Source organism: Macrosteles quadrilineatus, unplaced genomic scaffold, assembly GCF_028750875.1.
Source record: "Macrosteles quadrilineatus isolate MER2022 unplaced genomic scaffold, UCM_ALF_1.0 Scaffold_1__1_contigs__length_201487025, whole genome shotgun sequence".
Lineage (NCBI taxonomy): Eukaryota > Metazoa > Arthropoda > Insecta > Hemiptera > Cicadellidae > Macrosteles > Macrosteles quadrilineatus.
Window position 1 is genome coordinate 32,165,481 of NW_026542594.1, and position 216,713 is coordinate 32,382,193.

At 36.0% G+C, this 216,713-nt stretch overlaps 2 protein-coding genes across 4 annotated transcripts; one reads left to right on the forward strand and one right to left on the reverse strand.

Annotated features, from left to right (window-relative positions):
* Positions 1-19,374: 19,374 nt before the first annotated feature.
* On the reverse strand, positions 19,375-37,128 carry LOC128983332 (HIG1 domain family member 2A, mitochondrial). Its single transcript, XM_054402582.1, has 2 exons — positions 36,903-37,128; positions 19,375-19,646 (listed from the first exon to the last, which is right to left on the reverse strand). The coding sequence occupies exons 1-2, from the start codon at positions 37,057-37,059 to the stop codon at positions 19,486-19,488; spliced, it is 318 nt and encodes a 105-aa protein (XP_054258557.1). The 5' UTR covers positions 37,060-37,128; the 3' UTR covers positions 19,375-19,485.
* Positions 37,129-42,508: 5,380 nt separating this feature from the next.
* On the forward strand, positions 42,509-192,286 carry LOC128982079 (DNA helicase MCM8-like). 3 transcript variants are annotated; one of them, XM_054401122.1, is made up of 14 exons: positions 42,509-42,998; positions 67,906-68,043; positions 68,627-68,859; positions 81,926-82,058; positions 91,874-92,130; positions 109,048-109,152; positions 127,665-127,817; positions 130,316-130,532; positions 155,398-155,558; positions 156,432-156,644; positions 170,641-170,765; positions 180,915-181,137; positions 183,159-183,320; positions 192,066-192,286. In XM_054401122.1, exons 1-14 carry the CDS (start codon positions 42,896-42,898, stop codon positions 192,267-192,269), a joined length of 2,427 nt encoding a protein of 808 aa, XP_054257097.1. In that variant the 5' UTR covers positions 42,509-42,895; the 3' UTR covers positions 192,270-192,286. The 3 variants fall into 3 exon arrangements, with proteins under 3 accessions (XP_054257097.1, XP_054257104.1, XP_054257110.1); XM_054401129.1 differs by lacking the exon at positions 42,509-42,998 and adding an exon at positions 59,076-59,171; XM_054401135.1 differs by lacking the exons at positions 42,509-42,998; positions 67,906-68,043; positions 81,926-82,058 and having other exon boundaries at positions 68,770-68,859.
* Positions 192,287-216,713: the final 24,427 nt, after the last annotated feature.

Below are 216,713 nucleotides of genomic sequence, written 5' to 3' on the forward strand. Positions count from 1 at the left end.
CAACATCTAGCCGAGGGCCTCCAATGGAGCCAGACCGGGCCTGAGCATAACAGTCCAAGGATAAAAGCCTGCTTCACTGACACTACAAGTATATTTCACTACACCTAACATTCTGAAGATAGATTATATTGACAACTTTATGTAATTGATAAGGCCGAGACAACTGACATCCGCATGCCAAGGAATTCCTTGGAATTTTGGCCTCTAGCGACCTTAAAATGAAAAATTAAATCGGTCCCAGGTCCAGGTCTTAACATGAGTACTATGGTAATAGCTTATTCCCTATATGGGAAATTCGCCAAAAGTACTATGGTTTATTTTTTATTAATATTAAATATATATATATATATATACATATAAATAATATGTATGAATTTGAACGGATGGTGTATTTGGCCTCTAGGCACCTCAAAACGAAAAAGTAAATCGGTCCTGGGTCCAGGTCCTACCATGAGTACTAGGGTAATAGCACAGCCACCTCTAATACAAGGCCGCGGCGAGCGAAAAGTGGCAACGTCGCATCCGTGTCTTGGTGCGCGGTCGACTTACCATTACAGTGAATGGAGGAGTCGCGTACCGACGTACATAATCGCATTTCTAATAGCCTACCCTTAATAATTAGTAATGCCATTGAACTTACTACAGCATGCCAGATAAATGTGATATGGCTGGATGCAAGTAGAATAATTACGAAAGTTCAATTAAAAATGAATAATACATACAGAGTTCTAAGATTCTATGTGATCCGCCGCGTAAGCAACAATAGCTTCCTGCTATTCATCGGTCAAATTAGACATCTTAAAACAATTCTTGTTTTTGTGTGAAACATTTTCACGAATATGAACTTATTTCCGTACTATTTCCTTTTTAGCGAATTTCCCTGCAGGGAAGTAGCTATTACCGTAGGTGGCACGGTAAGACCTAGACCCGGGACCGATTTACTTTTTCATGTCCCCAGAGGCCAAAAACACCATTCGTTCAAATTTTTATTCTATAAGTATAAAAGAGGATGTTTTTGTATATATATATATATATTTGGCAGTGATAAACTCAGACACCGCTGAACCGATTGCCACGAAACTTGGTACATACGTGTAGAATTTCATGGAATAGGTTTATACACCATCAATTTTGTGATCCGTCCAATCGGCTCTGCCCCAGTGGCTCTGGAGTTTCCCATGTTACCCTTATGAGAAATGGAATTAATGAATCTTAACAGCTGCTTCAATTAAACAAGTTGGTTCTTTTCTATGATGTTCAATAGCATTAAAGTTACAAGGATTACCAACAGGGTGCAGCACTATTATTTCTTTTACATTTATGACAACAGCTAATTTGCAACCAAAAGGTGAGTGAGCACAGCGAACGAACTTCAACCTGGAGGCGAGTTAGCGTAGTGAACGAGCTAACCTGAAGGCAAGTGAGCGTAGCAAAGGAGCTAACCTGAAGGCAAGTGAGCGCAGCGAACGAGCTCCAACCTAAAGGTGAGTGAGCGTAGCGAACGAGCTCCAACCTAAAGGTGAGTGAGCGTAGCGAACGAACTTCAACCAGGACGTGATTGAGCCATGCGAACGAGATCATCTTGAAAATTAAGAAGTTAAACGGGGCAAAGCCCGCGGGTTACAGCTAGTATATGTATATATATGTAGATTTATATATATATATGTCCGTGAACTCAAACGGACAAACTTGAGTAATTTTTGTCCGATTTTGATGAAATTTGGTTAAAAGGTGTGAAGCGGGGAAACCTGAATGAGTTCGCGAACCAGCATGATCGGACCATGGGAACGGTGCTTTACGGGGGGTTTTATGGGGTAAAAATTGGTTTTTCTTACTTTTGACCCTTAAAAAACACAAAATTTCCCAATTTCTCTTTAGGCCTTTTTAAAGAGCTTAAAAAACAAATAATTTTGTATATAATAGTATTTTTGTTCGGTTATTAGTAACGGAGAAAATTTAAAAAATTGTAAATTTAAAATCCCCATGTTATTCTTATGGAGAATATTGTCAAATGTTGTAGTTTGCTTGTTTATGGATATATTTTGATCAAACTTGGCAAATTTATTTATTTTATACTAAGCTATCAATATTTTACTAAAAAACACTATTTATTAGTTTCCTTGAAGCAGCAAACCTAGGTACTCATTAAACCTAATGTTAATAAAATATATTTAATTGAAAATCAATTCAGACAAATGGAAATTCGCTTAGTCGGCAGGTTTGCTGCGGCGGGGGTATTTTATTTGTCTATCTTATTGATAAAAGCTGTTGTTAAGTGATTAAAATAACTTAAATAACTAGCATTTCAAAGAAAAATTCCGGTGTTTCTATTAAGTTTAATCAGGCCTACTAGTAAAAAATATGTACTACACCATCTAACAATAAAAGCATCATAGTCTCCGACTCTAGTCTGAATGTTGATGTGATAAAAAAAATCTATTAATATTGTGGAGGCATAGCTTCTGAAATCGTTTACAAAATGGCAAACGTTTTGCTTATTAATTATTCAAAGAAAATAAATTATTTAGTCAGTATGGCTTAAAAAATGAAAAATTAAAATTTTGTTGTCGCTTACTTATGATAACTTTTTTAGTCTACCTGAGGAAACCCTCAATACATAATATTTCTATTTAAAATTATTTTATTTGAACAAATTGTTAGATATTATAGTCTCTAATTAATAAATATTAATGAAATCTGTAAATCTAAATGTCATATTAATGTAGAAAATACCACTGTAAATAGTACTATGTTAGGTGAACAAATCGATGAAGTTTTTTTAGAAATAACAAAATAAATAACATATTACCGGTAGCTGCAATTATGGATGATTTTGATTTTACTGTAAATAATACTGCTAAAACAAATAACAATGAAAATCAAGAATACTTAAAAATTTTACAGGTTAATATCCAGTCTATTAGGAACAAAATGTTAGAATTAGAACACTTTTGTGCCATAGAGCAAGTGCATGTAATTTGTATGTCTGAACATTGGTTAGAGGAGCGGGAAGTTGAATTCTTTGTTCCTAAAGATTTTATTGCTGCAGATATCATGTGTAGGAAAAGTATAAAAAATGGTGGGGTAGGAATATTTTTAAGAGAAGGGTTAACCTTCACCAAAATAGATGTTAGCTTATTTTGCATTGAGCTTCATTGTGAATTTAGCTGTATTAAAATAATTGATTATGATCTTATAGTTTTAAGTGTTTACAGATCCCCTAGTGGTAATATTGGTTTGTTTCTGGAAAATTTTGAGCTTGCTGTGAAAAAGCTGTTAAAGTCATTTAAATTTGTGCCATTGCAGGTGATTTTAACATAGAAATGATAAAAATGGAAAAGAAGACATCTATTGAATTTGCCAATCTGTTACGAAGTCTAAATTTAGTTTGTACAAATAAAAAACCTACAAGAGGAAAATCATGCATAGATAATATAATTGTAAACTTTTCATCAGATTTATGTAACATAAATACAGTAGGAGGTTGTTTTGCAGACCATGAACCTTTAATATTAGATTTTTTACAGAAAACTATAAAACAATGTAACAACTCAAAAGAAGGAACAAAACAAATAATACGAAGGCAAAATGAAAGTAATATTAAACACTTTGTTGATCAATTGGTACAAGAGAAATGGGAAATGATAATGGACTATAAAATGGGTAAAATAAATGAGCAATTACTATTTGATGAATTTTTTAAGAGATTAGTATCTTTGTGGCATTTTAGTTCCCCATTAGTTAAGTGCAAACAAAACAATAGACATAAGAAAGGAAAACTTAATTGGTATAATGAAAAGTTAAGGAAACTTAGGGAAAAAATGCTTCTTTGTTTTTCTGTTTATAAGAGCTTACTCAAACATAAATCAAATAATTTGGAAAATGCCTATAGAACCTATATTGATTGTAAAAAGGCCTACAATCGTGAAATAAAATTAGCCAAAAAGCAAGCTTTTGAAGGATATATTGATAAGGCCCCCAACAGGTGCAAGGCTGCTTGGGAAGTTATATCGCATGAATATTCTCCTACATCAACTAAGTCGGAGGTTTTGGATGCTGACAATCTCAATAACTATTTTATTGAATGTGTTAATGAGCTAGAAAATGAAATCCCTCTCACCAACACACCTGCGCATGAGTTGCTGGGGACTCCCCCTATAGGACAATTACATTTCCAATGGAGGGAGGTATCATGGCAAGAGGTTAACAATGTTGTAGCTAATTTCTCAAATTCAAAAGCTATGGATCATTACTGGTTTTCAAATTATAGCATCAAACAAATAATTCATTTTATAAGTGAGCCTCTGGCTTTTTGTATTAGTAAATGTTTGAAAATTGGTTATTTCTCTGACCTTCTCAAAATTTCTAAAATTATTCCAGTATATAAAAAAGGTGATAAAAATCTTCCTAGTAATTATCGCCCTATTTCAATAGTGCCAATCTTTTCCAAAATTTTTGAATGTCTCATGCATAAACAAATGAATGAATATTTTGAAAATAACAATTTATTGACAAATTCACAGTTTGGATTTCGAGAGGGTAAATCAACAACTGCAGCTGTCTTAGAAGTAATTAATAAATCTTTAAATGCATTTGAAAATAAAGAAACTGTTTCATTAACTTTATTTGATCTTACAAAAGCTTTTGACTCTGTACCTTTTGATATTTTATTCAAAAAAACTTGAATTTTATGGTATTACAGGTGAAACTTTAAAAATTTTAAAATCCTATTTAACTAATAGAAAGCAGTATGTATCTGTTGGAGGCAGTCAGTCTAACTTAAGATTGGTTGAAATAGGTGTTCCACAGGGCTCGGTTTTGGGACCCTTCTTGTTTTTAATCTCGATAAATGACCTGCCGAGGAATGTTGATGTAGACACTGTTATATATGCTGATGACACAACTTTGATTGCAACAAATAGAGATATCCATGAGCTTGATTTAATTACTAATGAATCAATAACATCAGCACTAAATTGGTTTTCTTCAAATAAATTGACATGTAATCAAGAAAAAACACAGAAAATTCTTTTGAGTCTATCCCCACTTGACAATGAATTAAAATCTGTAAAATTATTAGGCTTCCAAATTGATTCAAAATTAAATTGGCAAGAGCACATAGAAATCACTTGTAAAAAAATTTCCAGAGTAAATTATCTAATTTGGAAACTCAGAGATTTTGTTAGTAATGAATACCTTCGGATTACTTATTTTGGTTTTTTTCAATCTCATATTTCTTACGGGATTATACTATAGGGACACTCCCCCCACACCCATGAAATTCTTTTATTACAAAAAAAAGTCATACGAACAATTTGTGGGGCAATTTGTGGCACAAACGTCATGTATTATACTGTGGATAGCTGTCGACTTTTTTTTATAGACCTTAAAATTATGACCGTTGTAAATTTGTATATTTTTCACATACTCCTCTACACTAAAGCCAATCTTCATCAATTCACTTGTAGAGAGAGTATACACTCTTACAATACAAGAGGCAAATCCAATCTAGATATCCCTGCTCATAGATTGGCCAAAACAGATAACTGCCATAAAATAAATTGCATACGGTTTTTTAATAAATTAGGTCTGGCAGCAAAACAGGTTCCTTTTAATAGGTTTAAGTCTAAAATGTTTGAGTGGCTCATCCAAAATCCATTTTACTGTATAACAGAGTACTTGGTTTCTGATGTTAATATTAATTTTTAATTTAGAACCCACTGTATTTTATAGCTTTAGTTTTTATTTCTATTGTTGACTATGTCTATTCCTTGTAAAAGGTCAATGACAATAAAGATCTTGATTCTTGATTCTACAAATCCCAAAGTCTCTACAAATATTGAAGTGGTAATAAGTTAGTCCTACTGTATTACCCTTCTTGGTAAAGTAGCTATAATTTTTAAAATTTAAGCACAGTCTGTCTAGTAGTTTTTACCATGTTGAATAACGCACGTATATACAGACACCATGAGATTGTTATATAATAGTATAGATTATCAAATTAACAAAGGAAATATGTAAAGTCCATACATTTCCACATTCATCGTACTTACAATACGATAAATGCAACCAAAAACATTATGTTTATATATTTTTAGTTGAAGACATATTGTGGTACCTATGTTGCAATTCATTTTTCACTAAATAAACAACCTAGATTCTAATTTGTCTTTTTTACCACATTCAAACTAAAATATGTAATTTAAATACTTTCATTCATTGATACGGAGCAGCAATACTCTCATTGATGTTAAAGCCTAGCACGAGTGCCGGACCCAGGCGGCGGTTGAGTGCGGCGTTGCCAGTTCGAACGTCGCGGCCCTGTATTAGAGGTGGCTGTGGTAATAGCTTATTCTATTCCCTATATGGGAAATTCGCTAAAAAAGAAATTCTACAAACATATTTTCTTTTTTAAAAAACTACTAAATTTTTGTTGTCATTTAGGAAATAATTGAATGCGACAGAAAATAAATATGATACTGCATAATGGAAGATAAAAGATCTTTATGAAAATATATAGTTATATGTTTTTATAATCAATTTGAAGGTCATTAATTGTTATATATATTCTGTTTTGACTACTGTAAAATCCCTAGTTTTAGCGATCTAGATAAGAAAACTTACGTTGACACAATTTCATGTACCAATCTGTGCATTTTATGAAATAAAGAAGAAGTTGATTGATTGATATGTAGTTGAATTCTAACATTTCTGAGTAATTTACGTCGGAATTTTGAAGTTCTTTTAGGAAAACATAATTTTTATGACATTTTCAAAACCAAATACAATTTTTACAATCAACCTACGACGGCCCTGAAGGGACATTCTGTTTCTTTTTGTCTTTCATTCTACTTCGACTTTTATCTCGAAGTACTTCGACTTTTTTCTCGAAGTACTTCGACTTTATTCTCGAAGTACTTCGACATTATTCTTGAAGTACTTCGACTTTATTCTCGAAGTACTTCGACTTTATTCTCGAATGTGCTTATTATAGTTTGTTATAACGAAGTGACTATTCGCTTATTATAGTTTGTTATAACGAAGTGACTATTCGCTCGTCAAAATGCTCCACAGCCCGTTCCCGTGTCAGTTTTCTGTTACAGTTCCAGTATTACAAAATAATGCAACGGGAACTTCCAGAACGTTCAGTTTCAGTTACTGTACTTCTAAGTTATAAGAAGCCTTGAAACATTATTCAAGGCCAGATCGAATGGAAGAAACGTTAATCGATGGAGCCAGAAAGAAAGGTGCCAAAAGAAAAAAAACACATAAATTATAATTTGAAATATTATCAATTGACTTACAGATGCATACACAGTGGTACAAGGAAAAGTACAAGCTCGGGAAAGTGTATTAGTAATTAGCTGTATTAGTAATTTATTTATTTAATGTATTATTTCTCTTCCTGCTTCCGCTGTCGCTATAAGATGGTAAAAATGGCTGGACAACAGTGACAGAGGTCAGAGTCAGAGAAAGAAGTTTGACAGAAACAGAACATTATAGAACAGAACAGAATGAACTAGCTCAGTGGAATGAACCAATGAACGTATTCGTATTGAAGTTGAGTTGAAGTTAGACTAGACTAGAAATGTCGAAGTACTTCGAGAAAAAAGTCAAAGTACTTCGAGATAAAAGTCGAAGTAGAATAAAAGACAAAAAGAAACAGAATGTCCCTTCAGGGCCGTCGTATCAACCTCATAGATTCAGAGGGAATTGTTGGGAATTTATTGTAGATTCAGATTTCAGAATCCTTATATATAATTCTGTAAGACAAAATTTTTACCAGAAAGTTTTGGATGTCTGGTAAGTCCCAGAAAGGTGGGAGGGGTCTTAAATTAAAGGTCTTGACCCCAGGGACTCGGGAAAAATAGCAGAATTCCCATAAAGTTACCAGAAAACGAGATATAACGTAAAATATCCATCATAAGAAAAGCACGACTGAAAAATGTCTGCATTCTAATCAGCTGTTGCTTATTTATTTATTTGTAATGTTTACATTTATTCTGAAAGTCAATGTTGTTAAATAATGTTTCAAAACGGAAACGTATTAGTTTAATTTTTTTGTTTTCCGTTTTCATAATGAGTGAAGTAACTAGACAGGGTGGGGAAGACCTGCAAGACGTGAAAGAGTATCCAGGAGTCTTTTTTGTTTTCCGTTTTTATAATGAGTGAAGTAACTAGACGGTAGGGGAAGACCTGCAAGACGTGGAAGAGTATCCAGGAATTCAACTAACACAAGAAATGCTGAAAGAGAACGTCATGTAAGGCCTAAATATGAAATAAATCCTCAAGCTCTTAACAGTACTTGAATGCATTGCGGCGTATTTAACTTCACAGAGGAGGTCACAACCACAATTAAATGACAAACTAAAAGTAATTTTTTTATATGATTCTAACTTCATAAAAAAACATAAGGCAATACAACAGTGCAATTTCTTTTGCGTCGCTTTCCGCTACACAAAAAGAGATTCCGGGAAATGGGCCTTAACCGCTTTACTGTTTTAAAATTCAGGGACAAATTCATAGATATATTTCTGACTTACTACCGCAAAATGGGGGGCTGCCTTCATATTGATAATTGTGTCTAAATTAGGGGCTATGGCCCCTACAGGCCACTAGTATGTAGTAATATTGTATACAATTTAATTGTCGATCGCCAAAAACAGCTGTTTTTGTAGTCAGGTGACCAAAACTTTCCAGTGGCAAAATATATAATTTTGAACTCTCGTTTTTCAAACTATGTTTCTCGCTACATAATACGATAATACTCGCCCAATAATGTTTTATACATAAAAATGAATCCTCCGAACCTCATCTTTCTATTGGTATAAGATTAATTGTGATTTAAACGGTTTTCATAATTTAATAATAGAAATGGTCATGTCATCTTGGTTGATAATCGACCAGCGCCACTAAGAACTCGCGTTTTAGTGGTCGATAATCAAGCGATAAGTACCAGATCTAGGGTAATGAAATATGTTTAGAAATATGAGAGCTGTCGTATTTTATTTTTAACCCCATAATGTTAACATAGAAATGTGAGTTTGCATGTTTTACACCATAAGAAATGAAAAGGATAGAGAATTTTAGGCCTTTATATGAACCTTCTCAACTAGGAAAACAAATATACACATTTTTTGTTAGATTCATAAATAAGCTAAATTTTCGTTGATTCCTTCATATTAAATTAATATGTGTTACCTTACAATATTTTGATTTTTATAAAGATAATCCCCATAAAAGTATACATAAGTTGATATTTTATTATTTTCCATTAAATTATACAACTTTTAGTAAACTCCCACGGTTTACCCATAATGGTTGTCGACAAGCTAACGGGAGAAAATATGTGTCTGGTTGCTGATACAGTTTATTTCCCCCATGATATGGGAAAAGAAAATTTAGTTTACGGTATGTTAAAATTTATCAATTTTTGTCACAAAAGGTTGCTTTGACAAATGACAAATGACAATTCTTTATTGCACATAACATCTGTTAAAGTTATTACAAATGTAATACACAGACAGGTACATTGTCAAGGTTTCTAATAAATAAGGAAATCTAAATAGGTATAAAAAACCTAGGATTTAGCCAGTAAGTTACCCCTACAAAGCTACAGCATGGTGGAACTGTTTATGTTAGGAGAGGTTGATGAGAGATTGGGTGTCTGTTACCAGGAGTCGTTGAAAAATTCCTCAAGAGTAATATGCTTTTTCTACTAAAACTGTTTTGATTTTGTCTGTAAATTTTGCTAAGTTTAATTGCTTTAAGGAGTTTGGAATTTTATTGTAAATTTTTAACCCCATATGGAGAGGACTTGTTTCATATTTTTTTTAATTATGAGTTGGGTATTCAAAAATGTCTTGTCTTCGGGTATTATATGAGTGATTACTAAGATAATTTTGAAACATACCAGGATTTCCATGAACCATTTTTAAAATTTCAAAAACGTATATTGAAGTTAGAGTTAAAATTTTAAAATTTCGAAACAATTGTCTACATGATGTTTTTTTGGGGCAATTTGCAAGAGTTCTGATTATTGACTTTTGTTTTTTAAAAACTTTGTGGACATCTGTGGCTGTCCCCCATAATGTAATACCATAGCTTAAAATAGAGTACACATAAGCATAATAAACATTTTTACATACTTCCAAGGAGGTAACCTGAGTTAAAACACTTAAAGCATATCTTGTTGGACTAAGTTTTTTGTTTAGAAAATTAATATGTTCTGTCCATTGTAGTTTACTATCCAAATATATCCCTAAAAACTTTACTACATTTGTGGGCGAGGCAGTAGTTTCTGTTCCAGTGGTTGAATTTCTCAATTTGAAAATTAAAACACTAGTTTTATCTTCATTCAAAAGTAAGCCATTTTTTAAAAACCAATTTGCTATTTCTCCAATTGTTTCTTTGACATCATCATGTAACATTTTAACAGTACTTCGTCTGATGAGAGCTGTTGTATCATCTGCATAAAGGGTAAAGTTACAGATTTGACTTGAAAAATGAAAAGGTAAATCATTAATATATGTGAGGAATAAGAGAGGACCTAGGATTGAACCTTGCGGAACTCCATAGTTATTATTTGCCCAAGAAGAGTATTTGTTCCCAGAGGCGGTTTTAATTACTGTTCTTTGTTTTCTATCGCTTAAGTAAGACTTCAAAAGTTCAATTATTTGTCCATAAAAACCAATTGCTGTAAGTTTTTTGATAAGAATTTTGTGATTAACACAATCAAAAGCCTTGGATAAGTCGCAGAACACACCAGCTGTGCACTGCGACTCATCCAAGGCCTTCAAAGCGCAATTTACAAAGTTGTTTAAAGCTGATTGGGTAGGTATTTAGATTTTTACGGAAACCAAATTGTTCCTTGCAAAACTTGTAGTTATTTTCCAAAAAGCTAGATAATCTATTGTGAAGAATTTTTTCATAAACCTTTGAAACATTACTTAATAAAGAGATCGGTATGTAGTTCTGTACTTCATTTAAACAACCTTTTTTGTGAATGGGTACTATTTCTGAGAGTTTTAGTAGTTGGGGAAAAACACCTTCTGCAAAAGATTGATTAATTAGTGTAGCCAAGATGTTTGATATTTCATTTGCTGACCATTTCAATAATTTAATGGGTATACCGTCCCAGCCACAGGCATTACTGTTCTTTAAACTTAGAATAGTTTTTTTTTACTTCAATTTCATTTGTTTGACGAAGATTACCTAATTTTGTCACCTGAACTGTAGGATTGTTAGCATACGGATTGATATTAGCACTGTGTGGCATGTTTGGCAGCTTAAGTATATTGACAATGTTGGAGTACTGATAATTAAACAGTTCCGCCACGACTACAGCATCATCAATAATTTCATTGTTGACCTTAAGTTTAATGTGAGGCTTAACAATTTCACTTTTAACGCCTACACCTAATTCTTCCTTTACAACATTCCACATGGCTTTGGACTTATTTTTTGCTTGCATTATATACCTATCATTTGCAGATTTCTTAGCTTTTTTAACAATCTTTTGAAATATCTTTTTGTAATTTTTTACATAGCTTAGAAAATTAGGATCATTACTAAATTTTGCTTCATAATGTAATTTTCTTTTGTTTATTGATGACACTGTTATCCCTAAAGTAACCCAAGTTTTTGATTTACTTTTATTTTTTGCTTTAAAAGGTTTAACTGGAAAGATTTCATCCATACTTAATTTAATCTTAGCCAAAAAATTTTTGTAATTGTTATCCACTGAACCATCTAAAGATAAAGACATCAAATTACATCTCAAGCTATTAATAAATGGGGCGATGGATCCTTCAGGAAAACGTCTTCGATAGGATCTTACAGAGTTTGTTGATTTTAATTTAAATTTACTACTAATAGGTAACTGAAGGAATAGAGCATTGTGGTCAGATATAGATAAATCAAGATTCTCAAAAGGAGCTTTACCATAATTTATAGAAGTTAGAAAGTTATCAATGCAGGTTTTTGTTGTTTTTGTTATTCTTGTTGGCTCTTTGATGTTTATCAAGAAACCATGACTACTAATTATATTTTTAAATTCTTCTACTAAATTACTATTCTTTTCTAGGACTTGCTTTCCTTGCTTCTCTGTTCAATGCCTGTCTCACAAAATCATACTTCCCGCGAATGTGGAAACATTCTCTCATAATTGTCATCCACAAACCTGGAAAACCTGCATCGCAAGTAAATAGTTATCGCCCGATTAGCCTCCTCCCCACATTGTCTAAATTGCTTGAAAAAATCATTAAGCAACGCCTAGACTCCTACGTAGATAGTGCTTCCCTAATACCTCCTCATCAGTTTGGTTTTCGCTCCCACCATTCCACGACACATCAACTTTTAAGAGTTTCTGAAGACATCATTAAAGGATTTGAAAGAAAATGTCATACTGCTGCAGTTTTTCTTGATGTAAGTCAGGCCTTTGACCGTGTTTGGCACGATGGTTTGTTGTATAAACTAAGAAAATTCGGAGTCCCCTCCTACCTACAGAGAATTATTGAAAGCTTCCTTGAAGATAGAACGTTTTCAGTTAATATTGATGGCTCCCTATCAACTGCCAGACCAATTCAAGCCGGAGTCCCACAGGGAGCAATTCTTTCACCTCTATTATATAACATTTACACTTCTGATTTGCCATTGTCAAACCATGTCCAAACAGCCGTGTTTGCTGATGACACCCTACTCTACTCTACACACCATGATATCGAAGTTGTGGCCAATAACATTCAAATTTCCTTAAACGATTTGGTGGAATGGTTCACAAAATGGAGAATAGCCATAAATCCGACGAAGAGTGAAGCGAAGATTTTTACCCTCCGAAAACCGTTAGATCCTCCAAATTTAGAAATTCTAATATATATGAGGTTACATTACCTTAATCGCCAAGTGATCCATGTAGTCCAAATCTAGGATTACGTACGTTTCGACGTCAATGCGTCATTGTCAAATCTACAAAAACTTTTTTAAACCATAAGGGTCACGTCATAGTCTTTCCGACACACACAAACGAAACAATAACGGACAAAAATACATTTAAGTAGGCCTACTAACTAATTTATGGTAAACGGTCGTCACAACATAGTACAGATCTGATCGCATGCCGAGACTCGACTCACTATAGACTTCTGAGTCAAGTCTCGGCATGCGATCAGATCTGTACTATGTTGTGACGACCGTTTACCATAAATTAGTTAGTAGGCCTACTTAAATGTATTTTTGTCCGTTATTGTTTCGTTTGTGTGTGTCGGAAAGACTATGACGTGACCCTTATGGTTTAAAAAAGTTTTTGTAGATTTGACAATGACGCATTGACGTCGAAACGTACGTAATCCTAGATTTGGACTACATGGATCACTTGGCGATTAAGGTAATGTAACCTCATATATATTATATCTCAGTGATTCAGATAAACAACATACAACATGTAGAAATTCTAGGTGAACAGATTGCATGGAACCCTCCTGACCAAGCAATAAAATATTTAGGTGTATACTTCGACCGAAAGTTAAATTGGAAATTTCATATTAATAAAAAATTAAATTTGGCTTACGGCAGATTATCAAAATTGTTTCCTTTAATCAACAAAAAATCATGTATGTCTATAAAGAATGGAACCCTTTTATACAAAACACTTCTACGTCCACTATTGTTATACGCCTGCCCAGTATGGGGAACTGCTTCATCAAGCTCAATTCGCAAACTGCAAACATTTCAAAATAAAGTTTTAAGAATAATTCTAAAATGTCCCTGGTATTTTCGAACCCGTCAAATACATTTAGAACTGGGGATAAAACCTATAGAAGACTTTATCAAGAAAGTTACATCAAAATTGTTTACAAAACTTCCATTAACCAGCAGCATTGGATTTTATAACACAGGCCAACCTTCTGAAATCCAGAGACTCCGACTAAAACCCAGATTGCCTCAAGATGTTTTATTATAACCATTTTTTTTTTGTTTTCATTGATTTGTGTTTCATTGGTGGACAGTGCCTTTACAGTCCGACCCGCTAAAACAGTGACAATAAGTGCCTGAGGGGCTAAGCTGACCTCTATCCATGTTAATGTAATTAATAATGTTATGTTTGTCTTTCTTATATTATACCTAACCTGTATAGCAATGAAATGCTGATCGGTTAATAAAATCTAAAAAAAAAAAAAAACTATTCTTTTCTAAAAGGTTAATATTAAAATCAGCTGCTATAACAATTTGTTTCTTTTTTGCCTCAATTTTCAAAACAGTTAGGAAGCTTTGAAATTTTTTAAGAAACAAATTACTAATGCAATTTCCTGGTATTCTATAGACTGATACAATTAACAAATTAAGATCTTCAATCTCTACAAATGACCCTTCAAAGATAAACTCCTCATTGAAAGTTTTACTTAGATCTTGTCGTGAAATGGTAGAAAGGGAATCATGGACTAGTATACAAGATCCACCTCTAGAGTAATTCCTGAAAAATCCATCCCTCAAACTGAAATTGTGTATTCTATTTAACAACAGTTTATTTGATTCTTTTATATTATGTTCATTAAAGCAAATTACTTTAACATTTTTTGTGCTTTCTAATAAAATATTTATCTCTTCAAATTTTTGCTTAATTCCTTGAATGTTGTAGTGCATTATACAATTACTTAGATTTTTTGACAACACAATTTCATTACCGATACCTTTGTCGCCTTTATCAGATTCTGGATAAGAATACTGCCCATTATCAAACACATCAGTCATGTTAGGTATTACTTTGTAACTAATGGGGGGAACGTGGTCAAATTTCCTAAAAAAGGTATGGCATTTGGTCTGTTAATCTTATAAATTTCTATTTTAGTAGTTATATAATTAAGTTGATCAGAATTAGGGGTTGCAAACCCTCTGAATGGAGATTTTAAATCTGGAGAGTGGGGAGGACTGACAGAGTGTGGAGGGCTAGGGGTGGTTGACATTTCAAAGGTAGTGACAGGGCTGAGGGTGATATTACCATCACCTCCACTTTCACTCTCACTTGGCTGGCTCACATCACTCACTACACATTGGCACCGGCTGGAACCATGGGGAGATGCGGGCAGGTGGTTGCCAGGACAGGGTGTGGTGGAGGTGTTGGCGCCAGTCAGCTCCAGCGGTGTAAGGGTGGCTGCAGCTGGTGGGATCAGCTCTCAGGGGATCAGTTATTTATTTTGGAGTAAACTCATATCTATTGTATGGGTTGGTTTCTGCCTTTTTTACTACTTCTTGGAGATTGTACGTAGGTGATATTCGTGGGCATATTGCATCTGTAGACGAAACTTGGGTTGGTGTAATTATTAGAATTAGAATGGAAAAGAGTGAGAAATCCTAGACAATTTGATATAGGCTAAAAATAAAACTGAATTAACACTGTTTTACATTTCTAGAGCAATCATTGAAATAACCGATTTGCAAACAATGGAAACATAGAAAAAGTCATAGAACACAACCAAGTAAAAGAAATAGAAATAATGTTTTTTTTATATTTATAATCGTTATGTAGACAACCTAATGCGGCTATGAGAGGGAAAATTTTGTAGAAAACACTAAAAAAACAAGATAATCTTTTTGAAAAAAGATAAGATATTTACAAAAGATTTTGATTATTTCCAACTGTTGTGTAGATCGTTAGTATTTCCATAATCTTTGTGAGTAGTTATGATAGGAGAGGTTTTTATGGAGAACTAGCTGACCCGGCGAACTTCGTATCGCCTAAGTTATAGGTTTCCCCTAAGACAGACCGATGGAAAGAAAGTACCGTTACGTTTAATTTTCAAGATGATCTCGTTCGCATCGCTCAATCACGTCCTGGTTGAAGTTCGTTCGCTACGCTCACTCACCTTTGGGTTGGAGCTCGTTCGCTACGCTCACTCACCTTTAGGTTGGAGCTCGTTCGCTGCGCTCACTTGCCTTCAGGTTAGCTCGTTCGCTACGCTAACTCGCCTCCAGGTTGAAGTTCGTTCGCTACGCTCACTCACCTTTTGGTTGGAAATTAGCTGTTGTCATAAATTAAAAAAAAAATAGTGCTGCACCCTGTTGGTAATCCTTGTAACTTTAATGCTATTGAACATCATAGAACAGAACCAACTTGTTTAATTGAAACAGCTGTTAAGATTCAATAATTCCATTTCTCATAAGGTTAACATGGGAAACTCCAGAGCCACTGGGGCGGAGCCCTTTTAAGAATTTCGAAACGGGAAATAGTTTACGTCCGATTCGCATACCTACAGAATTTACACACCAAATTTCATAACGATCGGTGAAGTCGTTCCGGAGGAGTTTGCAGACAAACACTGTGACACGAGAATTTTATATATTAGATTGAAATGAAATTGAAAGTTTTCATTTAGATGTGAGTGTGATGGTATTTGTGATTGGAGGGGTACATGTAAATGTAAGTTGAGGGCATGGTGCTTCAATGAGCATCTTCAATTGCATCATGGCTGCAATGCTTCACAATTGCTCGAATTCGAGCAACAGGTACACTAGTCTATATATAAAGCCAAAAGTACCCATGAACTTTTGAGAAAACTACAAGTCACACCCCCATAAACCATATACTTAAAATGTTCGTCATGATGAGAAACCTTGCGCAAAATTATCCATTATTTCATTAATTGCCCTATAAGGTCGTAATTGCTTTCCAAAGGGAACTTTCCATTTACCTAATGTTAAAAATACCTCAGCTGTTATTATTTGTTTGCATTGCCATTACTGTATTCTGTTTTGTTTATTTCATCTTAACTTAACCAATCAATAGTTTTATTAATACTAATGTAGTAAAACGGGGTGGAGCTCGTGGGTAACAGCTAGTTTTATTAAAGCAGAGCATAATTTTGTAAGCAAGTCACAGTAGAGGGTATGGAGAGAACTGGGCCGGAAGTAGATGTCGTCAGATGGGGTAGAGTTAATTAGTTTAAAGGGTATAAGGCGGAAATGACGTAAAAAGCCGGAAATCCGGTGTTACGTCACTTGTGACGTATGTGGGTAGTGACGTAGGTTGTTGAGGTAATTTGTGTGTGTTTAAAAGAATAGGAGGCTACCTTACAGTTATAGTGTAGGGTAGCTTCTTTCTTTTGTTTATTCTTTATTTATAGAAAACAGAAGTAATTAGAGTAAGTTGTACAGTGTGGAGCTCAACAAGATTTTGTTTTTAGCTCATGACGACAAAAGATTCGTTTGTAATGATGGCATTAGGACTTTGCCGTGGAGACATTACAAAACACCTGAGAATTAAAAGATGGAGAACGAGGTTAAGTTTGACTAAACTCGAGTGTAAATGGAAAGACAATGGAATAAGTCAGAAATAGAGACTCGATATAAAACTCAAGTGTAAGATTGGAAATAGCTGAAAAATTGATTGCCAAACCAAACTTTATAGATCGAACAGTGTACAATGAGATCTTGGGAAGGTCATTTTTTTTACAGAACAATTTTCATTATTAGTACCGTACATATGAGTAAGACCAAACTTCTATTCAACAAAGCAATCTACATCGAGTTTATTTGATTCACCCACCGTTGGTGTTTATTGTTGTTTATATCTAAAATTTGGTACTTTTAAACAATTTCCAAATTTAAAATACCCCTATCTTCCCTTGTCTACGTGCCGTACAGAAAAGTACTTGACCACCTGTCTGTTGATGTACAAAAGGTCGTATTCAGTCTGTGCAACAAGTCGGTAGTGCAGTACTTGGAAACCATCCAAGCCGGAAATGAAGTACACACCTGCGGGCGGAGTCGAGAAATATTTGCAATCCATAACAAGTCGGTAAAGCAGTACTTGGAAACCATCCAAGTCGGCAATGAAGTACACACCTGCGGGCGGAGTCGAGAAATATTTGCAATCCATAACAAGTCGGTAAAGCAGTACTTGGAAACCATCCAAGTTGGCAACGAAGTACACTACTGTTGAATGCGAAACTGTAGCCCGCATTAATCGTTCTGTTGGTGGACACACCTGCGGGCGGTGTCGAGAAATATTTGCAATCTATAACAAGTCGGTAATGTAGTATATGCTAATAGTATTGTGCTGTGCCGGCATCTGTATGGAGAAATATTTCCAACTCTAAACATCCTTGATCACAGTTTAGTATTACAGTAGACTCTCGCTCATCCGGATCGGCCTTGTCCAGACTCCCGGTAGTCCGGATCGGCAATCATAATTTTTTTAGCGGTACAGTACAGTATAAGTCCGATTATCCGAGCGAAACGGGACCGAGACTACCTCGAATAATTAAAAAATCGGGTAACACGGAGGTAAAAATTATTACTGGTGGAAGTGTGGGCTATCAGTACTGTGGACCTGGAACAAAATTCGGCTGAAAATATTATTGTGGACCTGGACACAATAATAGTATATAATGAATACAATGTGTGGTTCTTTTTGAGACAAAAAGTACCAAATTTTAGATATAAACAACAATAAACACCAACGGTGGGTGAATCAAATCAACTCGATGTAGATTGCTTTGTTGAATAGAAGTTTGGTCTTACTCATATGTACGGTACTAATGATGAAAGTTGTTCTGTAAAAAAAAAAATAAAAATGACCTTCCCAAGATCTCATTCATTGTACACTGTTCGATCTATAAAGTTTGGTTTGGCAATCAATTTTTCAGCTATTTCCAATCTTACTCTCGAGTTTTATATCGAGTCTCTATTTCTGACTTATTCCATTGTCTTTCCATTTACACTCGAGTTTAGTCAAACTTAACCTCGTTCTCCATCTTTTAATTCTCAGGTGTTTTGTAATGTCCCCACGGCAAAGTCCTAATGCCATCATTACAAACGAATCTTTTGTCGTCATGAGCTAAAAACGAAATCTTGTTGAGTTCCAAACTGTACAACTTACTCTCATTCCTTCTGTTTTCTATAAATAAAGAATAAACAAAAGAAAGAAGCTACCCTACACTATAACTGTAAGGTAGCCTCCTATTCTTTTAAACACACACAAATTACCTCAACAACCTACGTCACTACCCACATACGTCACAAGTGACTTAACACCGGATTTCCGGCTTTTTACGTCATTTCCGCCTTATACCCTTTAAACTAATTAACTCTACCCCATCTGACGACATCTACTTCCGGCCCAGTTCTCTCCCTACCCTCTACTAGTCACAGAATGCATGAGTGTCTATACTTCTATTTTCTACCTAAAGATCTTTTGCTGCTAGCATAGTTGTAACAGTTAAGCCATATCAAAATAATCTGTTGCAAAAAGTTAGTGTATTTGACAGAAATTAGTGATTAAGATCAGCACAACCTGTTGGTGGCTCACATCAACTAAAATGATAAGTATTAATATAGGACCATTGGGTTCAGGTGTCTCTCATTCAAGGAAACCAACAATGATTATTGAAAACAAATTTTTAATTAGGATTTAAAAATTGAAGAGCATATATGGTACTATTTACAATATTTAACTATGCAAGCTAGAAGTTACAAGTATTTAACATGTGTTTAGTCTGCAGAAGCCTTTATACATAGTCCTGTGACCAGAGCTACAAGTGTGAAACCCTGAGCGAGTATTCTTCCCCTCATCATCAGTTGTGACATTTTCTTGTCACCTTTCTTCATGCTCATCAGCCCAAGAGTCAAACAAGTTGTGGTCAAGAGACAACCTGAATAATGAAAACACAGCAATTCAATATAATATGATCTAGGGCAGCAGTTTCCAAACCTTTTGGTCTGGCGACCCACCACCGCCTTGGAATTTTTTTGCGACCCTCGTATTAAATCATTATAGTAGCCTATAATTATTTTTTTTTTAAAAAAGGTTGGCGGCCTCTTTTATCCTTGCATTTGCCCGTCCTCATAGACTAACTGCCCGTGCGTGGAACGTTTACAGCAAAGCAAGGAGTGAGCCGGTACAGTACAAAGGTGAACTGTACTGATAAATTTTAGTGGCAGTGACCAGGATCCGAACCCACGAAATCGCTGTCTTGGGCCCGAAGTCCACGACGCTACCGACTGAGCCACCGACTCACTAAAGAGATATTTATATTTATTATTTATTTTGTTATTTATTTATTTAGGGGATTTTAAATTATTTATTATGATTTTATCAATATTTATCATGTAGGGCCTATACTGAGAAACGTATTATAACTCAACTAGGTGAACCCGTGCGAATTCGCACGAATAATAAATTAGGATATTATAGCAACGTCGTTAGAAGTTGTGTCGTTGTATCGACGTTGGTCTTGGGCTCGATCGTTGGCTATATGCATTCTAAGTTCTTTTTGCTGTAGGAGTATTTTGCAGGACGGAGCTCATCATGCTAAAAACTTGCGCGTATGGATTAATATCAACCAAATGTTGAGTCAAAATGTGCACGAGTTCAGTGCTGTAAGAGCCATTAGCTTTGTTTAGCATTCTTTCTTCAACAGCGGTTTGACGTCGTAGATATAAATTTGGGCATATATGTGGAATGCTCCCCTTCTGACGGTTGAAAGGTGCCAATTGAGTGATAAATTGTGTCGTGCACCTTATACAGAAAGGCCCTCCACCGTTATGTTCTTCAATTTTAGCTCGAGTGCTGACCATTGCGAGGGCAGAGTTGTACAATCTGTTCTCTTTGTAGTTTCTTCTCAAATGATTTGCTCCATTAAGTAGGCTCTGGATATAATAGCTTTCTCTGTATGGTGGTAGATTAACTTTTCCTTTATGGCAGCAGGATGGAAATCCTTCGCCTCGTGCTCATTGTTCTTCTTTAAAATGTAGCGCACCACATTTCTAACATTTTAATGCCATCTCGCCAAGTGAATGCTGCTGAGTTCTTGTATTTGCCAGTGTAATTTTGTAAGTACACGTTGCCACTAACTGTTCCAGCTCCTCGTCTGGGCTCCTTACGTTTTGCATTGCTTGCCGTATGTTGACTCGCCGTGTCTAACCGGCAATATTTCTTTGTCATCGGGTCCTTAGCATGTTTCAACGAAAATAAAATGTAAAACTTCTCCCGTCGTGTCCTATAGGTAACATTTCTTTGCCGGGTTTCTAATTATTTTTTAAAACATGCAATCTGTTTACATTTTAAAACCAAACAAAACAGCTGGGATTTATTTATTTTTTAACTAATCTACTGTCATCTGTTTCAGAATATAATAACATTCAAATCAATCACAATGTTATCTTTATGGAAGTAACTTTGAGGGCAGCCCACGCCCTTAAAAAGATATATTTAAAAATCTAAAGCCAGTTTGTACATCTACACACCCAGACGAACATTTTGGTATATAATATGTGGGGCTTATTGTTAAAAGCCTTATTGTTCACAAAGTTTCATGTCGCGTATTAAATATATAGATGACAATTGTGAGTATGATGCTAATGAAAATACAATGCTAGTCCAAAACACTATTGTTTGAGAAACTTTAAGGGCGGGTTTCTGATTCAGGTATTAGCGCTAGTCTGAGACTAAAGCTCATTTTAGTACTGGACTAAGAAAAATATCTTTCTGATTCGAGTACTTATAAGTCAGCAACTAATCTTAGTCAAGAACTAGTTTTTAATTCTGAACTAAAGAAATTATGCTTTAGTCCACGGACTAAAACATGCTAGATTATAATCCTGCATAGGGGAAGGATTAATTTTAGTCGTCCACTTTTAACCTAAGCCATTTTTGTGTGTTAAAGTTGAAGGTGATTTGTTTACAACCAAAGTTTAGGCCTAGGCCTAATATTTACAAGTGACTTAGCATATGTGGATTGAATGCTGACTACTACTACTGTATGTGTTTTGGGCATTTTCAACACATATTCTATTTCTGTTTTTAATTTAAGGAGGTTAACCTCACACAAAAATACTTTTTTACAACCCAATTGAGTTAAAGTAAGCCTTCCTGGGAATTTTACTATAAAAACTCAAGTTTAAAAAAGGGGTATAAAAGTATGTTTGATATGTTTACAAAGTTGGTTTATAGTAAATTGTGCATTTCTCAAAAACCCATTCTAACTAAACTACTCTTATATTTTGTAATCATGGCACTAACCTGATCATCTCCAATGATCACGGTCACTTCCCAATAAACTCCCTCGTTCGCGGTAACATGACCATCTCCAAGTCACGTCATTAAGGTTGGTCCAAAAACTAATAGGCTTGGTTGGCCCTTTGCCTATCACGGCAACATTTTAGCGAGTTTCCCTTTAGGGAAGTAGCTATTACCGTAGGTGGCATGGTAAGACCTAGACTCGGGACCGATGTACTTTTTCATTTTGATGTCCCCCAGAGGCCAAAAACACCATTTGTTTAAATTTTTTGTATACGTCCGTACACGCGATAACTTGAGTAATTTTTGTCTGATTTTTGATGAAATTTGGTTTAAAGATGTAAGGCGGGATAAACTTGAATGAGTTCGTGAACCAGCATGATTGGACCATAGGAACAGGGTTTTACGGGGTATGAGCTTAAAAACAAATAATTTAGTACCTATGTCAAAGTGTTTTTGTACAATTATAGGTAAAGGAGAAAATACAAAAATTGTAAATTTAAAATTCCCATGCTACAGTATTCTTATGGAGAATATTGTAAAATGTTGTAGTTTGCTTGTTTATGGATATATTTTGATCAAACTTGGCAAATTTATTTATTTTATACTACGCTGTTAATATTTTACCAAAAAATACACTTTATTAGTTTCCTTGTAGCAGCAAACCTAGGTACTCTTTAAACCTATTGTTATTTAAATAGGTTTAGTTGAAAATCCAAGTCAGACAAATGGAAATTCGCTTAGTCGGCAGGTTTGTTGCAGCGGGTGTATTTAGTTATAGGTCACAAAAACTTTGAAGAAATTTTCTTGGTTGCTATGAGAGCTTTATTAAGTCAACAAAATCCTAATGAAGTAATCAAATCCACACATTAAAATTTCCCAAACAATTAGAGTTCAAAATTCCTAGTTTTAAGTTAAAGACAGTTAAACACCAATCTTGTAAAACAGTAAATATCATAATTGTACAGGAGTACAGCCGTGCCCCTTGCTACCCGATTGGCAGTGGCGGTTCTAGGACCTTGTCAAGGGGGACTTGTGGGCTGTGGAGCACCCCCCAATAAAGCAGGGGGGTCCGGGAGTCGGAAAAATTTGGAATTTTCAAAGTAGTTTGGTGACTTTCTAAAGCCATTGTTAACACCTAAAACTGTGCCCAACTGTCCATAAACTCCCATTTCACCTGTTGTTTGTCATGAGCAAATAGACATTTTAAAAATTAAACTATGACAATTTCATTCATGAATTTTAAAATATAGGCCTACTGTAGACTATGGCCATATCCTCCTAAAAGCCGTTGGGTGACTTTCAACAGCTAGTTTTAACGTCTAGAACTGTGTGCAAAACCTTCCATTTCCCCATTTATTTATCATGAATAAGTTGACATTTTTAAAACTAACTATGAGGAGTGCATCCATAAATCTCAAAACTTATAGTAGGCTACGGCCATATCCTTCTAAAAGCTGTTTACTGACTTTCTAAAGCCATTATATTAATGTTTATATCTGTGTCCAACTGTCCGAAAACCTCCCATTTCACCTGTTATTTGTCTTCATCATGAGTGAAGAAGTAGGTTCTTCTTTAACTATTTTTGTTACTTTTATGATAAAATTATTCAAGAAACTGATAGAAAATAGAATTTAATGAGCATGACAAAAACATAAGTGTATGAATTATAAAAACCAGGAATGAACTGTTAGGTAACCATAGCAACTCATTTAAACAAAACCAAAGTTATACTTTCAGCTGGTTTTCAACAGTATTGAAGCACTCACCACAATGAGCAAGTAGACATTTTAAAAATAAAAATATGACGAACTTGCATTCATGAATTTCAAAACATAGGCCTACTGTAGACTACGAAGCCATATCTCCTAAAAGCCATTTGGTGACTCTATAAAGCAATTTCTAACGACTAGAACTGTGCCCAATTGTCATAAAACCTTCCATTTCACCTGTTATATGCCATGCAAGCAAGTAGACACGTTTTTTAATCTTACGTTTTTCTCTATTTCATAGATCTGTCACAATATGTATAGTATCGAATTCAGTAATAGCATTGACTATATAAACTTTAACACTAGTGTTTATATAGTCAATGGTAATAAGCTACTGGTGCTACCACTGATTGCTGATTAATGCCTGTGTAAAGTTAGTGGCTAGCAGACAATTTGACAACTAACTATGGAACATCAGGAAATCAGCTGTTTCCCCGTCCTCGCTCGGCGCTCACCTTTGCCCTAGCATGTCAAAAGCTGACTGCTGGAAAAATTGGATGATGCCTACAACTTTCCATGGTGTAATATTGTTTTATTAGTTGTGCTATTGTCCACAAAGTTAATCTATGTGGAACTAACTACTCCTGCCATCACTTATTAAGTTTAATAAGAACTAGATTGATGTTTGTTTTAAGACATTGTGTGTTTTAAGGACGAAATGTACGTTTAAATTTATTTTTCCAGGGTCCAAAGCCCCCCCCCCCATTGGAACCGCCACTGCCGATTGGTACTATTCTGGTGCTCACTACACCGTTCCGGTTTCGGTGATGAGTCCCAGTAAAAACAAACACATTTTCAAAGTTTGGTCTCCTCCCGCGACCCATAGTTTGGGAACCGCTGATCTAGGTCATTCTGGCCATTTGATTAAATTAACCATACTATAATATTACATAGCTTTGTTAGGGTACGTACATAACAAGAGTGTCGAGGTAGCACACTAAAATTGTTTTCCCATAATCCAGTGGTTTTATAGTCTTACTTTGCTTTCACTAATAATTAAATGCTTACAAATAAATTTCTCCATTCTTTTCAGCCTTGGGATATGTGACCTCCACAAATAATAATTAGCAAGAATGTAAAGATCAATTTATATGATCACTGTGTTATAAAGAGTCAGACATGCTTAAAGCTCGAACAACAGTTACATCTGATACAACAATCACCAGTGGCGGTTCTAGGACCTTGTCAAGGAGGGGGCTTGGGGGGTGTGTGGACCACCTCCCATTAAAGGAGGGTTGACATGCTTGGGCAAAGGCGAGCGTGACAGTGAGGACAGGGAAACAGCTGATTTCATGTTCCCAGTTGTCAAATTGTCTGCCAGCTACTACCTTACACAGACATCAGCAATCAGCGGTAGCACCAGTAGCCTATTACCATTCACTATATAAACACTAGTGTTTCAGTTTATATAGTCAATTCTATTACTGAATTTGAGACTATACATATTGTGACAGATCTATGAAATGTAGAAAAACGTGAGGTTAAAAAACGTGTCTTCTTGCTTGCATGACATATAAGAGGGGAAATGGGAGGTTTTAGGACAATTGGGCACAGTTCTAGACGTTAAAAATTACTTTATAAAGTCACCAAACGGCTTATAGGAGATATGGCTTCGTAGTCTACAGTTTGTCATAGTTTAATTTTTTAATGTCTACTTTCTCATGACAAATACAAATAACAGATGAAATGGGAGGTTTTTGGACAGTTGGACACGGATATAGACATTAATAATAGCTTTAGAAAGACAGTAAACAGCTTTTAGGATAATATGGCTGTAGCCTACAATATGTTTTGAGATTATGTCATACAGTAGACTCCCTCTTATCCGGACACCTTTTAACTGGACATCGGTTTAACCGGAGTTTTATCAGCACATCCTTTTAACTGGACTAAATCGGCAGGAAGTGGGCGGTACTGAAATGACTGTTAGTGTGGGCAAGAATTGAGACCAGTGATCACGTGTCTAAATACAATACTCTCCTAAATTTAAGTCAAATACTGTATATAGTATGCATTTAAACAGTCGGTTTTAACGAGTTTTTGGGGATGTCGGTTTAACGTAAAAAACTGTTATCCGGACTGGCCTCGGTCCTGAGAAGTCCAGAAAAGAGGGAGTCTACTGTAGTTAGTTTTAAAAATGTCTACTTATTCATGATAAATAAATAGGGAAATGGGAGGTTTTACACACAGTTCTAGACGTTAAAATGCCTTAAGAAAATCACCAACGGCTTTTAGGCGGATATGGCCATAGTCTACAGTGTGTTTTGGAATTCCTGAATGCAATCGTCATGGTTTAGTTTTTAAAATGTCTACTTGCTCATGACAAACAACGGGTGAAATTGGAGTTTATGGACAATTGGGCAGCACAGTTTTAGTTTTAGGTGTTAAAAATGGCTATAGAAATTCACCGAACGGCTTTGAAAATATCAAAGGGGAAGGGAGTACCCCCTTCCTTTAAGCCCCTTCCTTGACAAGGTCTTAGAACCGCCATTGGCTGACTTCTGTAAAAATTTGATGATGCGTACAACTTTCCATAGCGTAATACTGTTTTTTTTGTCGTGCTATTGCCCCACAAAGTTTATCTATGTGGAACTTAATACTCCTGCCATCACTTATTTAGTTAAAAACTATATCGATGTCTGTTTTATGACTTTACGTGTTTTAAGGACAAAATGTATGTTTATATATATTTTTGCAGGGCCCAAGGGGGGCTTTAGCCCCTGTAGCCCCCCCCCCTTGAAACCACCACTGACAAAACTCTCAATGGTTTAAGCCGAAGTGGCTTAAAACAAAATGAGGAAAAAAACACAAAATGTTCACTTTAAAACGGATAAAATATAACAAAAAATTTTATATCAAAATAGATGACAGGGGAATTAAAATATAGTAGAATCAATTGTGTTTTTAGGTTTGAAAGTTAAAAAAAAATAAATGCTTAGAAGATTTACAGATATTAGCAAAGAAGTAAAATGCTGTTTTTTAATGAAATCATTTAGAATCCATCATATTCCCTAATATGAGCAATATGTCTGTTTGTCTGTCTGTCTGTAATATATATCTCGAAATCCAACGGAAGGATTTTGACAAAATTATGGAATTAGGGGCTTATAGCCCTAAAACCATGATTGGCCACAGCCAATACCTCAGGAAAATTTGTATTTCGCTTCACAACTCCTTTGAAAATGTAAAAATTTAACATTGGTAACCAGTAACTATGTAATAGCGTCTCGGAGTCCTGCTGAGAACTGACCATTATCTGCTGCCCTTGCTGTAAGAGATTTTTTCTAGTATATCTGGAGCTAAAATATTTTGTAAAATAGACTTGACAGCAACCAACTATGCGTAAATGAAACAGCACAGGAACTGTTAACTATCAACACTACAAGGGGGCTTTTTCGCTACCGAAAACTGCCGTTCAGTATCACAAGCACAGGTGCGATTTTTCAGTCTATCATGGATAAAATTTTGTATGGTCTTAAAAATATTTACTGTTATTTAGATGACATTTTGCTGATTGGTCAATTGTACTGTGGTTTTTACAATTGTGTAGAGGTAGTGTTGTCTAGATTTCAGCAGTATGGGGTGAGGATTAATGCTGAAAAAAGTGAGTTTTTCACAGAAAGCATAACTTTTCTAGGCCATAAGTTGAGCCCAGAACAAATAGAACCTAGTGATGAACTGACTGAAGCTATCAAAAAGGCGCCTCGACCGACCTATCGACACAGCTGCGCTCGTATTTAGGCCTAATCAATTATTATGGCGGGTTATTACATACTCTCAACCCTGCTACACCCTATGTACAATCTACTCAACAAAGATGTAAAGTAGGACTGGACCAACCGATGTAAAAATTTGTTTGTACAAAGTAAGGAGATGTTACTTACTAATCGAGTGTTGATGCCCTTCAACCCCGATCTTGAAACCATAGTTACAGCAGATGCTAGCCCCTATGGAATTGGTGGATTGTTGTCTCATCGATTGGCCGATGGATCAAAGCGCCCTGTTGCATTCACATCGAGAACTTTAAAGGTACATGAAGTCAAGTATTCCCAAATTGAAAAAGAAGCGTTTTGGCTTTAGTCTTTGTGGTAAAAAAATTCCACACATTTCTTTATAGTAAACACTTTCTGTTAGCAACCGATCAATGTACCCTGATAAAAACCAGGGACCTGGGTCAATGGACCTGATAAATGTATCCCAACTTTGGCAGCAGCTAGAATACAGCAATGGGCGCTGATTTTGTCAGCATAGAGCCTTATTATGCGCGGCCACAGGTGTGGCTTGGGGTAGCAACAGGTGTGGCGAGGCCACTCGTCTGACAGAATTTTTTACAGACATACATTTAGTTTCTCAGAGTGAATAAGTAAAGAAGCTGAACTATTTGTTTTACTTTTACTTAAGCGTCGTAAACGTAGACGAAACAAAAGTATTGAGAGGCAATCCATTACTAAAAGATGTAATCTTTGCTAAACGTAAGACCTTCAGAGGTATTTTTCAGTTTTTATATGATGATTTCAGAGATGACGACAAGATGTATTTTGGTTGTTTCCGGGAGACGAGACGTTCTTTTTATAACCTTTTACGAAGAATATAAGGCGACTTATCCGTATCGCAAAACAAAATGAATAATTTTATTTCAGCTAAGGAGAGCCAGGCACTTACCTCAAATTAAATATTATAATGGTTTTGACTTGATTTAAATAAATAAATAATAATTAAATAAATTATATTAATACAATATCAGCAGCAAAACTTGGCGTTGCCCGGGTCAACATAGTATTCACAATAATGGTATTAATTGAGTAATACAGACATTATCTTGAACTTAACTGATTCGAATGGTCAACATCTCAAATGAAAGCCTTTGTTTTGAGGGGTATTCATATTTTAAGACTAAGACATGTAGAATAACTACAAAAGGAGTTACGGATCATTGAATGCAGATAAAGTGCTTAAATAATCTATATATATAAAGGGTGATTTTTTTAATGGCGCGGTTTTTAAAACTAAATAAAAAATTAAAAACAACCTGCATTGACATAAAAATGCATTTATTTGAACTACAGTGTCATGACATTAACGTTTAAAAATGATTTCTGGCATATGGGCTCCATTCCATTCGCGTAGAAAGCCCAATCGAGAAGTCCAATTTTCAAATACTCTTTCCAGCAGCTGTTGTTGAATTCCGCCAATAACTCGACGAATGTTAGCTTCCAAGTCATTTAAAGTTTCAACACTATCGGGCAATGTTACGGGACTTTTTCGTTCCTCAGCTAAACGAACTTGAAGTGGATTTAGAAAATGTCTGGTTCCAACAAGACGGCGTGACGTGCCACACGACAAATGACACAATTGGCCTCTTGGCAGAAACATTTGGTGAACGTATCATCTCATTTAGAGGTAGTGTCAACTGGCCCCAACGGTCGTGTGATATCAGGCCAACAGACTTCTTTCTGTGGGGATATGTTAAGTCTCAAGTATACACTGACAAGCCACAAACTTTAAATGACTTGGAAGCTAACATTCGTCTAGTTATTGGCCGAATTCAACCACAGCTGCTGGAAAGAGTATTCGAAAATTGGACTTCTCGATTGGGTTCACTCCGCGAACGGAATGGAGCCCTTATGCCAGAAATCATTTTTAAACGTTAATGTCATAACACTGTAGTTCAAATAAATGCATTTTTATGTCAATGCAGGTTGTTTTTCATTTTATTATTTAGTTTTAAAAACCGCACCAATAAAAAAATCACCCTTTATCTATTACTTATTTAATACGCAAGCAGGATTTTTGTGACAATTACTCCTCCGAAACTACTGAACCGATTGTCATGTTTTTGGTGTCATTGGAAAGAGCGTAGCGTGAAGTTGTGCAGGAAACTTTCTTTTTAAGGAAATAATGAGAGAGTGAGGCCCTGGAGCCCTTTAAAGTTTCGTATTTCTCCATAAGCTTAACATTGGAAACAAAAATTGTTATGATACTCCAGCTGTTGTCAGAAATCAAAAGTGAGAAGAAGAGCATAGGTTAATCCTAAACAGTCAATAAGTTTGCTAATATAGTATTATAACAGTTTGCTACAAATATTTACTTAGCAATTGCTCGAATTCGAGCAACAGGGACACTAGTACTTATTTAATACGCAAGCAGGTTTTTTGTGACAATTACTCCTCCGAAGCTACTGAACCGATTGACATGTTTTTGGTGTCATTGGAAAGAGCGTAACGTGAAGTTGTGCAGGAAACCTTCTTTTTAGGGAAATAATTGGAGAGTGAGGCCCTGGGGCCATTTAAAGTTTCGTATTTCTCCATAAGGATAACATGGGAGATAATTTTTATTTACAGAAACCAGAAACATATGTTTGTTACTTGAAAATAGTCAAAGTATACTACATAATAATTGCTGTGTATTATGACTGTTAATGTACACTACATTCAACCAAGGATTGTGTACCTTAAAGTTTACTCATAATGGATCTCACTACTTTATTTTAATGCTTTGAATAGTAAATTTAGTTGAGACTAAGTTACCATGATTTAGAAAACTTTACTATAATAATTAATGTATTTAAAATCACAAATCTTTGACATTATTAATTCTATCATTTCAGCCTCTGGATTGCTTATATAATCAAATAAATAGTAAAGTCTTACCTTAGCAATCCTTATTATGGTTGTCCGAAATTAATTTCAAACCCGTAGATTCATCTTCAGTCGGAAGTTTAGGTAGACCAAATGTTTGTTATAAAATCCACCCGATGGGTTTTGTAGAAATGTTGACATTTAACACGAAGACGCACATTACAATTGACATAAATAATATTCGTAGTTTAGGGATTAGCTTTTCTGCAAGTTTCAAAGCTATGGTTTTCAGTCGGTTTTTTGTTCTTTTTTGTGGTTTCATATTATGTTTAGTAATTTTTTTGTGTGCTAGTATTCTGGTTTCGTTTTGGTCACGTATGGGGAGTGACTGGAAAAATCTTTAAAAAAATAACTACCCTGTAACATACTTGAACTTGAACACTTATTAAATAAATAAATATAATATGCATACAGCTAGAAAATGGCTGGATTGCTTCCCTTCTAAGGCTTTATTATTACTGTATTTAATTTTCAACGTCGAGTCAATATATAACACGATGAATTTGTTTTCTAAATTCATATGTTTTTGCGGGGCATTGAGCCGCACAGGTTCACTAGTAATTATTATTGTTGATTCCTGATTCAGTAGTGTGCTTCATGTACGTCCGATCTTAATAATTAATAGCTCAAAATTAAAGCTGGCATTTTACTGAATGTTCTTTGACCAAAACATATAGGCTAATGTAATCAGAACTGGCGAAATACGGCTTTAATTTAAGTAAGGATTTTAAAAATATATCGGATTTATTTTTTTGGTCGAGTAATACAGTAGATACATGAATGATGATGCTTGGTGGCAAATCTGTTCGTGAATACCTTTCATTTAAGACCAAAATTATGAAAATCGGTCAGTTAGAAGAGCCGAACCAACATGGAAAAGAAAACCAATATTTATTAATATATAGATAATATAATTAATATAATAAAATGTTGAAACAAAAATCAGGACTGAGGCGAGGGCCTCATTACCTTTGGTAATTTTATAGCAGGGGTCCGCTGTGGCCCGCGACTGTGGCCGCGCGTAATAAACACAATATGATAACATGGCCCGCTGGTGGCGCGACAGTCGCGTGGGCTCGCGACTAGTAGCGAGGTTGCGCGACTGGAGTGGCCAGTTGCGGCGACTGTCGTGTGCCTCGCCACCGCAGTCGCGTCGCTTAATAAGCTCCATATGATAACATGGCCTGCTAAAAGTGGCCTTTGAGCAGTCGCGGTCGCACGACACTCGAGTGGCCGTGCATAATAAGGCTCTTATAGTTACGAGTTAACTTATCGCAAAGGTTCAGACATGTGTCATGCCGATGCACTCAGTCGACTTCCATGTGAACATGTTAAGCCTGGCCCTGAACACTGTGTAGCGTTCTTTTCAAGTGATGATGAGTTGCTTGAAAGAGTTGCTCATAACCAACATTCCCATATAGTTTTTACCAACATAGTTTTTATATATTTATATAATCTATCATTGTTAATCTTTTTTGAATATTTATACATTGTTGTTATAGTTATTGATAATTTTGTTTTTTATGTTAGTATTAAATGCATGGCATGAAAGTGAAAGTGTAAGTAAAAGTGAAGTGAAAAGACAAGAAGAAACCTACTGAAGCCATAATATTATAAGTGCATGAACTGCTTCAATGTAAATGGTGTTTAAACTGTATTGAAGCATGTAAATAAAATAAAAATAAAGAGATTAGCCTAGCTACAGTTAATGACCCCATTTGATCAAAAATCCTTGATTTTGCACTCCGTGGTTATTCTAGTCATATGGATGATACTCTAAAACCCTATCTCCTTAGAAGGGCAGAAATTTCAGTTGAACGAAATTGTTTATTGTGGGGGAGGAGAGTAATAATTCCAAGTCCATAATGTAAAGAGACCTTGAACTTGTTACATTGAAGAGCTTAGCTTGTAATTATGATTGGTGGCCCAAGTTAGACCAAAACATAGAAGAAACTATCAAAGAATGTAAGATCTGTCAATCTACCCGTAACACAATTCCACTGGTCCCTTTACAGCATTGGGCGTGGTCTAAGCATTGTTGGCAACGTATTCATATAGACTTCGCCTCGTTCAAAGGGCAAGAGTTTCTCATAGTAGTAGACAGCTACTCAAAATGGTTAAGATGTTTTTTATATGCAGACTTCAGCTAAAACCATAGAAAAACTCTGATCATGTTTTGCCGCGCCTACCTAACACCTTGGTAAGCGATGGAGGTCCACAGCTTACTTCCAGGGAATTCAATGATTTTCTTAAAAGTAATGGGATCCTACATGTAGTCACACCCCCGACCACCCTGCATCAAATGGCTTGGCGGAGAGGGCAGTGCAAACCACAAAAAGTGCCTTTTTGAGACGGCTGCTACAAGATGAAAATCAACAATCAAAACGACCTTTACAACATTGTATTGATAGCTTTCTATTTGCTTACCGCAATACCCCTCACACGGCAACTGGATTAACCCCAGAAGATCTTATCTTTATTTTCAAGCCCAGAACTCGGCTTTGTCTTTTGAAGCCACACTTGGCGACGGAATGTGAGGCGAAACAAATGAAGATTGAATCTGCTGCCAATAAACATAGAGGATCTGAGAGATCATTTCAAGTAGGTCAAAAGGTATTTGTTAAAAGTGTAGGTACGGCAAGAAGAACTAAAATGGCTACCTGGAGTAGTGACCAAAATTATCAGTAATGTGACTTATCTGGTAAAAACGGAAGGTAATGATTGTAGGTTTGTACATGCGGTAAACCTGCCGGCAAATTACTGTAACTCAGAAGAGGAGATCGTCTTACCTGCTAATGAGTATGAAAAAACAACACTGAGAAACACCCCAGAAAAATGTATCAGTTCCCCTCAAGAGGAGTTAAGAAGAAGTAAGAGTAATTCTCCCATCAAGGACACCACTCCAATGGTAACACAAAAAACATTTCAAAGTTCACCTAGCAAGATTTAGGAGTTAGGCCTACCGAATAGTCCAAAAGTTTTACCGGTTTGTCGTTCACAAAGAGAGCGGCGAGAACCAAAAAGATTAGATTTATAATTTGAAGAAATTGATACCCTACCAGGAAGATTTTTATTTTTGTTTGTTAAGTTGGGAGGGAATGTTATAATGTAAAAGAAGTGGTATTATTTTATGTGTAAAAAGTCAAAGTTTTATTTTAATCAATTATATAGTATTACAGTAGGCCTAGTGATTGCAAGAACCATAAGCCACAGCAAGACGTTGAGATTCAAAGAGTTCAACAAGGTCAAAGGAGAGACCATCGGAAGAAAGGAGATAATCTCAGTCTTGGAATGAATACCGGTGAGTTGAGTTAGATGTAATGCTACTCTGGTTTTCTGTCCCCTGTTCCATTCTGTGTTCATTCGGATCCAAGTCTCGGCTACTTTAGAACGGATGGTGTTTTTGGCCTCTGGAGACATCAAAACGAAAAAAAGTCGGTCCCAGGTCCAGGTCTTATCATGAGACCTACGGTAATTAATAGCTTATTCCCTATATGGGAAACTCGCTAAAAATCAATATATCAAAAGAAAATATCATCAATAATAATGAATCTTCCTTTTAACAGGAAAGTAGCCTACTGTTTCCCTCACCTAGAAAACAATAAGTTAGGCCAGTCTATTAAATAACGCAATAACTTACTTACTATCTACACAATAATTGACTGTCCAATTCTAAACTATTAACTTAGTGATGAAAAAATCTTGATAACTTAGGGTGTGTTGCTAGCCTTGTAGTTAGCGTCTTAGATTTTATTGCAGGAGGGACAAGTTCAATTCCCGGCACATCCACAACACATATGGGTTTGGACCCATTTTCTTAAAAAGCCTTTAAGTGCTTTCTCCTATGTAACCCTAAAATAAATGCCGCTGGCTTCAACATCAAGGAAAAAAGTTAGTGAGTGTCAATTTATATACCGATACATGTTACCAACCTGATAACTCAACTTTTATTAAGTGATTGAAGTCCCTGCAGACACCCTAACTTATAGAATTTTTTATTTAATTACATTCGTTCATAGTTTTTCCATGACAAATGAGTTAGGTATGGAATTCAAATAAGCTATAAATGATTGGTAATTATCGCCAGCTGTATAACACGCATTGTATTTTCTTACTGTGGATTAGCCATTCCATTGGCTAAAAAATTAATAACTTTGCAAAAATTTAATATCTAACTCCATCATTAAGTTATCGATTGTTACAAACAATTGAAAGTTCGGTTTTTGGTTAAAAAATGTTTGGTTATCGATTGCCATCCATGTAAATTACCCCCTTAATAATTCAAAAAGGGGGTGGTAGCGGGATGGTGATGGTTTCATTGAATTTCTTACCCTAAAAATATCTAACCTAGGTGGGGGGTGTGTACACATAATTTTAGTCCCCTAACATATTTGCAACATACCAACTCCCAGAGCCATATATAGGCCTGGCATATACATTACCATAAGTCATAAGAGGGGGTTTTGGAGGATGGCGATTGTTCCATTGAACTTCTCGCCCCAAAAATAGGAGGGGACACATATTACATACATACATACATGATACATGATCTCTCCGTCCGTAGTCCTTTGCCTTAAGGTATTGGACAGGTCAGGGCTAATACAACGAATAACCAATCTTAATACTAGTTTTTGTCACCGTTAAGGTAACTGTCTATGTCATGAAAACTTAACTCCACTAGATATTTTTTCAATTCTAATTTGAATTTTGTTTTGCTTATTTTCAGTCCCCAAACATCTTTGCAACATACCAACTCCCCAGATCCATATAAGTTCCTTGTAGGAAAAGGGCAGTTTTGTCCCCTAACGGGAGAAGTGGGCAAGATAAGTTACAATGGTACAAAAATGGTGTATTTGTGTTGAGGAAAATATAACTAGGCTAAGTTAATCCAACAAAATAAAATGTTTATTAGGGTGGGCAGTCCCCCTTGTAAAATAAGTAAAAGAGGGGGTTTCGAGGCAGCGATGGTTCCATTGAATTGCCTTACGCACCCCAAAAATAGGGTGTAAGTCTTACCCCAAAAACAGGGGAAATACAAGGATTAGGGAGAAACTCCCTGCCACACTTACACTACTTACACCTACCATTAACCCTCGAGCAGGCGCTTGCAGAGTTTTCCTCAGCAATTGTAGTTTTTGTTAATATGAATAACTTATGCATAATGGGTGTTGGCAGCAGTTGTGTCCGGCTCTAACTTACACTTCACACACCTTATCCTGGGAATGCCCCTAAGCTATTTTTACCCCCGAATTCCTCCTCATTTTGTTGTCAGTTGCAATTCAGTGACGCGATGTTAGTTTGCGGAGATTTACTCTGCGTGCGCGATATCGCATACCTAAGTCCTTAGCGCAGGGTTTTTTCCTCATGCACTATTGTCAAACTGTGTGTACCTATATTTTATACAAAAAAAATTATAAACATGTTTAAACGTATTAAGTTATTTCATTTATAATTATTATCAAATACGGTATAAGTTATTTTGCATGTATATGTATAATTGTATTATTGCGGAACAAAACTCCGCACGCGTAACGTGACATAGGTACCTTTATACTAGAAATTTGCTCAATATGATTATTTGAAATATTACTCATATAATGTTAAACCAAAAATAATGTTATAACTTATTAACAAAGAAATTAGGTTTCTGATTAGGTTAGGCCTATTCAACATTTATATATAATATTTTGTTACCTATAACAACAAGAAAATGGGTAAAATTTATGCTATTTAGTGTTGCGGAATAAAACTCTGCATGCCCACCCCTGTTTTAGGCTACTGGTGAAGCACCTCCTCGAGAGTTAAATGGATAGGCCTAGGCCTACTTTATGTTAACTTAAATATTTAAATTACAATGGCGTTGGCAATCGAAGTTTTTTATTTGGGGCAAATGATTCATTGCTTAATGGAGTAGGCCTACTGTAGTCACTCTGAAAGTCAAGAAAATAAGCTAGGCCTAAGTTTAAGTTAGCCTACATTATTAACACAAGAAATAGGCTAACTTAGGCATTTTTTTAATTTAAGTTAATTAAAACTTACACAATAATTAATAAATGATAAAAGAACTTTGATATCCAACTCCACCATGATTAGGCTACCTAACTTATATAGGTTTATTTGAAAATATAAGTTAGGCTATACTGTTACAATCGATCATTATGAAATTGGTTTTTGGCTAGGCTATGTTTGGTTATCGATATTAGGGTTTGTTTAATAATAACTTAATCTATAATTATCTAGGTTATTTTCGATAATAAGCAGTCAAAAAGTTAGTTAATAGGCTAAGTTAGTTAGTCTTAGTAAATTTGGCTTGGCTAATGCATTTGTAATGTTGATCTAGCTAAATAAATGAGTTATTGAGCTATAAATAGGCCTATCAAGTTTTGCGATTGTTATTTTTATCTACGTTAGTAGAATAAATAATTAAGTTTTTAGCCTAGGTATTTTTTTGTTAGTACAATGGAAAAGTCTAGATTTTACCTATGGGCACCAAAGGGTTTTCTTTGAATTTCCTCATAAACTTTTCTGATCCAGTTTCATCATTGAAGGCAGAAAGATCGGGTAAACCAACTTCTTTTCTTGTTTGAAGCCAATTAAACTCGAAATTTTCATCATCAGTAGGGTTATTTGACGTCATCCTTAACCTTATTAAAGACTCTACAGTATTTTTATTTTTAAGTTTTAACAAACTGAACCTATCTTAAGGTCAAGTGTTGTTGTATAATCAATGATACGAGAGGTCGTCCAGTGGTCGAAACTCGACCAAAAATATGTAATGTACTCACTTAACTATTTTCACCCCACACTGTAAATAAAACATGTGATTGGAGTTTCCTCCATTTGTTTTGATTTTCTGTTTATATTTCGTTGTTATTTCGTAACCAGCATAGCAACGCATAAGATCCATGTTAATTTTTTACAACTTTTAAACTTATTTTTTGTGCTTATCTTTGAGCCTATTTAAATTTATAAAGGGATTCTGCACACCTACAGGAAAATAGCTTTCCAACGGTATGCGTAGATTTTCCCTACGATGCACACGAGCTGAGAAAAAAGGTTTTAAAGAAACATGCTTGCCTATTAATATATAGATTAATAGATAACTGAAACTGACAGCAAAAAGCAGTGACAGCTACTCTACTGAAAGCTTCCTTGAATTTTGTTGTGTTGTAGGTTGTAACTGTAACTTGTAACTTGTAAGTGTTGACCGGTGGGGCACACGGGAGGGACGATGGCTAGTGTCAGCGTTCGCCGCTAAGTTGAAAATTTTAAATTAGGCTAATTTTATAATTTTTAGTTATAAAATTAACTTTTTAATTATAAAATCAAACCATCATAACCTAACCTAACCAACCAAACTTGCTGATAATATAAAAAATACATAAGATAAAAATGAAATTTTTAATTATTTAAATGATGATTAGTAGTTAAACTTATTTAATTATTTAAATTAACTATTAATTAATATTAATAATTTAATTATTAATATTAAATAATAATAATTAAATTATTAATAAACAATTAATCACATCGTCTTGTTACGGTAATCGTGTTGCGGTTGCCTCAATAGAAGACATAGCCATTAGAGGTATGACGTCACCACACCTTTAGCCATCGTCCCTCCCGTATGCCCATCCGGAGTGCGGTCTATTGTGTTGTACTGAACTGAGTCAAAGCGTCAAAGACTAGCGGCTAGTCCCTGCCCACCAAATCAAATCTGTTCGGGAGCGAAACTTCTACCATTGACTAAGGAATTGTCTTGTCTGTGCTTCTACCCTCCCTCCAGCTGAATTTTTATTCCAGAATTAGTTTTCCCAACAGTGTCATTTGAAGGCTTCTGATTGACTATAAGGTTTACTAATTGAAAATTTAGTCTTGTTCATAAAATAAAATTATAAATGACTCAAATTCAATTTTATAATTTTTTATTATGAAATTAAACTGTCAGAACCTAACCAAACCAACCAAACTTGCTGATAATGAAAAAAATCCGAGACGAAAAAATAGGGCCACGGGTGAGCTTCGAACCCGGCTCTTTAGGTTCATCAGCCCGGCACTCTATCCACTATACGAGGCCGTTGGCATCAAGCCGGATCGTTGCCGTAATGGTGTTCCCTCAGCCAATCAGAAGCCTCCAAATAACAGCTGGGCTGGTGGGAGGGTAGAAGTTTCGCTCCCGAACAGATTTGGTGGGCAGGGACTAGCCGCTAGTGACTCACTGAACTGACTCAACTGAAACTGAAGTCTACTGACTCTGAGCTGACTGAGCTGAGCTAGGCCAGGCCAGGCATACTGTTGAGGTTAACTGAACTGGACTGAGTCCAAGTTGGACTTGAACTCAACTCGATAGACGATGTTTTTTAGGGTTGTTAGGTGTCAGACGTCCCATAAGATAACATGACAGACAGGTGATACCAGCTCATTAATTCTCACTTTATTGATTTTAATTTTAATTTATCAACATAAATTTATTAAAATATTGAAAATAAAACATACATAATTGAAAACCAAAACAATATGTGAATTGAATATATATATCTATCTATACATTAAAGCGGAGTCAATATTTTCATAGACCAGTAACCAAGCTTTCGTAAATACACAAACACCATTTATAGCTGCTTCCAAACAAAACAGTTGTTACAACCCTACTTACGAAGTTGCCACTTCGAAGGCCGCGGCCTGGAGTTAAAGGCGGCCGTGCTAGCTTGAGCCCTTGCTTTTGCTTGACCGTCAAAGAACACTAAGGGATAGGTTTTTGTTTTATCTATGATACTCTAGCATCGACAACCATTATTAGCGTTGATAGCCCATAACATTGAGGAGACTCAAATCTTCCTAAGGGTTGGCGTTCCACAACGACAATTTTTCGGCCAGTGTCCAATGACGTCACCAAAAATTCAATGTAGTGGGACAACTGCAGTCTCAGGTCTGCCAATTGAGCGGAGTAAGCAAGCATCGATATAACTAAATAACCTTCTTTACTAATACAATTTGTTGTTTCCACATATTATGGATTACAACCTAAAAACAAAAGTAGACGTTGCAACGTAGAGGCTGTATCGATTAATTATCATATCAAAATTATCTTCTGGTAAACCCCTGTAACGTCCACATGATATTTACCTCGTTCTGCCATGACTTACATCATTTGATTGAAGAGAAATTTCCCCCAATGAAAATCGGCCCAAGAAGATTCCCACGCTGGTTTACTACCGATCTAATCCAGTTAGTAATTCCATAGATTAAACATACTCCTCAAGGAGTATGTTGTACCTTGAGGAGTATGTTTAATCTATGGTAATTCGTAAAAAGTCAGTGCATAAACGCTAAAGATGTCAATGGACCCTAATCTACTGGGGTTTTCTTCACATCGACCTTCACCATTCACATATCTCGCATCTGCTCCAAGGCCTTACCACTAACCACTAACTCAGGACATTCTCCTCTTACAGAAGAAGGCTGTAAGAATTATAACATCCTCAGACTTTGATGAACACTGCAGGCCTCTTTTCATGGAGCTAGGGATACTAACAGTGCACAGCCAATATGTCCTAAGCAGTTTGCTACTCCTAAAAGACAACCTCCACCTTTTTGATATGAGGGAAAGCCAGCATAGCCATAACACTCGAAAGGCCCAGGACCTTGATCTGCCGCGGTGTAGGCTTAGCCACTCCATCAAAAGCTACCCTCGCTCAGCAATCAAGATCTTTAACACGCTGCCAAAAAGAGTGAGAGAGTTAGACAGGACTAAATTCAGGGCAGTACTGCAGGCCCATCTGGTAAAAAGACCCCTCTACTCTTTAGAGGAATTAAGGGAAGTGCCACTAAAAGTCAGCTGAAAACAGCACTACAGTAGGAAATCAGTTAGGAAATCAAATCGCCACAGCCCAGTTAATAAATAGTTTGTTTAGTAAGAAGTTTGTAAATATTAGTTTTAAATAATATGTAAATAAATAGTATGTTAATGTGCCTATGACGCAATCTATCGACATTGTCGGTCAAGGATTAAGGACACAAGTATCAAGTATCAAGCCTACTCCGTGCTTGGTTTCATCTTCAGGAGTCAGAGGACCCTTTATTATTACCACCATTAAATCTCTCTAAATGACTCTCGTTCGCTCAATTCTGGGATACAACTCACCCAAGTAGCACACATCGTTGGCCCAACGTTGGGAAATGGTCGGCATGGTTGGGAAATGGTTGGCAGAAATTTTAACGATTTGCCAACGTTGGCCCAACGGAAACTGGTATTCGTTGGCCCTACAAAGGAAGGAATCTTTGGGCCTTCGTTGGGTTTAAGTATAAAACATTCTTAAACGAATTTTAACAAATTGATTTATTTAAAAGTACATAAATGTTATGGCAGCAGAATATAAGACAAATATTGTAAAAATTTGGATCAATACCGGTAATGAATGTAGTCAGATGATGTTGTGATACTAGATACAGTGGGGAACACCTGCTTAACATATAATAATTATTATAATTATTTTTTTTATTCTTTAACTTATTTAAGCAAGTTTTTAATAGTTATAGAGAAAATATTAATTAATTATATAACAATCAATTATAACAGTAGCCTAATCTAACGGTAATTAAATAATCTATATTCAAATACTAGTATCCTCTCCAAATACCAGAAAAACAATTCAACTACTTGAGGCCTAAACAGATTAACAGAATCATATACTGTAGCATCAAAAATATTAAAGTATTAATTGTGACCATTGCACCTGTCGGCTACTCTTTCACAACTTGAAAACACTCTTAACCAACAAGCACAGTTAGCTCAGAGGTAAGGCGTGAGGCTCACATGTCGAAGGTACCGGGTTCAAGACCCGTCCCGGCCCAAAAAAATTTATTTCGTTTAATTTTCAAAATAAGTTTTTAAGAACTATTTAATCAATTTACTAAACTCATAATTATGCTTTGCATACAAAATCTTTATTATTTTGTGTTTTTTATGTTTATGTCCAATGGGATGGTTGGCCCTTCCGCAAAAATTGGTTGGTTGGCCAACCGTAAGACTGAGCGCCAAAACATACCGTTGGCCAACGATCGACAGAAACGTTGGGCCAACGATTTGCCAACGATTTTTGCTACTTGGGCAACTGTGTGGCCCCCTTATCAACTGGAATTGCTGATTAATGATATGAAAAAGTCCAAAACCGTTTTCTCAGATTGATTGGAGTCAAGACACGGAAGTTTAAATTAACGAGATTGGTCAGCTTCTTGGCCTCCCGCCGTTGCTTCTTCGAAGAGAGTTGATTGACGCAGTATTCCTCTTCAAGATAGTATGGCTCATTGGACTGTCCTGAGCTGTTGGGAAAGATCGACTTCCACATCGCTCGTTATTCCAGACATTAACAATTGTTTAAAAGAGATCAATACTCCACCACTTACATTCAGCACAGTCCAGTTCCTCGCCTGATGCGCACATAGGGAACAGCATATGCGGTGACGTCAACTTCTTTGGCCGCAGTGTCTCCTTCTTTTAGGTCAGAAACGGAGTGGGGGAGGTACGATTGAGGCATTAGTTCAAAATTCCTCCGTGAACAGCGCTGTAGTAGAGAGCATTTTGGCAATTGAAGGTTTACTAATTGCAAAAATAGTTCTGTTCATAAAATAAAATTATAAATGCCTCAAATTCAATTTTAAAATTTTGTTATTATAAAATTACTATCATAACCTAACCGAACTAACCAAACTTGCTGATAATAAAATAATATAAAAAAGATTATTAATAGAAAAAAATAATTCTGTTCATTAAATAAAACTAGAAATTGCTCAATTAAAATGTTATAATGACTTAATAATAAAATTAAACTGTCATAACCGAACCAAACCAACCAAACTTGCTGATAATGAAAAAAAAAAGCTTAGTCAAAAAGTTAGTGCCACCAGCGAGATTCGAACATGAATCTGTCAGCTTCACCGAGGCCGATAGCTGAAAACCGTATTGTTACGCTAAATGGTGTCCCCTCTGCTAATGAGAAGCCCACAGCTGTCATCGTAACCTCATTTATACCTCCCCTGAGTAAATACCAAAGTTGCAGTGTTGCAGTGTTGCAGTGCTCCCGCTCTTTCCCTCCCCTCTTCTTACTTCTTCATTGTCAAAGTTGAAAATTAGGATTAGAAATTAGAGAAGAACTTATTAATAACTTATTATCAGAACAATTAATAACTTATTAGGATAAACCCTATGTCCCTATATTGAAAAACAATAATTCCAAGATTCAGATTGAATATTGATTTAGATCATCCTGACAATCCTTTACTAATTCGACAAACTCTAACCAAAATAACGCAGAAGAGAAGAACTTGTGATGCTGGATACAAACCATTTTGATTGGTAAAATAGTAAAAATAGTCTTATACCAACTGATCGATTCTAGGATATTTAGGCCTACTTCTTCAAAAACTATATTAATAATAAGGCATTGCATTTTGATTTTTTTTAGAATGTCAATATGAGCAATATTAACGGTAGATCAAGATTTTTTAGAGGACGGGGAGGATGGAAGTATCGGGGAAGAGGAGTGAGAGGAAGCGGAAGACCGTTTCCTAACAGAGGTAAACATTTTTATTTAACTTATTTTCTCAATTAAGTTTAGGCTAGGCCTTGTAAACTTGAATGTAAACATTGGTTCAGTTTCCAGAACTCACCTAAAACGTGCTTAAAAACGTGTTTAAACTGTTCTTGAACAACAATACTAGGCCTACAACTCGCTTAAATGTCGAGGCTTCCTTTAATAACTACAATCCTTTACCTTTACCGGTTCTTCATCGTTGCCCAGCCATAGCTGGATAGATTGCGTTATGAAAAATTAAAACTAAAACTTTGACTAGGACACTATAGGCCTACAAGGCGGTGGATCATGATGTCCAAACTGAGTCAGGGGTTTCAAAAATTTTCCTGATGGAGTCAAGGGGCCTAGTCTTCAACTCCCTAGACATGTGCACTACGAACGCATTAACTGGTAGGCCTCTGATCTCAACACTGAGACTATTATACACCTTTATGGCCAGAGTGGGGAAACTATTTGCAGTCTTACTGAGCCGATGGGATGGAAGGTCAAGTTGGCTCCGGTTACGAGTATTGCAGCTATGAAGGTCACCCCTGAAGCTAAAATCATCTAAGTTTTTCTTTATGTGTACAACACTGTTTAAGACGTACTGGCTGAACAATGTCATAACTCTGAGACGCATGAAAAGAGGTCTACAGTGGGCGTCAGCTTTACTAGATGTTACAATTCTGAGTGCCTTCTTCTGGAGTCTGCAGGATCTCCTAGAACCAGGCGCAAGACCCCACAACTGCAAACCGTAGTTCAGATGACTATGGAATAGGCCATAATACTGACGTGTTCTTGGAGGTATACTATAATATAATAAAACTCACATTTGAAACTGAACAGACAAACTTTATTAGGTAACGCCAGAGACAAACATTGTTGATATTTAGACGGCCCAGACAGGAATGGCCAACTATCTGAGTACGGCTATCGGTTACCTGGTGGGGGTATACCTATGATACATCACTACCTTCCCATGTATAAGTTGACAATATGTACAATAATTAAAACATCAAAAATTCAAGTGACAAAATAAATGAAATAAAAACTTTGTTTACAATTCTTGAAAATACACACAACAAAACAGTAAACAACATCAAAGACAAAAAAGACAGTTCAATATCATCAATCAAATTCAGAAAATGTAAATCTTTTAGTCGGCTTGATTACTCTTCCTCTACTACTAGTCTGCTGAAGGGGACTTGTAGGTGAAGGTTGGGGGACGGGTGGAGATGGACGTGGATTGGTACTATTGTTAACAGGAGATGGTCTGGGTGGACTAGGACTAGGCACATGTCTAGGTGACGGTGTTTTGGTGTGGAGTTTATCAGGATTAGGTTTTGGAACATAATATTCTCTAAGCTGATTTACATGGACTTTGTGAATACTTTTGTCAGATAACACTCTTACCAAATAAACAGTCTGACTAATTTTCTTGGTCACTTGACCTACCACAAACTTTACACCAACATTTGTTCTTTTATTCAAATTTACCCATACAAATTGATCAGGATGGTAGTTTGGAATTCTTATCTTTTGCTTGTCTTTACTTTCAGGCAGATTCTTTCTTTTTGACTGATCTGATACAAAGTTGAAACTTACATTTCTTTTTAAAGACGACAAAGGCGTTTCAGGTACAAAAGTAAGTAGCATTGCCATAGGAGATTTACCCGTTACAGAGGATGGAGTGGAACGATAAGCATATAGACAATCTAGTAACATTTGTTCTGGTGGCAGATTATGACTTCTTTGACTAAGATAAAATTTAGACAATATAATTTTAAATGTTTGAACGGAACGTTCAGCTAGTCCATTAGATTGAGGTGAATATGGAGGTGAAAACATGAGTTTGATTGACTTCCTTTTACAAAAATCTTTCAATTCCTGACTACAAAATGGCGGACCATTATCACACACAATTGTGCGCGGAAATGAAAATCTAGAAAACACTTCTGCTAGTTTATTTATAACAGCTTTGAAATCACTTCTGTTTCTTAGTACAAAGCACTCTACCCACTTAGAATAAGAATCACACAAGATCAAATACTTATTGTTACGAAAATCAAACAAATCTAGATGCACTCTTTCCCAAGGGCATTTTGACTTAGGCCAAGGTAGACGATATTGGTTACTAGGCTACGTTTGTTTTGATGAGACTGACATATTTGACAATTTGAAATGAATCTATATAGATCGCTATCAAGTGTAGGCCACCACACGTATGACCTTGCAAATAGTTTTGATCTAGTTATGCCAGCATGGCTGAAATCAATCACATCTAGGACTTTACTTCTTAGGTTTTCAGGTATTACAATTTTACTTCCAAAAAACAAACAACCATTGTGAACACTCAAACAGTGGCTGTTGTTAGAATACACTTTGAACTCACTGGACACTTTTTTTGGAAAACCATGTTGAACAAACTCTATCACTTTAGACAAAACGTTATCTTTCATGGTTTCTTTACTCACTTCATCATTAGAAACTAGAGGAGTGGACAAATAAGTAAAAAAAGAATCGTCATCTTGGACTAAATCAGAGCTTGGTAATCGCGACAAAGCATCGGCATGTGGTATCAATAAACCTTTCTTGTGGACAATCTTATACTGATAAGCAGACAACATGGTAGCCCACCGTATTAGCTCTGAAGAAGCTAAGTTAGGTATTCTCTTATTTTCACTGAAAATACTCTTCAAGGGCAAGTGATCACTACAAATTGTAAAACTTCTTCCCCACAAATATTTGTGAAACTTTCTTAGACCAAAAACACAAGCCAGAGCTTCCTTCTCTAATTGTGAATAATTTCTTTGTGCTGGGTTTAGTGTTGCACTTTCAAAAGCTATTGGGTACTCTTTGTTACCTTCAACTTGACTCAAAATTGCACCAACACCAAAAGAACTTGAATTAACAGACAAAATTAATTCTTTTGATGGGTCAAACAATACTAACATAGTTGCTTCTGATAGAGACGTTTTACACTTAGCAAAAGCTAATGCACATTCTGATGACCAGACAAATGGTTCATCTTTTCTCATTAGTTTATGAAAAGGTTCTAAAAGGTCTGGACACATGTGTACAAAGTTTCTGTAGTACTGTAATTAAACATTGACACAAATGACTTAAGTTCTGTTAAATTAGTAGGAGCTGGAATAGACAAAATCTGCTGCACTTTGGTAGCAGACGGTGCTTTACCCTTACCAGACAGCTCAAACCCTAGAAATATCAACGACTGTACAAAAAATTCTGACTTATCTACATTTAACTTTACATTGTACTCTTCAAGACGTGACAATACACTGTGCAGATTCTGTTCACATTCGGTTAAATCTTTACCTCCAATTAATATATCATTTAGATAAGGCGCAACCTGATTTAACTCTGACAAGATTGATTCAATAACTGATTGAAATATTGCACAAGCAGATGCTAAGCCAAAAGGAAGGCGGTTGTACATATAGAGACCTTTGATTGTGTTAACAACTAACAATTGTTTACTTGTTTCATGAACTTCTAACTGCAAATACGCTTGAGACAGATCCAAGCGACAAAAAACATTGCATCCCACAAATTTGTTAAAACTATCATCAGGAGTGGGGATAGGATGTTGATCTACTTTTAAATGCTTGTTCAAAGTGGTTTTAAAATCAACGCACATACGCAACTTGCCGTTAGATTTTGGTACACAAACCATGGGACTACTCCAATCTGCATGTTTGACTTTACTTATGATACCTTCAGACTCTAATCTAGACAACTCTTGATTTACTTCATCTCTCAAGGCATAAGGGACTGTGTACGCTTTGTGAAATACAGGTTGAACATCATCTTTCAGATTTATACTGACTTTAAAATCTTTGATTGGTAGTTCATTGTTTTTCTTTGAAAAAACACAAGGGAAACGTGTTGACAAAACTTCAACTACATTTGCTTTAGGCCTACATTGAACCACGGACTGACATTCATCGTTTGGACTCGACACATAATTTACTGGACAATCATTAGTGTTAGACAAACATCCCGACAGTAAGTTAGTTGACCAGTTTGGTGACAAAACTGACAACCAATCTCTCCCTAAAAGAGCGGGACATGACAGCTGTTCAGCTACAATAACATTCAAAAAATGTTGCTTCAATTGGTTTTGGGGTTTAACCTCAACCTCACAAGTACCCAAAATATTTAATTCTTGACCATTGACACTTCTGATTTGACCTAGAAAAGGTGACAATTTAGTTAGCTTTAAGCTCCTAGCCAGATCTGCTCTCAAAATACTAACTGCACTACCAGTATCTACTAGCCAATTAGTAGGTGTACCATTTACTTGTATACATACAGACAAAGGACCGGACTCATTAATTAATGTATTAGACATGTTAACAAAATTAGCGCTATGACAAAAACCAGCAACGTGTCCTTGTTTACCACAGTTGTGACAGATCCAGTCTTTTGCGGGACATTTTGATGGACTGTGTCTCTTAAAACAATAACGACAGGTTTTCCGGTTGTTGTTGGATAGTTCATGGTCCGAGCGGCGGTGCGGGGACGGTGACCTATATCGGGACGGCGAATGTTTATCGGAACGTGGATGACGTGGATAACCAGCTGATGTTGACCGTTGTCTATTGTACGTAGCGGGGAGAGGTGGGGTACGTGATCGCTGTTTGGATCTCCAGGACTGTGACGTAGGAGTTGACGTAGACTGCCGCGCTCCCTGCGTGGTCACGTGACTGACGTGAGCCGTGACGTCATTTCCAGACATAATGTTCGTTGACCTCTCTACCGCTTCCATGTCGAAAATAATTTTGCATGTTTCCTCAAAAGTAATGGCGTCTGATTCAGCTAGTAGACGACTGACCATATTGGTATTTAATAACCCCGACACAAGACGATCTCTTAATGCGTTGTCAAAAAATGATCCGAAATTACATGTACTGGCTAAGGTTTTAATCACAGTAATATAGTCTGTAATGGACTCTCCAACTCGTTGTTTCCGCAAATTAAAAGAATACCTCTCGGAAATAACTTTTTTGACTTTAGTGTATTTTTTTGCTAATGCTTCAGTACACTGACTATATGTTGCTTTCTTGAACTCGATAGGACTTAATAAAGACTTGAGTTCTGCAAAAATACTAGGCTGCAAATTAACCCACAGATAACTTTTTTTAAGATCATCATCAATCTTTTCTATTTTGAAATACAGTTCTAGTCTTTCGATATACAACGAAAAATCTTCCTCTTCCGGGACAAAAACTGGTGCTTTAGACATTTTGAATTAATTATTGTCTAAATTATAAAACACACAGACAGACGTTGACAAAATGGACGACATTGACTCACCGACCGTCGACCGGCAGCTTTCACTTTTATACAAACTTGCAGTTATTGACACAATCACTTAATTAAACTGTTTTAAAACACATTTTCTCGTCGCCACTGACGTGTTCTTGGAGGTAGACTATAATATAATAAAACTCACATTTGAAACTGAACAGACAAACTTTATTAGGTAACGCCAGAGACAAACATTGTTGATATTTAGACGGCCCAGACAGGAATGGCCAACTATCTGAGTACGGCTATCGGTTACCTGGTGGGGGTATACCTATGATACATCAAATACATTGTCAGTAAATACTGTTTGGATATCTCCAACTTGATTATTGTGAAGCAGAAACATTGTTTTGGATAGCTTGTCGTTAAGGTGGGATATACCTATGGTCTTCCCATGAGAGCTGGCTGTCCATCCAGAAAACTAACAATTTGACACGTACTGTGAGTCTTCGATGGGAACTATGTTTCTTTTTAGAGTACAGATTAGGTTTTGGGTCTTGGAACCATTGAGCTTAAGCTTATTCCGCACAAACCAATCCTTGGCAGTTGCCATGAGAGTCTCAGAGTCACTTTGGAGCAGGTCCAGCGAGAATTTCTGGATATCAGGGTCGTGTCATCTGCGTAGAGGAGGGACTTCCCATCGCATCTCAGGTTATTGATGTAGATGACAAAAAGCAGAGGGCCTAGGACAGAGCCTTGTGGGGCGCCATGCTCAATATGCAGTTCTCTTGAGAAGGCACCTTTAACACAGACTGTTTGACGTTGATTCCTGAGATAGCTTTCAAGCGATTGATAGGCCATACCTCCCACACCGGTTTGATATCAGCAATATTTATCCCTATTCACTAGGGGCCAGACTGGGAATTCACCTTCTACAAATTTGATTATGTAGCCCTCATCTCATTAGGAAGTTGCAAACTAGCCCGACCACTCTGTGCATGACATGACTAGGAGTTTTTTCAAAGTCCAGTTGTAGAAGGATTTGCTGCTGACATGTCAGCGTTGCCCGGGTTGCGCCCGATTGTGATGTCGTTCATAGCGTGTAATGGTCACAATCTTTGGGGCGAGACTCCTTCTGTGCACCCCAAGCAGAAAGGACTAAGCAAGAGACAGACCCTCGTCACCCATTACACGGCCACCAACCTGCAGAGCAACGGCTTCGGTCCAGAAAGAGCTTTTTATCATGGACAAGAGTCCTGGATGGATCACTCTCAAGCAATCGGGTGGCAAGGTGGGAGGCCACGTTGACTAACCCTCCCATACCAGCCAGGGAGGAACTGGCTCCTGGTGGAGGCCTTCATTACACGGTGTGGAAGACCCTAAATTGAATTAGGGTCGAGGTACCAAAATGCAAGACAAACATGCAGAAATGGGGTCTCTTACCAGATGAAGAAAACATCTTGTGCGCGTGTGGTGCTGTTCAGGATCCTGGCCATCTGCTGATCTGCCCACGCCTAGACCAGTCTTGCACATTAGATGATCTTTTACATGCGAATGACAAAGCCATATCGGTACCGGTAGCTAATTTTTGGAAAAGCGAAGTCTGATTTCCGGACCCGGAAAGTAAGTAAGTACTAGGAGTTTGACAACTAGGCTACTAATTATATGCCCAAAGCTTTAGTGGAAGTGTTTATCAAGATGGACAATGAAGACATAGCTAATGTAGTGCATTTGTGTTGCAGGCACTTAACTTAAAGAGAAAGCGATAAGGGTAGTTCTGAGCAATTACTTGGTCAACCCCAATCTTTTTCATATTTTACTACGGTCATAAGGATGTTCTCAGAAAACAAGAAACGTATAATTCAAGCCCTGCAAGGCCATCGTGCAGGTTGCCGAGCGATAAGAAGGTTCAAAGTACAGGTGATAACAGTGGCTTGCGGGAGACGCGCGGAAGGCCAGTTGTGACAGTATCGATATGTTAGGTTAGGTTAGGTTAGGTTACAACGGGGAACCATCCATACAGAACACTGATCCAGTTGCCGCTGACTCGGATGAGGACGTTGAACCCGGCAATTGCTGAGGTAATTTCTATTTGTATATAGCATATATTAACTTTCAGGGGCCTAAATTATGTTTTTTTAGTTTCACATACATCTCTACATTATCGTAGTAAAATATGAAAAAGTTTAGGGTTGACCAAGTAATTGCTCAGAATTACCGCGATAAGTTACCAGGTGCATTCGATGTTTGTTAAAAAAGGGCAGTTTGTATATTTGTTTGGAAAGTGACGTTCAGTATTAAGATAAATTGACAGGCTTCTCTTTTGTAGTCATAAAACACGTGTGTCAAAATCTAGCTGTTGTTACACTAAAATAGTAAATATGTTTCTAAGTTAGCCTACACTAAATTAACTACACCTGAGCACTGGTCGCTTGACCAGTCGGTAAAGATTTACTGGTCAGGTTGGAGTGAAGTCAGTGACAGTGTGTGTCAATATAATTTAACGTATTGTAGCCTATTATTTTCAGTTGCAATATCCAATGGGTCGCCCACATCAAACTCCAAAGACTCTGATCGTCCAACCGGTCAATAATTCACATTTCATTTTTGCCCGCTGTTCATTGGCTGTTTCTGGCAAGTCGTTGTTGTAGTGTTGGACGAGTGGTCATGTAGGCTAGTTCAATACTTAACTTCCAGGTTGTAGTGTAGTAGCTGTGTAACCTATGTTAGTTAGGGCCTTAGTTTCCAGCAGTTTTTGTCGTTCAAGTTGTATTTTAAAGGTACAGTAGCCTATGTTTAAGTTTTCTCTTATTGAAGAGGTAAGTTACTGTTTCATTTTTAATTTCTCCCTGGATAAGTTAGTAGGCCTACCTACCTACCTTTAAATGGGCAAGGTACTTATTATTTTCATCAACATTTTTAAGTTTGGTTGAAAATATTTTAGTTTTGTGTCCCCCCGAACCGTTTTTAAAAGTAGTTTTAGTGTGCGTGGATGTTCAGAGCTACAGACTACAGTATACCCCCTCTTAACCGACCTCGCATTAACCAATAATCGGATTATCTGCCCTCCCTTGCAAAATATAACTGTTTGTTTTAACTTACCTTGTTTTGATAGGAGTTTGGTTTAACCGCCGCTTTCTGGGAATCTCAGAATATCAGCTCCCACACTCGGCGATAGCAACAATACGCTGACCTCTACAGGATGTTACAGGCTATAATAAATATCCTGTCTCGTAACAAAATGCTTCTTTTATCTTAAATTTTGACACTAAGTTCTGTAGGCTACTGTATTACAACTAGTGTACATGTTGCTCGAAATCGAGCAATTGCAAAGAAGTACAGGAGTTATTTATAAACAAATAACTTGTTTAAAACTAACAACAGTCATAATTTACGATGATTAAAAAAAAAGTCGACTGAAAGATTATTAAGTAATGGAAATACTCACAATTTACATAACATTCCTATTCCAGTTTAAAAGGTTAATTTTTAACTATCAAACTGCCCATGGACGGGAAAAGGTAAGTTTACAATTTAAGTCAACGTAAAAAGGCTGCCAGCTTTTTTAATGTACCGTACCTAAGTTATTTAGCCAATTTAGTAGACAATAAGGTGTAGGCTAATTTAAACTCTACAGTGGTTAGGCAAAAACTGGCAGAACTCTGAAAGGGTGTTATTTATGGCTTACTCATATGCCAAATCCTTAAAATAAAAATTCTATAATTAATAACTATTATCATTAAACACAAACCAACATCCATAACTATACACATTTTTAATACAACATAGATTATTTACACATTGCATGTTTGCAATTAGCATATATGTTCTTCTTCTCACTTTCAATTTTTGCTTCGCAGCGGTAAAAATCTGTTTCATAATCATTGAAATAGATTTATAATAAAATAATCTACGATTAAGTTTAAGATGAATAGTTAATTCATTTTTTTTGGATCAGCTGTCTGAAATTGTGAAATAGGCATTTGACAGTTCTGGTTGTTTACATTTAAATGTCAAAGCTAATGTAAACATTGTGAATTTTCTCATGCTTCCATGGAGACCAATTATCACTTTAATTTCTGACAACAGCTGGAGTTTCAAAACAATATTTGTTTCCCATGTTATTCTTATGGAGAAATACAAAACTTTAAAGGGCCCCAGGGCCTCACTCTCTAATTATTTACCTAAAAAGAAAGTTTCCTGCACAACTTCACGTTACGCTCTTTCCAATGACACCAAAAACATGTCAATTGGTTCAGTAGTTTTGGAGGAGTAATTGTCACAAAAATCCTGCTTGCGTATTACATAAGTATATAATAGATAGATAGATGTAGTCAAAGCAGACACCAACCCGTACAATAGATATAAGATAGTTCAATAACAAATAATTTAAGAATTGCTTTGATAAAAGGATTCTCCACTGATTTCGTAATATGGAACGTTATATTGCAAAACATGACATGATAAAGAAGAAAATCGATTTTGAAATCATAAAATAACATTGCAAATAATTATTTGGTAGAATTCAGTAACTCCCAAAGCGGAGCGAACGAAGCTCTTATACGTCGACTCTTATGCATTTCGTAATACGCAAACTCCTTCTAGACGGCTGAATCAATAGTTTTCAAATTTTGCATGGTGATAAAGACCATATCGGTGAGTGCCAACATCTATATGGCGTTAAAGTCTCTCAGGAATCCGCCCCACTGGATCTCAAAGTTTCAATGTAATTCTTATGGAAGCAGTATTTGGCACATATAAACAAAGACATATGATCAGCTGTTGACTTTTGAATGTAGTAGATAAAGAAATAGCTGATAGCATTATTCCACAGATATAAGAAAAGAAACTGTATGGATCATAAATATAATCAAATGACGACACTAGCTTGAGGTTCGTGACGTAGGAAGTGGTGAAGGAAGTATTAAAGGTGAGCAGTCTGAAGTGTGGAAACTGTTTATGACGATTAGATTAAGGTATGTATCTGCATTTCTAAAATTCTATGGGAATGGAGGAAAACAGGTTTGCGACGTAGGAAGTGGTTAAAGAAGTAGTCAAGGCGAGGTTTCCGGAGTGTGGGAACTGTTTATGACGATTAGATTAAGGTATCTGCAATCCTAAAATGCTATGGCAAGGAAAGGAAAACAGGTCCGCGACGTAGGAAGCTGTGAAGGAAGTAGTCAAGGCGAGCTGTTCAGGGTGTGGGATCTGTTTATGACAATTAGATTAAGGTATCTGCATTCCTAAAATTCCAAGGGAAGAAAGGAAAACAGGTCCGCGACGTAGGAAGCTGTGTAGGAAGTAGTAAAAGCGAGCAGTCCGGACTGTGGGAACTGTTTGTGACGATTAGATTAAGGTATCTGCAATCCTAAAATGCTATGGGAACTGGGAAGGGAAGTAAACAGGTCCGCGACGTAGGAAGTGGTGAAGGAAGTAGTAAAAGCAAGCAGTACGGACTGTGGGAACTGTTTGTGACGATTAGATTAAGGTATCTGCAATCCTAAAATGCTATGTGAAGGGAGAAAAACAGGTCGGCGACGTAGGAAGTAGTGAAGGAACTAGTAAAGGCGAGCTGTCCGGAGTGTGGAAACTGATTATGACGATTAGATTAAAGGTATCTTAAAATGGTATGGAAAGGGAGGGAAACAGGTCCGTGACGTAGGAAGTGGTGAAGGAAGTAGTCAAGGCGAGCTGTCCGGAGTGTGGGAACTGTTTATGAAGATTAGATTAAGGTATCTGCAATCCTAAAATGCTATAGGAAGGGAGGGAAACAGGTCCGTGACATAGGAAGTGGTGAAGGAAGTAGTAAAGGCGAGCAGTCCGGAGTGTGGGAACTGTTTATGACGATTAGATTAAGGTATCTACAATCTTAAAATGCTATGGGAAAAGAGGGAAACAGGTCTGCGACGTAGGAAAAGGTGAAGGAAGTAGTAAGATGAGCAGTATGGAGTGTGGGAACTGGAAACCGTTTGTAGCAGTTTGATTAATGTATCTGCAATGTTGAAATGCTATGATAAGGTATGGAAGCTTCTGGGGCAGAGTCCTAAGGGATTTTGCTTAGTTTTTCTTTTGATAACTCATCTACAGACCAAGACCTTTCTTTGGACACCTCTACCAAGTCTCTACGCCCAGCCGTTCTCTCAAATTAGAAGGGACAAAGTTTCAAATTAAAAATTAAGATTCCCCCATGTTAATCTTATGGGAGAAACTCCAACTTTGATGGCCTGTGGGGCAAAGCCCGAGGACTTTTATTACATGAATTGGCAAAAGGGGGTGTCTACACAAAAAATACTTTATTTTGACACGTAGTTTGTAAAAATTCGTTCATTATTAACGGAGGATTAGTGTTTCGTAGAAATCGCCTTCACATATCTATCTATACTATTATAAAATAACAGCAGTCAACAAGAAGACAACGGTGAAAATCAAGAAAATTCTAGTGAATTAATGAAAATATGGCATAAAAAGTTAGGACACCTAAATAATGAGAGCATCAAGAAACTAACTAAAATGTCAAGTGGAATGCCATCTGATATAACAATACCCCCGCCGCAGCGAACCTGCAGACTAAGCGAATTTCCATTTGACTGATTGGATTTACACTGAAATGTCTACTTAAAAATATAACATTTATTCTTGATTTAAATAGAATTAGTTTAACAAGTACTTAGGTTTGCTGCATCAGGGAGGGTAAAACTTTTTTTTTTTTTGTAAAATGTGAATAGGTAGTGAGAAATAAAAACATTTTCCAAATTTGATCAAAATATGTTCACAAACAAGCAAACTACAACAGTTTACTTATTCTCCATAAGAATAACATGGGAATTTTAAATTTACAATTTTTGGAATTTTCTCCGTAACTATTAGGCGCATAATAACGCTTCAATATACTAAATTATTTGTTTTTTTAAGCTCTACAAAATGGTTTGGAAAGAAATTGCTAAATTTTATATTTTTTGGGTCAAAAATAGGAAAAACCTATTTTTACCCCATAAAACCCCCCGTAAACCCCCGTTCCCATGGTCCGATCATGCTGGATCGCGAACTCGTTCGAATAAACGTACGTTTACACGTTTGTACCAAATTTCATCCAAATCGGATCATTTTTGCTCGAGTTATCGTGCTGACGGACACATATATATATATATATATATATTGCGTTGTTATCTTTGAGTTTTTTTGATATTGATGTTACAGTATTTAAGTCTTTTCTAGACTTCTTTATTATACCTTTGTTTTTAGTTTCTATTCTATTTTTGTCTAATTCGTGTACAAAATTATGTCTAATTGATTCTTGGATGTCTGTCTTTGGTTTTCTTATTGCAACTTCTAGATCTATCATTTCATCTTTTATAACCTTCTGTTGGAAGTCCATGTTAATGTTGTATTTTAGTGCTTTTGATAACATTTCTGTTTCATCTTTTTCAAATACAATATTTGTTAGATTTTGAACTTTGGGATAAAATGAAGGGGTTTCATTCGAATTTTCATTTTTTATCTTAGCTTTTTGACCTATCAGACTTTGTAGCTTCTTGTGATGAGTTTCTTTCTTTCTTTTTATAATTGGTTCAATCCAATTTTGTATGTATTCATTGAATTCTTCAATTGATTCTGAGTGGTAATTTTATTGATATCTGTCTTTATGATGTTCATTTTTTCATTCAGAGTATTCAGTTTAGAATATAGACTGTTAATTTCTTCTTTTATCCATATCTTCTTTGCAATTGTTAATGTTTTCTGAGCTGCAATTGCAGATCAGACAATATGACAACACAAAAATCCTCATACGCCGAACATATACTTCAGACCGACCATACATACTCAGAAATGAATAAAAATATGCACATTCTGGATATTGAAAATAAAGGTGAAAAAATGAATACAAAGGAAGACTTTTATATTTATACTCATCATATTAATGACAAAGACAATTTACTAAACTTGACACAAATTCAAAATCAAAACGTAATATTCAATGAAATTATACATCTTAAAGAAAACACCTCCTTCCCTTAATATAAAAATTATCACCTGTTCTTTAATAAGAAATATCTAATAATGTTTGTAAATAAAAGAAACTAATAGGTTATATACTATACTGTGATCATGGCATTAATGCGAACGAACTTCAACCTGGAGGCGAGTTAGCGTAGCGAACGAGCTAACCTGAAGGCAAGTGAGCGCAGCGAACGAGCTCCAACCTAAAGGTGAGTGAGCGTAGCGAACAAGCTCCAACCTAAAGGTGAGTGAGCGTAGCGAACGAGCTCCAACCTAAAGGTGAGTGAGCGTAGCGAACGAGCTCCAACCTAAAGGTGAGTGAGCGTAGCGAACAAACTTCAACCAGGACGTGATTGAGCCATGCGAACGAGATAATCTTGAAAATTAAGAAGTTAAACGGGGCAAAGCCCGCGGGTTACAGCTAGTTCTATATATAATTCAGTTTTTAAAATCTTTTTACAACTAAATCTAGAGTTCTACTGGACCGATTTTATTAATTAATGGGTCGTTGGAAAGCTTAAGTTGTGTAGATTTGCAAATAATTATGAAAGTTTGTTTTTGTTATGATTTATGGTGATAAATTAAAGAAAACGTGTTTTCCATAAGAAATACATTGAAAACTGTGTTTTTCACACTTTTTATTTGGGCGCGACTTTTAGCTGCCATTTATGAATATTTCCAAGAAGTGCATGGTATCAATTTGTAGGAAATTTTATTCTTTTTCAGAATATCACCTTCCACTTTGGTCGATTTCCTCACCATTTAAAAGTTATTTGCAAAAATGCTAAGCAACCTCCGAATTTATAGTAATGAGAAAATATTGAGTTTGGGATATTTTTGATAAACTTTGTACAACTACATCTAGACTTCTACTGGACCGATTTTGTTAATTAATGGGTCATTAGAAAGCCTAACCCAAGTAGATTTGCAAATAATTATAAAATTGTGATTTTATTAAATATTTGCGGTGAAAAATAAAAAATAAAAAAAATTCATTAAAAACTGGGGTTTTCAAGTTTCTGTTTTCAAGATTCTATTTGTAGCCAGCTTTTGGCTGCATTTATTAAGTATTTTCAAGAATTGCATAGTAGTTATTCGTAGTAAATTTTATTCTCTTTCAGAATATCACATTCGCTTTGGTCGATTTCCCCTCCATTTAAAAGATATTGACAATAATCTAAGTGATCTCCAAATTTATAGTGGTGAAAAAATACTGAATTAGATATATTTTTGTTAAACTTTGTACAACTAAATCTAGACTTCTACCGGACCGATTTTGTTACTTAATGGGTCATTGGAAAGCATAATTTGTGTAGATTTGTAAATAATTATGAAAGTACTGTTGAGGTTGCAAGCAAGATCGTTTGGCTATAAATCGATGATAAATAACTCAATTTTTTGAACAATTTGTGTTGGTCGTGATTTAGCAGCGTGCTTTAATGATCTTATTTATGACAATATAAATTTAAGCTGGTATTTCAATGAAGGTTCTTAGGTCAAAACAAATAGAATAACGAAATTAGAATTAAATAAATGCATCTAAAAATAAATAATTGGCACCACGACAGATTGGCACCACGTCAGATTGGCACCTCTCCTGGAGGTGCCAATCAGTCGTAACAGTACACGACAGATTGGAACCTCGAGAAAGGGGTGGTGCCAATCTGTCGTGGTGCCAAGCTGACGGCGGCCGCAGAGGTGCCAATCAGTCGTAACAGTACACGACAGATTGGAACCTCGAGAAAGGGGTGGTGCCAATCTGTCGTGGTGCCAAGCTGACGGCGGCCGCAGAGGTGCCAATCAGTCGTAACAGTATTAGACAGATTGGCACCCCTGCCCTCAATAGGCCCTCCTTTTCGTTTTACTTACTAGTCTGATGTTTAAAAACAGAAACGTGTCAATAATTGATGCATCGATGCATGTCAATTAATGCATACACATTGATAATAACATTAACTTTAACAGCACAAACCGCTTCGTAAATGGTCCATCTAATCAAAGTTACAGTTCCTCAAGGATTTTAATATTATGCCATTTAAATCAAGTTTAAAATTTGAAAAAGGTCTGATATCTACTAAGTATTTGGCACAATTGAATGAAACCTTGCAGTCATGTTTTGGGAGGGGGGACGGTAACCTGGTTAAAAAAGGTTTGTTCATTCAGAAGTTACAGCTTGTTAAAGATATGACGATTTACCATTCAGTTTACTAAATATTATTTCAATAAAATTTTATTTTTCATGCATTATGGAGTAGGTAATAAATTATTATACAGGGTGTCTGGAACTCTCTACCAATATTTTAGGGAATTGTTCCTGCGTAAGAAACATATCTAAATACCATATTTAAATTGTCCGGAAGTCTTTAGTTACTCACATAGCCGCCATTTTGTTTTTTTTTTCACTTATTAATTTATTTCTGAAAAGTGGTTAAACATACGAAATTGAAACTTTGCAAAAACATTTATGACAACTAGACAAAGCTACACACAAATTATGACAATTTTTAAGATTCATAAAACAAAATGGCGGCCATTTATAATTTTGTTTCTTAAATAACTCAAAAACCCTTGATTTTACAAAAATTTTACAAGCATAACTTTTTTAAGACATTTTAATTACAAATCGTGTGACACCTTAATCATTAAGATTGGACGAATATTAACTGAGATATCGAGATATGGCGGCTTTAGTGATATGTAGCCGCTGGAGGTTAGTTGCAGTGCGTTAAGAAGAGCATGGTCACTTTTATTGGTATTATTGGTAGAGAGTTCCGGCACACCCTGTATATTTGAGATGCTGTAATTTATGACTTAATTAACCTTTTTGTAACCAGGATTGCGGTTGCGCGCAAGTAGGCTTGCGTTATAAATTAATTACTTTCTTTGTGGACCAAAACTATAAAATCAGGTAATGTATAAGTATAACTAGAGGTATGGTTACTCTTAAGAATTTCAAGACTTCCACCGTGGAACGTGCTTGGTGATGTAAATGAATTGAACTACGCCAAATCATCCCTAATTTTCGTAGATACACAACTGTGAAGTTTCTTTTTTAACTGTATATAAAATATTTTGTATTACATACTTTTGTCTAACCCTGCATTTCTTGATGTCAAAGCCTTTTAAAACAGCTTTTGCAAAAACATTAACGTATCCGTTTTATAAGTAATACTTTAGCTGTTACCTACGGCTTCGCACGATTTGAGAATAAAATAGTAAATCCCATTACAAGTACCAAAATTTGCATTTTTCAGCGCGCACTAAAATTTTACGTAGCCGGAAAATCAGTTTTGGTACAAGGCACAAGGTATTACTTACTGCAATACTTTTCATCACTACGCCACAAATAATCACACAACAGAACACAGTAAATGTACATAAGTCTGCAAATTATGCTTTTATGCTTTGTAAATGGTTTATTAAGCTATACAATTCTCTGAATATGCAAATCTTCTAAAATGGGGTTATTTAGGCGTAAAATTTACGTGGATAAAATATATAAAGCTATGGAAATTGAAAGTGGTCGCAATTATTGATTTTATCCTGCCTCATATCAGGACTTTGAGAGAAAATACTTTTAAATACTTTCTTAGTACACATCTAGATATAGGCTACAAGCCATGATAAACATATATATGTGTATATATAAAAGTCGTTTTAGTTAAACAGTTCTTAATTCGAGACCAGCTGGATCGATTTTAATGATTTCTGATTTGTTGTATTTGTCTTTAACCAGATTAACACATGCATCTTCAGTTCAGTATATAAATTTAGGGCTAAGCCCCACATATTGTATGTTATGCATATGAAGAAAAATATGATGCATTTTACCATATCCATACATTAATTTAAATATCTTTTAAACAAATGATTATACAGTTGACCGATAATGTAATTGAAAGTCATTTTCAGCTGTTTCATGTTGCTGGTGATTGTTTTGAAAAAGCTTATAAAGGTTGTCGGTTGATTTTTTTTTACTGTTATGGGGTACAAAGTTTGCCGGATCATCTAGTTTGTAATGTACAGTTCGCTCAACGTTTCTGTGAACATAAGAAACAATCAAGAATACTTATTGTTTTTCGTGTTAACATTTAGCGAACTGATTTCAAATTTAACAATCAAAAGCTCGGCCGATAAGATTTAACTTTGGAATATAAATTACAAGTAAACCAGCTGAGAAGGGGGCCGTAGAACGATTGGCACACATTTTTAGCCGATTTGGAATAGCACGACTGGCACAATCATTAGAGGGGATTAAGAAGGGCCAACTTGTAAGGTTCGGAAAGGCACGATTGGCACAACAGACCGGTAAGGAAGTAGCAGCCAGGTAGCCAGAATGCGGGGAAATGGATATTGTTTTGTCCCCACAAATTTACTGCTGTGGTGCTTATTAAAGTAAGGAAGGTGTAAGTTTGCACGACAAATCTGCAGCTACGGTCACTGCGCTAGCTGGATCCAAATAAAACGACACTCGTAACCTAACCTAACCTAACTTAACCTAACCTAACCTAACTTAACCTAACCTAACCTAACTTAACCTAACCTAACCTAACTTAACCTAACCTAACTTAACCTAACCCAACCTAACCTAACCTAACTTAACCTTTGAAAATACGCGATATTACCGACAAATGACTGTAGTAGCAGAGTTGATGGGGAATTTTAAACTTCCTGTTTTCCCTCGTTCGATGGCGTCTACCTGGTCGAGCGGTTGTGCCAATCGTGCCTTTTCCAAGCATGCGAGTTGATCCTACTTATTCCGCTCAAATGATTGTGCCAATACTGCCATGGGCAGAAGATCCAAAAATGTGTGCCAATCGTCCCATTCCCGAGAAGGCCTAATCAAAGTTCTGTGACAAATGACACATGAAATATGGTATATTGCACGAGTATAATTATCGGGATTATGAATTTTTTACTGATGCGGAGATTGCCCTGCAATGCAATTTGTAACATGTCGCTGATTTTCATGCGAATTTGCATGTATTTAAGGAATCCTGATCAACAGGAATAACAAAAACTAATCGAAATTAAAATACTACTATAAGCTAGGCTTTGTCCTAACAGTACTTTACAAATATTATGAATGAGAAACAGATGGTGTGGTGTAGTTAACTGAACTGTCATTAATAACAAACGACTCCCAAATGCCTCAAGGGTTACAGCACTGACGCTAGTTTTGTTTTATGGCCTTGTCCTATTTCCAAAAAGGATTATCTTATTAAAGGTGCTTGAAAAAATATTCGAAACCCTCCCAGCGTGGAATTTTCCGGCTTTCTCAAATTCTCTGTAGGTCCGCTCGTTTATCAATGTCAATGTTGGTGTTGAAGACAAAATTGGCAGTTGGAAATGACGCATAACTTACTCAAATATAGAAATCACTGTAATTTGAATAGCGGGTGGATGCCAGCAGCTTCGTATTCCTTTGTCATGAGGTCTGGTGTGCCTAGTTCCATGTCCATGCCTGGGAATCCCCTTAGGATGGACAGGTGACCCGACTGCCTCTGTAGATTCAGCTCGCCTCTGCTTCCCATTTTTAGGGCAGATATAGCTGCACATTTCTTGACTTCCAGCCCTAGTGGGAGCATGTGGAGTATTGCTTCCATTGCAGCTTAGGCCACCATACTAAGGCTGTATATGTAACCATTGGTTTGACTATGGCTTCATAAGTCCAATGTGTAAGTTTGGGACTAAGTCCCCATTTCTTGCCAAAGGTTCTTCTGCAGGCACCAAAAGCTCCTGTTCCTTTTGCAAGTACATAGTTAAAGTGCCTGCTCCAGGTCAGTTTCTGGTCCAGGTAAACTCCAAGGCATTTTGTTTCCTTCACAAGTTTTACACTTTTCCCCTGAATTTTCGGGGCTGTTAGGTTTGTTCTCCTTCTCGTAAAGGAGATTATCTCTGTTTTGTCAGGGTTAATTGTGAGCCCCGCTTTGGAGCACCACCCCTCAATGAAGCTAACGGCTGTCTGGGTGAGGTTGTTCACTGTGGCTGCGTGTTTTCCTCTGACAGTCAGCACTAGGTCGTCTGCAAAGGCTTGGAGGTCCATGTCTCTCCTATCAGCCTCTCTCAGTAGATCGTCCACCACAAGAGCCCACAGCAAGGGTGAGATAACTCCTCCTTGAGGGCATCCCTGTCGAGCTATGATAGCTGCCGAGTAGCCTCCCATTTCTGCCGTCACCACCCTGCTCTTCAGCAGGGCGTTAATCCAAGCTGCTACGTCGGGGGAGATGCCCCTGCTTCTGACTGCAGCCTCTATAGAGTTGTAACTCACGTTGTCAAAAGCACCCTGTATGTCCATGAAGACCCCTGCCAGAAGTTCCTGGTGTTCTAGGGTTTTCTCGATCTTGCCGTCGTTGTTGATTTGCCCTTCATAAACGCATGTTGGCTCGCACTAAGGGGGTTGATATCTAAATATGCGTCCCTAATGTGGCGGTTAATCACTTTTTCCATGGTCTTTAACATAAAAGACGACAGGCTGATTGGCCTGTAGGATTTAGGCTGGGCCTGGTCTCTACCTTTTTTCAGTAGAAACACCACCCTTGATTTCCTCCAACATATTGGGATGTAACCTAGGGCAAAGCTGCCCCTGAACAAAGCAATCATGTGATTTAAAAGGACCTCTAGTCCTTCTTGGATGAGAGCTGGGAATATTCCGTCCCCGCCTGGGGACTTGAAAGGGCTGAATGATTCGACAGCCCACTTCACGACCTCCGGCTTGAACAGCTTGCTCGAAAATCTTCTAGCCAAAGCAATATCCCTAGGTGATTTCCTATTCCAGGGTATCGTGTGTTTTCCTGTTGAGTTGCCTAGTGGGGTGTTCCCTGGGAAGTGGGTGTTCATAAGGACTTCAAGAGTCTCCTCCATTCCTATTGTGTGACTCCCATCCTCCCGTTTTAATGTGCCAAGCGGGTTAGGCACATCTCTCTGAAGGGCTTTTTGCAGTCTAGCTGATTCTGGTAGGTTTTGAATCCCCTCACAGAACTGCCTCCAGGTCTTCCTTTTACTTTTCCTTATCTCTGAGTTGTACTCCGTTAGGGCTCTTGAGTAGTTAGCCCAATCTCTAGTTCTTTTGGCGGTGTTAAAGAGTTTACGGAGTTTACATCTCATCTTGCTTAGCTTCTCATTCCACCAGGGCTCGTTTCTTGTTGTCCTTTTGGTTTTGAGAGGACAGTTTTCCTCGTAGGCGTTTAGCATTGACCTGTATATCAGTTCTACCTTCATGTCAAGGCCGTCAATGGTCATGAGTTGGGTCACCTTGTCATTATGTGGAGCACCAATACATGGCAACACCAGGGTTTTTAAATTTTTTGGGGAATTTTGATTTTTAATGGTGACTTTCCCATGAAAACCCATAAAATAACAGAACAAACAGCAAAAACTGTATGGATTTTTCACAAAAACAGCTCAAACGATTTTGATTTAAAAGTTATTGCAACTTAAATTGATTTTCCCAACGTCGGACGCCGAGGGACAGTCACAGGGTGGTAGTATGTTTTGCTTATAGTGACAACTGCTTCCTGCCGCTGTAAACTGCATTATACAAGCGTCACTTAAATATTGTAAATTAGTGTTATAAACGACCTCCTCACAGAGTGAAAATTACATTATGTTGATTGTATTGTAAATGAAAAAATACAAATTATATTTTATACTCCATTTGAATATCTCTTTAGCCTACCACATTACTGTAATAATTGGCCTTTTACATGTTTACATAAGGCACACTTACATGTAAACCAATTTGAACAATAAAAATTGATACAGAAAAATATTTTCTACTCACCTAAAACGGAAATATAATTACAGTCTACTATCTAAATAATCTGTAAATACACATTTAAAAAAGTTGTGTTATAATAACTTAACCCTTCCAGGGCTATGGACGGATATATCCGTCAATCTTTGTTTACTTTCTGGGCTGAAAACGGATATATCCGTCCCGAGAAATTTCTTTTCTGGGATAAAGACGGATATATCCGTCCAAAAACGAATTGATATACTATGTTTATAATACGGTAATAAACATTGCACTGTATTATAAATGGGTTATTTTGTTTTTGTGGTTGGCAATAATAATTGCCACAGCTGTTTCGGCTATTATTTTTGCACCATAGAGTGTGCGTAAGTAAATATTTCTGCCACTTCACACATGGTTGTTAGTGAGTGATGTTTACATTTTGTGTTTTGTACTTTATTTTTATGTTATTGAGCTAAAGTTACTAATTCAAACGATCTGAAATTTGAAGATGTTATTGAGGTGCTTAATAAAAGTATGTCTGAGAGGGGTTTTATACTTGGCAGTGAAAATAATAGTAGGGTATGTGATGGATATGATGAAGCTGAAGAACAGTCTTTACGGGGTAGAAGTCTTGGCAAGGAATGGGATTGAGGACATGGGAGCGAAACTGAGTGGTTTAGATTTACTTCAGAATGATAAATACATTTTTATGGATAAAAAATAAAAACAAGGGAAGGAATAGCCTAAGGTTGACGGATATATCCGTCTGCCACCCACAAGAATACTCAAGATTATTGGCAGTGTTAATATTTTGTGATTATCACTGAGGGCGGCTGACGGATATATCCGTCCACCTTATGTTTTTTGTGGGCCAAAGACGGATATATCCGTCAAATCAAATTTTATTTTCTTCATAACTTTTGTACAAAAATTAGTTCAGCCCTAAGGAAAATCTTTTTATGATCCATGAATTATTTCAAATGAAATAAATACAAAACACAACCACTTTTAATATTAAACTAACCTGGTGTTCCGACATCACCAGCTATTGTCAGTCAGATGGTTGTCCTTTAAATTCTTTGGTCTTTGTAGGAAATATTCTTTAAATAATAAAGGTCAGGGTGTTTTGCCGTTTCTTTAATCGGTCATCTCCATCTGCACTAAAACTTGTAAAGAAAAAAAGAAATTTTTTACTTATGTATTTTGGTAAGGAAATACAACTACTTTATTTCCTTACTTAATTGATCATTCCATCAAATAAAACCACCTCACACCGTTATGTAATACAATTTAGGTATTCCATACAGGTGTGAGTATTATAAAAAGTTGCCCCCTGGTGGGGGTTTGAAAATGAAATTTAATTAATTTAATCAGACAACTGAGGACTAAATCAACCACAGAGCAGTGCGCAGTGGAATTAAAGATGTTAAGTGGGCCCTGTAATTAAATATCCCAGAAGTCCGATTTATGGACCGTGAGAGGTCTGTTGTCCTCCTTCACACCTTCTTCAGCTTAATTCTAACACTTCTTAAAAACTAATAGATGTGTTTATTTGAACACTCCATGAATTGAAATGTGCTACTCTGATGAAAGATTGTGACGTGAATTGACACTCTGTAAAACTGTAAAATTGCAAATAATAATATTGAAATATTGAATGAAAATATTTATGAAACTGTTTGTTCAGGAAATATTCATCAAAAGTATGACTTCAAGATGTTCATATATATGGATTCGGTTAAGCCGATTACTCATGAATTCACAACTTGATATTGAATATTATGAACTAAACTTATAAAAATTGCACTGTCAAAATATATTCATAAAATGTGATCATCAACACTCATTGTGTATACTTTGTATACTTCTTTCAGTTAAGCCATTTACCTCTTTAATTTATACCAGATTGATACTAATAATACTAGCTGAAACACAGGTGAATGAAAAGATGGATTTTTGTAAAAATTCTGTATAATGAATTTGAAATTGAGCTGTGACATGAATTGAACATAACTACTACTATTGCCTATTGTACACAACGTTTAATATTTTGAGAAAGAGAGAGTGAGAGAGTTGATTGTTTGTTCTATTGGCAGTTTCTCATCTTTAAAATACAAAGTCTCGGGAAACCTAGCCTTGACAACCTTATATATTTATTTTAGATCACCAGACTCCCCAAAGATGTTCGTGTTTATCAAACTGGCCAGTTTACAATTTAATCAAACAGTGACTATTATGTAGTTTGTGATCTACATCACTCCTTGCTGATCAATGCAACGGGGCCAATCGACTACTGAGTCGATTAATTGATAACTTTTACTTAGTATTTAATGTTTATGAATTTAATGGGAGTCTATCCTCATGACCCTTCATCAACCCTAGCCTTCGACCGAGCACTCTGTACCCCCATTTACGTTGACAATCAAACTCTCACTATTAAAAAATGTAACACTCTGTTCAAAATTATTACCTTACATGAAATACAAAACGTTATAAATAATAATACTGATGATGATAGAATTTGACCTTTGCATAGAACACAAAATAATAATATCACAGATAATCATTGTTCTTAAAATTAATAGACCATTTCAATTTAATTTAATAAATAATTTTCAATTGACTATAATTACTAATGTAACTTAAATTCTTTGCATGACATGATAAAATTCAATTTAATATTTTTCATCCTGAATTGTGACCATGTGCTCAAGGTGTACCAAATGAAACATGAAATATTCAAACCAACCAGGACATGATTATAACTTGTAAAACTAGTGGAACATGTGAAAAAATGGCAGATTGGCAGGACTACGTTAATACTAAAACACAAATAACACAATACATTTACTTACGTACACATGTCGACACATTCACATTCATTCCGACAAAGATTCACGCGTACCGAACATTTAAAAACTGACTCGTGGTAATTTTGACTTTTTGTCTGACCGAGCGGAATATCACGACACGGTTTTTTCTGGTGTAGGACTTATTAATTCTTGTTTTTTCGAGCTGGCGTTTAATGATTCAATTGAAAATACCGTCACGACGACCCGCGATTCGCTAGAAACTGACATTTGCTATCGATATGATGCATGTACGAATTTTCATCACGAACGCGAACAATCAATCCGGCATCTCAACTGTTAACGCCAACTCAACTGAACTAATAACTTCAAACTCAGACGTTGTGCGGATAGCCGATAACGCCATAGTCGCCATACCAAGAATGCCACCAGAAAAGTAATTGTTAAGGCCCAATTGATATAATCCCAATGGATATAATCAACCCTATGCACTTTCATATTATACTGTAAAAAGAAGAAATAGAAACATATGTTAAAAGAACAACAAAAACAAATAGTACAAGAATTAGACTATATTGTAAAAATAAAGAATTAAAATATGAAGTGAGTGTTACATTTATGTCTAACAAAAGTGTATTTAAAAACAACTTATCAAAAACAGTAATTGTCGCTGAGCTACTGACGCTCTTGACTGGTCGTGGAGCAGTACCTCGCGACTGCAGCTCGCGGCTCTAGCGACAGTAGCTCCAAGCAAAACGGAACTATGCAAAACCCGCAAGAGCAAGAGCAGTGTCCCGCGACTGCCGCTCCATGCAAAACGTACCTTTAGTAGACCTACATTAATAAGATTCCAGATTAAGGAGTAACACTCAAGCTCAGTTAAGTTTAAAAAAATAATATATGTATAGGACTACTGCTCTTTGAGACTAAACTGTTGTAATACAAGACAAATAATGTGAAAAAAAGGTCCATATCAATGAGGCTATTTTAAATAAAACTGCAATATTTATTAGACAACGTAGGCCCTATTACAAAATTGTCCTGTAAAACTTGTGTTTTTTGGTATTTAAATGATTTATTTTTGTTTGTTTTAGAGAGAGGAAGTACATTTAGTGGAGTGCCCTCTACAAGTAATTCTACAGTTAGTTCGCAACAAGTTATAACAGCTGAGTTTCCAACTACACAAGGATCAAGTCAATTTAAAGGATGGAAGCTGTATCATCCAAAAGAAAGTACTTACTACAGTTAATAACATTTTTCTGCAGCTTTTTCTAAGGCTCCTTCCTTTCTGAACAAACTCCTTTAAATACAGTAATAACATTTTAGTGATTGTAAAGCTCAAGGCCTTTGTAGGTTACTAATTGATTTTTGTCGGTGACTGTCAAAACACACTGAAAAAGTACTAGTTTAAATGCTTAGGCTATTTGATATGTAAATAAGTAATGTAATGTGATAATTTTGTGACACATGCTGGGACTTGCGTGATAAACTTAGACATTCCAAGGAGTTATCTTAATATTGGATCTTTGGGTTTTACTCCGTATCCCACAGTTTAAACAAATGTTGTTATTAGTTTGTAGGAACTGAAAGAAGCCCTACATTATTAATTCTTGATGGAAGTTTTATAATGCTGATTCAGTCTCTTTGTTTTTCTCGCATAGGAAACTTTGCTATCAGAATTAATTTGAAGTAAGAATACTACTTTACACCACTTACTTATTACACTTACTTTACACTTTATAGAGTACTTTATTGGGGCCGCAAACCTCTAAAAAAATAGTCTATATATTTTATAACATATTTTTCATTGTGAAGGTTACATGGAGGGATCTCCAACAGTAAACAAAACCAAAGCTGCGGAAGAATACTTGAAAAGGCACTCCCAGCTGTTCAACCCTGTTGACATTGAAGAACGACGATGTTGTTCTCTCGACTTTAAACATATCCTCAGTGATAAACAATTTATGGAAGATTGGCCAGATTTTGAGCAGCATTTACTTGATGAGCCTGAACACACAATCAATTGCTTGGGCTTAGCTATTCACCAGGTGAGTGTAATAGTTAAATAGAAGTTATTCAAATAAAGATTACAATTGGTTTGAGATTATACACTCAGTGCGGTTCGTTCAAGCATGGTGAAGCCAGGCTCGGAAACTAACTCATAAAATATTTCATCACTAAGGCCTAAAGTGACTCTTTTTGAAGTTCTCTCAAGTTAACGATCAAAGAGAAGCCGAGGTCGAAAAATGAGCAAAGGTTAAAAAGATACTTTTTCCTTTGTAGTGAACTATATTTTTTATCATATTGCATCATTATTATAACAAACGAAGCTAGAAAACGAAATAATTTTTATGTTAAGATAACCTCTTCCAAGAAAACGACTTCCAGCTTATTTTCATTTCTGCTTAACTTATGCAAATAAGCAGCTGTTTAGTAAGGGATTCAATCATTTTGTCTATTACGGTTGTGTTATAGTACATTATATCATCTTTATGTCGAGCGATCGACAACAATAGGCACCTTACATAATAAATAATTTTGAACGATACGATTGCCACAATCGAAATTACAACTGTTTACAACAGCAGATTTTTACTCCCTAAGGACTAAAAATGATTGTTATTCCCTAGAGAGTAAAAATGCTACTTTAGACCCGCAACGCATGCATTAAGGCTAAACATCCCTGAAAAAGTTGTGTTTCTGGCCTGATAGATAGCAGCACCTCTGCGGCAAATTTGTACTACGAATAATTTCCGTAATTATTAAGTCCAATTTTTGTTTTGTAAGTTATTTTGTAAATGATATGAATAAAAAACTCACGCCAGTGTGATGATAAAAAAAAATTATTAACAAAAAAGTTTGATAGAGATTTATTTTGTTTCTGTAATATTTTTTTTTAATCGCAGGTTGCTATGTACTATGAAAATCAAGTTGATTTATGTTTTAAAACATATTTTTATTCTGTACCAAATTATTGTAAGTTAGCTTTTTAAGTGAAACAAAACAAAACAAAACAAATTAATGTAAACAAAGTCACGTGATAAATAAAAGAAATTAGGAAACAGTTGGTTAAACACAGAGCACGTCTCCCCTAAGTTTTAGAATCACATATTCATTCTTTTAACCGGTTGTTTTTTCCTTGAGCTTCTTCTTAAGGCAGGGTTTGATAGGCTTCACCGTTAGGTAGAGGAACTAGAGGTTGGTTAAAGCGACCTTCATCTTCAGTATGGTTGTTGATCACATGATCATTTGCTCCCTGAAGTTCTTCATCTTGAATTGTAGGCCCTAGAGGAAGTTTGATATTAATAAAGTAGTCCCTGTCGTCCTTCTCACCGCTTAAATTTGAACCGACCGATCTTATTTGATCAATGTGTCTCCTGTAGGTGGAATTTCCAGATTCAATATTATAGTAGCACGTACCCAGTTTTTGTAGAATCCTTCCAAATCTCCACTTTTGAGGCGTTCCGTAGATTCTAAAAGAAACAGATTCTCCTTCTATAAAGTTCCTCCCACAAGATTGTTGGATAGGCTGGTCATTTGTGCAAGTATTTGAAGAGTTAAGAAGTGTCAAATCAAGTCTTGACCTCAACGGTCTGCCGATGAAAAGATGAGCAGGTGTTAACCCTGTAGTTGCATGAGGTGTTCTCCTATATGCCATGAGAAATCTGGCAACCTTTTGGTTCAGGGAACCAGGTTCATCTTTCATAGACCTAAGGGATTGTTTTAAGGTCTGAACATATCTTTCGACCTGCCCATTGGTAGCCGGATGATATGGAGCAGAACGTTTGTGGCATATGCTATTCAGTTCTAAGAAGCTTTTAAATTCTTGAGGAGTATATTGTGGACCGTTGTCTGAAACCAAGATATGTGGAATGCCAAAATTGCTGAAGAAAGTTTACAGGCAATCTATGGTTTTGTTTTTAGTTGTAGAATTCATTGGAATAACTTCTGGCCATTTACTGTACGGTCTGTACCTGTAGAGGTACAGTAGCTGTTCATAAATGGTCCAGCAAAGTCAACGCGAATTCTCTCCATAGGTTTTTCAGGAGCAGACCATGGATGTACAGGTACTTTGGTTGGATCATTACGATGCTCTTGACAATTTTTGCAATTTCGAACCAATGTTAATATCATGGTCAATATTTTTCCACCAGACATAGGAGCGAGCTAAGCTTTCATCCGAACCATACCTATATGTGCTTCATGAAGTTCTTGAAGAATTTCGTTTCTTAATGATTTTGGTATTACAACTCTATGTCCTTTAAATAAGCACCCCATTTGGCAGCTCCATTCTGATTCAGTGTCTCTGAACTCACTTGAATGGTTTATGAGCTTTCCTTCATTAAGAGCTTCATAGATGTCTGACAGTTCCTGATCTTTTTGAGTTTCTTCTGCTATTAGTTTGCTTGAAACGGGAAAGGTTTGGAGTTGTTATATTTCAAAAACATCAACGTTGTTTATTTGGTTAACATCTTGGCAAATATTTGAAGGTAAACGGGATAAGGCATCTGCGTAGGCATTTTCATCAGTAGATTTGTATTTGATGTCGAAATTAAAGGCTTGGAGGAAAACAGCATAATTTTGTAATCTAGTGGCTGCTAGAATTGGTATACCTTTTTTGTCACCAAATATATACAGGGAGCAGCAGAAATATCTGACGGTTTTCAAGGGAGTACAGTCCGGCAGCCGAGTGGAGGGGGGTGGTGGGGAGCGGCTCATTCTCAAGGGACCCCATTTCAGTCGCCATGGAGAAGTGGACCGGTATACATCGCGTTGAGGCGTATTTCAAAAGTGGCGATTCTGTTGTTGATACGCAACGTAAGTTCCGTAGGCATTTTAATGTGGCTCGTGGGGAACCTATCCCATCCCGAAACACCATCAAATTGTGGGTGGATACCTTTAGATCCACAGGATCAACTGCAAAACGTAGGCCTACAGGCTGTCCAAGGTCAGTGAGGACTCCGGAGAACGTGGAGCGAGTGCGACAAGCTGTGCTAACGAGCCCGCATCGCCCGGCGCGTAGACAAGCTGCTGCTCTTGGCATGTCTGATCGCTCTATTTGACGAATTTTGCACTCAGACCTTCACTTTCACCCATATAAAATAGCAATCGTCCAAAAACTTCAGCCTCACGACCACGCTAATCGTCAAACATTTTCAGAGCAAATTGTTTGTAAAAAAATTCTTGTAATGTGTGATGAGGCCCATTTTCCCCTAGATGGCTATGTAAACAAACAGAATTTTAGGTATTGGTCTAATAGTTGATCCTGTGGATCTAAAGGTATCCACCCAAAATTTGATGATGTTTCGGGATGGGATAGGTTCCCCATGAGCCAAATACGAAAATTACGTTGCGTATCTACAACAGAATCGCCACTTTTAAAATACGCCTCAACGACAAACGCGCGATGTATACCGGTCCACTGCTCCATGGCGACTGAAAAGGGGTCACTTGGCCTTGAGAATGAGCCGCTCCCCACCACCCCCCTCCACTCGGCTGCCGGACTGTACTTCCTTGAAAACCGTCAGATATTTTTGCCGCTCCCTGTATGTGAATGGTTTTTGGTCGGTGAAAAGAGTAAAGTGATGGCCATACAGGAAGTAATAAAAACTTTTTACAGCAAAGTAGATGGCTAATGCTTCTTTCATTATGACACTGTACTTCATTTCCGAGGAGTTTAATGTTCGTGATGCCATTGCAATAGGTCTTTCAGACCCATTCGGATAAACATGTGAAAGAACGGCTGAGATGCCATGCTGGCTTGCATCTGTAGCTAAGATGAGTGGTAAGTTAGGATCAAAATGAGTAAGAAATATGTCTGATTTCATTTCCTCTTTAATGTTTTGGAATGTTCTTTCACAGTCCTCAGACCAAAAGAATTTGTGTAGATGACTTGGTGAGATTTATAAGAGGATATAAATTCTCACTTATGTTTGGAATGAACCTTCTGTAGTAATTAATCAGACCAAGGACGTGTCTGACTTCATGTATGTTTGAAGGGCGAGGCAAATGGTCAATAGCTTCAATTCAATTCAAAGATACTTTATTCACAGTGCTTCAGTTAGTTTTTGAGTTTTGTATATCCCTTTGCTGCTAATTTTATACCCCAAATACTCAATCTCATTTACCATAAAACTTGATTTTTGTCTATTTATTTTAAGATTGTACTGTTTGAACCTCTCAAAAACCTGTTTTAAACGGCTTAGATGTTGTTTGTTAGTGGTGCCTGAAACAACTATATTATCATAAAAGACTTGCACCCCTTGTATCCCTTCAACAACTTTCTCCATTGCTTTTTGCCTAATAGCAGGAGCTGCAGATATTCCGAATGGTAATCTATTATATTGGTACAAACCTCTATGTGTATTTATTGTTAACAAATAACGATCTGACTCTCTTATGGGCATATGAAGAAAAGCCTCCGATACGTCAATTTTACTGTAGGTGATACTGTTACCAATTTTAGATAAGATTTGTTCAATTGCTGGAGCTTGGTACTCAGGGACAAGAAGAGATGGGTTGAGTGTGACTTTGAAATCACCGCACAGACGTATGTTACCATTGGCTTTTACTATTGGAACTACTGGTGTTGCCCAGTATCAAATTCCTCATTCACTCTAGGATTAAAAAAGAAATTTGCAAAAGGAACTGATCGAGCTTTCTTAAAAACTGGTTCAGCATCGGGTTTTAAATAAAGTTGTGCTTCCAATCCCTGAAGTTTGCCTATGTTTTTAACAAATAGGTCATTTTCATATTGTTTTAAAAGATTTTCCAAGCCCAAGTTATTTTTGGAACTCGGTTGATTTCTTGCCAGTCAATTTTTATTTGTTTCAACCAATCCCTACCAAATAGAGTATCACGGTCTCCTTCCACAATGTATAGAGGTAAAACTTTGGTCTGTCCATGATAGTTAACTTTTACCATAGTTTTACCTATTGGAGAAAAACAGTGTTTATTGTAATCTCTGAAAATAACATTGCTTGGTTGCAACGGTCTGTGGCTTGAAAACATTCTTTTAAAGTTATAGTGCGACATGATTGACGCTCCAGACCCAGTGTCTAATTCCATTGTAGTTGGTCGGTCATTAAGATTAACTTTCAGCAAGATCTTATCATTTGAACCTTTAGAATTATACAAAATATCAACAACATTGTGTGTGGGATCATGTACACATACTGTGTCGGATATTAGATTTAACTCTTTACTCTTTGTGGACAGCTTTAACATTTTTAGCTGTAGAAATAGTTCCAAACTTTTTAGTTGGTAATTTTATCACTGCATTTTGATTTGACAAACAGACTTTAGCAATATGACCAATTTTTTTGCAATAATTACAAAAGGTGTTAATATGTGGACAAGGTGTTGTATGTGATTTTCCACATATGTAGCAAACTTTATTAATAATAATAATATAATAATAATAATAATAATAATAATAATCTCTTTATTGCTTTTTGACAATTGTACATTGTATAGCAAACGTCAGTCAATACAAAAAATGCAACAAATAAGATAAAATATAACATGTAGCTGTGTAAACTAAGGTCGGATATTGGGTAGGTGTTTATTTATAAAATCTGTATATATATATACTTTGTAAAAACAGTAAATGAATAGACTATTAATTAATAACAATAAATAAACTCCTATTAAAAGAAATAACAGTAATTATTTTAATAAACATTGACTAAAATCTAACTAAACCCCTGGGGAAGAAAATTTTGTGATCAATTCAACTCCAACGGTATTTAGTGAACTCATCCACCCCGTAGAACACAAGATTCGTCAACTCTCCCTTCAGTCTTGTTTTGAACAAATGAGAACTCTCCAGGCTTTTTAGTCTCTCAGGAAGAGCGTTAAGGAACCCGACACCTACTTGGGAAGGGAGTTTCGCAAACGCAGCTGTGCGGTGTTGGACAGTGCGAAAATCGTCCCTTGCTCTAGTTCCATAGCTGTGGATAGCATTGCCTTGAATTGGTAAGTGTTGGAAACGGCAATAAACCACAGTCTCCAAAATGTAAAGGGAAGGTAAGGTCAAGATTCCAAGCTCCCTGAAAGCAAGCCTACACGTCTCTCTTTCATGTTGACTTAAATTTGCAATTAGTCTGATGGCTCTTTTCTGGAGTATAAACACCCTTTCAAAATCTCGATTGGAACAACCACCCCATAACCTAATTCCATAGGTAAGGTGGGGGTGAACAAGGCCATAATAGGCCATGATTAGAACTTGTTTTGTGCAGGTCTGTTTGAGATTCCTTAAGGCAAAAATACCTTTTGTGATTTTGGAGCAGAGGCTATCAATGTGATCTTGCCAGTTCAGCGCCTTATCCAGGTGCATCCCTAAGAACTTGATAGAATCAACCTCCTCTAGAGAGGTGTCATCTACCATTACTGTGGGTGTAGACTCATCGTCACGGTGACGAAGTGCAAAATGAATGTAACATGTTTTTGATTTGTTCGTGCTTAAATTTTCGGATTGGAACTTTTGAATGCAGGCGTTCAAGTTGATGAAGCTTTCAATTTCAAGGGTTTCTTGGGAATTTGATTCAAAATAGAGAGTCGTGTCATCTGCATACTGTATGATCTTCCCACTGTTCATTGAGGAGTGGATGTCATTGACATAAATCAGGAACAAAACTGGACCAAGGATTGATCCCTGCGGGACACCTTGGTAGACCCTTGAAGTCTTTGATTTACCATCCGACACCTGTACATACTGAGTCCTACCAATGAGGAATGATTTCAGCCAGAGAAGGGGCACCCCGCGGATGCCACTTAGCTCCAGCTTTTGTAACAGGATGTCATGATCCACACAATCGAACGCCTTAGAAAGGTCGATAAAAACACTTAGTTTTTTTTTGCGACTCTCTAGTCCCTCGAGGACATCTTCAATTAACTTATTTACCGCATCAATGGTGGATTTTCCCGGTCTAAATCCATACTGATTCTCTGAGAGAATATTATATTTATCCAAAAAATTTTGTAGCCTCAAAAGAAAAACTCTTTCAAAAATCTTACTCAGAACTGGTGAGATTGCAATTGGGCGGTAGTTGTTTGAAATTTGTGGATCATCTTTTTTGAAAATTGGAATGACTTTTGATGATTTTAATGCAGATGGGAAAGTTCCAGACTGAAGAGAAGAGTTAATTAATTTTGTTAATGGGGTTAGAATAGGTAAATATACTTGCTTTAGTACCCACACTGATATGCCATTAATGTCGTCAGATCTTTTAGCTGAGAGGTCATGAATGATACGTGCCACCTCGATTTCGCTGGTTGGGGATAAAACTAGGGAAGAGACGGGGCTGTGCCAGTGATTTTTATTTGATGGCATTCCTGTTTTTAAGTTTGTATTTCCTTTCCCAACAGACAGGAAAAATGAGTTAAATTCATTTGCTACAGCCTCTGGGCTACTTGTCAGGTTCCCATTGACATTGAGTGTGATTGGCTTACATTTTCTTTTATTGTTTTTCATGTTGTTTATAATACTCCATGTGGTTTTGGAGATATTCTCTGAATTTATAATTCTTTTGTTTATGTCGTAGGCTTTCGCTGCTTTTATAACATTTCTGTAAATTTTCTTGTATTGCTTGAAAAACGTTTTAAATTGTTCATCGTTTGTTGTTCTATTTATCTTTGAAAGAAATTTTATTTTTTCTCGTGATACAAGAATACCACGAGTAATCCAGTGTTGTTTGTATTTTTTTGCTTTTGTTTGTTTTCTTTTAAATGGACAAGTGACATCAAGATGGTAAATCAGTGTTTTGTGAAAACAATTAAAAGCCTCATTGGACGATGAAACGCCGTCTACAAAATCCCAATTCTCAATGGAAAGATTCACCATCTAAGAAATGTTGATTGAAATACTACTGTATTCATAGTTGGGAAAGTTAGTAAAAAATTCTAAATAGTATAAAAACTAACGAATAAAAAAGAAGTTAGCCAAAAAAACTAACAAATATTGCTATTTGTTAGAATTTCTATTCGTTATTCCCTTAAGTATGACTGTATTGATTGATTGAAAGAACCGAGTTGTAAACTATGGAACAGGAAAGTCATAGAACCCCACCAAGTAGAAGAAATTGAGATACCTAATGTTTTTTTTAAAGAATTTTTATAAGCCTATATAATTAAGGCCACCTACAAGATGAAGATTCTACAAACGATGAACGAGGTTGTTAGCCAAATTGTTACAATTTTTAGTAGAAAACATAAACTTAGGTTTGTTATATTGCAGAGAAAAACCCCTCTAAGGCTAAATTTAACTGGTATGTCAAGGACATTAAATTTGATATATTTCCATAAAAGTCAAGTGATTTTTGAAGAATATGACTAGATCCTTTACTAAAACTGTCATTGAATAATTCAAATACTATTCACAGTTAAGGGAAACAAAAAATCATCTGAACAACATCAGGCCTTTTAACAATGTATTTTCTCAGGTAGGCCTAAATATAATCGAGGTTATTACAGCAACCAACCAAAAGAATGACAATTGAAGGAAATATATAGACAAAAAACATATGATGGGTAATCAGTTGGTTCTCAAGTTGTGTGAAGAAATTGTTTTGCTATTTAAAAAAATGACTGAAAATTGTTACATATTGGCGACAATTGTGATACGGTACCATGCAGGCTATCAATATATATGGTTATGAGTAGGCTTGTATGGAAACATTTATAGAAAACACTAAAAAACAAGATAAAATTTTGAATAATAGGAAAATTTTATAAGAAATGTTGATTATGTCGAACCGGTATGGACATCGTTGGTATTTCCATTAGTTACATAATCTTTAAGTTGTCTCTTTTAAACTCATCGGAAATTATGACTGTTTTTTGTTTTCAAATATCTCACCTTTAATACTTTGCCCACTAGTCCAATATGAATACTGCACAATTGTGATATTGTATTGTAAGTAATTAATCTTGGTTCAGTTATAAAAACTGAAGTTTTAATTCATATAGCTTAATCAAACCTAAAACTAAAAAAGTAAGCCATTCCAGTAGTGTACAAAAAGGTAGTACCTAAACAAGCATCTTGACGCAAACAATTTTATATGGCAAGGCAATGTCCATTATATCTTGATGCAAACAATTTATATGGCAAGGTTGTTTGAACCCAGTGACAGGACCTGTATAATACAATAACTAGATGAAACCCGTCGAAATCGACGGTTGCTTTAAAGGCTTAACGCTAATAATAATTTATTTACCTATTTTGCCTGAAGGTCTTGTAGTTTGAGCTAGTACTCGATGCGGTGAATGAATGAATCACCCAGACGCAGTACAAGTGGATCACACCAAACGTGCGGAACGAGATGTACCCCGCCGCTTGCGTCGCCGTCAAATACAACACTTGCGACCGCGATTGTGACCGTATAGTGAATGGAAGATATAGTGTAAATATGTACAGTAGTGTATGAAGATGCTGCACTGAGCAGCAAAATGCACATCGAGTACTAGCTCAACCTACAAACTACAAGACCTTCAGGCAAAATAGGTAAATAAATTGTTGTATTATTATGGCTAGGCAATGTCTCAGAGAATACCTTACTAGGTGGCGTTCGCAGAGGCATCCACAAAATTGAGCGGAGCCATCAAGGGTTTATATTATATCGTTTTGGTCATACTGCAGTAATACCAGTCGTTTTTAATACATGCGTTGCGGGTCTAAAGTAGCATTTTCATCTTTAGGAAGTAAAAATAGTTTTTATCCTCTATGGAGAAAAAATCAGCTGTTGTCAACTCAGTTGTAAATTTCGATTGTAAACGATTACATGTATCGAAATGTGTATCGATTCGTGCTTCGTAATTATTTTAACCTACAGTCTACAGTCTCTTCCCACAGCGTTTTAGCATAGCAGATACATTTATCCATTCCCACACTCAACACGCTCACCTTTACTACATCCTTCACCACCTCCTACGTCGTGGACCTATTTCCCTCTCTTCCCATAGCATTTTAGGATTGCAAATACATTAATGTAATTGCCAAAGACAGTTCCCACACTCTACACTGCAAGCCTTACTACTTCCTTCACCATTTCCTACGTCATAGACTCTTGTTTCCTTCCCTTCTCATAGCATTTTTGGATTAAAGATACATCAATCTAACTGCCACAGACGGTTTTCATACTATGCTCATACTTTACTACTTTCTAAGGAATTTCCTACATCATGGACCTGTTTTCATAACTTTCCATAGCAATTTAGTATTTTAGATACGTTAATCTAATCGCCACAAACATTCCCCACACTCCGCACTGCTAGCCTTTACTACTTCTTTCACCATTTTCTATGTCGTGGGGATGCTTCCATCCTTTCTCCTAGCATTTCAGCATTGCAGATACATTAATCTAACTGCTACAAATGGTTTCCAGTTCGCACACTCCACACTGCTCACCTTACTACTTCCTTCACCTCTTCTTACGTCGCGGACCTGTTTCCCTCTCTTCCCATTAAATTTTAAGATTGTAGATACCTTAATCTAATCGTCATAAACAGATCCCACACTCCGGAGAGCTCACCTTGACTACTGCCTTCACCTCTTCATCCGTCTCGGACCTTTTCTCTCCCTTCTCATAGCATTTTAGGATTGCAGATCCTTTAATCTAATCGTCATAAACAGTCCCCACACTCCAGACTGCTCGAATTTACTACTTAATTCACCACTTCCTACGTCATGGACCAGTTTACCTCCCTTCCCATAGCATTTTATGATTGCAGATACCTTGATCTAATCGTCATAAACAGTTCCCACACTCCGGACAGCTTGCCTTGACTACTTCCTTCACCACTTCCTACATCGTGGACCTGTTTTCCTCCCTTCCCACAGCATTTTATGATTGCAGATACCTTAACCTAATCGTCATAAACAGTTCCCACACTCCGGACTGCTCGCCTTTACTACTTCCTTCATCACTTCCTACGTCGCGGACCTGTTTCCCTCCCTTCCCACAGCATTTTATGATTGCAGATACCTTAATCTAATTGTCATAAACAGTTCCCACACTCCGGACAGCTCGCCTTGACTACTTCCTTCACCACTTCCTATGTCGCGGACCTGTTTCCCTCCCTTCCCATAGCATCATAGGATTGCAAATACCTTAATCTAATGATCATAAACACTTCCCACACTCCGGACTGCTCGCATTTACTACTTCCTTCATCACTTCCTCCTTTGCGGACTCGTTTTCCTCCCTTCCTATAGCATTTTATGATTGCAGATACCTTAACCTAATCGTCATAAACAGTTCCCACACTCCGGACTGCTCGCCTTTACTACTTCCTTCATCACTTCCTACGTCGCGGACCTGTTTCCCTCCCTTCCCACAGCATTTTATGATTGCAGATACCTTAACCTAATCGTCATAAACAGTTCCAACACTCCGGACTGCTCACTTTTACTACTTCCTTCACCACTTCCTACGCCACGGACCTGTTTCCCTCCCTTTCCATAGCATTTTGTGATTGCAGATACCTTAATCTAATCGTCATAAACAGTTCCCTTACTCCGGACAGCTCGCCTTGACTTCTTCCTTCATCACTTCCTACGTCGCGGACCTGTTTTCCTCCCTTCCCACAGCATTTTATGATTGCAGATACCCTAATCTAATCGTCATAAACAGTTCCCACACTCCGGAAAGCTCGCCTTGACTACTTCCTTCATCACTTCCTCCTTTGCGGACTCGTTTTCCTCCCTTCCTATAGCATTTTATGATTGCAGATACCTTAATCTAATCGTCATAAACAGATCCCACACTCCGGACTGCTCGTCTTTACTACTTCCTTCACCACTTCCTACGTCGCAGACTTGTTCCCTCCCTTCCCATAGCATTTTATGATTGCAGATACTTTAATCTAAACGTCATATACAGTTCCCACACACCGGAAAGCTCGCCTTGACTACTTCCTTCATCACTTCCTCCTTTGCGGACTCGTTTCCCTCTCTTCCCATAGCATCATAGGATTGCAGATACCCTAATCTAATCGTCATAAACAGTTCCCATACTCCGGACCACTAGCCTTTACTACTTCCTTCGCCACTTCCAACGCCACGGACCTGTTTCCTTCCCTTCCCATAGCATCATAGGATTGCAAATACCTTAATCTAATGATCATAAACACTTCCCACACTCCGGACTGCTCGCATTTACTACTTCCTTCATCACTTCCTACGTCGAGGACCTGTCTACATCCATAGATATTATCCATATGTAGATGTTATCCATAGCATTTTATGATTGCAAATTTCTTAATCTAATAGTCATAAAAAGTTCCCACACTCCGGACAGAACTCGCCTTGACTACTTCCTTCACCACTTCCTACGTCGCGGACCCGTTTTCCTCCCTTCCCATAGAGTTTTAGGAATGCAGATACCTAAATCTAATCGTCATAAACAGTTTTCACACTCCAGACTGCTCACCTTTAGTACTTCCTTTAGCATTTCCTACGTCACGGACCTCAAGCTAGTGTCGTCATTTGATTATATTTATGATTCATACCGTTTCTGTTCTAATATCTGTGGAATAATGCTATCAGCTATTTCTTTATCTACTGCATTCAAAAGTCAACAGCTGATCATATGTTTTTGTTTATGTGTCAAATACTGCTTCCATAAGGATTACATTGAATCTTTGAGACCCAGTGGGGCGGATTCCTGAGAGTTATTTTTAACGCCATATAGATGTTGGCACTCACCGATATGGTCTTTATCACCATCCAAAATTTGAAAACGATTGATTCAGCCGTCTAGGAGGAGTTTGCGTATTACGAAATGCATAAAAGTCGATGTATAAGAGCTTCGCTCGCTCCGCTCAATAATCATGATATAAGTCTAAAATGTCAAAACACATAGTCTATCCGAAAAAGTCGGATATTTAACGGATAGTGTTGGACATCAATTTTGGGCTCCAACCCGATTTTTTGGATATCCGCACACCTCTAATTTTGATTGAATTTAGCAAATTTGTATATTTCATACTAAGCTGTCAACATTTAAATAAAAAAAACAAACCTTCCATGTAGCAGCAAATCTAAGTACTCATTCAGATTTATGTTATTTATATAGGAAATGTAAGTCTTATAAATCTCACTTTATGTTTTTATAGTTTACATTGAATGAGCTGGAAAAGGAGATGAATGAAGAAGATAGACACACCATTGATCTCCCAGCCTTAAGAGTCAGACTTTTGAATTATGAACCTTTGACACAACTGAAAAATTTAAAAGCAAACTTATACGGTATGTTCCATTATGATTGTTTTTATAATTATTTTGTACTAGCTGTGTCACGTTCTATGTATGGGGATCTTGTAGAAAGTTGAAACCTTCTTAAATTCAAAATACCCCCGCCGCAGCAAACCTGCAGACTAAGCGAATTTCCATTTGACTGATTGGATTTACACTGAAATGTCTACTTAAAAATATAACATTTATTCCCGATCTAAATAAAATTAGTTTAACAAGTACTAGGTTTGCTGCATCAGGGAGGGTAAAACTGTTTTTTTTTTATGTGAATAGTTAGTAAGAAATAAAAACATTTTTAAAATTTGATCAAAATATGTTCACAAACAAGCAAACTACAACTGTTTACTTATTCTCCATAAGAATAACATGGGAATTTTAAATTTACAATTTTTTGGAATTTTCTCCGTAACCATTAGGCGCATAATAACTCTTCAATTACTAAATTATTTGTTTTTTTAAGCTCTACAAAATGGTTTGGAAAGAAATTGCTAAATTTTATGTTTTTTGGGTCAAAAATGGGAAAAACCTATTTTTACCCCATAAAACCCCCCGTAAACCCCCGTTCCCATGGTCCGATCATGCTGGATCGCGAACTCGTTCGAATAAACGTACGTTTACACGTTTGTACCAAATTTCATCAAAATCGGATCATTTTTGCTCGAGTTATCGTGCTGACGGACACATATATATATATATATATATATATATATAAATATATATATATATATGAATTTGAACGGATGGTGTTTTTGGCCTCTAGGGACCTCAAAACGAAAAAAAAAATCGGTCCCGCGTCCAGGTCTTACCATGAGTACTATGGTAATAGCTTATTCCCTATATGGGAAATTCGCTAACAGGAGTTGGTTTGCATATTTAGCATGCATTTTTCAAGATATGCTGGCAAAACTATTACTGTATAGGAATACATATAAACCTTCGCAAATACAGTCCAACCTCAGTATAACGAATCTGAAGGGACCGAACTGAATATTCGTTATACCAAAAATTTCGTTAAAAGGAGCTTCGCTATATTGAGGTTAAGTTTGCAGGAATTCCGCTAAGTCGAGGTTCAGAACCAGCATCAGTCAATATAGGTCGGGATTTGACCTCATTAAAACACAATTAAAGTAGCCTAGGCTACAATACTTTAAAGTACAGTGTTTACATTGTAAAGTAGAACCTCGATTATCCTAAGTACTAAAGGGGAGGGATCTTTAATATTGTGCAATCATGACATTTATAGTCATTGACCTTGGTACAGGTTATAAACTGTAAGTTGAAAATCACAGCTTACTCTAACCCATCTAAAATCTAGCCAAACACTGTATTGTATAGCAATAAACCACGTAAAGAACAAAACAAAACAGTAGAGAGTTTTGTAAGCTACTGCTCGTGATAGGCCGGTAGGCTACAGTACTGTTTTAAATCACAACAGAGGAATGTCAGTACTGTAATAATCATCAACTATAGCATTGGTGTTGCCTTAGTTTATACAAATCGTATTGAAAATAATAAAAATATTAGATTAGAGTCGTTATAAAAGTGTATAATCATAACCAACTTAAAGATAATAAAAACACTTGTAAAAGGAATGTGAAGATAACGATGATGCTATTCTTTCTCTTTGCTTTGTTCTTCTATTCTTTTTATTTCTTAGGTTTCTCTTCATCCAAAAATTGTACAATACACCATAGTTACTTATCAAACAATCACAGCTCACAAAACATTACGTCTTCATCAGTCCTCAGTGAATGAAATCAGTTCTCAGTTGTAACATAGCGCGCAGCGACGACAGCAGACAGGGATGTATAAAACGGAGCAGATGAATGTTAGCGCAAGCGTTGACATCACCTTTCCATTTTATTTGCTGACGAAACAATATTTGGGGTTCGTTGTATCGAGGGAGGGACGCAGACTATTCGTTAAGTAGAGGTTAAATTCGCTATGTAGAGGTTCTGACAATGATAAATTCGTTATATTGAGGTGTCTTATTTTAGCCGGGATCATGAACATTTTTTTAAATAAGGTCGTTGATATGGTTTGTTATGTAGAGGTAAAATATAAATTTTGTCTTATAGAGAGTTCTAGGGGATTTAAAAAAAATGTTATATCAAGGAATTTGTTATATCAAGATTCGCTATCAAGGTTAGTAAAATGACTCTAATTAATTATGAAATAATTAATAGAAACAGGCATATCCACTCAACACAAAATCTATTTCATGAATGCTTACAAAACAAAAACAATAGAAAAACATATGATAGTAAAAATTGACATTAATGAAATATTGTACAGTCTTAAAGAAGCTACAACAATCTCCCCCACTATTTTGAACTGGCAATGGAATTATGAAAGAATAAAGTCCTTGTATCGGCACGGCATTTGTCTTTGTCGCCTTGATCTATCTTGACTAACAGAAACTTTGGCATTGTTTGTTTCTGTTCCCTGAACTACTGGAACCTCTGCATTGTTTGCTTTGGGAGTTGGTGGTCTTTCCGAAATTGACAGTCCTTCGGAAGTTGATAGTCTTACGGGAGTTGATGGTTTTTCAGGAGTTGATGGTCTTAAGGGAGTTGATGGTCTTTCAGGAATTGGCAGTCTTTCAGGATTAGAACGAGTAACAGGATTTTCTTTTGTGCTGTGTTTGAAGCCCGTGGAACATCAAATATGTGGATTGTTCCCGCACTAACAATTTTTGGTTTTGGTATCAAAGTAGACCGCAATTGAACAATGTGTCGTTTTGCAAGTCGGCCTGACTTGTCAAGGGAAACTAGATAGTTTCGAGTTCCCCACTTTTTATTTACCTCTCCAAACTCCCAAACTTTCTTGTTGTTTATGAAGAGACGAACCTGAACTCTCTCCCCCTCATGGAATGAACGTGCAGAAGGAGCATTTCTAGTTGAAGCTTTTTGTACGTTAGGAAAAATGGCATCCATTCGTATTCTTAACTTCCTGTGGAGGTAAAGTTCAGCCGGTGATTTGCCACATGCTAGAGGAGTTGCCCGGTACCGCATTAAGATTTTCTGGACCTTTATTGCCATTGGTATGTTTTCAGAAGCTGTGGACTTCAGGCGGTTCTTCAATGTTTGAACAGAGCGTTCTGCTAAGCCGTTTGTTGCTGGATGTCCTGGAGATATGAATTTCTGGAAAATGCCATGAAATTTGCAATAAGCTTGGAATGTATCACTTTGAAAAATTGAGGCGTTGTCAGATACCATAACATTCGGGTAGCCGTGTGTAGCAAAAATCTGTTCAAGCAGATGTATGGTATTGGAGCTGGATGGTGCGTCTTTGATTACTTTTATCTCTGCCCATTTTGATCTAGCATCAATACACACGAGGAAGTTGAAGCCTTGAAACGGTCCTGCGTAGTCAATGTGTATTCTTTCCCAGTTCTCTTATGGGATTTCCCACGGGTGATTTGGAGCTTTGGGCGGATTTGACCGTGTTAGTGCACAATTTTCACATCCTTTCACAAGATGCTCAATGTCCTTGTCAATATTTGGCTAGTAAACATAGCGCCGTGCTAGCTGTTTCATTTTTGTGATTCCAAGATGACTTTCGTGAAGTTCATTTAGAATCTTGTTTCTAAGTAGTGATGGAATGTACACTCTTTCTCCCTGGAAAATAATGTTCTCGACCAAAGTAAAGTCAGAATCAAGTGAATTGGTGAGTAGGTCTTTCAAAATCTTAGAGAGCACTGGATCTTTGGCTGTCTCATTCGTGATACTTTCAGCTGTGATTTCATGGCTTGAAATTTGAAAAATGGCTTGGCTGCAGATTTGATGTACCTCTTTTCCAATTTTCTTGTCTTTAGTAAAGTGAGTTTGTGTAAGAGGAGCTCTTGAAAGACAATCCACGTTTTTATTTTCCATGCCCTTTTTGAACACCAACTTGTAATTGAAACCTGACAGATATGATGCATATCTGAGTAAACGAGCTGAAGTCATTTGTGGTAGAGCCTTGTTATGCCTGAAGATCCTAGATATGGGCTGATTATCTGTTACAAGTTGAAATTGAGTCCCAAATAAGTAATAATAGAAGTGGGAGACACCAAAAACTATGGCCAATGCTTCCCGGTCTAGTTGACTATAGTTACATTCGGCATCAGTGGGTGAACGTGAGGCGTAAGCAATTGGTCTCTCAGTACCATCTATTAAGTGGCTAAGAACTGCAGCTAGTCCAGTAGGTGAAGCGTCTATGGTGAGGACTAACGGTAGTTTTGGATCGAAAGGTACGAGTATCCTGTTACTGCAGAGCTCAGTTTTGATTTGTTGAAATGCCTTTTCACATTCTAGTGTCCATTCCCATTTCTTATTTTTGCGTAACAAACGTCGCAAAGGAAAAGTGGCAGTTGAAGCATCTGGAAAGAAACGAGAGTAGTAAGAAACCATTCCTAAGAATCGTCGTAATTCTTCAACTTTTGATGGATGTGACATTTCTTTACAGCTTGAATTTTGGTAGGAGATTTCTTTATTTTGTTAAAACTCCACCACTCGTCCTAGATATTCTATTTGTTCTTTAAAAAGTTTATGTGTAAGTCAAAATCTGAGAGTCGTTGAAGACAGGCTTGTAGATTTCTTTTGAACTCATCCATTGTTGAACCATGGCAAATTATGTCATCAAAGTAGGCCTCGGTTTTAGGCAATCCCTTCAAAATTTGTGTAAGAATTCGGTTGAATTCAGAAGGTGCTGTCTTTATTCCGAAACTTAGACGATTGACACGATATGTTCCACGGTGTGTTGACATTGTCTGGATATTACTGGACTCTTCGTCGATCTTGAGGTGCAGATAAGCTTTGTACAGATCAAGTTTACAAAAGTAACGAGATCATCTCAAACTATCGAGTACATCGTCAATTTTTCGAATAGGATGGTTTGCCTGGACTATTTGTTCATTCACACCACATTTGTAGTCGACACAGAGATGAACACTTCCATCTGCCTTGGGTATCACGACTAGTGGTGACCCCCAATCACTTGACGTAACAGGCGAAATGGTTCCTTCATTTTCAAGTAAATCTAGTTCCTTGTTGACCTGATCAATAAGAGCATGAGGTACGTTCCATTCACGATTGAAAATAGGCTTTGCTCCTGATCGAAGATGTAATGATACTGTAAAGTTTGGAACGCATCCAATTTTTGGCTCGAAAATTGGCGCAAATTTTTCAAACAGTTCCTCAACTGAATTTACTGGTTGTAATTGAAGGGTAGTAGCTGGTCGCTTCATTTCAGCGTCAATTTCACACAGTTCAATACCCAGTCCTCGGATCCATTGGCGCCCTAGAAGTGCATCATGACCTGAAGGGACGATGTGAAGGTCACCTTTGAACTGTTTACCCTTGTATGATACAGAAACTGATACCTTTCCCTCTGGTTTGATTATGTCTCCAGAGTATGAACGGAAAGCTAGCCTTGATGGTTCTACAGGTACGTTCAGATGTAGACGTTCAAAGTCATTCTTCGCAAGGAGAGAAAATTTAGCCCCACTGTCAACTTCAAAACATTGTAATCTTCCATTTATAGTGACAGAAACAATGTACTTGTCTGAATCATATCCAACTTCAAATAAATCTACGACATCAAAGTTCTGGTAGATCGAATCAATTTTGTGCACTCCGTAATCAGAAGAGTCGTCACTAGAATAATCGTCATCATTTGATCCTGAATGTAGGTTGTTGGTTGAATTTAACTTTGATGTTGATTTCTTAGTCCTTGACATCAGTGTAGTTATGCAGACCGCAGAGACATGCCCTTGTTTTAAGCACTCCCCACATTGGAGTTTATACTTGTGTCTGTTACAATTTGCAGCAATGTGTTTGTTACTTCCACATCTAAGACAGACCTTCTATTCCGAGGGCATTGAAGTCAGGTCTTTTGTTATTTGAACGTTGTTTCCAGTTGAGAGATGACTTGTTGTATGAGCGATTGTTAGAGAACTGGTGGGATCGTCTGGAAGACCTTGAAATTTTGTGCTCTCCAGCGGAATCCATATTAAAGTTGTTAGAACATGCATGTTGGTGAAATTCTTTGCTTTCAACCTTAGATGCTTCAAGAGCAATAGCTTTCTCTAGAATGTCATCAAACTTTGTGTAAACGGATTGTAAAAGGTGTTCCCTAAGCCAATTGTCCTTCAATCCTTGTATGAACTGTGCCCGCAAGAAAACATCAGCAATTGACACAGATGTTCCACATTCATCGTTGGAGCATTCAACTGCAAATTCACATTCTTGAAGATCACATCTGAGGTCGGCCACAAACTCTGAAATTGACTGGTTTTCTTTTTGAAAGATATTTAAGAAATAATGTTGAGCAACAACAACACTTTTCTTTGGAGTCAATAGTTTCTTGAAGTCATTCAACAGAGTTTCATAATCTAATGATTTGAGTGGCTTGTCTGGGCCCAAAAATGCAGATAGGTTGTTATAATGTTCACTACCTATAGAATTACACAAGAGCTGAGCAATTTTCTTCTTATCAATCAAACCTTTCTGGGGGGTAAACTTCGATATGGTGGACTGTATAAAAAATGAGGGATGTGAGATATATTATGTTAAGATCAGCTTTAGAGACACACTGTGAGCACAAAATAATAAACTTTTAAATAGGAAGAAATGTGATTTGGTACCTTCCTTTTTACTGAAGTGATGTCTAGTAGACCGTTGACGCACTTGATGTTTGCTGGCCAGCTTTCGCGTACGCGACCGGTAGTTGCACCAAGAACAGTTTGAATACAGTTCACTTTTTTGTTAGGTGTGTCACAAATAAATACATAAGATAAACATACGATAATATAAGTTCAATTTATATGCCACAAATAGAGTAGGGGAATATTATAATAAAAAACTAGGGAAAATGGCGAGAACATGATGCCGGGTTGAAGAGTACATGGGGAATGGGGGAAATTGCCAGACATCACGTGACAGGGCAAGGGTCAGAACAAAATATGAATGAAGTCTGGATTCACCTAGGTTGCTTAGATGCTTGAATACGGAACACTTTCATTGTATAATAGTTAAACTTTTCTTGTTTGGCATTGAAGTTTTCGAATGTAGCAACATTTGACATTGTAGATTGACAGCTTTCTTCCCTGGGTTTTCCAATTGATGTAACAATTGTTTGAATTTGAGCTTGAAACATGTTTGACATCTCACGTACAAGTGCTTTTTGTTGTTCATTGAATGTGTTTAGAAGTAAGGTAAACTGTTGTTCATCCATTATAGTTTGAACTGTATAAAATATTAATGTATCTTGAAACTAGAAATTGAATGTAATTTTGAAAAGTAAATGTGTTGAATTTCACAGTGGCTAGTTGATTTTCACACTCGTCGCCAATTAAAATGACTCTAATTAATTATAAAATAATTAATAGAAACTCGCATATCCACTCAACACAAAATCTATTTCATGAATGTTTACAAAACAAAAACAATAGAAAAACATATGATAGTAAAAATTGATATTAATGAAATATTGTACAGTCTTAAAGAAGTTACAACAGTTAGACTGTACATTATCTGACAGTTTCAAGCCAAAGTGAATTATGCTTCGCAATTAAATGTCTCCCGATCGTGTTTGCCGTTAAATTTTGTGGTATATTTGAATTAGCTCTAAGGGACAAATCAGACAATCCTGGAAATTTTTAATGTTTGATTAATCCAATGACATAGATGTTACACTAAAACAGCACATTAAAAAGGCAAAAAATCGAGTATTTGTTGGCCTTTCTAAAACAATTAAAAACTATTTGCTTGACTCGATTTATTCAGTTTGCCATCAACTGATTTCCAAGGAAATTCACCAAAGCAGTTATGTAGCAATTCAAGCAGATGAAACCACAGACGTAGCTACACTATCTCAATTGGTTTTTATTGTTAGGTATGAATTGAATGGTCAAATTAAAGAAAGATTTATCTTTTATGTCAACCCCAAGAGTTTGAATGCTGAGGGAATTAGTGAAGCTATTTTTTGTGAATTGCAGAAGCTAGGGCTGGATAAAAGATAAAACCCCCAACAAAGTAATAGCCCAGAGCTATGAGTAGGCTACGATGAGTGCGCAACATACTGGGGTACAGGATAGGGTGAAAAATGCTTATAAACACGCCCACTACGTTCATTGTTATGCACATCAATTAAATTTAATTGTAGACAGGTGTTCCATAAAAAAAACAGGTTAAAATATTTTTCAGCAATATTGAAGGATTTTCAGCTTTTTTTTCTCAGTCGACAAAACGGACCAAAGTTTTTAAAGACATCGTTAAAAAACGCATGCCAAAAAATCCAGCTAGGCCTACTAGATGGAATTACAAATCAAGAATCGTTGCTACAGTACAAAATTACCACCATGAAATTGTTGAATGTCTAGGGAAAATTGTTGATGACAACAGCAATGATTACAAAACTATAAATCAAGCTATTGGCCTACAACATATCTTACAAAGTGACGACTTCAATTATTGGCTTGGATTTTTCAACAAAATTATGCCTCATGTAGACATTCTCTACAACAAAATTCAACATCGAAGTATTGATTGTATAAAAGCATGCAAATACGTAGACGATGAGAGATAGAGCTGTTTCAGAGATAAGGAATTCTCCCAATCTTGATCCACATACTGCGAGTGCAGCTGGATGTATTCAAGGCAATGAATCACTACATGAGTCATCACAAGCCGAACATTCTGAACTCGAACCCAAAACAAAGCGTGCTCGCTTTATTGATAGAAAAGACATTGTTGCTAAGGAAGTATGCAATGTCATAATTACCAGAATTAACGATCGTTTTAACTTCTTAGACCATCTGTCAGTTGGTGTGCTTTTTGAGCCTACATTATTTTCAAAATATAAAGAGACATTTACCCAAAAATGAGCTGATGGAAGCAGCTGTAAAAATATTTGGACTAAATAAATTGGAGCTACCACAAGAGTTATCTGTAATTTATAGCAGGGATGACTTTAAAACTGCCAAAGGATTGTTGATGTTATTGAACTTTATTTATGAAAATAATTTAACTGACGTCCTTACTGAGTCAGTTAAGCTGCTAAAAATTATTTGCACTATTCCCATGTCGAATGCTGAAAGGGAGAGGTGTTTTTCAACGCTTAAACACATAAAAACCTTTACAAGAAACACCATGAGAGAAGACCGGCTGAATGCACTAGCAATGTGCTCAATTGAGAAGGATCTTTTGAAAACTCACAATTTCAACGAGCTTGTCATCCAACATTTCTCGGAGCAGAAGGACCGACGGATGAACTTCTGTTTCAAACAATTAAATTAAGGTATGTATTTAGTATGTTAGTGTTATTTTTAACTTAAATAACGTGAGTCACCAATTAAGATTGTTCATAACCTGCGGGGTAGTTGCGTTTTGGGGGTATGGCCTTGGGGGAGAAGGTTGTATGGACGGGCGGGTAGCACGGGGTAAAATGTGCGCCATTCTGAGAACAACGTAAACACACTACTACTAATGACGCAACTCCAGATTTACGCACGCGCAGCGGCAAAAAGCCTTCAAAACAAGAGAGAGCCAATTTCTCTTGTTTATACGTGTCAGTTGACTTAACTCCCCACCATAGAATTTGTATACAGACAGTTATAAATAAAACAGTTTGTATTCTAAAAAGTTTCCTAAACCAACATTTAAATAACTCGTTTTTTAACTTCTAACTAAACTCCCCGGTATCAGTAACCACCCAAAAAAAAACCTGCATGCGCCATCCCACTAATTTAACCCACCAGCCGTCACTGACATTGAAGATCAAAAGGATTAAGTTTCAGCTAAAAACCTGTAAAAAAAATGTTATAGGCAAGCTGGTGTGTGTTCGAGGAACTATAATCCGTGTGAGCAACATGAAGCTGCTATGCACATGGCTCGGATTCCAGTGTAATACATGTGGTAGCGTTCAAACTGTAAAACAACAGGAAGGACTTTACACCCAACCCACCGTGTGTGGTAGCCCTACATGTAGAGTTCGCAGCTTCACACCACTCTGCAGCTCATCACTCACACAAACACTCAACTGGCAGACAGTCAGACTACAGGAGCTGGTAGATGATGACCAGGTAAGTTTTTGGATCTCACTAACCACTAATTAATACATAATTAATCCTATGTCCAATCGTTCGGTATGCAGTAAAGTTCCGCTATTCCTAATTAACTGAGACCTAACCCTGTTCCAATTATCAGAAATTTGGAATAGGCGGATTTCTTTAACACGTTCGCTACCGCAATAGTACTAAATTTGTTGTCATTCATATGGACCAGCGACGCACATATGCGATGGCTGGTTTCTACCCATAGACTGACGTTGCATATAAGTGACGGCTGGTCACATTAAAATAGACTGACGTCGCATATTTGTGTCAGTGTCCAATGTTATTAAAAAGCTTATATCTTTGTAACGGTCTATTTGAATGGCCTGAATTCAATTCTCTGCATTGGTTTACAGGGATGTCTGTCGCAAATGTGAGTCACTTGGTATGATTGATTGATTGATTGATTGATTGATTCTGTAGGGGCGGACCTTGTCCTGTTGCACGTCAGCCACTGATGGGCTTTTTGCGCTCCCCATATGGTACTTCAGAGTCCGTCAAACCTGAGTTGCTTAATGAACTCCAGCATCCTGTCAATGAGCTCCTCCTGAGGAAAGTGTCTGCCCCTTGTCATTGCACCAAGAGTACTATCCCTTACCTCATTCAGAGCTGTGCAGTCGTAGAGTAGGTGATCAGCAGTCTTCTCTGATTGCCCACATTTCCTACACGCAGTGTCACCATTGTGGATCCTCAAGCGATGCAGGTGTAATTTCAGAAAGCCATGTCCAGTGACCATTCCTGTGATCTGTCTGAGTCGCCTCCTGTCCAAGCGTAGGGCATTGGAGGCGACCGTCTGGGAAGGGGAGAAGAGGGTGAGCTTACTTACCCTATGGTGCTGAAGCCTAACCCATCTTTTCCTGTGTTTCTCCTGGGCCCATGCCATGACTGAGTGACATGCATGCCCACGAGAGATTCCACAGAAAGGCTGTGGTCCCACGAAGTCTGAGGCTGACGCGACATTTGCTAGCCTGTTAGCCACCTCATTCCCTTCTATCCCTGAGTGCCCAGGAACCCAACAGAGCGTTACCTTGTTGCGCCTGCCCAGGTCACATACCGCAGAAAGGCAGTCCCAGACCACCTTAGAATTGAATTCATAGGAGTCAAGCGCTTTGAGCGCAGCCTGGCTGTCTGTGAAAATGGAAATGTTGATGTCCCTGAAGCCTAGCCTCAGGTTTTCCCTAGCACATACCATAATCGCAGTCATTTCGGCCTGGAACACAGTTGGGTGAGTGCCCATAGGAAGACAAATGTCCACCCCGTTCTGCACTCCATGAATTCCAGCCCCAGTCCCACTTCTTACCTTAGAACCATCAGTATACCATTCAAGGTCGCCTTGTGGAAGAGGATTCCCACCGGACATCCACTCATCCCTGGACGGAAGGAGGACAGTGAATGGTCTGGCGAAGAAGAATCGAGTCGGCATGTGATCCGAGGGCATGTCCATTACCTCCCCTCTTACCTGCTGAGTGATCCGAGAGTGACCTCGGGATCCTCCAACATCCAACCAAAGGTTTTCACACTGGAGTCTGTAGGCAGTCCTCCTCGCAGTGACCTTGACATGCAGGTCAATCGGAGTGAGGTTGAGAAGGCAGTCCAGTGAGGCTCCCGGACAGCTGCTCATTGCGCCCGTGATGATGAGACAGGCGAGTCTTTGGACGGCAGCCAGATCTCTCACCGCCGACACTGAGTCCATCTTGGGCCACCACACGAGTGAGCCGTATGTCATGGCGGGCCTTACCACGGAGACAAATAGCCAGTGCATGAGCGCCGGCTTGAGCCCCCAGGTTCCTCCTACCATACGTCTGCAGGCCATGAGTGACCACTTACCTCGATCAATGACCTTTTGGAGTTGTGGCCCCCATTGCAGCTTTCGGTCCAATACCACCCCCAGGTACTTTACCTGATTCTGCATTTCAAGCACTGTGTCTTGTAGTCTCAGAGGTCCTATGCCATTTAGATCGCGCCTCCTCGTGAAGGGGATAACCGCCACTTTGGAGGGGTTGATAGAAAGGCCTACCTCAGTGCACCATTGTCCAACTAACCTCAAGGCTGTGTTCATGAGGTCGGAGACCGTGTTGTTGAATTTACCCATAACTAGTATCACAATGTCGTCCGCGTATCCTTGAACGAATACACCACTATCACTGAGAGATCTAATTAAGTCGTCCACAACAAGGTTCCAGAGAAGAGGAGAGAGTACACCCCCCTGTGGACACCCTCGTGTGGTCCTGGCCTCCAGAACCTCATTGTGAAGAGAGAGTCTTACCTTCCTCCTCTTAAGTAGAGACTCTACCCACCTGCACACCACCTCATGGAATCCACGAGCTCTGGCAGCATTGATTACAGCCTGGGTTTCAGTGTTGTCAAAGGCGCCCTGGATGTCAAGGAACGCCCCAAGGGCAATCTCCTTGAACTCAAACGCCTTGTCGATTCTGCTTACCAGGTGATGTAGGGCAGAGTCACAGGATCTTCCTGGGGTATAGGCGTGCTGGTTTCTATGTAGGGGATTGACTCTGAGGACTGTGTCCCCCACATACCTCAGCACCAGTTTCTCTAAGGTCTTCAACAGGAATGAGGACAGAGAGATGGGACAGAAGGACTTGGGATCCGTGTAACTTGCCTTACCAGGTTTTGGGATGAAAACCACCCTTGAGATGCTCCAGGCCGGGGGAATGTGTCCCAGGGCCAAGCTGGCCCTGAACAACTTACTCATTGCCGGAAGTAATATATCGATACCTTGCTGGAGACAGACAGGTCTTACCTCGTCAGGTCCAGGTGATTTGTATGGGATGAGTGACCCTATGGCCCATCTCACACGACTGTGTGTCACAATGTGGCACGCAACCCTCCACCGAGTGTTGTTTGCCCTTGCGACAGCTTGTTCCTCATCCTCCGGCACCAATGGCTCGCTTGGGATGATGCAGCCAGGGAAGTGGGTGGCCGCCATGAGCTTTAGCACTTCCTTAGGTTCATACAGCATATCTCCCCCAGGCTCCTTGAGGGGGCCTAGCTTGGAGGAGTTGTCCTTTGTTAGGACAGTGTATATCCTAGATGTATCTCTAACACTTTCTAGCTTGCTACAGAAATGTTTCCAGGAGAGCCTTTTGGCCCTCCTTACAGCCATGTTATATTGGGTTAGCAATCTATGGTAGCCATCCCAATTATTTGTCCTCTTCGCCCACCTGAACTGAGACCTGACTCTCTTTTTCAGGCTGGTGAGCTCTGTGGTCCACCAACTCACTTTACCCTGCTTCCTCACCGTTAGCGAGCAGCTCTCGTCAAAGGACGTGACAATGGCCTCGCCTAAGCTCCCAGAGGCAAGGTCTAGCGTGTTGGTGTCTCTGACCCAAGGGAACTGTGTGTCAAAGCATTCAATGCGCTCTTTAAGAGTTGATCTGTACATATCCCAATCTGCCTTTCTGGGATTCCTGAACTCAATCTTTTCCAAGGAAAAGTTACCAATGTTGAACATGATATGTCTGTGGTCAGAGAGGGAAGGTTCCTGGGATACCCTCCAATCCAGAATTCTGTGACTGATCCCCACGTTGGTTATAGTAAGATCTATTACAGATTCCCCAACCCTGCTATGAAAAGTTGGTTCTGAACCGACATTAGCAATCATTAGACCATTAGAGGCTAAGTATTCAAGAAGTGCCTTACCTCTTGCGTTATTATCCCTACATCCCCAAGCAGTGTTGTGGGAGTTGGAGTCACAGCCCAGCACGAGGTCGTCGCCGGTCCTGGCCGAGTGCTCGACCAGCTTCCTAACTTCCTCTTGCGGAGGCTGCGTGGGCTCATCTTGCGGCATATATACTGAAGCAAGTAGAAGACGCCGTCCGGATTCCCTGCATTTGGTCTCTACCGTCGTGATGTCTCTGGAACAAAATTCCAGAACCGGCACACAAATGGTGTCATTACTAGTCCAAATGCAGGTTCTAGGATTCCGGACCTGAGCCGAGAATACCTGGCCCCTAGAGACCCCCATTCCCGTTATATTGCCGTCTCTAACCCAGGGTTCCTGGATAAGGGCAAAATCAAAAGCCCCACCCGCAGTACTCGCACAGAGTACCGCAGTGGCAGCTTTACTGTGCTGTAGGTTCGCCTGCAGTATTCGGATCGTCATCAGGAGCACCTGAAAGAACCTTGAGTTGAACCCTTGTTATAACCAAGAAAATCCTCCAGCCCCTGTCCCTCAGGAACTTGGCACTCCCGCAGTCAATTGCCAGAACCAGAGTTTGGTGTTCCGCCTCTCGCTTGCAACTGACCACTCTCCAGTCTCTGGTTGACAGTCCAGGATTCAGCTTCTGGACAAACTCAAAGATTTCTTTAGGATCTTTCCTGGCCAGGATCCAGTCGGTATGGAGAAGGACCTTGGTGGTACGCAGGAGATCTTTATGATCCCCCACAATCACACTCGGCCCCCCCCACGCCCACCGGACCCAGACCAACAGCCACCTCCTTGAGCCAATCTCTGGTCTCCTCGTTTCCGCACAAGACTGCGAGGGCACCTTTGTCCTTGTAGGTTTTCAGGATCTGCTGAGGAGTGGCGGCCATAATAACCATCTCAAACAGTTTCTCCTGTAACAAGCAAAATTGTTCATCAGTGAACCTATCGTCAGGATAGTTCTCCGGAACAATCGCCATCTTCCAGCCCGAGAGTTGGTCCTTGAAGGTCAAGTCCTTGCTGGCATCGCCCTCTGCAGCGCTCCTTGGCGGCGGGGGTGGGACATCCCACCTTCTCGGCCGCTTTGGAGTCTGCTGAGTCTGATGCTGCTGCGGTGGACCTGAAACTCTGCGCATAGGAGAAATACCAGAGCCCTCTCCTCCAGCAGGACTGGGAGTTTCAGCCTGCCTTTTCCTCTTGGGCTTGTTGACAAACCCTTTGGATTTTTTGTACTCAGCTTTTGAAAGCCAAGTACCCTCAGCCCCCTTCCTTGCCCTGACCTTTGTCCTCCACACACTAGGGGGTAAAGATGGCTGTTGTCTTCTCTCCTGTTCTGGAACAGTTGCACATGCCTGGGTCTCTACGCACAGATCCGGTGTTGCCACCTCAGAGGTAGAGCCCAGGGTTAGATTTGAATGGGCGCTTGAGTCAGCCACACTACCCGCCAAAGCCCTGTGTGCTTCCTCAAGCATTTGAACGTCGTCGATACCAAGATTTTGTGGAGATCTAGCAATGAGGGAGCTCCTGGCAAAAGCCTCTTTGCCCCCCTCCACCTTCGTCTCTGAAACATTGTCTGATAATTTGCCCTCCCCAGAATCCATGGGCAAGCCCTCCAAGATGGAGGGGTGGGATTCACGCCTAGGCGCTGACCCACCTGGGGTATTTTCCGTAGTTTGATTAGCAGACATCATAGCTTCTGAAACAATACCAGGTTAGCAGTTTGAAGACTGTACCGTGTTCCATACACTCCGCTCATCAATACCTACTCCAGCACCGCTGCACACATACCAGAACTGGAGGGCAGTGCAGCAGCCTTACCGTGATCCATTCACTCCGCCTGCTGCTCAATTGACACTGAGCCCGGACCGGTGTCCATCACCTCGGCCTCAGGTCATACTAGTGTCGCTGCTCCCCGACCCTAGGGCAGACATTCATTCTGCCACCATAGATCCGCTGCCTTTAGTGATAACAGTGGCACCCCATGTAGGCTGTGACTAAAGGACACAGTACAGATTAACTGACTCACAGCGGTCTTGAGGGAAGGGTGCCACAAGGGCCCACCTCCCCCCTGAGGGGCTTACGCTTACCTCTCGCCACCGTCACTTGGTATGTGGATAAGATGATTAGTGACTAGGGGTGGGCGAGTAGTGATTTTTCTATTCGAGTCGAGTCGAGTATTTGAGTAAAAACTCGAGTATCGAGTCGAGTCGAGTAGTTGCGCGTTAAGTAGGCCTAGGCCCAGGGTTTAAGCTGCGGTAGTATTTTATTTTTAGCATCTTGCTATTCACAACTTAAAAATGCTACATTGTTTTGCAGGCTAGGCCTATGGCAAATTTTCTACAAATAAAATTGAAAGATGTAATGTTCAGACAAATGTAGCCTAATATTAGCCTACTGGAATTTTTTGTTTTAAATGCAAGTTATTGAATAATATTTTATCTACAGTTAACTTGAGTTTGCAGCATTTTGCTGAAACAAATTTCATTCTAGCCTAAACCACAGAAAACATACTACTATAACCCAGAATGCCAACCGCATGGTAAAAAGCATTAAGTGTTTTGAGAGAGCTTTGCCTGTCAATCGCAGGCAGCGCCACCAGCATTGCTATGCTGAGTGCATGGCAACGCTGGTAGCGCTGCCTACGATTGACAGGCAAAGCTCTCTCAAAACACTTAATGCTTTTTACCATGCGGTTGGCATTCTGGGTTATAGTAATATGTTTTCTGTGCCTAAACCCTGCCTAGGACTAAATAGGTTGGTAGTTTAAGTATACCATATTTTCTAAGTTATAAGGTTACTAATTATTAGTACCTCTTACCTTAGGCCTAATAAAAAATTTGGCCTAGACATAACTTGTTATTGCGGGTTTTGTTTTTTCTTGCCTTTAATTCCTCCTCACTAACATGATAATCAACCTGGGTAACTAACTTAATAAGGTAACTTAAAGAATAATTTAAATTCAAATAAGAAACAGAATTTATAAAACAGAAAACTAATATCAAACTACATATTGTATAATAATTTAAAAACATCAATATGCAATTAGGTATTTTAAAATAATCACTTGGATAAGCACTTCATCTACCTTAAGTTTTGGGTACTAGGGCTATCCTCTTCACTCAGTATATTTATATCAAACAAAAACGTAGTAGGCCTATTATCTCGAAATAAAATCCCACATTAAACACTTAATTTAAAATAAAAACACATTTCACTGTTAGTAGCCCGGTATAGCCTATTTGGCCTTTCTTTAATAAACTCACATCTTTCTAGGTTAAGTTACAATTCAAACTGTAGTTGTCCTCATGTTTCTGCCACCAGATGGAAAATTGCACAATCAAAATCACAAACAGAATATGTTTTTTTACTTTCTATAAACTTCCACTAACAAAATCAATCTATAATATTAAAACAAAACAGGGTTTTTTTATTTCACGATTCTGAATCAACCACTTGACCGATTTTCATGATTTTTGTGTTGAAAGAAAGATAATTTTGAGAACTAGGGAATGTCGAAGCCATAATTTTAATTTAGGGTTTCAGTTTTTTAGAAATTAAGTTTCAATTTTTAAAAAGTCTAGCAGCCGACACTAGCAATTCAAAGTATTTTCAGTGCTGGTTAAACTAACAGCTGGTTATAAACTGTCATTGAAATGTTTATGTTACAAGTTGTTTGTATACAAAAATATTGTTCTTTGGTGTTGGCCTGCATACTATTTCACTTAAAAAATTTTTTTTCTACCGTGAAGGATCTGCTTTATCGGGAAATGTGTTATTTTGATCTATACATCTCAAACAGTTTAATCAAGTTTTGTTGTAAATGCAAACTGTGTAAGTAAGTTATTTAGTTTATGCCATGGAAATAAAGTAAAAGACCAGAAGTAAAAGGCTTGGACGGGCAGGCTATGCGTGGTGGATAGGAGATAAATCAACTTTTAAAAGTATATTCCATAGTACCACAAGATAAAATACCACTTGGAAGACCAAGAATTAAGTGGAAAGACCAAGTTATGACATACATCCTCAGACGGGGATCTAAATTAGAGAGACAGGGGATGGAAGAGAATGGGTGGCCAATCCTCGTAAGGTGTCAGTCTGTGGTCACGGAGGTAAAGGTGCGGTAAGTACATATATAAGTGGTATATGCAATTGTAGCAACTCTACTCAATACCAGTGTGTGTCGGTCTCCAATCTCACTTCATGTGTTTTCAAATCGACGCAACTGCTATTTTATGGTAAAATTATCAAATTCAAAATGCATATCGCTATATTTTAGGTCTATAATCGGATGGAAGAAATGAGTAGTCACGTGACATTTGTTAATAAGTTCAACAACTAAAAAATAACAATTAATTGTTAATTAGGTTGTTTTGGGGCAGTTGGCCCCCATTAAAACTGCCAGAATTTGTCACTGTGCGTGTAAACTAGATGTTCTTCTGAACTATTCCGTTTTACTTGAATACTCGATTCCCGTACGTAGGACGGGCCAACAGCTCGTTTTATTTTAAGTTACAAATTCACTTCAAAGTTAAAACATTCAAAACTGACGTTGACATAACTTCAATCCATTGTTTTGTTGTTACGCCAGCTGTCACCATATCTGCTCTCTCTCTCTCTCTCTCTCTCTCTCTCTAGTCAGTCTGCTCATTCTGCTTCTGCTTTGTTTTCCCATCAAACAGCTGTTTTGCAGGGCTGACGTTGCCATATTTATCATTGCACCATTATGGTGAACTAGCTGAATACCCGGTCCTTCGTACGGGGTTGGCTTATAAGTATAAAATGCTTATTGTAGTTATACTAATGCTTTTTGTTTGCAATGGAAGAGGACGCGGTTTGAGAAAATTTGGTTCTTTTAATTTACTGAAGCTATAGTATAGCACATATACGATAGTCATAATGTTCTACCACTACACCTAAACAATAAAAAAGTAAATTATTGAATATTCGCACAACATCAAAACATCATTTTATAAATTAAAAACATAATCTTAACTGTAAACAATCCTACTTTAACAGTTCTCATTGTGCATCACAGCTTCAAATTAGCTATGTTGTCATAAATGAAAAAATGTACAAGTGCTACACAATGTTGGTACCTTATAACTTTTGAATAATATTGAATATCATAGAACAACTTGAGTAATTGAAACAGCTGACAAAAATCCCTATATATATGATACTCATATGAATATGAATACTCATAAGGTTATCATGGGAAACTCCAGAGCCACTGGGGCGGAGCCCGAAAGGATTTTTGAGATACGAATACGTCTATATGTTAATCGGGAATGTGAGCTATCATCATACCAAATTTCAGCCCAATCCGACCAGTAGTTAAAGCGTGATTGAACTTCAAACAAACAAACAAATAAACAAAAAAACAAACAAATACACAAACTTTCACATTTATAATATTAGTATGATGTCGGCAAAATTATTATAAAATTGCTATAGCTTTTACTGTATTTCGTAAAAAAGTTAATAGTTTGACTAATTTATCGTGTTTATGTAAACTCATTAGAAAATTATACTTATAGTTTGTTTACGCCAATACCACAGTTACAAAAATTATCGTCCATCTGGCAACACTGAGTTTAAAGTGGAACTGATCAACTGATCTTTTCTTTCTGCCAAGACCCAATGAGATTGCGTCATTCAGATGCATCGATGTTCCTGCAGTAACTTATCGGTTTGTAAAACTTAACACTAATACCGATTAATGTGAAAAAATACTACGCTATAATAGGTTATTTTTATTTGTTGTATTTCTATATTTTGGTATAAAATATTTTTTTATTTCTTTATTTTGGTATAAAATATTTTTATGGCAGTTCAAACTAAATCTGATACTGTACTTTATAATATCTTTAAGAATCGTCTGCCATTGTTATACTAGTCACGAGACTCCCTTGTTGACTATCGACTATTGCAATTCGATAGATTCATTCAATGCTTTATTTCAACTTACTGTATCGTTATCGAGACGTATTGTTGACTGTTGTAGGAAAGTGAAAGTCTTAAGTAGTCCTCTTGCTAGCTCTGCCGAATGACGATGGTTGTTTGTTGAACATTTGGTTTACGCTAGTCTAACCTATATGAGTTTAGATCTGTTGTTTTTTGTAGGAATGGGGATTAAATAATGAATCAACACAAAACAAAATATATTTATTAAATACGGGTATAGAAAATCGTGAAGTGGCACTATTTATAACTACTCGACTCAAATTTTCGAGTAGTAATTACTACTCGACTCAAGGTCGAGTATTTGAAAAAACTCGAATAATTACTCAAAGGTCGAGTACTCGCCCACCCCTATTAGTGACGTCATGATAGTTGGCAAAACTGATTTTTACTTTTCTGCATCACTGGCCTGCGGTGTGCGTGTACTGTTAACCAAGTGATACCCGGTCTATGTGTAATATTAAAATGTATACCTCGGGCCGTGGCAATGACCGCAGCATCGCAAATTTCTATATATATATGATGGGTAGTGAAAGTGAATTACAAAAACAGACTGGAGTCCAATAATGAGTAATCACGAGGTTAATCAGTGCACAGCATGTTTTTGTTTGACATTGAGTAACTGTATTGAAGCATCAACAAAAACAATTAAAAATCACTCAACAAGATTTAAAAAGATAAAGCCTTGGATTACCGTAGATCTCATTAAATTAATTCGAAAACGAGACAAGTTAAGTAAAAAGATCGAAACCCAACCTTTTAATATATTACTTCTAGATAGTTTCAGGGCCCTGCGCCTATCTTTAAATCAAAACATCAAACTGGCAAAGAAAAATTATTATAGGGGTAAAATTTCAGAATCTAACAGGGATCCAAAATTATTTTGGGGCATAGTTAGTGAAATATCAGGCAGGAATTGCTCTAAGGACCATTTTCCATTTGAAAAAGTTGTACCTGGTTCTTCGAATAATGTGAACATGAAGACTAAAATAGCAAACGATTTCAATAAGTTCTTTACATCAGTAGGTTCTAAATTGGCCAACTCAATCAATGCAGCTGGGGCTCCAGTCGTAAACGACGCTGACTTCTCACTCGACACGAATTTCACATTCAACACGGTCACACACGCTGACATAGAACGTTACGTCCAGGGTCTGCGCGGAGGGTCTGCACCTGGCCATGATGGTATCTCGGCCTTTGTTCTTAAAGAAAACATCCACTCTCTATGTGCTCCTCTTTTGCACATTATCAATCTTAGCCTGACATCTGGCATATTCCCAAACGAGCTGAAATTGGCCAAGATCATTCCATTGCACAAATCCAATGATTTCACAGACATGAATAACTATCGTCCGATTTCTTTGTTAAGTGTAATCGCTAAGCTATTAGAGAAAATTTCTAAAGACCAACTTGTTTTTTACCTCCACCAGTGCAATATTTTAAGTGAAAATCAGTATGGTTTCAGGAGTGACAAAAACATATCTGATGCTTTATTTGATATTAATAAATGCATTAACGAGGCAATTTATGGCAACAAACGAAGTATGTTAATATTTTTAGACTTGAAAAAAGCTTTTGACTCAGTGGACAGAAGCCGATTGTTGCGTAAACTTGAGCTTGTCGGGGTGCGCGGCACCTCGCTCGCTTGGTTCAGCTGCTACCTCTCTGATAGGCTACAAACTGTCGCACTTGGTGAAGTGTCAAGCCATGTTTTGCCAGTGGAGTATGGTGTGGTCCAGGGTTCGACACTTGGTCCTGTTTTATTCCTCATTTATATTAATAATATTTCTAAAATTCAAACAGAAGGAAAATTAACATTATTTGCTGACGATACTCTAATATTTGTAACCGGATCATCCTGGGAGGAGGTTAAAAACAAGGCTGAATCAGACCTCTGTTTGCAAAAAAAATGGCTTGACCAAAATGTATTGTCTCTTAATATAACGAAAACCAAATTCATGCCAATTTCATTACGCAAGATAACCGAATACAAACTTGATAACCTATCTATTCATGTCTGTGGAAGTCATTCCAATAACTCTTGTTTTTGTAGCAAAATTGAAAAAGTTGATTCATACAAATATCTTGGTATTGTTTTTGATTCAAAGATGAAATGGTCGGAACATGTTGAATATCTAAAAAATAAATTACGTAAATATATTTATGCATTTAGGCAACTTAGTGATATACTCGAGGAGCAAGAAATTAAAATAGCATACTATGCATATGTTCAATCATTGTTATCTTTTGGAATTATAGCTTTTGGTGGTGCTTACAAAACTATCTTGCAACCTGTTTTTGTTCGTTACTACTGTCAATTACACTCTTATACTGAGACTGGTCTGTTTTCCTAGGCATTTTCTCGTCGCCAAGATAGAATAATTGATTATTAAAACTCATTTTAAGTAAACTCAATCAAAACTATTTATTTACAAAAACAAAACAATAATATAAAAACAAACCAAATAGCAGATGATTCATAACTTCATAACTCAGCTGATAACAATAATCCTACACTAGGCCTAGGCCTATTCAAATATGGTGAATTTTAAGAAAAAATCTAATACCGAGTATTCCTATACACATCAAACACTTAAATTTTTACACTTTTGGTATTCTTTTAAAAATGGTTCATAAAAAGGCCTCATTATTATTTCCTAAAGATTACGGAGGTTGTCCTCAGATGTAGGCAGGTCGACAGATCAAAAAGTTTGGGAACCGCACAGGTGTAGGCTATAAGTATTTTAGAATGTAAAAAAAATATAAAACATGTGTATATGTATGATTTAAACTGATTTTTATTTACAAACAGAGATATTATAAAATACTATCCAGAACACGTCACAAATTACAAATTATATAAAACTAGGTGAAACCCGTCGAAATCGACGGTTACTTTCAAGGCTTACACTAATTCATCTAACTGCCATAAATTGAGTGAAATTATACATATTTGAGCATTTAGCGTTGTTTAAAGAGTAATAAGTGTAAAAACAATAATGATATTAATTGTGTTAGTTACCAAATATGGTTGATCATTCAATGAATAAAATATTTCTCATACTGTACGTCATCGGTGTTATTATTAGTATGTTAACTGGTATCTCTTCTTTTTTCTTTTGGAATAAACTTTAAATAGTATTAAAATCGTATCGGTGGATATTTTGTAGTTAAAAACTTCCGCGATTTCATCAGTGTAATAAAGATGAATCTATGATTTTATTTGAGAAAAAAATATCTTTTTGTTGAGAAGACACGTTCTAAATTGGAAGAGTTACTGTGATAAAAGGATTTTCCTCTGATTTCGTAATGGAACATTATATTCCAAAATATGACATGATACAGAAGAAAATCAATTTTTAAATCAGAAAATAACATTGCAAATACTTCTTTTGGACAATTCAGTAACTCCCAATAAATGTGTGTTGTTTAAAATACAATTCAAAAACTAACAGCTGTTTCATTAAATAGTTATTTGTGCAACTAGTGAGAAAAGTGAGCAATTGACTCACTCGAGAGAAATCCTTACTCACGAGCCGTAGGCGAGTGAGGAATGGTTTCTCGAGTGAGGCAATTGTACTTTGAACTCGAGTTGCACATTATACTTTTCCTACAGTTACCATAAAACAAAAACATTTGTGAAGAAACATGAACAAACATAACCTATTTTTACACAGAAGTGAACTTTTAATATAACATTTAATGTGAAGTGACAAATACAACAGTACAACAGCTGACCAGCTGATTTACAGCCAGTGCTGCCAACGTATTTCGCGCGCATACGATGTTGCCTGCATGATACGCGCTCACTATTTCGTGCCTTCACGTTGCAAATCTGGAGTGAGACAAAGTAATTAGAGTGAGACAATGTTAACATTGTCTCACTGGTGAGCGAATTGGCCACTTTGCTTTCTCAAATCAGTGAGAGAACATGTACATTGTTAGGTGACTGTAGGAAAAAGTATTATCCACATGGCCAAAATGTAAACAAATCTGTGGAGGGATATTTAAAGGCTTCTGGGGCAGAGCCCTAAGGGAATTTACTTCATTTTTCTGTTGATAACTCATCTACAGACCAAGACATTTCTTTGGGCACCTACCGAGTTTCTATGCCCACCCGTTCTCTAAAATTAGTGGAGACAAAGTTTCCACACTTTAATAATTAAAATCGGTCCAAAAATGAGGGAGGAGTTCTGTTTACAAAAATCAGCTTAGCAGCTTAGATAGTTTTTCGTTTACAGTGCAAACCATGAAGTACATTATTTTATTATACCTTAAAATCTATCTTTGGTTTTGTATCGTAGGTAGTATAAATAAGTAATCACAGTAAGAGTTAACAAAAACGTACTATTATCAAGTTAAGTAGTACAGTTAAATTTTGTTTCTAAATTTGGCATTTGGAAAACTATTTGGCATGTTTCTAAGAACCCACATTGTCTCTTTTGCATACTGACCCCGTTGCAAGGCACGGGTATAGCTGCTAGCAAATACAAATAGTAGCGCTGATTTGCAGTAGCTGTTCAAATGGCGCTACTAATTGCACCAACGGGATTGATTTGTTTAGTATCTAATATGAATTAGAGTTAATCATGTACTACCACAAAGTATTCTTTCTACATAAATTACAATTCCATAATACCCCCACCGCAGCAAACCTGCAGCCAAAGCAAATTTCCATTTGTGTGACTTTATTTTTAATTAAATCTAATTCAATAACATTAGGTTTAACGAGTACCTAGGTTTTTGCTGCCTAGAGGGAGGATAACGAAGTGTGATTTTAAGGAACATATCATTAGCTTACTATGAAATAAATAAATTTGCCAAGTTTGATAAAAATCGATCCATAAACAAGCAATATTACAACAGTTTACTTATCCTACTAATATTATAAGTAAGAAAGTTTGGATGTATGGATGTATGGATGGATGGATGGATGTTTGTGACAAGTAAACGCGAAAAATACTAAACCGACAAGGTTGAAATTTAGTATGATGATAGCTGACATTCCTGATTAACATATAAACATATTCTTACCTCAAAAATCCTTTCAGGCTCCGCCCCAGTGGCTCTGGCTCTGGAGTTTCTCATGTAATCCTTATGAGTATTCGTATTTAAAGAAATTAAAGAATTTTGTCAGCCCTTTCAACTTCACAAGTTGGTTCTATGATAAATAGCATTAAAAAGGTATAAGGCTTACCAACAGGGTGCAGCACTATTATGTTTTTTGCATTTATGACCACAGCTAATTTTAACCAACTAGCAACAAAAAGTTGTGGTACACAATGAGAACTTAACTTTTTTTCATGGTTTAGGTGCAGTGGTAGAAAATTAGGGCTATGGTAGATACTGTAGGACACTGTAAGATACCGTATAAATTAAAAGACCAAATTTTCTTAAACCGTGTCCTCTCCCATAACTACAATAAGCATTTATACTTATATGCCAACCCCGTACGAAGGACGGGTACTCTGCTAGTTATCTATAAAGCTGCTGTTTTAGTTTAATTATTGGATATCAAATAGGCCTATAGACTACTAACAAATAGATGTCCACAAAACATTTGCAAGGCATTTGGTTTTAAGATATTTAGTTTATGTCAGTTAATGTGTGTAAAAGTTTTGCAAACTTGACATGCAATCAAACTGCTGTTCTGAGTATATTTGATTACTTGGTTAAGTTTTTGTTGTAATTTTGTTTACGCCATAAATAAATTGAATAATTTGAAAAAGCTTATTTTAAATATATGAAAAATCATTAATTTACATTTCTAATAAACAATTTTAAATAGTATACCCTAAGAATAATAAACTAATTTAAAAAATACAGTATTAGCCAAAATAAACAGTACTGAAACTGAATCAGCTGTAGTTACCTTCTCGATCAGCTGATTCAATAGGTGATTGTTGCCACGGCTTTGCGTTCATTACTTCTTTCTTATTTGAGGTTAGTTTTTGTTAACATGGTGCTAACAACTTTAGAAAAAACTTTTATCGTAGAGCCTCATTTTCGCTCATACGGAATTGGACGTGCGGGTGGTCCAAGCTTGTCACACACTGCTTTACGTTTTCAGGAACATTTCCACAAAAACCCGCCTAGTAATGCTGTGATTCTTAGTGTTGTCGAAAAATTTCGAAGAACTGGTAGTGTTTTGACACAGCGAAAGGGCTTTTCAGATCGCCCAGTTACTGTCTGTACAAATGAAAACCACGGAAGAGTGTTGCAGCAAGTGTTACAGTCACCGAAAAGAAGTCTAATGCGAGCTTCTCTTAAACTGAATATTAGCAATACGTCAATGAGAAGAATGTTCAAAAATATTGGTGGTTTTCCCTACAGGATACAAACTGGACAACCATTGGATCGTATAAACAAACTACTTCAGTACTTCAATGTTAGTAATATGCTATGAAGAACCTGATTTTCTGAGTGATGTATGGTTTACAGATGAATGTCATGTGCACCTTAATGGTTACATAAACAAGCAGACAACACGTTTCCTTGGATTTGAACGTCCTGACATTGTTGTAGAGCATAGTAAACGTGTAACCATTTGGTGCGCTGTGTCAGGGAGGGGTATAGTGGGACCATACTTTTTTGAAGGCAATAATGGGGAGACTGTTTCTGTGAATAGGGATCGATATAGGGCCATTCTTGATCGTTTTGTGAGTGACCTCAGGAGATTTTGTCGTGCACGAAACCTGCCGTTAGGTTCACAGTGGTTCCAGCAGGATGGCGCAACCAGTCACACTGCCGTTAACAACATTGCTTTCCTCCGACAAACCTTTGGCAACCGTCTCATCTCCCTTAGAACAAACTTTCCTTACCCAGCCCACTCCCCCGATCTTACAACACCGGATGCTTACGTGTGGGGAATGTTGAAAGAAAACATCTTCCGTGAGGACCCACCATCTACCATCGTTCAACTCAAAGAAAAAATAACCATGTGTATTAGGAGAATGGAACAACCCCTATTCATAAAAATGGTGCAAAACCTACAAGAATGGTACGAGTGTTGCCTCAAACTGAACGGGGCTCATATTGAACATGTTATTACCCGTGTTTAGCCGATTTTGCTTCCATTGACTTATATGTATTGTTAAAATTTATACATAAAATAAAAGTACTACCATTAAAAGTATTAAAAGTATTTCAGTACTGTTTATTTTGGCTAATACTGTATATATAGGGCCTATATACATAGTTTTTTCTTAAACCTAATTGCTACTTTAGATTTGTTATACAGTTTTAACTATTTGTATTTGTAGAGAGAAGGAGGCCGAGTTCCCCGTACAGTAGAGGTTGAACTGACAGAAGATCTGGTTGACTCTTGTGTGCCTGGGGATGAAGTCACCATTACTGGTGTTGTTAAGGTATTCCAGCCATAGCTATGAATATATTTAATACTTTTGTTGTAGGAAATCTGCAGAGTAAGGGATTATCTAGTCTCACCTATTTATTTTGTATTTAAACCAGTTAATTAAAATATTAAATTAATACTAAGACTAGCATCACACATGTTTATCTTGGACCAAAACTAGAGCTTAAAAGCATAATATTGTAAACATAATATATGAGCTGCTACGGTCTACTGTCCTTCTCAACGGGAAGGGGACGCAAAAGATGACGTTATTTAGATCTGTGCTGTGTGAAATATTTACACTATTAGAAGCAAACTTAATTTTGGCACTTAGTGTGGTAATTTTTTTTTTATAATTAAGATGGGGGTTTGAAATCAATATAGATCCATAAGAATCTAACAAAGTGTTATAATATTTACCTTAGTGTTGCAATAAAAGTAGGTACTTGATATGATTTTAATTTAAAAAATTACCCCCGCCACAGCAAACTTGCAGACGAAGCAAATTTCCATTTTTGGATTTACACTAAAATATCTCCTTAAAAATATTACATTTATTCCCTATTTAAAAAGCATTAGTTTAACAAGTACTTAGGCTTGCATCAACAGGGAGGGTAAAAAGTTTTTTTTTTTGTGAAATGTTAATAGTTTTATAAAATAAACTAGAGGACTCATGCTAATACAGTAAGTTATCTTGAACTTCCCCTAGTAGCAGAAAATCAAGAAAAAATTGTTTTAATACCAGTTTTAAACTTATTTTAAAACTGTTATTAATATGAGTAAAATTGACAACGGTTTAGTTTTAAAATAGATCAAACATTTTTTCCAACTATATTGCAACAACCTTAAAACTGTTTTACAACAACCTAAAAATTGACTTCACAAACATTCAACCCTTCCCGGACGGGTGGCGGATATATCCGCTTATGGTTTTTGATGTTCCGGGTGGGAAGCGGATGTATCCGCCTTCTCTTCAGACAGGCTGGCAGGTGCTTGAGCAGTAACCAGATGTTTCGAGGTACCAAGGCTCCACTTTCCTGCTCTCTCCATGGCTGCGCTCACTCCCGCACTCCCCCCTCTCTCCCACGCCTACCCCTCTCCCACGTCACCCCCTATCCTGCGCATCACCCACCTCTCCTACGCTCCCCCCTTGACGCTTCGTGCTCAACACTACGTTGTCTTTATTTATTGTTTTCAGGGTGTCTACCAACCGGGAAATCCGGGAAAACCGGGAATTGTACTTAATTTTTTATTGGCCATGAAATGTACGGGAATTGTCCTTAAATGCCAGACTATGTCCTTAAATTTTTAATGGGCCATAATTTTATTGATCGCTAGTTGGTTAGGAGCACATAAAAGGTTTATCAGATGTTTGTTTACATTTTCATAATTTATTACTAGAGTTATTATGCAATAAAAATCCCATTAGCAATTTCAAACCCATTAATATTTTATCACGACAATCAAGTGTCAAGTCAAGTACTTCCAAGAACTGTTGACTCAGTTATAGCTCATAAAAGTTGTATCACTTTTATTCCTTTACAACTTCTTTTTTTATTACTAGGGTAATTATTATGAGATCCCAAACCTATTTTATCGTGAAAATAATAGCTTTATAATGGCTGTTAAATTTCACTTCTTACTTGTACTTTGGCTTGAAGATTCAATTTGCCGAGGCCATTGCCTAGTGCCATAAAACTGTTTATGGTTTCATATTAAACATGTAAATAATCTACAGTTTTATTTTGTAAGTTAACCCCTTTTTTATGGATATTTGATCTTTTAATTGACAAAACCACAAGCAATGTTGTTTGCATTAATGTTTTATCACTATGTAGGCTTGCTTGGTTTCAAATTATGTCATTGCATTTTCTGTATCTTTGTCTTATATTGTTGGCTATTCAGGTTTCAATGTTTTTTGTTTCCCATATATTTATTTATTGAGTTGTATGCTTTAAGCAATCTAAATCTTATGAACTAGAATTATGATAGTGACTTTGCTGCTATTATAACCTCATTGTTTGTTACCCAGTTTATATAGGCCCTCCTAAATAATTAGGTCTAGGCCTGGGTATTTTGATTCTTGAAAGAGCTGTAAAATATATTAAGAAAATGTAATTGAGCCTAGATAAACAACTAATGATTGCTATGTGTCTAAATTAACTTTGCAAATGAAAATACAATAGTCTTACTCTGTGCTTATTGCTTATTGGTAGCCGCTTACCATACCTTGATTTTGTACTAAGAACTGAGTAACAATATGCATTAAAGATTTTTTTTTTTCAAAAGTAGTCGAGAGCCTAACGTTGTGCCAGGGTGAATCATGCCAAATTAATCCGCCTGGATCGGATAAGCTATGTTATGAAGTTTACGTGACCGATGGAGATATTTGTCGCTATCGCAGGAGACAATGATTGCGTTTCTCTGTTACACTATAAAAGCTTTACCTAGAGTATAGGTAGGCCTATACTTGTTTACTTTCAAAAAATTTCTATTTTTAAATGTTTAACTCTTATCTATTGTTATTTACTGATCTCTGGTACAACTTCAGTTAATAACAAGATTAATACAGTTTGACAAATCAGGAAAATTATTCGGTAGGCCTAATGACACCGACAAAGGTTACGGCAAAGTGTCCTTAAATGTACGGGAACTGTCCATGAATTTTTTATCCAGAATGTAGTAGACACCCTGTTGTTTACATATCATTCTTTATTTATTGCCTAACGTTGTCATGTTTATATCTTCAAAGACGGGTTGCGGTTATATCCGCTGCTTTTTTACTCATCCGCAGAGGGGTAGCGGATATATCCGCATAGTTAAAAACGAGTAAAAAATTATTTTGACAGTATGAAGTGTTCCATTGTGTTTATTTTATCTATACTTGTAAAACAAAACACAAATAAGAAGAATTAATTTTTATTTTTTCCTATGATTTTTTCCCGTTCTATATAACCATTTCGCCCGTCTGGGAAGGGTTAAACATTGTTTTCAAATGGGACCAACCATCCCATGGGGATATCCTACATAAAAACACAAAATAAAACACAAACTATAACAAACACAAAATATAAAATTTTCCCGCTGCAGGAAACCTGCAGACTAAGCAAATTTCAACTTGTCTGATTACATTTTTACTAAAATATTTCCATAAATAATACATTTTTATTCCAATTTAAATAACATTAGATTTAATGAGTGCTTAGGTTTGCTGCTACGGGGAAGGTAAAAAGTGTTTTTTGACCATACGTCAATAGTATTAGATGAAATAAATAAATCTGCCAAATTTTATCAATATCTATCCATAAACAAGTAAACTACAACGATTTTCATTTCCTCCATAAGAATAACATAGGAATTTTAAATTACACTATTTTTTAATTCTCTTCGAGACCGTCAGGCATACAACGGCGCTTTAATATACTAAATTATTTCTTTTTTTAAGCTCTACAAAATGGTTAAAAAATAAATTGCAAAATTTTTGTTTTTAGGGTCAAAAATGGGAAAACCCCATTATTACCCCATAAACCCCCCATAAACCCCCGTTCCCATGGTCCGATTATGCTGGATCGCGAACTTGTTCGAATAAACGTAGGTTTACAGGTTTGTGCCAAATTTCATCAAAATGGGATCATTTTTGCTCGAGTTATGGCGCTAACGGACACATATATATATAGCCTATACTAGCCACCATACCTGTGCTTCGAAACGGGAAGAGAACGCTTAAGAGAATAATTACTATTCCATAGATCTGCTGTATGTTGATAAACTTTTAGTAATCCACTAAAAGTATTAACTTTAAATACTGTCTACTTTCGTTTCCCAGACATTATTTTTAGAGAAATAAACCATACAAATACAATAAGTTTTTTATAATCATTTTGGATAAAAGAAAGTCAAGTTAATCAATTACGCACTTAAAATAAAATAGTAGTTTACGCAACGATTGCGTTAAGTGAGTCTTTACGACACGAGTAGAAAATTTAAGGCACGAGCCTTGGCGAGTGCCTTAAAAACTTCTACGAGTGTCGTAAAGACTATTAACGCGAGTTGCGTACACTACTTTACCTACGACCGTTTTTTAATTACTATCAATCTGGATTTAATTACTAACAATCACTACTGATAACTTTTTAGAGAGGTTATGTTTTCGTGTATTGTCATTGCCATTGAAAGTGATGCAACGACTTGTATAATCAGCTGATTTCCTGTAATTACGTGTTTGTTAAACTTCGTCAAATATTACATTGCTAGCAGCATTCTTACCATAAATAATATTGTATCAGGTACAATTCGGCAAATATTTCATTTATTTTTGGACTTCCACCAACTTAATTAAGAATACGCGAGTATCAACATAAACAAGTCGGATCAACAATTAAATTGGTCAACTGATCAGCTGATCAGCTGATTAGTTGACGTTCGAAGCATTACAATTTTAATTCTTTTCTCTCAATACTTGAACCTCATTGGTCCGTTACCTGTGTGGATATGAGAAAACTATGCGGATATGAAATGAAACTATGCGGATATGAAAGTAAACAGCTGTAAAGTGAAACTTTTCAATTCTAAGAACTGGACTGAAATGGCTACTTTAAAAAACGGTCGTAGGTAAACTCTTTATTCACACACTGTCAAAAATTATTTATTAAATGAAAAATAAAAACATAAACATAACTCTAAACAATCCTACTTTGACAGTTATAATTTTGTATCACAGCTACTTGGTTGAAATTAGCAACTGTTGTCATAAATTTAGACAATTAATAGTGCGGTGGGACACACGGGAGAGACGATGGCTAACATAGTTTCAGCGTTCACCTCTAGAACCGCTAGTTGAAAAATTTAAATTAAGTTAATTTTTAGGACCATTTTCAACATGATTACGGCAACATGTTTCCCCCAGAAGTTTCCTTAGTTCGTCTCAGTAAATTCTTAGTTATTTCTGTTTTAAGTGGTTCAATCACCAACCAATCATTTCATTCATAGTCATTTTCTAGGTCACAAGTTTTGGAAGGATAGTTTTGAATAAATTAGTTGTATTAGCATAAATCAAAGCTTGCTATGCAAGCTTCCGGTCTGGGTAAGAGATCTCCGTCCTCTGGTCCCCAACACGTCTTTCATGTAATAATTTGGTAGCAGAATCAGCACGCTTAAATTAGTCTCACAGTACCATATCGCATCATCCACCGTCATTACATAACATTCATCACCAACATTACCCCACCGTCAGTTACACCCCCCAAACACGCTACAAATCTTTTAAAGTCTTCAGAAATTATGACTGTTATTCGTTTTAAAATAACGCCTGTAATACTTAGCAATTGCTCGAATTCCAGCAACATTACATCTTAAATTGAAGTAAGAATTCAAAAATCAATCAAATTTTTTTTTTGTCGAGTAATACAGTAGATAAATATATGCCGATGCTTGATGTGAAATCTGTGCGTGCATACCTTCAATTTGAGACCTCAGTCATAAAAATCGGTCGGGTATAAGAGCCAAACAAACTCGGAAAAGAAAACTTTAATTGAACTCCCATAAGAAATACATGAGGAGCAAATTACGTTTATGTATAAGCCGAGTGGGACTGTAGATAAATATATGCCGATGCTTGATGTGAAATCTGTGCGTTTATACCTTTAATTTGAGACCTCAATCATGAAAATCAGTCAGGTATAAGAGCCAAACAAACTAAACAAAACCAAAATTTTTAAATCCTATACTCAAATACGAACAATGTTTGCTTGCATGTATGGATGTATGCTTGCTTGCACCAAGATCTCGAAAACGGCTCCGACGATTTTCTTCAAATTTTGTAAATTGTTTATTTTTGGCCTAAAAACGAGTTTACTACAGTTACAACTGCCAACAAAAATCTAATTACGTAGAAAAATGAAACTGAAAGTCACATTTTTAACATTAGTCTTATGGGTTGCTAAGTAACCATGTTGGTTGAATTAAATAACAAGGAAAAAGTAAACAAAAGACTTGTAGGTTGAAACATGTGTTCATAATGGCATCTACCCACAGTATACTAGAAAATACAAAATACAGTACAAAAACAAAAACATCAGTTGTTACTATTAAGCAAAGATTATACTGAAGATTACTTGATACATTGTTTGTAGTACTGTAAAGGCTAGCAGTGCGGAGTGTAGGAAGCGTCTGCGGCAGTTGTATTAATGTATCTAAAATATTAAAATGCTACGGGTAGATTTCCCATCCTTATGGAACAGCTGAAGCCAATTTTATTGTTAGTTCTGTCCGGTTTTCTGTAGATGTCGTTTTTTGTTTACAATTTGTTTCTATTATTTTAGGGTTAGTTTCTCATTATTTGTGTCTCACTGTTTGGTTATATAGCTAGTGGACGAGTTATTGTTTATGATTAGATAGATTTATTTGGTTAAACGAGGGTTTAAATTACTGAAATAACAAGAAACAAATTGTAAACAAAACACGACATCTACAGAAAACCGGACTGAACTAACAATAAAATTTGTTTCAGCTGTTCCATAAGGATGGGAAATCTACTAAGGGACTATGTTTTATCATGTTCTATCTATGCTTAAATGCTAAGAGAAGGGTAAGATATTTATGTAGTATGAAATTATAGAAACGTGGTATGTGTTGTTTACACTACACACCTACCTTCTTCAATTGATGAAAACTATAAAGATAAAATTAGAAAAAACTAGTCTTTTTAAAAAACACACTTCTATTTTCAACAACTCATATAAAACTATTATGACAACAACAAAACAAAACCATATGACAATTTAAATTAGTCAAAAGTAAATATGCATCATATCAACAGGCTAGGAAATATAACATCCTCCCACCGAGTAGTATTACTACTCAAACATGAACCTTTTTGGAACTTAGATTTTTCGTCCAGCTTGTGAGACGTGCTCCCACCGTGGCGGTTAATAATTCCAACCTTGGAATCGTGGTTTTCTTCAGAGGAGCAACTCTTGATTTTGCAGACAATAATTGGACTATTACTTCATCTTCAATTTCAACTCTAAAGTAAATAACTGTAGCATAGGCATCTTTACTTGCGTCGCAAAATATATGAATACTACAACCATTTGAATCCATAGTCATTTTACCTATCCTTCAGGGTATTTTCACTTTTTCCAGAGCGCTTAACTCATTATACCACAGTATGAATCGTTTACTGATGTCTGAACTTACTTCAGTGTCCCAGTCAATTTTCAAGTCCCACATACTTTGCAGAAGAAGTTTAGGAAACAAAGTAACAGGGCAAAGGATACCAATTAGATCAAAGATCTTGTGAGATATGGATAAAATGTCTCTCTTTGTGATTCGAGACACGTCCAAATCTTTAATACAGTTCGTCAGGTTAAAAAACAGAACGTCCTCAATATAGTCCCATTGAACTCCCAAAACATTAGTGACGAACTTGGTATCTCCTTCTTCAATGACGCTCATGGCATGCCATCCCCTTAAATCAAACTTAGCGGCAGCCATAACTTGTTTCGATTCTTCAACAAAGTGTTTTAGTTCCTCATAAGTATCTACACTGGTCGAAACATTGTCCACGTAAAAACTTTTACTCAGCTTCTTTACCACATTATCATCATACTCCTGAGAAGTCATAGATTTTTGAAGATGCAGATCAATTACTGCCCCTAGAAGAAATGGACTACATTTCACTCCAAAAACAACTCTTTTATGGCGGTAAACAATACTTCGGCTTCTTTCATTGATGTCAAACCATAAAAACCGAAGAAAATCTCTATCTTGTACATTTAACGATATCTGTAAGAAGGCTTTTGCTATATCAGCAATAACTCCAAACTTCCCTTCCCTAAAACGCATCATAACAGAAGGAATCAGTTCAATTAAATTTGGTCCATTTTCAATACAGTCGTTCAATGAGGGTGAAAACTTGGTCTTTGCTGATGCATCAAACACTGGACAAATTCGTGTGGTAATACTACTCTCCTTCACTACAGGTCTATGTGGCAGGTAGTGAGACTTGTTTTTGAAATCGTCAGAAGATACAGCTTCAATGATGCCATCACTTAACCACTGTTTAAAAACTGAGTCATAGTCTTCGGTTAAATTGTTACCATCCAATTTCTTTACAACTGTTGATAACCTCTTGTCGGCTAACTCTCTGTTACTAGGCAAAGGAGGATGACAATCAACCCAGGGCAAACTTACTTCATATCGACCTTCTTCATTTATAGTGGTAGTCTTTATAAAATGCTCTTTAACTGCCAAAGCCTTTTGCTCTTTGGAAACTGATTCACTTGTATCAGTAATGCCTATAGTGTCTAATCTCCACAGTTCCGATATGTCAGCATCATTAATAAACATTGATGTTACAACAGTGGAGAGTGTAGTTGAACCTGTACTACCACTAATTATAGCCTTACCCATCAGTGTCCATCCCAGAAGAGTTTCCATAGCCACTAGTCCAGATTTCAGTTTAATCATATTTCCCGTGAATAGTTTACCCGCTATATCCGCTCCAATCAAAATACCAATTGGTAGCTTGGTCTCATGTATGTCAGTCAGAGAAACATTTTTCTCTATAAGTTCCTGTATCCAGGGACCTTCGGTAACAGGTGGAATTTCCCCACATATGGTAGTTTGACTCAATACCTCAAAGTTGCAGTTGTAACTGTAATCTTGACTGGTTAGAAACACACAATGTCTGTTATGTATTACTTCACCAGATTTGACATTACCAAAAAGAGAGTGTATGATTGTTTCTTCTCCTAAGCTTTCGTAATTCATTTTTTCAGCCAAGTCCTTTAAAATGTAAGAACGCTGTGAACCAGAATCAAAAAGAATGCGAACAGTCTCAAATTGATTACTACCTGGGGTTCTTAATCTTGCCTTTACTGTTTGCAGAAACACTTTCACTCTGCTACTTGATTTATTGGCCGAAGCGGTATCTTCCACTACTGTCATTTCTTTAGATACCTCATCAACACATTTGCTTACACACTCATTCACTACTTCTTTGGAATGAATACTAGGACACATTATAGGATAATGTTTCCTTTTACAATTAGAACATGACAAATGAGCTCTACAATCCTTAATACGGTGACCAGGCTGCAAGCAAAGGAAACAGCATTTCTTTTCCTTTAAAGTGGACACCTTATCAGACAATGGCAATTTCTGAGCAGCAAAACAGTTACTACTCTTATGATTCTTATCACAAAAGACACACTTTGTATAAGAGTTTTGAGTTTTACCAGAGAACATGAGGCATGAAGCTGTTGGTATGTCTATCTTACCTGGTTGAGTTTGAGATGACCTTTTAAAAGATTTCTCCTTCCCCGAGCTACTTATCCCAAAACCTGCCATGGCTAGACTGATTCTCTGTTCCCCTTCAACTTCAGACAACATAAACTTCATTAAATTGTTGAGTCTTTCCTGAGGGTCTGTACCTACTTTCAAAGGGCTTCTATGCCACGCCCTTAAGAGATCTTCAGGCATACAACTTTCAACTAACGGGTATAACATGGAGGAACATTTATCTGTTGTAACTCCCAAGGTATCTAATGCACGCATATGAGACTCAAGTTTGTCATATAAACTTTGTAAGTTCATTGTGTTCTTGCCTCCTAGAGCATTTTGTAAAACAATTTTCAAGAGTTCCCTGACATAAACCTCTACCAATAGGTCATCTTTACCAAATCTGGCTTTCAAACATTCAATTGCTTTTGGATAGTTTGCACCAGTCGGAGGAAAACTCTGAACTACATCAAAAGCTCTTGATCCGGTAACTATGGATTGCAATAAATATTGAAACTTATCCTCTGAATCAATGTCTGAGTCACTATGAATTTTGCTAAACTGACTCCAAAAAGGTAGCCAATTGATCAAATCTCCATCAAACTTTTTGATCTCTATTTTAGGGAGCTTAAATTTCTTCTTACTAGCATTGTTACAGCAAGATCCAGAATGAGCACTAACTACATCGTTACTTTGTTGTAGTAAATTCTGGACTCTTAATTTTACAGCTTCAAACAAAGCTAAATATTCTCCAGCTAAGATTGTTTCAGCTAACAGCTCATCTTCAGAAACATTATCATTATTCAATAACAAATCAAAGATCTGAGAATTCAAAACCTGGAGTTCATCAACCTTTATCTCCAAAAGCTTTAGAGTGGTTTGAATTTCAATTTTGTCTGTGGTTTCATTTTCAACTAAACTGTTTAGTTTGTTCAATGTTTTAGAAAAATAAGCCCTATATACTGTTCTATTTTTCTTTAGATTTTCCATCATAGAGATAGGTGAAAAACAAGTCCTGTCACGGTCGCCAAATGTTGTTTACACTACACACCTACCTTCTTCAATTGATGAAAACTATAAAGATAAAATTAGAAAAAACTAGACTTTTTAAAAAACACACTTCTATTTTCAACAACTCATATAAAACTATTATGACAACAACAAAACAAAACCATATGACAATTTAAATTAGTCAAAAGTACCCACTCATCATATCAACAGGCTAGGAAATATAACAGTATGTCAATCGTATGAGCTTTATGCAAGCGCATACTTTGGTAACTATATCTCAACTATAGAACGGTAAAAAGTGTATTACTATATCACTAGCTCGAAAGAAGACGAATATATTTCATTCTTATTGTGGCCAACTTGGTTTAAAATCTTAATCTAGAGTCGACTCAATCTGATTGAATTGTATTATGGCAAAACTAATACTGAAATAAAAATTTTGCATTATGCTGAGTGCATAGCAACGCTGGTGGCGCTGCCTACAAGTTGACAGGCAAAGCTCTCTCAAAGTACTTAACGCTTTTTACCATGCGGTTGGCGTTATGGGTTATAGTAGTATGTTTTCTGTGCCGAGACGTAGGAGAAGTGGTGAAGGAAGTAGTCAAGGCGAGCTGTCAGGAGTGTGGGAACTGTTTATGAGGATTAGATTAAGGTATCTGCAATCTTAAAATGCAATGGGAAGGGAGGGAAACAGGTCCGCAACGTAGGAAGAGGTGAAGGAAGTAGTAAATGCGAGCAGTGTGGAGGGTGGAAACTGGAAACCAATTGTAACAGTTAGATTTATGTATCTGCAATTGAAATACTGAAATGCTATGAGAAGGAATGGAAACATGTCAATGACGTAGGAAATTGTGAAGGAAGTAGTAAAGGCTGGCATCGCAGAGTGGGGGAATGATTTTCCCCGAGCAAAGCTCGGTCCCCAGGTACTATTATTAAAATAATCAATTAAATTAAAAATTGAATTGAAAATTGTTGAAACTTATATTTTTAAGAACTACACAAAGGATTTAAATAGTTTTGTAAACATTTTAAATATTGTTAAGGAAACTGTTTTAAAATTGTTTAAACTGTGATAAATTAAACTGTTCATAAACGAGCAAACTACAGCAGTTTTCTTATTCTCCATGAGAACATAGGAATTTTGAAATTTAATTTTTTAACTTTTATCTTTAACCCATTAGGCACATAACAATTTTTACAACAATTTTTACAACAACAATTTTTAACAATTTTTTAGGCACTAAATTTTTGGTTTTTTATGCTCTATAAATGTTTTGCAAAGAAATTGCAAAATTTTATTTTTTGGGGTAAAAAATGGGAAAAACTATTTTTTACCCTATAAAATCCCCGTCATCTCCCGTTCCCATAGTTGGTTCATGCTGGTTTGCGAACTTGTTAGAATAAATGTAGATTTATACGTTTATACCAAATTTCATCAAAATTGGATCATTTTTGCTTGAGTTATCGTCCTGACGGACATTTGGTGAAAGTCATTTTAGAAAACATCTTTTCCATAAGAAATACATTGAATATGGGAGTTTAAAAATTTGTATTTTTATTTGAATGCAACTTTTAGCTGCATTTTATTGAGTACTTTTAAGAAATGCATAGTAGTAATTCGTAGGAAATATGATTCACTTTCAGAATATTACCTTCCACTTTAGTTTATCCCTCACTATTTGAATGTTACTTGCAAAACAAAACAACCTCCAAATTTATAGTGGTGAGAAAATACTGAGTTTGGAGATTTTTTATTAAACTTTATACAACTAGATCTCCAGTTCTACTGGATTGATTTTGTTAATTAATGTGTCGTTGAAAAGCTTATTTTGCATAGATTTGCAACTAATTATGAATGTTTGATTTTATTAAAGATTAGTGATGAAAAAGTAAAAACACAAGCATACATAAATACCCCCACCGCAGCAATCCTGTGGACTCCATTTACCTGGCTAATTCTTTACTAAAATATTCCCTTTAAATTGCCAGATTTATTTGCTTCTTAAATAACATTAATTTCAATTAGTACTTGGTTTAGCTTCTACAGGGAAGGTATGAGGTATGTTTTTTTATTGGAATGTTGATAGCTTAGTATAAATAAAAAAAAAAAATCCAAATTTGATTAAAATATATCCAGAAACAAGAAAACACAACAGTTTATTTATTCTCTATAAGAATAACATGGGAATTTGAAATTTAATTTTTTTTTACTATCTCCGTAACTGTTAGGCATACAACAATGGTTCAATGGACAAAATTATTTCTTGTTTTAAGCTCTACAAAATGGCTTAAAAACATTGTGAAGTTTTATGTTTTTAGAGCCAAAAATTGGAAAAACAAAATTTACCTCATAAAACCCTGTTCCTATAGTCCGATCATGCTGGTTCCCGAACTCGTTGGAATAAACATAGGTTTAAACGTTTGTACCAAATTTCATCAAAAACAGATAATTATTGCTTGAATTATCGCACTAACGGACACAAACAAACATATAATATACAGGGTGGCTGGTCATCAGTACAATTTTTTTTTGTGTAAGTAAAAAAAAAGTAAATTAAGTGTGATGATGTATATATGAGGTTCCAAGTCAAAAAATTGGATGCACAAAGAATTTTTTAAACTTTTTTCTAAAACAACCATGTTTTAAACACAATACAGCAATTTCTCAATTACCTGCAGTCGGATTTGAGTAGATGGTGTCATTTTTTTTCTTCATTAAATTTGGAATATGAATCATTGAAAATGTTGGGGGATCAATAATAAAAACTCCATTGTAAATAGTTCCAAATATTAAAATTAAAGTCTTTGATAAAAATAAAATTTTTAAAAATTGGGCTATTGAATTTTTCTACACCTTGTATATAAGAAGGTAGCAAAATGTGTCAAAAACTGCACCATTTTATAGCCTTCACGGGCTCATTTTATAGAGCCACAACTGGCTCTGTTGCAAGTATAATGAAAAATTAATAATGATAATAAACTTATATCATGTCTGGATAACATATCCACTAATTGTCATAAATCTTAATTTAAGCAAGGAATTTGGCCCTACACTATTTCCGATCACTCAATTAGGCCTATTTGGTTTGAATTAATATTACAAAATCCCCTAAAATGCAAGTTAGATGAAATTTCCTATAGAAATCTAAAACATATCAATTTGTTTGCAAGCTCTTTGGCCAATACTGAATGGGATGAATTGTTTTGTACTCCTGATGTCAACCTAGCGTTTAAATTATTTCTGGATAAACTCCTTTTATTGTATAATTTTTATTGCCCTAGAATAACAAAAAAATGTGTACCGGTAAGTCAAAGAGTCTCAAAGCCGTGGTTTGATAGCAGTCTGAAAGAACAGAGAAACATTGTAATTTTATTAAATGACTTGTTAAAAATACCCAAGTATAGAAACAATAAGTTGAAAGCATTGTATCTTAATTTTAAGAAACAATACAGGTCAGCTATCATTAAGGCTAAAATCAAATACAACAACAGTTTTGTCAGTAATGCGCCAAATAAATGTGCTGCCGCTTGGCGGCTCATAAAATTGGAATCCAACATTAACAAAACACAGAAGCTCGAGTCCCCAATTTCAGCTCAAGAGTTTAATGATCACTTTATTAAGATCGGTAGAAGGGTGGCCGAAAAAGTTAATTCATCCAATTGCAATAGTGACTTTGTCAACTTTCTTCAAAAAGTAAAGCCGGTGACCAAAGAGTTCCACCTTCAGCCAATAGATAACCGGCCATTGCTATCAATAGTAAGATTATTAAAAACCTCCCAATCCGAAGATATATTTGGTTTGTCAAATAATGTCGTAAAGGAAATCATCCCTTTCATTTTAGAACCATTAGTCTATCTCATAAACTTGTCTATTTTTTCAGGTACCCATAGCCTAAAATTTTCCAAAACACACCCAATTCATAAAAAGGGAGACAGAACAGTTATTGATAATTTTTGACCAATTTCTATAATTCCAATCTTTTCAAAGGTAATTGAACATCATGTGAAATCTCAACTCTACAGTCATCTTGATAAGCACGAAATTCTGAGCCCAGCTCAATTCGGTTTCAGACCTGGTTTTTCAACAATAAAGGCAGTTGACAAATTGATTTCTGAGGTATTGAAATCTTTTGAAGACAACAAATATCATAACGTAGCTTTAATGGATCTCAGTAAAGCTTTCGATAGTACGTCACACCAAATTATTTTGCATAAATTAAAATTTTATGAAGTCCAAAAAATGAGCTAAATTTCTTCAATACTTATCTATGTGGCAGATTCCAACCAGTGGTTGTTGGGCAGGACTCATCTGAGTTTGAGGAAATTCTAGCGGGAGTCCCTCAAGGGTCAGTGTTAGGGCCTATTCTGTTTCTGTTAATGATTAACGTCTTACCTAGTAACCTATCTTGCCGATCACTCTTATATGCCGATGATACCACTTTCTTTTCCTCAAGTTGTAGTTTTACTGAGTCTGAAGCCACAGTCAACAACGCAATTACTTTATCTTCTAATTGGTTTAATGCAAACTCTCTTACCTTAAATCATGATAAAACTGAGCGGATTTGCTTTTCGCTAAAACACTTAGAAGGTTCAAATATTCCGTCAACAGTGAAACTTTTAGGCATACATTTGGATGCAAAGCTTACCTGGCAACGCCACACTACGCATGTTGTGTCTAAGATCTCCCGAGTCTGCTTTTTGTTGAGAAGACTTAAGAGTTGCGTCTCGGATAGTATGCTCATTACTGCTTATTATAGTTTCTTCCACTCTCATCTTCTGTATGGAAACATTCTGTGGGGTAATAGCGCTGGAGCCAGAAAGGTTTTCTCATGGCAGAAAAAAGCACTGAGAATAATTTTTGAAATACCACACAGAACGACCAGCAAACCTTTTTTTAGCAAACACAGAATAATGACTGTACCGTGTATACAGGGTGTTTTTTTAAGTGTGCCACCATTGGGATCTCAGTAACTAATGATTTTACAGCAAACTTTAAAAGGGGAACATTTCCTTGTTTTTAAAGAGGTTCAAAAATAATTAAATGAAATTTTTGTAAATGGCCGCCATTTTCCAATATGGCGGTCAACTTTGATATTTCTTATGGAATATCCCATATATTTTTGATAGAACATGCAATTTAAAAACATTTTATTATTGACATTTTTTCGATAAACCCACTTGTTTAGGAGTTACAGTCTATGAAAAAATTACTTCCCTTGTACGTTTTACATCACGTACACGGCCACCTCTAACTACAGGCCGCGGCCTAGTAGAATTGGCAACGTCGCAAGTGGTGTTGTTTAGTGACAAACGGCCCATAAGATAACATGGCAGAGAGGTGACATCAGCTCATTAATTCGCACTTTATTGATTTAAATTTAAATTTATGAACATAAATTTATTAAAATATTGAAAATAAAACATACAGAATTGAAAACCGAAACAATACGAATTAAAATTCTATATCTGTACATTTTAAGCGGAGTCAATATTGTCATAGTCCAGTAACCAATCTTTCGTAAATACACAAATACCATTAGCTGCTTCCAAACAAAACAGATGTTACAACACCACTTGCGACGTTGCCACTTCGAAGGCCGCGGCCTAGAGTTAAAGGCGGTCGTGTCACGTAGCTCCTAAACAAGTAGGTTAATAGCGAAAATGCGAAGAGTAAATAAGTCTTACAATTGCATCCACATTCCAAAAAGATCATAAAATTCGTTAAAAATATTAATTCTATTATTTCAAAAATGGCGGCCATTTTCCAAAATGGTAGCAAACTTGAAAGGTGGAAAACTGTGTATTTTATGGTCTTTATGGAATGTGGATGCAATATTAAGACTATTTGACTTATTTACTCTTCGCATTTTCGCTATAAACCTACTTGTTTAGGAGCTACATGATGTAAAATGTACAACAGAAGTCATTTTTCCATAGGCTGTAACTCCTAAACGAGTGGGTTTATCGGAAAAATTTCAAGAATAAAAAAGTTTTTAAATTGCATGTTCTATCCGAAAACATGATAAAATATAGGGTGTTCCACAAGAAATTTCAAAGTTGACTGCCATATTGGAAAATGGCGGCCATTTACAAAAATTTCATTTAATTATTTTTGAACCTCTTTAAAAACAAGGGAATGTTCCCCATTTAAAGTTTGCTGTAAAATCATTAGTTACTGAGATCCCAATGGTGGCACACTTAAAAAAACACCCTGTATTTATTTTTCAAAATTTGTTATTTGTTAAAGAAAAATCTTTCATCATTCCCAAAACGTAATGAATTTCACAGTTATAATACTAGAACAAGTAACCACCTAGATATTCCGATAGTAAGATTATCAAAATCAACTAATAGCCACAAATTCCTCCAAGTACAGCTCTTTAATAAGCTACCTGTATCGTTTCAAGAGCTTAGCTTTAATAAATTTAAAAATAAATTGGCTGTTTGGCTTCTTGACAGAAGTTTTATTTCAGTAAAAGAATTTTTAGAATACCAAATACCTAATATATAGTTCATTGTTTTTTTCCCTTTTCAATTCCTGCTGTAACTTATTTTCTTTCAACACACCTAATCCATAGAAAGTTTGTATTTATTTTGACGTTGTCTATTGTACTTTTGTTTGTATTTAATGACAATAAAGATATTCTTATTCTTATTCTTATCATGACAGTTGTAATAAACGACAGGCCCATTTCTCTTCTTCCAACTGTTTCCAAAATTTATGAAAAAAATTTTTACAATCAGTTGAGTGATTATCTTGAAAAGTTTAACTTACTTGATGATTACCAGCATGGTTTTAGGGCTGGAAGGTCGGTTGTCACTGCTACAGTATCATTTTTAGAGTCAGTTATTGAATCGGTTGATAGAGGTGAAACAACAATTGGCATATTCGTGGATTTCTCTAAAGCTTTTGATAGTGTAAAACATCCAATATTGTAGAATAAATTGAAATTTCTTGGAATAACTAAAAATGCATTGCAAAGGTTTAATTTCCATCCGAGTAGTAGAACACAATATGTTGAAATTACTCAATTAAAAAATAGTAAAACTATTCAAACTGCCTCAGAAATCAAAACAATAAAATATGGAGTACCTTGAGGGTCTATTCTAGGGCAATTGCTATTTTTATGCTATTTAAAGGACATAAGAACTAAGCAGTGCCCTAGTATGTAAACCTAGAAGTGAATTGTGCCTGTATGCTGATGAAGCTAATTTATTGATTTCCTCTCTTACACTGGAACAAACAGACATCTCTGCTTTCCTAGAACTTCGAAATTTGGGCAGTTATCTGGTGTACCAGAACCTAAAATTAAATAACAAAAAAACAAATTTTATCACATTCAAAACACCACAAATTAAAAATGCTAATCACCCAATAATAATGTATGACTCATAACGTATCGAGCAAAAGACCAGCACAAACTTTTTGGATCTAACAATATATCAGAATTTGAACTGAAATGAGCGTATAAAAAAAATAGTTTTCAAAATCAACTCTGGAATTGTTGCCCTTTCAAAAATGTCTCTGTACTGTGATGTCAAAACTTTGAAAAACATTTATTTTGCATATATTCATTCACATATTTCCTTTGGTATCTGTATATTTGGAGCAACAACTCAAATCAATCTAGATAAAATATTAAAACATCAAAAAAGATCATTGAGAGTAATGCTCAGACTAAATTCTGATGTCTCGGCAAAAGAGCACAGCTAAACATACTAACTGTTTGTAGGCAATATATTTTTGATTCAATTTTAATTTTTTTTAATAAAACCTCATCCGATGTATCTGGTCAACCGGTTCACCAATATGAAACGAGGGAAAAAATAGGCACAGACTAAAGTTTTATGAAAAAAACCATCATTTGCTGGTAAAAGTTAAAAAAAAAAAACATATCCTTGGAGGAATTAGAAATGAAAAAGATCCAAAAAGGTTTAAAAAAAAACTAAAAAATGTCTTAATAAACATGGTCATTTATTCTTAAGAAGAAATTTTCCACCTCCCTCAAGAATATTAAGAATACATTAAGAAGGCAATTTTTATCAATGTATGGGAGATTTATTTTTTTATTTATAATTTATTTTTTAATCTGTATTTTATATTTTAATAATTGCAATCTTTGACACTATTCAAATGCTGTATTATGTATACTTCTCAATGAATAAATAAATTGAAAATAATTAATTTGAACGGTTGGTGTTTTTGGCAGTTATCATTTTTATCTGTTACAGGTGAGATCTACCGAGGAAGGCAAGAAAAGCAAGTCAGCAAGCATGTTTGTGTTGTATATCCTGGGAGTGTCTATAGTCAGCAGTAAGGCCAGCACTGGCAGTGGCCGAATGTCTGGTATTGAGTTTAACATCAAGGATTATTATGCCATACAGGTATGCATTTGCAACTACTTGACTTAACTAAACTGTAGTAATGTAGTTTAGCAGTTTGGGATGAAATTTCCCCTCAGCAACAGAAGGCTTTTAGATTTATTGTAATACTATCACTACCCGCGAACTACCTACTAACACTACCTGGGTTCTGGCAAAACCAAAATCCCTGATCATTTTTGCTTTTATGTAAATTGAGTGTGGCACCATTGATTCAAAGTATTTGTAGTTTTTTTTATAGAGATACATTTGTCGTACCTTACATATAAAATCATAGTTTTAGTCACCCATAAGTATTCTATTATTATAAATTAAGCCAACTATAGACTATTTGAGTCATACAATATAAGGTTTATCTTTTTTCCTGCATACTTTTCAAACGTTGGTATACTTGGGTTTACAGGTAGTTTTATTTATTTATTTTTTTTTAGCGAGAGGTGGAAAATGCATTTACACACACAGGTGGCCGACCTGTAGTGTGAGACTCCTGAGAATATCAGACTACTCACTAAAAAAACCCTCTACTCTGTTGGACACAGACCTGGGATTGTTTGTCACATTTCATGAAAGTCAGGCCAACACCTAAGCCCTAGTGCTCCCACTGTTTCTGGCATTCTGTTATTTTATACCCTAGACTGCATCTTGATCAAGGTCAATCTTCTTGGCGCGGAGAATACCCTGGACAAAATGTGACACGCAGATACAGGTCCAATTGTCCTCACCCTCCGAAAGCTGAAAAAAGTGTGTTCCACGTTGTCGGGAGTGTCTGGGCAGTAGATATAATCGGGTAACACAGCTTTGCCCATCCTGAACAGGTACGACCGGAAAAATCCATGACTTGTCAGAAATTGGGTGAGGTAAAAATCCACCACGCCTTGCAGCCGATTTACCCAAGGTTGGACATGCGGAATCAGTATCCTGGTCCACCGTCCTCGTTTCTCCTGTTCCCAGCTCTCCTGCTAGAGCCGGTAGGTGCGGGCACGCTCCTTGCTTCTTGCCTCGTCCTCTCCACACCGCTGATATATTGCCTTCCTCTCTGGTGCCAAAAGTTTGATGGGGATGGCCCTAGCCAATTAGGTACTGGATTGATTATCAGGGTTCGAAGGACCAAATGTTGGATAGAATAATGGGAACCGCCCAAAAAGTGAAAGTAAAAGTATAATAAATACCTTTTTGGTTGATTTAATTTGTATACTGAACTTGTAGTGTAGTGGGGTACCCCATGTGTCTTCTTCAGTGGCTAACACGGAACTAACTTCAGAGATAACGTTGGGGTTGACCTTTGATACTGAGGCTGTTTATACAGGTTGGGTGACTAGGAATTGGGAAATTGTTAAACTTGATTGTCTAGTATATATATATATACATATATAAATTTTGGAGTGAGGGGGGGAAAAGCTTAAATAACTTTTTTATTTATTAATATATATGAAAAAAGTAAACATTTTCACGTTCCTTACAACCTAGTGCTTTAATGGTATAATAACAAGGCCCCACTAGAAAAAACAGGCCATGCTGCAGCAGGGGCAGCGCAACGGTGGATAGTTGTACTAAAATCTTACCATTAAAATCTTACAAACGGCCAGCTTGTTTATTTACCTAAAACATATGGGAGTGGTGATGGCAATGAATTTATCAATGAAATCCATCCACTAGTGTGCCGTCATGAATCCTGCAGCATGGCCTTGTTTTTCTAGTGGGGCCTTGATAATAACCATGGTAACACAATAGTTACAAAAATTACAGCAATTTTACACAGTAACACTTGTTCAAAAACACGACTTGAATAAACATGAATAAAAATCATTCCATAATTTATTAGAGAATATATAGATGTTTTTCTAAATAATACTAAAAATCTTGAAAATTATCATTTTGTTTGTGGTCATTGTATTAATAGTAATTATGGTCGGATTATAGTAACTATGAGCACTGAGCATTTTAGCATATATCAGGTCAGGGCAGTCCTGGGGTTAAATAGGCTAGCTCAAATACTTTTTAATTTATTTAACAAAATGTTATAAAAAACACGACTTTTGGTAAATCGTGTCCAAAGTCCGTGAACAGCTGGTTACATATTATTTTCATATAGCTTAGGTGCATTATAGCATACACTAAAATGTTAAGTGTTTTTTATGTATGTGATAAAATCACTTTTATAAAATACAATATAATTTTATACTTTATTAGAGAATACATTGATGATAAAAAATTTTAAAAAATCGGGAAATTTATCATTTTTGTTTTGTGGTCAAGGCATTAATAGTAAATATGGTCAGATATGCATATGAATATTAACAGGAATATTGTCAAAAGTATAAATAATAAAAAAAAAAATAATTTTTGAAAAATTGTAAAAAATAAAAAACCCATTTTAGTGGTGGCGGATCCCCAAGGTTAAATAGAGTTGGAGAGGTTTGACAAAAAGTAGTTGACATGGCACATCTCAAAATATTAGTATGATCGTGACAAAATATTTTAAAAAGTTACTTTTTAAACAGGAAATACACGGTGAGCCATCATTGTTCAGACTGCTAGTGAACTCTCTATGTCCATCCATTTATGGCCATGAAATGGTCAAGGCAGGGCTTCTACTTGGACTGCTGGGAGGATCACAAACCAACCACGGTCGCTCAGACTCTCATATCCTCGTAGTGGGCGACCCAGGCCTTGGCAAGTCCCAGATGCTACAAGCTTGTGCTTCTGTAGCTCCAAGAGGTAAGATTACAACCCAACCATCATCATTCAGCCTCTCGCATCCTTGTAGTGCGTGACCAAGGCCTTGACAAGTTGCAGATTCTGTGACGGGTAATTTCATAATATTTAATATAAAAATAAATAGATTCAAATACTTGGCCTACGTGACAAACTGCAGGTAAGAGAACACTCATGACTTTTCATGACTTTTTTTATCATGACTTTTTCTTGCAATGCTAGCATCTTTCTTTTCTTTTTTTTTTGTTCAAAATCTGATTTTTACTCACTATTGTATGACACTGTTTATTAATATTATTACATGTCTTGCTATTATGATTTGTATGCATATTGCTTCTCTTTCAGTATTATTAATACGCCTTTTGCTTGTTACCTGTATATCCTCTTGCATATCTTCTTGTAATGCTAGCTTCTTTTGTTCAGAGTCCACCTGTTACTTATTTTTGTACGTTCTATTTAGTAGTATTACTATTCTTGTGCATCTTGTGTTCACCTATTGTACAGGGAGCGGCAGAAATATCTGACGGTTTTCAAGCGAGTACAGTCCGGCAGCCGAGTGGAGGAGGGTGGTGGGAAGCGGCTCATTCTCAAGGCCAAGTGACCCCATTTTAGTCGCCATGGAGCAGTGGACCGGTATACATCGCACGTTTGTCGTTGAGGCGTATTTTAAAAATGGTGATTCTGTTGTTGATATGCAACGTAAGTTTCGTAGGCATTTTAATGTGGCTCGTGGGGAACCTATCCCATCCCGAAACACCATTAAATTGTGGGTGGATACCTTTAGAACCACAGGATCAACTGCGAAACGTAGGCCTACAGGCCGTCCAAGGTCAGTGAGGACGCCGGAGAACGTGGAGCGAGTACGACAAGCTATGCTAACGAGCCCGCATCACCCGGCGCGTAGACAAGCTGCTGCTCTTGGCATGTCTGAGCGCTCTATTCGACGAATTTTGCTGCAGTTTTTGGACGATTGCTATTTTATATGGGTGAAAGTGAAGGTCTGAGTGCAAAATTCGTCGAATAGAGCGCTCAGACATGCCAAGAGCAGCAGCTTGTCTACGCGCCGGGCGATGCGGGCTCGTTAGCACAGCTTGTCGCACTCGCTCCACGTTCTCCGGCGTCCTCACTGACCTTGAACGGCCTGTAGGCCTACGTTTCGCAGTTGATCCTGTGGTTCTAAAGGTATCCACCCACAATTTGATGGTGTTTTGGGATGGGATAGGTTCCCCACGAGCCACATTAAAATGCCTTCGAAACTTACGTTGCATATCAACAACAGAATCACCATTTTTAAAATACGCCTCAACGACAAACGCGCGATGTATACCGGTCCACTGCTCCATGGCGACTAAAATGAGGTCACTTGGCCTTGAGAATGAGCCGCTTCCCACCACCCTCCTCCACTCGGCTGCCGGACTGTACTCGCTTGAAAACCGTCAGATATTTCTGCCGCTCCCTGTATTATTTAGTATTTATTATTGCTTGTTATCTCCGGTATGTAATGGTATTATTGCACAATGGCTTCTGCCGTGAATAAACTAACTGAATTGAATTGAAGAGTACATACAGTACAAATTTTCCTGTTGGGACCTGCTTACGGGCCTGGCGCTAATGCGGTGATGTAAATAAGTCGTGGGGAGTCTTTGGGAGATGAGGATGCATTTGGCAGCCAATGGGAGAGCTCATACGGAGGAACCACGTGTAAGTTCAGGGTGTGTTATATAGTAGTCGGAGGACAGCTTGCTTGGTGAAGACACGTACATTTTTCGACTCCGTGTGTTGTAACACCCTCCCATGTACCACTTACCGAGCTATGACGAGTAACTTCGGCTGGTGTCGTATGTTCTACGAGACTGAGTAACTGTTTCTACTGACGTGTCGTTAAAATGATTGTAGGTGTGCCAAGGCGCGTGTGCAACGACCCGTGCCCAATCTCAATACGTTACGGGGCCTGCGTCTCAAATTCAAAACAAAATATAATTTATTAAATATGGATGTAGAAAATCGTGCATTGGCACTATTTATAACTACTCGACTCGAAATTTTCGAGTAGTAATTACTACTCGACTCGAGGTCGAGTATTTAAAAAAACTTGAGTAATTACTCGAAGGTTGAGTACTCACCCACCCCTAAAGAACAGTGAAATTGTTAAGCTTTTTAGTATTTAATAAATTTGGGTGGTTGGCCTAAAACTTGTGTTTTTCCTTTCCTGTATATTAAACTCCATTTACTCCCTATAGTTCGACATTTCAATAGTTTGACACCCCTTAACTCCACAAAGTGTCAAACAATTGAGTTTCTACTTTACTGTATATAGTACCAAGAAATTAATTTAGACTATGTGCCGATCGAACTACGACAATATCTATTGACCAGTAATCGAGGACAAACATCACTCGTTAACCCGAACCGGTGTCGCTTTGAATTCCGTCTACAGAGTGGAGACCGTAGTCTGGATGGACTGCAGAATCAACAAGACAACGAGGGACCTAAGATCACCGGGTAAATCCATTTCAAGTGGTCCAGAGGTGGCTTCAAGATTTTTAATTTATTTTTTTATTTTTATCCTTCAAAGTATATACTATTAGAAGTACAAAAATACAATTATTTTATTTTTATTTTATTTTTCTACTGTATGGCGGCCATTTTTTGTTACTTGAACGGCCGTTTTCAGCGATTTCAAAGCTCTACGTAAAATTAAATATCTGTGGTTCTACTAATCCTAGAACATTAAAATAAAAACCAATCTCTTCAGAAAGATCTGAACTTTAATAAGGTAATATATTGATGCACTTGAAACTAAATATCTATCTATATATTAATAGGCAAGCATGTTTCTTTAAAACCTTTTTTCTCAGCTCGTGTGCATCGTAGGGAAAATCTACGCATACCGTTAGAAAGCTATTTTCCTGTAGGTGTGCAGAATCCCTTTATAAATTTAAATAGGCTCAAAGATAAGCGCAAAAAATGAGTTTAAAAATTTGAAAAAAATTACATGGATCTTATGCGTTGCCATGCTGGTGACGAAATAACAACAAAATATAAACAGAAAATCAAAACAAATGGAAGAAACTCCAATCACATGTTTTATTTACAGTGTGGGGTGAAACATTAAGGGTGCGCTCTACCCGTCTGGCGCGCGCAAATGTAAGGGTTTTAGTTCTTCCTGATTGTAGCCCCAATTGTGAACCGATTTAAAAGATCTTGGTGTCATATTTTCCGTCAAATGTTATTGTAGGTTTCCCGTTTTTTAAAATTTTGATAATTTAAAAAATTTTGGGCTCAAAGGTTGGTGAAAAATGTAAAAAGAGGCGTTCTTTATCATGAGTTTTGATACATAAAAAAAATTTTTAGAGAAAAAATAAAAAACGGGAGACGTGCAATAGATTCTTAAAAACAAGAATCTGGAATTAGTTTACTAAAAAGTTGAATGCTAACTATGTAATCACGCAGACTCGAAAGGCTTGCAAGCGCTCTTCAAGGCGCCGTGCAGTGGCGCGGCCATGCGGCCAACGGCTCAACCTGTCGTCGGCTCTCCCACCACAGCCATCGATCGATATTTCCCCTCCTCTCGGTTGATTCTATTCTATCTTTGCGTCGTCGCCGTTTTTACGCATACTAGTGTCCCTGCTGCTCGGATTAATTGTCACAAAAAACCTGCTTGCGTAATTAATAAGTAAATAGATGAGTATACTGTCCTCTTTGTAAACAGTTATACTCAGCCAACGCAACTTGCTTGCACAGATTCAGCTTTAATACTTTACCAAAATATAAGTTTGTTTATTAACGTCGGGTATGAGATTGCTCTAATAACAACCATAATAAAGAGTTTTTTTTAGAAAACCAGTACTCAATAGTACTGTTTTATTAAAACAGCATTTTTAAATTTTTGTAATTAACCCCTCCAAGTTGGGGACTTGAATTGAATGATACCTCAAATGTTCTAGCTAGACTATTGACCACTCAGCCATTCAACTTCAAGTTAAAAACCACTACAAGTCATAACTCGGGTCTACAAATAAAATACCCTGTCGCAGCAAAACTATTCACAAAGCAAATTTCAACTTGTATGATTAAAGTATTTTTACTAAAATACTTCCAGAAATAAGACAAACTTATTCCTATTTAAATAACATTAGATTTAACGAGTGCTTAGGTGTGCTGCTACGGGGAAGGTAAAAAGTGTTTCTTGACCATACGTCAGTATACTGAAATTAATGAATTTGCCAAATTTTATCAACATACAGTGTATCCATAAACAAGTAAATTAAAACGGTTATAATTTTCTCCATAAGAATAACATGGTAATTTTTAACAACACTTTTTTCAATTTTCTTCCTGACCGTAGGCATACAACAGCGCTTCAATATACTAAATTACTCTGCACCGAGGGGTTTTAAGTGGCTAAGGCCTTATACTGCTCTACTAGGCTACAACCTCAAAATCCCCTCCCCATCCCCAAAACCATGGCGCAGAGCCGTCTGCGCATGCGCGCGCGCGGGAAGATGACAACTGAGGCGACTACCTAGGCGACTACCACGACCACGTGTTTCTCACTCGCTTGCACACTTGCAGTGATTTTCACCGTGTTTTGAGTGTTTTGGTCTTTATTGTCATTTCTCGTGTGCTTCAAGATGCCCAATCCTAGGACAAGAAAAAATAAAAAACTTAATTTAAGTGCCAGAAGGTTGAAGAACAAGGGGAGTGAAAGTTTACATCGTTGGCGGGAATTACAGAAAAATAAGGACGAGAATAGGTAACGTATGATGAGAATTATTTAAGTTAGAAGTACATAATATTATTGTAGAATTAAATACCCAAATATTACTTATTACTTATTTGTTGGTACTGGGGTAGGCTACTACAATCAAGTAAGGATAGGTCTACAGGTTTTTTTTTATTCCTACTACTGCTGTATGAGGAAAGTGTGAGTAAAGATCACAGTAAGCATAAATTCATTGATATTATAGCCACTTTACAGCTAACTGGCTGAGTAGCCTAAAACATTGCTAAAATATAGAGATCTACATAAACTGCTAGGTAAGTACAGACAGGTAATTATTAGTTGTCTATTAGTAAACTATTTTGTATAGACTCCGCCTCATTTTCACCTGAGGTTCTTTAGTGCTTTTTTCTAAGTAGCAATGTAGGTTTTCCTACAGTTTGTCGTTAGGAAAAATAGTTATACTTGTATAAAAAAATAGTTATAAAAATAGTTATAAATAAAAATATAAATGCCTCAAATTCAATTTCATTGTTTTTGTATTATAAAAACTAACATAACCTAACCGAAACAAACTTGCTGATAATTAAATAATATAACAAAAGTTTAGTAACAGAAAAAATAATTCTGTTTATTAAATAAAAATAAAAATAAAAAAATAAATAATTAGGTTGGCTTACTACTAATTTTGTGTAAATGGTAGGTATTTTTCAAAGTTATCTTAATTTCAAGTTTTATTTTTTTTAATAGATTTTCACACAAACTAAAAAATCTTATTTCATATTTCAGCATGATCACTCCTAGTAATAATTCACCCGAAACTGAACAAAATGAGATCCATTGCAGTACTCCGAAGAATAAAGAAGCAAATGAAGCATTGGATGACAATGTCACTCCTATGGACATTGCAAGTGACAGTGATGATGATTGGCTGGCTGGAATTGAACTAATCCCTGCTGGAATAGAAGAGTCCAGGTACATTGTTCTAAAATGATGTTTTCCTCTCAAATAATTTTTTGCCCTTCATCAATTAGTTTAAGAAATATATATATATCAATAAAATACGACTCTCTTCCACAAACAGAGGTATTCCTTCTTTGTGGATGATATTTTGCTAATTTAAATCATGTTCATATTTTTATGCTTATATTAAGTTAATATACCTATTACTACAAAACTAAACAATATTGTCAAGATTTTTGTATGGGACTAATATGATGTAATTTGTAAATATTTTGGCGGAATAAACGCTATTTTGATTTGATTAGACATTCAGACATAACCAGTGATTTATAATATAATTGACATTTAATTTAATCTAAATTCATTAAACTGTGATTATTAACGTTTCTTACAATAATTAATGGGTTGTAATCATTGACAATAGATTAACGTTTGGTTGCAGAAATGAAGATAACGACGATGTAAGTTCCAAAGAAATACCTTTATGTGGAAGAAGAATAGTTAACGTTCCCCACTTCATAAAATCATTGCAATCACTTGAAAATCATGAACCATTCGATTGCAAGTTTTCGGACATGTGTTTGATTAAAGATAGACAAATTGGCCTAATTGATGAGTTGACATTTGAATGCAAGCTTTGTCGAAAAATTGAAAAAATTTCGACAGACTTGTTACCTAATGCACAAAACGTTGTGAATCTCAATACTTTGATGGTAAGTACTGGTTATCAACACTTTTGTAGTAATGCAAATATAGCTTACATTAGCGCCGTGTTCGGTACGTCGTCGTGCATACCACGGCCTCCGCCGTTGACTACAGTTCTCGCAGCTAGTCTGGGCGCGCGGCCGCGCTAGGGCAGGGGGTGTAGAGAGGAGTGTTTATTGCACATTTCCAAAAACATTCGGCCCACACGGCACACTGGGGTTGTTCAGCGCCTCACTGCTGTCTTCATGGCTTTGGCGTGGGGGACGGTTAGTACACAAGGGTCCACGCGCCCAGACTAGCTGCGAGAACTGTACATGATCTCTGCCGAGCTCAAGACAGAAATTATCGATTTAAAAAAAGTGGTTTTTTTTTGGTTAAATTGAAATATGTAGCATCGGATATTCATATTTGTTCGCAATAATCCCCAGTTTTGCAATAGGTTGACAAGTACATTGTCTGGACTATTGTAGCGCTCTTGAGTTTTATTTTCCAACACAGGTTTTTTTCTATCAGAAAAATACAAATTTTATATCCAAATGCCTTTTTATGTGCATGGCCAACTTTTTTAAGTCACCAAACACAAAGATGACTCATTAGGCCTTTTTTTTAAATATTTTTCAGGTTGAAGGAATGACAAATATTGGTCAAGGGTACAATCAGCTGGAGGAGCTATGTTGCAATCTGGACATGCCATGTATGTCCATCCAGACTTACCACAAACACCAGCAGTTACTCTATCAAACAGTGCATGAATGCTCTTGGGAGAGTATGTCAGAAGCAGCTAAAGAGGAAGCTGAACTAGCAATAAAAGAAGGAAGAGTAGACGAGACCGGAATCCCAGAAATCACAGTAGTTGTTGACGGGGCATGGAGTAAGCGATCGTACAAAACCAACTACAATGCTCTCTCTGGACTAGTAAGGCTGATTTTACTTTTTTTTAAATAATCAATGAGCATAACTTTAATTTAAATAATTAAAGTTATGTTACAACTATGGTTTTTACATAACTCTATTGATTTTATTGTTATATAAAATTTATAATTTTACTAATTACGGAACTAATTTTAATTCGTTTAACCCGTCGATCTTCAATATATTTGCTATTACTTTAGAACTTGACTGATACTGTAATTTGAGATACATATATCATTTTTTTGGTAACATTTGAATAAATTTTCATCCTTGTCTTTTTTATTTTTTAGGCTTGCATAATGGGGCTTAAAACAAAGAAAGTACTCTTTGTTGGCGTACGAAACTCGTACTGCTGCATTTGTTCTCGGGCCGAGTCCAAAAAAATTCAACCGGCAGATCATGTTTGCTACAAGAACTGGACAAAGTCGTCGACATCAATGGAGGCTGATATTATTGTAGAGGGCTTTAGAAAAAGTGTTGAGATGTATAATTTGAAATACGTCAATGTAATAGGTAAATAGATATGTAATAGCATAGACAAAAGAATTAAATAGACCGTCAGCTGTGCTGCGGTAGAGTTTGAGTTTTCTAACGGGCAATTTGTTTATAGTGGAGGTTTCATTCTTCTACATATTATTATTATCCTCCATAACATAAAACAACACTAACTCACTAACATTATTATCAATAATCATAAACCCAAACGTAATTTCACACCATTATGGTTTTGCTTATTCTATCAGTAATGGTTTCCTAAATTAAATATTGATATTGTTGACATGTTTGTGTAAATCAGTGTTGTGTTGTTTTAGGTGATGGTGACAGTAGTGTAATGTCCAAGCTGACTCAGTGTCAACCATATGGCCCAAGTACAACAATACGGAAAGTGGAGTGCACTAATCATCTCCTCCGAAATTATATTAGGAAAATACGGGAAGCCGGGGAACAGAAAAGAAACCAGTTCGGTCCGATCCCAGGAGAGCTGAGGGATAAAGTACTGGGAAGCTTGATGCGATTGCGCCATGCTGTAACTGGTGCTGTTAAACACCATAAAGGCAATGTATCACAGCTAGGGATCCACGAGAGTGTCAAAACGTTAAAATTTGATCTTCAAAATGGACCAAACCATGTCTTCGGCGACCACTCTAAATGCCAACCCTACTTCTGTAAACGCGCGAGTGTAGGTGAACCAAATTTGGTGGAACGTCTAAAATTCCATGGTGTCTGGCCTAACATCATGGCTGCTAACGCTTTTCTGTGTAATTTTGCATACAGCCTGCTCCAGTGTGTTACCTCCAACATTGTAGAAAGCTACAATGCCAAAGTTTGTAAGATGGTGGGAGGGAAGAGGGTGAACTTTGTGCAGAGGAACAGCTATTCTGCGAGGAGTGAGCTATCGGCGTTGTCGATGAATGAGGCCGAAGAGGTTCATCGCCGCATTCACAAAAGGTTGGCTCTTGGACATAGCCCTGGTGTTCACGCAAAGTTGCTCGCCTCAAGAAGGTGCAGGAAGAGGACAAGACCAAGAAAATCACTTTTTAAGGAAAAGAAAAATAAGAGGAATCTTGATTATCGTGCCGATAGAGATTACGGCGATGTTCCCGACTTGGACCTTGATGAACAGGAGCTGTGTCAAAGGAAAACTAGTTTCATGAAATCACTGGCTCTTGACTCAGAAAGCAGGGCCAAATTAGAATACGAGTCTCGTGGCCAGAGTTCAAGTGAGTTGTGGAAGCAGGAGAGGAAAAAAAGGCTTACGGCTTCAAACTTTGGAAGAATCTGTAAGATGAAACAAACGACTTCTTGCCAAAAGACTGTAGAGCAGCTCCTCTACAAAGAGTTCTCGGGAACAAATGCAACAAGGTATGGGTTGGAGAACGAGAGGACAGCCATTTCCGAGTTGGAGGATCTCCTGTGCATCAAGGTACAAGAGTGTGGGCTTTACGTGGATGAAAAGCTCCCATTTTTAGCAGCATCTCCTGATGGACTTGTTGATGATGAATACATAGTGGAGGTAGATTCATTTTAATTTATTTATTGGAAATTTATTTTGGATAATTTATATTGCATTTTTGTGGTGTGAGTTTGAAGGAAACTAAACTAAACCACAATATTCCAGCATACTTCTAACAAATGAGTAAAACAATCTAATATCGGGGTCAATTGATCTTAAATTCATGGTATTTCTAATTATTAAACCTAACATTCTGTACGGTTTTATCTCCTAGTATCAGTCCTACCAATATATCCAAAAAGAATAAATAATCGACCTTTTCAAAAATAGCACGTTTTATGTGACTGGAATTTTATGTAACTTTGTAAATTAATGAATTTAAAATATGTTCTAACCTTACATATTATATATTATGAATAACATTTTAGTAATTTTTCATTTTACACATGCTTTTAACCTTTTAAATTATATTACAGGTAAAATGTCCACCATCAGCCAAAGAGTTTTCACCAGTGGAGGCAGTAGAACGGAAAATTATAAAGTTCTGCACTAAAAATGAAGAAGGTGATTTGATCCTGAAAAGGCGGCACAGTTATTATTATCAAATCCAGGGACAACTACATATAACTGATAAAAAGTTCTGCTTCTTTGTAGTATGGACTCCCCATGGTTTGTCTGTGGAAAAGGTTGTGAAGGATGACGAGTTTTGGATGAAACATATGGAGTCTCAGCTGAGGACATTTTACAACAAATGTATTTTACCGGAACTGGTAGATCCAAGGTATCCTAGGGGACTTCCTATTAGGGACAGATTTTAAGCCGTCACCAGCCGTTAGGCCTACTGTGTTGGATTTTATTTTGTAATATTTATGTAACGTGAATGTACTCAGTGTACTAGCTCTTTTTGTAATATTTATTTTTCATTATTAGCTTTGCAATATGCAATATTGTGTACAAATATATTTCTCGTCATTCTACTCTCGTTTTATAGTACCTTTGACTACGAATACAAGTATCCAATAGTCAATTATATTACCGAATTGTTGCCAAAGTCCTCTGGTAATACCAGATGTTTATTTCCAGATTTACTTTGTATACAAACAAGAGTAAAATTCAACATTTACTGTTCAATATTTATTAGTTACTATAATTACTTATGAATATTTAATTCATAACTAACTATTATACAGTATATATCCATATATAAAGTTTCTGGCATTTAATTATCACAATACACATTAAATAGTCATTACATTACGAAGGATGGGTAACTAAATTTACAAGCGTATGTTGTAGCGTATGTATGTAACAGGTTGCTATGACGTTTTTTGCGAGATAACATTAAAAAGGTAAACAAGACTCGCCACGTATGTTAGTCAACGAATCGCCTAAAAAGTACATTACCGTATAGGACACAGAAAAAGGGAAGAACAATCATATTTATATTATTGAGCATGGATTTTTTCTTTATGTGATAAAAGATGCTATAAAAATGAAGTTTTCATATCACCATTGCCTTTTTTGTAAACATTAATTACATAATTATAATCCCCGTGTGAGATACCGACTGATTCTGTGCCCATTACGGTGTAGCTACAGTTGGAATAGAGGTTAAATAATAATGAAAATCTTAAACATCAACAAAAGAAAATAAATAATTATAACAGTTGATTAAACAAAAAATTTAAGATTACTATAATTTAATGTAGTGATACTTTACAAAGTATAACTAAAGTATTTTATTTTTATTCAATAATGACAAACAAGACTCAATATTTAGGAATGTTTTACTTTTTACTGTATAAGCTTATGGGAGCGATAGCGAACGTCACGTTGCTGCCAGTGAGTGTCGGTGGCAGGGCATGATGGAGGTTTGAGCAGAAGCAAAAGATATGCGGACGCGCGAATAACAACCTGGTTGCGCTTGCGCGTGTGTGCGTCGGGAGCTCCGCAGGGCACTACACTGCCTAGCGGGGAGCGGCAGTCAACTCGCGAACCTCCTAGCTCCTCCCACCCCTTCCCCTCCAACTGGGTTGAACCGACACGGCGCAGTCTGGCGGACACTTCGAACATCGTTCTGAGATTTCCGAGCTGAGGTAGAGCCCACCCTTAACATAAGTGAGTACATTACATATTTTTGGTCGAGTTTCGACCACTGGACATTACTCGTATAGGTCTAATTACCTGTTTAAAGTTTAACTCAACAATGTTACGAATGCTGATTTTAAACAATTTATTTTTATATAAAGGCAATTGACTATGTGTTTGTTATTTTTTTATCTGATAGTTATAGGTTTGTACTCCAAATTCTCAAAGTTTCAAGTTGTGGACATGCATAGGGTTTTAAATAAAAATTGTCAAAATCTTATAAAGTTTTCAAAATTTCTAAAGTTTGATGCTTAATATCTTTGTTGGGCATGAAAATAAAAATTTCAAATGTGGCTCAGATATAGTACTAAGTAAGAGTATTATGCTGTAATAATTTTATTTTGTGGACTCAACTGGTTTCAAAGTTATGAAACATTGAAAAGTACTAAATAAGCATTATAGCCGTAATAGCGTAGGAAGCATTATGTTATAACTCACTATCAATGTATTTTTTAACAATGTTATATTTTAATAATATATTTTAAGCATTTTGATGTTTTAAAACACTCTTTGTTGTCTGTCACAGGTATAAATCTGTGAGAGGATTGTGTTCAGGGAATTGGTAGACGTCCTTTGAGTCGAAATTGAAGTTCTAATTTAATTTTTTTGCTAATTCTTTGCTGTCTACATAAAAGTATTGAATTCCTTTAAGGGTTTGTTTTAACAAAAGTTAAACATATCCTTAGCACTCAAAATTTGGTTGTCTATGGTAAATTTTAGACTCTATTAGTGACATCGCTCTTTGTAGTGCCTCCTACACCATCGGAAAATATTGACTCCACTTTAAATGTATAGAAATTGATTTTATATTAATATTGTTTTGGTTTTCAATTCTATGTGTTTTATTTTCAATCCTTTTTGTTTATGTTCATAGATCTAAATTTGAATTAATAATACATGTTATCTTATACATGTCTGACATGTTATCTTATGGGACGTCTGGCACTAAACAACCCTACTTGCGACATTGCAAACTCTACGCGGCCTGGACTTAAAGGTGGCTGTGGTTATACAGTATCATAAAATGATTTTGTACTGAAATATTCAGTCACAGGTACTACAATACCAGCTGCGAGGCATTTTTTGCTACTGCGCAAGGAAAAAATTCCTGCAATGGTGTAGGAGGCACTACCAAGAGCAAAGTCACTAATAGAGTCTACAATGTACCATAGACAACCATATTTTGAATGCTAAGGATATGTTTGACTTTTGTTAAAACAAACCCTTAAAGATATATCTGAGCCAAATTTGAATTTTTTTCATGCCCAACAAAGATATTAAGCATCAAACTTTTGAAATTTTGAAAATTTTTATTTAAAGCCCTATGCAAGTCCACAACTTGAAACTTTGAGAATTTGGAGTACACACCTATAACTATCAGATAAAAAAAAAATAACAAACACATAGTCAATTGCCTTTATATAAAAATAAATTGTTTCAAAATCAGTATTCGTAACATTGTTGCGTTAAACTTTAAATAGGTAATTAGACCTATATAATATTTAGTTTAAGTGCATCAATATATTACCATATTAAAGTTCAGATCTTTCTGAAGAGATTGGCTTTTATTTTAATGTTCTAGGATTAGTGGAACCAGAGATATTTAATTTTACGCAGAGCTCTGATATCGCTGAAAACGGCCGTTCGAGTAACAAAAAAATGGCCGCCATACAGTAAAAAAATAAAATAAAAATAAAATAATTGTATTTTTGTACTTCTAATAATATATACTTTCAAGGATAAAAATATGAAAAAAATTTAAAATCTTGAAGCAACCAATTAATTTATTTCTGGACCACTTGATATGGATTGACCCCACCACGTACTCAGGCCAGATTAAATTTTATTTTATTTACTTGTTAATAAGCATTTGTCATCAACATATGATTTCTTAACACACATGGTTTATGTTATTGTTTTTTAATGTTAATGTTTGTGTTTGTATATTTTTCATTAAGTTAAAATGGTTGAATAAAATAGGTTGTACTTTCTTTTGTATCATGTTTATTATATAATATAAGGACTTGATAACTGGCGACGAGGAAAACCAATACCCCGCCGCAGCAAACCTGCAGACTTAGCGAATTTCCATTTGCCTGATTGGATCTAAACTAAAATGTCTCCTTAAAAATATCACACTTATTCCCTATTTAAACAGAATTAGTTTAGTGAGTACTTAGGTTTGCTGCAACAGGGAGGGTAAAAATTTTTTTTAATGTAAAATGTTAAAAAGTACTGTGGTTTAGTACAAAATGTATTTTCCAAATTTGATCAAAATATGTTCATAAACAAGCAAACTACAACAGTTGACTTATTCTCCATAAAAATAACATAGGAATTTAAAATTACAATTTTTTTGAATTTTCTCCGTAACAGTTAGGCGCATTATAACGCTTCAATATACTAAATTATTTGTTTTTTTAAGCTCTACAAAATGGTTTAAAAAGAAATTGTGAACTTTTGTGTTTTTATGGTAAAAAATGGGAAAAACCTATTTTTACCCCATAAAACCCCCCATAAACACCCGTTCCCATAGTCCGATCATGCTGGTTCGCGAATTCATTCAAGTTTATCCCGCCTTACACCTTTAAACCAAATTTTATGAAAATCGGACAAAAATTACTCAAGTTATCGTGCGGATGGACATATATATATATATATATATCTATATATAGATATATAAAAATTTGAACGAATGGTGTTTTTGGCCTCTGGGGACATCAAAATGAAAAAGTAAATCGGTCCCGGGCCTAAGCCCGGGTCCACTGCTCTATGGGGACTGAAATGGGGTCACTTGGCCTTGAGAATGAGCCGCTCCCCACCACCGTCCTCCACTTGGCTGCCGAACTGTACTCGCTTGAAAACCGTCAGATATTTCTGCCGCTCCCTGTAGCTTTCAAGACATCAGATTGCAAAATTGTACGGAAACAAAATTCAGGAAAATCATTGTTTAAATTGCATTGCAGTTTTAAATCATTTAAATGGTTCTGAATAACTGTGCTATTTAAATTTGTAGAGGCTGATAAAAAATAATCATTCAATACATTTAACGGGACAGATACAGTGTTCGACTGTTCTTGTTTTCCAGGACCAAACTTCTTTAAATTACGCCATAGCACAGAAGAAGCCTGTTTTCTATCTGAAAACAGCCTATGGAAGTAATGAAGGCGAGAGTTACGTAATTGTTGCTTAACTTGGTTTCTGAGCTGACGGTATTGGGCCATTAGCCCCACGTCTCTAGTTCTCCTGGCTCTGCGAAAGACTGAGTCCCGCTGAGCCATTAACCTGAGGATCTCATTTGTGATCCAAGGCACGGGATGCTTCTTATTAACCCTTCGGGTAATGATTGGAGCGTGCTTATCATATAACTGCAAAATCATTTCATTTAGGGAATTTACCATGTCATCAACAGACTCTAGAGTATGTATGGATTGCCAAGGTATCAAATAAACATCAGCTAAAAAATTAGCTTCGTTGAAATTTCGAAAGTTTCTATACGTAATGATTTTTTGTTCGGGTTTTGGTGCTCTTATTGAGAGGGCGCAATAGATTAAATCATGGCGAGATATGGCCGGGGCTGGAAGCTGGCCGTGGTGGACTGAAGTTTCTGGATCATTTACAATAATGAGGTCTAATAGAGTTTCAGCTTCGGCAGTGTGATGCGTTGGGTCCAGTGGAAGTATAGTAAAATTGCAAGAGTCAAACATGTTTTTTAATTGTCTGCAGTCGAAGCGCTCGGGTTTCAATAAGTCACAGTTGAAGTCGCCCATGATTAAAATACGACCGTAGCCAGGCATGAGGCGCAAGAGAATGTCTTCAAAATCTGCCAGATGCCCCACGCCTGGAGGGCGGTAACATGCCCCCATGAGAAGAGCATCTGAGCCAGACAAACAAATTTCTAAAAACATGAACTCGGGTTTAGCCGAGTACTCACCCGGAGATGCATACAATTAAACCGTCCTTAACATAGACAGCTACTCCACCACCAGTCTTGTTAAGCCGATCATTCCTAAAGATAGAATAACCAGACATTGCAACAATCCCGGATGAAATACTCGGTTTTAACCAGGTTTCTGAAACAGCTACAATTTCAAAATTTTGCGATTGAAAATTTGCTCTGACTTCATCAATATGTTTACAAAGTGACTGTGCATTAATATGAGCGGCTTTGAATTGTTTGTGGAATGGAGTCAGGTTATTGGCAAGGATCTGAGCGTTATCAGTAGGGAGAGGAGTGGGCGGGGGAGGGGTGACTGAGGCGACGCTGTGCAGGTCCGCTATCCTGGACCTACAGCTCGGACCCGCGGCGAGGCGACGACGACGCTCGCTAGCATAGATATGGCAGACTCGAACACACACGCACACACACACACAGGATGAAAAAGCTATCTACACATTGATTTTGAATACTTATTCTAACTAAATTGTAAAACATTGGAGATTCAAGCACTTTGGGTTTCGGCTCTAAATATTTTATAACAAAACATTATTTACTGAAAATAGTTATAACTGTTAATATTACTGAATATTTACTGAATGAACTTCTTTAGATCAATCCTGATTAAACTGTGTGGTCATTCATATAATGCATAAAATTAAAGCAAATACAATAATGGTAAATAATTCATAACACTGATAACAATTTATTTTTGATCATATAAACTTAAAATTTAGCGATTTCTTTCCATACCATTTTGTAGAGCTTAAAAAGCAAATAGTTTAAGCGTTTAAGTTAAAGCGTTGTTATGCGCCTAATGGTTACGGAGAAAATTCAAAAAATCTGTAAATTTTAAATACCCATGTTATTCGTATGGAGACTAAGTAAACTGTTGTAGTTTGCTTGTTTATGAACATATTTTGATCAAATTTGGAAAATGCATTCATTTCATACTAAATTATTTCATTTTACAAAAAACACCTTTTTAACCTCCCTGTTGCAGCAAACCTAAGTACTCGTTAAACTTTTATTTAAATAGGGAATAAATGTAATATTTCTAAGGAGACTTTTAGTGTAAATCTAATCAGGGAAATGGAAATTCGCTTAATCTGCAGGTTTGCTGCAGCGGGGGTATTTTTAAGTGTGTTTCAGTTTGTTATCATGAATAAATAGTTAAAATTATCGTAACATGGGTTGTTTGTGGTTGTTTCCATGGAAACGTAATGTAAATCGGCAGCATTTAGCAATGTTTTAATTTTTTTTTACTTCTGGCCTTTTTTAGTGTGCTCTAGTGACGAAACGGTTCGTCGTAGAAACAAACATTATATAGGAAACTTGTAGTAAATTTTGTCATCTTTAATTTTACAAAACAGGATTTTCTCAAAAACCCATACTTACCGAGATTTGTCCGAAAACCCAAAAAAGTGCCCAAATTTTAAGGTTTTTCACAAAATAACCAATGTTCCGGGCAAAATATCTGTCAGCAAACCTCATATTCGTGTTCAGCGACCCAAAAAACATAAAGAAAAGTGATGATTAGGACTGTACCTAAACTTTCTGCTAACTTTCCTAATATGCCTAGACTATGAAATAATAATATATACTAATATATACTAATTTATTAATTACCCTTTTCCGTTCAGATTTCAAGCTACCTTCAGTAAAAAAATTAAAATGAAAATATAGTTTTAAGTTTTGACATTTGAAGTTCTGGGATAGCTGTTGATTTTTGAATATTTCAATTTCTACCTTCTGATAACTAGTCAACAAATTGACTGATTTCCATATAAACTTGGTGGCTAGCTTAGATTCCTGGTAGACCTAATGGAAACTGGATTACCTAAATCTTCCCTATTTTCTAAAGTACTACAAAATTTACTTTATTGATCTTATAACTGTAGTGGTGATTAGAATACTTCACAATACATGAGTTAACAACAAGTCTAAAGTGTAAAAAAAACAATGATTTTTTGTCATAATATTGAATTTGCCACTTAAATGTCAGCTCCTTTAGGGTTGCAATTTGTATTTCTGACAATTAGGGTTGCTTTCAAATTCCTTGAAACTCCTTCAAACTAGGCAGTCCACATTAAGATTAAGGCAGACTAAGTGGACATTAAGATTATTCAGCCACTACATGTATGATTAGTACTGCTTATTTTCTCCAATTGAGAAAAAATGGCAAGTGAGAGACATGTACTATATTCATATTTAAGCAATTAGCCAGCTAACCTGGAGACCGGGAATTGTACGTAAATTTTGCTGAGTGGTAAAATTACAGTGAATTGCACTTGATTCTGGTATTGGGGAGTTCCATCAATATCCTATGGCCAAGGTCCCATTCGTAAACGGTGATCCATTGGTTCTTTTTTAACGTCGCAAGGAAATTACAATCACCGTCGACGAGTGTTGCTGCGATTGCAGGAGACAATCATGGTATCGTGGAGACCAAATGATATGTTTACAAATGTTACAAATCGTGGAAGACGATCATGATATCACCGAAACACCAGAACACAGTTGTTTATGCGATCATGGAAGAAGATCATCTGTGTTTGCTATCAAAACGAATTTGACACTAACCTAGATCCTACCCCTTGATCTAGACTATTGACTATTGTAATGATAAAATATGTTGCCGTAACCATGATTATGCATATAAGATTGTCCATAAGGCACTGGATATAACTCACAACCATCTATTGAAACAAAGTTACACGAGTACTCTTAAACTGGCTGGATAGCTGAGTGGTTAAAGTGCTTGCCTGACAATCAAAAGGTCGCCGGTTCGATCCTGAGAAAGGTTAGTAGCATTTTGAGTTTGAAACTGGACCCAGATGTTCCTGATCATTGGGCTTTAAATAAATGACCCTGACTGATAAAACAGCTGATCTTAATCAGTAACAAAGCTACACAGATCATCTCACAACATTCTACAATCATCCTTCACTCATATTTGGGTTAAAATACGCACCCAGGTGGCGTCCCCATCTCAACTAATTGATAATTGAGATAGTAAATTGAATCAACATAAAACATTACATCAGTAAGTACTATAATGGTACTATAGAGTAAAACCCCTTGCTATCTTAGTTTGGACAGAGCTACCATCCTCGTATTTGTTTTCATCTTGTTTTTCTCCATTGATCCATTGACAAATGCCGTTTTCTGCCCTTCCCAAATGACACCCTACCAGGAACAAGGATAAAAGTCCTTCCCAATCTAAGAGAGCCAGGGATTACCTCAATGGTACTGAAGTTGTGAACTCACAAATGCTAGACAAGAGTAAAAATACGTGTATTTAGTAAAAAGTTTAAGTGAACAATAATAATTGAATGAATTAGTAAACAAATAAATATCATCTGTTAAAATAAAGATTTATATACAGGTCACAAATGCTAGACAAGAGTAAAAATACGTGTATTTAGTAAAAAGTTTAAGTGAACAATAATAATTGAATGAATTAGTAAACAAATAAATATCATCTGTTAAAATAAAGATTTATATACAGGTAAGTAGTCGTCAGGCACTACAGTACCCCCTTGCCAGTGGTTGAGCTGTGTAGTTGAGCAAACACGAAAAAAATCAACTCTGGAACCGTACTGGAAAATGAACTTGCCTCCCAGAGCGCGTAGTTAATGGTGTAGATCTCAGAATAGGTTTAGATGTCAATGTACCTCGTTGTTGAATGTCAGAATGAGAAAAGGGAGCAGTAGTAGTTATGGTGCCTCTGGAAACGCTGGTGTCATCATGGTCGAGTTGTAAGGAATAGACTGGCTTAAGTCGATCCATTGAAATGGTTACATCATTGCCTCGAATCCGAATTACTGCAGTCTTGTCAGATCTTCTAATGACGAGGTAAGGACCTGAGTAGGGGGGATCGAGTGCACCCTTAGAAATGTCGGTACGTACGAAGACATGAGTGCATGTGTTGAGATCCTTGAACACGAATGGCATCCTACCTCCATGTCTTGTTCCATCAACTGGTCTTAAGTTGTTGAAATGCTGACGCAGATTTTTGGCAAAACTTTGTGGGTCAAGTTCATGGTTGGAATCGCTAAGTGTAAGGAACTCTCCAGGTAGGCGAAGTGGTTGACCATACAGGAGTTCAGCTGAAGAAGCTTGTAGATCATCACGCCATGCTGTCCGTATTCCCAAAAGTATGACAGGCAATACCTCAGTCCATCGTGCTGTTGCGTGGCATCTGATGGCTGCCTTCAGTTGACGGTGAAAACGTTCAACTAGTCCATTTGACGATGGGTGATAGGAAGTTGTTCTGAGACGAGTCGAACCTAACAAATCTCCTAGGTGTTTAAACAGGCTTGACTCAAATTGCCGACCTTGATCTGTTGTAATTCGTAGTGGTGTTCCGTATCTAGAAATCCAAGTGGTAAAAAGTGCTCGTGCTACAGTTTCTGCTTCTATGTTTTCGATTGGTACTGCTTCTGGCCACCTTGAGAAACGATCAACACAGGTCAAACAGTACCTGTAACCTTCGGAGACAGGTAGCGGACCAACAAGGTCAATGTGTATGTGCTCAAACCTGGAAGATGGAGGAGCAAACATACCTACAGGAGTCCAGTTGTGACGTGATATCTTGGACTTTTGGCATGCCATACAAGAACGGGCCCATCGACGGCAGTCAGAGTTCATTGAAGGCCAGACAAAACGTTGACTGACAAGTTTCAATGAAGCTTTAATACCTGGGTGGGAGAGATTATGTAAACTGTTAAAAACGGTTTGTCGAAATGGCCTTGTGATGAAGGGACGAGGGATGGGAGTAGATATGTCACAGTAAAGCAAAACCTGTGTTCCTGGTATTGGGATCTGTCGAAGTTTCAGGCTGGAATCAGACTGCATGTGACGTATTAACTCTTCATCTTTGCTCTGTGAGTCTGCTAATGCCTGATAGTCCAATGGAACGGCAATCGTCTCAATTCTGGAGAGGGTGTCAGCTACCACATTACCTTGTCCAGAGATGTGGCGGATGTCCGTTGAATACTGCCCAATGTATTCCAAGTGACGAAATTGGCGGGGAGAGCATTTGTCAGCTTTTTGCTTTAATGCAAAAGTGAGTGGTTTGTGATCTGTGAAAATGGTAAACTGCCTACCTTCTAACATATGTTTGAAGTACTTTACTGATAAATATATTGCTGTCAACTCTCTGTCGTAGGCACTGTAATTTTGTTCAGCAGAGGTTAATTTTTTTGAGAAAAAGGCCAACGGCTGCCAGCTATCAATTATCTTTTGCTGCAACGCACACCCCACAGTATGGGCGGAAGAATCGCAGAAAATGGCCAATTGAGCATCTGGTACAGGGTGAGACAGCATCACAGCTTTACTAAGGCTTTGCTTGCAAGCCTCAAATGCTTCATTACTTGCCGTGGTCCAGTTGACAGGTGAATTTCCCTTCACATTAGCCTTTAGGAGTTCGTTTAGTAAGCTTTGATGCTCCGCCGTGTTAGGCAAAAACCTTCGGTAAAAATTTATCATGCCAATAAACCTCCTTAGTTCCTTAACTGTTTTAGGTTTAGGATATGAGTTGATGACTCTAACCTTTTCTGGCAAAGGTTTGATACCTTCTCCAGATACTTCATACCCTAGAAAGTTAACGACTGATGTTCCTAGAACACACTTACTTGGGTTAATGAGGATCCCATAAGTAGAAAAACGGTCAAAGAGCTGTTTTAAGTGTAATACGTGTTGTTCTTCTGACTCTGAAGCTACTAGGATATCGTCGATGTAAGCGTAGCAGAAGTCTAAGCCCCTAAGTACGCCATCTATAAAGCGTTGAAACGTTTGAGCAGCATTGCATAGTCCAAATGACATGTAAGGGAATTCGAACAGGCCAAAAGGTGTGGTAATTGCTGTCTTGTGGACATCCTCAGCAGCAACCGGAATCTGGTGATAAGCCTTAACAAGATCTAAGGTGGTGAATATTGTCTTACCATGAAGTTGGTGAGAGAAATCTTGAATATGGGGAACAGGGTACCGATCAGGGATAGTTCTAGCATTCAAAGCCCTGTAATCTCCACATGGCCTCCACTCATCGCCTTTTTTGGGAACCATGTGAAGGGGAGAAGACCAGCAACTAGAAGAGGGTCTAGCTATACCTAGTTGAACCATGGATTCAAATTCTTTTTTGGCGAGTTTAAATTTATCCGGTGCCAGGCGGCGGGGTTTACTGAACACCGGAGGTCCTGGTGTTGTCTCAATATGATGTTCTGTGTCATGTTTGGAAGTACAATCAGGTTTACCTGAAGGTCTGGTGAGGTTCGGGTATTCATGAAGTAATTGAGAGAAAACTGTCTGTTGACAAGACTTAATAGTTTTAACACTACTCACTAAATGAACTGAAGGAGGTTGACCTTTGGAAAAAAACGAAGTTGACTGGTCAACTAAACATTGACGTCGTACATCAACAAGCAGATCATAATAGTGTAGAAAGTCTACCCCTATTATTGGTTTGGATACATCGGCTACGATGAAACGCCAAACAAATGAGCGGCGTAGACCAAAGTCCAAAGGCAAAGATACAAGACCATACGTCGTAATCTCAGTATTATTAGCTGCATATAGAGTATAGTCAGTCTTAGGTCTTTTTTATCTAACATATTACAAGGGTAGACGCATACATCAGCTCCCGTGTCAACTAGAAATTGTTGTTTGGTTACCTTATCGGTGACAAATAGGCGACGGGAACATGTGAGGTCGGAGTCGCTTGTCGCCATTAGAGACTCCCTGGGTCGTTTCCCGATCCGCTTCCTTTGAATCTGCAAGGGTCGGTGCACTTCGTTGCTGCGTCGCCGAACCGCCAGTGATACCAACAGACGTCATGACGATCAAATCGATTCTTGGAGCATTGCCATGATCGTCTACGAGGATATGTGTCTGATGTCTTGTGGAATTTTGGACGTCTCATGTCTTCTTTGATTCCTGCTATTTCTTGTTGAAATTTTTCTGTTACTTCTCTAATATTTGATGTCAACGTGGTTGTAAAGCGTTCCATCATTTCTTCCATCGGGGTTGATAAGGACGCCTCCGATACTTGATGGTGAGGACTGACTTCATGGACAGCATCCGCAAGCTCCGCCAGTGTATCGAGGTCCGCAGCCTTTTGTGTTACCAAGATGGCTTGTGTTGCTGAAGGAAGACGGCTAAGCCATTGAAACTTCAGTAGTGGATCAGGTATCATGGTTCCGGCTAGTGTACGCATGTGCCTCAGGAACTGTGATGGTTTCCGATCACCTAACTCTTCTCGTTCCAAAAGTTGTTTCGTCTTCTGTTCCTGGGTCAAGGTAAACCGTTTTATAAGTTCTTTTTTTAATTTGTTGTACTTTTCTTCTGCTGGAGGGTTGGTGAGGATATCCCTCACTTCCGCTGCGTATTTCGCATCTAGGTTACCGCACACGTAATAGAACTTAGTTTCGTCGATCGTGATCCCCGCTAGAGAAAACTGGGTTTCGATTTGTGCAAACCACAATTCTGGATCTGAGTGCCAGAAAGGAGGGATCTTGACTTGAATTCTGTGTACTGATTGTTCTCCGTTTGACATTTCGGATCGCGTCGGGGTCACCAATTGAAGTTGTGAACTCACAAATGCTAGACAAGAGTAAAAATACGTGTATTTAGTAAAAAGTTTAAGTGAACAATAATAATTGAATGAATTAGTAAACAAATAAATATCATCTGTTAAAATAAAGATTTATATACAGGTAAGTAGTCGTCAGGCACTACAGGTACTTACTAAAGTAATGTTTTATGTTAACTAATTTAACCATGTTATTTATATATTTATGTTACCTAATACCTATTCATATATAGTATACTACATTGACAGTTTAGTTTAGATCATCAAATGTGAAGAATCTTGTTAGCGGGGCTACAATGGAAAAGTGTAAACTAGTAAAGTAGTATATATATTATTAAAGGGAATTTTATTTTCTAAAACCCTATGCCCGGCATTTATTTTTTTGGTAAGTATATAATTTTTCTAAATTTACAACCTTTTTGATGGTGAGTAACTCAAAAACTTAAAGATATAAAAAAATGTTAGAGTACAAAACTTGTTGTAAATCTAACAAGCTTTAATTTTTTACCAAACAATAATTACGCTAGGACACATGGTTTCCTAGATTTAAGAATAAAAAACCCGTAAAATGATACCTTCATGCCCCCTGTTCTCCAGAGCTCAAAGGCTACAGGCAGGGACTGTTGATATGTTCATCTCCTAACTATACCAAAAACAAAGTTACTAAGTCGGAAATTGTGTTCCAAACAACACATACCTCTTTCAGCATTTTTTGCCTGGACAGTTTCGGTATGTGGGAGAGATTAAAATATTAATAGAGAAAATTAGGTATATATTTATACTAGCAGAGATCCTTCGTACGGGGTTGGGATATAAGTATAAAATGCTTCTTGCTGTTATACGCAAGCTTTGCGATTGCATATGGGAGAGGACACAGTTTCAACAATCCTACTGTGACAGTTCTCATTGTGAATCACAATTTTTTTGGCTGCTTGGTTCAATTAAGCTGTTGCCATAATGCAAGAACAAAATAATAATAGTGCTGCACCCTGTTGGGAAACATTATAACTTTTTAATGCTATTGCATATTTATGGAACAAACTTGTAAAGTTGACCAGCTGACTAAATTCTTTAACTCCTTTTAAATATGAATACTCATAAGGTTAACATGGGGAACTGCAGAGCCACTGGGGCGGAGCCCAAAAGGAATTTTGAGATATGAATAGACCTATATGTTAATGGGGAATGTTAGCTATTATCATGCCAAATTTCAGACCAATTCGGCCAGTAGTTATTGTGTGAGTCGCGTGACTGAACTTAAAACAAAAAAACAAACACACAAACTTTCAAATTTATAATATTAGTAAGACTAGTGTCCCTGTTGCTCGAATTCGAGCAATTGCTAAGTATTACAGGTGTTATTTTAAAACGAATAAAAGACATAATTTTTGATGAAATAAAAAGATTTGACTCAAAGATTATTGAAATACTCAAGATGTACATAACAGGTTATATAATTTTATCTAGGCTCTCTCACTTTTTCCCATTGTAATATTTACGCCAACCCAAATTCAAATAGTAAATATTTCATTTCAACCAAGTCAGTAAATGTTTGTAGAAAACTTATTGACTGTTTACAATTAACACATGTTCTTCTACTCACTTTTAATTTCTGTCAACAGCTGGAGTTTCATAACAATTTTTGATTCCCATGTTAATCTTATGGAGAAATACGAAACTTTAAAGGGCCACAGGGTCTCACCCTCAAATTATTTCCATAAAAAGAAAGTTTCCTGCACAACTTCACGTTACGCTCTTTCCAATGACACCAAAAACATGTCAATCGGTTCAGTAGTTTCGGAGGAGTAATTGTCACAAAAAACCTGCTTGCGTATTAAATAAGTAAATAGATTATATCACATGGGTTTAGTCTATCCACTAAGTTAACAAAATCACTTGTAAGTTTTAAAATAATTGGTTATTAAATGTGTGCAGGAGTTTATGTCTGTGGCAACACCAGCACAGCATCAGGTCTGACTGTTACATTGACCAGAGAGGGAGGGGGAGACTTTGCCCTGGAGGCTGGTGCTCTGGTATTGGCTGACCAAGGCTGCTGCTGCATCGATGAGTTTGACAAGATGTCCGTTCAGCATCAAGTAAATATTATCTTAGGTTGAACTTCTTATTTATGTGGGTTTTTGATAAATTAAAGCCTTTGTAATAGACTGCCAAGTGGAGGAGAAGGATAAAAATTGCAATCTCAGTATGTTGTCTCAGTTAGCCCCTGTTAGTTGATAGTACAGTATGCATTGACAGAATGGTAAAAAAAAGCCAAAATATAAATGAGGATAATGCCTGAGATGACATTGCTGCAGCTCCAAACTGCTCACTACACGCATACAGTTTGAGTAAAAAACATAAAACAGGGTGACATTTAATGTAAACTGTGTTTTTAGTTTGTTTGTTTACAAAAAAAAACATAATTAGAGTTATCAGAGAGATGTCATTAAAATTGAAACAGGTAATAACAGGTGCATAAGATTTATTTTTAACATTCTATTACAGTAGACTCCCTCTTATCTGGACTCCTCGGAATCGAGGCCAGTCCGGATAAAGGGTTTTCCGGTTAAACCGACATCCCCCAAAACTCATTAAAACGGACCGTTTAAATGCATACTGTATACAGTATTTGACTTAAAATTTAGGAGAGCATTGTATCTAGACATGTGATCACTGGTCTCAAATCTTTCCCACGAGAACAGTCGTTTCAGTACCGCCCACTTCCTGCAGATCTAGTCCGGTTAAACTGATGTGCTGATAAATATTTTCTGGTTAAAGAGATGTCATTTCCGCCGAGTGTAGTCCGGTTAAACCGATGTCTGGTTAAAAGGTGTCCGGATAAGAGGGAGTCTACTGTATCCATTATATTTTTTCAGAATAATTACTATTACTATGCTATATAAGTTAGTAAAGAGAAAGTCTTGTACTATATTACTGCAAGTAATACTGTATATGTTGTGTGTGTGTAGGCATTACTGGAAGCCATGGAGCAGCAAGTGATCAGCATCGCCAAGGCAGGGGTGGTTTGCTCACTGCCAGCTCGCACTGCCATCCTAGCCGCAGCCAACCCTGCCAGTGGCCATTACAACAGAGCCAAGACTGTGTCAGAGAACCTACGTATGGGTCAGCCTCTATTGTCACGCTTCGACCTTGTCTTCATCCTGTTGGACAGGCCTAATGAGGTCAGTCACAAACCTATCACCTTTCAGCTTTCATTTATCCAAAAAAATATGATTATTTTATTAAACTCAAGAATGTTTCTTGATTCTAAATTAGACCCCAACATAATTTGACTGGCTGTGATATGACTTTCTGAGGGGTTATCTGAAATATTTGGTAGCATTTTTGTAGTTAATATTCTATTTCTAAGCCACAAATTTTGAGTTGTTAATTAATTTACAAAATCGTTTTCGAAACCTAGTCTGTACCCTCAATGTACGCTGGGTTCTGAAAAAATTTATTTTGTGATGGAATGGCCTCTGGATTGTCTGAATTAACTATATAGTGGTTTAAGTTACCTTGTTACTGTCAAAACGATCCTTTGTAGTTAGTAAGACTACAGCTGTTTCATGCTTCGAATGGAGCCCATCATCAGGTCAGAAGAATGTCAAGTAGTCTTCATATTTCTCGCAGTGGAGTTCGTCAAGAGTTTAATAATAAATAGACAACAAAACACATGACACACAGAAATACAAAACATTTAATATTGGTCGACCAGACAACGGTAACAACACACGTGATACGGCGCCGGTTGAGGGTGAGTCACAACTGTAAAAGGCCGACCAATACCGTGAATACCGACCAAGACAAAAGTCAAACGAGGCAAGGAAAAAACCTGCTATTGTAATCGCCCTGCCCCTACCCAGCCATTTGGGAAGTAGTGAAAGTCTAGTCTAAATATAGCTCCAAGGTCTCACCCTCCCCTTCTTTCCCCCCAAACTACCCTACTCAACTGGTGCCATGCTGTTGCCGTTGCCATGCCCAGTGCCCGCTCCTTTTGCACAACCCCTCCCTCCCTTCTAATGATTTGCCTTTCTAGTTTTTCTATTCAGACATAGATTTTTTCAACATAGATTTATTGCTTACGTAACAGTTCAGTAGTGGAATGGAATTTTCTATTGTGAAACAGTGCTTTAAAACAAAATCACTACCGATCATGTCATTCTGTGTCAAGTCCAGATTATGCCATTGCCAGTCAGTCGCCGGCGACTGCTTTGAGTTGACCTATTATGTTGTGACAGCTATAAAAATAGGTTAGGACAGCTACCTCTTGCTTATTTCTACACTGTAGAAATATTTGTATTACTGTAGAATCTACAGTAATACAAATTATAAAGCATATTATGTAAACACAAGTTACATTTTAACAAATATTGATTTTTTACAATTTTAAACCAAACTCGACTCGAAACTGCCGAGTTCAAAGATAAGCTCGAGTTTCAAGGCCGTACTTGACTCGAACTCGAAATCTCGAGTACTCGCACATCTCTAATGTTTCCTTGATTGTATAGTGGGTCTTAGACAGGCCGGAAGTTTGTATGTGACACACTATGGGCCCCGAGAGAAAATTTCATCCTCCTCCCGCTTCTGTGTGAGGAAATATTTCTCTTCCTTGCTTATGATCTCGATTTGTTGTAGATCTTGACAGCAAAAATACTTTGCTCACTCGACCAAGCCACGTCTACTACTGACTAGGGGTGTGCAAAAATATAATTTGAATTGACCACAATTATTTAGCATTGATAATACAATCTGCAAGGGACCAGGAGAAATATTATTCCAATTAGAGTTAATACCGTGATTTACATTCTTGCATCAAAATACAACATTGCCCAATCATGATCATGGGTCATTGACCTTAATAACGCATCTGTTAAAGTTGAATAATTATAAATTGATGTTCCCGTGGTTGAAAATAATTATTCTGTAAACTTGTAAAACATTAGATAACTCACAAATTAAAAATCATTCATAAAGACAATAGGAGCACTGCTAAACACGGGCGTCGCCTCCATAGGGGACATGGGGGACGCGTCGCCCCCAATATTTGAAAAGTCAGTTTTGTCCCCCATCCCAAATTTTAAAAATCATACAGAATGCGTGTTCACCCGATCGATCGCTGCCAACAAGCAAGGTGCTCGCTTCGCTGTGTGATTCGGAAGCGTACGGCATGGTGCGGTGGTGGAGGGGTAATCCGATCCACGATCCTCGAGTTGCACTGGATGCCTAGACGCTTGTCTTGAATGTCTTCTCGCGTTTCAGTCAGACTCAGACTTTCATTTCAGTCCGTTCCGTCATCGTCAGTCGGCAGTGGTTGATACTACATTTAGATGTAGTATCAACCATATATGATTTAGAACACATATGAACCACATGTGATTTAGATGTAGACCTACGTTAACCTTTTTATCCTCGTGTGCTGTACCTGTCGGTAGTATCAGTATCGGTTATAGTTCTTTTAGGTTAGTTGATACTTTTTGGAAGAGTTGATACTTGAACTTGATACTTGTTAAAATAGAACTGTTTATTGTCAAATTATCTACTTGCTTGCATGGCATATAACAGGTGAAATGGAAGGTTTTGGGACAATTGGGCACAGTTCTAGCCGTTACAAATGGCTTTATAAAGTCACCATACGGCTTTTGGGAGATATGGCTTTGTAGTCTACAGTAGGCCTATGTTTTGAAATTCATGAATGCAAGTTCGTCATAGTTTGATATTTAAAATGTCTACTTGCTCATGACAAAGACAAATAACAGGTGAACCGGGAGGTTCTTGGAAAGTTGGCACAGCAGATATACAGGGTGGCTGAAAAGTAACTTGCACTCCCCCTTAACTTTTCAACCATTTGACCCAGATAGCAGAGAAAGCTTTAAGTTAGTTCATAATAAACTTTCAGAGGCAACCCAAGATGGTTGCAGCAACTATGCATTGCAAACATTTTAATTTGTAACACGTTTGCTGCAAGTATAAAAGTAACCCCATCTCAGACTTTCTGGAAAGTTTCACCGTGTGTTTGAAGCAAGGTTGCAAGGAATAGTTGCGAACCACTTGCAGGGAATGATTGCAGATGACTTGCAAAGATACCGTGCTGCAAACATACAATGGATGTTTTTATCAGGCTACCAAAGAATGCTTGTTAAACACTTGCATTGAATGAATGCAGATGACTTGCAAAGATATCTTGCTGCAAACATGCACTGAATGTTTTACTCAAGCTAGCAATGAATGCTTGTAAAACACGTGCAGGGAATGAATGCAGATCACTTTCAAAGAAATCTTGCTGCAATGACACACTGCATGTTTTTCTCGAGTTAGCAAAGAATGCTTGTAAAACACTTGCAAGTAATCTTTGTACATGACTTGCAAAGAGTACTTGCTGCAATTATGCTCTGGGTTTATTTCTCAGATTAGAAAATAATGTTAGTCAAACATTTACAGGGAATCCTTCTGCTTCGCATTTGCTTTCAATGACGTGTACGAAGATGAATTGCAAAGATAATTTACTGTAAATGTGCACTGAATGTTGAATATAAATATGAAAAGAATGTTTGTTAGATAATTACAGGAAATCTTTGTAGCTGATTTGCTAACTGATACCAATGTGCACTAAATCTCATTGTTGAATTTAGCAAAAAATTCTTCTTGTGAGTGTATCAAATATCTTCAACCTTAGCTAAATTTAAACATCATAATTTTTTTCTATAAATGTAATAGCAAAAATTTAGTTTTCAAAAGTTATTGACTAGTATCTTATTAATTATTTTATTATTATATTAAAAGAAAAAATACATTTTACATAAGCCAAAATTTGTTTAAGACAGCAGAAAATATTAAAATAAGCATTCCTTTATCATAAAAAGTTTATTTAAGAATTCAAAAGCTATAATTTCTTCTCAAAATAGTCTTAACAAGATAACATGTAGAATACAATTATAAAACAGAGAAAATTAATACGGAGGTTGAGCTAAGAGTGTATACTTGGAGCTGTTTACTCTTAAAATACAATACAAGTTTGTATAAATATGGGTACTAAAATCGTTGGTTATTAGTTGTAAAAACCATTTTAGTAGAGTGTTTTTACTTGGTATGCCACTATTTATAAGGGCAGTCAAAGAACTAAAAACTTCACATTACATTAAAAAGATTGTGTATAGAAAAACATAAAATGTATTATTGTAAACAAAAATGTACGGGGTTTATTTAGGTTTTTTCACAACACAGAGAAAATTTAACTGTTCTGAAGTTACAATTTAAAATTTGGTGTGATTTTCATAATACTGCAAATATGCATGAGTAAAATTCATCTTAAAAAGTATGTAAAAATATGTCAAAGATCGTGCATACTGACTGATGGATATATGACCATTATTACAATCAAAAATGTTTGTGAAAAAACTCTGAATATGTTGGACAGGCAATAAATTCACAGATTTTTTTTAAATAAATATATTTTGGGGAACTTCAATAAAGAATAAATTATAAAAATCAACCATAGTAAAATATTAATTGCTAAGGTGTTTGTACAGCCAAGGGTGCTCACAAGGGCAATGTTTATCCTCCAGTGCTAGCTTTGATTCCCTGAAACAGCAATACAACAATTACAATAAAATACTGTAATGTTCAAAAGTTTTAACTTTTCTGGCTCAAAAATATGTTGTATTTTATCAAAACTGCCAACAAAAATCTTATTACGTGAGAAAATTAAAAAGAAAGTCATGAGAATTTAACTGACCTTATGAGGTGCCACGTTGGAAACATATTAACAAAAAAAAACCTTAACATAGGCATAAGTTATATAATGTAATGTATGTCTATCTGCAGTCACGTTTTTGGGTACTTTCCTTTTAAAGAGAACATTCATGGTTATCGATGATTACTTTACGATTTATCGATATTTTGGGCTTCCTTTACTATCCATATTCCTTCGCTTCTGTTTGATTTATTCAAACGCATTTAAACTACGAATTGAGAACTGCTTACTGTATTTGAATTAAAAAATGAAACTATATTTCAAACTAACCCAACATACTATTGCTGTAGGCTAAGTTTAAGTTACCATTTAAAAATTCCATTTAATAAGATAAAGGCATGTGAGAAATGGAATAGGTTACCTATCAAACGGAATTTTGAAATTTTACAGCAAGTTTTGATAAGTTAGGATAGTTTAGAACAGTTTTATTCCAACATTTTTTAATGTTTGTTGATACTAAACAATATTTTTTATCGTAGTTGTCCGCTAATATTTTTCAATTTGTCAATATCTATATATATCATGGAATAAAAAAAAATCAATAGCCTGTATCGAAAATAAATCATCGATTATAATGTACGTTTCCCTTGAACAGAAGAGGACCAATTATTCTTTGTTTATAAACTACAGATATTTCACTAAATAATTTATAAATAGAAAACTATTTTAAATACCACTTTTTTAAGCGAATGAAGAAGTTAAAAATAATTTATAAGTATGTGGAGATAATAAATACTTGTAAGATTTAAAACTAAAAATGCTGGACGCATGCAATAATATCTAATTTACAATTATCTTAAACTACAAATAAATAGCTATTGAACTTTTATTATCTACTGCATGCACCCGCGTTTTTCGTTTTAAACGTTACAAGTACTTCTCTCCACATATTTATAAATTATTTGCTACACTTTTTAGTTCGTTTGAAAACGTGGCATTTTAAAAAGTTTTTTTTTTTTATTCTGGCCTAAAATTATTTTCTACTTTCTAGTTTTTAATGTAAATATATTGAATCTATTTTATAAGGCCAATACATAACCAACCCCTTCAACTCTAATTCGATGTTTTTGCTATTCTCATAGTCATAGACTTTAGAATCTTCCGGCAGCAGAAACTTTACCTCTCAACCTCTACTCTTTAAACAAACTGTCAAATGAATCTATTTACAGCTTACTTAAATTGATATATTTACATTCTTCCAAAATTTAAACATTCAAAATTCGGTGGCCCATGTGGCGTAGTCCAAGGGAAATATGAAAATAAAATCATTGAATATGATGCCAAAGATTACACATGCTACGCAAAACCATCGATCTCTAATAATAGAGATCGATGCGCAAAACACACCCTTATCATTGCATTGTTATCCATTTGTGAGCTATGTTTCAAGTTTCAACTCTCTAGCTCATCAGGAACAGGAAGATTGTTTAAAATTGATTGCAAAATTTGTACCGTACAAGAAAACGAGCTAGTAAACATTTTAAAATTGCTGAATAGAGAAAGATAATGGGTCAAGTTTAAAACAAAAGCAATTAGTTGAATACAAATCTCTATACTGTATAAAATGATTCCACATTTTATGCATCATATTCACGCCAAATTTTGAGGGCTGGGTTCTATCTCAAGGATCAGTTTATTTATGTTTTATTGGTCCATTCAAGGCATAAAAACGAGTAGGGCCTAGCTTAATTTATATTGCAATCTTTAAATGAATGTCTCTTTAGTAGACAGTTATAATAATCTAATTAGGCCAATAAAAATAAAGGGGAATCCGTACAATTATTTTTCGTCATACTGCAGCAAAACACCTGTTTTTAACGCATGCGTTGCTGGTATAAAGTAGCATTTTTACTCCCTATCGGTTTTAGCCCCCAATGGAGTAAATATCAGCGGTTGTTGTCAACTCAGATGTGCATTTCTATTGTAAACTATTGCATCTGCATGTATCGAAAGTGTGTATCGATTTTTTAACCGATTGCAGTTACAGTAATTGTTGCCTTTTTGTAAATAGTTCAACATATCGATAATATAATGTACAACACAATCGTAATAGCAATAGGCAAGATGATTGAAACAGCTGTTGGTTTCAATTAGCAAATTAAACTGAAAACAAGCTAGAATTAGTTTTGAGAGGTTATCTTAAAATGAAAACTACAGTATTTCAGTTTTGTAACAGTTTGCTCAAACATTGGTGCAATATGACGAAAAATATATAGTTTATCACGCGGGGAAAATGTGTCTTTTTAACCCTCGCTACTCGATCGTTAAATTTGAGCTCGGGTCGAAAGCTAGAGGAGGTCACTTACCCCCATAAATTGTTGTGGCTCTGATCCTGTAGGCTGCGCTCGGGAAGCCAGGGGTTGTGGTCAGTGGTCACTCCTGACACGTCGCCTCCGATCGACAAAGTTTGGCCTCCTTCAGAGTTGACGCAGTGGATGGACAAAGGCAGTGGACTTGAAGAGGGTTGGTTGACTGAAAGGCAATAAAACAGGCATCCCTATAGCAGCTTTCTCCGTGTCGACGAGTCCGATTTCAGATCAAAAACTGGTCACTGTATTCACACTTAACACTTATCCGCTGTATGCGCGATCCAATGACGAAAGAACCAAATTTAACTGAATGCACTGTATGCACTGTAGACGCACCATGAAAATATATTTATGTAATTGAGCTTGAGTTATATTGATGAAGCTTTAATGTCAGTAATAATGCACACTAAGAAAATACTCCTTATTGAAAGGGTCTAACTTAGGGGAGGTACGAATGAGGCATTTAGTTCAAAATTCCTCCGTGAACAGCGCTGTAGAAGAGAGCACTTTGGCAATGAAGGTTTACTAATCGCAAAAATAGTTCTGTTCATAAAATAAAATTATAAATGTCTCAAATTCAATTTTATTATTTTTTAAATATAAAATTAAACTATCATAACCTAACCGAACTAACCAAACTTGCTGATAAAGAAATATTATAACAAAAGTTTAGTAATCGGAAAAATAATTCTGTTTATTAAATAAAACTAGAATTTGCTCAATTAAAATTTTATAATGACTTAATAATAAAATTAAACTGTAAAAACCGAACCAAACCAACCAAACTTGCTGATAATAAAAAATCTTGGACAAAAAGTTAATGCTACCAGCAGGATTCGAACCCGGGACCTACAGAATATCAGCCCGGCACGCTAACCATTAGACCACCGAGGCCGTTGGCTACCGACCGTTTTGTTACGGTAATGTCGTTCCCTCAGCTAATAAGAAGCCCACAGCTGTCATCGTAGCCTCTTCTATACCTCCCCTGAGTAATTACCTTATTGAAAAGACTATGCTGTTAATAACGCTGATGTTTCGGTAAAAATGAAATTAATGTTTCAAAGAATAATATAAACAACTTGAATAACAATTTTTTTTAACATGAAGAACGCCCGAGTGATGCACAACAGAGACGTTTGGACGCTGGTGCAAGACTGACCTCTCTAGTCCTCTACACACACACACACACACACACACTAGACTAGACACTATTCACCCCCGCCCGTGCCAGTCTCATGGGTGGAGTGGAGATCACTTTTTATCAAAGTTGATCAGTCTTTAAGCTATAATGACTTAAAACACTGTCATTGTACTACAGAGTGATATTCGATCAAGCTCTGACCAAATTCTTCAATTTTGATCAATCCTGAACAACTAGTTAGTTCGTCAACTAAGTCAACATTTGATCAAGAAATTATTCTTGTTCTAATATGCTGACCAAACTTGATCAAATTTGGTCTACTTTGAACCAAAATGATCAAGTTTAGACGAATCTTGATCAAACATGTTCAAATGTCGTTAATGAGTGGAAGCATCGATTGTAGGTTTTTGGCACCGATGATTAAAAAAATGTAAGTTTCCCAGTCCTGTACAACACTGATCCCGGTTATCAAAACTCATGTACAACTTGATACACACAGAATCTCCGGTTCCCGACCTGGATGATGGCTAGATATTTAATTTAATTTGCAGCTACTTATTATGATATTGCGATCAATCAAATCCGTTATATAAGCCACGCGGTTATCAATCCCACTTGGTTTTGGATATGAATACAAACGTGATCGGAAATGGTTACACAGTACTGTAATGTAATAGTAAACAACATTTTAAATGTTTAAACATATCAGTGACAGCTAGAAACAAGAATCTTGATCCAAACAGCTGTTCGAAATTTTATAGATGACGTATTCTTTTAACAGATGATTATCGCAAATGGGATTTTCCCTTTTTTGACCCTAAAAACATAAAATTTAGCAATTTCTTTCCGAACCATTTTGTAGAACTTAAAAAAAAAAGAAATAGTATATTGAAGTATAATTGTTGTATGCCTAATGGTTACGGAAAAAATTCAAAAAAGTGTAAATTTAAAATTCCCAAGTTATTCTTATGGAGAAAAGTAAAACTGTTGTAGTTTTCCTTGTGTTGTTAAAACTAGGCAAATTTTTTATTTAATCTTATACTATTGACTTTTGGTAAAAACCCATTTTTGACTTCCCTGTAGCAGCAAACCAAACCTAAGCACTCGTTAAATCTAATGTTATTTAAATTGGGAATAAATATGTCTTATTTATGGAAACGTTTTAGTAAAAATGTAATGAAACAAATTGAAATTCGCTTAGTCTTTGGCTTAGCTTAGGTTTGCTGAAGCGGGGGTATCTTTACTCAATACATAACATACAAAAATAGAGTCAAAATCTCTATAAACCATAGACAATAATACATAAATCCACGCAAACGTCTATTATGAAAAGTAAATGAAAATTTAAATCAAATATTTCTTTTTATTTACAAATTTGTGTAATGAATAAAAATTATTTTTATTAAGAAATATTTTAAACGTTTTTTGATTCTTTTGAAATTTTGTTCCTGCCGGATGCTTATTGGTGAATATTGTAATAATTTCACTTCTGCGTAAGTAGTTTTCTTTGAATAGTATTCTAAGATATGCTGGGGCAATTGGAGGGGTGATGTATTGCTTTTTAGTAAACATAGGTAGAAAACGGGACGAAAATCACACAAAATTGGAATTTTGATTGTCCGTTATTCTATTTACAAAATCAGAGAGGCAGGCTGAAACTAGTTGATGGCTAAAGACTCCCATTCCTGTGAATACAATTAAACAATTAGAATCATTATTGGTAGCGGTACACTCTAGTTTTCTTGGAGTTGCAGAATATTTTGTTTTACTTTAATGCTAGTGGGTAAAAAAAATTTTTTTTAATTCGATTTCTAACACAGAATATAAGTTTTAGGCGTCCCAACACGTGAGCACGCAACATACAGCTTGCCAAGTGAAAATCATTCATTTTCGAAATTAAAACCGGAGGTAATACCATTAGTGCCTTATTAATTGTGATTGCGCAAGCAAAACACCGAGAAAAAATTTTAGTCGCTTAAATTCAACGGGTAATTCGGATTAAATTATCGGCATTCTTGGAATTAAGAAAATTTCACCTTTGAACTGATGATTGTTGCTTCGATCAAGTTTGGTGTAATTTTATCCATCAGTCTGGTTCAATTTCAGTTTTGCCATTCCCAATGACCAAAGGCTGTTTAGTTTAGAGAATGTTTCTGCAACCGTTTCTTTCGGGCAAAATCTACGCATGCTCGTTAAAAGAGTAACTTTTAACCGTAGTACCATAAGATGCTTTTAGGCATGCGTGAACCTCGTTGGCAGGGATTCGCAGTAAAAATAGGCCACTAAAGGTAGACCAACACCTTAAGTTTAGTCAACGATTGTTCAAATATGAAATAACGGCAATCGATATTTATATTCGATCTTTGATCATCTAAACAACACTAAATTGTTGATTTAAAATTGAGTAAAAAACCAAATTGAGTGAAAAAAACTAAATTGGTTACTTAAATTGTCAGCACTTGACTTATGAAGTTTAAGTTCGGAAAATTACAAGGGCATAAATAGATTTGACCATATCATTTTAACATATTATATAGTGGCGCAAAAGCGAAAATCGCTGTCACGAGCCGTTTCGAAACTAATGTGGTTTCGTTTGTACAGTATGTTACAAAATTATCTGCTGTCGATGTTTACAAATAATTCTGAGATTAAAGTTATGAGCAAAATCATATAAAAGTGTATCTTATTTTTCTTTAATTGCATACTTTACATTACAGAGTTCTTATTATTTCAGGGATCAAATTTCTATGGTTTGTAGTAAAAATGTTTTTTCATAAATTATAAAATACAACTAACATTCAAGTTTTTACTTGACATTCACGAGAATGTCTTTTATAATGTCGATTAGACGCAATTAACCACAACCGAGCAGAGCTATCGGTACCGTATTGTAATCAACGAGCACAATATAACATTTGAATTTTTTTCGCTGATTGTAATGGTTTCAATTATCGAACACGTCTGTTTTCGCAGGAGTAGGGCCTATACAGAATAGAAAGAAAAGGTTGTTTTCAAGTTGCTAAAAGTTAAAACCAGTTACATTTTACCTCAATGCATTATGCAATCATTCCTATAAAAATTAACTCACGGATATGAGCCTACATAATTATTAAAAACCACTACAGTATTATTCTACCATTAGCTTCTAAAAATTAGCAGGTATACTGATGAAAATTTAATGGAAAACAGTTTCTAAATTTTGAACCATATCTTAATTATTTAAATAAGTAAAAAAAAAACGTTGCAAGGGCAACGGGTCACATCGAAATGATAACACAAATTAAATATATTTTGTTATAACCTTAGTTACGTTACGAATAAGGAAAGTGGGCCCTATTATTGGCGACTTTGGGGTGGGTTGCCTAATTCTCGTTTCTACAAGGACGGGCGCGCATTGTTCCCTCTGTGACCTCAATACACAGTCCATTCTTAGAATGACGTTAGGAGCCTTGGCAGGAAAGGGGTTTCTCCCAGATTCTGTGAATCCGAGAAATTAATCGTTCGTGCTCTGCTAACCACGAAACCCTTCCAAGTTTGAAAAAGTCTTTGTAACAATAATAGTGGATATTCAATTTACTTGTACTGTATATAAGGAATAATTAAGAGAGTTATTGAAAAAAGCAGCGCTAATTTCTCCTTCACTTTTCAGTGGCGAAACTAAAAAAATACGTCCCATTACTTATTATATAAATTAACTTCAGTTAATTTAATTGGAGTGTACCGGTATATATAATACTATTGTCTTACTATTTGTTCAATACATTTGAAAGTAAAATAGTAAAGATCCAAATACAAAACATGATTCAGAATTTGTTTATTTTATTTTTTTTACAATGTTTTCACTTCTAAACTAAAACAACCATTTAACGATGAGTATATCCAAAGTTGTTCCTATCCTGCGCCTAATAAAGTCGAATGTCAGTAATGATGGTTAGTCTCTCCACAAAAGGCAGCCGTTAAATAAAAGAAAAATCCCCGTCGGCATCCATGCGTTTGGTGGGTTTTTCGATCGTTATTGAAAATATGCATTGGAAGTTTGGCGTAAAGACGTTTTTTGTTTCCCGTGAAAGTCTTCTGGAGTTTATTTGCCACAGGTTTGCGGAAACGATGCCTGTTGCCACATAGCGCTACACGAACAGGTGCGGAGCCATCGTGAACTACTTGAAGCGTTTCACTTTTATCCCGCAACTGGTCGTAGCGCTAGGCGGCAACAGGCAACGTTACCGCAAACTACAGCAAATAAGCTTCAGAAGACTTTCACGGGAAGCAAAAACAAGTTTTCGCCAAACATCCAATGCATACTTTCAATAACGAACGAAAAACACACCAAACGCATGTTTACAGAAAGCGTGCATGCTATCTGGGGAGATATTTGAAATCTGTTTGTGGCAACCTTCTTAGCTATAAGGGGCTACAATAATTATGGTCAATTTTGAAAATTTTGCCCTTAGGGGTAGTGGGGGTAGGGGGTAGCTCAACATTTTCAAATGACAAGTATAGTCGAGATTTGTATCATTTTACAGGTCTTGACGAAACATACAAATTGGCATAAAGAAAACCATAATTGGCCCACTAATCACAAAATGGCGCCCTAAAACGTTTCAAATCCAAATAACCATGAGGGTGGCTGAATATTAACTTGCACCCCCTTTAACTTTTTAACTATTAGAGATATTTGAAATCGGTTTGCAGCAACTTGTTTGGATATGAAGAACTGCAATAATTATGGTCAGTTTCGAAAATTTTGCCCCTAGGGGTAGTGGGGGTAGGGGGTATCTCAAAATTTTTAAATAGCAAGTATAGTCGAGTTTGGTATCATTTTACAGGTATTGACGAAACATAACTATTAATATAAAGAAAATAGAAATCGGACCATTAATAACAAAATGGCAGCTAAAAATGATTAAGCCCGGATAAGTACCATGCCCGGACCCCCCCGCCTTATTGGGAGGTGCTCCACACCCCCAAGCCCCCTGGTGGACCCCCCCTTCCTACATTTGTCCCCCTCAATCTTTTGATGCTGACAATGCCAATGCTGCTAAAAATGATGTACATGAAATACAATTGATTATAGTGAGTTAGGCCTGAGTCTAGGTTTCATTTGATTTCTATAACTACTATTGTATGAGCCTATTACATTATTCAGTACAATGTTCAATCTACAATTGTTTTGTTTAACAGTAAGGTAGGCTACTTGTAGGCCTATTTAAGTACGTTTTTTTTAACATACATTTTGAGTATATTGACAGAATGTTTGTTTAAAATTAACATACAAGATTAAAAAATTTTCTTTTCTTTAATTTAAAAATGTATTCTTCCTTTACACTGTCAAACCATTGGAAATGTTGTAGGCATACTGTTACAAAAACCACACCAACTAAGAATAATGGTAATAAACTTACAAAACTAAAGGTGAAAAGGTAGGGAATAAAATTTCAAGTTTTAGAATAAATCTCTATACCTATTAAACTTTATATTGTAATTGCAACCTTAATAACTAATAGATGCAAGTATTAAGTAATTTTAGCCAAGTATTATGCAATATTACTTATCAATAGGGATTAATGTAGTTAATTTTTAGATAAATAAATATATGCTCACCTAGCTATTTTTCACAGAAGTAGAAGTTCATTTATGAGCTCTATTGTTGTTGTTTTAATATTATTTTCTATGCATTATATTGATATGTTACTGCACAAATACTAATAATTAATTAATTTAAAATCGTACTTCAGCTTGTAACAAGGTTGTTTTACGAGTTACATGCTCTAGGCCTAAGGAGCTACTTAAACTTACCTTGATCTTTTTGGTTTAAACTCGACTCAAACTCGAGAATTGAATCTTTTGCCAACTACTCGACTCGAACTCGACTCAACCTGAAAAAACTGTGCTCGCACATCTCTAGGAAACATAAATTTTTATTATTTGGGAGATAAGATAAGTTGAACCAGTTAACAGGATTTTATGTGTTTCAGCAACTTGACAGCTTGTTGTCTGAACATGTGATGGCTTTACACTCAGGAGTGAAGCAAGTCCATGACAGGTCATCAGTGACTGGCTCTACTCAGTCCAATCTGCCAGAATGTGATCTGCCTCTCAGGTAAAACATCAACACTCCCACTGTAACAGCCTCAGTAAGTCACCTAGGTGGCTTAACTCAATTACATTATTTTGCCGCGTATTTTTTATTTTTTATTTACTTATTCATTAACTTTGTGCACGATATACATACAATCTTCCAATACTTTATAATAAAGGCTTTTCCACAGTATTTCTCATAACACTAATACTGATGTAAAAGAGAGCTAAGCACTTTTGCCAAAACTGTTCTAGATGTTAATTTTCAAAAGTATTACAAAAATATTGAAAAATAAGCTGATTATGATAAGGCTAGAAAAATGTTTAATTGTAAAGTTATTTCATTTCATCTTCAGATAATAAGAATATAAGTGTAAATATATTATTACTAGTGTTAGTAGACTACATCTTTTTCGCGAATTTCCCATATAAGCTAATAAGGGAATAAGCTATTACCGTAGTACTCATAGTAAGACCTGGACGCGGGACCGATTTTTTTTTTCTTTTTGAGGTCCCTAGAGGCCAAAAACACCATCCGTTCAAATTCATATATATATATATATATATATATATATATTTATGTGTGTGTCCGTTAGCACGATAACTTGAGCAAAAATGATCCGATTTGAATGAAATTTGGTATAAACGTGTAAACATACATTTATTCAAACGAGTTCGCGAACCAGCATGATCGGACTATGGGAACAGGGGTTTACAGGGTGTTTTATGGGGTAAAAATTGGGTTTTCCTATTTTTGATCCAAAAAACATAAAATTTAGCAATTTCTTTCCAAACCATTTTGTAGAGCTTAAAAAAACAAATAATTTGGTATATTGAAGCGGTATTATGCGCCTAATGGCTACGGAGAAAATTCCCAAAAAATGTAAATTTAAAATTCCCATGTTATTCTTATGGAGAACTAACAAGTAAACTGTTTGTAGTAGTTTGCTTGTTTATAAAAACATATTTTGATCAAATTTGGAAAATGTTTTTATTTCTTACTAACTATTAACATTTTACAAAAAAAAAAAACTGTTTTACCCTCACTGATGCAGCAAACCTAAGTACTTGTTTAACTAATCTATAATATTAAAACGAAACAGTGTTTTTTTATTTCACGATTCTGAATCAACCACTCGACGGATTTTCATGATTTTTGTGTTGAAAGAAAGATAATTTTAAGAACTAGGGAATGTCGAAGCCATAATTTTAGTTTAGGGTCCCAGTTTTTTAGAAATTAAGTTTTAATTTTTAATAAGTCTAGCAGCCGACGCTAAGATTCTAAACTAGCTTTTGGCATAAAATAATTTGCTTAACATAACAGCTGTAAACATTCAGCTTTTGTGTCACAAATTCAGCATTTGGATAAAAATGTAAAGACATACTTAGGGTTGACTTATTTATACTATGTGTAATGCCAATCATTGATACTACAATTCTTCTGTACGAGGATGACAGATTAATTAAATAAACATAGTAAAATACTAGGATGTTCAAATTATTTTTTAAAGCAATCTTTGTAATCTTCGATTTGTTTTAGAGCAATATAATTTGTTTTAACTAACAGCTGGTTAAATATGAAAATGCTCTACAGAACTATGAGGTTATTTTATTTACTCTGATTTTTTTATTGATTATAGGAAATAAGTAAGATTAATAGACCACAGAGATAAGTAACACCATCGATGTATACAAGTCCTAGTCGGGGCTCTGTACACGAGTCTTAAAAAAAGGATATGCAAATTATTTTACTGCTCAATTGTTTTAGGAAAGGGTAGGAAAATCACAATTTATACATGTTTTAATTCATCTTGGTGGCGTTTTGTTTACAATCAATGTTTTTGAATGCTTAAACTTTGTTTGGATTAGGCCCGGAAATATTGACGTCATAAAGAAGGTTATCAAGAATCCTCAGGAATACGATTTTAAATTACCACCACAACCTCAGACGGGTTTTATCCAAAGCTATACAGATGAATGACATAGATTGAACACAACGTCATCATTGACCTAGGATACTGCAATTACACTAACCATCTTTTTATGAAATCTAAAAAGTTGTTTGGCATGTGTTTAGTTGTGGTCATGTTTGGAGGCACTGACTATTTTATAGTTTAAATAAATTAATATGGGGAATTACGATGTACATTGATTCAATGAGGGTGGTTTAATTATCAAGGATATTAGAGCGGACAACGGAATGGATAATAAACATAGAGAATTAATTACGTCACTAGCGTGTTTACATTTTAAATTCCTTCACCATGTGATCAGTTTTTTTTTCAAATTAATACTATTTTATTTTTGACTCAGCTATTTACAAAACAAACTATATGTTGTTGTTTTTACTTTTCTTTGTTTACACTTATTTATTTAGCAATTGATGCAGTGAAATTGATATTTAAAGGATGTGTGTGGACGATTCGTTTAATGATGTCAGGATACCAACGTTATAATTATGTGTACTGTGAATTTTATTGGATGTTTTCGTTTTATTTAAGGGAGTTTCTATTCAGACCTACTGGAAATTGTGTATAGTGTGAGCACGAATACTTCGTGAGTGTGGGTAATTGTTTTGTGGTGATATTGATTATGGAAGAGGCAGGTATACGATGGAATTGGAAGGTGATATCGTTGACTAGGCCTATGCACTTCTCAATTGATAACTTTTTCTACTGTTGGCTGCAATAAAATTTGTCTTCATACGTGTAAGCTAGCTATTCTGAATTATACAAAGTTTTAACTGACTATTCCCGTACGTAGGACGGGCTAACACCTCGTTATTTTAAAAAGGAAATAAATGTTATATTTTTAAGTAGACATTTTAGTGTAAATCCAATCAGGCAAATGAAAATTCGCTTGGTCTACAGGTTTGCTGCGGCGGGGGTATTGTTTTTTCAGGCAATTTCATAACATGTACGATGCTGATCAAGAAGTTATTCAGTATAGTATACTATGCAATGTTCTTTTCTGTCTTGCGATACGGGATTGAATTATTGGGGGCAACTTCTTATTCTAAAGCAGTTTTCAAAACTCAGAAGAAATTTATAAGGATTTTATAATTTATGCCTAAAAAAACCTCATACAAAGCAGGGTCGATTTACCGAATAAGCACGGTAGGCACTTGCCTAGGGCGCAAGGCAATTGGCGATTTTGGGGGGCGCCAAAAAATTTGAAAATGAAAAATATTTGGTGGTTGTATTTGCATGCGATTGCAGTGAACTTCTGTTAATCCCTTGCGGCCATGTAGACATCACTATCGTCTCCCACTGCTGTGTGAACATTGTAATCGTTTCCCGCTATTGGGGCAAAATGTTAATTATTTACCACAGTCGTTTTTGTCGCGAATTTCGCAGAACTTTGCCACAATCCCGCAAAATATTAGACTATTTCCCATGGTCTTGTAGACATAATTAGTTATCGTCTTCCATAAACGCGTCAATATTCTTGTGTGTATTCTAATTTCTATCCTACTTACTTATCTAATTACCTTATTAATATTTCAAATGAGTACACAATTGGGACTGACCTTTTTCTTTTATTTTCCTTTCACAAATACAAATTGAATTACAATTATTGTTTTTGTTTGCGCCTGACAAATGGTTTATTTATACCTGACTGCTGTATTTATACCCGATTTGGTTGCTATGAAGACCATGGAATGTTCTAGAACTTTAAACCCAGATGTTTCCACCAAAAGTTAACTTCCTTTTCCGGCAGCCTGACGTCATCGCTGCCCGCTTGATCGTCGTTGATCCATCAGCTGCTGTCGGCTGGAGCTTGAGCTGTCAGGGAGAAGCTATTGTAGACTAATAACAAACATTCAAACAAATGTAATACCTAAATTAATATGTTTTTATTATTTAGTTAGTTGTTATATTTACAGGTTTATCCCTTTGTTTGTGAAATAAAATGGTATTGTTAATTTATAACTGGTAATGTGTTGCTGAAATATTTACAATGGATAACCTAACCTAAATACAGTAAGTAAGTGGGTAAGCTAACCTAGGTACGGTAAGTGGGTAGAAATATTCTTAGTTAGCTTTATTTACAAAATAAACTATTAGAAACATTATTACATTGGTAGTTTATAGAACATTAAGCAATATTTAAAACATGAAAATTTTAAATAGGCCTACTTTTATTACAATTTATCTAACAAAAACCTAACCTAGCCTAGGCATAACATAGCCTAGATAACCTAAATTGAAACATTACAACAGTACCCAGACAGCACACTTTATCCCAGGGACATCCCATAGTAGTCCCATATGTCCTGAGAATGTCTCGGGATATGTGCGCTATCCTCAGGATATCCCGCAAAATCCCGGGACGAGTACGAAATCCACAGGATATCCTACAATATACCGTAATGTCCCGGGATTTGTAAGTTAACCTCAGGATATCCTGTAAAGTCCCGGGATATGTACGAATGCCATAGGATATCCCAGAATGTCCCATGACATCCCGGGACATGTACAAAATCCACTGGATATCCTGTAATGTCCCGTAATGTCCCGGTAATAAACTGAAGAAAAAAAATACTATTACTGATGAAATGTACAGTATATCTAAATTTAAATGTTCAACAAGAACAAGGCCAATATATAATAATTTGTTTTTTTCACTAGTGCTTTCAGAAACTTGGTTTCCATCTTCAGGCTGTGTTTACACTAGTACAAAAAGTAAATATTTACTTAATAAATTAATTTTAAACAAAGTTAAAACAAATGATTTAAAGGATATTGGAAAAATAAAAAATAATATTAGAAAAATTAATCTTTTGAATTTTGGATATGTTACAGTGTTGTTCTTGATGTAATTATTTTCAGTAATTCCGAATTAATAATTGGGCCGTCTTCATTATTTAACAAATAATTTTGGTCTGTTTTTTTTTCTAAAAATAAGATTCCCACGCATTAAGATGTTGAGGTTTTATAATTTATTTTTAAAAGTTTAAGGTTTCCCAGATTGAAAATATGTCTTGTTAATACTATGGCTAGCAAGGGTTGACTTTACTTTACTGACATATTACTACCACTGAGTTCAGGAAAACTAGAGTTCTATCATAGTTGTGTGAAATGTGAATTTAATTCTAACTTTAAATTAATAAAACAACAAAAAACTAATTTTAATCATATAACAATCAATTATTACAGTGCTAATCTAATGGTGATTAAATAATCTATATTCAAATACCAGTATCCTCTCCAACTACCAGAAAAACAATTCAACTACTTGAGGTCTAAACAGATTAACAGAATCATATATAGCCTATACTGTAGTATCAAAAATATTTTAAGTATTGCGACCATTGCAACTGTCGGCTACTCTTTAACCACTTGAAAACACCCATAATCAACAAGCGCAGATAGCTCAGGAGGTAAGGTAAGAGGCTCACAAGGCGAAGGTACCAGGTTCGAAAACCGTCTGGGCCAAAAACTTTTTTCTCGTTTTTTTCTTCAAAATTTGTGTTTATTAACTATTTAATCAATTTACTAAACTTATAATTAAGCTTTTCATACTAAATCTATATTATTTTGTGTTTTTTATGTTCAGGCCAAGACCACACTTTATCCCAGGGACATCCCATAGTAGTCCCATATGTCCTGAGAATGTCCTGAGGACTACCCTGGGATGACCTCGGATGTCTCACGGATATGCGTGTGAGCTTATCCGTAGGACATTCCCGGGCGGGGACATTAGGCATTCCTGTGGATATCCTGTGATATCCCAAGTTGACCATAGGACCACTATGGGATATCTTGCATATCCTGTCGCAATATCCGTGGGATGTCCTGAGGAGAAAGTGTGCTGTCTGGGTATGAGTAGATTTTCCCTGTGATGCACACGAGCTGAGAAAAAAGGTTTTAAAGAAACATGCTAGCCTATTAATATATAGACTAGTGGCCTGTAAGGGACATAAGGGTGCTTTCCTGTTAAAGGGAACATTTATTATTATCGATGATTTTGTTTCGATATATTGATATTAACAAATTGAAACATATCAGCTGACAACTACGATAAATATTGTTCAGTATATGAAACTGTTCTAAATAAATAACCAAACATAACTAACCAAACTTGCTGTAACATTTAAAAATTCCGTGTTTAAATTGCCTTTTCTATTATCAAACCCAAACGGAAGTTTTAAATGGTACAGCAAGTTTGGTTGGTTATGTTAGGTTAGCTTAGAACAGTTTCATTTCTTAATCCATATAGACTATTTTAGCCTAAACAAGATCAGTTAATTGTTGTTGTCAATTTGTAATAGATCTGATCGGAAACAAAAATATCGATATATCGAAAAAATCTTCGATAATAATGAATGTTCCCTTTAACAGGAAAGTACCGACATAAGTCCCTAAAAAGCTTAAATGTAAAACAAATTGTTGTAATCATACTAATATTATAAATGTGAAAGTTTGTGTGTTTGTTTGAAGTTCAATCACGCATTAACTACTGGTCGGATTGTGTTGAAATTTGGTATGATAATAGCTCACATTCCCGATTAACATATAGACATATTCTTACCTCAAAAATCCTTTCGGGCTCTGCCCCAGCGGCTCTGGAGTTTTCCATGTTAACCTTATGAGTATTCATATTTAAAAGGAATTAAATAATTTTGCCAGCTGTTTCAACTACACAATTTGTTTCTATGATATTCAATAGCATTAAAAGGTTATACGGTTTACCAACAGGGTGCAGCACCATTAGTTCTTTTTACATTTATGACAACAGCTAATTTGAACCAAGCAGCAACAAAAACCTGAGTGTGAGAACTTTACTTATTTCTATTGTTTAGGTGAAGTGGTAGAACATTATGGGCTATGGCTATGGTAGATGTTCTATTTACTATAGTATACCGTAGGTTATAGTAGGAAGCCGAATTTTCTCAAAACGTGTCCTCTCTCATTGCAAATGAAAAGCACGAGTATTTAACTACAATAAGCATTGTAGTTAATAAGCATACCAGCCCCGTACGAAGGACGGGTACTCAGCTAGTATATAAATAAACTCAGAATCAAATTATCTATGTTTCTGGATAGATACCAGTACAACATATCTTTTGTGTAAAAAAAAAAAAAAAAAAAAACAGTTTGTTGTTTGTCTTTGTTTGCTCTTTTGTTGACATTATTTTCAACCACTAAATTAACACCCCGACCCAGTTATTATTTCTAAGTTTATGCTCCTTTTGTAAAGGTTTAACAAAATTAGTATAAAGAAGGCATCCCATTGACCAAACTTAACCCTAAATTTGTTTCTGATCAACATTTAAAAAACTACTAAATAAATAAGCCTAGTGTAAGTTTATGTTGTGGTATTCCTCCAATGAGGTTGACTTTACACATTCTTTCAAAAAAGTGCCTAATCAATGCCTGATTACTAACTATTTTGCGACCAGTTAGGGCTCCATTACCCAGCTATCGAAGCCAATCACGAAATTAATTTTCATCAGCATCTTTGACATGCATATTTTTGGTAAGTTTTAAGAAACGGAAACTACCTCTAGGTTTTACTGTAGATACGGATGCTCCCTTTACTACCGCTAGGCTTAGGCTATATTATTTGAACATTTTTTGCTTGAAGCAAAAGAAAAGCTTAAAATCTTCTCCAAACAAAATTATTTTTCCGCTCACTGGAACTCGTCATAGTATTTACTTAATGAACAAATACCTGTACGAACCTATTTCATCTTTATTCAAAAATTGTCCTCTTATAGATTAAAACCCTACAATAAATCTCAAATATAAATGTTAGTAAATTTACAAAAAAGGTGTAGAATAAATCTTTAACATGTGTTTTGAAATCAAAAGAAAGTAGAAGTTTTCTTTTTAATCTTGAATAATTTATTATTTAGTCAATGTGGTTATTTCATGTTAAACATTCCTTCAACACAACAATAACCTTAAAATTAGAAGAAAACTTCATTATTATTCGGCCATTCTAAGTTCAATTACTTTGATTTGAGCCATCTCCTATTATTCTACTACTTATCATACGCTTAACTAATTTACTTAAAAATACACAAGTCTGCAAATTGCACAGTAAAACGATTGATTTCAACTTTCTAAGACGTAACTAAAAAATTCTTAATTATTATAGGTAACATTAACCCTGGTTTTATATAGTATACAGCACACTTCAGAATTGACTGGCAAATAAGTAATCCAAATGTAATACTGCTTACTGGTTTGATGATAAATCACGATCAGCTGTATTGAAGTAAACAAAAAATCAGCAGTAAATGGCTTCTAATGCTATTCTTATGGAGGACTTTTTACGTTATATCTAGCTTTGTGTTAAAATTGAGGGAATTTCACTATTTTTCCCGCCATCACGGGATTGAGACCTTTAATTTGAGCCCTCTCCCGTCTTTCTACGACTTCCCAGTCACCCACAATTTTGACGCAAAGAATCGGCTTACGTAATTAATATATAGACTAGTGGCTTGAAGGGATATAAGTCCCTGAAAAGCTCAAATGTAAAACAAACTATTGTAATACAGTATAAACAAACTTAAATTAATCTAATACATATATCAGATATATATCCCAGTACAACATATCTTTTGTGTAAAAAATAGTTTGTTGTTTGTCTTTGTTTGCTTTTGTTGATGTTATTTTTAATAAATAATTTAAATTACTCCAAAGGTTTAACTCTGCTAAAGGCAGCAAACATGTTTGTGAATAAATATTAGTTTACTAAGGTAGCTTTGGTCTTTTGATAATAAAAAGGCTTTCCTGATTAAAATATTGGAAATTGTCTTCGTCATATATGAAAAGGCAAATTAAGGTGTGTTGAGATAAGCTTAGTTCTTAGTTAAAACCGCTAAATTAGCACCCCAACCCAGTCATTATTTCTAAGTGCATGCTCCTTTTGTAAACACTACAATAAATCTCAAATTAAAAATGTTAGTAAGTATACAAAAAAGTGTAGAATAAATCTTTAACAAATGTTTTGAAATCAAAACAAAGCAGAAGTTTTCAACAATCTTGAATCGATTATTATTTAGTCAATGTAGTTATTTCATGTTGAACATTCCTTCAACACAACAATAACCGTTAAGTTAGAAGAAAAAAACTTCATAATTTTTTTCAGCCATTCTAAGTTTAATATCTTTTCTTACCAATTTTACAAAAAAGCTTACAATTCCTTTGATTTGAGCCATCTTCTATGGTTCTACTACTTATCATACGCTTAACTAATTTACTTAAAAATAAACAAGTTTGCCAATTGCACGGTAAAATAATTTATTTCAACATTCTAAGACGTAACTAAAAAATATTTATTATTATAGGTAGGCCTAAAGTTATCCCTGGTTTTATATACAGTAGTATACAGTACATTGCAGAATTGACTGGCAAATGAGTAATCCAAATGTAATATTGCTTATTACTGGTTTGATGATTAATCACGATCAGCTGTATTGAAGCAAACAAAAATCAGCAGTAAATGGCTTCTAATGCATTTCTTATGGAGAACATTTTACGTTATATCCAATTTTGTGTTAAAATTTAGGGAATTTAACTATTTTCCCGCCGTCACAGGATCGAGACCTTTAATGCCCTCTCCCGTCGTTCTACGACTTCCCAGTCGCCCACAATTTTGACGCAAAGAATTGGCTTACGTAATTAATATATAGATAGATAGATATTTTGATCAAACATGGCGATTTTTTTATTTTATACTAGGCCTAAGCTATTAATATTTTACTAAAAAACAATTTATTTCCCTCCCTGTAGCAGCATACCTAGGCACTTGTTAACCTAATTTTGATGAAAATTCAATCAGACAAATGAAAATTGGAAACGGCAAAGAAAATTGGAAATGGCAAACCAGGTTTGCTGTGGCGGGAGTATTTTATTATGAAGCTATTAACCCGTGGTCTCAGGTGAGCTAGCTGTTCAAGCAATAAACAAACACAATCTTTGAAAGGTAAAAGGGTCTTGCATTATTTGTTTAGCTATATAATTATATTTTAAACCCTATTAAAATGTGAATTTGCGCTCAGGTCCCCTCGTAATTTAATTACACTTATTACAATTATTAATTCACTTATTCTGTTAATAATTGTGTCTTCCTTCAATATCAATAAACTGGAACATTCCTGAACTTACTATTGCCTGATTCAGTGAGACATTCCTGAATGCACTGTTGTCTATTTCAGTGAAAGGCTAAAGTTGAATGGAGAGCAAGTGGATTTGCTGCCGCATGTGTTACTGAGGAAGTACATTGCATATGCCCGCAAGTATGTGTCCAATGTGAGACTGAGTGGGGACGCAGCTCGGGTTCTTCAGCACTTCTATCTGGAGCTGAGGAAGCAACATCAGACCCTAGACTCTACACCAGTCACGACACGTCAGCTGGAGTCTCTCATAAGGCTTACACAGGTAAGCGTTGATAAACAATAGCAGAATGTAGTAGACTCTCATTTATGTGGAAGTAAATGTGATAGAGGTCTGTTTCTGGATATACTAGGTGCAAGCTTATATCTAATTTTTATTGTAAACAAAGCACTTTTGTGTTTTAAACATTGATAGACTGCATATAGTTTTCTAGCACAGTTCAAAACATTGAGGTGGTGATACAAATATTTTCTTTTACGTTTGTTGTCTGAGTGAGTGGTATTTATATTATATATTTTATTTTTGAGTGGTATATATTTTATTGAGCAGAACCACTCACTTTTGTTTATTTCAATACAGGGTTGAGCGTTAGTAATGATTAAATAGACTAACCAACTCTCTAATTATAAATAGATGTACCGTAGCGAATAAATCAATCTGGTTAAAAGGAGACTATTAACACATATTAAGTTATTTGTTAATTGTTGAGCTGGTTTTAGTGACGAATCTGTGACCTCGATTAGTTTTGTCCTTGTTAGGCTAGGATTATACTAGGACGCTGGCGTCCGAGAGGCCAGCGTCCGGGACGCTAGCGGTGCATTAAATCAAATGGGGGTGATTATACTATGGATGCTAGAGTCGGATGCTAAAAAAAAGCCACCGAAAGCTCGAAGTTATTACCGTAGGTGGCATGGTAAAACCTAGGCCTGGGACCGATTTACTTTTTCATTTTGATGTCCCCAGAGGCCAAAAACACCATCCGTTCGTATAGATTTAAATATTATATATATATGTCTGTAAACGCAATAACTGGAGTAACTTTTGTTCTATTTTGAAGAAATTTGGTTTTAAGGCGAAGGGTGGGATAAATTTGAACGAGTTCGCGAACCAGCATGAACATACCTTGGGAACGGGGTTTTATGTGCTAAAAAAGGGAGTTTGTCATTTTTTACCCATAAAACTAAAAAATTCACAATTTCTCTCTAGAAAATTTTAATGAGCTTAAAAACAAATAATTTAGTACCTATATTTAAGTGTTTTTGTACTGTTATTAGTTATGGAGAAAATTAAAAAAAGAGTATATTAAAAATTGCCATGTTATTCTTATAGAAAATGTTGTTAAGTGTTGGAATTTGCTTGTGTATGGATATATTTCGATTAAACTTGGCCAATTTGTTTTATACTAAGCTAATAATACAGTATTTTACTAAAAACACACTTTATTAGCCCCCTTAAAGCATAAAACCTTGGTACTCGTTAAACCAAATTTTATTTAATGTTACAAAAAGTGACTAAACGTTGAAATAAAATGGCAGTCCGAGAGGCTAGCATCCCAACACAAATCACGTCATTTTTCGGCTCGAGGTGGGACGCTCTCAGATGCCAGCATCCCGGACGCCAGCGTCCTAGTATAATCCTAGCCTTATGGAATAATCTTACTATAAATAGTCAGTCTTCCTCCAGACTTGAATATTATGCTTGGCATTTCTTGAGATCATCTGACAGACATAATTTATGTTAATATCTTTTAGAGCAAATAATAGATCAAATCCTGTAGAGTCCAATCTCCCTCAAATTTCTGTCATGATTAGAACCGCCTTTTCTGGAAATGTACACTCTTTAAGGAAAATCTTCACTTCCGGATAAAAATTGTTTGTGCACTGATCAATTCAGATGTATTTTCGCCAATTTATGCTGACTTCTAGGCACAGTAAACCACAACCACAGTAAGAGACAAATCATTGATGTTTTTAAATCCTCTTAGTTCCTTAGATTTTCCAATTACTATAAGTGGGAGTTTAGGATCTCTAAATTCATTTGAACCCAGTGCAACAAATATACATTCCTTCTTTAAAACCTGGGGATGAGCTTTAACACTAACAGTGAAAGTTTGGAAGTTATTTTTCCCAACGGTTGAAATTGAGTCCACTTTTGTTGATGTTGTAACATTGATAAGTGTCTCTTCTTGGATTATCTAGTTTAGTCACAAATTCACTCAAAGAAGCACCCGATGAAATTTTTTGCTACAAACATCAAAACAAGCACTGTGACTTGTTTTTGTACAGGCCAGAGCTAAAGCAGAGCTGAGAGAGGAGGCCACAGAACAAGATGCTGTGGATGTTGTAGAGTTGATGCGCTGGAGCATGGTGGACACCTTCATTGATGAGTTTGGTGCTTTAGACTTCCACCGATCTATCCATGGCTCAGGCTCCAGCTCAAAAAATCAGGTCAGTTCAATTACTCATCTTGAGCTGAATTTTGGAAATTTTGCCTTGGAAAATATTCTACAAGGTTTTAATCTGAAAATGTTAAGAAAATGTGATTGCCAAACCATTATCGTATGTAATACATTTAAAAATAATTTATTTATTGTAAAGTAAAGCAAATGAAATTATGATAGCTAAGCTAATTTAACCATCCATAAATCCAAACTAATTAGGGTTTGAAGTCATCCGGATTATAACATTCAGAATTAAAAAATACATTGTTAATCCTGGACCACATACGTGCTCTTTGTCTATAATGAAACACACGCCACAGAACAAGGTTTAAGTTTGTTCTAAATTTATATAACAAATTGTGGTGGTGTGAAAAATGTATCTCACCATAAACCATGAGCCAATTAATATTTTGGTACCACCTGGGGTGGCAAATGCAAACTATGTTTTTCTTCTATAGTTTTATGTGTAGATCAAGAATATATGTGATAGCAATGCATAAGTTCTACCAAAATTGACCTTTGTCTCATATATTTGTAAGAAGGTACCAGTCAATGTGGCACGTGCTATCAATGTTTTTCTTGTACATGTTTCTTTATGTAAAAAAAGTAGGTTTTTATATAACAAAATTGATTTTTTTTTCCAAAAAAATTGACCTTTGTCTCATATACTTGTAAGAAGGTACCAGTCAAGGTGGCACGTGCTCTCGATGTTTTTCTTGTATAGTTTTATGTGTAGATTAAGAATATATGTGATAGCAATGGATAAGTAGTAGCTTTATGAAAAATATATGTTTAAAAAAAAATGAATTTTCCTCAGAAATTTGTAAAAAGGTACCATTCAAGGAGGCACGTGCTATCAATGTTTTTTTATTGAGTTTTGTATGTAGATCATAAATTAACAATATAGCATTATCTATGTATAGTAGCTTTTTCCAAAAAAATAATTTTAAATTTGAAAATATCATTAGGTATGTGAATTTGGTGCTAGACTGGATGTGCTCATTTGAGACGCACTTGATGTTTTGAAGCATGGAGCCGGAACGCATTCCAGTCCATATAGAGCCTAAACAGTAAGACATACGGAAAAAAGTAAATATACTTTGTTTTAGATATTGGACAAAAGAAAAACATTTATTTGAAACATTTTTTCATTGGAGCGCTTTTTATAAATCTACATTAGAAAAACGTGTCGTTCAAACAAAAAGTTTGATATATTCAAATTAAAAATTATTTTTTTACAAAAAAGCTACTACATAGATAATGCTATAATGTAAATTTATGATCTACATACAAAACTCAATAAAACCCTTTTTACAAAATTGATGAGGAAAAATTCAATTCTTTTTTTATAAAACCTATTTTTTCCATAAAGTTACTACATATGCATTGCTATCACATATATTCTTGATCTCCACATGAAACTATACAAGAAAAACATTGATAGCACATGCCACATTGACTGGTACCTTCTTACAAAAATATGAGACAAAATTCAATAGTAAAAAAAAATCTATTTTGTTATATAAAAACCTACTTTTTTTATATAAAGCTACTACTTATGCATTACTATCACATATTCTTGATCTACACTAAAACAATACAAGAAAAACATTGATAGCACGTGCCTCCACCTTGACTGGGACCTTTTTACAAATTTATCAGAAAATTTCAATTTTTTGGACACAAATTCTTTTTTAAAATATAAAAACCAATTTTTTACATAAAGCTACTACTTATGCATTGCTATCACATATATTCTTAATCTACACATAAAACTATACAAGAAAAAAAACATTGATAGCACGGGTGAGGTTCATTTGTCCGAGTTTTCAACTGTCCAAGTTTGTTAAAAATTACAAAATATTAGAAAAATCAGTTGTCCGAGTTTTGATAAATAATTAATTAATAATATTTAGTAAAATCAACTGTCCGAGTTTTCATTTGTCGGAGTTTATTAAATTATTTGAAAAAATATCAAAATATCAAGTGTCCGAGTTTTCAACTGTCCGAGTAGAGTCTACATCAAAAATGTGACACCGTGCGCCTAGACTGGCGTCTCAGGCGCCTGGTCAGAAGCCGATGTAAACCTCTTCTGCGAAGAAATCCGGCATTGTGCTAGAGGCCCTCACGTCGCCTTAAGAAAAATTATAAAAATTTGTTTATCATAGGACTAATTTTATAATTTTTAATTATAAAATTGAACTGTCATCACCTAACACAACTAACCAAACTTACTGATAATATAAAAAAGATATAAAAGATAACAAATCGAATAAAAATTTATTTATAACTAGCTGTTACCCACGGGCTTCACACCAATTGACTTCATGCGTATTAATAAAATTATTGATTGGTTATAAGCTGAAATAAACAAAATAGAATACAGTAATACAAACAAAAAAGTTTAGCTGAGGTATTTTTAACATTAGGTATATGGAAAGTTCCCTTTAGAAAGAAATTACGACCTTAAAGGGCGCAAGGTTTCTCGTCATGACGAACATTTTAAGTGGTTTATGGGGGTGTGACTTGTAGTTTTCTCAAAAGTGCATGGGTACTTTGGGCTTTATATATAGGTTTTTAATTATAAAATTAATTTGTAAATGTTTAATTTATAAAATTAAATTGTCTTAACCTAACCTAACCAACCAAACTTGTTGATGATATAAAAAAAGATATAATATAATTTTTCTTAAGTTGACATGAGGATCTCTCGCACAATGCCCGACTTCTTCGCAGAAGAGGTTTACATTGGCTTCTGACCAGGCGCCTGAGACAACAGTCTAGGAGCGCAGTGTCACATTTTTGATGTTGACTCTACTCGGACAGTTGAAAACTAGGACACTTGATAATTCAACATTTTTTTTTTATAATTTAATAAACTCGGACAAATGAAAACTTGGACAGTTGATTTATCTAAATATTATTAGTTATTTATCAAAACTCGGACAACTGATTTTTCAAATATTTTGTAATTTTTAACAAACTCGGACAGTTGAAAATTCGGACAAATGATGTGATCCCGATAGCACGTGCCACCTTGACTGGTAACTTTTTACAAATATATGAGACAAAATTCAATAAAAAAAATACATTTTTGTTACATAAAAACCTACTTTTATACATAAAGCTACTACTTATGCATTGCTATCACATAATATATTCTTGGTCTACACATAAAACTATACAAGAAAAACATAGTCTGCATTTGTCACCCCAGGTGGTACCAATTAAGGTCATTTTTAGGTTTGGCTCATGGACTTAATAGCTGACAGTCCATATGGCAGATCTAAAGAAGAGCATATACGCTTAAACTCTTCCTGCCCACACTGTTGAATTTACACGAACAATGGCAATCACACGCTACTCATGAATGAATCCTTATTCCAACAGTATAAAAACATATACGCCCGCCAATTATTATTGTCAAGCATGGTAGGGGTAGAAGGAAGATGAAGGGGAGAGGGGAAGCATGGCCTGTAAACATAATCTGTCAACACACTTATTATGAAATCACTGATAAGTCAAATAAGTGATTACTGTAGACTCTGTACTGATTGCATAAAACGCTTGTTTACAGTTATTATTTTTCAAAAATTTTTACGGAGGGGAACCCACGAACCCTGGGGAGTTTACCATACCCCCTACACCCCCGGTACTGGGGGCGGCTTTAGCCATCCCTGCTCCAGGGCGCTCCAAACCTGGCTACACCACTGTTTGAAATACAATATTTAAATATTAACAGCTGTGTAAGGGGTCAAAATTATAGAGGGGTTAAGATTTTATATTTATTATTTAATTATCAGTAGGCCTATACCTTACCTGGTTGGTGATAGTGGTAAACCTATCATGGTAAGGTAAATAGGCTGTCTTAGGCCTATCCTAGGGTTGAAGTAGGGATAACCTCACTTTTGGCAAAATCACTAAAGACACTGTTTTAGAACTATACAAGTCACGGAATAGCATTGTTATGTACAAAACAGGTGATAAACTGTTTTTATTTAACCCGTGCCTATTAAAAACCTTGGGAAGTATAGTCAAAGTTGTTGTTTAGGCTAGGGTGGTAAACTGCAATCACGAATACAATATCACGTACATAACATGCATACACTTTGTCGGACACTAAGTTACACATCACGGGTGGAAATTATACATTTTTGTTTAAATCAGCGACGATATTAAAGTTCCCCCGTATAATTTCACAGTCAGCGCAGGTAAATAACAACATAACCTGTACCACTAGTCGGCTGTCTTGGCGTTGTGTTGTGAATCGTCACAGCGCCAAGTTTGAACTCGTGACGTCATCGATCAGCTGGGAATTGAATCAGCTGATTCCCCATCCCTAGAGGATTAGGGAGGGGGAAAGAGAGGAGATCTGCAATTTCGGGTGATAGGACGTGTGCAGTCATTAGTGATTTTGCGAATTGTGATTTGGCGTTGTGCTAAGAGCGTTTCAGTGAAGATCCCTGGAGTGTACAGGTAATTTACCGTTTGTTTTTTAATAGTGTTTACTATTGTTCAGAGTTTTTACTTAGCGATTAACCCTCACTTTATTAGTTTGTCTATAAAATCCTTTATTGGGTGTTAGAACCTGTTGAAGACTGTGTTACCACCGTATGCTAGGGCTTGCACGGGATTTGTTAAAGATTTAATACGTATAAACATATAGTTTAGGATTGTGTTTACAATAAATATTGAGGGTGACGGGTAGCGAATATTTTGCCGAGATATTCAGTTGGTGTTGAACTGCTGCGGGCAAAGTTGAACCCGTCTCTGCAGGTCGTGCAAACACGAGGTCGGGTGGGCACGCCAGTATTCAGCTAAGAAATATTCAGTGTTGAGGTTGACGAAACTGCAACATTAATTTGTTTCAAAATTTCGTTGAACAGTTTTTTCATTATTTTAAAATTTTATTTAATTAGCTATTCCCAGGTGTGAACGATGACGATGGTACAGTAGCGTTGTTGGTTACTGGTACTGAGTTCACACCTCATTCTCACTACATTTTTGCGTCCATACAAATCTGTACCGGTGATAGGTTATTTAATTGATAATTTACAAACCCTGGAAACTTCCCAGCACGCCGACTTGAGCGATCCGCTGGCGAGAGTTGGTGACGTCTTTTCCGCTATAACAAGGAATGGCGTATATATTCCGAGCGGGAAAAACGGCACGTTACATTGGCGCCCGAACAAGTAGACATTTTTTTATTGATTTGGATTTAGTTTTACTTGAGTTGTTTTAATTTTAGTTAGCATATACCTAGTGTATTCTAACTCTAGTTTGAGCGGGTTTATATCAGTTGGAGGGAACTAGCGCTGGTTTTTAGGCTAGCTAACGGCCAAGTAAAACTAGTTAACGACCAATATTATTTAAAATCGAGGCTGTGAATTTATTTAGCCCACGTAGCTAAAAAAAAAGTTGTATACAGGGTGTCCGGTCATAAGTGTTAAATAAAATTTTGCATTAAACTACATGGTAATGGTGACAGAATGTCGCAAATTTGAGGTTCCCAACTTCAACAGTTAGAGAATAACAAATAAATTAAGATTTTTCAAAAAATATTGTAGTTGTTATGAAAAAGGTTATTTTACTCTGTTAAAAATGCACTTACTGTCAGTTTCAATGTCATTTTCAGAATCCTCACAAAATTTTAAATAAATATAACACATAATCGTTGGGGTACGTAAAAATATTCTATTTAAAATTCTTCGTTAAACAAATTATTTTTATATCGACAAAAATGTAAATAACATTCAGCCATTTATTTCTCGGTTGTTGAGTACCGGAGGGGTTATCAAATATGACTAAAAACTTCCTTATTTAAAGGGCTTTACAATGGTGTATAACAACATTTACCTACTGTCAAATCCATGGTGAATTTTACGCACTATTGTGAAAAATCACGGTCAAGCCAAAACAGATATTGTAACAAATAATAAAATTTTACTTACTATTTTATGAGCTGACCACTGATGATGAGGGTATGTATAATTTATGATTGACCAGACTACACTTCCATCAAACTAAAGAGTTTTTTTTTTAAGACTTTGGAAAATTTGTAATTAAAAAACACAACACATTAGTAAAAAACATAATACACACTACAATTTAAATATGAAATGATAGTTAACCCATTAAACAAATCAATGACACACTTTGTCCGAAGCACAAATCACAGTTTGGGTGTAAAGTGCCCACCGTTTTCCCGCAAGCAGGCCCTAGCTCTTTTGCGGATTGCGCCAACTGTGACCTCATACGTCAATTTTTCCCTTACTTTCCCAGCAGCAGCCTCAAAGATTCTCTCCCGTAACTCAACTTCAGAGTTTACAACAGTTGAGTAAACTAGACTTTTCATGTAACCCCAAACAAAAAAATCTAACGGGCTCAAGTCTGGAGATCGAGGAGGCCATGTCACACTTCCTCCACGTCCAATCCATGTCGGGTAGTTTTGGGATAGCCACAACCGAACGCTTTCAGTAAAATGTGGTGGAGCACCATCCTGCTGAAATATGATTTCAGCTCTTTGTTGAGGATCAATTTCATCCAACAACTGAGGTAGAGAGTGCTGAAGAAAATCTAGATATAAATCACCGTTCAGATTTCCTTCGAAGATATGAGGACCAATTAACCGATCTCCAATCACACCTGCCCACACGTTGATCCCAAACCTTTTTTGAAAAGAAGCTTCTCTGGAGGCTTTTGGATTTTCATTATTCCAAAGATGCATATTGTGAATATTTATCACACCTTCTCTGGTAAAACGGGATTCGTCAGTCCATAGTATTTTTTTAAGGAAGTGATATTCAACAATATCACGTTGAAGAAGCCAGCGGCAGAACTCCTTTCTGGATTCGAAGTCACGAGGCTCCAATCCTTGGACCTTTGTAAAATGATACGGATGGAAGTTATTGTCCTTCAACACTTTATGTACTTTCCACCGGGACATACTAGTTTCAAGGGCAAGCTGCCTAACACTAGTAGTAGGATTATCCATAACTCTCTGAATTACACCCTCTTCAGCTGCAACATCATGCACAGGTCCTACTTCTTTCTTCTTCTCAACCGATCCTGTTTCCAGCAAACGTTGATGCACTCTAGTAAACACCTGAGTACTGGGGGTGGTGCGATCAGGATACCGATTCTGGTACTCTCTCTGAGCAGCCGACGCATTACCGTTACACAAACCATAAATAAAATGCATTTCAACATACTCCCGAATCGAAAAAGACATAGTTGACCGATCACTGTCCACATGTGACTGATAGATCGTTTTAAAATATGACTACTGGTTCGCTTTGTTTTCTTATCGCTTGGATAAAGTATTGTTATCAGTAAAATACCTGAATCTATTGACTAAATCCATTCAACAAAATAGAAATTCCGGGAGATAATTTAAATCTTATATGAAAATTATACGATAACCGTAACTTTATCACAAACACATTTTACTACTATGGAATTGTAATCAGCGTGGCCACCGTTTTAGGCATTGCCCAAAACCTAAGAGGGTGCGTTACTATTTTTGCAAGACGGAGGGCGTTACCACGTACCGGTGCGGATGTCGTGCGGGAAACGGTGGCCGGACTCAAAGCCCCAGAGGTCAGCCGAGTCCGGGGCAGCATCACGACCTCCATGGCATCGGTGGCTCGAATATGTGAAGGGTTTCACGGGAGCCGTGGAAGGTGTTGACTGGAGTGATGTTAGACCCTTAGTGGAGGTTGAATTGTTTGGCGAAACCTTTCGAGCACTGGTTGACACAGGGGCTAGTGTTAATCTCATAGGGTCGCGAATTCAGAAACTCCTGGTCGACAGGGGTGTGAACCCCACCACCGTTAGTGTAGTAATGAGAATGGCTGATGGTTCGAGCCGTGAAGCGGGGTCCTTGTACCAGCTTTCAGGCCGGGTGGGCAAACAAGCCCATACCTGGGAGGCGTATTATGTCCGGAATTTGATGTGCGATCTGATTGGGTATGAGGTGTTTAGAGGAGCTTAACCTGATCTGCGTTGATCAAAGGGTGATTTTTTTTTTGATTAGGTGATATTCGTTGGAACGAATATAATCAATACAATGCAAGTAAAGAAACAAAATTCAATATATGAAAAAAATTTAAAATTAAAGAATATATAACACAAACGTCAAGAGAAAGATAAAATAAAAAAAACCATAATCAATTATATATATATGACAAAAATTTCATGACCAAAGATTATCCTACCATAAATTTTAAGAAAAAGAAAAATCATATGTCAAGATCATCACATGATGTTTATTTATTAGTCAATTTGTTGTGTTTAAAGTGAGGTTATATATGTTACTCTTGTAAATGGCCTAAAGGTCGAAACATGTAGAGTTTAAAAAAAAAATAATTTCAGGGTACTGAGTAAGTATGCTTTCTATAATATATATATATATAAAATTTTTGTGTTTTGAATGGATAAAAAACGGTTGTTTGCTTGTTTATAGATATATTATAATCAAATTTGGCAAATTTCTTTATTTCATACTTAGCTATTAGCATTTCATTTTCAATAAAATACATACTTTATCACCGTCCCTGTAGCATCAAACTTAAGTATTCATTAAATTGAATGTTATCTGAACAGGGAATAGATCTGACAATTTTAAGGAAATGTTGTTTTGGAAATCCGACCAGGAAAATGGAAATTTGCTTAGCCGGTGATTTAATACCAAGATGCTCTTAATACCAAAATTACTGTGGGATGGGCATTTTTATTAATTATTTATTTTCAGGCCAAGAAGTTCATCACTGCTTTGCAGAAAAGGGCTGAACTTCAGACAAAATCGGTTTTCTCTGTCACAGAAATGAAAGAAGTTGCTGCTCTCGCAAAAATTCAGATTGGAGACTTTTACACATTTGTCTCAAATCTTAACACTCAAGGATTCCTTATAAAGAAGGGCAAGCATATGTACCAACTATTATCTGTTGATTATTAATAAATTGTTATAAATGTTTTGTTTGAATTGTTATGTATCCTATTGAATCCATATAGTCCCCTCAAAATTGATTCGATTGGCACGAAAATAAGTCCTCTCACTAAATTAAGCAAAATGGATTTTGACACTTTGTGGTTTAGGGATTTTAATTGATAATAGGTATTGAATGTTCAGTTCAGGTTGAACTGATGACTATTACCCTACTTTTGATGTCTGAGGATTTATTAGCACAGTGTAAACCTCTTGTAAAAAGTTAGATATAAACTTTTGTTTTAAATTAACACACTTTTAAAAAATTTCTCATAACTCCGTCATATTGTTATAAAACACGGAAAGCCGTATTACTCGATCGCTTACAAGACGAAGGGGCATAAGTACATATGAAAATGCTATGTCCTTACTGAAGTGAAAGGTAAAACTCACACCACAGTTAAACATAGATACTTTTTTAGCCAAGATCCCCAAAAGCTAAAAACAACAATACAATGAAAACAAACATAGACAATAGACAATTAATCTTTATTTACACATTTATTAAGAATAGTAGTAGCGTCAGTTTACAATTTTTTCTAAATATGTGGTTGAGGTGTTGTTTAGTCAAAGATCTGTTGATAGTATTCTTTTAAAGAGTAAAAAGGTCGATTAATGAGCCATTGATGCAAAGCTGGTTTGAGGTCATCTTCTGTCTTGCATTGACATCAAATATATAACATATGATAACAATTATAAAAATACCAAACAGCACAACTTCTCTTTTTCTTTTTTTTAAATGTATTTATAAAAGTCTGAATCGCTGTATCTAAGAGTTGGGACACACACACACACACACACACACTTCTTTTAGATCTGTCATTTTCATTGCTAATGTAATTATGTCCAGTATCAGTTTCAGTTCCTTGGTCTTCGTGGTGTTGGTATTCAAATCTATTTTCATAATTTTCCAGAGGCCTCTACACAGGTATAATATGTCTCCTGTTCCTTCTGATCTTCCCTATCTGTGTATTTATCAGGTAGGACCGAGGATAATTTGATTTATTCTCAATATGTCTGTAACATTTTAAATCTGGAATCCAAACTTTGTCATTTTGATCAAGCTGAGAGAGGAGATCTCTTACACCTTTCCTTACATCGTAGTTTCTCTTATTTATTTCCTTGATTGACAAATCCTTCTCTTTAATCTTTTGCAAACTTTCCTTTGTTACCTGTCTGAAGTTATTTATTGACGGTAATGTTAGATCGGAGCTTCCGTGAATAAATTAACTCTGCAGGTGAAAGACCAGACTCTAAGGGTGTATTTCTAAGGGTGTAAATATATTTGGATCACTACATTTCGTTAGAATCCGATTCGCTATGTCAACTGCCTTTTCTGCTTCTCCGTTTGTGGATATCTTGGGCTTGATGTCAGTATACGGAAACCATATTCTTCAGCAAAATTTTTAAAATCCTGAGAAGTAAATTGCGGACCTCCATGAGCTCTTACCACATATGGCCCTCCATGTCGAGCAAATATATTTTTCAATCTAGCAACCACAGCTCCGGTAGTCAATGCATGCACATAAACCAGTTCAAGAAATCTAGAATAGTAGTCTTGTACGACTAAATACCATTACCCATTACATTTCAAAAGATCTATACCTAAAGACTCCTAGGGATTTTTCGGTAGTTCAGTCAACAGTAGAGGCTCTGATTTGTTACTTCTTTGCTCCAAGCAAACTGGACAATTTGTTACAAGTGTAGCAATATCTGTTGAACAGCCAGGCCACCACACAGATTCATACACCCGCCTTCGACATTTGACAATTCCCATGTGACCTTCATGTATTTTATTCAGTATTTTCTTTCTTAACAATTTTGGAATAAACAATCTTATGCCTAAAAAGAGGAATCCTTTACTGATGTTTAGATCAGTCCTGTACTTCCTATACACTGAATTTTTATTCCAATTGTTATTCACAATCCAGGATTTAATTCTTCCGCATTCCTCATCAGTATCCTGAGCTTCTTTGGTTTCCTTGAGTCTTTTGTCAGAACAAGGAATAGCATCTAAAATACTCTGAACAAACAAATCTTGTTCCAATATGTCTTCATGTTCTTCATTTGACTTAATGGGGTTCCTAGACAAAACATCTGGTACATAAAACTCCTTTCCTTTCACATATGTTACTCTATATCTAAAACAAGACATTCTCATTCTTAACCGCTGAAGTCTTGCCGATAAACTAGCGATTTGTTTACTTCCAAGCACCTGAACTAAAGGTTTATGGTCAGTCATAAGTTCAAACTCGGTTCCTAAAACGTACTGTGAGAACCTCTCACATGCCCAAGTTAGTTCCAGTGCCTCCTTTTCTATCTGCGCATAACGCATCTCTGTCGGTGATAAAGATCTCGATGCATAGATGATTGGTTTCCACTTTCCATCCACAAATTGTTCAATCACCTCTCCTAGGCCAAATGACGAGGCATCAGCTGCTACTCTAGTTTTACGATTTTTGTTGTAAGACACCAGAACTGGATTTGAAGAAATTAAGAGATTTAATTTTATCCCAAGCACTCTTTTGGAAGTCAGACCAAACCCACTTATAACCTTTCTTTAGTAAACTTCGCAATGGAGCTGTAATTTCAGCCAAGTTAGGGATAAACTTCATCAAATAATTAATCATGCCAAGAAATTTTCGAAGTTCCTTAACATTATTTGGGGTTTGAATTTTCATAATGGCCTCCACTTTCTCAGGATCAGGCTTTATCAATCCATTTTCAATCAAATGTCCTAGAAATTTAACTCTGTTCACATTAATGTTACATTTATCTTTATTAAGTGTAACATTGTGCTCTTTTAATCTTTGTAGTACATTTGCTAGTCGATGGTCATGTTCTTCCTGTGTTCTACCGACCAAAAGTATGTCTGATTTACTACCCCATCCAGTCCATCCAAAACTTGGTATATCCTCTTCTGGTAAACCTCTGGACCAGAATTAATACGGAATGGTAACCTCTTGAAAAAGAATCGCCCAAAAGGAGTTATAAAAGTCGTAAGCTTGTAACTTTCATGATGTAAAGGAACTTGAAGAAATCCATTTGTAGTGACTAGTAATGAAAATATTTGTCCGCCTTCTAATTTACTTAGACTTTCTTCTACAGTTGGGCGTTGCCACCTTTCTCTCTGAATACTTTTGTTGAGTTCGGTATAATCAACACATAGCCTCACTCTATCACCTGTCTTACGAAGTACAACAACAATTGGTGCACACCAGTCTTTTGGTTCTACCACTGGCTCAATTATTCCATCAGAATGCAGTCGATCCAATTCTTCTTTGACTCTGCTCTATAATGGAGCGAACACTCTACGAGGGGCTGCCACAGCAAAGGGACGAGCATTTTGTGTTAGTGAAATTCTGTAGTTCTCCCCTTTCATTTCACCAATAGAACAAAAAACATCAGAAAACTGAGAAAATATTTGGTTAGAGAAAATCAAATCTATGTTGAACTTAATTAGGTTTAATTTTAACATTGCATTTCTACTTAAAAGTGGAGTAGGTTGTTGTTCAATTACGTAAATATGTTCGACAATACATTTATTTAAAAACACTAAAGTAGTAATGATCTTAATAACCACTTTCAACTTAGTTTTCCCCGGACCAAATAATATTTTACTTGTTTCACTCGTTTCCAGTTTTAACTCCTTGCAAAGATCATCTATTATATTATTAAAGTGATACAATCAAATTTTATGTAAACGGTTAAGGCAATTTACCAAACAGAAATATAGGCATATGTCACATCAAAATGAAGCTTGGAGTGTGTAGATTTGCCGAAAAGTATTGATATGGACGATTTTGCTAAGGGCTCTGCCCCACAGGCTGATTTCCAAAGGGCTTCGCCTGGCATGCTACCAAAGTTTACATGATTTAATTTATTTTATCAATGAAACAGCTGGTCAGTACAATTAACTGGTGTTTGTTTATTTACTCGAAAAATATGTTTGTGGGGCTTTATGTAGATTTAGGAGGGTTATGTTTGGTTTTAAAGAAAGGTTGTATACGTTTTGTAAAGTATTGCTCAAAGTTTCATTTTGCAATTTATATAGTAAGCTACATGTTAAGAGGCTTGACTAAAGTTGAAGAATTATGGTAAAACATGTCATTCGTGAAGCATCAATATGAAGCAATTGATGCTGTTGCTACACTAAGGTATGTTGTCATATTCTTTTGGATCTATTAACAAAAAGTAGGGGTTTGAAACTAAGTAGGTTTACACTTTTAAATCAGTTTATATTTTCAAACTAAATAAAAGGGTTGCCAATCATATTTTAAAACACACACCAGGATTTCTTTAATAGCTCTCTAGGTCACATTTTCTTCCCGTTGCAAAGCACGGGTATAGCAGCTTGTTTTATCATATTATTCTACACTTACCAAATATTTATTTAGAAATATCTGCTCTTATCGTGTCTAATAAAATCCAAACATAGAAACCTTGCCTAAAATGGTACCCATCTTGACAAATCATTTGCATCTGCCTATATTACAGACTTTGGCGCACTGGATTTATAACATTAATGAAAATAACACGACATTTTGGCTGTAAAATATGGTATAAAGAGAAAATACTATTTAAGCAGCTCCTGTCATGACAGAAAGGTCATATTCCTTTTAAAATAGATCACATAATCCTTTATAAGATACGTTGATGAACAATATGTAAACTTCAATATATAGGCCTATGTAACAGCCAATTTACAGTATTTTTGCTTTTGAATATTTTGGAAATGCCCCATTGCTATGTCATTTGCATTATTTGTTGCCAATGAAGCCCTAAGACCATATGAACTAGGAGGCCCCTAACAGTTAAAGAATAAAAGCCAACTTCACTTCAAGTATTCCACTACACCTAACATTCCGTAGAGAGATTATATTGACAACTTTATGTTATTGATAAGGCTGAGACAACTAACTGACATCCCCCATGTAAAGGAATTCCAGCTTTAACAGTAACCCCATAACCAATTTCTCAAAACTGTGCTAGAGGGTTCATTCATTGGCACAGAAGTACGATATGAACTGACACGACGTGACGAAGGAAAAATAAAACTTACACTGTAACGGATATACCTCCCTTTGAAGTTAGAATATGTCTTCCCAAAAATATTTTCTTTTGAAATAAAATCATGTAACACTGATGAAATCACGGAAGTATTTAGCTACAAAAGATCAACCAATACGATTTTGATACTATTAAAGGTTCTTCCAAAGGAAGAGATACCATATAACATAGTAATAATAACTCCGATGACGTACGGTATGGGGAATATTTTATTCGTTGAATGATCAACCAAATTTGGCAACGAACTCAATTAATATCATTATTGTTTTTACACCTATTTCTCTTTAAACAATGCTAAATGCTCAAAATATGTATATTTCACCCAATTTATCGCAGTTAGATGAATTAACGTAAGCCTTGAAAATAACCGTCGATTTCGACGGGGTTCACCTAGTATCCAATTATAGAAAAACATCTGCTTCAGTGTCTTAAATAAATATATTGCCCCTTAACATTAAGTTTTACTTTACAAGGTTTTTGTCCTCCAACCTCTTCTATGGTCAATTCCCCTAAGGTTTTAGGTTTTTCTAATGGTTCATCACTTTTATTAATGTCTCTCACTTCAAATCCTTTGGTACAACATCTCACATAATGTCCCTTTATTCCACATCTGAAACATGTAGACTGATTGGCAGGACAATCATTGCTATTGTGATGCCCAACAAATCCACATTTGTTACATTTACCTTTCTTTGAACTGCTTTGATCTTGACTTTTATTGCAAGAACTGTCCCTAAACCGATGTTTAGTGGATTGATTAATCCCCTTATTGAAAAACTCAATTTCTGGTGATTCCTTCACTACTTTTTGTTATTGTTTTAAACTCTCTACTTGTCATGCTTTCAAAATTGCTGTACTTAAAGTTAATTAAGTTTATCATCATTTACCCCAATTACTATCAAATCTCTAATTAGTTCATCTTTTAAATTCCCCAAGTTTACATTGCTCTGCCAGTTTGTGTAAACTATTTTTAAAAGAATCAACAGGTTCCCCCTCAGACTGACGTATTTTTATAAACTTAGCTCTCTCATATACAATATTGATTTTGAAACCTAAGTAAGACTCAAATCTACCCTTGACAGTGTCATAACTCTGTAATTCTTCATCTTTTAATCCGAAAGATGTTAGAAGGTCTTCTCCTTCATCTCCTAGACAGTATAAAAGCATATTAACTTGATTTTACCCACTCTTACTGTCTAATCCTGAAGCTAATCCAAACCTTTCAAATTTTCTTATCCATCTAGGCCATTTATAAGGTTCCCTGAAATTGGAAGGTTCTGGTGTGACAAGTTGGTATTGAACTGTACTACTCACTGCTTCAGCCATTCTTAGGTTCCTGTGTTTCCCTTTTTCCACAAAAGCTTATTCAACCTGACACCATGAAGTGAAAGGTAAAACTCACACCACAGTTAAACATAGATACTTTATTAGCCAAGATCCCCAAAAGTAAATCCTCAAGCTAAAAACAACAATACAATAAAAACAAACATCAAATATATAACATATGATAACAATTATAAAAATACCAAACAGCACACTTACGCCTCTTCGTCTTGCAAGCGGCGTAATATATAGTTTCTGTATTAGTTCAAAATCTATGGCTACATGATAAGTACAAAGTTAAAAACATCTTTTCCTAGAGAAAATTTATCATTTTTTGAGGTGGGTGTGAAAGATAGGCCTTTGGACAAAAGGGAAATTTCTTCACTTGTGAGGTTACGTTTAGATATGTTTAGTACAGAGTTAGTGTTAACAAGATTAGGAATGGAAATATATTGATTGCATGATGATAATGTTGACAACACCTGTCAAGCAAATTGGCAGGTTTTAACTATATCTACACCCCAACCTAAACTGAGTTCTTGAATACAGAGAATGTCCGTTGCTCCTTCCCTTGCCTGAGAAATCAGAGGATATTTGTCTTTGTAATTAAATATTTTGACTTTTTAGATAGTCAGTCATACATATTTAAATACTGTACATCAAAATATCAGTTGACTTTGGTCATTAGGAGATTTGTATTCTATTACTAATTGTGTTGTTTAGAAATTATACACAATTTTCACAAATCCTTAGGTACACTAACTGCTGTAAATAGTTTGTGTGAACTGGCTGCAGGGTGTTGAAACCTGGAGTGCTAATATAATGGTTTTGAGGTTACAATCAGTTGATTTTTCAAATTCATCCCTATTATCACTCTCAGCCATAAAATGCTGATTATCATGTCTATGTAAGAACCTGTTTAACCTTCTTGGAGATTGTTATTGATTGTTTGTTCCAATATTTAACAACAAAGCTCAGGAAATTCTGTGAAATTGTTTGTTTGACTCGATCATTTTCGCATGAGTGTTAGTAGGTGTTTTGTTCAAGTTACTTATTAATGCAGAATGGTTGCTATTATTTTATACAATTATTCTGAAACGCTGTAGTTAATTTATTGTGCAACAAAAGTAATCAATGATCAAATCAACTGGAATCATAATAGAAATCATGCCCTAAAGGAGAGTATGAAATAAGAAAGTTTACAAAACTAATACAGTACCTACTTATAAATTTCATGCAGGTTAATCATTTTAGAGAATATAAAGACTGCAATTAAAACATATTTTTCTTAGTATTTTAAACAAAATGATCTATTTGACAGTGTTGGGGAAGCTACTTTTAAAATGTAGCTAGCTACAACTACTGCTACATTTCCAAAAAAGTAGGTTAGCTACAGCTACAGCTACAGTTCCGAATAAGTAGATAGCTACAACTACAACTACAATGAAATGTAGCTACAGCTACAATTTTAGCTACTTTTCCAAAGACATTAATTTTTATTCCACGCACATTAGGTAAATGTAAAATTAATTGCAACTACAATTTTATTGAACAAACATTTAAAGAAATGTCAGTATTGTATCTAACATTACTTGGAAAACAAATTATTCCTAGATTGTATTTAATTTGTTGGCATTATAAACCTAACATTACAACAACAGAACCAAATAGTTGGGTGTCCCATCATATTTAGTAATTATTTTTAAATATTGCATTATTTTTAAGCATCTTAAAATGTAATTTTCATTAAGTTCAAAGGACAACCAAACTATATTTTAAAAGCTAATTTTATTAATTTAATATACAGACTGTCCCAAAAGTCCCGGACCGGTTTAATATTTTCTAAACGACAACAGATAAATCAATAAGATTTTGCACATCAACACCACACTTAAAAATCTACTTTTTTCAGGAACTATCAATTTTCTGTCATATCATGGGGACGTCCCGCAAGGAGTCAGAAGGAAATTTTAAATAGAAGCATAGGTTGATATGCACATCAAATTAAAGACCTTTACTATAGTTCGGCCGCTTAGAAAACGACCTCCTCCAGCATTGGTTTAGCATTAGCGCGCAGGTCGTTTTCTAAGCGGCCGAGATATAGTAGATTACAATGCCGTAAATTCAAGCTTAAAAGAACGCCTGAGTAAAAAATGACAGCCGTTCAAAGATTTCTTGAACCTGCCATTTTGAATCTTTGAACGACTGCCATTTTTTACTCAGGCATTCTTTTGAGCTTGAATTTACGGCATTGTAATCTACTAGTGAAGACCTTTAATTTGATATGCATATCGTCCTATGCTTACGTAAATTTTTTTTTCCGAATCCTAGGGCTGTGCCCCCAAATGCAAATTAAATGAATCTTTGAACCACTGTCATTCTTGACTTGGTTGTCCGTTTGAGTTCAAATTTGCGGCATTATATTCTGCTAGTAAAGACCTTTAATTTTATGTACATGTCAACCTATGCTTCTATTTAAGATTTCCCTCTGACTCCTTGCGGGACGTCCCCATGATGTGACAGAAAATTGATATTTCCTTAAAAAAGTAGACTTTTAGGTGTGGTGTTGATGTACCAAATCTTATTGATTTATCCGTTGTCGTTTAGAAAATATTAAGCCGGTCCGGGACTTTTGGGACAGTCTGTAGATTCATTTATAGATGTTTTTTATCAACAATTAAGACCAATAAAACTGCAAAAAGATTATTTAAAAATACTTTTTGTGTTACAGATCAACAATTAAGACCAATAAAACTGCAAAAAGATTATTTAAAAATACTTTTTGTGTTACAGAGCCTAGCCTACTGAAATTGGAGTTTATTGCCTTTCTTTACTTTTAATGTTAAAAACAACATTGCTATAACTTTTAAAGTGATAAATTACTTATTATACGAATAACACTTTTCAATGTCAAGAAATCGTCCTTTATTGTCATTATGCATAGGAGGGCAAATTGTGCTTCAACCTAGTTGGTAGAGAAAACAGTATTCAGCAACTTATCCTGAAATCGGCTTTTAATTTAAACATGATGAAATTTGTAAAGTAAAAATAACATGTAGGCCTACTTGGCTATGTAACAAGTTGGCTATAGTAGGCTTGTTCTTGCAAGGACTAAACAGATATATTCATAATAATTGAACTTGGTATTCGTCTTAAACCATAGCCTCAGTCCTTATACAAGAGCTGTTAGCAGGAGCAAACTATGCTATTTTTTCAATGTAAGTTTCATGTTATATGGAGATTTTTCATTACAATTATCATGTAGTCTAGGCATATCTTAAATCTCATCAGGTAATTTCCTCTTTGCTAATTTAGTAAACCTTTGAAAAATCTTCGTAATCTAACCAAGGAAGGGCTTGTGATGATAAACCACAATCAACAGCTGAAGCAAAGGTTGATAGACCAGCTTTCTCATTATTTCAAGGTGTGTTGGTTTCCATTAAACCCTAAGTTGAAGCATTATCGATATAATAAAGAAACTAAATTGATTACTAATTCCCCTGTCCTGTCAATCACTTGCAAGCATTCAATTCAATAGCTTTCTCTTGTCACCGGTACCGTTTAAACGTCGTCTGCATCTAGCGATTTTATTTTATCTGACAGTAATCATAGAGTAGTAAATTAAGGAAATGAGAGCCAAAAATGTGGATAACACTCATTTAATGGCCTCTGTGTCCACACAACGTTGTAAAAGGGAATGAAACGGCTGCAACCAGCTGTTTGAAGCCAAGAAAGTAGGCCTAATTTTTTTGAAAATCTCAGTTTGAAAGAGGTTGTTTCACGTAAGGTTGAGGTTATGATAAAAATCACTATCTCAAACAAATGTTAATGTAGCGAGAAAAGTAGCTAAAATTCCGCTACAACTACTTTAAAAATGTAGCTAGCTACAGCTAAAGCTACAAAATCTTAAAAGTAGCGTAGCTACAGCTAACGCTACAAAAAAAGTAGCGCGCTACTGTAGCGTCGCTACTTGTAGCGCGCTACTTCCCAACACTGCTATTTGATTACAGTACAGTACACATTGAAAAATGAATAAGCTCACATTTTTGTTTATTGAGACATAAATATTTAGCCTTAGCAATTTTTCTAATCAAATATGAAATATCTCACCATTCTCATCGTATCTATATCTGAAATATTTCAGTCTAAGCAAATTTCCAGTATCTGCATTATTGAGTTTTTGTTTAAACTTGTTCTTAATGTAGGGAAACTTTAAATTTGTTCTCAAGAAACAGCTATAAATAAACGGTATCAGCATTCTGACACATACTTTCTCCCATAAGCTTGTCAACAACCTTTATTATGGGTAAGCGGTGAGAGTAAATATATTTCATAGTTAAAAATCACAAAAGTTGCAATAACTTTTGAACCGTAATTGTTACAGCAATGGGGTGTTGTACTATTTTTTTTTTTTTTTTTATAAGGACCATAATATGTTAATTTTTATCAAAGCCAGGTTTTCTAAAAAAATCAGACTTTTTGTTATTTTATGGGTTTTTATGGGAAAATAAAAGTCACAATAACTTTTGAACCATAGTTTTTACGGAAAAGGGATTTGTACCGTTTTGTTCTGAATTTAAAGGACTGTAACATACTAAATTTTTAAGAAAACCGTTCTTGCCATTTTTGAGAAAATCTGATTTTTCTGCTATTTTATGGGGTTTTATGGGAAAATCCCCATTAAAAAATCAAAATTTAAAAAAAATGAAAAAACTTTCAAATACTAACTAGAAAGAAACTATAACAATACCCCCGCCGCAGCAAACCTGCAGACTAAGCGAATTTCCATTTGACTGATTGGATTTACACTGAAATGTCTACTTAAAAATATAACATTTATTCCCGATTTAAATAGAATTAGTTTAACAAGTACTTAGGTTTGCTGCATCAGGGAGGGTAAAATTGTTTTTTTTTTGTAAAATGTTAATAGTTAGTAAGAAATAAAAACATTTTCCAAATTTGATCAAAATATGTTCATAAACAAGCAAACTACAACAGTTTACTTATTCTCCATAAGAATAACATGGGAATTTTAAATTTACAATTTTTTTGAATTTTCTCCGTAACCGTTAGGCGCATAATAACGCTTCAATATACTAAATTATATTTGTTTTTTAAGCTCTACAAAATGGTTTGGAAATAAATTGTAAAATTTTAAGTTTTTTGGGTCAAAAATGGGAAAAACCTATTTTTACCCCATAAAACCCCCCGTAAACACCCGTTCCCATGGTCCGATCATGCTGGATCGCGAACTCGTTCGAATAAACGTAGGTTTACACGTTTGTACCAAATTTCATCAAAATCGGATCATTTTTGCTTGAGTTATCGTGCTGACGGACACATATATATATATATATATATAAATATATAAATATATATATATATATATGAATTTGAACGGATGGTGTTTTTGGCCTCTAGGGACCACAAAACGAAAAAAAAAATCGGTCCCGCGTCCAGGTCTTACCATGAGTACTACGGTAATAGCTTATTCCCTATATGGGAAATTCGCTAAAAAAAAAACCACTCTCACTAGTATGTTATAGTTCTAAAAAGAACTATAACATACTAAGTTCAATTAAAACTGGATTTTTCCCTAAATTCCTATTTTTTGTTATTTTATGGGGTTTTTTTATGGGAAAATAACATAATTTACAATAACTTTTGAACCGTAATTTTTACGGAAATAGGAGTCATACCATTTTGTTCAGAATTTAAAGGGCTACAACATGCTAAATTTTTTAGAAAATTGTTCGGGCCAGTTTTGAGAAAATCGATTTTTCCGTTATTTGATGGGTTTTTATGGAAAAATCAACATTAAAAAAAATTTCAAAAAAATGAAGAAAATGTCTGGAGATAGCATGGGTTTGTGCCTACATACCAAATTTAATCAAAATCGGTCTACAGGTGTGCTACATCCATACTGTACCTCTGTACACATCCAGACACACACACACACACACACACACACACACCCACACACACACACACAGACAGACATCACTTCGAAAGCCACTTTTTTGGGTGCAGGGGGACCCAAAACGGATATATCCACTCAAACACGAAAATTTTGACGAAAACAATACTTTCTCCATATACTACGTATAGGGGGAGAAAGTATAAATCAAACAGTCCAAATAAAAAGTGGCTATAAGACTACAATACTAAACACAAGAACTTAGGTACCTAAGCCTAAGTCATTTTCTTCTTTACATTTTATACAAATAAAATTACAACATTTCTCTTGAATTCACTGAAACATCACCAACTACAGATAACCCCATTTTCGTATAGGCTAGATGTAAACAAATGTAAACTTGAAAAACTATTAACTATGAAATTTCAAAGCCTATAGGATGAAGGGCTTTCACGGGATATCATCCAAATCCGCAATAGGCACATCTAGAGGATAAGAGCTTTTAATTGATACCCAATCTATATATATAAAATCCAATGTATGTTTGTTTGTATGTTTGTTTGTTTGATTGTTTGTTTGTCCTTTATGGACTCCGAAACCGCTCGACAGATTGTAATGAAACTTTCAGGTATTATTAAGCATTATTCAAGGATGGTTTGTGTGAAGTTTGGTGCAGATCCTTCAAAAGGGCTCCGCCCCAGTGGCTCTGGAGTTTCCAATGTTAATCTTATGAGTATTCATATTTAAATGGAATTAAAGAATCTTAACAGCTGACCAACTAAAGAATTTGATTCTGTGATGTTCAATAGCATTACAAAGCTAATAGGTTTACCAACAGGGTGCAGCAAAATTATTTTTTTAATTTATGACAACAGCTAATTTGCAACCAAAAGGTGAGTGAGAGTAGCGAACGAGCCCCAACCCAAAGGTGAGTGAGCGTAGCGAACGAACTTCAACCAGGACGTGATTGAGCCATGCGAACGAGCTCCAACCTAAAGGTGAGTGAGCGTAGCGAACGAACTTCAACCAGGACGTGATTGAGCCATGCGAACGAGCTCATCTTGAAAATGAACGAACATTTGACATAAAACCTAAATAATTAATAAATAACCTAAATAATAGTAATTTGACATAAATTTGGTAAAATAGAAATGATCAGTATTAAGAATCTATTTTTCAGGTGTTTGTACAGAGATTCGATAAATTTTTGTATCAACATATCACTATTTTTAGGAAGTTATTAATAAATTGCAGGTTTAAGGATTAGTTTTTAATTTTTGGATTATTTAATCAGTAAAATATAAAAATTGAATACTTGTGTCAGGCAATATTACAGCAATCATATTTTTTCCCCATTAACTGAGAATGCTCTTTCCGATAACTAAAATAGCGAGCTGTGTTAGAGCGCTAAAACAGCATTGCGGGAGTTGGCGCAAAACACGTTGGAAATTTTAGTATGAAAAGTACGACCTGAACTACCTGGAATTTTTTTTTACTCACGAATTACTCATGAATTTTTTCTGGTTGGCCTGGTGGACACCCTGGGCAAAGCCCGAGGACTTTTATTCCAGGAATTGGTGGAAAACACAGGTCTACACAAAAATACTTAAATTTGACACATCGTTTGTAAAAATCCGTCCATTATTAACAGAGGAGTAGTGTTTTGTAGAAAATTCCTTCACGTATTATATATAATGATAGATAATCCAAAATCTTCAGATCAAGACAGATTTTTTTTTTCAAAAAAGAGGTTGGCGGCGGCCTCTTTTAACCTTGCATTTGCCCGTCCACATAGACTACAGATCTGTGCGTGGATCGTATCCAGCAAAGCAAGGGGTGAGCCGGTACAGTACGAATGTGAACTGGACTGATAAATTGTAGTGGCAGTGACCAGGATCCGAACCCACGACATCCCTGCCTTGGGCCCGATGTCCGTGACGCTACCAACTGAGCCACCGACTCACCTAAACACTGAAATTGATCAAATTCATGTTATTTGGGATTAACACTGATGGCCCCATTTCAATTGATATTGGAAGGTTTTTTTGTTATTTACTACACAAAAACTAAAAGAGATACAAATTAAGTGTGAATTATAAAGTTGTTCAGAATTTAAAAACCTATAAAATTATGTGCCTTTGACATATTATGTTTCTATTTAAAAAATTTGAACAATGGGCATTTGCAAATTTAAAAAAATATTTTTTTTAATTTTTTGTCTTTTCAAAAAAACCTTTACTTGTAGCATATCAGAGTAAAGCTAATTTCAAAACAAGTAAGACAATTCAACCAGAGAAGGGCTAAGTGCATTGGTATAAAAAATACAGAGTATTAAAAAAATTGCAATTTTGAAACGGAAAAAGATAATTAATTTCTGATTTCGCCAAAATGTTTGTCTATCAAATACCTTTAACATGATGTATAATGTAATTATGTATAACATGACTCATGTTTACATTTGAGAAAATTACGAGATTCGAACTAGTGACCCTCAGTTTTTTGCACACCCTGTATCGGAAGCAAGTTAAAAATATTTTTACATTATTCCTTGGGGTTGATTTAGTAGAAAATAATTTTATTTCATCCTTGTAGGTTAAGCCATTTTTCCGAAATCAATTTGAGACACCTCTCGTGGGACATCCTGTATACTTCAGAATCTTTTAATGCTTTTACTTTTAATACATATGTTTTATATTAAGTTTTGAATATTTTGTTTTGAACAATCTATGGTATTCTCAACTTTAGTAAGAATAGCCCTATTTTCACTTAACAAAACGGTGCAACCCCCATTGCTGTAAAAATTACGGTTCAAAAGATATTGCAACTTTTGGGATATTCCCATAGAACCAACCAAATAACGGAAAATCTGATTTTCAGATTACAACTCAACCAAATTTGATTAAAATTTGGTTTGTTATGGTCCTTGTCGCCCTACAAAATGGTACAACCCCCAATACTGTAAAAGTTAGGTTCAAAAGTTATTTTAACTTTTATGATTTTCCCCATAAAATATAGTTACCTCCACCCCTTACCCATGATAAGGGTTGTTGAGAAGCTAATGGGAGAAAGTAGCAAATATCAGCTTGATAATGCCGTTTATTTTCTCTATTGTTGTAATTTTTTCTGATTTAAAACTCCATAAACCCATCCATAAATTAATTCAACTGTATGTTACTGACTTTAGGCTATGTAACATATTACTTTTCCTCTAGTGTTATGAAGAAGAGAGAAACATGTATGGTAAAATCCATCCTAAAATAACGTGGGAATATTAAGTCGACATCAGCACACTAACTAACACACATCAAAACAAGCTCCGCATTTTACATCAATATAAGTAAGAAATCTACTTATAGTAGAAAAACCGTATACAATACAATATTTTTTGTTGAAAGAGAAGAATAATATACATCTATACCACAGGAAATAGAAATAAACAAGCTGCAAGCCGTAGTATTCTTTGTATTGCGGAGCAAGGTAGTTTATCTTGCTCCCAAAGATTAGTTAACTGAGAAGTTACAGCTGAAACGCCACACCCGTAAACCGACATTTGCGTAACCGTTTCGAAACATTGTTTTATGTGACCTTAGGCATTGAATATATATACTATAGGGTATATATATTTAATGCCTTTGGTATAGGGATTTTATTTGACTGAGTTAATTTATAATTCTCCGGATCACGGATGAACCCGTTGCCGTGACTACTACAAGAGTACTAAGAGTTGTACTTAATAAAGGACCTCTTCGTTTCGTCACTATTAGTACTCTCAGGGCGATCGTACAGTAGGACTCCGAATCGATTTTGGGACCTTATCACATCACATTGAGACAATCAAATATTCGGATGATTGTATTTGTACAAAAAATTAGGGGTTTGTTATAGATAGGCCTAGTCAAGCCGAGCTTTTACTATCGCGATCGCAGAACGTATCTGCAAAGATTTCTCAATTCCATCTTTCCCCGCGATGGCGCCGGGCGATGGAGATTTTTCGTGACCTCGGTAGACGATGATAACAAGACCGCAGAAGATGTTCAATATTTTTCCGCGATCACGGTAAACGAATTTATATTGTTTCTGTGACTGCAAAAGACGATGATGAAATCCACATGATCTCAGGACCGGCAGGAGACGTTCAAAATTTTGACGCAATCACGGTTTCTGCCTTCTTTAGTAACGATTCCTGTCAGCTACACTACTGTACTTTGAGGTCTTTTGGGCGGAGATCCTATAGACTACACTGCTGCTTTTGTTTTACAAATACTCCTTCTGAACGGCTGAAACAATCCGCACGAAATTTAGCACAGTCATTACCTATAAACCTGCTGTAGGAAGGTATAAATCTGAAATGGTACAAATCGGACTAAATTGCTTTTATCTTCATGAATTTACATTTCAAAAAATTTAACATTGACCTTATGGGTTTCTTAGTCGCCATGACATTACTTTTGCAAGATAACAATAAAAAGATAATCATGCGCAACGATCGCGTAAAGATAGTGTTAACGACACGAGAGAAGATTTAAGGTACAAGCCTTGGCGAGTGCCTTAAAAACTTATACAAGTGTCGTTAAGACTATTTACGCGAGTTGCGTAAACTACTATAACCTATGATTTACCTATGGCCGTTTTTAATTACTAACACTTACTTAATCACTACTCATAACTTCTAAGAGAGGTTATGTTTTCGTTTATAAACCTCTCATTGCCATTGCCACTGACTGTGATGCAACGATTCATTGTACCAACCACTATTGTTCGGCCGCTTAGAAAGCGACCTCCTCCAGCATTGGTTTAGCATTAGCGCGCAGGTCGTTTTACAAGCGGCCGAACTATAATTGCACCGATCATTAACAATTAACTAAATTAGTAAACAGCTGATAAGTTGAACTTCCAAGCATTGCAATTTTACTCATTTTCTCTCAATCCTTGAACATGACTAATTGCACTACTCAACTATTAAATTGGCCTGAACAGCTGATTAGTTGAAGTTTCCTATTTATTCAGAAATAAACGAAGAACTACCTCTACGCGCTTTAAACACAAAAGTAATTTTTTCTGCAAAGATAAATTCTCCTGGTGAAACATTTTTCACGTTCCAAGTATTTTTAACTTTTCCGATCTTCTTCAATTTTGCCTTATCTTTAAATATTTGATTAGCTTTTCGATTACTCGCAAATCAATCAGAGAATCATTACAATTTTACGTTTTCTCTATCAATCCTTGAACCTTATATTGGTCCGTTACCCGTGTTGTTATGAAAAACTATACTGTTATGAAAGTAAACAATGCTGTTATGAGAAACTTTTCAATTCTAAGAACTGAACTGAAACGGCTACTTTAAAAAACGGTCGTAGGTAAATCAAGTAAACAATGCTGTTCAGTGTTTAGTGAATCGGTTCTATTCTAAGAACTGAACTGAAACGGCTAGTTTAAAAAACGGTCGTAGGTAAAATTATTTACCTACATCCGTTTTTAAAGTAGTCGTTTCAGTTCTGTTCTTAGAATTTCGTGATAACCCCGATAGCACAAACTGCACGGTACATAAACTGTTAGAAGTAAGCCAATGCCCCATTACAAAGAAGGCAAGGTTACGAGCGTCTCCAAGTTGCGTAACAATTTGCTGCCACTGCGAGACCCGAGATTTAATTATGGCCTATGATAACGATGATCGTATTCCAATCTTAAGCTGGCCTTCGTCACTGTTAGGCGTGATTATTAGCGAAAATATATAAACAAATAGAAGTGTGTAATATATACTTATTTAATAGGCTACGCAACCAAGTCAATTAATCAAGCAGGGTTTTTGTGGCAATTACTCCTCCGAAACTACTGAACCGATTGCCATGTTTTTGGTGTCATTGGAAAGAGCGTAACGTGAAGTTGTGCAGGAAACTTTTATACAATAAGTAGTTGAATGACTCTTATCTCTTGATCCAGTAGCAAACAACTGCCAAGGCATAATGATGTATAGGGAAATAACATTAGAGAGTGGGGCCCTGGGACCCTTTAAAGTTTCGTATTTCTCCATAAGATGAACATGGGAAACAAACATTGTTATGAAACTCCAGCTATTGTCAGAAATTAAAAGTGAGAAGAAGAACATAGGCTATGTTAATTGTAAACAGTCAATAAGTTTGCTAATTTAACAGTTTGCTACAAACATTTACTGACTTGGTTGAAATGAAATATTTACTATTTGAATTATCAACATTGTACGTGTTATTAAATTTACGAAAAGTAAATAAAAGATACGCCTTATAACACTTAAAACATATATTTACGCTTATACTGTTACTCACAAGACGGAAATATACAAAATACCCACGCCGCAGCAAATCTGCAGACTAAGCGAATTTCCATTGTCCTGATTGGATTTACACTAAAATGCCTCCCTAAAATATCACATTTATTCCCTATTTAAATAGAAGTACCTGGGGACCGAGCTTTGCTCGGGGAAAATCATTAGTTCACTCTGAAAGCAGTCTTATTATTGGAGATACATAAATCCATTCCCAAACTCCACACGGTTCGCCTTTACTACGTCCTACACCATTTCCTACGTCATGGACCTGTTTCCCTGCATCCCATGGCACTTTAGGATTGTAGATAGGTACCTTAATTTAATCGTTATTAACAGATCCCACACTCCGGACAGCTCGCCTTGACTACTTCCTCCACCACTTCCAACGTAGTGGACCTGTTTTCCTCCCTTCACATAGCATTTCAGAATTGCAGACACCTTAATCTAATCGTCATAAACAGTTCCCACGCTCCACACTACTTGCCTTTACTACTTCCTTCACCACTTCCTACGTCGCAAACCTGTTTCCCTCCCTTCCCATTGCATTTAAAGATTGCAGATACCTTAATCTAATCCTCATAAACAGTTCCCACACTCCGGACTACTCGCCTTGACTACTTCCTTCACCACTTTCTACGTCACGGACCTGTTTCCCTTCCTTCCCATAGCATTTTAGGATTGCCCATACCCTTATCTAATCGCCATAAACAGTTCCCACACTCCGGACAGCTCGCTTTGACTACTTCCTTCACCACTTCCTACGTCACGGACCTGTTTTCCTTCCTTCCCATAGCATTTTAGGATTGCAGATACCTTAATCTAATCAACATTAACAGTTCCCACACTCCGGACTACTCGCCTTGACTACTTCCTTCACCACTTCCTACGTCGCGGACCTGTTTCCCTCCCTTCCCATAGCATTTTAGGATTGCAGATACCCTAATCTTATCGCCATAAACAGTCCCCTAAGCTCTACAAAATAGTTTGGAAAGAAGTTGTGAAATTTTGTCATTTTATGGTCAAAAATGGGAAAAACCTATTTTTACCCAAATTTACCGTTTGTACCAAATTTCATCAAAATCTGACAAATTTCGCTCGAGTTATCGCGCTAACGGACACATATATAAATATATATCGATTTAGTGAATCGTTTCTATTCTAAGAACTAAACTGAAATATTCAACCACCTCTTGACTAAGCTAAGCGAGTGAAACCTTTAGGAATCTTTAATTTAAAGTGTGGCATGGGACTCGCAATATATATAATATATATATATTGATCATATTTTATATGAATTTGAACGGATGGTGTTTTTGCCTATAGGGACCTCAAAACGAAAAAGTAAATTGGTCCCGGGCCCAGGTCTTACCATGAGTACTAAGGTAATAGCTTATTCCCTATCTGGGAAATTCGCTAAAAGATGGTAAGTGGTGATCGATTTCATCATCAGGCGCCTATTGGGTCTGATGATGATTGGAGTGTCCAATCGAAATCGATCACCACTTACCATATTTTTTTTATATATTTACCGTCTTGTGAGTAACAGTTTAAGCGTAAACATATGTTTTAAGTGTTATAAGGCGTATCTCTTTTTACTTTCCGTAAATATTACAATGGAAAAAAGCGAGAGAGTTTGGATAGTTTGATATACTAAACAGAAAATTGAATCAACACTGTGCTGCATTTCTTAGTAATCATTGAAAGAGCCGATTTGCAAACTATGGAAACATAGGAAGTCATAGAACACCACCAAGGAGATGAAATATAAATAATGTTTTTTTAGCGAATTTCCCTATAGGGAAGTAGCTATTACCGTAAGTCTCATGCGGTATAAGACCTAGGCCCGGGACCGATTTTCATTTTCATTTTGATGTCCCCAGAGGCCAAAAACACCATTTGTTCAAATTTTTATATATGTATATATATATATGTGTGTGTGTGTGGGTGTGTGTGTGTGTGTGTGTCCATACGATAACTTGAGTAAATTTTGTTCGATTTTGATAAAATTTGGTTTAAAGTTGTAAAGGCGGGATAAACTTGAATGAGTTCGCGAACCAGCATGATCAGACCACGGGAATGAGGTTTTAAGGGGGATTTTATGGGGTAAAAAATGGGGTTTTCTCATTTTTTAACCCTTAAAACACAAAATTTTCAATTTTTCTCCAGACCTTTTTAAAGAGCTTAAAAAAACAAATAATTTATTATATCAAAGTGTTTTGTATGGTGATTGATTACGGAGAAAATTCAAAAAATTGTTAATTTATAATTCCTATGTTATTCTTATGGAGAATATTGTAAAATGTTGTAGTTGGCTTGTTTATTAGTTATTTGTTTGTTAGTCGGCAGGTTTGCTGCAGCGGGGGAATTTTAATTCATAATCGTTATTATGGACAACCTTGAGTAAGACTATTTTTTGAGAATGACTACAAACTACTTTGTCTGAAAAACAAGAGCTTTTGAAAAATGATAAGATATTTACAAGAAATGTTGATTATATCGATCTGTTACGTACATCTTGAGTCGAATATTTTAAAGTCATCAGAAATTATGACTGTTAATCGTTTTAAAATGGCGCCTGTAATCTTAGCAATCGCTCGAATTCGAGCGACAGGCACACTAGTGTGTAGTAAATGCACTATAATGGTTGTAAGCAGGTATCTGATTTGTTCCAGCAATGCACCACAACAATCAAAACTCATTCTTATTTTAACTGTTAACGTAAAATTCCTAGGTCTACTTATTATCACATAATACAGTCTTCAGTATTATGTTATACCGTAACTAAATTATCCTGTACAGTATATCCACGAGACGAGCTTTAAAACAAATTACTAATTATATTAAATTAGCATAATGTTGCTCTAACTACATGTATGAATTAACTAAGTATATATGATAGTGTTAAAAACAAAATGGATACGCGCTTTATCTGGGTAAAAAAACATTGACATAGCGGTGACGTGTCTCAAACAGCTGCTCAAACAACAGTCAAAACTAAAACCATCAAAAATCTTGTTGTTAATACCTTAAGTACCGGTGTAGGTGTAAAACCTTAGATAAAATATGTGGTTGGTTAGTCTATGGTAGAACCATAAATAAAACATACCCCCGTAGTAGATTTTTGTCATCCAAATGGATCAGCTTCAGCTAAAGACAATTTTATTGTTAGTTCCGTCTGGTGCCACTAGGATCGTTGTGTTGGCTAGTCTATGGTAAACCCCTATACAGTAACTAATTTCTATTCAACAAAACTGTAGCAGATAATTTGGTATCAATCCATCAACATGGCTACAACTCGTTTCCGTATACATAATGGCTGAAAAAATCAGGATTTCTTTCTTAAACAAAACAATCATATATGAGCATAAAGCATATCGTAATGAGTTTTGAATCCATCGAAATTTATTAAAATGACTGCGTTACACATAAACGGCAAAATGTTACGCGTTACACTCAACACTATACTACAAACTACTTGGGAAAATAGCGCAACGAAATAATGAAAAATCGCTACGCTGATCCCACTCTAAAAAATATTCAGTAGCAAAATAGGTTGCTGCCATCGATGAGCTCTCCCTCACTGCCAAACCATTATATAATTAAATCATTGTTAATTGTAAGTAGAGGGCGACTCGAGGTAATTAAATATATGTTAACAAAAACAAGACAATTATTTCTTATCTTTAAAGTAGTTGAATGACTCTTATCTCTTGATCCAGTAGCAAACAACTGCCAAGGCATAATTCTTTCCGAGCCTTTCTGTCCTAAAAGAATACTGACGAAAGATTTACGTTGAATTGTATCCACATTGCATTTTAATACATTGATAAGAAGATTTTGAAGCTCGTTTTTTGTGTCTAGTACATGTCTGGGGACACTGGGCGTTAGTGTCGACGAAACTTTGTTCTATTATTTTAGGGTTATTTTATGATTTATGCTTCACTGTTTGGTTTTATAACTAGGGTACGAGTTATTGTTCATATAGTTTTATTTGGTCAAGTGAGGTTTTAAATGACTGAAATAACAAGAAACAAATTGTAAACAAAACACGACCTCTACAGTGTACCGGACAGAACTATCAATAAAATTGGCTTCAGCTCTTCCATAAGTATGAGAAATCTACTAAGGAAGTATGTTTGATCTATGCTACTACTTGATTTTAAACCTGATTAAAATTACCACAGTCAGGTATGACGATCAAATGACTTTGTCGCCATCCAGTGTTACCAAGATCACTAGACCAGCTGTTGTAGAATTCTACATTGCGTTGTTCCTACAGTGCTGTCCTAATTGGCCTAAGTAGGTCTCAAACTTTGAGAACAGCTGTGTTAGCTCTCCTCTCAGGGATGAATGTTTTTTACATTTTTCAAAACCGACCTAAGCTCTGCTCTTCAAAACACAACTCTTTACTTTGACAGGGATGTCAGTCTAAAATTACATTATATCTCAAATGACGCATTAAAATAATAGCTTAGGTCCATTCTCAAAAGGGGAAATAATCGCTAACGCTTTGGCGTTGTAGTAAAATACATATCGGATCGTTTCATAGGATTAGGGGGGGGGGGAGCCGAGCAACAATTCAATGTAAACCTGTTGCTACACATTTTCCTATAGTAATTTGTGTTATTCTTCATTATTCTTAGTAATTGAAGTTGAGCCAAAACCTGGTTAGTAGTAGTAGTTATTGCGAACATTCGAATACGATATGCTGAGATGCAGCTTATAGTGTTTCCTTATTTCTTTAATCGGGAAGATGGCTGAAAAATTTGTTATAAGCACCAAGATAGACCTATTTTATTTTTTTAATGTTTTAACGAATTGACATTTTTCTTAGTCCTTGTCCATAAATCTCGTAAAAATATGTATTAAAATAATTTAATAGTACCTATATTACGTTACTAGTCCTGGCCTCCTAGTAACGTAGGGTGTTTACCGGACGAGTGTGGTCGTTCCCGTGCGAGATGAAGTCGAGTGCGGGATTATCATACGAATCCGGTAAACACATTTTGAACGAGTGACGTACGATATTTTACGCCATACTACTCTAAGCTAACTAAACAATGAACAATCTGTACAAATCCTTATGTATTCACGCCGACTAAAGGACTAACAATCGCTACTCATACTAGAGGTTATGTTTTTGTATATAACCACTCATTTCCAAATATAATATAATCAGCTGGTTGGTGTCCGGTAAAAATCATTACAGTACAGTAGTACCATCGTGATCGTTTAAGCTGGCGGCAAACAGCTGTTTTCTGGACTAAAATCCTTGCGTGGGAAGTTTGTTAAAACAGTGTAGTGTGGCGTAAATGCATTTTAATAGGTACTTAACTTTTGTAATTAATGATACGTCAATTCATTTCTTAACAAGTCTCGTCTTACAACACTAACTTTAACAAATTGACACTTGATTACAAATGGATATTGTTTGGCTGTACGCAAAACTATATACTACCTTTTCTAATTAGTGACTGTTATTTAACACTTATACAACTGTTATTTACACTTATATCAACTTAAACCTATTATACACGGATTGTAATTTAAAATGTTTAAATTGTTTGATATTTACTGACCAGTTCAAATAAATTACAGTACTACTGACCTAGATTGCATTTATAACCAATATATCAGGGTGTGTATTTAAAGGCTCAGATTACTGAAACCTTTCAGATTTACTCCAATATTGAATAAACTATATACCTAACAACTTGCTCTAAAAGTAATTGTGAGTGAAATTAAAAATTAAACTCGTTCATTTCTGCAGTAAAACCGGATAAACTAGTTTTTTCTATTT

What these genes read in the sequence shown, in the direction of transcription:
- LOC128983332 (XM_054402582.1), bottom strand. Translation starts at nt 37,059, where the DNA reads ATGACGTCAAATAACCCTACTGATGATGAAAATTTCGAGTTTAATTGG. An exon ending in AAACCCTTTGGTGCCCATAG is followed by an intron (nt 19,647 to 36,902) that starts GTAAAATCTAGA and finishes TTCATTATTCAG; the next exon opens with GTTGTCTCTTGACCACAACT.
- LOC128982079 (XM_054401122.1), top strand. Translation starts at nt 42,896, where the DNA reads ATGAGCAATATTAACGGTAGATCAAGATTTTTTAGAGGACGGGGAGGA. An exon ending in TTTAAAAGCAAACTTATACG is followed by an intron (nt 82,059 to 91,873) that starts GTATGTTCCATT and finishes AAAATGTTATAG; the next exon opens with GCAAGCTGGTGTGTGTTCGA. An exon ending in TGCTTCTGTAGCTCCAAGAG is followed by an intron (nt 130,533 to 155,397) that starts GTAAGATTACAA and finishes AAATGTGTGCAG; the next exon opens with GAGTTTATGTCTGTGGCAAC.